This window comes from Camelus dromedarius, chromosome 29, assembly GCF_036321535.1.
Source record: "Camelus dromedarius isolate mCamDro1 chromosome 29, mCamDro1.pat, whole genome shotgun sequence".
NCBI classification, from domain to species: Eukaryota; Metazoa; Chordata; class Mammalia; order Artiodactyla; family Camelidae; genus Camelus; species Camelus dromedarius.
This window is the reverse complement of record NC_087464.1, coordinates 9,228,930-9,517,287: the sequence shown is the minus strand read 5'-3', so window position 1 is coordinate 9,517,287 and position 288,358 is coordinate 9,228,930. Positions and strand designations below refer to the sequence as shown.

The window sequence follows — 288,358 nt, the reverse complement described above, 5'->3', positions numbered from 1 at the left end:
TCATCACAGTCTGCTTGACCTTGGGCAAGTTACTTAAGTTTTCCTGACCATGAACTAGGAGGTAACGCAGAAGCCTGAATCCAGCGCCTTTGATGAAGTTGAAAAGCAAACTCTTCAAGTGGAAGAAATGGCAGACAAGGGGCTGGGATCTTGGCAAGGGGCAACGTGGGAGAGAGTAGAGTCCCATACCTTGGGAGTAAGACTGTCTGGTATATAGATGATGGGAAAGACCTGTGAACATGAAAGTTGCCACCACTGAAGAAATGGCAGAACCCTACAGTTATGGCATGAGGTGAGACTTACCCTCTGATATTTGAAAACATTTTCTCTGTCCTTCTTTCTTCCATTAGGAATGGAATGGCTTTGCCCATCACATCTACTAAGGGGAACACAATAATCTACAACAGGCATCAAAAAACATGTATTTTCTCTACCATTGTCTTGAAAGTGGGCAAGTGGCCCCACTGGGTGGGCAGAAAAAGAATATCAGAACTCCTATGAATATTGATATCACCTTATCTTATTCCTCTTATTGCTATTTTGCGTGTGTTTAATGTGCATAACATCCTTACAGTAGAACATGTAAAATGCATGTAAATGTGTATACAAAAAGCACAACTACATGCAGCTATAGGGGTTTTTTTTCCTTCCTGGTAAGAGTTTTTGGTCAAAGTTTTAGTTATGACTGGTTTTAATGGCACATGTACCTCTATATTCCACTTTATAGTTCAATCATAGTTTTTAATATAGTTTTTAAACTATATACATATAATAAGTTTCTACAACCAGATTATGCATTTAAGAAAGGTAGGGCCCTTGTCTCACACATGGGCATATTCTCCACAGAGGCCAGCAGAGCATCTTGGAATGTGACTCCCACTCCATAAAATCATCATTGTCATCACCATTATAAGTATATGCATGTGTGTGCATATATATATATATATGTTTTATATCATATAAATATCCTTTTCACCATATACATCCTATATGTCATATATGTATACACCTACATATATACAGAATATCTCCTACATATAAATAGGATATATGTGTATATTATATACTCACACAAAAGACGTTTTTTAGAGTCACAATGATATACAATTTTCTACGTCAACATAAAAGGCATATGTGATGGGACTACAGTTTTGGTTTTAGAAAAGACTTTCTATGCAAGCCCTTTGACCTACATTCATCCTTGCACCAGGCATTGCTCATTTAGTTGCCAGAAATGTAAATATAAATTAATGAATAGTTTTTTTTCAATTGTCATTTTATGGATTGGAGAAGTGGCAAGCATTTCTTTTGCACATCCATGATTATTTAATGATGTCTACATAAAGACTTTTAATTATATGGGAAAAGTGATAATAATTTTGAAGGCCCACACTCAACTGATAGAATATATATTGCTCCAGAAAAAATCACTATATCTATTAGAAATAAATTATTTCTGCCAGTGAATGGCTCACATGACATTTTTCAACAATTAAAACATAAGCAGTCTCCAGGTTTTATACTTATTGGGGTAAAAATTGCTGGTTTGTGAAATCAGAAAGATGTTTTTTTCCTTTTTTTTAACCCCCCACCCCCTAAAATTTTATTTATTTTATTATCCTTTTAGTACCAAGGATATGGCTACTGAATCTAAAAAGACTAGTAAAAAAGGAAAGTAGGGGTTGATTTTGAGTGCAAAATTGAGTTTCGAAAAAAAGTTTCGAATTGATGTTGTGGAATAGAATCAAGTGTTTACATCCTTGTTTTGGTCAGTGTGTGTTTACCAGCAGGTAAATTGCTGCTATCTGGGGAAACAGTCTTGTCAGCTTTTCATCTCTTGACTATAATGTCAACATCCAAATCTCTGTAATTTTTGTATATATTTGCCAATATTTATAAAATCAAGATAAAACAAAACTCTTGTCTTTGTGTGTGCAGTAACTTTTAAAATAGTGTTTCCTTCTGATACACAACCTACATTAAGATTGCAATAAATCATGCAACAGAGAAGATCATCGTCTTTTAAAAATGACTGAAAATTGAGAATTTAGTCTCCTTAGGTGAAGCTGGCAGCTAACTAAATTGCATTAGAGACATTATTGCAAAGTCAATAAGATAGTCTTACTACAATTTCTTTTTTCTGAAAACTTAAAAAAAGGAACATTTATTTTGACAAAAATGTTTACCTTTTGTGGCTTCATACAAAAAAAATGTTGAAATAACCTCCTGAAATTAGAATATCTGCATATTGCATTTCAAGATTTGGGTTCGGGGAGTGGGGGATGAAGAAATTAAGGCTGGTCAATGAGATTAGTGTTTTAAAAATAAAAGAGAGAGAGAGAGAGTCCAATTAGAAGTATCCTGGGGTTATTAGCGATAACAGTGCTCATATCCAATTAAGATGAAAACCATTTTACCAGCTTAATGTGCCACCTCTGGCAGTGTGGGTTTATTAGTTTTATCAGACTTGAGAACTGAAACTTGAAATGATACGTATGCTGAGTACCAAAGAGATACTGTTAAGACTTAGAGATAATTGGTATAAAATGAGATGCCTCAAAAGTTGTTGATTAACAAGCATTGTGGATTTTGGAGAGGGGAAGAAACTGGCCATTGCAGACAGTGTTTGAAATGAAAAGACTCACTGAGCTGTGCAGTGACATTCCAAAGACAAGAAGGTACCATGACCTTCCTTGATATCCAGAAATTCAGCAATATGACATATTCACATAGAACAAGACAGCCTTCAAAATTCACGATGCACATTCTCTGCAAAAACTCAAGTGAATAAAATCAATTGTTTACAATGAATGTCAGGTTTCTTGTTTACCCTTCTGGATTAAAGGCTATCATAACTAATGATTAGTATTAATAATTAATAAGAAAATCTCTTGTATTACCCTCAAGCTTTTCAAAATAGGCTATATAACCAGGAAAACTTATTTTCATTAAGTTGTATTCCTTTACGCTTTTAGGCAATCATTTGAACTTTTCAAAAAAAAAAAAAAAATCTTTACATTTCTCTACCATCCATCTGGGGATCACAGAATGATTAAAAGCAAACAAATATGTACACAATAAAGCTTCGCACTTAGGCAGCAATAAAATCACTGTTGCGTTGCTTCAAGAGACATCTCCTTGGCTAATAAAATTCTTGTCACTCATTTCTGAAGCTGGTGGGGGGAAACCTTTATTGTGCAGGCATAGTGTTCTGGATGCTTGTCTTTGGTAAAATATTCAGCGCACGGCCAGGAATGTGCGATGGAAATTGTCGGGGAGATGGCCCCGCAGTGGGCAAGCGCGCGCTGCTGCCGGGTGGTCTGGCACAAGCGGTTCCTCTAGGAATCACACCAGCACTTCCTCTGCTCGAGTGTTTGAGCCCACGTATGAAAACCCTATTCCGTGATACGAAGGAAGGCACATGAGAGGCAAGTGAGGCCCATTCCGGGGGCTGGGAGGATGGCAGGATCCAGTAAAAAAAAAAAAAAAAAAACAGGCACTCTCAGCTAGATCATGAGATAAATCAGACTAGTCCCTTTCAGAGAAAAGCAAGATGAACCTTGCTCTGGTAGATACTTTATGATGAAATTTCGAATCATGTTTGTTTCATGTGTCTTTCAACTTCATAAAGGCGTGAACGTACTACTGTGTTGACAATACGTATATTTGTTTCTGCCAAATAGGAAACCAAGGGCCCTGAATAAACCTTAAGTTGGCACAGGTTACAGGTAACTTCTAGAAAATCAAATGTGAATGTGTGTACATGTGTGTGTGTCAGACTTTTTTGAACAATGTGTCTTAGAGCCTGAGATACCAATTATGAGAGAAATACAACTCAAAACAACAAGATATTGCCTCGCACACTTTAGAATTGGCTGTCATCAAAAAGACAAGAGGTGACAAATGTCAGCGAGGATGTGGGGAAAAGGGAACCCTTATAGAGTGTTAGTGGGAATGTAAGTGGTTAAACTACCATGGAATCAGCATACACTCTCCTCAAAAAATTAAAAATGGAAGTATCCTATGATTCAGCAATCCAACTTTTGAGTATGTATCCAAATTAAATGAAAACAAGAACTCAAAGAGATGTACCGTGTTCACTGCAGCCTTATTCACAATAGCTAAGATATGGAAACAACCTAAGTGTCCATCAATGGATGAATGGATAAAGAAGATGTGATTGATAGACACACACACACACATACACATAAACACACTGGAATATTATTCAGCCATGAGAAAGAAGGAAATGTTGCCATTTTTGACAACAATGTGGATGAACCTTGAGGACATTATGCTAAGTGAAGTAAGTCAGACAGAAAAAGACAACTACTATATGATATCACTTATATGTAAAATCTAAAAAAGCTGAATTCATAATAACAGAGACTAAAATAGTGATGGTTGCCAAGGGCTTGGGGGTTTAGAAAGAGGGGGATGTTGGTCAAATAGTGCAAATGTCTAGCTATAAGATGAATCAGTTTTGGGAATCTGCTGTACAGAACGGTGGTTAGTAGTTAATAATACTGTATTATACACCTGAAAGTTGCTAACAGAGTAGATCTTAAATGTTCTCACCACAAAAAATCTGCATGCTCTGCATCTGCAGATTCAACCAACAGCAGATTAAAAGTATTTTTAAAAATCCAGAAAGTTCCAAAAAGCAAAACTTGAATTTGCTGCACACCTACAAATATTTACATAGCATTTACATTGTATTAGGTATTATAAGTAATCTAAAGACAATTTAAAGTATACAGGAGTGGATGCTGGGCTATATGCAAATATACACCATTTTGTATAAGGAACTTGAGCATCCTCAGATTTTGGTATTTGAGGGAGGTTCTGGAACCAGCCCCCTGTGGATACAGCCAGACAGGACTATGCTAATTATGTGATGTGGTGCTGGTGTTAGCTAGCATCATGGCGACAATCAATTTTGCAATATATAAGTGTATCAAATCAACATATTGTACAACTTAAACATATTATATGTCAATTACATATTGATAAAGCTGAAGAAAATGTTTTTTTTAACCCTAGACATATATAACATGGGATAAGAGCAGTTTTTAAATTGTTTTTAACAAGTTTTAAAAATTCTTAAAAAATCAATAATAGACATCAAATATCTTTCCATATGTAAAGATTTATTTTCTTTTCTTTAGTGGCTCTTTCTATATTTATTATACAGGGATACAAGCATTATGGAATTACTCTTTTAAGAGAGTGACATTCAGTCTGTTTCCAGTTTTACAATGACAAACAACGTTGCAAAGGATATTCCCTTGTCTTATGAGATTATCTCCTTAAATTAAATTCTAGAATTACTTTTAGATCAAGAGATATAAATATGCAATAATGACCATATTGCATGACAACACTGACTCCTCCTCACATACTTGGAGTAAAGACCTGAAAAGAACTTGGATCATGGAAGAAAAGAAAGTAGCAGGGCTGTTTGAAAAGCCATATGAGTGGGCTTACACGTGGTGCTCTTCTCAGAGTGAAAACCAAATAGTATGCATTTGTGTATGTGGGTGTGTGTGTCCGCATTAGTTATCTACTCCTGCAGAAAAAACTACCACAAATTTAGCATCTTAAACAATACATATTTATCATCTCACTGACTGTGGATTAGGAATCAAGAAACATCACAGCTGAGCCTTCTGCTTCTGAATCTCTTTCAAAGCTGCAGTCAAGATGTTCGCTAGAGTGGGATCTCATCTGAAGGTTCAGCTGGGGAAGGAGTTACTTCCAGGCTCACCTACCTGGCTGTCAGTCAGCATCATTCTGTTTCTTCTGGGTTATTGGCCTGAGAGACTTATTTCCTCCCTAGCTAGTGGCCAGAGGCTGCCCTCAGCAATTTGCCACATAGGCCTCTCCAACATGGCACCTTGCTCTGTCAAAGCCATCAAGGAAGAGAGTTACTTTGCAAGACAAAGGTTCTAATCGCATGTAATGTAACCATGGAAGTGATAGCTGATCACTTTTGCTGTATTCTTACCGGTTAGAAGTAAGTCACCAGCCCACTCTCAAGGAAAGGGGATTATCTAAGAGTGTGAATTCCAGGAGGCAAGAATCATTAGGGGTTGTCTTATAGTTTGCCTGTCACAGTGGGTCTGTTGGTTGAGGGTGTTAAAATAATCTGAGATATGCTGGTAAAGTGTATTTACAGAGGAAAATTATTTCTAGACACGACAGGAAATATTTTCTCCAGCTGTGCAAAGTTCTGAAAAAAAAAACAGGTTTTTAATAACGCTCAGTTTTTAATTATTTAATTTTCTTAGTCATAAAAATTAATCTGATTTGGATATTTCTGTAATTATCAACAAACATTTAAATTTCTTAGATGTTAAAAATAATCCTCGAACTTCCCCCTGTGGCTTTCATAATTTAATATATAATCGAATTTAAAATGTCTTAATTGGTAGACAGCTGGTGTGTACATACTTTAACTAACCACGTTATTTTTTTTTAGGAACAAACCCCATCTATTAAAATATGGCTTCTACTTCATTTCCACTTTCCTTTGCCTCACAATATAGATGTGAGCAATAGTAATTATGGGCTATAAATGTTCCATTATTGGTATAAATAGCACTTATTTGAAAAATATTTCTATCAATCTTTTTCATAAATGTATTTAAAATATATGCATCCAAATATGTAATCACAAGGAAGGGGGACTGATAACAAGAGATATTAGGTGGTAAATTTTCTGATGATTGTCGATATCTTTTGCACATCTGCACAATATTTTTCCTGTTTCACCAATGATTTTGTGTTCCTGCAGCTGAAAGCTCACCCATATAAGGCCATAATCTGGGGTCAGGTAGCAGATAGAACCCAGGGCTATCATCTTCCCCCAAATTGGCCTTTAATCGTGATAATCTGCAGCTTGAATTATTGGTTCAACTAATGGAAATGTGTTGTATTCTGGACAATAAGAGCTTCTTGTCATTGTCTGGTCCCTGATTTTTAGATGATAGGAAAAAAAAAAAAAGCAATACCTTAATGACTTTTTAAAAGGGTTAACCAGAAACTGAAACATTTGTGAATTAAATGGAATTTAATGATAAAGCACAGACTGCCCAGCTTCATTCTCATTAAAGAGAAAAGTATTTATGTACCTAGCAAATGTTTAAAACTAACTAAGCAGCCAGCAGCACCAACTCAGGGCTGGGGAATAATGAAGCTGCAAACAATTATTGATTAAGCTGTGAATTCAAGATCACTTCTTAACCCAAGAAAATTTCTTCAGCCATACTTTTTTCTTTTTTTTTTTGTCAAACGAATTCAATTCAATTAGTAGTTACTGAACTTTCATCTAATGCATGGTGCTCTAGGAAGGTGAAAAATACTCAGATTCCATCTTTGGCCTGCTTGCCAGGGAACAGTTTTCCTACCAATGTCAAGGCACTCTTCCAACCCAGCCCACACATTGGCCCCAAGGCAGAAGTCTACGCCATTCACTTATAGGACATTTTGTCCTGTGCCATGTGCACATACAGAATGTTTAGGCCCTGAGCAGAATTCCGTGCTCTGCCAGGGGAGTAGCCTTTCTGCAGACAGTGAAGTAGTCAGTAAGTAGGAAGTGTACAGGATGTGTAGAGTCAGTCAAGTAGAACGGTAAGGGAAGCTAGGAGTCTCCACTGATAAAGAAGATAAGGTTAGCAGGGGGTCCAAGCCCACAGGCATCTCCTAGGACCTTCTGGAGGTCAGGCCTTGGGAGAATCAAGTACAAAAAGACCTCAGTGCCTTCTCAGAGCTTCATGGAGAAGCCATCCAGAGCAGGAGGCTTGAGGTTTCAGCTCAGTTTTGCTGCTTACTCACCAGCTGTTTGCCCTGGGATACATTGTTAATCTGTTTTTTTCATCTTTTATAATTAAACCTGAGACTAATGTTTTACATGAATGTTGTGAAGATTAAATAAGGTAGCAACAGATAAAAAGCAAGTCATATAAATCCTGCTTCATTTTTCATGATAAACACCAGCTCAATAAATATATGATGAAGAGACAATGCGTTCATATTAATTAATTTACCTTCAAACTCTTTTTAGTAAGATTCAGCTACAGGTATATGGGCTAAGAAAAATACTTTGGCTACAAGATCAAAATCTTAAGTGCATCCCTTGAATTGACCTTATACGCATTAAGTTCCCTTGGAAGTAACCTAAGTGTCCAACAACAGATGAATGGATAATGAGGACGTGAGATATAGATACACACACACACACACATATATAGGATAGAATAGAATACTACTCAGCCATTAAAAAGAATGAAATTTTGTCACTTGTACCAACAGGGATGGACTTGGAGGGCATTACACTAAATGAAATAAGTCAGACAGTGAAAGACAAATACTGCATGATATCACTTAGATGTGGAATCTAAAAAACTACAACCAACTAGTGGATGAAACAAAAAAAGAAGCAGACTCACAGAGATAGAGAACAAATTAGTGGTTACCAGTGGGGTGAGGGAATGCGGGAGGGGTAATACAGGAGCGGGGGAGAAAAAGGTTATTATGGGACTGTATGTTAAAAAAAATTGAAAGCTTTGGTGATAAGCAAGAAATAAAAAAGACTAAAAGCTTTTGGCAAGTGACAGGTTAAAAAAAAAAGAGGAAGGCATATATTTACAAGGAAGAGAGTCTAGAATTCCTTATGTATTGTCTGTATGCCTATTTGGCAATAGATGTATATATTTTTGTCTTTTTGTCTATACTTAACTGAGGGCTTATCACAGGTCAGGCACTGGGTCATTTACGGATCATATTCTTTTATCTTCCCAGTAATGCTGTGAGTTGGTACCACTCACCCTTCACAGACGAACAGACTCTGGTTTAGGAAGACGAGGGCCCTTGCCCAAACTCACATGAATACATTCAGGTTCTGCCAAGTTTCAGGCCTCTGTTCTTTACCACCAATGTGTTTCAATAGCGTGGGTTTTGATGTGCTGTCTCTGCGAATCTTCATATTAACCGACGGTTCAGGTGTAGTCATTGTCAGAGAATATACATAAAGAAACAGAAGCAAGTCAGATCGTTGACAAGGACTGAAATTCTGGCCCTTGAAGGTTCTTCCATTTCCATGATGCTTCTCAGGGAAGTAAAACATTAATAGAATTCTATTTAAAATGCTAGCTTCTGCTAAACCCTGTATAACATTAGGACTTTGACCATGTTTCAAGGACTTCTATTTATGCACTATATTTGCTTTCTCATCTTCAAATTCTTTGTCTTCTCAGTGTTTCCAGATGGCTCTTTCTGCCCATCCAGATCCAAACCACAGCCATCTTTGCCTCTCTTTCTTTTCTCAAAAACCCTTCTGGTCCCAGTGATTTACTATCGCCCCATCACTCGCCCAGCCGTGGCCCCAGAACTGTCCTTGTTCACCTTCAGCGACTGGAAGGCTGCAACCCCGCTCGGGGGTCTTCCCAGCCCAGGTGCCTGGGACACCACATGAGCACAAAAGAGATTTATTTGCCTTGTGTGAGGCCAAGCATACAAACCCACCCACATTCATGAATTGCAGTTGATTCCACTCGAAACGTACTTTGGAAAACACCTTTCCCTCTCTTGTTTCAATTTTGCTAAGGATGACGTTCCTTAAAAACAAATATGCCTTTCAAAAAATATCTTACATTTTTAATAAGAAGGGAGAAAGGAGAATAAAACATTTCCTATGGCTCAGAATGGACAGCATTTACCATCCTCATTCACCTAAGATATGTGCTTATGGTAAAGATTTTTTTATAGGAATCTTTTTAATTTATTTTTATTTTTTATTCATTTTTTTTTATTGAAGTACAGTCAGTGTACAATGTTGTGTTAATTTCTGGTGTACAGCATAATGCTTCAGTCATACCTGTACGTACATGTATTCCTTTTCATATTCTTTTTCATTATAGGTTACTATAAGACATTGAATATAGTTTCCTGTGCTCTACAGTTTAAACTTCTTGTTTACCTGTCTTATACATAGTAGTTAGTATCTGCAAATCTCGAACTTCCAATTTATCCCTTCCCACCACCTTTCCCCTCTGGTAACCGTAAATTTGGAATCTATTTTTATTTTCAAAACTACCTTCTTACACAATATTTTGAAAGCAATAAGAAACAGTCAACTGTGTTACAAATACTACAAAACGTACTCAAGGAAAACCAAGATTTTAAATCAGGATTTTTTTTTAATCCATTTGCTTATAAACTAAATACTTTGTCTTCTTACTTATGGAAAATGATTAAGAACCTTAGGGAAATAAAATACGACCACAAATTTAAAACAGAATACCTCACAGGATCAAACTTTTACCAAATAACAACTTTAGCATGGAACGTTGGTAAAAAGTTTAGAGTGAGTTTTGTGTTCATTGAATATATTATGGCGGTGGGTGGGGCTGTACGTGTGTGTAGGGGGTGATTTAGTAAAATTAAATCAAAAATTCACTTTTGCGTGAAATCAAAAGTGCTTCCAAACTGTGTCACTGTTGAGTTGTCCAGCTATTCCTCTCTGACTATATAATCATTAAAAAAAAAAAATCAGAAAGATTATTCTCCAAAAAAAACCTATCCAACGAAGAATTTAGTTAAATGTGGTAAATTTTTTTTTTCCCTTCCTTCCATCTGAATATTTAACATAAGAGAAAAGTCTTGCTCTATTTTTCAGCTTGGAATCACAGCAGTTTCTGTTTCTAACCTGGGAAGAATGTGGTCGGGACTGAAAAGCCCCCTGTCCTATTGTTAGACTCCGCGGCACTGATCCTTGCTTTTAACATCATAATGAAGGATGTTCTTTAGTGGATTATCTTGAGAAGGGATTAACTCCTTCAAGTCTTCTAGGGGGCAAGGTGTTTTGAGCCCTAAATACACACCAATTGCCTGCTTAACTTTTCATCTTATTTTGAAAACTGCCCAGCTGGAATTCAAATTCTTTTCCATAGAGCTGAATTTTATTAGTAGCAAAGTTGGAGTTGGGGGCAGGCGATGCTAAATATAAGCCCTGTTCTTTTAATCTCGTGGGGCCAAATGCTTCAGATATTTCACTGAGACAGGCATGTCAGGATAAGACTCAATCTAAACTTTGCTGTAAACTCTGTGAGTGCCTAAATCCTCGCCCCATCTCCCAGGCCCGTGACTTAAGCCTTCCAGAAGACCAACACTTTTCTGGGACTCTACCTTTAAACTCCATTTGTCTACATGGCCCCCTGTACCATAGCTTTTAACTTTATTATCGACATTTTTTTTTGAAGTCACACTCAAAAGTAGAATTCAAATGCCTAGTAAACACACATACACACACTTGAAAAGAGGGCTAATTGCTCTATCATTTATAATCAAGTGGTTTCTTTAACCTTTGCTTCTTTATCTTAATAACCACTTATTTCTGTCTGCCTAATACATTCACACCGAAATTGTGCATTTCTTTCACATTCATGTTACCCCTTCTCTAACCTCATTTCTGTTATTAACTACCCTATTGTATTACCATATGATTTGCTACATCGTTCTAAACTTGTTCTTCCTCCTACTTGGTGTTAATTCAAACTTTTTCCCTTAATAGCTTACAACTTTTCTTTTGTTCGGCCGAAAGAATATCTTTACCGCCAAATGTACATTTTAAAGATGTTGGTTACATGTAGAAAATTCCTCTTAACCACATCCACAACAAAACTTTTCCTCGAAACTTTACCTTTCAGGCTGATTTATTTAGTTTTTTTTTTAAATCAAATAGTCATACAAAGCACCTGCAGCTTTAAAAGAAAATAAGGTATCGATGAATAAGAAAATGCTCCATTAATGGTGCAAAAAGGTTTAAGCATAAATATCACCAAAACAACAGTTAAAAGATCTTGAGAAAATAAAGGATCATAATTTTTTTTTCAAACTCCAGGTGCATTTTCTGGTGAACAAAATGAAATGAACTCTTATTCTTTGTTTTAGATATATAACTGTATTCTGGAAGCTATGCTTTAATTGTAAATAATCCTCCACATTCTTTCAGTGTAAACTCTTTAAAGAGTCATGAATTTTATTTATACTGTCTCTCTCTTTGAGAGTCTTTTGTTTATTTGCTGTTTCGTTCTTTGTGAAATAACACTCCCAGAGGAAAATCCCCCTCTCTGCTTAAGGAATTAGGCCAGAGACAAAAGCAGGGAATTCTTTAAGCCTTGTTTTGTGCTAAGAGAAATGTTTGACATTTCTGTGGAGAGGTGTTTAGTTTGGATTCATTAGGTCTTAGGAACTCTTTTCTCTCTTCTGGCCTTTCAGATTCTGTCACTGTTTTTTTCTGTGTTTGGTAGACTGAAGAGAATTTACCAGGGTGTAATTAGGTTTCCGACATTCGAACAGCAAAAATCCCGTTGTTTTAAATAGGTAGACCAAATATCCCCGTCGCTCAGCAGGCCCGAACCTGAATCCTGCTTTCTGATACCCATCTGGGTAGATGAACAAGCAGGAGCGGGAGCAAGGAAGAGCAAGGCTTTCGCAGAATTTTATGCCCTGATTGAAATAAACGCCTCTCGTAAGCATAACTTGAACGAAGTTAGTTGACCGTCACTCCCACAGTTCTACCCAGGAGAGTCAAGACATTTAGTTTTCCTGGGTTTCATCTAGAAACACTAAATAAACTCAGCTGCAACATATTTTTTTTTAATACAAAAGGAAATTTTAAAATATTTAAAAAAAAATTTTACACCACCTCGACTGGCCTTCATTCTTTCCCAAGCTCATTTAAAAGATATGAATTGTCTGGCCTGCGAATGGCCCTTGCTTGACAGAACATCACAGCCAGATCAGTTGCCTTCACGAACAACGGAGACACTTTGCTAGACTATTAGTTTCATTGCCTGAATGAGTAGACACTCAAATCCTTGGCAAATGCCCAAATCCTAAAGCCAGAACTAGAGCTTGGTCACAAGTACCCTTTTCTTCTTGTATGTGACTTTACAGACCAAACCATGATGATTTGCTTGCAACTTTTTCCTACAGGAGCGGAGGCAGGAAACCTTGAAGGCGTCATTTAAGAACAATTCAGAGATTAGCACGCTTAAGCCGTACAGACGTACAGGCTCCTTTCCAACTAAATCCCAATTGATGTCAGTCTCAGCCCAAAGGCCCCTGACTTTCAGTTTAAGAAACTTGCCCTCTGGCCACCACTGGACCATACGTCCATCCCACACACACAGCACCTCAGAGAGTGATGGAGTTAACAGGGCAGCCACAGAGCTGTGGCCAAGCCCTCCTCACCAGTGACATCCTTACTGGGACACAAGTTTTCTCTGGCTGGTTGACAATAACCCTTTGGCAGATCTGGCTGGGAAAGCATTACCCAAAAACAAAAGACTGAAAACACTCAAGGAAGGCGTAGCGCCCATGATTAAACAGGGAAAGACCAGATAATAGCATCTTTAACTAGTGGATGGCACCATTGTCAAGTATACCTCCCCAGCCCTCCCTCCCTCCCCCCGAAAGAGTACCGATTTGTCTTTATTAAAATTGTGGAGAACTTGTGAGCCGTGTCAATCCAACCCCGTCAACAAAGACGTTTATAAAACACTGACCCCCCTTCAGCCTACTGTTTCCAAGGGAGCTCTCAGGGAGATCCAGGGAGTGTACCCCAGTGGATTTGTTGTCACTGGATGTTAAACTCTACCATGTTTGTTATAATTAATGCTAATCTTGCAAATACTGACTACTATATATAAAATGAACAACAAATTTCTTCTGTACAACACAGGGAGCTATATTCAGTACCTTGTAGTAACCTATAATGAAGAAAAGAATCTGAAAACGAATATATGTATGTATATGCATGACTGGGATATTGTGCTGTACACCAGAAATTGACACATTGTAACTGACTGTACTTCAATAAAAGAAAGAAAAAAAAACTGAAAATATATTTTAAAAAATTAATTCTAATCTTAATATTATTTAATCGAGTGAAAACTCAGACTGTAGTTCAAGTGTTGTGAGGACCGAGAGGTGCACATATCAAAAACCATTGCACAGTGCCACGTGTTTTAGAAGACTTTGAGAAGAAAGGTAAAGTTAAGAAAAAGTAATGAAGGAAATCATTGTGTTTTTATTTTTTTTAAGAAGGAGAAGGATGAAACCATCTTATGTTGTTTACTGAAGAATAAGTAGGAAGGGATACAAAATAAGTGCTTATATCAATAAATAGAAGTAATTATTTAGGACATTAGAAGAAAGATTTAAGAATCCAAGTATGAACCATGGGTTGAAATGTAGAAGTTTCCTTGCCTAAAAGAAAAAACATAACTGTCTCTGGGCAGAAAAAAAAAGGATTAGAAGGAAAGGAGACATACTCCAAAATACAGTGTATTCAAACTTACGAACTATAGTTGCCCAAACATCTTCCTTTGAATTGAGTCTTGAAAAACTTAGAGAACAGACAATGGTTTTGTAGTTATGGAAAATGTCTCCAGACCCTGATATTAGGATAGCATATCACTGATCAGTCCCCTTGGGTAAAAATCTGTCATTCTCAAAAATGAGCCCATGTTCTAAGAAGTGTTTCCACTTCATCCCCTGCACTGGTCCTAAAGAAACAGGAGAGGCAGGAAAGGGGGCAGCTACAGACGTTCACCTTCTATTTAAGAGAGCAAGGGGGAGAAGACAAAGTCATACGTCCTTAAAGTAACAGTACTTCGAGCAATAACACAGATGAATAAACGCTTGAGAGGAAAACTCAATTGGTTATTTCATTGCAGAGAATACGTTGGAGTTGGCCAGATACATTTTAATAATTGTATTCATTATTTTCTCTCCTGTTTTAAAAAAAAAAAAATCTCAAAGTCAGAGTTAGAAGCTAAGCTCTTCCTGATTATCAAAAGAAACAAAGTTCTTTGCCATATGCCTTGGCATATTAATTCTTCAATGGCAAGTCGACTGGGCTGTTTACCACCGGAATGCCATTTAAACAAAAGGCCAATGGTAAGGACATAATGATGGAATTTGCTCTGCAAGTATGCATCCATTCATACCATATAAAATCAATTACTATAATTCCCACAGGACTTTTTCCCCCCGAAATCTACCAAATATAATGTGTTTCAATGTGCAGAGAAAGCTAGAGAGAACATTCTCTGTTTTAACCCTGAAGCTCTTGACCTCAGTGTGAAGATTCAGGGTCTTCATTCATTGCAATTAATTAGAACCAAATGTGGTCCCATATTTTAAATCTTTGTGTAAATAAACCTCTTATATTCCAAACACACAAAAAAGCTACTATCCCTGAATAGCATCCCTGTTATTTGTACATTACCGTGTGGATAATAACTTTAAAGAAACATGGTCCTTAAAATTCTTAATAAAGACCAATTGTCTTCTTTAGCCATTATAAAAAGTGGCACAGTTTGTAACCAGATGTGGGTTTACAGCTTTGAGACTGTAAAAATTAGCATTTCTTTTTGACAGTAGCTTTGTTTTCCTTACCATGATCAAACTGTGTCCCATCCTCCCTCACTTACTGGCAGATAAGGCAGAATGACTTCAGGCGTTAGAGATGTGATTTCGCTCCATACATTCAGTTGGTTCCCAACTCTTCTCTCTGTGTGAGGTCTAAGATGCTCAGGTCCACATTATAAGTAAATATAATCAATTTCCCAAGGGAATGGTTGAAGCAACAAGAGAGGTGTATTTAGAAATGATGCTTTGTTGAACCATTGCTAGAAATAAGCGAACAACCTCAGAAAATTAATGTAAGTAATATTGGTTCTTTACAGAATGGATTTCAGTTAGACTTTGCAATATTTTATGTCATATTGTTTAACAGGATAGCATGAAAGTCAATGGTACCTTTCGAACACCTACAAACATTACTCCAATTTCTCAAATTACGAGCCCAGTATTCTTCAAAATTTGAAAAGATTTCTAAAGAATATTTTTTCTCTTACATTTGGATTAAATATAAAAATCAAATACTTTGACTTCAGGTGCTAATGGGACGTTTCAGTACAGCATTAACCAAACTAATTCTCTGTATAGCAAGACAATTTTCTATATTTGGTATGGATTGTAAGGGTTCCTTTTTGTTTCATGGTGATTTTATCTTATATGTGATTATCTCACCTCCTTTTTTTTTTTTTAATTGTTACCAAATACAGACTTTTTCCCCGTAGGTTGCCTGTCACTTCTGAAATGGGAAACATGATAAATTACGGCACATTTGCCTCGCTGTGCTTTATCAAGCTCATTAGAGATGATGCATGATCTGAACTTTACAGAAGGGAAAAAAATACATGGACACCCTCTTTTTTATCTTCTCTGTTTACCTCTGAAATTGTGCTGTTTCACTTGTTGCACAAACTGACCACCTATTAAGGCAAAAAAAAAAAAATTTTCGCTATAAAACTCGTGGCTTTCCTTTAAAGTAGCCTGTAAACATGAACTGTTATTTCTCAGAGAGTAACATCTCACACTTCTAGCTCAGAATGCTTTGTTTTATCTTTCATGGTCATGCTATGCTAACAAACAACTTCATATGCTTGTATTGAGTTGTTGGAAAAGGTTATTTTAACTTACTTTTCCAGTGTGATACCCTTATAATAAAAACCTTCGATGGGAAAGCTTCAGTTTGATAAATCAACTTTCATCCATAAATGTAAACAAATCTTATTCTCCTTTAGAATTAGATGGTATGCTGAAAATTCATTTTTAAAGAAAAAGTTAAGACTGAGTTTTAAATGGATTTATGCCAAACAAATTTTCAATAAGTCTTGAAAATCCAAAAATTATTACCGAGATAAAAAGCTGTATCTTCTTACCTCTCTCTGTCTACTTTGACAATTTCATTTGCTCTAAAACCTAGACAGACTCACCAGGATGAAAGTCATCAGATAAAAAAAAAAAATGTTGCTCCAAGTTTAATTCAGTACTTATCAGCTAAAACAATTCCTCTCTAATCCTTCAGATGTTAACTGCTACTGAGATGTAAAATGCAAATGAATATTATTTTTAAATGTTACATACAGAGTTGGAAAAATGCATTAGGCTTCAAAATAAGAAAGGTGACTTTTTGATAGCAAATAAACGTATTATCTGAGTTTCATTTTCATTAATAGATCTTTCATTTCTAGCACCTGTGTTGATGAATTTCCTTGGTAATAGAAAGAACACCAAGATGCTCACGTTCAACGTGACAATCAAATTCCAAAATCATGGAGAAATGCGCTGTAATTCCTTAACATACTGAATCTTCTAAGTGGCCTCCGGGTCAATCTCTACCTGCAAGGAGGTTTTCAAAATGACTATACTTTTGCATCTGTAATTAACAAGTCCACAAGAGAAAGTTCATGATTTATGTGTAATTGATGCTTTGCAGATTCAAACTGGTTATCACCGACATCAGCTCGGTTTCTTCCTTCACTCGCTCAGAAACGTTCTGTGTCAGGTACTCTGCTGGGTTCTGGAGTACTGTGTGCCCCTGCACTGACGGAGATGGGAGTCTGTGGGGAAAGATCTACCTGAATCAAATACCCCTCAGTCAGATAGAGAATGAAGGTACTTACAACTGAGATGAGTCCCGTGAAGGAGAATGTATGCAGGGGGCTCTGCAAACACAAGTCAGAGGCCCCTGACCTAGTGTGGGATGTCAGATGCCCACGACCGAGTGCAAGATGTCAGGGGGCCTCTACCTAGTGTGGGGTGTCAGGGAGGCTGGACCTTGCTGGGGATATGGGGACCTAGCTTGGGATGTCCACCTGGGGTCCTTCCATAGGAAAGAATGTTAAAGAGAATTCAAGGTTCTGAAAAGAAAGTCAGTGGGGCTGAAAGGAAGTAGTAAGAGGTGAGGCTGGTGAGGGTAACAGGGCCACATGGTGCAAAGCCCTGAAGTCACCATAAAGATATGATTTTTGCTCAAAGATCTAAGCCCTAAAGAAACGCAGAGGAAGCTTCAGTGCAAGGAGAGTGACACTGCCTGACATGTTTTTTATAGATGACTGACATCGACACCCTACAAGGTAGACAAAGTAAGTGTGATGTCGCCCACTGAATCAATGTAGAAACTAAGACCTTAAGACTGAGTTCCTCGGCAAAGGAGGAAAGTGCAGCGAGTGGCTGGTGTGTGCGTTTGTCAGCACGCATCTTGTGTGTCTGTGAGTGGACAAGTCTGTTCTTTTTATTTTCATCAGCGCTTTCTATCCACCACTGCACACAATCCAAATCAACGCCATGCTTCTCATAGGTTTTGGTGATATTTCATCTTAATGCCAAGTAGGAAGATAATAAGTTAGGTAGTTTGTGAATCAAAAAAGCCTAAGAGAAAAGTTATTGTTAACAATAGATTTCTCTCTCATGTGTGCCTATTGGTTGTCTGGGAAATTTACCAGATGCATTTTTTTTTTTTGCATAATTTTAGAAGTATGTCAGCTCAAGGGCTAGAATGACACTGAAGTAGTAGAAACACGATCCATTCTAAAAAGCAGATTAAATAGAACATTATAGCCACATCCTAAGCTCCACATAGAATAATTCCTGTATTCCATACTACGTAATAATTATAATTAGGTTTTCCAGCATTGAAGTAGTATAAAGATGAGATCTGAGCAAAGTATGGTTTATATTTACAAGGCCAGTTTCAAGTTCTGGTTATGTTTGCTTTTCCTATCATTCTTTTTGTTTGAATCTAAAGGATTGTCTTAATATGTGCTATAGACTGAGTGTGTTCCCTGCACTCCCCAACCCCACCCACCAAAAAAAAAAAAAATTCATATGTTGCTGTCCTAACCCCTGCATATGGTATTTGGAAATGAAACATTTGGGAGGTGATTAGGTTTAGACGAGGTCATGAGGATGCTCCCCAACCCCCATGATGGGATTAGTGCCCTTATAAGAAGAGACATCAGAAAGCTTCTCTCTCTTCCATGTGATGATGACACAATGAGGAGGCAGCTGTGTGCCAGCCAGAATGTGAGTTCTTACTGAGGAACCAAATTGCCAGGCACCTTGATTTTAAAATCTCCAGCCTCCAGAACAATGAGACATGAATTTCTGTTATTCAAACCACCCAGTCTATGGTATTTTGTTATGGCAGCCCAAGTGGATTACCCAAGAGGACAACAACAACAAAAAAAGCTTTGCAAAACTACAGAAGTTTACTTTAAGGTATAATGAGAGAAATTGTTGAGAATGTCTAACATGAGACTTTTAAGACATTTGATCATTTGGAGTGATTTAGAGGGCTTCATGATGTGATTAAAGAATATATTCCATTTCACTGTAGTCAATTTCATTTTGTAGGAATTTTGGTTTACTTGGTAATGCAATCTACATTTTAAGATATTATTCTACAACTTATTTGAAGGGATTTGCATCTGATATAAATACATAGATTTCTCTGATTAAACCAAATGCAATGAGAGAGTTAAACTCTGTGCCAGAAATATCATATGGCATTATAACTTCTCTATTTAAAAAAAATAAATGTTTCCAATTTGGAAGAAGAACTTTTTGTAAATTCTTGAAATTTGAAAGTTGATTTCATGTCCGGATTCTCAGTGGGGCACCTGGTACGTTTCCCTGAAGCCTGTCTATGTTGGTGGATTGGTACGACCATTTCTTTCATAAATCTGCTTTGAAACACAGAAGAGGCATGCTGTTTAAAAGCTGGTGAAAGGTGATTGCTAGCTTTGAAATAAAAAAGCCGAGTTTCATTTTAAAAAACAAGGCCCTTCTCAGTTTGACTGAAATGCATTAAGCAGGATAGAGAGGCTATCTCTTGTAATTGTCAGCAGATTGGCAATCTGACATATAATTCTGGCAAACCTGGACTTAATTGCTAAAATATGACTTCCTAGCAGCTACAAGTATGTTCTGGCAATGTCAAGTTATCCCAAACCACATGACTTGACTTCTGCTTTAGAATTAAAATTGAAGATTTATCCCAGGCTGAAGCTGTGCCTCGTGCATTCGGCAGGAACTCTATAGAATGCAGACAGGAAAACGGGATATCGTTAAAGCATTGCAGTGCCCCAGGGGTCAATGTCAGATACAATCTAATTTAACATCTTTATTAAGGATCTCGAAGAGGGAGTAAGCCACATATTAATGAAATGTGCAAATGATATTAAACTGGGAGCTGGTGTAACCACCAGTAAGGACAAAGAAATAATAGAAGCACCAAAAGAGCAGGAAATTATTACATGAAAATCACCTTCTTGGGATTGATAGTTTGGGAGATGAGCACTGGGAGTCAGAATTCTCAAAGTCTGGGAATTAAAAGGAAGAAAAAGAGGGCAACCTTTAGCCAGTACCTAATTAAGACACCAACATAAACACTTTCCATTATGTTATGCAAATGTATCCAGACTTTAAGTTGGAAAGATCACCAACTAAAAGTTAGATGCAAGCCAGCTCAAATGTTGTGGCTTAACTAAATACGATGTAGATAGCTATTAAAAACGACTGGGGTATCTAAACAATATTGACAATCAGAACCTCTGAAACAGCACGGAGAATAAAAAAGGCAGAACATAAGAGATGTGCATGATGATAAATATAACATAACACATCATAAAATATGGCTGTGCTTATTAAACAAGCTCCAGAACTTCCTTCTAACCAGCACAACATCAGCAGCAAACCATCAAAGATGCAACTGTAGGTGGATCCAAAGAACTGAAGATGTTGATGTTCTAACATGGTGGGGGTAAAAAATGATTTTATTTGTACTGTAAAAAACCTAACTCACATCACTTAACTGTGGGATTTAGTGCCTTTATATCAAAATAGTTCAAAGACACCAGTGGGTGACCAGAGTCAAGGGGTACACGAGGGAAGATTATAAACCCAAATAAAGATTGCAGCTAGTAGGGTAGACATGCTGAAACCCTTCAAAGCATATTCTTGCCAAGGAGGAGGAAGATGTATTTTAAATATACTAGAAGAAATTACTTGAATTATGGGAATAAAATTCAAGGAGAAAATCGGTGAGTTAAACCTTAAGAATTTTTATTATAGCTTAGTCTTTTCATGGACTTCAGATACCTAAAGGTGAACTGAACAAACATAGAAAACACATACCGAAAGACAGTTTTACTAATAATTTCTAAATTATAATGAATGAGAATAAGCTTCTCTATATGAAGTGTAAGGTTTCCTTTAATTCACGACCTGAATTCATTTACAAAGTGGAATGTCCGTGTAACCTGCTCACTGTGTTAAGCACCAATGAACTGCACCCCATTTCAACAGAAATTCAAAAACGACTTCAGAAAGTCATTTTGTTTTCTTGGATACTTTAGCTTTCTTTAATATATAATTAGAAAACACGTAAGTTCAACTATAGAAATTAAATATTTCCTACTAGGAAAAAAATATAAATTTTTGTTTCTACTTAAAGAAAAATAAATTCAACTTACCTGTTTTCTGCCTTCTTCCAGGTGTATAAAAAGTACAAACTGTTCATGTCACAATGTATGAGAAGACATTTAGTGCCTGATTTGTGCCAGCCAATCTTTTAGGTTGTGGGGATACAGAAAAAAGAATCAGACCTAGTCCCTGCCCTTAAAAATTTTCACACCAGGAGAGAGATATTAACCAATAAACAGTTTTTTGTTATAGGCCATACTTAATTAGTAGAATTAATAATACCAGTAGGATTCCAGGAATAATATGGATAATAAATGACTTGGTTTTCAAGTATTAAAATACAAGTTCATTAAACAGAAATGTGTGATTTTTTTCAAAGAACAACACATTAATTTTCAAAGATCATCAGAAAAGCCTGTGGCAAATGTTATACTGGTCACTGATATTTAGTTCCCTTCTTCTGGGCACATGGAAGAATTGTTATTTCTTGTTGCCTTAAAATTAGGCATGACCATGTGACTTGCTTTGGCCGAAGAAATCTGAGATGAGGTGAAGAGTGGAACTTCTCAGTGCAAGTGTTTAATTGCCAGCCGTTGAATTCTCCTGTGTTCCTCTTTTGGTAATTGCTGAAGGGCATGTTAATAGGAAGGGAGAATTCAAAGCCATCACCTGGAGGATAATATCTGGAGAGTCACCTAGAACTTTGCAAAGAACTTTACGTGAGCCAGGATCAAACCTTTGTTGTAAAAGTTGCTGATACTTAGGGATGTTTGTTACTGCAGCAGAAATGTGCCTACTCTAACTGCATACACATTAAACTTAAGGACAAATACAATGTCTTCTCTATGAAACAAGTGTTGCTCGAGAAATATATTAATTCTAAATGAGCTAATTTCCAGCTACTCTAGAAGCATTTAATGCTGGCCCACAAGGTACAGAATAGCTTCACCAGCAATGTGTCAGGATTTTAATTTTGTAGAATAATGGGAATTTTGACTTTTCCCAGCTCACTACTATCCATGAATAGTGACAATAAAGAGACCTGGTAGAGAATAGCTGTGTTACCAAGTGGGCTGCCTTCTCCATTTCACAGGTGGCTTGTGGATCTGCATCTATGCATCCCTGAAAAACATTTCAAGAGCTTCTAAAAGAGGCAAAGTGGTTTTACTATTTTTATTATTAGACACTTAAAAGAGATTTTGACTAGGGGAAAAAAATACAAGTGATCAGGAAATTATTCTTAACATTGACTATATAGTTATAATGATGGGTAAAAATAAAAATAAATATGTCTAATCACAGAATAGTTTATCATGTGAAACAAAAATGAACACTCTTTTGCATTGAAGATCATTCTCTTGTATCTAATTTGGAGAGATACTTAACAAATAGCATAACAAAGGCTTTCTTTCTATTATAATAAGTAATTGATGTAGACTTAACAATTTTGCCTGATGGATTTCAGAGCCGAAGAGTGACAGTCACTCACTGTACCATCATTGAAAAGCTGCATTCTAGATGATTTGTTTTTTTTTTCTAAAAGATGTTTGTCTGCTTCCTGAAATGAGAAAACATCCTAGCCATGAAAAAGCATTATTATAGCTGTTTTCTTGAAGTGCCATGTGCACAATTTCAAAAGAACAGTGAAGCCCTGCCTTGTAAAACCATTGAGAATGGATCTAGCAACTGATCTGGACTTTGAGTCAGAGAGCTGTTTTCCTGGTCTCTGGACTCAGATCCTTTTCACACCCAAACCTTGTAATAGTCACCCATCAGAGCTAATTTTCTCAGGATAAAGCTGACCTTGCACTTTCTCCTTGAACCACCTCCAAAGCTTCTCATTTGCCTTGTGCACAAAGTTCAAATTTCTTAGCCCATTCCTCTGTCCAAAATACCCTTTACTCCCATCATGCCAAGTGGGTCTCACTCCCCAGATTTATCAAGCTCTTTCATTCTCTTATCTGACACATGTTTCTTCAACTTGTTTTTCTCCTCCGGTCAGCTCATCACTCAAAACTCGCTCATATGGCATCTCTCTTTGGTCAAGCCAAAGTTCCTTGTTTTTTTTTTGTGATGCCCACTCTGGATGCCTGTTTGTTGATATTACTGCATCATATGATATGTTTCCTACATTTTATTATAATTATTTAGGTACCTGTCCAAGTGGACTAACCAAATCTTTTCAATTGGCAAAGAACATATTTTTATTTAACTTTACATTATGTCAGCCCCATCAAATAGTTTAAGCGTCTGGCATATATGTGAATGGGTGAATGAGCGAATGAATGAATGAGTGAATGAGACCTGAATTCAGCTGATGGTTTTACCCAAAACCCACTGTGTGACCTTGGCTAGATCAATTTATTTCTCTGCGTCCCAGATTCCTGATATGAGAGAAGGGGATAATAATTGCTACCTGCCATAGAGGGATGCTGGGAGGATTAATGAAATAATTTTTGTAAAGCAGTTTGAGCTCCCTGGAAGAGAGGCACTATGTTAGAACAAAGTGTTATTATAATTATTATGTAGCACCTTTCATCTGAGAATCTCAAAGCACTTCAGAAAACATTAACTCATTAATCTTTCCAATGCTCTTGTGAGAGATTTCCATCATCTCCATTTGAGAAAAGGGAAAGATGCAGACAGTGAAAGGTTAAATGCCCAGCCCACGATGCCATCCTGTTGCATGCCAAATCCAAGAGCAGGCTGCTTGCTCACAGACAGCCCCTTGAACCTTGAGGCACTGTAACTGCCCCCCTGCCCTTACCCTATACAGAGCAAGCCATTGAGCAGGCTGGGCTGCATGGCAGAGATCCAGCTGGAATCAGAGCCCAGGTTAATACCTTCTACAGAAGAAGGGGTGGGATGGGGCAGCCAGGTGATGACCACAATCCTTCCCTCAACTGTAACAGTAAGAAGAAGATGTAAGCACCACCGGCAACCCATCGCTCACCCTCCTGTGAGGGCTTTGGTTCAGATCTTTTCATCAGCCCTCTTTTAACTCGACACCTTTCTGAGATGTCTGTCTCTCAGCCAGAAAATGTCTCATCACCTTTGAATACAAAGGTAGCAGTTTAGCAACCAAAGAAATAATCCTAAAATACTGCATTCAAAAGAGCTTTCCTCTCCTAATACTGTTTTTCCTGCTGAATCCCATGAATGTGAGCTGAGACAGGTGGTACTAATCCGCCTTCTAAAAGGAAAAGGAAGAATGTGAGCTATTCTGCATATACTTGGGGGGTGGGGGCAAGGAAACTATAGTTTGGATAAAGATGCTTTACATCGGGCACATCTAGCAAAGTGGAGCCATTTCTATTCATAGCCAACCAGAGAGGCAACATCTGTGCTTTTCTCACAAATGTTGAGTTTATACTTCCTGGAGGTTGAGGTCAAGATTACTGGCAGTGGGCAGATTTGCCACAAACATACACTGTGTGTGTGTCTTGAGGTCCTAGAAATAACAAGACCCTGTCTGGAGGCCAGATGAATTTGACAGTCATCATTCCAAGATGAGGTCCTTCATAACACCCATTTCCAAAGGGAACGTGACGTTTCTGCCTTGCTTTTCCATCTGGAAGCACAGTGAGGTCATTATGATAAGTGTCATGCTGGCATCTCCTCTGAAACCTTGACTGGTGCACCCCTCAACCTCGTGCACACTTGGGACCTTTGTCTCCACTCCACCCATTTAGAAGCCCGCTCCTCCGAGGTTAATCCCTCACAAACTGTAAAGGTCTGAAACACCTAGCTGACTCTTCTTGAACATCATCTTATTCACCTTTCTAACTTCCTCACGCCTTCTTGGAAGCCACCTGCAGTCATGGGAAGACAGTGAGCTTTGGAACCAAACCAGTCTGACAGTAAATCCTAATGCCTGTCTACGCATTTCCTAGTGGTATGACCTTGGGCAAACTTCTGAATCTCTCTGAGCCTATCTGTGTGACCTGCAAAATAAGAATTACAAGCCTACGGTGAAAGCTGTTTGAGAGATCATGAGCACACGTGGCAGTTTCCTGAAAAGTTCGGTGTGCTGAACCAACAGGACCTCCAAACATCAAGCAGAAGAGTGACTCTAAATTCATTTAACAAGCACCAGAGGATGAGATGTACCCCAATGCTAGGAAAGTCATCCCAAAGAAAGTTCCAGAAACAAGAGACTAGACCTAGGCAAGGCATTGACAACGGGAATCCAGTGGATGAAACCAAGCAGGGGTCGGCGGGTGTCTGGGGAGGTAGAACAGATCAAAGTCAAGGTCTAAACTGACAGGTAGTAATTGCCAGAAAGATCTAAAAATTAAAGATAAAAAAAAAATCATCATAGGGACTGGAGTTTCTTGGTCTTGGTTCCTGTAGGAGACTCAGATTTGGTGGAGTCAAGGAAATAGGGGATTGGATTAAGGGTTAGGCCAGGACTTAAGTGACTCCAAGTCGAATGACTCTAGGCAGTGTATAAAGGGCCACCTCCACAGAGCTCACAACACAACCCTCCTCCCCACCATCGGCCTCTCAGCTGCACATCAGCTTCTGTGGCTCACAGCCCTCTGGGGTTTGCACTTTGCTCCTCCTCTACCATCTTGTCTTGTATGGGCTTGAATGTTGAGCTTGAACTGTTTCATCTATGACTGACTCAGAAGCCTCATTAAATACAAGACTCAGGTTTGCTTCCAGGCCCCGTAGACACCATGCTGCTCAGTCACCACGGCCACTCAGGTTCCCAGGGCACAGCTGAGCACCTTCTGCCCCCTAGGGGGAAGAACAACAGACATGAATAGGCCAGAATGGGAATCAATTACTGGAACCCTAGGACACCATCCCACTGAAAACATCATGATGCAGAAAGGCACAAGCATAGGACGTCACTCCCATTCCTCTTGAAGGGGATGGAATGCCAGACTTGGGTGAGGACAGAGGGGCTGGGCCTGCAGATGGGAGACCAGTCCCTCCACTGGGGCGCCTGACAGATCATCACCCCAGCCGTCCACCCTCTGACACTCTACTGGTGATCCCTCCTGGTCTCCCAGCTTCAGGTACCACCACTGAACAGTCTTCCCAAAGGCTCAGCTCTCCCACCTAGCTTTTCTCTGGAACTTCGGGCCCACATTTCAAAAGGCTGGTAGGCATTTCACTTAGGTACCCAATGGACGTCTCAGATCCGTTAGTCTCTCTCCACTTTTATTAGTGGCATCAAATGTCTCCTACATGCTGGACAAAATAGAGCTTGGGCCTTCCAAACTGGGGACTAAATAGCCTCCCACCCAGCCCTTGGGGCCAGGGAGAATAGAGTCTGACTCTGCATTAGCAGTGCTGGAAGAGGCTTCTTGGCCTCAGCCAGAGTCACTTCTACAACATGTGTGATAAGGGCAGAGGTCTTCACTCAATGACGAGGTGGAGCAAAACTTCAGTGTTCTCTGTGAGAACTCGAGTTCCTTCCCAGGTATGCGGACAATGGCCCCAGGGATCCCCGCACACAGATGGAATGAACTAGAGGTAACTGAACAAAGCAGGAATGACTCAGTTACCTTTAGGATACTGAATTGGTTTTAAAATTTAACCATCGTACTTCCTTCTAGATACTGAGAAGAAATGAGGTGACTTCAAGTTATAGAGAAGAAAATTAAAAGTATTAGTGGTGACTATAACTTTTAAATCAACCATCTATCTAGCTAGCTAGCTATATATATATATGCCCCATAGGGTCCAACACATGTTACATAATTAAAGATTTACTGAACAAAAGAATGTATCTTTGGTTTGTAGTATTCTGTTACCTGTGAGATCTTGCTTTCTAAGTAGTTGTCTGTTTTTTGTGGGGTTTTTTTTTTTGTTTGTTTGCTTTGTTTTGTTTTTTACCTTCCACTGTTGAGAATTCTAGGTAGCACTTGACTTTCCACATGGAAAGTACATTTCACACTGTGACCCAGTACTATGGACCAGTCAGCATTGAGCAAACACTTACTTAAAGGATGGATCTGCATGGGGTACCTCATTCCCCTACAGAGAAATGAGAGTAACCCCAGGAGAATCAAGTCAAGTGGATCCCAGACCAGTTTGCCAACAGAGGGCGGAAACAATAATCACTTCTGTGTATCCACCCCGAAAGATGGGCCAGGCACTGTGCTAAACCCTTCACAGATTCTAACTTTCACACAACAAGCAGGAAGACCATACAACACCCCCCTGTCCAGTGGAGACATTCATTGCACAATTAATAAGTGGATAGTTGGGTTCTAAACACAGGTTCCCTCTGCTCCCCAAGTGAGGCTCTGCCCACCATTCAATTTGGTGTGCACCTTGCGGGGAATCCTTACCAGTGTTCCCAAAGTTCTCAGAAATTGCATTTCCAACTGAGACTCAGCAGAAGACACATTTGCTTGTCATAGTTTGCAAACACTAAAAATAGAAATTAAAAGTTCATATGCCAGAAAGGGCAATGAAAGAAAGATTCCTCCTTGCCCAGACAGAAAAACATCAACGAAAAAAAAAAAAAAGGCATGCACATAGTTTTAAACTTTTGAACTGGTTTCTTAAACATTCAATTTACTCAACCAGAATGAACATGTCAAAATAGAGAATTCTCCATAGCTCAGATTCGGAGATTCGAAATGTCATTGAAAATTAAGATGTTTCTGAATGAAAGAACTCTTCTGGTAGGTTATGTCTGAACATGACCACTGGAATTTCAGAATTGACTATTGAGAGATAAAAAATGTAAATGGCTCTGCCTAGAGGAGCCCAGGCTGCAGGGTTTTCTGGAGAGAGTGATAGGAAGTCGAATAGCTCTGGTTTCATCCCAAGTAAATTAACCTTTCATTAAGAGCTGAACTTCTTATTAATGCCAAAAAGCACCCCTAGATGTTTCTATAACTCAGTCGTTTCCAAAGAGTGAGATGTTACTTAGGAAAAGAAAAATGCTCTGTAACATTTCCCTTTTGCCAAACACACCTAGATTAATTAGCATCTTCTATGCCATTCTTTTTTCCCTGCCAACACTGAGAAAAAGAACAATTATGAACAACCACACCCTGCGGTGCTTCTGCACCCAACAGTTTTTATTGGCCTTTGAAATTCTCCATTTAAGGACCCTTTTCATTGGCCCCTAGATCTCACTCACATCTGTTCCAGAAGACTCAGGACAGAAGGCAAATCTATCCAGGTTTCTTCCTCGGGGTGGCTGGTGGCTTTCTGAAGAGGAAGGCCTGCTGTTGCTTCCTTAGCTGTTCAAGTTTAGAGTTATAGCTTTAATTTATGGACAGGTTGCTGGGGTAGTGACCCACTGATGCTGGTGTAATGCCATAGGATCAAAATTCCACCAGGAGGCAAGTAAGGTCCACACCTAGGGCCAAATAAGGCCAGGAAAGAGCTAGATGGAACAGGAAGCAGAAAAAGACAGTGAATTCTTGAAGAGAAGAATTAAGATTGCAGTGTCAGCTGGGCCTGAGGGCGCCAAGATGTCCTGTGATTCCGTACAAGACAGAGCCTAAAGGTCATAAGCGTTTTTCCTATTGGATCCCATTCCATCACATACATGGCAACCACTTGCTAAATTGTCTGTATTCCCTACTGAGATCTTTTAAGGGCAGGAAATGGATCAGTTCCTTCCCCCAGTACATCCCCAATACATTGTGCCATGCCCACCAAAGGGTAAGCACACAATATATTTTTTTGAATATTAAATGTCCACCAGTGACCTGGTTCTGTCTCCTGGACAATATTCATTCATGCTACAAAGACGTGTTAAGTTGCCCTCTGTATGCCAGGCCCAGCACCAGTGGGATGAAGTTCAATGACACGTGAGTTCTAACGAGGCAGGCCAGACCGTTTCCAAGCTTGCATCACAGACGTGGTCCGGGCTTTACGTTAGTAACCTCAATTTCAAGATGCAGAGATGCAGAGAAGGGAATTATTAGATCCCAGGCAAGAAAAGTAGTAACACTGCAAACAAGGAGGAAACAGGGGCCATACAGGCAGGTGGTCCCAGGACAGGCTCCACCTGCTCTCTGCTCTGGTTTTCTACCCAGATCTGAGTGTGGAAAGACAGTGGCCGACAGGTGCACTGGTCGCCGGTGAGGTGGGACTCCACAGGTGTTCCAAGTTTTTTATTGCAGGGCCAATAGAGGGGGGGGGGGGTTTCCCTGGGGAGGTCTCACAGCCCTAACAGCTGATTCCTTCCCATTATCCCCGGTCAGTGCCTAGCAGACAGCTGCTCCCGGCATGTAACCCTTTGTTCACCTCGGTGCCAACGGTGATGTCCCCATGCAGTGAGGACCACCCCTGCCCTGGGACTGAAAAGCCTTGGTTCATTCCCACGCCATCACTTAAAAGCCCTTCTCCGAGCCTCGTTCCTTCATCTAGACAGTGGGGAGTGATTTCTGCTCTTCTTTGCCTCCTAAGTTTCTTGAGGACAAAAGGACCCCTAGATTGCAAAGAAAAGTGAAACGTAACGCGATGGCTAAGGGAGAGGAGTATGTGCAGAAAGTGATTTTCCTCCTAATTTTCTTCTCACAATGGAGATAGTGATGAACAGGAGAGCAGCGGTGGTAAATAGCGAAATACATGAATTCAAAAGGATATCGCTGATTTATTTGTGTTTTCATTCAGCAAATGACGGAGTACGTGTCAGATACCTGTCCCGTAATGTCTTAAACAGAACCTCCCCCTGGTGTCTGCTGATGCTTCATCATCGCAGCATTTTCCCAAGAGAGGAATTCAAGCCGATGGCTGGATAGTAATAAAATCAACTTACCAGGAGTGATTACAGATCAGGAATTTGTAACTTCAGTAAGAAGATGGGTACCTTAGCGAGTGGAGGGTCATTTCTTCTTTCTGCTGTCTCAGCTTAATCTTCACCCCGTGAGGCTGCTGCACAGTGTGTGAAGGAACTCACGTAAGAGGGAAGACAGAACCGAATCTTTTCAAAGGAGTGGTTCTCAAAGTGTGGTTCCAGCTTCAGTATCACCCGAGATCTGATCAGAAATGCAGATTCTCAGTTGGCCCCAAAGCTGCTGAATTGGAACTCTGGGGTGAGCCCAGCAACCTGAGTTTTAATAAGCCCTCCAGCTGGTTCTGAGGCACCGGCTGTAAAGCTGTCAGATGCGGCTAAGATGCTTTAAACAAAGAAGCTGAGGCAGGGTGCTAAACTCCACTGCAGTAGAAGGTCAGAAACGCAAGGATGGATGGAAAATAAAATGGTTTAATTTTTCATCTTGTAACAGGGGAAGTTTTTCTACTTATTTGGAAGTATTTTAAACACTATTTTTAAAAAATCATTCTGGTTATCAAAGACTATTGTAACTATTACATGTGTCTTTAAAATTAGTGTGGTACAAAAAAACTCTGATAGTGCCTGCATGAGAGCCAGGAAAATAACAATCCGGAAAGGAAATTTCTTTTCTGCATCTTTCCCTTAATACCTAATTCAGAGACAGTCAAAAGCATTTTGATCTAAAGTGCCATATGAACATTATTAACGAGGAGACAGAAATTGAGGGAAATGACTTAGCTAAGATATCAACTTGATTATTTCCACAGTCATTATTCCATAGTCACCTATACCTAACGAAATTCTCATTTTTGTTGTGTTGGAAACATTGTAAATAATCATCTCAAGTCATCCACTTGTTGGCTACAGAAACACAAGTGATAAATAGAACTTTTCCTAAATTCTTAAATACAAATTTCAAGAACTGACAACCTCCTATAAACTCCAATCCAAGCCAAAAAAGAGCAAGCTAACTTCTCTGGGGTTGTTGCACTTTAAAAAGCAAAAGCGTGATGAAGTCTCTTAAATGCAACGCCTTCTCTTTCCATGAGTCTATGTGGCCATGAGGTCACACCCAGGACTAACGCTTAGGCTCAGCCCCGGTGGTCACAGAAATCAGAATGTGGGAAATCAGCCCTGCTGAAAACCTTCATCCTAAAGTTGTTCTGAGGTCCTTTTAGGCAACCCCCTCCCCCAGTTTATTTCATTTATTTATTAAAAACCTTGAGTGAGGACAACTTTCCATAATTTTTCAAATACATCATGATCCACTAACATGACTCTTCACCTTACCATGGTCACTTTTAAGAACATTTCACTAAATAGATGCACAGGCAAAACTGACTGGCATTAATACCTCCAACTCAACAGGTGCTATTGTGAAAATAATGGTGGCCACAAATCAAACAGCTGGTGCCGCACTGACTTTTTTTCCTCCTTAGTGTGACTATAATCAGATCTGTACTATGTATAGATTCACATCTAAACAGATGGGGTCGACGTAAACCTGTTCTTTGGGGACATCTATACACGTTCACTCACAATCTTGGATCACTTTTCCACTTCCCTTTTCGTAAGTCCCACCTACCATTTTTTAAAAATCAAATAAGTCTGTCTTGAAAATGATGGCATAGATGGCTGACGGGTGAAAAATCCAGCATGTTTGGATGCTAATTTTACGGAATAAATAGTGACCAGTAGTTCCACTCACTATGCGGTTCCATTAGTTTACTCTTGCCCACAGATGATGCCATAAAGACCCTGAAATACAATGTGATCTTCAATTCCATCCACCAAATTTGTATGGCCCTTCTACTACAGGCAATATTATATTGCTTTATGTCTTGACAAACATAGCATCTAACCATTCATCACTGGGGATGTTAGAAGGGCCAATGGGTTTAGCCCCTAACCTGACTTCCTTGAGAAATTAACAGAGAACTCTAGACTGAACTGAGAAAATTAATGCAAGAAATTCTTTCTCATATGGCATCTGAGAAATGAAAGCCTGCTGTTGACCTGTGTCTTCTGTAAGTTAGCACGTTCTGTCTCACATAAGGCAGCATGAGATTGTGAGCTATCCTAAGAATTTGATGCGTCTTCCCATCTAAGAGGGGGAAAAAAAGATAACATCGTGCCCTGCATTGACCAGTTGTTTCTTCCCATTGACTGAAATAATCAGGTGTTCCATCATCTTACTGTCTGAATTATCCAGGCAACATGTTCAAACCAGTAAACTTCGAAAACTAACCTCACTTGCTCAAAATACTTTATTCTTTTATCATTAATATATTTGGCTTTTCTTACTGAAATATATTAAACATACAACATTTGGTAAATTTAAGGTGCACAACACATGAATTTGATACATTTATATATGGTAATATGATTTCCATTGATTATAAGAATATAAAGTTGTGAAACTTAACAGTAACCTAAATTCCAAAATAGAGAATTAGTTAAATAAAATACAGTCTGCCATAAAATAAAATACTAACTATATTTACTTTAATTATTATAACATAGATGACATGGAAAGATATTCATGCTCTATCTAAATAAAAAAAGTAGATTACACTCCCATACCTCAATATAATTCAATATTTCTTCAAAATATACGTGGACTACATTTATGCATGTTCTCCAAAATGTTAGACAAGGTCACTGTGGATGTTAGAATTACATTTCCCTAGTTCATATTTTCTTTTCATTGACTTTACTTTTGTAATATTTCTTCACTGATGATGTATTACTTTGTGACAGGAATAGAGAAGTACATACTAGCTTTATATTTTTAATACAAAATGTGTTCTTAGGACATGATTGCAGAAAAGTCTAAAGGTTTGATAAAGCCAAAGAAAATGTCACCAAGAGCAGTCTTGAAGTGGGTCTACCAGTTCCCTGGAAGGAAGTTTCATGCATGAGAAACTCCCCATATATTGGGCAGTGGTCACTGTGCACTGTCCTTCCAGTGTTTGGAGCTCTCTCTCGGCATTATAAAGGTTAGAGGGGAGAATATAGCTCAGCGGTAGAACGCATGCTTAGCATGCACAAGGTCCTGAGTTCAATTCCCAGTACCTCTGTTAAAGGAATAAATAAAAGTAAACCTCATTGCCTCACCACCCAAAAAGTTAAAAAATTAAAATTAAAGAGAAAAATTATTATTGTTCCCTTGAAGCTTTCCCATTTGCTTCTAGCCCTTTCTCAGTGGGATGTCAGAATGCCTGCCTGCGGAATTATCCCACTACATGGGTAAAAGGTAATTCTAAGTTGATGAGGAAGATCTTCAATGTTCATTGCTACGTGGGTGGGTTTGATCCCTCTTCTAATTGCTTGGCTCGTCTGCTATGATATATCCATGATACATTCTTCTTTTCTACTATGTTTTGTCCATTATTTCATCAAATCTTTATCAAGCCCCTATCAAATGTCACACACTGTGTCCTTTGGGTAGTCCTTGGCCCATCTAGTTTATGAATATAAATTTTCCTAAAAACTCCATATCCATCTGCTGCATTCATCAAAAATACAGACTGACTGTAACTACTGAATCATTCTTTTGCAAACTGTGGGTCAGAGCCTCCTATTAGAGATATCCATGTTGTGGTTTGCAACCAGCCTTTGTTTTTAAAGCAAAATAGAGAATATGATAGAAGACATCTGTGTGCATTGCAGGTAGCAAAGCAAACACGACATTGGCCACTTTTGCATTTATTGCAACGTAAAATATGTCTCTTACCGTGGGTCTTGGCAAAAATCATTGGAAAAACACTTCCTTGGTCTAAAGGTGCTTGAGAACAGAGTATATCTTTTGTTTCTCTGTCTCCAATTGAGCACATCACTGCCAGTCAGTTGGGTGGGTTAATACCTCTAATTGGGAGAGAAAGTTCATAGCTTGTTGATTCTGAATACCGACTTTGAAAATTGCCAATGATGGTCTTAATGTGATGGTCTATTCCTCCATTTATCAACGCATTATTGGACAGTGGACTGTCTGGAGAGCATAATTCAGTGACTTTGTGTAAAGGAAAAAAAATTCATTAGCAATACACTCATTTATTCCTTTCCAAAACACTTTTCATCATGTGGACATGGTCTTAGCACCTTGAATGTTAATTATCCACTTAGATGATACTGGATATTCCTGTGGGGAAAATATATTTGATGAGCAAGTCTAGGAGAAAAAAAAAGTTGAGAAACATATCTTTTCAGTATGATTTATGCAAGGCCAATTAGAGGTCACATGGAATAGGAAACTCCAGGTCAGACCCCAGGTTTGTCACTCTAGCTCATGGTTATACCCAGTTTCCATGAGTCTATACTTTTAGGTGCTTACGTTATTTGTGGAAGTGAATCTGTAGGATAGTGGTTGTCTGGGGCTGGGGGAGGGACAGGAGAAATGGGGAGAGGTTGATCAAAAGGTACAAATTTCCAGCTATAAAATGAATAAATTCTGGGCATCTAATGCACAGCATGGTTCTATAATTAACAATACTGAATTGTATACTTGAAAATTGTTAACAGAGGAGATCTTAAAAGCTATTACCACCAAAAAAGGTAATTGTGTGAGAGGATGGAGGTCTTAGCTGATCTTACTGTGTGGGTCATTTTGCAATATATGCATGTATTAAATCACATTGTACGCCTTTAACCTACATATATTATATGTCAATAGTATTCCAGTACAACTGGGGAGATTTTTTTCAATAGACTCCTAAAGAACAGGCAAAAAAAATGAGTATCTGAATATATGTCAAGTCATAATTTGGTGACACAGAACCTAGAATACAGTGTAAAACATGAAAACTGCACCAATTTTCCACAAGGTCTATCCAAGGGGTTTTATTGTCAAGCTCACGTGTATGTCAAATGGAGACTGAAGTCAGAAAAACTCTGGATTGGTTTGATTTGGGAGTAGGACGGGAGAGGATTTTGTAAATTATATGGAAACCACAGTTTCAAGAGGAATTCAGTGTTAGAACTTGGGCCATCACCACTCCCCAGAGTCAAGGCAGAATGTTAAAGACTGGATAAGAGATAAAAATTAACATCTCCTCTAGGTAATGAGACAACCCCTCGGTGCTGGATAGATTAAAAATCAACTTTGTTTTTGCCTATTCTTTGTTGTAAACTGTCTTGGCCCAGAATGAAATCAAATCATGTAGATGGGAAAAAAAAAAAAAGCCAACTATTCAGTTCATTTGGAAATACTTGCCTCCCTCCTACAGAGAGAGCCTGGGCTGGCTTGGGTTGTTAACACTTTGTTTTCTTCTGCCTCATCACTCATTTTATTGAGAAATGTCTGCAAGGTTCAGCTGAGAAGTATCCATGGGTTACACATTGTGGAATCTGTGATTGGAAAGAAGAATCTGACTTCTGAGTTTCATGGACTGAGTCCTTTCTGGCAATATGCTTCCTTGTAACACATAACTTAGAACTCAAAGTATGGGTAGATCAATTTCAGAAATGCTATAGTCAGCACAGTGATTTGCTCTGAAATCTTGTGGGATTATATACCTGAAGGGTCCTACATCAATGCAGAATGTTTTAAGGTTGGAAGTACACAGCTATTTCCAAAAGCCCTCAAAACGCCCTGGCTGATGCTTCCCCATCTCGTCTCAAGCATCGATGAAAACACAAGGACAGGCAACAGGAGAGCAGAGAAAAATCTCCTATATTCAGGAGGCTTCCCTCCCTTTGTTTACCCACAGTATTTCATCCACGGTATTGAAATATTTGTTTCACATACCATCTCCCACCTCATCCTCAGTTATATAAAAAAGACCTGGAAGAGAATAAAGATTTATCAGTATCAATTAAAATTTTCCATTACCCGGGCATTTCTGTTCATGAGGTTATGACTCATTGAATAGGCCATCTTCCACATGGTGACGATGAGGGGGGGCTCTTGTTATAATTTATTGTCCTTTTGCCTAGCCACCCGGTCTCACATTCATTGAATCCCAAAGAGTGGCGCAAAGAAAAGCTGGTTACTTCAATCTCCAAGACATTATGAAACACTGAAACTCATTTCGCTGTAAGAAGAATGTTCTTCCTTAATCAAAGTCTTACCCATAACTTTCCCTGTAGAGTACAGACATTGTCAACACTGGGAAAAAAAAAGATCTCACCATTCACTTAAAATTGTGCTCTGTGATTCCTTGCCAAAAAAGGACCCCACTCCCTGTTGCTGGCTCTCCCAAATCAATCTCAGACACCTAGGTGGGTCTCACCGAAACTGGGTCTCGTGGTTACAACACACCAGGGGAACAGCCCCTGACCTTTTAAGGGCCCCCCCCTAGCTTCACGTTGGCCTCTTGTGAGTTAATATGTGCCACAGGCCTGTGCACATTTGGGTAATTTGCTTATTAAAAACATTGAAAGCTTTTGCCTCTTTGACAGCCGAAGAAAAAGCAAAGCAATCAAGTGACTCCTGACCCTAGCTTATCAGATGACAAGAGTCACCATGTCAAGGCCTCATCACTGAGCACGGGAGGACGGCCACATTTCACAGGTGTTTACAACAGTTTAAGGTTCACTCTGCCAGTCTGTGTCAACACCAAGCCATGCAGGGCAGCCAGCCGGGTGAGCAGTGCCAAGCACAGGACGAAAAGCACCGGATAGAAATCCTTTTCTAATTAAAGATCATATCTTTATAAAAAATAATTTTTTAATCAAAGGGAACCAACAAAGCAGAGAAAATCAATCTTGCTTTGTAGCTCCCCCTATATGGTAATCTCGGGAGTTTGGTGGCAGTGGCTTCAAATATTTAAGACCGAAGTGTCAGCTAGTCAGCGGGAACTCGAGGGGTAACTGGAGAATGTGGTCTCAACTTTTTACCAGATCAACAGACTAATTTTTAGCCATAGTGTTCAAGGTGAGAAGTACTTGTTCCAATGAAAAACTTAAGCAAGTCGTTGGACTAGTTTTTTGCGTCTGTTAATATGGTGTGCGTGGCGTTAGCACTTCATTGGTTTTGCGTGTGCATGTGTGTATGTGCACATGCGTGCATGCCACATGCACACAGATTTTATCTACATTACGGGCAGTAGCCCCAGATAATTACTGTCTGTTCAGAGTCAGTGAGTCTGGGTTTAACACTGAAAGGAGAAAACAAGTTCTTTTGGTCACTTCAGAAACCACCAGATCAGAAGAGCATTTGAACACTCTGGTTGATGAAAAGGAATGTTTGTAACTGAAATGTCTAACTTCCCACGCGTGTGTTTTTATTTGGAGCTTCAAAAGAGGTTCTGAGAGCATCTGCATGAATCTCACACGCCTGAATAACTGGAAAGCACCTGATCTGTGGGAGGCTAATTCCCTGGACAATTCAACTTAATCTTTCTGAGTTTCAATTTCAAAAGAGTTATCACTAAGCTAAGAGCATCTTTTGTATAAGACGGTCTAACCCTAAGGTCAAGTCTTCAGGCTGATACGCAGTTAAATGCCATATTTATACACTAAATCTAAAATCTCAAATCATTTGAATTTGAATTTTCACTGATTTTGCACTCTTAGGAGAGTGAACTCAAAAGGAAATGACTACAGACTTACAAATTTTGTTTTATGTCCATACACAAGATAGGCCAGTCAGTTACACTATTTCTCAAATGATTAATGAAAATATTGGTTTCTTTATTTGCCATAATTCATCTAAGCCTTCCCAAGAGCCTTTCTTTCCCCTGACACTTTCCTCCCGCACACACACCCACCACTGGGTCACATAAGAAGGGAAAAACAGTTACCTTGCCAAGTTTCAGAGCCAGAGTCATCACCGGTTGAAGTCATCACTTTCTGGTAACCAAGCTTCTCCCAGATGAATGCTCAGTCTTTGGGGGTTTCCTCCCCTCCTCCCTGCTCCTCCCTGAGATGGTATCTGCATATAAATAGGCTGTCTGTGTCCTCAGGGCAGTGAGAAGGCGGCGGATCCCAATCGCACAGGGACTCTGGTTGTATTTGGAGTCTGATGGGGATTGGCAGTTCTGTTCATGCTGAGACAAGCACTCCTTTTCCCCTATTCATATGTCAGGCCTCTGGTCTCAAAGGATCCATAAGCTGTTGCGTCTTTATCCCAACTCTGGACTTCTGCTAGCTCACAGCCCAATGCACCACATCCATATCTCCTCATGGAAGGTTGTGGGAAATTCTGGGAGCCACGGACTTCTTGCTGAGCGGGGAAGTAGTGAAAACTCAGGTACATCTTTCCAACCCAGATGCCACCATCTGGCTCCAACACCAACGGGGCCTTTCTAATGGGACTGAGACCACGCCAAGGAAGTGGACAGTGTCCCCTGTCCTTGACTCCCCTAAACATCTCTGATCATTTCTAACACACCTCCAGATCTGTTCATGCCACTTTTCCCCCTCGCTGTTGGTTCACCACAATCTTATCTCTGCACATGACTTCCCTGAATAACAAGTACATTTTCCACTTTCTCTTGCATCTTGGTGGTCAAATGACCAAGTTCTGGCTAATGAAATGGTCAAATTTGAGAAAGTATCCTTAAAGTTAGGGAGCGTGGTCTTCTTTATCTCTTTCTGTCTTTACTAAATGGGATGCAGAGGAGGTAGACAGAGCTAGAGCATCCTTCTTGGGCCACGAGGCAGCCTTGGAATGGGGATCATGGTAGAGTAAAAAGAAAGGTGAAGCCTGAGCCCCTTTTATTGTGGATGCCATCCTATCCTTGACCTGCCCTTTCTGTTCATGAGTTTATGACTCAGTGAATAAGCCATCTTCCACTTGGTGACAATGAAGGGGGACTCTTGTTATAATTTATTGTCCTTCTGTCTAGCCACCTGATCTCACATTCACTGCATCCCAGACAAGAGAGAAATACATGTCTGCCTTGTTTTAACCCCTGTTTAGATTTCCTATCAAAATGCAGCCTAATCCTGACACATCTTCTCAACCTCCACCCTCCCTCCCACACTCTACCCAGGCTAAAAGCAGAATTCCTCTTCCTCTTGTCTGACTTGCAAAGGCCTCCCTAACTGAGGAGTGCTAAGCCTCATGGCTCAGCCTTTTTGACAGAAGTAGGGGGATTCCCCTGCAAGAAACAGCTGATCTCCTGAGCTTGACTCCAAATCGATTAACAAGAATTTAAAGGAATTTAGAAATTTTTCTTTTCTCCTACAAAGACTAACTTGTGGCAGATGCAGCAAAATCCAGTATCTGTTGTTGAAAGCTGAATATAGTGTCCCTATGCCTGTGGTTAAAAGCTGAATATAATATCCCTCTTTTTTTTTTTTTTTTCTCACTGTCCCGTTAGAATAATCTCGGTCCTCCCTGGGAATGCTGGGAAAGAGAGGTGGTGGTGGTTGTGGGGAGCTAAGTGGGAAGTCACGCACTAAGGAAGAGGGAAAGGAAGGGCATGGTTAAACTTAAGACACAGCATCATCATTTAAATATGTGTATGTGCATCCACATGCACATGCATATACGTGTGTGGATATGTACATATATCTTATATAATTAAGTAGTTCGTGCCCCAGCAACCTGTAGGCACAGTGAAGTAATATTAACTCCAATTTTTTTCAAGTTCAAAACCTTACCTAGTTGATATAGAGCCTCAGAAATTTCTACCTGCCCCCCAGAAAATACTCTTCCCCTCCAAGTTATTCCTGGGCAGGGCCTCGCCAGCCTCAAGCCTTGGAAAACATGTCCAGGAGACACCACCTTTTGCCACAGTGTGAACTCAGGCACTGAGGGAGGGCTGGATCTGAGCTCTCAATGCCTCTATATTGGGTGCTTTAGTAAGTATACAGCATCACACGGTGCCAGCCATCTGTTACCTAAAAGCCACTCTCACCCCACCGTGCAGACGACATCCCTGTCCTTAGAAAGTGGGGCTCCTCCCTCCCTAGGGACCCCTTCTTAGGGTTCCCAAACTTGCCAGCACTCCCTCAGTCATGACTGTGTAACTCTCAGTCACTCTGGAGACTGCCCCCAAATAGCAGTGAATGTTGGGGAGATTACCGATGGTTAGGCAGACATGGTGGTTGACCCCCAACTTGCCTGTGTGAATGGTGTCCCTCACCTCTGCATAGACAAGCCATCGAGCTTCCGTCTCTATGCCAGTTCTGGGACTTCCCCTTTGGTTGGCCTCTCTGTAATCTTTTCTGGGATGTGAGCAGAGCTGTGCAGGATCCTTCCTGAACAGGTTTCAAGAACCCATGTGCAACTCTCTTCTTAGCTCTGCATTCGGTGGAGTCACACTGGTAACTCAAAACTGGGCTCTAGTGGGAATATTATGTAAATCAGCCAACACCACAAAAAGGGCTTTATTTCCAAAGAGGCAATTGTTAAACGTTTACCAGCATCCCCCTGGAGGTAAGGAAAATTGGTAACCAGATTAGGAATCCTGTCTTTAAATTAGCAAATTTAGGGTCACCAGGCCCTGATTGTATCACCTCTATTTCCATGAAAAGATTGTGAATTTATTTAGCATGACGATTTGTAAACCTTGCATGTGCTTCTTGGGTGAGACTCAAGTCACAGCAAGATAATAAAATGGCAAAACAAGGTTGAATAGAGCCTCTGATTTAGAAGTGTCTCATTAAAATTAGCGTTTTCCAACTATCCATTCTGGTATTCATTGACACTGATGACGGAGATTCTATGCAACATTTTTTTTATTGGATTAAAAAAAAAAGTGAATGGCAGCTCCACTTTAAGATGATGGTCAAAATCAATAAAAGAAAAAGGGATGGGTGGGAAGAGAAAGAGGGGAGGGAGAGGAAGGAAGAGGAGACAGCGTGGTAGGGCAGAGGGAGCATCGCTGAGATCCACAAGGCACCAGATACCTGCAGTCTAGGGATCCCCTACACCCTGTTTCTTCTTACACGGGCTCCTTGTCATCCTATTAAAAAGCAGTTGTCTCATAATAAAGACTTCTAAAAAGAAATATTAAAAGAGAGAAGTTAAGGCGAGGAGTCAGAAACCTGGCTGAGATCAAGGACAAATTCTGTGAATAATGTAAGTTACCCACACTTAAGTTTTAGAAACAGGGAAGCCTCCTTACATTTATTTAACTAACCACGGCCAACATTTTCCCTTCCTACATTTATTTAACTAGCCAAGGCCAACATTTTCCCTTCCTCTTCTCTTAAGCTTTGGAGTAAAGCATCTCTAAATTTAAACTTACATCGAATTGCATAAATTCTCCATCTGGAGCCCGATTCTGATAATGTGTCCTTTGGGATCGACCTCCCTCCCTGTCTTTACTTTCTGTGAATTTATAAATTCATAATGCAGTCTTCTGGCTCTTTAAATGGAGAGGATTTCCCTAAGAGAGCAGAAGTCATCAGTGTCTTTAAATACTCACACCTGCCCTCACTCCCAAACAGATATGAGCATTTCGTTCTGTTGGAAACAGTAGGACAAAATGCAGTGTGACCTCAGGATAGAGGGAAAGAAGGTTCATTTTGAAGACTTGAAATCACCAGGGTCAGAGCTAACACGTACATGATATGTATAATGTGCTAAATATTTCCCCAAGTGCTTCACACGTGTTAACACATTTAATCCTCTCAACGTTTTGAGAGGTAGTAATTGCTATCATCCCACCCTGGCAGTTGAGGAAACTGGGTCAAAAAAGGAGGGTGGGTAACGTTCCTGGGAGGACACACAGGTGAGTAACAAAGCCAAGGTCCTGACCCAGCATTCTGGCTCTGAAATGTCCATGGCTACACAATTTCACCAAATATATATATATATATATATATGGCAGAATCACCCAACTGCAGCACAGCTAAATAGATGTGCTTCATTCACATAATTAGCTTTTTTAACAAATGCACCCGGCATTTATATGGGATCCAGAGACACTCACATGAGCAGTGCCTTGGTACTTGGCGAGAATGCAGATCCCCAGGACCCCGCACAGACCTTGCCCACACCTCTGAGTCTTCGTGTGACACTGATGCTTGAGACCAGAGCCCAGGATTCACCTATTCCTATCAGATCCTGAAGGACGTGGTTTCCTCGAACCAGGTTCTTGTTTGCGGTGCGTCAATATCTTCATTAACAAGTAATTTTACCAGTGATGCTTTCAAAAAAAGACCAAAATGGATGGCTGGCCCTCAGGACTGCTTGCACTGTGATAAAGATGCCAAGAACAGTGAAACGATCCAAAAGTCAGCAGCAGGAGGGAATGTGAATCTGTGGACCTAGCTATTAACATGCTGAAAAAATGGCTTCTCTACGTTGAAGAGTTATTTGGGGTTTTTTGTTGTTGTTGTTGTTGTTGTTGTTGTTACTGTGAAACAATAGAACTCCAATTTTGTAATGACCTTCAATGTTAAGTTCCGCTAAATAGGTAGGAACAAAACATCTGATGTTGCCAACTTGCTACTTCTGGAACTTGGAAATATAGCTACTGTTACAAACACAGCTTTGAGCGGGCGTCCTCGTAATCAAGGGAAACGGTATTGATGTTCCATGTTTTCTACTTTGCTGAAGGAGAAGCCTGAACTGTGTTCAAAATATTTGGCACTGAGTGTCCCCCAATGCCCAGATACTCTGATAATAAAACAATTGACCTTTAGAATATCATTTATTCATTTAACAAATATTTATTAAGCTCGTATTATGAGTGCAAAGCCTTATGATATGGGTTAGAAGGATGTCAAAATAATTAGGTTTAGCTACCAGCAAGCTCAGAGAAAAGGGGGGACGATGTCTCACTGTATTCTAATTATATAAGGGTTGGAAATGCCCTATTAAAAACACTTTAAGTTATGCCCTAAACCACTTTGTATCATGTGTTTTTTTGGTAATGCTCATTTACACCCATATTAAAGAAACAAAGAAAGGGTCAAACAGAAAGTCTGTATTTCACTATTTAGAATTTCTATTTTCTCTTTGTTAAAATCTGAGAACTTTGATTTCTTTGATACAGCATAGGGGCAGGAAAAGATCATTCTAAGAAAGGACCACTTTTCGATCATTTTGGCCTCACCAATCAGGGTGTCTACGTATTCTTCTTGCCAGATCTTGCTACTGTCATTAAGGTACATGTAGTCCCATCTCCTCAGCCATCCTCCCCTAGTCCTTGCCTACAAAAGCCCAATTTTCTTCAGATATTGGGTCGCTATATCCCTCAGCTGGGTCCCACTGTAGGAATGATACTCCCGTGGCAGGTGGGATGGGCAATGATGAAATTCTAACCAAAGTGACAGGAAAGCAAGGAGAGTCAAGGCCCCCTGGGAAAGGTCTTTGCTCTCTGTCCCTTGTCCTGCTCAGACTGTAGCACTAATGCTTGGAGCTGCCACAGCTCTGCAGCAACACAGGGGGGGGGGGGGGGGGTCAAGACCATCACGTGGAGAATGGGGAGCAGAAAAATGGAAAGTCTTCCATTCTTGATGGTGCCGTTAAACTGCGGGATAAGCCAAACCCGGAGTTACCACCCTACCTCCAGACTTTTTATCAAATTAGGTGATCAACCTTCTGATCCTTTAAGGAATTTGAATTAGCGTTTCTGTTGACAGCTAAGTACATCCCAGTCCACATCCCACATACAGACATGTGGTTCTGTCCAAGGTACTGTCACTTTTGCTTGGTTTATTGTCCTGATTTGATCCCAAAGGGAGCCTGTGGAAGCCTCGCCTCCCATCAGTACTGTGTCCATGACATAAATGCTGTTGGTGAGTGTTTCCTCAGCATTTATCATAATATATTTCTAGGAAAACTTTAAGTAATATGTTAGATTGCTTAATATGCAACAGAATAGGAAGGTATATCAACTCTCACTATGCCTCTAGGACTTGAGGAAGCAAAAAATAAATCATTCAGTTCCTCTATTGGATGACTCCGGTAGCAAGATAGGGGAGGCAGTTAGGACCACTTCCATGTTTAATGTATATTCTTGCCTTTTTCTGCATCATATTGTTTATAGATCCTGATACTATCCTGCAGGCTTGATAGGAGAAATTGCGATTTCCATTATGCAAATGCTCCAGTTGAGATCCAGAAAGGTTGGAAGGAACATACCACAAAGCTAAAGAATAGTATCCTTTATATCCAAAACTTTTCCCACTGGATCATATCATCGAAAAGAAAGAGGCATCAGACTGGTTTTATGTGCTAGTACAGACATGATCACCGAAAGAACAATGCTTTTTTTTAATCTAACACCACAGCTAATGCTCCAAGGCAGATCTGGCTTCCCCATCTCTTTTCTGCCAATCCTCATATATTCTTGGTGAGCAGAGTTTCAGATCACAGGTGGAATGAGTTCAGGGTTCTTCAGCTGCAAAAACATTTGTTCTCCTGTCTGATTCAAGTTATCCATGCCACCTGTGTAGAACAAGGACAGCCAACTACAAACATGGGGACACACACGGCTCACTTCCACATGTCACCAGTGGGGACCCGCTCTGCCTGTACAGTCACTGAGGCAGCAAAATGGTAACACCTCGGGGGGAAAGGTGATTTCAGGAAAAAGATCACAGATGCATGGTGAAGGATTACTCTCTCAAAATAAGAACTCTGCTTTGAATTGAGTTGACAAAATAAAAGTGAATGAGAAAGAATTTCTCTTTATTCCTGTAAGAGTTGGGACTTTTTGAAAACAAGTAAGAGAATCCCACTTCAGAAAGGTGGTGGGGCCTCAGAGTGGATCCAGAGACGCTAACAAGACCCTCCTTCCGGTCCTCACCTTTACAGCTATCTCTGTATCTGCCTCTTCTTTCGTATTCCTTCTTGGAACCAGCTTTGTCTTCCTTCCTAATAGTGGGCAATATTGCCTTCCACAGCCTCATAGCTCAGTTCTCCAGTCCAAGCTTCAAAATCCCTAGAGGGTGACTCAGTTTGGTTCAACTGACCATCTTTGGGCCAGTCCATTCAGCCCACGGGGAAGGGCTCTGATTGCTATCTGGAGTCAGGTGTCCTCTTCTAAACCAATCATCCTTTGCCAAAATGTAGGGTCACAGAGCAAAATAGCCACCTCAGGGATCTGAATAGCGGGAATGAAGAAGGCAGCACTCAGGAAGGAGAGTCAGAAAGGACGAAGCCTATAAAATAATGCCCTCTGGCTGGGTGCATGAAGTTCAGGACCCAGTGCACAATGCAACTGTGGGGCCCCCTGTTCAAAAATTATTCAGACTCTTAAGATGAAGGTGGCAGAGTATGGAACCTGGTGTGAGGCCCTTCTGAGCATAGGACCCTCTATCACTGCACAGGTCAGATGCCATTGAAACTGGCCTCTCTTGTCTTCTATGCGTCCCTTTAAAATTTCAAAAAAAAAATCTTGAGTGATAAATTTTATCAAGTTAGCTTATACGTCACTAAACAATACACCTTTACCAGGAGCCTACTGCTCATGATACTGTGGGAGAGGTACCGCAGGTTACACATGAGAAAACACGTTCAGAGCCACAAGCCTCTGGACCCACATTCTACGGATCCATCAATTCCAAACCCAAGTCTGTTAACTTGAGGTGGGTGGATGCTTTTACTCCGCATCACTGTTGATACGTGTCTCCCTAACAAAACCCACCTGTTTTGGGCAATGATTTTTAGACCCACCCCCTCCTGAACGTTTTCTTCAACTGATGGATAATTTCATTGAATAGTAGTAGCAAATACCTGGTAGAGTCTGAGAAGTATGCTTTCTGCCTAGATCAGAAGCCCTTTAACACGTGACAATATTATTACTTTAGACACTGAAAGAAGGCAAAGACAAAAATGGCAAAGGGCCGTCATAATAGAATCATAAGGTATTTAATATTACCTAAATGGTCACTAGTGTAACCTAAATATTGGCTGGGCTCACCCTGTGAATTCCCTTGGTGATATTTATGTAATTTCCTAAAGACTTAGATGCTTGTGGTGACTTTTTATCTCTGGGTTCTTCTCCCTACCCCCCACGCTCCTCCAAACCCCACCTCTCATCTAACAGACATTATTTTTTATTTTTATTTGAACAGTGTTGACCCACTAATTAAACTCAGCTTCTTTATCTCCATTTCCCTAAAACCAATCACACAGGCATGGGCACGTGTCACATTTTGCTAAATATCTCCATCTTACATCACAGGGACACAAACAAGGTAAAGATGAGGGTCGGCGCCTCCTTTGTGAAAAGCTCTTTGGACACCATGCCACTGGCATCTCCCCACAGCCACCATCCTGCTCAGGCTGGAACCTGCCTCTGTGTCCTCATTCCCTCCTGACCATCTCCCGCTTTGCCTTCCTTCACATCATCCCAGCAACGCTGGGTCTTTGACCTGTTCTGCTGCTGGCTTATCTTTGGCTATCCAGAGATTCAGGAAACCCCTGCTAAAGTAACCTTGCTCTCTGGTATATTTGAGAGTTGTTAAGAGAGTAAATCCTGAGTTCTCATCACACGGGAACATGTGCACTTTTCATCTATGTGAGATGATGGACATTGAGGTGATCCTTTCACAGTGCATTTAAGTCAAGTCATTGCCCTGGATACCTTTAATTTATACAGTGCTGTATGTCAGTGACATCTCAATACAAATGGAAAAAAATCTCTGCTAAACTGTCTCTCACTACCTGAACAGTACCTAGAGCACTGGCTTTGCTTTTTACGTTTAAGACCCTCTTCACTCCTCCCCTTCTCCTCACCATCCCCTCCAAACCCTCACCAGCAGTTTCTCTAATTGGAAAGAAGCAGCAGAAATTGGAGTTTCTATTGATGTGAATCTTAGCACTTGCCATGATGCCAACTGGTCCTCTCCTCCAACCCAACTGAAGCTTCCTTAAAAAGCAGAAGTGTCCACAGACAGCTTGGGTTTTAAATAAAAATTTCATTTGACCACATCACACTGGGAACAAGTAAAATAAGCTCCTTTATCTGTTTCATAAAACTTGATTCCATTTTAGCTTATTTTAATCTCAATTTTTTTTTGTTTCTATAGAAACAAAGACATCAAATCCAAGCACGCGGTTCACACATGAGAATTTTCAATTTATCAAATGGTCTTCCTCTGTTGTTTCAATGTCTAGCAAATTCTAAAGTGCTGTTGAAATCAAGTTATTTATCATAAAATCGATCATAAAAAGTACCTCCCCTCTCTCCAAGAAAAAGAAAAATAAAAACAATTAAACTTTATTTTATAATATTTCCCAAAACTATTAATGCCACAAAGTAACAAAGCATTGTTAAGTCAACACTTGGCTTAGCCAACTTGGTTTTAATTTTTTAAATGCTAGTTCCTTATTTAATAGTTACTTTTACCCACCTGATTTGTTATTTTTCACAGTCTCTTAAAATGAAATGAAAATTACACTTGTGCTCATCGCTGTGGAAATCTTCTTAAGTTAAAAGTCCAGAAATATGTTTTAAGGTGTGTATTGCCAACGGAAGACTTCACACAAAGAAATGTGAAGTTGAATTTTAGGAACTGTTTTGAGGGTGCATTATGTATAGTACTGTGTTAGGGTAGAGAGAAAAGTGTTAAAATGATTTGAATGAGAACCCCAGTCTTGACATTTATAAGGTAGATGATTTCAGCTGAGTTATTGACCCCTGATGTACCTCAGTCTCTTCATCTGTAAAACAGTGGCAAAGTCTATTTTATAAAGTTATTACATAGAATAAATGGGATAGTAATAACAATAGCCACCATTTGTTGGGCACTGTGTAAATGTAATTTCATATAACTCAGAACAACCCTATAGGAGAGGCAATAATAGCCCCATTTTTCCGGCAAGAAAATGAAAATTCAGGGGGGTGAAGAATTTGTTGACCCGTTAAGTGGCCCAATTGGAACCCAAACCCATCTCTGATCAAAATCTTTTGCTTTTAACTACTATTTCCTGTCTACTACAGCAAGAAGAAAGTTCATTTATGTTATTTCATTTTCCCCCTTTTTTGAAAAGCAGTGATTCTCAAAGTGTGGTCCCCATACCAGCAGGGCCAGTGGCATCACCTGGGGACTTGTTAGAAGTGGAAATTCTCTGGCACCCCCTCCCCAGTTAGACTGAATCAGAAACACTGGGGATGGGGTCCAGCAACCTGTATTTAAAAAATCCTCCAATGACTGTGATACAGGCTAGTGTTAGAGAACCATTCCCTAAAGATTATAGACTTAACTTGGAGGTTTAAAACTCAAGTCTCACATAGAATACAAACTTGTGGTTGCCAGGGAGGAGGCGGATGGGAAGGGACAGGCTGGGTAGATACCAACAGGCATATGTAGAATAGATAAACAAGATTGTACTGTACAGCACAGGGAAATATATACAAGATCTTGTGGTAGCTCACGGTGAAAAAGAACGTGACAATGAATATATGTATGTTCATGTATGACTGAAAAATTGTGCTCTACACTGGAAATTGACACAACATTGTAAACTGACTATAACTCAATTTAAAAAAAAAAAAACTTAAGTCTCAGTATAAGAATAGAAAGACACAAGTGACCATAATACAAATAAACTCTTGATAAATGTGATAAAAGAGATCAATGAAGTACAAAGAGGAAGTAATGGGGAAAGAGATGAATTCTGAATGAACTCTCCCGGGATATGAGCAGGGCTTTGAAGAATGGGTAGGAAGGACTTCAACAAGCAAAATGAAGTTCAAGTTGGGGTGGGGAGCAAGGTCAAGAGGGCCACTGAGATATTCAACATTCCGTTTTGCTGGGGTGCAGGAAAACGGGGAGACAGACAGCAGACTGAAGACAGGCGCTGGAGCCAAGCAGAGAACTAGGAAGTCTATTCTGCGCGCCATCAGGAAGCTTTGAATTGTGTTTCAGGAGAGGAAATAAAATGACGGTGGCCATGTTTGGAGAGAGAAATCAGAGGCGGTGTGGAGGGGAGGGTGGGGAGGGTGGGGAGGGGAGAGAAGGTGGTGGGGAGACTTGCTCAGAGCCTGAACTGACACTTCACGCCATGTGCAGGTCTGAGAATTATCAGCACAGGCAGCGTAGGGATGAAAAAAGCCAAGAAATAATCCCTTGATCCTCTGTGACGTGATGACATGTTCCTTGGTAGTTTTTCCTGTTTTCTTTAATTGAAGTATAGTTGATTTATAATGTTGTGTTAGTTTCTGGTATACAGCATCCTGACTCAGTGATTCACATATACATATATTCTTTTTCATATTCTTCATCGTTATAGGTTATTACATGATATTGAATATAGTTCCCTGTACTAAACAGTAGAACCTTGATATTTATCTATTTTAGGTATAGAAGTGTGTATCTGCAAATCTTTACAAAACAGAAATAGACTCACAGACATGGAAAACAAACTTATAGTTACCGGGTGGGGAAGGGGAGGGAAAGCTAAATTGGGTAGCTTTTCTTTTAAGAGTGATTTATTTCTGATTATGAAACTCAGAATGCTCAATGTCAGAATCTACACAATTTGAGAAATTTAAAGGTGACAGTAGAAATTACTTAAATTTAGAGAATTGTTAATGTTCTGAGACAAATTGAAAGGTGTATGTGTGTGTGTGCATATACGCATGTATGAGAGACAGACAGATAGAAAATAGAATCTTAACACAACTGTCTTTCTTCTTTTTCATATCAGTGAACATAGTGGGCAGTTTTCTATGTGAATAAAAATTATTTGAAAAATACAAATCTTAATGACAACAAAGTTCTAGCTCACGGATTGTCAGCAGTTTACTTAATGCTCTGATTGCCATTCTACACCAAGCCCTACTCACAATTCTAAATGTCTAGTCATCTCCATAGGTAGATTCTTGCAAGTGGAATTAAGGGTCAAAAGATAATTATACGGCATATCATGAGACGGGCCTCCAGGAATGTTGCATTATTTTACTCTTCAAAGTTTATGACCGTATCATCAAATATTATTTCATTTATCTTGATTTGTGCTTTTTTTTGAAGCAATAAAATACTGTTAGAACTGATATAACACAACACTTGCATTCCCTTTTTAACACGGCCTGACGGTGACTTGCCTGACATTTGCAGAATATAACAAATCCTCAAAAAGAGGATTTGACCATTGTCAGTCTGTGAGTACCAACACATGCTGTCAGTAGCTATCAATAAATACCCCAAACTATGAGAAACTGCAGAGTGAAATGTCTCAGAGACCAAAAGACTGTCCCAGGAGAGGTAGGAGACAAGTACCTCTGGCTTCTGGCCCTACAGCAGATTCATGTATTAATGCACTCATTTTAGAAATACCCATAGTGATAAATTTGAAATAACATACATAAAGGGCGCCATTGATTATGAACAGAACACTGGGTCTGCAGACAGGGTTTTCTTAATGCATGAGAGGTTAAGAATGATCGCTTTTGATGGTAATTGGAAGAATTCTCTGTAAGTAGGTGCACTTTTGACAAATGAGTTCTCAGTTAATTTCAGGGCATCGTAAGCGAGTGGTACACTCTTTAAGAATCAGTTTTCCTCTCATTTATCAGTACTGTGCCCTGTCATGCTATGCTTAAAATTGCTTTTGCTTATGATTACTTTCTTAAAAAATTAAATTCAGAGTGAGGTCAAGTTTATAACCGCTTTGTTTCTCATTGGTAATTAGTCGTTTACAAAAACAGGAACCGTATTACTTTTCCTCTCTAGGTTGTCTTGAGGAATGCCTAACAATACACAACTCAGCTCCCAACATCACCTTCTCTGCGAAGTCTTCTCAGCCACTCCCAAGTTGAATGAGTCACAGTTTTCTCTCTGCTTCTACAGTTCCTTACATCTGTCTCTCTTACGCCATTGTGTTGCACTGGGATGAGCTGGCACCCTGTTGGTCTCCCCACCTGGACTGTGAGCCCCTGAAGGCGCAGGGCATGGTTTTATTCATCCTGAGCATGTAGCACGGTGCTCGTCAACAGTACTTTCTTGCTGAATAAACGGATTGATGCACAGGTGCAGTAGCAGCAGTAGATGCTGACACTGAGCCCATGTGGCTTGGCAGTTATCTAAGAAGAAGCATGATGAGGCTGCAAAGTGAAGTGACGACGGTGGGAAGTAAGGAGTGTCAGGCTCTTTCATTTTATGAAAGTCAGTGGAAGTTTATTTTAAGAAAACGGGGAGAAGTTAGAACAGGTTTGTAGGACGACCCAATACCCTTAAGCTGATCACCCAGTATCATTTTGCATTGTCTTCGTTACCCATAGAACTCTGATTTATTGGAGCAGCATTGTGTCCAGATTTATTCAGCTATTTTTCTCTGCCTCCCTTGTAGATCAGGTGGCCATGCAACACAGCTCTCGTCAACAGATGGAAGCAAAGATTGTTGGGTGCTGCTTTCAGGAAAGCTCCCCTCCCCAAAGTTGGCAGATGCCCTTTGGTTCTGTGATCTCCCTCCTTCTTCCTGCCTGGAGTGCAGAAGTAATGACTGAAGTTCTCATATCTCTCCTGAGAACATAAGAATGAGTATCATAGAATGCTACACAGACCCTTGCATCAGTCTGTCTTGTAACTGTGACAGACATCGTAAGATAAAATTGAGAGGGCTTACAACTAAACTTCGGAATTTCCTAGGACCTGGAGGTCAAACAAGAGTCTAGAGACAAGGACAGTGCTGAAGTTTTGAGGTTTGAACACCAGGAGAAATTCATTTCCATGGGCAAACAAAATGACTGAGACCATAAGAAGGGATAGGATAGCTGGTTCACAAAGAAAAGTGATTAGTTTTGATTTTATAAACTGAGTTTGAAGAAATTCCAGTGATGATAACAAGCCCAGGAGGAAAAATTGTGGTGGCCCAGCCACTGCGACTGGGTTGGAGTTGATAAATAGAGTAGCAAGAATGGACGGGTTGATGTAAAGATAGTTTCGGGCAAAGAGAGGATGGTAATGAACAGAGTTCTGAGCAGGTCCTTAAAGGCCACAGAAAAGGAGTCACCAGAATTGGGAAGAAAACAAGAACAGAGAAGCAGAAAGCAAACGAGGAGATTTCCAAAAGGACAGTCAACGATGCAAAGTGCTAAAGAGAGATTATTCACTAATTGTCACTGGGTAAGGCACCTGGCAAGTCAGAGAGTCTATGAAGAATGGAGCTTAAGTTCTTGGGGGTGATTCAAAATCCATGGATTCAAAATCCAAGAATGAGAAGGGTTGTCAATGAGAGAATGTTTTCAAGAATTTTGACTATGAAAAGAAGAGAAGAAAATATCATATGACCAACACTTTAACGTGGTAGCAGGCTAGTCATTCCCCCAGAGTAGATTAAAAACACAATTTCTTCTTTGAATACAGAAAATGGCATTTTAATATTTAATCAAGTGTAAAATGTACTAAATTCCTACATTTAATCTATATAGACAATATTAAGTCAAAAAGTGACCAGGCATATTTTGGGCCAGGCAGGCTTTTTAGCAGTGAATATTTATTTTTAAGACAACCATCATTCTGTGGCATTCCTAATATAAATATGACTTTTAGAAACAATATACAAGTATTCTGGAATGGAAAGATTGTGGGTTTAAAGGTTTAATTCCACAACAACTTCATTGTGAACTTTGCATGCATCTACAGTTTTTCACCTACCTCTCTTTACTGGTGAAAATTGGATGCTAACAGTTGCCAAGATCAGCATTGCCTCTTACTTGGCATTAGTCCGGCTAGAGTTTTCCACCTCCTTCTCTAGGTCCTTACATTAAGCCCAACCCATATTTTGGGTCTGCCCAATCAAGCCATGTCAATATGGCGACCCCAGACTCAAACTGGCATCCCCTCCTGTGTCCACTCATCCAGAAAAATTCTGTAGATTATGTAAGTTCATGGGAGAAAGGTTCAGAGTGTTCTTAAGGGTCTATCCACATTTTCCTATGTCTGTATTTGGGCTGGCTCCTGGAATCAGAAGCATAGAAAATCACCATCATCATCACTTTGCACAATTATCAATTGCCACCAATTTTTCTCGTGTGAACTATGTGGCCAAACATTTTACATACAGCAGTTCATTTACTTCCCCCTACAGCACTATCTCCATCTCACAGATGATAAAATCAGTGGTTAAATATTCTTAGTGGCTGGCGGAGATCAAGAGCTAGAGAGCAGAGGAGGAGGGATTTGAACTCATATGTGCTTGATCATAAAGTTCAAACTTCCAGGAACCGTGATACGCACTGACTCTCCTAATATCAAGGATGCTACAACTTTTAGAAGTATTTTTAAAATAGTTTACCCCTCATAATGACCCAATGGGTGTGATCATTTTTCATTATTCTTCTTAATTTTACCCATAGGAAACTGAATCTCAGAAATGTGCCCCCATCACTCAGCTAGTAATCAATCACATCAGCATTGAAACCCAGATATCCTGTTCTGAACTCCAGTGTCCTTGTTCTTTGAATTGCTTTACACTGGAACATAAAGCATGTTCATAAAATCTAGCCTCTACTCTAGTGACAGGATACCTGTTTTACAGCCATTTAGTTTGTGTATTTCTTTTTGCTGTTGGTTATGAATCAAAAAAAAAAAAAAAAAAAGTCCTCCTGTGGTTTCTAAAATCCAGTAATCCCCATTAGAGATGGATCAACCAGATCGTTTGGAACAAGGTTCCGGGGTCAATCATTTTTAGAACCAAAAGCGGAGCAAACCATTTTTAGTTTACTATTTTGAGGTTCTGAAATGTTCAGTTGTGTTTGTTCCCTTTGGTCTGCAGCCAGGAACAGAGGCATAAGGGCTCAAATACCAAATGAAAGGGTGTTCTCACAGTGTTTCTGGCCAGGACCAGAGTAGAAATATCGGAAAGCTCACAAGCAAAGCTGTTCTTTTGAGAGTTTCATACCAAACCTGCAAAATCAGGATGCATGCATGCAAAAAAAAAAAAAAAAAAAATCTAACAGTTTTCTGAAGCAAATTCTTACTGCAAACTCTGCCCAGCCTGACTATGAACTTGACACACTTTGCCATCCCAAGATCAGGTATCTACATAGGTGTGTACTTCTAAGAAAAAGCAATTACACTTGAATGAGCAGTTGATTCCTTCATAAATGCACCTCAACCAGAGATACACTTCTCCACTTTTGCTTTCCAGGCCCGGGAGAACCTGTTAGAAACCAGACTCCACCTAGGTTAAGAGTGCCCACCAGGCAAATGGTGTTGCCAAAAAAACTATATATTTATATTCAGCTTCCCAAATGCTCTTAAATCATTGGCGTAAGGGGAAAACTGCTCTCCTTCAACACATACTTTATTTATTTTTTTCAGTGCACCTATATAAAATGTCTACCAAGTTTATTTTTGACTGTTGGATTAATTTAGCTCAATCATAACTTGCACTTCTAATTTTATCTCATCCTGCTGGTTTCAAGGGTAAGGTATGATCTCACAAAATGTAAATGTCTTTCCTTTACTGAACAAACATGGATTTGTGCATTTCTACTTAGTTCAACTTAAAAAAATTTTTTTTAACTTTTACCTTACTTTGTTTTAGATGTTACTTTATTTCTAAATTGATGGCTTAATCCTTTCTAAATCATTTGTGTTCATAAACTCAAGTAGTTCAAGGAAAAACTACAATAAAGAGAATCGTTTCTAATATGAAAGTTTATTTAAACTAGTAGTTCAGAAAAAAAGAGCAGAGCTCCTTCAGGATGATCAGAAAGACTAGATCTTGGACCAGAGCACTTGGTGAATTCCTGAGGGAGGTTATAGAACATTAGAACATAAGTTAGAAATCCGAGGCGTCATTCCCCAAAGCATGTTCTATTGAACATCAATGAATAATTGAAAAGGAATTTGGTGGTTAAATAACTGAGAAATACTGTGCTCAACACCTTTAGGCAGTTCATTTACTTGGGATCCTTTCAGAATCTTTCCTGTGCTCAGGAAACATTCCCAGTAACAGTCTGGAAGGGAGCATGACAGGCAGCTGCCAAATGTGACTGATGGAGGCAGAGGGGCGGGGTTTTTTCCATAGAACATCCCACGGGGCTACTGCTCCATAGAACCACTCTAGGGAGATCTGAACCCAAACCGCCAAGACCCACTGGAAGAAACAAAAGTGAAACTCTAATGGGCGCGGTGTTGCCGGTGCCTTAAATATGTCATAGTGTTTCATCTTCACAACAACCCTAGACAATGAATAGGGAATCTTATTTTACAAATGAGAATGCTGAAGTTCAATGGACTTATCACTCATCAACCCCACCGGCTTTTAAACAGGACAGGGACCAACCTCTGACCTATCGAACCAGAATTTCAGCAGTGTGGTCCTCATGGATGTGGGTATGTAAAGCTGGACAAGTGTTTGTGTTGTATGGCTGGCTATGGTTGAGAACCTGTGGAATGAGCTATGTCCCAGGGATCACATATTCTTTTAAGGAAAAGAGCTGAATCTCTGAGTTCTATCCTCTGACTCCCAAGTCCAGAGCTCTCTCTCCTGTAACATTGCCACCCATGAATCAGCCTCTGCTCCTGGGCATCTCCAGGTAAAAATCTGAAAGATGTCAGAAGATGCACATTGGCTGATTGGTGCCCTTTCCCATCACAGTTCAAGGTGGAACAGTAACCTCTTCAGCAGCCAGGTAAACATCATGATTATTTAGAAACAGAATTCAATACATCAAATTACACACTGACATCTTATGAAACCATCTAAAGACATATCTTATAAACACTGCATAAGGCATTGTCAAATACCAACGCTTTCCTTTCCATTATCAAATGGAGGTTTTGCTCCATGTCTCCTGCTGTTATATCTAAATTTTGAATGTTTGGTGGCTTGTCCTTAAAAATCTAAATTAAACTATGTCCTTAAATAAGAAATAAGCTCTTTTCTTTGGCTTCTCTAAAATCCATGAAAACTTTCCCTTTTCACATACAGTAGTCAGTTTTCTGGATCTGCTTGCCTGCCCTTTCATTCTGATTGTGAATGTTCCGGTTCAACTCCCATTTCTGCAATAAAACTGCTTGTTTAAAAAAAAAATGTCAGTAATTATTAACCCCTTTGATGCTGCTTCTTCTAGTGACAGATAACCATTGGAGAGGTTCCAAATTTAAATACCTGGTTTGTCAAATTAAAGTGCCTCAAACTCTAACTAATGGGAGCGAGGCGTGTTTTTGTATTTTTTTTTTTAAAGCAGTTACTCTGTCATGTAGACATTTTTTCATTAATCTTCTTAGGCCTTTTATGCTTTGCTCTGCCTCTGTTAATATGGAAAGTCTATCAGGTCTTAACCAGGTAGAATGCCCCTCACTCAGACTACTTAACAGATCAATGCAGATCTCAGTTATTCCTTGAGCTTTGGAACAGAGCAAGCAAACACACAAACTTGGGAAAATGTATTTACAGGTCAAATGTCTATCTTAGGGTACACTGTGCATATTTTAGGAATACATAATATTCGCTCAGTTGAGTCTAATAGCTCTTTGAAAGCCATTAAGGTGGACAAAGTAAATACATATTTTGGTCTGTGTGTTAATTTTAAAAACACATTGTTTTCTATGTTACCTGCACTCTTTCACATCAGAATCCGCTTCTCCAGAAGTGGCCCTCTATTTGGATTGGGCAGTTTGCCAAGGGAAAAGAAATGAAGCTTTGCTTATGCTGTGTCAAGGCAGGTTCTAGATAAGAGCATTTGAACATTGGGAAAATGAATGCTTTGCGGGTTATTCACGTCGTATAAGTGTTGCAAGCAATTCCTGACAAGAAGGAGCTAAGAATATCATTGAGTTAAAAAAAAAAAAACTCTTTATGGCATTAAATATTAAATGCCTCATAAATTGGTAGGGACATTTTGCACAAGTGGGAGGAGTGCCACAAATTGAGGGTACCATATTAAGTGGTTTCTTAGTCATCAAATTAGGATAACATTTTTAAACTTAGAGAATATTTGTCCAATCTGCCCATTCTATCCGTGAGGAACAAGGAGCCCAGACAGATACAATAATGTACCCACAATTCCAAAGCTGCAACGGAGGAGATCCACGTCTTCCCACCTTCGTGATCTCTCCAGGGCAAGCCTTCTCCATCTACCAGAAGAAGCAGTAAATGCAACTCACATCAATAAAAGTTCACTGAGATATTCAAAAACCCACAGGCATGGCCCATTTCTTAAGGAACCCGCCATCTGGTAATACACATTTTTGGTGCACTATTTTGTTGAATGTCTAAGATTGAACACTAAATGGCACTTATATCTATGCATTCAAAGATGATACCACCACCATGGGTACCAAAGCTTCAGAGATGGGAATCATCCTGCACTCTCCCCTCTCCCTCCTGCCCTGATGCTCACCGTCTCATGCAGCCAATCCCTAGCAGCTCCCACTGATCTGCCTCCCACCCCACCAAGCCTGTCCCTGGACCACAGACCACAGTGCATTTCCTGGTGGACTTTCTCACCCTAATTACTATTAGGACATAAGTATCCTGACTGAGATGTTTCAGTTCTGCTCAAGGCTTCTTACATCCTACTGCATAAAGCTGAAGCAACTTGACCTGGAAGATAAAATCTTCCACAATCTGGCCTCTACTTGTCTTTCTGATGGCATCATTCTCACTACCCCCAGCTTCTAGCTTTGGGTACAATGGCTGGTATTTCCTTCCATGCCCTCCCCACTTCATGTGCATCGTTCTATGTTTTGATTTTCCTGACCCTCTGCCTGGAATGTCTTTTTATGCACTCCAGTCTTCTTCACCTAGGCCACCTAGATAAGTTCAACGCATGTTCTAAGGCTTGATGTCTATACCACCACCTTCTGTTACTGAGTCCAAAGTCTTTCTACTCACCACACGACAGGCCAATAAATCGGGAGATGAGGCATTGAGGTGAGGAGTAATGACTTATTCGGAAAGCCAGCAGACTGAGAAGATAGTAGATTAATGTCCTGGAGAACCATCTTCCCCAAGTCAGAATTCAGGTTCCTTTTATACTAAAAAGGGGAGGGGTGTGATTGTTGCAAACTTCTTGACGTCAGAATCCTTTGTTATTGCAGCTATCCATGTGGGTCAGGTCACAGTGTCCCTGTAAACCTCCAACAAGACTAATGTTATTTTCTATTCTGCAAATTTTTATCTCTATATGAATGGGAAAGTGTTACACCCTTAAAGGTCAGAGCCTTGAGAATGGGCTTTCCTGTGTATTTCAGGTTATAGGCAACATCCTTTTACAAAAAGGTGCAGAACCAGCATGACTGAGTCCAGGAAACAAAGCACAGGGTTAGAGCCAAAGGAACAGATCTAATATGGAGTCAGATTTGTTCTTTCCTGTTACACTTCCCTGAGAGCCCACCCCTGTCACCTTCCACCCACACCCACCAGTTGGGTCCCTCCTCGGTGCTCCTGCAGGTGCTCCACCCCTCCATGTCCTGCGTGTGATTCTCTGTGTGTGATCTTCCCCCTGACGCTAGCTCCTTGGAGTTATGAATCATGTCTTGTCCATCCTTGTATTCTAAATGCCTAGCATTGGGGCCAGACATCTAACAGGTGTTCAGTGCTTGTTGAATAGATGGAGAAATGAAGCATTCCTACCCCAGATGATTCCCTTCCCAAAAATTGGACTACAGTGTGGATTCTCATCCTGACATCTGCAACCTTTCAGTTTTGTTTTTCCTAAGAATGCAAGCAAGTGAATTTTTACTTAACCGACAAATAATACCAAAGGATATTAAACATCGTAAGTGGGGCTCTTTTCATAATACCGTTAGGACCTCTAGTTATAAGTAAGCCATCTTCTCCTAATGAGAAGGATAATCAGAATCAAGGATGGAGGTGGTGGAAGGCAGCTGTCATATCCCACGTAGGAACAGTAATCTTGGCTTTGCAGGTGAAGCAGACTTGTCATGTGGAGGTCAGATAACTCCTACACTTACGAGTGTGTAGCAGAGTTCGGATTAGAACTCAGATCTGTCTGAGCATGAAGCCGTGTTTCTCCCACTGCACCAGGCTGCCTCAAGCAAGAACATCATCATATTGACTTTAGAGATTATACAAGCATCCAACAATCCAAGGTGAAATTTAAAAATATTTACTAGGGGTGAGATTCGCAACGCTGCTCGTAAAGTATAATATCAAAGGATGTTTCATTATTTCAAATAGCTTGTGCTGGATTTATTTAGAGAAAAGAAACAAATACTCAAAATAAAGATATAAAAATCATTGGCTCTGAGCATCGCTCACCCTTCTAAAGTCTACGGACCATGGCCTCTGGCTCAGAGACAGCCCCAGATGAATTCTGTTTTCTCCCTCATCCAACAGAGCACAGACTTGTAATCTTCCTTCCATTAACTGCCCATTGTTCCTTTGCCAACCCATCTCATTTTAAAATATTATTTTTTATGAAAGGTAATGCTACATGGTAGAAAACTGTAAAAAATATTAATGGATAGAGTTGGTCTAAAGAAAATACATTATTTCACTAGTTTTATTATTTTTCATCCATTCCACATTCACAGATTTTGTTGTTTATATGGATATGTTTTATGTATTTTATATTCTATTCAAAGAAAATTACTGTTAACATTTTGATCATTGAGGAATTTAAATCAACTTGCTTTTCCACAGGAAGAACTCTTTTCTAAAAAATATACCTGGATTTTTGTCAATATTCTAATTCTTTTTGTTGAAAAAAATCCCCTAGGAGCTCTCACCAAGGATCGTATACAAAATTACCTTAAAGTCTGAATGTCATTAGTCTATTAATTTAGTTTCTGAATATCCAACAACCAGTATATGTTAGAGCACCTATTTTCTTCAATAATTTTTTGTCACTGAATCTAGTGCTTAGAACAGTGCTGGCATCTCATATGTGCTTTAAAAATAGGTGCTCAATGAGAAAATGCTTTCTAGGCATCTGAGCTCCATCATCTGGGGTTGTTTATCCTGTGCTTGTGCATTTATTCTATCAGCCTATCAGTTAGACTCTGACAAAATTAAACAAAAGAAAACAGGAAAAGATATTGGAAGGACATAGAGGGCTCCTAGAACCCCAAAGCTGGTCACTTAGGACAGAAGAGGGTGAAAGATGGAAACCAGATTCCTGCAGGACAGTGGGTGGTGGGAGTTACTATTTATTTATTTCAAGGTGCTGCTCGCAGGAAGAATCTGTTCTAAGCAGATTCCCATTTTTGTGTCTCCCCACTCAAAATTCAGCTTCCTAGCAGAGATAGCCAAGTGGCCCAGCTGGGGCTGTTCCCAGGCCTGGGAGTGGAAGGGGGACGGGAAGAAGACTTAGCAAGCATGGACTGAGACCCGAGGGGGGCGGCTACCCTAAGGAAAATTCAGGTGTCCCTCAGGGCAGACACCGATGACAAAAAGCAATCAACAAGTATCTACCTGGTCGCTGACAGCCCCGCTGGTGCACTCTGGTTCTATCTTCTAATAAGGCAATGACATGCTTGCATATTAATTTTTAGATTGGGAGGTCTCCTATTTTAATTTTTATATAAAATAACAAGCAGCTCTATACATTTTTTTCTAACTCTCTGGTTCCTCTCCCATTCTTCTTCCCATTTCCCATGTCCACTCAGTCAAAAGTGATGGAGAACTGAATAATAAATTAAATATAAAGAATAAGTCAACGACAGAGGAGGCTGAAGACGCTGATTTTTGGATGAGCAAAACTTTAAAACTGCATACCATAAGCAGAAGGTACAAAGTATTCAATCACACTAACACTAATGAATAAATAATATTGTTCATTAGAACCTTTTTTTTTAATATGTCTATCTCCATATAGAGAATCCAAATGAGAAATCTTATACCAAGGCAAACATTAAAACAGGCAAATAGTTTGAAGAGTACATGAAAGGAGATTCAGGGCAAACTGAGAAAAACACTAGCGTGTGGGAATCAGGGAGAAAGCAGCTGGGTCTCGTTCATGGTCCAAAACTTTGCTCACACCACTTCCCCTGACAAATTCTTGCTTTCTCTTTCAACCGCCAGCTCAAGTAGCGTCTACTTTTAAAATACTCCCCTTAAAACAGTCTTTAATTCAACTAGCCAAGCCAAGCTTTCTGTCCTGTTCTTATAGTATCTTGTACATGCAAATATTACAGCTTTTTCCATTAATTTTTAACTTAATCTAGAATAGTAATTACTTCTATTACAGTGACTCATCTTGTTAGATATCAAACAGCAAAATGACCAGAAACTTTTCAATTTTTCTCCTGAAGACTTCAAAAGGAAGATATATGTATATATATTTGCAAATATATTTATACATATGCACATACATATTCATATATGAATGTTTTATATATGCACACATATGAATATATCCAAATATTCATATATGTGAATATATCCATATATGCATATATGATTATATATGCAGGTTTATACATATATCTTCTTTTTGAATGAATATACATAAATATTCAACTATATTCATATATTTGTATGTATCCCTATGTGGATATGAATGAATATGAATTATATAAACATACACAAATATACATATAGGTGAATTTATACAAATATGAATGTGAATACATACAAATATTCATATAAGTGAATAGATTCATATATGCATACATATAAATGTATCTTTTTTTAAAGAAATATATACATTCATTTATCAAGGAGGGTCTTCAACCTAAATGTGCTTTGACTCAATTTCCCTTCTGCTTCCCCACAAATGGGTCAGGCAGTGAGAGTACAATCCTGACGTGGAAAACATTAATAGAGAATGTGTCCTTCAGAGAACATTTCCCCAGGTATCTGCCATACTTCCGTAACTTTCAAACCTTGTGGCCAGCCCCAGTCAGTTTGCTGGGTGTCTTGAAATCCCAAGGTTTGTTTTCCCTTTGGCAGAAAAATAGGATATAATACTCTTAGACTTGACTCTACATCTGCAGTGCTTTACCAAGTTTTCAACAAAAATATAATTTTAACAGAAGTGGCAAAATATTCAACACAGTGTCTGCCACCCATTTGCCACTTTCTATGTGGAAATTCTAAAACCGTAAGTGGACTGTACGGGCGTTGGGGGCAGGATCCAGGAATCATTGCCTTGGTTTCCCTTCTGAACTCAGCACAGAAATGTGTAATTTTTTTGAGGTGCCACTCTGATAAAGCAATTTGAGCTATAACATTTTGATGCAACCTAAATATCAAACAATTAGTTTTTAACTTTTTATGAAAATGATTAACTCATTGTACAACAGTGGAGTTGGACTCCCATCAGGATGCCTGCTCCTGGCAAATAATTATATAACCGGTAATCACAGATCTACATTTAGTCTCTCTAAATGGGGCCATCGATTATTAAAAGAAATACGTTTTTTCATTCTGATACTTCACTAACACCCTGAAAGACATGTATCTCAGATTCCTGATTTCATCCTTAAAATTAAAATGGCCCCCTTGCTTGTTTTAAGTCATAGAGTGACTGTTTTGTGATGAAACTCACTCTGCTTTTCTATCTGACACCTATGCCCATGATTCTCAGGGCATGACCGGGGACTAGGAGGGATGAAAAGCAGGGCATCTCAATCTCCAAGGAGAAAGGAGGATCCACTTTGAAAAGCATGTATCATATACATCGTAACCATAGGTTTTGCAAAGAACATAGAAATCATTGTTCCTAACACCGGTTACAAAAGTAACACTTTGATGGTATCTTTTTGATTGCAACTGATCGGTTCCACCAATGGTTCGAGTGGAAGAGAGAACTTGAGATCTTTATGATTCTCAAAAGGAGGTTGGTTTCAACACCAGTTGAGGAATCCTGATATAGAAGACAAACATCTTTGCTTTCTGTAGACTTCAGGATTGTGTAGCCTTCCTTAATTTGGTTTGTAATCAAGTAACGTACCCTAGAGAAGTTAGCTTCTAAAGGTGAAAACGAATTTACCCTTGAAAATCCCTGTAAACACTAGTAGCAATAAAGGATATCTGGCCCAATTAAGATGACTTATCTCACACTTTCTGATGACACCCAAATCCTCACTTAAATTTCTAAATCCTTTCTCAGTTGCATGAATCTAAATGTCTCGCAGCAATGAAGGTGGTGGAGGAGATAATCAACTACCTTATAGAGACACTGACTTTCTTAGTAGACTTTATTAAATCTTTATATATTTTACAATATAAATTAATTTTCCACTACATACACATGAAATCCAATCAGTATGGAAGGTGATAAGAGACTTTGAATAAGAAAATTGTCCCAAATTGAAATAAGCATTAAGGACAGACCAAAGCTCAGGAATTCAGTAGAGGTCAGAAATGTCCCCTGTATGTTGCCTGGTGATTTTTTTTTAAAGTGGAGATTTGACATTTTGACTGTGCTAGCCATGCTGGTGTCATATAGTAAGTGCTCAAGAAATGCTTGTCAGATTTGATGGGTCAGAAGATTTGTTCCAGAAGGTTTCAGACTTGACTGGAAATTTAATGCAACAGTCCATTCACAGTCTAGATGCTACTGTTGTCAAGAATTTCCGTGACATTTTGTCCCTAAAACTTACCAATACTGAAAGTTAATTAACTCAAGAATTTTTTTTTCTTTTACCTGTAGGCAAATTGAGAAGGGGTACCATGGTGCATTGCACTATAGTACATCAAAAAATAGAATTGTTTGACATAACACATCCCCTGTGACCATGATGACCTCCCACCTTCACTGTGGCACTGTCATTCTTAGGTGACACCTGCTTAACTTGCTCGGTGCGTGCCATGCAGCAGCAGATGGCTTGAAGTGTGATGTGTTAATGGCAGTGATTACTTTATGAATAGTGACAGCTGATCAGGGACATAATAAAACAATAGTGGCTGCCATCCTGGAAAAGGTGCTAAATAGGGGTGACATGCTTAGTGAGCGCTATACCTCTCTCTTGAACCTCATTATCAATTCCAAAGGGACACGTGGGCCAGCCAGGCAATGGCAGATTCAGACACAGAGGAAAGGACCCAACCAGCACAGAGATTTCCCTCCATTTTAATCGGAGCGGGGGAGGGTGTACAGCTCCTAACGGGCAAGCCATTTGGGTACATGTTAATGCATGTTCCCAATTTTACTCCTTGTTTGCCAGCCTCCAAGCTTGTTGTCTGATACTCATCATTTCTAAGAGGTCTGGTTCCTACCGCTCTTCCTTTTCATGAGTCACTGCCTTGAGCTGGGGTAGAAATCACAGTGACCAAGTAGAACGAAATCCACGTCTGTGTCTAGTGAAGTTCTATTTCTGAGGCCCGACAATACTCTGAACAACTTTCTAGCTTTGATTCAGACCTCTAGGAAAAGATTAGCTGAAGGGACTCACCAATAGGTTTCCGCTAAGGATTACTCATTCATTCCATAAACTGGACACCGGGGAGTAAAGTCAGTAAGGTCGAAGTCTTTACCTTCAAAGAGTTTGAGAAAGACATACATAAACAGTCCATTATAATCCAGAATGGTGATCTTCTGTGTTAAGCATAAGGTTAGTTTTGGGGTTCAACCAAACAATACCACCAATTTATATATATTTAAATTAATATAATATATTTAATATATATTGAAATTAAATATAAATTTTTAAAATATTTTTTAAATAATAACACATATGTTTATACAGCATATATAAATACAACTTTACACAAAATTACCTAATAAAATAAATGTTCAATATTCCAGTGAGTTTATCCAACCTTACTGATTTACCCTGGATTATCGACATGCCTTTGTAAAGTATAGTTTTTTACTAAAGCAAAGCAACATGAGGCCTTTCATTGTGCATTTGTTCTTTTGAGGCTTCTGGTGGGTTTTGCTCTTGCTTCAACTGTTACCCACGTGCAAAAATATACTATACATCAGGATATCTGATAATCAAAAATAAAAGGCACCATATAGAGAAAAATGTCTACTTCTTTCGATGAGGAGGGGGTGAAAAGAAATAGTTGGATAGATTGAAAGGCATGTGTCCTTCAGCATCTGAGCAGAATAAATGGGTGCATCCTCCCCATTTAAGTGCCACTGAGCTCGTGACCCACAGGTCTCAAAAAGCTAGCTCGAATCATGCTATGTCATAAGACATCTCTTCCACGTGTGCGATCTGCCACCCATAGTCTCTGTCTACGTTTCAGGACCAATACAAATTAAGACTATTACACTGATTTCATCCTGCCCATTACAGGGTCTTCCCAGACTGACTACTCAAGAATTACCATATTGCCCTGGAGATATCTGATGGTCCAGATATATTTCAGTGATTTTACTTAACTTAGTAATTAGTTTACACAGTTTTATGGAGATTTTACTGCTTTGGGGAGGTCAGTTTTTCTTCTCAAAAGTAGTTCTGATAGTCATTTCATTTCACTCCATGCTTTATGAAAGATCTGAAATATTGATTTTCATTCAAGACTGCAGGAAAAAAAAATCCCATTTCACTAAGAGAATGCAATTTTGTACACCCTCGCTTTTTTATTTATTTTTTTTTTTACCCATATCCTGGGTGGGATTGTTTATGGGGTAAAAGAGAAAACAATGCAGACACAATGCAGACATCTAGCTGAATCCTATGAAGAAGAAGAGGAGTTTTAAATAGAAAAAGTAGGAAAGGGATTGAATCATTTCTAAAGCTTTGGAAATGTTACACATGGACACACAACAAATTACAGAAGCCCCACCCGTGTTAATTCGGGGGACAAATATTTGTTGAACACCTTCTATGTTCTTGACACTGTCTGAGGCACCGAGGCGTGGCCATGAAAACAAAATAAATCCCCTTTCTCTCTGGAAATGGACATGTTCAAGGAGGAGAGAGAAAATGAACGAATGAGCAAAGATAAATGGGTAATTACAAACAGAGGAGAAGGCATGATGGCAAGATCAGAGAAGGCTTCAGGAGTGGGGACGCATAAGAAGAGACAGAATGAGGTGAGGAAACAGGCGATGTGAAAAGTAGGGGAAGAATGTTCCAGAAAAAGGGGCTAGTCATGGGTAAAGGCATGTGAGGGAGTGAAGTGTTCCAGGCAATGAGTTCATGGCATAGTCAGCGAAGCCCTCAGGCTTGCCCTAGAACCTGAATTTCACTGATTCACTGACATAAAAAAATGAAGGAGAATTCAAACCTAAGGCAGGGACTACAGCGCTCCTGTGTCATTTCTGCTGTGTATATAAAAATGCATAAAATTGCTCAGATCCAGCAGCAAAAAAGCCACTTAGAGAAAAATCCTTTTTTTTTTTTTTAAGATTTCTAAGACCCAGATAGAATTATCTGTGTACCAATTACCCCTAAAGGCCCAGCAGAAGTTGTACCGCCAGCTTATAAAGTAAGCTCCGACAAGAGAGAAAATGCTTTGATATTCAATTTTCTGAAACAGCTTCATAATCATTCACTTTTTTACCCTCTTTCAATTAATTTTTAACTTTAGAAATAGAACATGAATACTTTGGGTTTGTTTCTTTTTTAAGCATGTACTATGAAAGAGAAGAGGTTTTTCTTAAATTTTTTTTTATTGATTTATAATCATTTTACAATGTTGTATCAAATTCCAGTGTAGAGCACAATTTTTCAGTTATACATGAACATATATATAGTCATTGTCACCTTCTTTTTTCTCTGTGAGCTACCATAAGATCTTATATATATTTCCCTGTGCTATACAGTATAATCTTGTTTATCTATTCTACAATTTTGAAATCCCAGTCTCTCCCTTCCCAACCTTTGCCCCCTTGGCAGCCACAAGTTTGACCTTATTAGCAATCTTGGTTCTTTCTCCGGCTTCTCTGAGATAGAACTGCTCTGGATATATATCCTTCCAGAACTTAGGCGATATTCTTACATACATTTATAGAAACCCACGGAAAATGTGTACCATTGTTTTATGGGGCTTTTTAATGCAAATATCATGATAATGCATCGAGTATTCTAAAACACGTTTATTTCCTCTAAAGTGTTGTTAAAAGCTGGCCTCATTGTTACAGTCTTCACTCACTCCTTTTATCTTCTCTGGAATATTCCATACCTCAGTATATTTATTCATTCCCTTGTGATGGACAGTTAAATGGTTTCCAAGTTTTTACTGTTGCAAACGGTATTTTCGGTGAACGTTACTTACACACGGTTCCTTGCATACACAAACAAATATTTCTTTCATGTAGCTACCTTAACTCGCCATCTTTTTTGGTAGACATTCCATCGCTGTCCCTTCCCTCCTCCTCCACCACCAAGACAGAAATAAACATCACTGAGAGGATTCTGCTTTGGCTCCTTGACACCCAGTTCAGACTCTCAGGTCAAACTGAGTGTGGTTATTAAGGACCACTCGTTACCCAAGCAGAGCAGTTCCAAGAACAGAGGTCACTGCCCTCTAATCTTTGACCTTCCATCCTGAGTCCAAGATGACCCTTCAGGAAAACATGTGGTGAAAAGGAGTGTTGCTCCCTGTGAGCCAAGAGAAAATTGGCCCCCGAGATGACTTGTAAAGGGATTTTGTAAGCCGTGAGGAGAACTGCATGGGTTCCGACCAGGAATGGGATTCGGAGCTGTAATAGAAAACATTTATTTGGCTCCAACTAAACATCCTAACACATGTTAGCATTTGCTGCCAATATGCTTCCTAATTAAGAACAACATAAAATCATAGGAAATCCTGTATCCTGTCTTCATGCACTTTTCATGTATCTCTGGTTCCCTGGTCTTATTTCTCAAGTATTGCTACCACAAAAAACAGGTTGATTCAAAAGTCCTGTTTTGCCAACCATGCAGTGTGGTGTCATTAACAAGATTAATGTACATTCCAGAATTCACCAACATGCATTTTTTCTCTCCTTAAACAAATGCTGCTATTAAAAACTAATTTAAAAAGGAAGAAAAAGCCAAGAATCACCCCCAAAATGAAAGGCCAGCATCATTTCATTGGTAAGATGTTGTCTTGTAAGTGGTGTAACACTTCAAAAAGTTTTTTAAAAATTCTTCTCTCTAGCATTGCCTGGACCATTGGCCATGTTTGTATATTTTATCATGTTGAAGAGATTTCAAGATGAAGGACAGAGTAGGATCTGGTTTTCCTCTTAGGTCCTCCTTAAACCCATGCTAATTGCATCTGAAAATGTTTAGAGATACACCTGTGAGTTCTAAACCATCACTCCCCTATTACATACAAATAGGCATTGGGTGATTACTGTACAGATAAGGATATATATGGTAGTTCTAATTAAGGCTACAATGTGTATGAGTTACTCTCAGAAACCCTTGCTTTATCAGTTTGGATGCAGTCTTTGACCTTCCAAAGCCAAACTAATTGCTTCCTTTCCCTACCACCAGGCAGAAATTAAAAATGAAACAAAACAAAACAGAAAGAACGAAACCAACCACTCTGGTACATTCTGCATTAAGTTTCTCCCCCTAGTTCTATTTTGTTTTCCCAAGCACTGAAAGAAATTCTGAAACGGCCCAAAAGAAATAATACCTGGGTCTGACAAGTTATCTTCAAACATTTTCCATAGGACACTTTAATGATTTTCAGAATTATGAATTTTTTTTTTCAAATGAAACACACATGCTTTCGCTGCCCCTTTCCTGAGATGGTGTGCGCTCGGCTGCGTCTTTTTTCCCCCACTTCCAAATCTATTTATTGCTTGTTGTTCTTGGCCGGTCCTCACTTTCCATTTTTCATGATTAGTTCTTTATGATCGTGTGTTTCCTTTTCTTCTCCCCGCCGTGGCTGCCGGCCAGTTCTCTCTGAGTCCTCCAACTTCCCTTCGCTAATGAAACAAGAGCTGACTCCCTCCCTGGGTTTTGCCATCCAGCTGTTTCCTTTTTAAAATATACACTCATCTTTATTCAGTGGAGTTCCTGGGCAAACCTGACTCCTTTCACTGAAGAGTTGATCATCACGGGAGGGATTAAAAAGGTTTTAGGAGAAAGACATATCTGGAAAATTAGGGGAGTGGGCAGAAGAAAGGTAAATAGGAACTAAGTTTATTTTTGAAACGTCCTGGGGAAAAAAAAAAAAAAAACAGAACAGAAAACTTTGTCCTTAATGATTTAATCCCTGGGCAGCTCTGAATAGCAAGCGGGTCTTGAGCAGCTGTTCCTGGAGGCCTACCCACACCTGCACAGCATCTTAAAGTTCCCACCTTGCCTGCTTCGCCTCTTCTGGTCACTCAAAAGTAGCCTGACTCCCACCACAAGCCTGGACTGGGTGGGATTTAGTGGTGAAAAAGTGCCCATTTGACATGTCCCTCTGCCAAATCAAGTCAACGGAACTGTAAGGCTGGGATTGTTCGTGTTGGCTTTAATCCGTCTTCAGTCTCCAGAGTGCCCTTGACTTCACAGAAATGGCCACCAAAGCTAAGGTCATCAGATGAACCCCGTTAACTATTTCAGAGAAGGGTCAGAAGCTTTCAGACTACCCTCCCCAAAAAGATTCCAAGAAAAATGAATGAGCCTGTAGGTGTCCTCTTACAACGAAAGAGTAGCTAATTCTTTTTCTGGATTATAACTGATAGGACCTCACGTGATGGGGAATACACAGCATCACTTGAGTGTATTGTATGAAAGGCCTAATTGATTAAATAAAGAGGTTTATTTAGTAGCTCAAAGAGCTGTGAGTGTTTTTTTTTTAAAGTTCTCTTTTAAGTCAGAGGAACTCTCCCTGCTCTAAAAATATTTCTTCTGATATAAAATTTCCAATGGAATCATTTTTCACCAGAAATAGAAGAGAAACAAAAACAAAAACAAACAAAAAAAAGGAAACCGCCCAAAAAAAGGATTTATAGTTGCAAGGAAAAAAAATTGTTAACTATGTGCAGTGATGGATGTTAAGTAGGTTTATTGTGATCATTACGAAGCGTATACAAATATCTCATCATTATGTTGTACACCTGAAATTAGTATAATGGTCTATGTCAATTATATTGCAATAAAAATACATTATCCAGTGAGATAATCTCATCTGAAAATTATGATCAGGTGAGATAAAAAGCAGCATCTCCAGTGGAAAGAAATGGAATTATAATAACCTGGTGCAGTGTGGTCTTCACCAATGACAAAACACTTTCATATATATAAACATTTTCATATACATATATATATATAAAATCACCAGTAACAGAATACTTTCTATATATTCTATATTACATTATATTATGTAATATATGTAACATATATATATGCACACTTGAACCTCACAGTGACCTCCTAAGACAGGGAGGAAGAAAGTTAGGATCATTGATGAGAAGCTTCGACATTTTCCAACATTTTCTTGGAACCAAGCTCAAATCAGAATGTGCGTCCCGGTACTGGCGCCCAGAGTCTGACTTCTCCGTGGGTTTCTTGGAAGATTCTCCTCTTTTAGAAGGAAGAGAGCCTGGGGGAGAAGGGCAGATCTTGACTATCATAGACTTCATTCTCCAGTCAGCTCTAGTAAAAATAATTCCAGAATCTCCCCAGTAAGAAAGAGACACATCTATTTCCTGTCCTTATATGTGGTTTCTGACATAACATTTATGAGCCCAAGAAGAGTCCTGCAGACATGAGAAAACCAGGGAAGGGAGGTGGGAAGACCTTGGGCCCAAAGTGTGGGACTTGCTTGATGGTGATATTAAAACCTGCCTCACCAAGTCAGCCAATGTCTTGGCTCCAAGTTCTTCATGGCCCTGGTTTCCTTTGCCTTTCTGACCCCTCTGTGTCCTCTGTGCCCAGTGTTTGCTTGCCTGGAGAGCTGTGACTCACAGCACACCTGGTCATACCCGTAGGATCCTGAGACACCATCCCCGAGACAGGCCCTGACGTCTGGATTCTGTTTGTCCCTCTGGCCCCAGAGCAATACTGGCCTAGGGTTCTCTTTGGCCCGACCTGCCTGCAGGTCCTCCCGACCTGGCCATCAGGCCATGAGCCAGGGAAAATGGGGATCCCAGGGGTTCTCAACTCACAGTAGCTGTGCCTAGAGCTCAACCCCTGACAAATCAGGCAGACTGGAAAAAATTTTCCAGGAGACAGCTAAACCCTCTATTCCCAAGTTTTGACCACTGTAAATTCAACATAGCAAAGCATAACAAGAACCCTAAAACCTCATCCCGGGATCTCCTCTCTGAGGAAATTTATCAGGGGAAAAGAATTTAATAGAAATGTACTTCTCAACTTTCTTTGTGTTATCAGGGATCATGTTTAATTCTCTGTTTTTATTTTGAGAATAATATTAAAAGCACTAATGTGCCATTTAAGGTTGATCTTAAAATAAAAAAAAAAACCACAAGATATCACTTATATGTGGAATCTAAAAAAATAAAAATGACACAAATGAACTTATTTACAAAACAGAAACAGAGTCACAGACATAGAAAACAAACTTATGGTTACCGGGGAGAAAGAGAGTGGGAAGGGATAAATTGGGAGTTCGAGATTTACAGATACTAACTAATGTATATAAAATCGATAAACAACAAGTTTATACTGTGTAACACAGGGAACTATATTCAATATCCTTAATAACCTATATTGAAAAAGAATATGAAAGTGAGACTATACGTATATATATGTATAACTGAATCATTTTGCTGTACACCAGACACTAACACAGCATTGTAAATCGACTTATATGTCAGTTAAAAAAAACTAAAAAAAAAAAAGTCACTCTTGATTGTTGCCAAATTGTAATGCTTTATTGACAACAAGGAAATAAACAATAGAGGAGGACTTAATTCATAAACACAAATGCATTTAGCAAGAAAGTAACAGAATTTGAGATTCAGAAGTCCTCATGTGCACAGATTCCTTTCCAAGAAGCTGGGAGGGGCGCTAAGAATTCTGTTTTCATCCTTTTTGTTAAAGACAACCCTCAAAATTGTATGCTGTTCAGGCCCCGCCCAACCTGGATCTGTCCCAGTAAGTAAGTTACGGATTTTTGTCAAGTGAAAGTCAGATGATGTTCTGGTACTCTGTGTGGACCAAAGCTTTGCAGTAGTTTAAGCAGAGAAAAGTTCTAGAAGAATTGTCTGATACCCTGCGTGGGAACGTAGGCGTGCCCGAATCGAGACACCTTCATCCACCCAGTTGGCACAGTATTCATGCCGTTAAGTGGCAATTCCATTTTAGCAAACCATCATCCATCACGTTAAGTCAATGCCGTTAATCTGACTGTGGTGTTTGTCATTTTGTTTGAATTCAGTCTATAAATACAGTTTGGATTTGCTGTTGTTTCAGGGCCACAAACTCAAGGACTGTGCCAACATTCGAATTTGTCTATACCTAAGTAAGATTAGAATTTGAGTTAATTTAAATTTAGAGAAAAGAAAGGGAAGAGAGAAAGGAGGGAAGGACCCCCTCAAGAACCCCAATAGCAACAACCGTGCCTGTAGCCTAAGGATTCAAGATTCCCAAGCCACTCCTAGGTCTAGCATTTCAAATCCAGCCTAATTTATTGCTTCCATCCTACAGAATGGGGCCCTTCCCAAGCTGCAGCATTTATTTATTCAACAAATATTTCTCATCATATTATGTGCAGGGCGCTGTGTTGAGTCTGAGAGATTTGGCTCGTTATTTGCATCACCCTTCTAAGAAGGGTGAGGGTGAAGATGTAACATTCTCATGCCTGAGTAAAAATAGTCACCTTTATGTAATTGTTATAAATGTGATACGTGAAGGCTGGTGAGGTGCTGAGAAGCTTATGCTTCTTTTTAAGATTAAAAGAACTTTGGGATTTCTTTGCCACACTCGTGCCTGAAAATGTTTCACCTCCCATCTTCAGAGGGGCGTGCTCAACAACCAACTCCCTCTGCAGTTTAACTTCGGAGCCACTCTGGGGAGGCCAACTCATTTTTAATATTGGGCTAAGCCCAACATAATTAGGAAGGCACACTTCTGGCGGTGGGGGGAGAATCATAAGAAACATCCCCAAGCTAATCAATGTGATTCTGCCACATCTACTGTTGGAGTTTCCCCTCCACGTCCCTCCTTCACAGGTAATCAGGAATTGCCTGTAATTAAATCATCCTGGGGAACTGGCAGCGGGACCCACCCCGGAGAGTTGCTTCCTGGGTCCTCATAATAAGCCCTGATGTTCTTATATCCACCACTATTCCTGATGCTCAGTGTTCTTTCTCGTCTTCATCTGTTTCAAACTTGAACACATCTAAGGATTCTTCCTCTTTGATCTGGGAGGAAGGGGGAAAGATTCTGTTTTATATCAATGATTACATCTGAGCTTAACAACTAATTGCTGCCTCCCTGGCCACTGCACCCCTGTCCTTCAAGGAATGAGTCCAGAAGTGAAAGCAAGTTTGGTTATTACAGACTCATAGAATTCTAGAGAGTAACAGGTTCTGAGAGGTGATCTCACCCAAGGAGGCCCGAAGAGGCTCTGTAAGATGAAAAGCATCCCTTTGAGAAAAACCTGGGTATGCTCTCCATAGCTAAAGGTTTATTGCTAAATTTGATTTTCCTAAAAATTATTGCATATCAGGCATTGAAACAAACAGCCACATCATTCAAGGAAATATACTTCTTATTCATATGCTACTTGCTTATGAAAAAAAAAATATTAACTAATCTTCCAAAAGATACAATCCTGGATCCTAACCTATCTCAGTAAGAGAAGAGGTAGGTGTGAAAAGAAAAAACAGCCTTGTGCTAAAATGCCCTGGGAAGAATCCTCTGTTTGTATTAACCCTCCCGTAAATCAGCTTCCCACTTGAAACAATTCGCTGTCGCTGACCTGATGGACCCACAGTTAAAATCCAAAGATGCCCAGCCTGAGGGCTGCTGTGCAAAATGGAAGAAAGGACCACAGAGAGCTGGTTAGACATCACTCGACTCTACCCAGCTATTTCCTCTCCTGGCATGTTTTGATCGAGCTAATCTCTGTCCCACCTCCGTGATCCCATATCTACGAACAAGGGGATCACACATCTCCAGGGATCGCTATAAATAAAAGAAGGAAAAGAGATTTAAAACAAAAAAAGTACGATTTACAGTTCCAGGAGATCTGAATATAAATTAAAATATAAATGAGTCCCTCATTACTCCTTCTAAATGATACTGCTCCACTTAAAATACAGATTTAGATGAAATCACATTTATATACATTATATAATATGGAGAGAGTGTGTGTGTGTAAGTATATGCACCTCACGCCCTTCTCTGAGATGGTCAAATTGCTCTCATGTATGAATTTAAAACCATGAAATGCCAGTGCAGCAGGGAACAGTAGAGGTGGCAGGATATGGAAGCCCCTAAAAGCAGAGTCAGAAAGAGAAATAGATTCAACTCTCTCTCACTTAGCAGCTCTGTGATCTGGGGCAAAACCCCCCTATTATCTGCTTCTCAGAGCACAGTCGTCAACACTGAATGACATTTCTAGAAGTAAAGCATTGTGTTTGGCACATAATAGGTCCTCAATAAATGGCAGACGGTTTATGAATATTATTACTATATGGGGAGAGTGAAGCTGGGGTGTAAGAAACGCACTAATTCAGAGTCATTCAGCCCTGACGGCACCGCAAAAGATAAACATCCAACAAGTGGTCAACCAGGAGGCTGTTTCATCCACGTGCTACTCTGCACTGTTAGGAATTTTTTTTTTCTTGAACAAATTCTCTTCTATGGTCCATATTATCATCTTCCTGAACCAACCTTCCTCCTGCACATGCCCCTACACACACATACACACACACACACACACACACACACACACACACACACACACAGAGACACTCTTACACACACTCACCATTTAATTGCTGGTGGTTTTAGCTTCCCGGCGACCTCCCGGAGCTAAATATAGCTCTGTCCTTCCCAACTAGTAAGCCTTTAAAGGAGCTAAATTGCCTTGCTTTTTTACTCCCTACCCAAACTTGATCTCAAGCTTTATAAAAGAGAAACACTGAGGGCCTTCAACGAGCGAATGTTTAGCAATTGACGCGTTGTCCATTGCTTGAGAGGTTTGTGTGCTGGTACTTAATCCTTGTTTCACTTACAACCCCTGTAGGGAAATTTGAGTCCTGTACACGAGTTCTTCATTTATTTCTGAGCCAAGATAATTCTAGGATTACCACTTAGGAAATTGGGAGAACAGACTTCTGCTTAGTTACCAAGCAGACAGTATTGAAAAAACGGGGGCATGTAGACTACCGTTCTGGTGGCAAGGTTAGGGATAGGTATTGTGGCTAAATCCCATTAGCAACAACATTACACTCATTAAGTGAACCCTAGATGGGAACAGAGAAACTTCCCGGTCCCACTCCCCCCCCCCCCCATTCCCTGTCCTCCTCCTGAAGGCAGGCTCCTACGGCACAGAGGACTCCTTGCCTAGGAAATCCCTCTCTGGAGTAAATCACGGAGTGCTTTTTGGCCAAAAGGCTCCAGAGCTAGAACACAGTACGAAGGACACATGCCTTTCTCCAAAAATCGACTAGCATACACGATTCATAAGCCATGACTCCTTCATTTCTTGGGTGACCTTTATGCCTTGGAAAGTATTCCTTTGTGTTAACGCAAACACAAACTATTCTGCAAGCATCATTCAAGAATTTAAAGATTCTATTAATCTGATGTCTTAATTGTTAGTGAGAAGAGGAAACAGGAGTGCCTTTGTTTCCCGAATGACCACAGGCTTCTAAAAAGTGGCCCACAGAGTTGGAGTTTGCATCTCAAATTGCAGGCAGCCCTGGGCACAGTGGAACTTCAATGTAACGCATTCCCAGACATTAAAAGAGGCAGGGAAAGAGCAAAGCATTGGGTAAACCCAAAGTGAGCTGCACGGGTCCAAACCGGAGGAGTTCTTCTCCCGTATCTCAGTTCATCTTGAAGATAGCTTTAAAATAATGGTTCACAAATGTGTATTTCAAGACTAAGAATGTTAACTGGGCAAACAATTAGTGAAACCACACACACACACACACACACAATGCTGAACAGCATTCAAAAGACAGCAGCAGTCAAAAGAGAAAGAAAAAATCTTGCCAATGTAATTCAATGAAAGTATACTCTGCACTTACTGTTTATAAGGCATTGGGAATTCAGGTTCAGAAAAAAAGAGTAAGATTAAACCGCTGTCTCCCAAGTGTTTACGTCCTACTAGGAGAGAGTAAATCAAGTATAGAATTATCCATAATACAGGCTAAATACAATAAGTGTTCCCAAAGGGAGCAGGCACATAGCTGAGTGAGAGGCACGCAGAACCAAAAATAGCTCCACCGAGGGGTTAGTGTTTGAGTTGGGCTTTAAGAACCTGGCAAAAAAATTGATCTTGGAAAGATGGTTAACATTCTGGTTGAAGAAATGAAGATAAGCTAAGATATGGAGGGAGACAGATATGAGGAGTTTCAGGGAAATCGAGCAATAGTTTGGACTGAGTATAGAATATTTAAGAGTTTGGTGGAAAAGAAAACAGAAAAAAAAAAAGGGTCAGTATCTTGAAAGGAAGAGTTTACACTTAATTTGAGAGTTACCTAGTAACTGATGGTTTCGGAGTCCTGGAGTAGTTTGATCAGAGACCATCTTCGTGAAGAGGAAAGGGGTCATCGGCAAAGGTGGGGACTCACTCACACCTTCATTCAACAGATGTTAACTGAACACTTACCCACGTGCCAAACCATTGCTGTTTGGGAGGCAAAATTCATCGTATATAAAATTTACATGAAAGAAACAAATTAGGGGGCGGGTATAGCTCACGTGGGAGAGCACATGCTTAGCATGCACGAGGTCCTGGGTTCAATCCCCAGTCCCTCCATTAAATAAATAAATAAATAAATAAATAAATAAATAAATAAATAAATAAATAAATAAATAAATCTAACCACCACCCCCCCAAAGAAACAAATAATTAAAAGAAGCAGGATCTACGGGACTTGACAACTTACTGCGGACAAATGAGGAAAGTGGAAAAGTAAGGTAGACTTCAAGTTGTGGGGCCAAAGATAATGAGCGAAGGGGTGGGATGGGGGCCGGGAGGAACAGAGTAGGAGGTTAAGAAAGGAGATAGTTGAAGGGGCAGCTGGGGCAGGTTTACAGATGGAAAAGGAACCGAGTTAGTATAGGTGTTGATGAATACTTGACCCAAACTCTGGACTCCCCTGCAGAGCACAGCCAGCAGCTGAAATAGACTGAGAGGAGCTGGCAGAGGAAAAAGAGAAAAGCCAGGAGTTAGTGAATGCCACACACAAACACAATAAAAAGCCTTAAGAGACCAAGGCAAAGCTAGCGTAAAAGAAATGGATAGTTCTTAAACGTTCTAGAAGATGGAAAAAAATGAAAAGTGAGAATGTTAATTCTTAAACTATCCTTGATGCAAGTTTAAAAGTCTCAAGAAGAATCCATCTAGACAAAGTCCAGAATGTTACTGATCCATCCAAGAGATCCCACGTCGGTTGATAGATACAACACTGGGAATTGCCCAGAATTTGTACAAGATTCATTGATCTGGGTTTTTTTTCCCCTTCTCCTTTTTTTCTCCCAAGAAGAGCTACCAAGTTAGAGCACCCTTTGGGCAGAAGTGCTTCGCAAAGACAGGGAACAGAAAGAGATGTATTTTTTCCTATCTTTAGTTCAATCACTCACTGCTCAGAAGTTACAAGCATTGCACACATCGTTCATGAATCTTCCCCACTGTTTCTAGATTTGTAAAGAAGTCAAGTCAAGAGATTTTTTTCTCTCTCTAGCTTTTAATTTAACACCTAATAATACTAGGTTTTGAAACTTCCTAAAGCAAAAGTATATATATATATACACACACCATGTTTGACAGGAATTCACTGCCTTTGAGTCTTCCTCTCCTGGGGGCTGGATGCTGAGCTCCAGGCAGAATTAATTTTGCTCAGGGGTGTCTGAGGTTGGCAGCGGAAGTAGTATTTGAAATTTACCAAGACAGGCTGGGAGCTGAACAAACTATAATCCAGGTGCCTCACCTTTCCCTCCACCAGCTAGGTTTTCCCCATCCCCTGCCACCTTCCAGTTTATTTACTGAGTCAATTAACAAAAGATAACCTCCCATTGTGCAACCATCAATAAATCAATCGTGTTAATACTATCTTGGAATGTCCCTCACTATTGACTTTCATATTGTTTACATTGGACACTTGAGAAAGCCAGGGCCCTTGAATTGGCTTGTTTCGGCGTTAATGGATTCTGGAGGAGCTGTTCATACATAGGGCTTTCTTGACAAAATATTTCGGTTTCTCTGAGGTTCACCTGCTTTCTGAAAGTTGGAAGGGCCCCCGCCCCCCCATTCCCAGAACGATCCTGCTGCGCGGAGTCTGATGAACACTTAGGAAGGCAAACATTTCTGAGCAGTAATGGAACAGTCACTTAGGGGACACCTCCTTCTTTGTGATTTGAATAATCTATTTCCACCCACCCCAGCCCCCCACTGTCAACAACTCTCAACAATCTAGGGAATCAAATTAATCTGCAATTATGTGAAAGAATTTCAGGAACGAACCCAGCTCAAGTTACCAAGTAACTTACTGTTGTGAAAAAGATTCATACTGCTAGCTGCCTGAACGCAGGAACTTTTCATGATTTTTTTTTTCCTTCCCCAACAATTTATGGGAAATCTTTCCCAACTGGTGATAATCTCTACATGGGGAATCTCAAAAATGTTGAAAGCTAGCTTTAAATCGAATGCAAAAAAAAAAAAAAACGCCAAACTTTCTTCGTATCCTCCCCCTATAGAAAACTAGGCTAAATATAATAATCATAAAGTTGGATTTAATGTTTTGTTTTTGTTTTTAGTACCTCCTTTTTTCATGACCAGAAATACTTAGAGAGCAGGTTTTCTCTTAGGAGTGGGACTCCACTCCCAGACCAAGGCACTTCGTAAAGACACTAGATGTACCGGGATTTAAAAGGAAGGAGGGTGGGGGAAATCCACCAGTCCTGAACCTTCTAAAGGTTCAGATTTCAGTGCTGGCTGCAGACCTGGGCAAAGTTCACTGCTCCCTTTTCACGACATGCTACATACTTTTCAAGTTCCCACTTGCTTCTTAGCGAGGAAAAAATGTGGCCTCTGAGTTCAGGTTGCTAAGGACAGGCTGCGCCGATTTAACTATGCATTCCTTGTTGTTGTTTGTTCCGCTGTAAATACCAGAAAGTCTTGACCCTCCCCTCTCTAAACAAACACTTCTGCTCCAACCGGGAAGCTGTCTTTCGTCCACGGGGGGAATTCAGTTATTTCATGCATTCACTTTTGCTGCCTAACTCTGAAGTTCTGGCAAAACGCGATGTTATTCTACTTCGCCGCACCTCTTATCAGACATTTGGCTCCATTTTTCGCTTGATAGTGATGGGTATTTAAAATGCATGTGACTATTGGATAATAAAAGAACACGCTCATTGTTCTAAGCCTTTCTTTTTTTTTTTTTTGCACTTTTTTTTCCCCTTGTACTTTGACCTCCTGATACATATGTCTACTTAAGGGCATTCTGAAGAGGGTGAAAGAAACAGACAGGACTTTGAAAGGAAAAACAGACGTCTAATTGGCTGTCTCTTGCAGACCCTCAGTGACCCTGTCCTGAATACCTCTAATGGACATGTGTGATCTTAGAACCTCCACTGTGATAAACAAATTTTATACCTTCAACTTGTTTTTGCGGCAGAATTCCTTATTCTCCTCAAACAGGATTTTTTTTAATGAATAAGTCATTAGCGTATGTATATTTTAAACAAATGAGTAAGGTATTTGCATAAATATCTTCTGCAAGGGGGAGAGTTAAGGTAGTTTTCCAATTTTATAGATATAATTTTTTTTAAAGGAATTTGGGTCAATCATCAATTTAGTTCATTTAGTTCCTGTCAGTGTAGCCTTTTACATTATACTATAAGAAGCGGAACCCATTTGCATTCCAAACAATAGTTCCTAAATTCTAAAAGCTCAGAAAGTTAGTCAGGAAGCAATAATCTTTACTCCTAAAATTAACAACTCGCATGACATTGTTTATGTGCAACCTTGGAACTTCCTGTGCTATAAAGCATCTTTGGGTCAAAGTGGAAAATAGGAAAAGTCAATTCAAATCCTTTCATGCTTCAAAAAAAAAAATGCACGAGATGATTGAAAGTGTTTATTAAGGGATGTAGGGGAGGCAATGGAGAGCCCCCCAATTTCTGTTGTAATAAGGCTAGGAGCTTCACTCCACCAGAGAGCTACGCACTGCCCCCTCCAACTTACTCTCTGGGAATCTCTGTGGTCCACCACCTCCCTTCTTTCCCACTAGTTACCATTTCTTCCTTTCTACTATTCTTCCTTCTCTGCCATGTTGACTTTTTTTAACTCATCATCTAATGTCAACCAGGTCTGTAGATACTGCTCTGTGCATCTCCCAGCTCCTCTTTCTATAATATCTTCCCAGGCCCATATCAACTTAAACACTGTGGTATCACTTTCTCATCAGTAAGGGTTTGTGGAGTAACAGAAAGGCTGAGACCAATGTCACATTTTGAGATTCTAGAATATAAAATAGTTAAAGACACCCCCAAACAAGGTTTAAAAAGCAGATTCAGCCATTATGGAAAACAGTATGGAGATGCCTCAAAAAACCAAAAATAGACTTACCATATGATCCAGCAATCCCACTTCTGGGCATATATCCAGAGGGAACTTTAATTTTAAAAAAATACATGCAACCTGATGTTCACAGCAGCACTATTTACAATAGCCAAGACATGGAAACAACATAAATGTCCATCGACAGATGACTGGATAAAGAAGCTGTGATATATTTATACAATGGAATACTACTCAGCCATAAAAAAGAATAAAATAATGCCATTTGCAGCAACATGGATGAACCCGGAGAATGTCACTCTAAGTGAAATAAGCCAGAAAGAGAAAGAAAAATACCATATGATATCACTTATATGTGGAATCAAAAAAAAAAAAAAAGAAAAAGTGGATTTGGTTTTAATATTTAATATTAATGTCATCTGCAAACGCTTAATATACTAGAGAATATTATTCCAGTTATAGTGTATCTTTGTGTGGAAATATCATCAAAGCCCTCCATTTCAGGCATGAATGTGGAACTCATGTCCATCTGGCCCTCCTGACCCCTCCACGCCCACAAGGCATTCCTATGTTAGATCCTGCTTCCAGACAAAGATGAATGTGGTAAAGTAAAAAGAGTACTGGCCCAAAAGCCGTGGGGATGTTGTGAGGTTTTACCTTATCTGAGTCTTGGTTTCCTCATCTGGAAAATAAAGATGTTGCCATAAAAGGGGCCAGAGGTCCCTTCTAGTGCTCTCTTGTGACTTCATACTATGTTTACCAGCCCGAGACATCATTTCCCGGCAGCTAGAAGAGAACAGCAAAGCGAAGTCATCAGACCCCAGTAAAGATAAGCAGGCTTGGAAACACAAATGTCAGAGACCAAGTAAACCAAGACAATCGTATGGAACCAGAGTTATGCCTGCAGATGACGAGGTGCACAGTGAGGTCTGCTTTCACGCCTCTCCTCTCAACAGGCAGCCACAGTCATGATGGGCTTGGGGCACAGTCATATGACATCACATGGTACTCAGACCCAATCCTATAATACACTCCCAACTCCCCGGCTATCCAGCGTCATCTGACAGGTGGATACCGCTCGCAGGAAGAATCGCGTCCTTGCTTAACGATTTTGGCGGGACCTATTTCCCATGACAAAGCAAAAGTCTTTCTTCTTCTCACTTTCTCATATCGGGGGGGTGGTGAATTAAAGCACCTACACAATGCCTTACAGTTAATTAAGTACTGAAGAGGTAAATGCAAGACCCAAGAGCAAGAGTGACCAAGCAGAAAGGAAACCCTCGTTCACCTTATTGTGTAGGCGAGCTAGCAGACATGGTTAAAATATTGTGCTGTTTCTTCTCAGATTTCACCCACAGTTGAGTCTTGTGGTGGAAGCCTTAGGCACTATATTGAAGAGAGCACTGATTGGTAGAACAAGAAAGCATCTGTTAGTTCAGCCTATCATGAAAAGTGGGAATTTTTTCAATGAAGCTCTCACGCTTCTAGCCTCTCCGTGATAATAACAGTAACAACAATCATAAGGCTGATGACTGTAATGGTCATAATGAAAGTGCTTATCTCACAGTCACTAGGTTACCAGACACGGGGCAAGATATTGAGCACTGATTGTAAATGAGCACGATTCTAGCGCTAACTTACTGAATCCTCATAATGTGTCTAATTTTATCCAGGAGTCAACAGAAGCATGAAAGGGTTAAACAACTTGCAGGAAGTCACACTGCTAGCTAGGAGCTGGGGAATGGAAATAAACAGACTACCTCTGCAGCCTGTCCCTTTAACTCCCTGTTACCAGCTGGGGCAGGAGAGAGACAGGGTGAGAACACAGAGTTCGTTTCAACACTACCTAACAGAAAGAGCTGTGGTTTTCTAAGCCAAATGTGCCTCCTTTCTGCATTTGGCCCACTAGCCCTACACAGAATAATTATTTTTCTTTCTTCCATGTGACAGTCCTTTATAGCAGGGGTTGGCAGACTGCAGCCTGTTTTTGTATGGGTCGTGAGATAAGAATGGATTTCAAACTTTGAGATAGTTAAAAAAAAAAAAAACAACAGAAGAAGAAGAATATTTCATGACACATGAAAATCATATGAAATTCAAGCCCCTGTGTCCATAAATAAAATTTTATTGGCATACAACCACACTTCTTCACTAATGCATTGTCTGTGACTGCCTTCCCCCAACTGCAAGGTCAGCATTGAGCACTTGCGATGAAGAACATCTGGCCCAGCCAAGCCTGAAACATTAACTATCTGGCCAATTACAGAAAATGTTTGCTGACCTCTACTTTAAATATTTGAAGGTAGTTCTCATGTCCTTTCTTAAATGTGCTCTTTTTTATGGTAACTGTCTCATAATCCTCCTCCCTCCTCCATCTCTCATCATCCTGGAAACTCTTCTCTGGAGTTTCTCTGGTACCACATAATCCATCCCTCTTAAAATGGTGCCTGGTGGTAAATTCGTTCAATGGAATACTACCCAGCAACAAAAAGGAATAGACACTCAACAACACGGATGAATCTCCAAAGCATGATGCTAAGCACAAAAGCCTTACCCAAAGCGTTCTTATGGAATGATGATGTGTATGTGAAATTCTGAAGTAGCCAAAACTAGTCTATGGTGAAGAAAGCATCAGAACAATGGTTGTGTATGGGAGACTCAAAGAGGAATTAGCTAGGATGGGAATTAAACCCCCTGAGACTTTGGAACTCTTTCAGAACTTAATTTTTGGGGTTACATAGTTGCATATATTTCCCAAAATAAATCTAAAGATACACTTACATTTTGTACGTGACACTGTATCTGCCTCCAAAAAAGAATCCTGTGAACAAATATCTGAATCTAGTTAATGAACTGCATGCTGAATTGTTTAGCAGTGAAGAGTATCCATACCAGCAACTGATTTTGAAATGCATCCAAAAATCAATGTGATTGGGTGATTGGATAGAGGGATAGACAGATGGCAAAATGGAGATAAACCAAGAAGAAGGGTATGTTCATTGTAGCATCTAGGTGCAGGTATATGGGCATTCACTAATTCTTCCAGCTTCTGTGGTTTAAATTTTTCCATAGAAACTTTTAGTCTTCAAAATAGAATTTTCATAATAAAATGGGAGGGAGGTGATTAAGTAATGCCTGCGATGAAACAAACCACTCTAAATGTAGCACAAAGTGACACTGTTTTTTCTCTTCACCCTGAAGCCATTTTATTATTAACGTTTATTTTGCTTTCCTACATCTGTTGGGATCCTGAAGTGCCCTTCCTTTTTAAATTTTTTTTATTCTTGTACAATGTTTAAAAGTTACTTTCCATTTACAGTTATTACAAAGTATTGGCTATATTTCCCAAATTGTACAATACATCCTTGAGCCTGTCTTACGTTATGCTAAGTGAGAGGAGTCAGACAGAGAAAGAGAAATGCTGCATGATATGCTTTATAGGTGGAATCTAAAAAATACAAGAGACTAGTGAATATAACATAAAAGAAGCAGACTCACAGGAATGGAGAACGAAGTACTGGTTACCAGTAAGTGGGGAGGGGGAAATAGAGATAGGGGAGTGAGGGAGGCAGAAACTGAAACGCGCTTTCTTGGATTGACCCAGAGTTTATCTTGGGTATAACCATTGGGACTAGTGGCAGGGATGTAACCCATGAAAGAAGCTAACTTCACACAAGAGGCCAACTTTAATTTTTGCACTGTTTAAATTCTGGGTCTGTAGGTTATTCTAAAAAGATGCATAAAGTCAAAGGCAGAGAACTCCCCAGTAAAATGCTTCCATCAAATTCATTTGTGAAAAACGATGTAAATTCCACAAGTGAGTTAGCACTCTTGCTTCTGGAGTTCCAGAAAGAGGAGGCACGTGTTTGGTGTTTGATTGTGGCTGCATTCCTGGCCTCTCTAACCTCACCTATAGATTGTCATGTATTTCTCATACTGCGAGTCCCTATCATTTGACAAACAACGTGCTCGCCACTATTATGAACATCAGATGAGCATGTGTGCATGCTAAAAATTTGAAAAAAAAGTTCTCCAAATATGCAGCCTAATCTCTGGATTAACTGTTTCTGTAAAGGCCTTTGCGATGGATGATCTGCAGTCTGATTCTGTTGCTTTTATGCAATGCCAATATTAGTAGCAATAACACAATCATGCTTCAACTATTCGGAGGTCAATTAGCTGGAAAACTCTGCTGTTTCTGAATGAAAGCTAAGAATCAAGGAAGTAAGCAAGAAAAAATCCCAAGGGCAGGCAGAATCACTGTGAGAGCATCAGGAAGCCAAGCTCCTGGAAGACTCTAGTGCCAACACTCAAAATTCTATGATCCTTCTGTAGAGAAAATTCTGACTAGCCTGGATTTCCAGTCCATACCTTAGGAGAGTTGCACACAGGCAGGCACAGTGAAAGCAGCAAAAATGGGAAAGATTATTAGCCATCATTCAAAACTCAAAATGCATTGTGATTTGGGAGGATAAATTCATAGGCACAAAAAAAAAAAAAAAAAGCCCACCTGAATGCTACCAATGAAATTACAGTTCCACAGGCTATTAAAGATTGTCCTTAAAAATAAATAAGAGGAGGGGTTATTATCTGACATCCTCAGGAAATATTTGTCTCATGGTTAATGTGGCAACATTTCTGTTGTGACTCTGGTGACCTCTAAAAAGAACATCGTTTTTTTTTTTGTTGTTGTTTTGTTTTTTTTTTTTGTCCTTCCTTTTCCCATTCCCGCCCCCCTCCTTTTTTTTTCTTTTTCTTTTATTTTGGCTGAAGCTTATTGCTGCTAGTTTCTTTTCTCATCACAACAATGTCCATCAATCTGCCTGAATCTTCTGGTCTAGGTGCGGCTCTGAATTTCTCCCACACTCTCCTTTACACAGGTGTTTCCTGTCCTGCCCCCAGATTTATATTCCCTTGACCCAGCAATCTGTTGTGTACAAATCCCGGGCAACATTTCTAGGGTCTGAGGACAAGTTCCAAATCACCCACAGGCTCACTTTCCCTCTCTTTTCACTTCCCACTTTCTTTTCCCACCGTTTTCCTCTCCAAACAGTGCGCCAAGTGAGCTATGCTCAGATCTCACTTCTAAGTCCCTCCCACGTTTCCTCTCCATCTCATGCTTTGCACTGTTTTTCTGTTCTTGCTCATGTCAAAGGCTTCAGCTGAGACCCAGCTGAAAATCCCCTTTCCCTTCCCATTTGTACAACCCTCACCACTTGACCTTCAACATGCACTTCTTCTGGGTGACCCCCCCCAACCTGCCTGGGGTCAAGGAATATTGTTTTACTCCCTTCTCTGGCCAACCCTAGAGTGTGAGGCTCTGGGCCACTTTGATAGATGATGTCCATCATTCAATCAGCATTGATCAGTAGATCTGTGTTCAGTCTTTTTTCTTTTAACATCTTTTTTTTGTGGTATAGTTCCTGTATAGTAAACCACACATATTTCAAATGTACAATTTGATGAATTTTGATGGATGTAGACACCAGTGAAACCCCCACCACAATCAAGATAGCTAACATTTCCATCACTTCCCAAAAGGTGCAAATTTTGAATTCCCAATTTATCCCATCCCACTCCCTTTTACCCCCCCTAGTTTGTTCTCTCTGTCTGTGAGTCTGTTTCTGTTTTGCAGATAAGTTCATTTGTGATTCCACATATAAGCAATATCATGTGGCATTTTTCTTTCTCTGTCTGGCTTACTTCCCTTAGAATGGCAATCTCCGAGTCCATCCATGTTGCTGCAAATGGCATTATTTTATTCTTTTTTATGGCTGAGTAGTATTCCATTGTATACACATACCACAGCTTCTTTATCCAGTCATCTGTCAATGGACATTTGGGAACTCTGCTTCTTACTCACTTTTTTTTTGCCCAGTCATTTAATTTCTCTGCGCTTCAGTTTCCACATTGATAAAAATGGCCATAATACTTCGGGGCCGATCTATCCTATGGGGTTGGGTGGAGCCAAGTGGGCCACACTGAGCAAGTTCTCCATCAGCCGGAGGATGTGACCACTTCCTTCCTCCAATATGAAAGCTTTGTTCATTGAAATCCTGAGAGTAGGGCCTCCTTCTCAGTCCTGTTCTTCATTTCTTCTCATTCTAACAGGTATTGGCTCACTCTCCACATTCTACCACCCAATTCCCCAGCTGAGAATAAATTAATTTCCAGTGCGGCTGTCTTATCGGAACGTGGAATTGTCCGTGGGGAACCCAGTAGGAAAGTGACTAAGTGCAGCCTCAAATTTTTTGGCCGAAAGCTCCACTCCATCACTTACTAGGTGTGGAAATGGGAAATGTCTACTCAGCCTTGATTTTCTCAATTTTTTCACCTTTAAAATGGGAATTATTGTAAGCAGCCACTGTGGAAGGTGGCTGCGAAGATTATAGGGCAGTCAAAGGGTGTGCAGTCAGCCCGACAGAGCCTGGCACATGGTAAGCTCCCCATAATGTTTGCCTCTTGCTTTTCCGTGATTACCTGCCTCCTGTGCCCTGGACTCCTTTTCCTTCTTAATTTCCTCCCTTCTTCTTTTCCTCCTGTCTACCTTCACCTGTCACCCCTGGGCGAGCAGCAGCTGGTGTTCCCCAAACACCCGGTGAAATCTCAAGGGAATGGCTGAGCCGTTCAGCATCCCAAGGTCTGCTCCACCTTCAGCTCTCGCCTTGGTGACTCCTCCTTCCTCCTCCAGATTCCTTGCTGGCAACCTCCGTGTTTTCACTGTCTTCCTGATTACAGCGCACATCAGCACAGCAGGATAGTTTACTGACATATTAATTTGTGTTTTTGTCTCAGCATTTGCCGGCTCTCTTCTCTCTAAAGGAAGCCAGGCCTTTCTGTGCCCCTGCCTCAGGGGACGTGTGTGTTAAGAGGCCAAAGCCCAGACACCTGGCTTTTGTTTCCCCAAAGCCCCGCTTTCTGGGAGGAGATAACCTGCCATCTAGGAGGAAGAGAGAGATGCCCAGGCCTTGGAGAGCAGAGAAACATAGGGAAGAGGGAGGGGGAGAGAGAGATTTTGATAGATGGGATAGGGGTGAGGGCCAGAAGACCAGGTTACCAGCTGGCATTGGCTCTCACCTCTAGCTGCCCCCTGGGAAACTGGCTGGGTCCCAAAGAAAGTGGCTTTAAGGCACATCTAAATAACTAGCCCTTAGGCTCCGGCCACTAGGCTCAGCGAACATTCTACCGACTGTCCCTTGCACCAATGTCCCCACCATGGGCGGCAGAGTGCAGAAGTACAAGGCTCCTGCTGGCCAGGACAGCTGCCTCAGCCCAAAGGAGAGAGGGATGGGCCAAAAAAATAAATCTTAACACCTAACGTCTGTTGCCCACTCAGACTATGCCAAACACTATTCTAGGATCTTCACAAGGGCAAGAAGAGTTGTTCCCCAAGACAAACCTATATTTCCATGTACACAGGAAAATAAATAAGCACAGAGCAGTCAAGCAACTTAGGCAAGATCACACAGCTAGGACAAGGTGCAGCCAAGAGCCTAATTCAGGCAGAAATATTAAAAGAGGCCACCAATTTATTGTAGCATGTTAAGAATGAAATGCCACATGGGCCAAACAATGACAACCCCGAAACTGAAGATACTGCGAACCCTGAGCACCATGGAAAGGGGAGCCGATAGCAGACCTGCTTCCTTGTTATTAAGGAGCCTCTTTCTAGACATCACCTGCTCTGTGACTCCTGCTAAATTATATTTTAATGACAGAAATATTGTCTTTATTCAGATAAAACAGAGGTGCATATGCTCAGGGTATAAAGAAGCAAACAGAGGTGCCTGGAATTCCAGCTCCTCCACTTAAGTCTGATTTTTTTGTTTGTTTGTTTTTTTGTTTTTTGTTTTTTGTCTGTAAAATCAAGAAAAAGAAATTAGCTAGCTCGGGGGGAGGGTATAGTTCAATGGTAGAGCACATGCTTAGCATGAGCAAGGTCCTGGGTTCGACCCCTAGTACCTACATTGGGGAAAAAAAAAAAGGTTAAGAGGGTAAGTTTTTTTAAATAAATTTTTTTTTTTAAATCACCTAGTTCAGCAGCTAGAATCACTGGGTAAGCGTCCGATAATTAGGCATTATTATTGTTCTCATCATGATCGTTTTTATCCCAATGGCCCATCCTGCTCAGTCCTACAGCCAACCCGGCTGCCTTGGCCGCTTTTACTAAGTACCCTTGTGTGTCAGTCACCATGCTGGGGTCCTCAGCGTCCGAGGTCTCGCTGGAGAAGAGACACATGAGGCATCTTTCAACAAAACGCAGCAAGGGCATAAGTGGGCTAACCCCAGCATCCCTTGGGGGCCCAGGGCAGGGGCCCCAAAGGAGACTGCAGGGTGGGAATGAGGGCTGGTTTCCTGCAGAAATTAATGGCCCAAGACTTTCCAAACAACAGTCACCTCTGCCTTGCCGTGGGAAGTGAGCTAGGAGCCTCCCCACGCCCCCTTCCAGCCCTCCTGAAAGGCTCCTGGGCCAAGCACACTCCTGACACAGCTCCAGCAGTTAATTTGAGCATTTTGAGCAACGCATAACTTGCATCATACTGGGCCGTGGCCCAAGCCAGCCGCGGAGATGCCAAGACAGCTCAGAGCTGCCGGCGCATTCCATAAACCCAAATTTCCAGGGCTGCCTTGAGTAAGATGTGTAAAGGAATATTTTCCACGTGTCAATTAAGCTCATTGACCATAAGACATAAAGAGGAAATGTACATGTGGGGTGCTGATTGGCAAAGTTCAAAGCCTCTGATTTCGTTTCCCAGATATAGATCTGCAAGCTATTAAGAGCACTCGACTTCCAAAATCCAGAGGTTGTGAAGGAATGCCTGCTTTGCACACCAGAGGGGAAAAATACAGACGCGAAAGAGTGGTCTTGGGAAAATCCACCGCTTAGTTCCCACAGCAAAACATACACGTTCAATGAGATCTAGAATCAACTTGCCTTCTACTTACTTACAGTTTTGAATTCTTCTCATAGATGTTCAGCTTTCAAAGAAAATGATGTGGTTTGGGGCCACTTTCCCCCCTCAGAAGCACAGGACTGACATGAAATGGTGATACTAACCTTGACTCTGAATTGCTTCTCAATTCACGTCATTGGAAACTTAGCATAAAAAACCGCGGTCCCTGTGCTTCCTTGGAAAGTCTGTGTTCTGTTGCTGGCACAGTGACAGAGTCCACTTGTCTGTCCTAGGACACTAGGGGATCTCACTAAGTCAGAGCAGCCCATGCCTCTCCCATACATCTATTTATTACCGAACTCGGTGGGAGGGACAGGACAAGCCGAGTTATCACTTAGGCGAGAAAACTTGAGCAGCGTTTGGGTGCGTTAAGTACAGGACCATCACTGACACAGCGATGGGGGAGGAGGGGAACGCATCACAGGGTCCACGCAGACCCCCTCAGCATGGCGGCCACTGGAGCCGAAGGAGTGGTCCAAGGTTCGAGAATGCTTATCTTCTCCCCAGCCCCCATCCCAACCCTCAAAGATTACGAACACAATCGCTTGTGACAGATTGCGCCCCAGCCTTCCGCCTTAAATTCTATATGATAAATTCAACACGAAGTGACAGCCACAGCAAGTGTTCAGGGCTGTATCTGAAGAAAAAAAAATATTTTACTGAAGTTAGAACTCAATGAACAAGAAAATGAGAATGTACACCTAGGGCAGATCGCAAAACTTTAATCTATGAATGCCATAATGGTTATTTATGGCCGGGATGATATTAATATTTTAAAATATTTCAATCAAGAAGCACCATGAGACTTTCAAATTGTATCATGCAGAGATAATAATATTTCAGTGGGTCCTTCCCTGTGCTGGTATGTTAATGGACCAAAGAAAAGAGAAGAGGTTGCTTTTGTGATCTGAGAAGCAGCTATGGCCAGACGGTCCCGTGCTTAACTTCTAAGAAATCGCACTTCTTTCTTTTCTTTTCTTTTTTTTTTTTTTTTATTATTTGGGAGTGAAAAAAAATGTCTTCGGTGGCCATTGTCTGTTTAAATTAGGTAAACGCAATTAAGACGAGTCAAATATACACAGGCTCCAATGATGGGTAAAATTAAGGTCACCAGTTGCAACCCTAATCCAGCTGCATTGCTTAATCTCGGCTTTAGCCATTACAAGTGAGCGGAATGGTAATGTCTTGCTAGTTTGGGGGTTAATGTAGACTGACTGGGTAACTAGGAATAAATCCTGCGGGCTTGCTGCAATGTGCAACTGCTTAACACTGACATTTTGAAAAAAGAAAATTGGGTTCCATTCCCCAGGACTGGTTCTTGTTCTACCATTCCTCTCTGCTCCCCCCCGGCCATCCCCAACCTAAGCACAGAAGCAAAAGAACTTTTTTTCTGGTTATTTTTTGTTTCCCTCTCAGGTATCCTTGCCTTTGCCATTTGTGTGTATCTCTTGCTCATTCCAAAGCAGAAAGTTCTATGTCTTACTACTCTTAAAACAACAGCACTTGTCTTTTTTTTATATATACATAAAGATTATATTTGTGTTCTCTGATATTATGTTACTTTGTGAAGGAATTGTTTCAGGGAGCCAGAAGATACGACGAAAACATTGTGAGTACGGGAAAAAAAAAAAAAAAAAAAAAAAAGGTTGACATTTACAGCCAGGAGAGAGGTACGGAATTGCAAAGGTCATCAATGAGTAAACAGATATTAATGGTTAGCCGGATAACTGGTACATAAACAGGTCACATTAATAATTAACAGCAGGAAAAACTTCACACTTTCAAACCAAGCTCAGGAAGGTTAGGTGCTGAGGAAATTCCCCAGAAGAGGGTGAGAACACAGTGCTGATTTCTGGTTGCTAGAGAGTGAAAAAGGACTCTTTCATTTTTTACCTTTCTCGTCTTTCTGACCAAAAACCAGCATTGAGATGGACTGGTTAAGAAGTAAGTGGGAGCCTGGGAGGAACACTTGTCGGTGACTTGAAAGATAAAGCATAGCCTGACGCTGCCTGTTTCTTTGTTTTACTTCCTTGAGCAGTAAAACTGCTCAAGAAATTTTTTTGATCACTAACCCACAAAGCCTCACTTTGTTATTTTGCCCATGTGTTATATTAAAACGTGTGAGCTGAGAGGGTTAAATTTTGCGCGTGCTGATGGGCATTGATCCCCCGCTTTGTTGTTATTTAAAGATGATTTTTTAGAGCAGTTTCAGGTTCGAAGCAAAATTGAGAGGAAGATATTTTTCTGTATACCTCCTGCCCCTACACATGCATGGTTTCCCCCCTTATCAGCATCCCCTACCAGAGTGGTACACTTGTTAGAATTAATGAGCCTTCATTGACACGTCATAATCACTCAGCCCGTAGTTCACTTTAGGGTTCATTCCTGGTCCTGCACATCCTGTAGGTTTGGGAAAATGTATAGTGACAGGTATCAATCATTATAGTCTCAGGCAGAGTATTTTCACTGCCCTAAAAATTCTCTGTGCGACCCCAGTTCACCCTTCCCCTCCATACCCCAACCCCTGGTAACCACTGATGTTTTATTTTCTCTATACTTTTGCCTTCTCCAGAATGTCATAGAGTTAGAATCACACAATAGGTCGCCCTTTCAGATTAACTTCTTTCACTTAGTAATATGCATTTAAGTTTCTGTGTGTCTTCTTATGGTTTGGTAGCTCATTACTTTTTAGTGTTGAATGGTATTCCATTGTCTGGGTGGACCACAGTTTATTTATCCATTTACCTGCTGAAGGATGACTTGGTCACATTCAAATTTGGGGCAATTATGAATAAAGCTGTTATAAACATCCTTGAGCAGATTTTTATAAGAAAATAAGTTTCATTCCTGATTTTTGTTGGGAAAGTCAAAGCCAGGTCTGTGGTTATAAAGGTAAAGACAGGCCACCAGGCAGGGTACCTTGGTGAGTGAGCTGTCCACCTACTCCCACCCTAACCCTCATCACCCAACCCCACCCCGGAACCATGTGGATGAGGGGGTGAATGCACCTGAGCCTTGCAGAGTGTCATCCTGTAAGTCCATGGCCTCCATCTTTTGATTTTTCAAAGAAGCCAGATTTTGTGTAAAAATCTCTAGATTCCTGGACTTTTAAACATGGACAACTCATTGAATCTCTGCTCAGGACAAACAATATCTGCTTAACTGCTGGCCACATCAGCCGAATTTAATCACTTGTCTAAATTAAAAATAAATAAACAAACAAAAAAACCCTGAAGATTTACTGAGGAGGAAGAGAGTCTGAGCGTACCTTTAAAATGTATTGTACAGAGTCTCTTTGTCTTTAAATGCACAGTTCTCTGTAGGAATATTTAGAAAACGAAAATCTAATAAAATAGGACAGTAGACTGAACAGAGAAGTAGAGTTATCAGTAAGGACCTAGACCTTATTCTCAGAACTCTGTGAATAAAAGACGGGATACTTTTTTCTATGTGGCCTAATGGTTTTCAGATGAGTGAGTAGCACTGCTTTCAAATATAATGTGAGGAAACCAATTTTTAAATAAATGTGTACTTTGACTATCAGGCCCACAGGAGATATTGTGACATACCCAACCTGAAAATCAAATTATTTAAGGTTGGTTATACTAATAACAGCCTCTAACCAACAGCTAACGTGAACTATAAAAAAACCAGACTAGCCAAAGGCAGTAAACGAGATGGGTTTGAGAGGCAGCAGGAAGAAAATAAGGCACAAGGCTGGTTTACTGCTTCAACGTGGGCTGATGCTGACATCAGCGGCAGAGGGTGCGTGGGATCCTGTTTCTGAGCGTGGTGTGGGAGAGCTGGTGGAGGTCCAGTGTCCTCCTAGTCTGGTGCCTCTCCCCTGCTCCATGGCCACATCCCCACCCCATGCTTTCTTGTCCCCACTGGCCGCTGGCCTGGTTCATCATGCCTTTTCCTCCCTCCTGGCCTCTCAGCCTGAAGCCTTCTCCACACTACCCTTCCTTTTTTTTTTTTTTTTTAATTGAAGTATAGTCAGTTACATGTGTCAGTTACTGGTGTACTGCATAATGTTTCAGTCTTTCATATGTATACAATGATTTGTTTTCATATTCTTTTTCATTAAAGGTTGCTACAAGATATTGAATGGAGTTCCCTCTGCTCTACAGCAGAAACTTGTTGTTTATCTATTTTATTATCCCTACTTTTGACACGGGCAATTCCTTATTTGTCCTATAAAGTTCAGCTAAGTTCAAGTGCCTCTTTCAGAAAGCCTCACCTAACTCCTTTCCGGGTGATCAGGGTGCTTCTCTTCTGCACTCCCCCAAGCACCTCTACCCAGCTGTCTTAGCCCCACCTTTGCACTACAGCTGTGGGTACACAGTTCTCACCCCACAGGACCATGAACTCCTTGTTGAAGGCAGAATCTACTGTTTTCACCCCTGAACCTCCCTCACCTAGCTCTGTGCTTAGAAAACAGCACATTAATGTGGAGTGAATATGTATGTGAAATTTTTGTTTTAATTTTTTATTGAGGTATAGTCAGTTACAATGTGTCAATTTCTGGTGTGCAGCATAATGTTCCAGTCATGCATATATACATATTCATTTACTTGTTTTCATATCTTTTTGGAGTGTATGTCTAAATGAATGAAATGCATAGGCCTCTGGGCAATAATGCTCAGAAAAGAGACTCTGACAAACAAAAGATGAGTGAATGAATCTGTTAGAGCCATTTTTGGTCTAAATCTTTCGTATGTTTACGGCAATGACATTTGCGATAGCAAGTTCTAGAAGAATCTTGCTAATCACGGTAACAATTCAGTTCTTCGGCGTTCTCATCTGTACACTGATGACAGCACCTGGCTTGCTCGTCTCAGGGCGTGGTTGGAAAGACTCCCTGAAATGATGTAAGTGACCACATGTGAAAAGAGTCACCCTACAAATGTTCAAACCCCAACTGCAACCTGGATGGGGCAGTCGGTTCTTTTCTGCTCATCTCTATCTGTCTGACTTTACAAAAATTCTCTGCCTACTGTTCATGACCCAATTTGTGTGTGAGCAAAGACTCTGCCTTCAGTCTCAGGACTCCCAGACATAGTAGGACACCCAGCACTTAGCAAGCACGCACTCAGTGTTTACATTGTAACAATGTCCACGACAAACATCAAACATCGTGCTACAAAACTCATTCGAATTGTATCTGAGACAGCATTAAACAGGACAGGATGTGAAAGGAAAAAAAGGAAACGGAAATTATCTAGAGGCTACCATTTAGTCGGTGCTCTAAATATCTGATTTTATTTATTTGTTGTTAACTCTATGAAATGAATAACATGGTCCTTATTTCACATGGAAGGAATCGGAGTCTCATTGAGTCCAATATCACACGCAAGGACACATGGCTCCTAACAGGGTTTGAGCCCAATATGGGACACTGCCTTCCATGATGAGGCTTTTGCATGCCAAGAGCTAACCGTCTGAGCATAGAATCAATGACTCCTAATGGTAACCAAAAAAAAAAAAATGGGGGCACATCTAGTCTAATTCCCAGATCACAGATGAAAAAACAGAGGTTTGAAACAGGGGTGTATGGGGGCCAAGGCTACAGAGACAGTTGATAAAAAAGACAATTAAAAAAGGCTGTAAATGAAAGCTAGTATGTTTCACATCTACAAGTTACGCTGTATTTACATACTATTTTGATTAAATTTACAAGTATATTTTATAGTTTATAAAAGCTTTTAAATAATTCCACTTTGCTTAATCTAATATACCTTTATAAAAATAATATATATGTATTCCCATAAGTCCAAAAAGTTGTTTTTCCCTCATAAAATTCCAGCGACCGCTCTCTTAGAAAATAGGACAAGACTATGGACTGAAGCCCCAGCAGAGAAAACATAACTCAGAGAAAGTCTTCCTAAACCATCATAAAAATAATAATTAAACACCAGAAAAGGGCAAAGGCATTCACTCCTTTAAAAATTGAAAGAAATACTAAAATAAAATAAACCATCTCCAACAATTGCCTCCGTCATCTTTAAAAGCTTTCCCCAAATTCCAAATGGTTCTGTTATTAGCGATTCTTGATGCATGAGGTAGTCGTTTCAGAATAAATCTTTAAGTAATTCAAAACAAGGACTCTTCAGTAAATAGTTGAAATTAAGGGGGGAGTTAGAGTCATCTGGTTTCCATTAGGATGATAAAATAGTTCACTTGAAACCTTTTACAAGATGCTTTGTTACTGGGAGGTGTCCGACCAACTCACTCCATCACTAGCCATTTGACACAACATAAAAGGCTTCAAAAGCCATGTTAGGCCTCTTAATCAAAAACTAATTGTAATAGATATTGGGGAGTGTTAACACGGTGACCGCTGGGTTGTAGCCATGGTATGGAAGCGGCCGTGAACATTAAACACAACCCCGAGCTGATAGGGCTTATCTCAATTTCAGAGCTAAGTGCTAAGTACCGCAGGCCAGTATCTCCCTGCTATTGCTTTGTACCACTTTTGGAGTTAATTGCCCCATAAGGCTTCATCTTCTTAATGAAATTTATAGCGTTGTCAGAGAACTTGGTAGACACCGCCGCAGTTTAGAAGACTTTACAGAAAACAGAGACATAAACAGAGGGAAAAGAAAATACATACTTTGAGCCTAATGCATCTGCAGCCTTCACGGAGTGGTGCAGAGCTCCCCAGGGCCGGGGGTGGGGGGGACGGGAGGCATTTACAGCACATTAACTCTTTCAGACCTGTAATGGAATATTCATGGAGTGCATTCTGATGGAAAGTTCGTAATTGGTGTCATAGGGCCCATGGTAGGCATTTGATAAATACTTAATGAGCAACCTTACAAGACTGGAACTGCCAGTAAGCAATGGATGGGAATCACGGGCCATGCAGCTCTGTGCCTAACACGGTGTCTCAGATGTGGATGGCACTCAAGAAAAGTTTTCTGGATGATTGATGAATGAATAAACGATCTCACTGGAAGGTAGTTATCCACCCTTTGCAGAGTGCTTTCGTGTTTGATCCCTACAACCATCTCCTTGACAAGCCTATTAATGACTGTCCCAGGCTTTGAACTGGCACTTGGGGGCTCCCATCCCTGCCTTCTTGATTTCAGACAGGCTGGCAAGATGTTCCATGAATGCCCTGTGCTCTAAATCTGGCTAAGGAGGATTTTATTTTTTTAAGTATAAATAAATATTATTTTTACCTTAAAACTAAAAAGGAGATAATTAATTGCATTCTTCAGATGAGGAATAAATATTAATTTTTAAAACAGCACATTCTGGTTTATTGATTTTTATTGGCTGACTGAATTAGTCAACAAATACTTTTTATTAAATTCTTAATGTAGAACATATAAAAATTTGGTATATTATAATGAAGTATTATTCATATGACTTTTTAAGGTAGATAGAAAGGGCAATGTTTTTGTTTGTTTTTTAATTTTTTTTTTTTTTTTTTGGCTAAGGAGGATTTTAAAAGTTGGATCCTGGAATGGATCCTGGGACAGGAAAAACAAAAATTCAAGGTAAAAAAACTGTTGGAATCTGATAGTCTGGAGTTGCGTTAATAGTATTGCACTTAATTGTGGCTAATTTCTTAGTATCGTAGGTCAGCATTAGGACAAGCTGCGTGAGGGGTGTATCGGCATTCTCTGCAGTACCTTTGAATTCTTCTGTTTTTCTAAGATTATTTCAAAATAAAAAGTTGTTGACAATAATAACAACTCCACATTATCAAGGCATGAAGACACGCTACATAACAAAAAAAAGTATCTAAAACGGAATAAGAAATGATACTCTCTTCCTTCGCTGGCAAATGGTTTTTCTAATTCGTGCCTACCCCATCTGCTCCGTGTGCCCCCAGCCCTCCTGTGCCCCCGACAAAGTTTTACTTGAGTCTCTGTTTTCATGTCTATCGTTTGTTCCATTCACTATTTATATACATGACGGATTCTTCTACTATACTCCGAACTCACAAAGGAAAAGGACACTGTCTTGTTTATCCTCATAACTTCCAAGTTGTTCATTTGAAACTATTCAAGCATAAATCCACAGAAAGAAAAAAAAAAATCTTTAACAAAAATGACCATGATCCCAAAGACATTATTACAGGGATTGGAAGATTGGTTTGACTGCTCTGAAAGGGTCCAAAAGAACAAAGGCCAAGACATGGCAGATAGTTTATTCCTCATTCACTTCAGGATGACTCAAAAGCTTCTCCTCCTCCAGACCCAGCTCCTTTTCACCTTGTTGCCTGGCAAGCCCCAAGGGGTTGCTCTTGACAGCCTGTTCAATGGTGGCTCAAGACCCCCAAATCCAGGCTTCAACCTTCCTGAAATGGGAAGGAGGAAGTAGAGGACTAGCCACTCCCATGTGACAGCACAAGGGAGCAGTTTCACAAAACATTCCAGTCTCACTCTAGGCCAGAAGCGAGTCATGCGGCTGCTCCTACCTGCAAGGGCAGCTGCGAGATACAGTTCAGCTAAATAGCCTTATCATCACCTAAAGCAGACAGGAGCAAGTTGGGTATTGAAGGATAATTCTGAATCCCTGCCACACTTATGTTACCTTCCAGAAATTTGCCCATTAATTAATTTTTTGCAGGATGGGGAATTAGGTTTACTTATTTATTTACTTTTAATGGAGGTACTGGCGATTGAACCCAGGACCTCTCCCACTGAGCTATACGCTACCCCCAGAAATTTACCTATTAAGATTTTTTTTAATAGATATTGATTTACAAAGCACATTAGTATTTTCCTTGGCAGTATTATTGAAATAAAGTTTATATACCATATAATGTATCCTTTATTTTAAGCACACCATTCAGTGGCTTTTGGTGTATCCACAGAGATGTACAACCATCACCACTAACCTCAGAACCTTTTCATCACTCCAAAAAGAAACCCTGTACCTAATAGCAGTTACTCCCCATCTCTCCCTCTCCCAACCCCTGTTGACTACTAATCTAGTTTCCATCTCTATGCATTTATTTGCCTGTTTTGGACATTTCATATAAATTGAATCATACAATACGTGGCATTTTGTGCCTAGCTTCTTAACACTTAATATAAGATATTTTTAATGTTCATCTATGTTGCAACATGTGTTAATACTTCATTCCTTTTTATGACCAAATAATATCCATTGAATGGACATACTACATTGTGTTTATCCAATCATCCGTTGAACATTTGGCTTGCTTTCACTTTTTGGCCATTACGAATAGTGCTGCTAAAAGCATTCCTGAAGAAGTTTCATATAGACATATATTTTTAACTCTCCTGGGAAAATACCTAAGTGTGGAATTGCTGGGTCATATGGTAACTCTATATTTAACATTTTAAGAAACTGACAAACTGTTTTCCAAAGTGGCTGCACCATTTCACAATCTTCCTAATAATGTATGAGGGTTCCAATTTCTGTCCTTCCTCACCAACACTTTTTATCATCTGTCTTTTTTCACTTGAGCCATCCTAGTGGGTGTGACAAGGAATCTCACTGTGGTTTTGATTTACATTTCCCTAAAGACTAATGATAATGAACATCTTCTCATGTGCTCCCTGCCCTTTTCTATATCTTCTTTAGAAAATTGTCTATTCAAATGCTTCCTCTTTTTAATTGGATTATTTGTCTTTTTATTGTCCAGTTATAAAAATATTTGGTGTATTATCGATATAATTCCCTGATGAGATATATGATTTGAAAATATTTTCTCCTATTCTATGGGTCATGTTTTCACTTTCCTGATAGTATTTTTTGAAGCATAACTTTTTAAATAATTTTGATAAAGCCCAATTTACTTATTTTTTTCTTTGGCTGCTTTGACTTTTGGTGCCATATTTAGGAAATTATTGCCTAATTCAGTTTTATAGTTTTATCTCCTACCTTTAGGTCTGTGATCCATTTTGAGTTAATTTTTGGATGTGCTGTGAGGTAGGGCCCAAATTATTTCTTTTGCATGTGGATTTCCTGTTGTTCTAGCATCAGTTTTTAGAAAGATTGTTGTTTCTTTCATTGAACTGTCTTGGCATCCTGGTCAAAAATCAATTGACTGTACACATGAGGGTTTATTCCTGAATTATTAATTCTATCCCATTGATCTAAATGTCTGTCTTTGCGTTAGAACCATTCTGTCTTGATTATTATATCTTTATAGTAAGTCTCACATTTAAAAATGTGAGTCCTTTAACTTTGTTCTCTTTCAAGATCGTTTGTCTATTCTGGGTGACTTTCATTTCCATTTAAATTTTAGAATCAGTTTGTTAATTAACGTAAAGAAAAGAAAAGCAGGTAGGATTTTTGAATGGGATTGACTTGAATCTGCAGACCATTTTAGGAAATGTTGTCATTTGAACAATATTGTCTTTCCAATCCATGAACATGAGACACCTTTCCATTTATTTAGGTCTTCTTCAGTTTCTTTCATTGATGTTGGTAGTTTTTAGTGTATAAGTATCACACATATCTTAGCTACAGAAATCAGACAAGAAAAAAAATAAATAAAAGGAATCCAAATTGGAAAGGAAGACGTAAAACTAGCACTGTTTGCAGATGACATGATAGTACATATAGACAATCCTAACATACCACAGAAAAACTGCTAGAACTAATAAAAGATGGATTATAGACTTAAATGTAAGACCTGAAACCATAAAACTCCTAGAAGAAAACATGGATAGAACACTCTTTGACATCAGTCTTAGCAATATTTTTTTGCCTATATCTCTTCAGGCAATGAGGACAAAAGCAAAAACAAACAAATGGGACTACAACAAATTAAAAAGCTTTTGCACAGCAAAGGAAAATATCCACAAAATGAAAAAGTCACCTAGAGAATTGGAGAGTATATTTGCAAACAATATATCTGAGAAGAAATTAATATCCAAAACATACAAAGAACATATACAATTTGACATAAAAAAAAAGACAAACAGTTGAAAAATGGGCAGAGAACCTGAATAGACATTTTTCCAAATAAGACACACAGATAGCCAAGAGATAGATGGAAAGATGCTCAGTGTCACCAATCATCAGGAAAGTGCAACTCAGAACCACATGAGATATCACCTCACACATCTCAGAATGGCTACTATCAAAAAGACAACAGGTGGTGGTGAGGATGTGAAGGAAAGGAAACTTTCCTGCACTGCTGATGGGATTGTGAATTGGTGCAGCACTGCAGACAGCCACTGCAGTCTGTAGGTATTTAGGTTCCTCAAAAAAAAATTGAAAATAGAACTACCATAAAATCCAATGATTCCACTTTTGGAGATTTTTCCAAAGGAAAACGAAAACACTAATTCAAAAAGATATATGCACCTCTATGTTCGTTACAGCATTATTCGTAATAGTCAAGATATGGAAGTAAACTAAGTGCTCATTATACTAAAGAAGATGTGATATTTAACGCGATGGATGGAACATTACTCAGCCATAAGAAAGAATGAATCTTGTCATTTGTAACAACATGGATGGGCCTAGAGGGTATTATGCTAAGTGAAATAAGTCAGACAGAGAAAGACAGATACTATACATTTCACTTATATGTGGAATCTAAAACACAAAACAAATGAACATAACAAAATGGATACAGACTTGTAGACACAGAAAACATATTGGCAGTTGCCGGGGGGGGGGGGTATGGGGGATGAGTGAAATAGGTGAGGGAAATTATGAGGTGCAAACTTTCAGTTACAAAATAGATGAGTCACGGGGATGAAATGTATAGCATAGACAAATACAGTAATAATAATCTAGTATCTTTGTATGGTGACAGATGGCATGGTAACTGGATTCATCCTGGTGATCATTTTATAGTGTATGGAAAGAGCAAATCACTACATTGAGCATTAGGAAATAACATAGCACTGTAGGTCAATTATACTTCAGAAAACAAACTCATAGAAAAAAAGATCAGATTTGTGGTTACCAGAGGTGGAATTGGGGGAGGGGGAAGTAGGTGAAGGTGGTCCAAGAGTACAAGCTACCAGTTATAAGATAAATACGTTAATACTGATGTGTGTTAGATATGAAAATTGAAGGAGTAAACCCTAAGAGTTACCCTAGGGAAAATGTACGTTTTTTTTTTCTTTTACTTTTATGATGTATTTATGTTAGATGATGGATGTTCACTAAACTTACTGTGGTAACCATTTCATGATGTATGTAAGTCAAACCATGCTATATACCTTAAACTTATACAATACTGTATGTCAATTATATCTCAATAAAAGGGAAGAAAAAATTAAACAAGAGAAGAAAGGTATTGTTTTCTTAATTTTATTTCCAGTTTGTTTAGTGTATAGAAATACAATTGACTTTTGTATATTGATCTTGTTTTCTGCAAATTTGCTAAAATCACCTACTAGCTCTAAAAATTTTTTTGTGGATTTCTTAGGATTTTCTATAAATAAGGTTAGTTATCTTCCAATAGAGAAGGTTTTCTTTCTTTCTTTTCAGTCTAGATGCCTTTTATTTCCTTTTCTTGCCCAGTTGTCCCAGCTAGAACAGTCAGTATAATGAAGAATAGAAGTGGGAAGAGCAGACATCCTTGTCTTGTTCCTGATCTTGCTTTTGATTCGGATCTTTCACCGTTAGGTACGCCATTAGCTGCGAATATTTCACAAGTGATCTGCACAGTTAAAGAAAGTTCCCTTCTATTCCTGGTTTGTTCAGTGCTTTTGTCATGAATGAATGTGAAATATCGTCAAATGCTTTTCCTACTTCTATTAAGATGATTATGGGGTATTTGTGTTTTTTTTATTCTATTAATACAGGATATCAAATAGACAGATTTTTCATATGCTAAACTAACCTTGCTAAACTTTCGTATGCTAAACTAATCATGGTAAATGATCCTTTATATAAGTTGCTGGACTTGGCTTGTTAGTATTTCGTCAAGGATATTTACAGCTATGTTATTAAAGGATAATAGTTGTAGTTCTTTCCTTGTCATGTCATTGTCTGGTTTTGATATCAGGGCAATGCTGGGTAATTCTGGTCTCATTGTGTATTCTTTAAATATTTGAAAGAATTAATCAGTGAAGCCGTCTAGGTCTTGGCTTTTTGTTGTGGGAATTGGTTTTGACTTCTCATTCAATCTCTTTCCTTTCTATAGATGTATTCACATATTCTGTTTCTTGTCAAATCGTTTTTGGTAGTTTATGTGTTTCTAGCAATCTGTTCACTTTATCTAGGTTATATAATTTGCTAGCACTGATCATCATTTTCCCTTTTATAACCCTTTTTTTATTTTAGTAAGATGGGTAGAGATGATCCTCTTTCATTCCTAATTTTAGTAATTTTTACATCTTCTCTCTTTTTTTTTTTTTCTTGGTCAATCTAGTTAAAGATTTGTCAATTTTGTTGTTCTTTCCAAATAACCAACTTCTGGGTTGAGTTTTCTCTACTACTTTCTAGCCTCTATTTCATTTACTGCTGCTCTATTCTTTATTACTCTTTTGCTTGCTTTGGGTTTAATATGCTCTTCTTTTTCTAGTTTCTTAAGATAGAAGTTAGGCTATTGATTTGAAATCTTTCTTCCTTTTAATGTAAGTGCTTATAACTATAAATTGCCCTATAAGTACTGCTTTAGCTGCATCCCATACATTTTGTAGGTGTGTTTTCCTTTTAATTCACCTCAAAGTATTTAATAATTTGCCTTCATGATTTATTTTTCTTGATTATCTGGGAGTGTGTTGTTTAATTTCCATATACTGGTAAATTTTTCAAAAATCCTTGTTATTGGTCTTTAACTTCATTCCATGGTGGTCAAATGATATACTTATATACTTTGTGTGATTTCAGTCCTTTTAAAATCATTATGGTCTTTCCTGGAGAATGTTCCAAACATACTTGAGAAGAATTTGTATTTTGTGGTTGTTGAGTGGGTTATTCTATAGAGCCCTGTTAGGTCTTGTCAGTTTACACTGTTGTTCGAGTTTTCTGTTTTCTTGTTGATCATCTGTCTAGTTGGTCTGTCCAGTTTTGAAAGTGAAATATTGAAGTCTCCAACTGTTACTGTTGAATTTTCTATTTCTCACTTCAATTATGACAGTTTTTTGTTTAATATATTTTGGTACTCTCTTTTGGGGTGCATACATATTTATCATTGTTAAATCTTCATGATGGACTGATCCTTTTATTTTTTAAGATGTCATTCTTTATATCTAGCAATGACTTTTGTCTTAAAGTTAATTTATTATGAATTAGTATTGCCACTCAAGCTCTCTTTTGGTTACTGTTTGACTGGTGTCAGTTTTCCTATTCTTTTACTTTCAACCTATTTGTATCTTTGATCTAAAGTGTGTCTCTTATAGACAGCATATAGTTAGATCATGTTTTCTATCCAATTTGCCAATCTCTGCCTTTGATTGAAGTGATTGGTTCATTTACATTAGATAATTACTGATAAGATAGGATTTATATCTTCCATTTTGCTATCTGTTCTCTACATAAACTTTGTCTTTTTTTTTGTTCCACTATTCATCCATAACTGCCTTCTTTTGTGTTACTAAGATATCATATAGTATACTATTTAATGTCCTTGCTTTTTGTTTTACTTTTTTTTTTTTTAGTTTTCTTAGAGGTTGCCTGAGGTATTATAATCAACATCCTAACTTGTGATAATCTAGTTTGGATTAATATCAACTTAATTTCAATACTATACTAAAACTTTGCACCAATATACCTCCATTTTCTCCCTCTCTTTTATGCAATTATTGTCATACAACCTATGGCTTCAGACACTGTAAGCACATCAGTACATCTTGCTTTATGCAATTGACTTTTAAATAAAATAAGAGAAGGAGAGGTTTAAAAGCAAAAATACATTTATACCATCTTTTATATTTACCTATGTAGTTACATTTACAAGTTATGGGCTAGCATCATTTTATTTCAGCCTGAAGAACTCCCTTTAGTATTTCTTATACGGTAGATCTGCTAGCCACAATCTCTCAGTTTTGTTTATCTGGGAATAATTTTATGATGAGTCTAAATGTGGATCTTTCTAAGTTTTTCCTACTTAGAATTCTTTGAGATTCTTAAATGTGCAGCTTAATGTTTTTCATCAAATTTAGGAAGATATCAGCCATGATTTTCTCAAATAGTTTTCAACTCGTTTCTCTCTCCTTTCCTTCTGTGATTCCCATTATGTGTATTTAGGTACAGCGGAGTATCCCATAGGTCTCTGAGGCTCCATTTATTTTTATTCTTTTTTTCTTTCTGTTCTTCAGACTGGATAATCTCAGTAAACTATCATCAAGCTCACTGATTCTTTCCTCTGTCAGTTCAAATCTGCTTTTGAGTCCCCCTTGCAAATTTTTCATTTCAATTTCTGTAATTTTCAAGTCCAAAATTCCTGTTTGGTTCTTAGTTTTTAATTTCTAGCTTTTTATTGATATTCTTTACTTGGTGAAATATCATTCTCATATTTTCCTTTAGTTAGTTAGACATACTTTCATTTTTTAAAGTCTTTGTCTAATAAATCCAATACCTGAGCTACTTCAGGAACAGTTTCTCTTTACTGCTTCTTCCCTGGGTATGGACCACACTTTCCTGTTTCTTTTGAAAACTGAACAGTTTTAAAAATACAATGTGGTTGCTCCCCAGCCCAGGATTTGTTGTCGTTGAAGTTTTTATTTTGTTGCTGCTTGTTTGATAAGTGACTTGAAATAATTCAGTAAAGTCTATAGTCTTTGTCATGTGTAACCACTGAAGTCTTTTATTTAGGTACTAAATGGTCAACTTATGATTAGTCAAAGATTTCCTAAAATGATTTGGATCAATGAATCTCAGTTCATGATAAGACAAAGATATCCTTGAATAATTTGAATCAATAAATCTCCCAGATTTTGCCAACGAGCTCTGAAAGAGGGATGGGATACCCCAATGCTCAGGTAGGCAGTTGAAAATTCCACCTTAGCCTTCCCTTCCTGCTTACACAAGGCCACCCGGAGGTGAGAGATCAGAACATTTCCAGGGCTTTCCTGGACATGTGCATAGCACTGCAGTTGCATATGGGCTTCTAGATTCCCAGGAAAATTCTGCATCTTTTCAAGGCCCTCTGTAGACATTCTCATTCCTCAGTTTTTCCTTTTGAATGTTTTGCTTCATTTCTTGGTAGCTCCAAACGTTATTAGCAACTCAGTTGCTATGCTAAACAATGACATTGATTGTTTTTAACCAACACCCCAGTGAAAAGGCCAGTGTGAACTTTGAGTCAGATCAAATAAAGACAAACTATGAGACAGATCAAATTGTGGCACCTTTCTGGGGAAGGGGTCTCTGGGGAGCTTCAATACCATTCTTCCGCCTTCAATGTCTTCTAGGCTACTCAATTTCATAACTACCATACTTATGAGGCTGTTGATTTTTAAGGCTATTACAGAACTGGGGAGAGTGGGATGGGCCATGGGTAAGTTGAAATGTCACAACACTCACTGTTCTTACCGTGATTTAGTCATCTTCCTTGAATAAGCACTCTTTGGATTTCTGTAAGACTTTGGTGAATTTCCAGAGTTCTGAAAAAGTTATTTTTGATGATTTTTGCAAGTGTTCTCTTTTTCTTTTCCAGAGGAGTGGATTTTTTATGTCCTCACTCTACCACTCTAGAATTGCTTTCTTTGTATTTTAATTTAAATAAATTTATATATTCAAAGTTTGTCATCATGGCATGAGTTGGCATGAGATAAGGGATACTGTTCGTTTTCAGGTCCAAATGATTGGTAGCCAAATCCAGAAGTGAGTCACTTCAGAAGCTATCTTGTAGAAAATTACTTAAAATTATAGTCTTAACTTTATTAGGATACCAACACTGAGCCTCCAAATATTTGAATTTCAGCAAATCTTTATGGATTTCATTCTATGTGCAAAAACCTATATCAGTTGCAAAGAAAATCTGAAGATATAATACACAAAATCTGTTCTGAAAAGACTTAAGGAATGCATACAGGCCAGAAGCTAAATAATTAGACAAAAATATATGCCTTTTATTTGTCCACAGGCAACAACAGTCCAGAGATAAATAGGATCACAGTAATGCTTATATATATATATATATATATATATATATATATATATATATATTCCCTTGCTTATCTAATCTGTGATTTGCATAAAGTCCAAATCTTACCTTTACCCCATCATATTTCCCCAAGAAATCCTGAGCTTTTTAGGAGGTATCCTACCCTTTAGAGGCTGCTTAATCCAGAAGCTGTCAGGTCTAGAATAGATAAAGGGTAATGTCCAGGCACATCCTGCTTAGCAGAGTTTTCATGAGCTACATACACAGCAAAAGTCTGAGCTCCATGAGATAAAGGGTCTATTTGTATCTCCTCTCCAAGTAGGAAGTGATTCTTTCCTCCCCAGATAGTTCAAGCTCAGTCCTCACTTTCCTTGGTGTGGACTTTGAATTCAGGCAGAGTAAGATTTATCCCAACTCCCAACGTATTAGCCTCAAGATCTAGACAATATTCATCACTTGATGTTTGACTTGGAAAATGGGAATAATAACGTCTACCACCTGGGTAGAAGAATTGAATAATATATTTATGTTGTCTGACCCATGAAAAATACTCCATGAATGTTCATTCATATTCTCAAAGCACAAATCCTTTTTTGGAACGTCACTTGGAAGGGATGAGCCTCATCTTGATGAATGGACAGATACTTGAAGACAGCTCTTTTGCATTATTCTTGTCTCAGCTCAAATGTCACCTCCTCAGGGAGGCTTTCCCTGACTACCCATTCAAAAGATAGTTTCTATTAATCATTCCCTTACCCATTTCTCATCCCGGTTTAACTGGACCAGAGGGGTTTCCTGGGAAGCAGGATTTTCTATGCTAAATCCAGGACAATGCTGGGAAAACTTGGAAAAGTTGGTCACTCTAAGATCACCCTGCTTTTTTTTCCCCCATAGTCTTTACCACTATCTAATTATTCAACTCACTTGCTTGTTTTCTCATTTTCCTGCAAACTAAAATGTAAGCCCCTTGAAGGGAGGGTAAGGATTTTGTCTGAGTGGTTCACAGTGTATTTAGATGCCCACAACACTACTTGACACGCAGTATGCATTAAATAACTATTTGTTGAAAGGCTGAATGAATTGTTAATTCATTGATTGGCTCATTTTTTAAGATGCTCACCTTTCTACTTTCCAAGTTCAACAACATTAAGGCATAAGGAATATAAAGTTTCATATGACACCACAATTAATTTTTTTTTTAAAAAAGAAAATATTTCTTAGGGTTATGCCAACTGAGTGAGTTGTAAGCACTTGAACCTGTGTGGCAGTGGGAAGTTCAGACAGCTGTGTTCCTTTTCTTCTGATCCCAAACAATATAATTAAAAAGGATTCGCTGAAATGTAGACGTTTCTACCATTTACTCTGGAATGTTGGCTCCATCCAACATAACCCCATCTGTAAATACAAGATTAGCGTCTGTGAAGGGAAAATTCTCCTTCTATAAAAACTGCATTCAAAAGAAAACCTCCACCTTTTCCCCTCTTATAGAAGCAGAAGCATTTCATGTAAGACCCATAATTACCTTAAAGGTTCCACAAGGATATAAGAGCGACCAATGGGAAAACACAATCGGAGACCACATCTTTGGACTCTAAAATGAGCCAGATAAAGATGATTCCCTTTCCTCACTTCCAGTTTACTGTATAAATGAGAAGACATAAAGTAGTTTTAGGTTTAATTAAAGTAATTGACTGAATTGCATTTTGTAGACATGATTGTCATTAACATTCTCGACCTCCCTGCCACATAGATGTGCCAGAGAATTTATCCAATGGATATTTATTATGAATGTTATCATCAATAAACACCATCAACATATTAAAATTAATTTTAACTCCTTTATGGCAGACTGAAAGCACAACCAGCTGCTGGAAACCATCCGTTCTAAATCATTTTTTATCGATTCAACATGGCTAAACCTCGAATACAACTAATAGGGAATTTTACGTGTGTGTAGGCAAGTCTCTCCCTATATAAAATATTTAATTTTATTTTGTATCGAACTCTGGTTACATTAATCACATAACCATTATTTTCCAGAGCCCCACGATTCACGGGCTATTTTGAGCGCTTACTGCGCAGTCCGCCCGCTGGCTTGTTTTAGGTCCACGTGCGTATTCAGTGACACATGGACATTTGGTCTTATTTTGACTGCTTGCAAAGAGCTTAATAAAAGGCAGGCTTTGGTGCATCAAAAGAACTTAGTCCACAGATGTTCTGAGCTGGGATAACTTGTATGCAGAACAACAATTAAGCTCTGGAATTTGAGACTCTAAATTGTATCAGTTGAGCACCTGTCCTGTAGGGAGGAAAACACCTTTCATTACATTACCCTCAGGCATGGCGGCTCGGGGCTGTGTAGGGTTACAGCAGATCCTATTCAGGCAGCTAGCTGAGATGCTGCTGCTCCTTCTGTCAAGGCTGCCAGGGGCCTCCAGCTGAACATCTTCCGAGAACCTCTCCGTCCTGATCTCCATCTCTACGTGCCACCCACAGATCCGAGCCACTCCACATCTCTTTCTACATTGACCGTCCACGGAGCACCTACTCCTGCAAGCCAGGCACTGTGCTAAGGATTCTAAACACAGCATTGCATCTAATTCCTCCCAGCATCACTGCAAGGCTTAGGAAAGCTACGCAGTGTGCCCAGGAGTGTGTAAATTTAAGTGATGGAATCAGGATTCAAAGCCAGGTCGCTATTACACCCCAGAGCCCCCGTCCTGATCACTTATTTCCAGTACAGCATCCAGGTTTTCACAGGGAGTCTTCTGGCGTTTTTGCTGGCTCCTCATGTGCGTCTTGGTCCTTTGTGTCCCTTGTGGCTTTATCCTCAAACTTCTTCTTTCCTTTCTCCCTCCAAATAGCTCCTTGATTGGGCCCACCCACTCCCATCCTGGCCCCAGTCATCAGCCACCAGCCACCAACGTAAATACCTGTCTTTCCACCCACGTCTCTGCCATTTTCCAGGCCTTACTGCTCCCCCATCTCCAGTTGGCAGGGAAGGGGCGAGGAGTCTCGCGGGCGTGGGCTGCGCTGCCAGAACCGACCTGAGTGAGCACCTTCTGCAGCAAGCCTGCTCCTCCTCCCACAACCATCCAGGCCAGTCTCCTGGGCTCCTCTCTCCTCTGCTTCCTTCTCTTCCTGGCCAGCCCATGTACCCCAACTCTCATTGACTCCACCTCCAACAGCCTCTCACATCTGTCCTCTTCCATCCATCTCTACCAACAGCGCTGTCCAGTGATTCTCAGTCAGGGGCAATTTTATCTCTCCAGGGATATTGTCACAACTAGGGAGAGAGGATGCTAGTGACCGGCAGTGCGTGGAGACGAAGGAGACTTCTAATGCCTACAGTACCCAGGACAGCCCCTGATAGCAATGATCTTACTGCTCAAAATGTCACTCGTGCTGAGGCTGGGAAACTCTGGTCCAGTCCAAGCCAGCACCCTCTCCTACCTAAGCTGCTGTCGTAGCCCCCTACCCATCTCTCTGTACCCGCCTGACTCTCTGCAACCCGATCTCCACTCTGCCCTGCCAGAGGGGTCTTTTCAAAGGGCAAATGCAGTGCCTCTCCTCAAAGCCCACCCAGGGCTTCCCAATTCCTTTACAGATAAAATACAAACTTGGCCGGAAAATTGGTTGTGTTTCTTTATCTCGTTTCAAGCCACTCTTTCCCTTTAGCTCAGCTTTCTTCTCTCACCTATAAGGTGACAGGGTCCCGTTCCTCTCCAGAGTTCCTTAATGTATGTGCTTCTCACGTTTCCTTCACACCTTTGCTCAAATGTCCTCTTAACCTCCCCTGACCTCCCCATCTCTCCATCCTTCATACCCTTGCTTTGATTTTTCTCATAGCACTTAACCACCTTCCATTTGTTTATTTGTTTGTTTATTGTCTTCTCTAGCTGGAATTAAGCTGTATTTCAAAGGGATGTCTGTCCCTTATTACTGTTACATCACAACTGCCTGGAACTGTGCCCAACACATAGTAGGTGCCCAGCACATAGTAGGTACCCAACATGTAGTGAATTTAGTGAATGCAGAGAAACGTGAAAGATAAATATACAGATCTATTGCTCTTTTATCTTAATTCACATTTAATTACTGTGTATAATGTGAAAGGACCCTTGGCATTTTCTTTTGCTGAACTTTGATGTCAGATTCAAGTGAAACCTAACCTCAAGCAATCAAGGGGCAGATGCTGTCCAGCCGCTGACTCACAGCTGCGTGGTTCCTGACATCTGGACCACGCAGCCCAGGCAAGTCGGCCACAAGCAGGAACCAAGCACCTCTTCACAGAACACACAGCATTCACACTGACCCCCACATCAGACGCATCAGACTAATTCCTTGTTTGCCGATGAGATTTGCTATTAAAATCTGGGTGTACCAGGAAGTCCAAGAAGCATGACTGTTACAGCCTCAGGTCCCCCCCTCTCTGAAAGATGACCATTTCTTGCTAGACAACATACCTCTCTCTGTCTTTACAAAGAGAGAAGCAGTCTCTTTGGATGCAAAAATATCAAAATACTCGGAAATTTTGATGTCCTGAAATATTGGACATGAACAGTCACCATAACAAAAAAAGGGTTTTTTTTTTTGCAGTAATAGTAACAGAAATGATACTAATAATAACAACAGCTTACATACACGAATTGCTTACAATATGTCAGTTGCTGTCCATGGTCTCATTTAATCTCTGTGACACCTCTAACAAGTGAGTTAGTTTATTACCCCTATTTTACAGATGACAAAACTGAGGCTTATTAAGGCTGGGGAACTTGTCCAAAATCATGCCACTGGTGAGGTGAAATGTGACTGAAATAACTATTTGTCTCATTCCAAAACCTATGTCCTTTCATAATTCTGCCTTTCAATGTAAAAAGTAAAACCATCAGTCCCTTCAAGAGATTTATAAGCTCACTTTGCAACTCTAAGATGGAAAGAGTACCATTGTAAACATAAATGGTAAATGGAACACAGTGAGGCAGTAAGTAAAGTGTTTTAAAAGTCAGGAGAAAAGCAACATCATTCAGAGTTGGGATAATCAAGGTGGATTTCATGAAGGAGGTGCCATTTGAATTGGGTCAGCTTAGAAGGATAGAGTGAATAATGAAAGATTTTCCAAAACAGGGAGACAGCATAAGGAAAGCCAAGCAGGAGAAGTTCAAAGGCACATCTGGGATTAAACAGACCAAACCTGGCAAAAGGGAAGGGTTAGTTTGAGCAGTGTTTCTCAGGCTGTTCAACCAGGTGACCATGGTTGTTACGTAGAGGAAAGAATTTGATGTTAATCGTCCATGAGAAGTTCTACGATAAACAAAACTTTGCAGGACTTCTCAGAGCCTTTAGTGTGGCTAGCTGTATTATCAATCTCAAAGAGAGGATGTTATCATACCCTGGGTTTGTTTTACCAATTTACTTGACTAGTGGCCCCCACCCATCCATTTTTTTTTTTTTTTTGGTTACAGAGAATCTGTTAATGTCTCGTTAAACAGGCACTCTGCAGAGCCAGTTTGGGAAGTATCACTGTGCAAATATCATGGGTAATAGCCCAGGGCAGACTGAAGGGACCATTCTGTGGGGGACCTGGGCTCTGCAACTGTAGTACCAGGGAGCTGGTGGGGGCTTCAGCACTGGGACACGACCAGATCAGTTGTTTGAGAAGACTGGCTGGGCATGAGAAGAGAGCATCAGACCCAGGACAGCCGAGGGGAGCTATTGCATGGTAAAGTCTCGAGGGTCCAAACTCAACAGAAAAAAATAATCTCTCCATCCATTTCCATTTCTCTGATTTCTCATCACAAGAGCTCTCACGCCCTTTTCCATTTTCTGAGGGTGTTAGAAAACCCCACCTACACAGGCAGCAGGGAGACCCTGAGAATTTACAGAACCCTGAGAACTTAATCTGATCATTTTATTTTCCTACTTACATACCTTCCATGGCTCCTCATTTCTCCTAATATTAAAAGCTCAATATTACCCCAAGCCTACAAGGGCCTCTGTGACCTGGCCCTGTCCATCTCCCCTCCACACCTCAAACTGTCCCCCCGTTGCCCACATCCCCAGTGGACAGCAAGTGCCTTCCCTCTTCAGACACTTCAATTGAGTGTGAGCTCCAGGGAAGTCAGGGACATCTGTTTTTGCATATCCCAGTGACCAACTGGTAGTCAGCACTCCATAAATATTGTTGAGTGAATGAATGGATGGACAGCGTATCCACTGGAAGAGACGTGGTGGGGTTTGGAATGCTTTCTAGTGGATTCGACCAATTTCCAGACCAACCCCCACTCCGCCATCTCAAGATTAACACATTATAAAATAAAATCTTTCGGGTGCCCATATATGTCTTTCTGTTTGACTTTCTATCTCACGGGACCTCTCACGTTTCTGTGAGTCAGAGCCTCCAGCCGACAGTCACGTCTCTGCAGGCAGAACACAAACACCACCAACCCTGGTTGCTTTGTCCTTTCTCCTATTCACAGCGCATCCCGAGAGAGGCATCGTGGGCTTTCTTCCTCACAGACACCTTTGGAGTGTTGACTTACCTTCCTGACTGCTAACACCTATTGAATTGCAAAACAGAGCCCATTTCTATCATGAATTCTTAACTTTCCTCAGGTTGAATTCAATCAGGAAGGTCTCAGTAAATCCCAGTCCCCAGTTCAGACTCTAGACAAATTGAGACTTCTCCACTGAATTCTTTATGTAGGAAAATCCACATCATTTGTTTTTTACATCTCCAAAGATTATTCAAAACACTCAGAGTCTTCCCTGTCTAACTCAGATGACCTTTTTCTTCTCATCTTCCACAATGTCTCTCAATATGCATACAACTCAATCACCCTGAGTGTTCAATGAGTTTTAGTATCTAAAATCAAATACCATTTTCTTCTGACTACTGTTCTTTATCACCCAAACTTTTTCATGAGGTTACATGTATCGTTCATTTCTTCCTCACGCCAGCCAGTTCCACGTTTTCAACTGAGTAGGGCTCTTAGATACCAATTTGAATTTTAAGGGGGTGGGGTAACATTGGGATATTTTATGCCATTAAGTCTTGTTACCGTCACTTTAAGACATATTTGTGGAGGAGACCAAGGGCCCCCTTGAGTCTCCTTCTGGAAGAAATTTCTCCCTTGTTAAATAATGCCAGATAAACCCAAGGATAGAAGATTTTTTTTTTTAAAGTTTTTTTTGGAAAGGGGGAGGTAATTCGGTTTATTTGTTTATTTTTAATGGAAGTGCTGAGGATTGAACCCAGGATCTCATGCATGCTAGGCATGCACTCTACCACTGAGCTATACCCTCCCCACCAAGGATAGAAGATTTTAAAGATGGGTTTGACCACTGTGCTGGACCTGGAAACATTTCTCAGCTCTGTTCCCAAAGGACAATCTCCCCTGATGATTCAGCCCCAGGCACACCCAGGAGTCTTCACACCACACCTCTAACAGCTAGAAAATATTTCTCTGCAACTCTCTTGGCTAGAGATTGGCACTGAACACCTTGGGTCAGCTGAACTGCACTCAGGCTGGCTTTATGGTGTTTTATGTTGAGGACAGTCTATGGTAAATAGACTTGGTCATCCTCTGCTTTCCCTCTGTCTTCAGAAACACCCAGAATGTTCTCTAAGAGACCTAGAGGTAAATTAAAAGTTCCACTCATTTATATATGCTGCCTACCAGTCAACATCACTATGTCCCTTCGGACATTGCTCAGATAAGTTGTATTTGATCTAGCGACCTAAAGGTGAATTGTAGGTTATGCTTAATTACAGTCGGGAGCCAAGTGTACGTCAGTAACAGACCTGCCTATTTCACTCCAAAATACTGTGAAACTCCATAAGGGAGTCCACTGATTATACCGTAGAGGTTTGTATGAACCAACTAGGGTAAATGATTAGACTGTATTTTTAATTAATATCGCAGTGCCTTCTAGCACGACAAAATTTAAGGTTATGGTAGTGGTGGTGTAACAAAGTGAGGATGAAGCCAGGAAGGACAAAGAACATTTTGTCAGGTTGACGAAAGCACCCTGCAGTTTGGGCAATCTCATGTCAAAAGTTTCTAGTGTTTTTAGAGGAAGTTTTCAATTTAGCAAAAGCTCTGTTTGCCAAGGTGAATATTGGCCTTTATTACCAAAAATAAACCTGAAGAGAATGAAAGGCAGGTACTGTACATTTTGGGTTGGCATAACTGCAAAACTTTGTGGAATCATGTGAATTTTATGGGAATAATAACAATTAACACAGATTTCATAATGGGCACCATTTCAATTTTTGTTTCATTAAGCTTCATAAAAATATAGGCCCATGAAAACTCCAGTTCAATTAAAACATGCACTTTCCATTATTTTTAACACATTTTACCTGTTTTTAATTGATGAAATTGTTATGTATTTTGCAACCCAAGAATTTTTCACACTTCTTTAATTCAAACCAGCTTGATTTTTGCCATTCAAATAGACAGGTTATTATTTGATATTAACTGGAAATCAAATTAAAAATAGCCAAATATATTAATAGATCACAATGCATACATTATTTCCTAAAGAAATTTATTTTATACATTCAAAATACAGTAAATAAATTTATGCTTAACCCTAGCTAATCCTCACAACTCCTTAATGAGGGAAATACTAAAATTCTACCGATAATATTTTACAAATGAGAAAACACAATCTTTAAAAAGTTATATAACTTGCTCAAGCTCATTTAGCAAGTGGAAGATCCTGGATTACAACAGAGTAATCCAACCACTTGTAATATCTTCTGCAGGCGTAAAACAATAAGATCCTTGAACAAGGGTTGTAACTTTTTCTTTTTCCTTTCTTTCTTTCTTTAGGTATTTATTTAGTTATATTTTTTGCTTGCTTACTTTTCCCTTTTGCACATACAGTATCTCAATAAATAGAGTTAGTCAATGATTTGCATTCCATTTTCTATTAAACACGGCTCCCTATTACCTGCATTTCTGTACATTTACGGACAAGCAACATTTAAGGTTCATTATAGCATCCCCTAAAATACCGCTGGATAATCAAGAGTCATCTGAAGCATCATAGAAAGATAGAATTAGGACAATCAAGAGTCATAGAAAGACAGAATTATGTTCACATGTACCTTGTGCAGCAGACACGTGTCACCAGCTGTCGACTGAGCTGACCAGCTCTATAGAGAGGTCTCATAGACACCTCAGTTATATCATGTCCCAAATGAAATTAACTTTCTCATATTCTACCAACATTTCTCTTCACTGCTCAAGCATCCCAACTAGACACTAGGGTGTCACTCTCAAATATTTTTTCTCATTCAGCCTCCATTTGGACCCTGAGTACCCATTCTACCCGCTAAGTATCTTTCAACTACATCCCCTCCTTTATGTGTTAAGTGCTTTCATTCTGATCCTTAATTTCTTTTGCCCAGAAGATTTTAACCACTGGGTTTTAAGTTGCCTTGCCCCTGGTTTCTCACCACTGACATTCTCCTGCCCAAATGCCCAAAAATTTCTTTCTGAAATAGAAAACTGAGACAGGAGGGAAGGGAGCAGGGCACAACCACTGAAGGACTGACACAGCTACTGAGGACAGGACAAAAAGATGGAGGAAGATTTGACCTCCAGTAGATCTTGAGCCTCATTATAAGCTCATTGTAACACATTAGCATATTAAATGACACACCCACAGGCACCATGACAGTTCCCAGGCTGATCCATCATAAAAGGCCCCAAAGTGCATGGGGCCCAATTCTTGGAAATCCCCACCCCTTTCCCGACATAGTTGGAAAATCTTCCCACTGATTAGTATATGTAATTACCGAGCTCATAAAAACTAACAACCCCACACCTCGTGGTAGTTCTCTCTTGCCTTGGGAGATGTCCCACCCTCTTTCTATGGAGTGTGTATCTACTTTTACTTTAAACTAAACACCCCACACCTTGTGGCCTCTCTTCCTCTCAGCTTTCGAGATGGCCCACATTCTGCCTACAGAATGTGTATCTCCTAAGCCGCTCTCCCTTCTGAGTGAGACGGACCGCACTCAGTCTGTGGAGTGTGTGTCTCCTGGAATAAATCTACTTTTACTTTACTATGGCTCACTCTTGAGTTCTTTCCTGTGCAAGACAAGAACCTATATTCTCCAGTAAAAAAAAAAAAAAAAAATTTTGCTTCTTAAAGACTGCTGATGGCTGCCTCTACTGTAAAGCAGTATTTTCTACTGTGGGACCCAGGAACCCTGAGAGCACTCTGAACAGAGAAAGACAAAGAGGTGTAAGGCAAGATCTTGGAAATTAACCGTGCATAGCCACATATTAACGGCTTTGAGAAGTCTTGCAGGAAAGAACCCCGTGTTACAGCTTAACTCGGTATTCTCTACAGTTTATTTGGCTTCAAAACCCTCTTTGTTCCAGACAATGCCAATTAACATCTCAGGGAACCAGTGTTCTTCTAAGTATAGTTTGAGAAAACACCATCCTACCAGATAAATGACTCTCACTGCCCTCTTCCATTACACGCCAATTACACCATATTTATGGCTATTCCCAAGGCAATAACATACACTCTTAGTCAAGTTAGACATGAAGTGTCCTCAAAATGGAAAGTATTTTCCCCACCTTTTCCATCTGAAGAACTCTTACTAACAACATCAAGACCCAGCTCCAATGCTACTGCCTCTCTGAAGCTTTCCTCAAGTCACACTCTTGTCCTTGCTCTGCTGTGGGTCATCCTTCTAATGCTGCATGCATGTTCACAAGGCCACCGTCCTGACCAGACTGTTAATCCCTTTTGTCTTTGTATCTGGAGCATGTAGCACTGCCTCAAGCTTGTAGTAGAAATTCAACAAATGTTGATTGAAGGTATATTTTACAGTATTCTAATGCAATACCTTACAGATAGTAGATGTCAATGATATTTATTTATTATAATATTTTGGGGGGAGAGGTCCAGTTGATTTTAAAGAAATGTCACCTGGATGGCTGCAGCTGACATAAAGGGATTTTCCAAAGGGAGTGGCCCCCATGGCCCTGCTCAATCTTGAGAGGCTAGATTCCATCCGCTAATCCATCTAGCCATCTGGTTCTTCCTCCCTACCACCAAGTTCATAAGCACCTCCTGTATTGACCTCACCAGAAGGGGACAATCTTCCCCCAAAGAGGAAGAGAGGTATTTTTCTGCCACAGATATAATTCCTCAGTGGAAGGCACGTGTGCATGAGGCACATTGCTGGGCACCCACTGAATGACAGTCCTCATCCAGACATGCAATGCCCAGTGGCTCCCAGAATTCTAGTAACTTCCTTACCACTCACTGGTAGGACAAGGTCCACTGAGAAAGCCTAGCTCTTCGTAGCTCTGAAGAAGTTAATTTTCAAACAGTTTTGTGTGAAATATTTTTTCACGATGAGGCAGATCTAAAAGTGACTCTGCTGCTTTCCAGCTGGGCCATCTATCGCACCTCTTCCCACCCCCTTTTCCTCATCTGTAATATGAGGATAAATGAGGCAGCATTTGAAAACATTTAACACCTTGCTTGGCACATAGCAGGCAATCAATAAAAGTATGTTACATTTGATCCTGCTTCTTCCTGAATTTTACAGTTTACCAAAATAAGAAGAGGGACCATGCACATGAAATTAATAACCAACTCAAAAATCTGTTACTAAGTATATTTTGGACAGATCTATTTGTCTCTGTCATTTTCCACGTTAAATTAAAATTAAAACACACTCTAAAAAAAAAAAAAAGCCTTCCTAATTCAGCAGAAGAGCCTTCACAATTGTGCATCTGAGCCATACATTTTAATGCTGACTGATTTAGTTTATTGTCCAAAGTATAGCATTTTGAGATCTCAATGTCTTTAAGGCAAAGTCCAGATAAAACATGTGTATCAGTGGTGTGGTTCTGTCATGGGAGAGTGAGGGATGCTGGCTGAAATCTAGCAGAACATGAATATTTCGTTTGTAAGGTTGGGACCTTTCAAGATATTCCATTACTGTGTAAAGGAGTGAAATGCATGAGGCAATTTCAACAGGCCAGGCAGGGAGGGAGCCAAAGCTTACACTGGGGACTGGACCAAGTCACACACGAAGAAGGCCTGGGCCACTGAGGGGTAAGGACATCAGCTCTTAGGAACGTAAGTCCCTTTAGCATTGGAGTTAATGAGGCCATTGGTTCACTTATTTTCCTTTCCAGAGATTATCATGATCAATTTGCATGATGGTGATGGAAAAAATTAAAACCCTATTCCCAAAGATCAAGTTAATACAGGCCTCCGAGACCTAGAGCTTCCTGGAGGAGAAGGGTAGATTTTTCTCTAAAAGGGGGAAAAGCACTTGAAATGAACTCTAGTTTCGTTCAAAGGAGCCTGCGTGAATTCCTATCCCACCTCCCAACTTTTTTATTCATAGCATCTAACATCTCTATTAAACCCTTGAGAACCTCTCTCCTTTAAGAGCCTGTAATGAATTTAGTACAAATTCAAAGAGAAAGGAAAGGAGCCAGGTGGGGTGGGGGATGGGGGAGCAGAATGAAGACGTGAAAAGGATGTGAGTTTGTGGAATACTCTTGTGGTTGAAAAGCCATTTGCTCCTCCTTCAGCCCAGTGACAGAGTCTACGTTTTCTAGATTGAAATGAAAAAAAAAAAAAAATCGTTTCTCCTTTGGTACCTCAAGCTGTCCTAAGAGACAGACATCTCACAGCAACACCTCCCTCCTTAGGAGCCCAAATCTAATTCTTAGGGTCTCACTAAAGACAACTGTCCCACATACGGAGCATTTTCTCTTCCAGTTTAGTTTTTACACCTATTCCTTTGTCTTTTCCATAAAACTAGCTTTTTTTTCTTCCTTCCAGGGAGCCTTGCATTTTCTGCCCCATAGAGAAAGCACCTAACCACCTTGGTAGCTGGTTTGGAGGATGAAATCTTATGCAAACCGCTCACAGTATATTTCCCCTCTGACACCATCTCGATAATTGTGGTCCAAAGTCAGAGATCACGGGGAAATCTGGGAAGTGAACAAGACCCGCATCCTCAAGATTTGGCCACGTGGTACTACTACAAACCACGACAAAATAAAAATTCAGGACAGAAGTCCATGCAACTCTATTAAGGGTTTTACTTTCACATCTGAACTTTCTCTGCAGAATAAACACAAAGAAAAATAGTTAAACCAATAAATATTCTGTAGCACAACTAACTTTCCCTGCAAGCTGCTCTGCATCTGTCTCCTTCATCTCCCTTCCCCAATCGTGGGGAATCGCATCGATATAAAGACATACTTATTCTTCTTTGATCATTTGTGTCACCTCCGTTTCTCCACACTTTTCTCCTAATTCATGTCAGAGTTAATTCCCTGTATTTCATGGTCACAAAAGGGAAAAAAAAAAAAAACCTATACCAGTTTATGTCCAGCAAACCCAGAAGGAATGAAATACTATATGCTTTTCATGACTGACTTAGAAGAAATATTTCTAGAGGGGAAAAGAATCCTGTTGTGGTGGCTTTTTACATTTATCCCTAGTTTGTCCATTATGCCTTTCCAATGACTAAAGTAACCTTGTTAAAAATGGAATGCCATCATTCTAGGCACAACCGTAACTGTCATAAATTGAGTTTGCAAACATTTGCTGAGCGTGAACATTGGGCCAGGCACCATGTGAAGGGCTAGCAGGCTCACCATGGATGGTTGTGTGGATTGTGTACAGCACAAGGAGGCCGGGATGAAGGGGCAGCTGATACTCAGCTCCTTTTCTAACTAAGCAGAACACCTGGGTGCTGGCTACACCCACCCTGGAGGAAAAGTGGCCTTTTTATAATTCATTCATCCTAAGGGGTATAGTTTTCTGTAACCATATCTGACTAAAGGAGCTCAGGGCTGGGGATCCAGGGAGCTTGTAATCTAAAGGTGGATAATTTCAGTGGAAGGTGACATAAAGTACCTGGAAAGCAGTTTTGATGAGATGAAAGGTGAACAGTGGGGAGCTAGCTCATCACTTCCCCCTTTACAGTTTCTATGTCTGGTCTTTTCAACAAAGCATCATCATGCTGCTGTGTTGAGTCCTCTCAACTCTATGAGGCAGGAGTCCAGTCCAAGTCTCAGAGAAGCAAATCAACTTACTCAGGCCACACAACAGCTAATAAGTGATCCCATGTCCTCCCAAGGTAGAGGGAGCCAGGAGAAGGAAGGTGAAGAGCTCTGTGATGGGGGTGGCGTCAGAGCTGGAACCAGTGGCATCAGCACAAATCACCAGTGCCTTACACAGCTCTTAGTATATGGCAGACTCTCAAGGAAGCATTTGTGAAACTGAACTCAGGAAGGAAGGCAGAAGAGCCCACATTTCTTGAGCAGGTCCAGGAGGTGCCTACAATGCCACAGGTGACAAGGCACTTGCTCTCAGGGTGGTCCTAGTCCCCCACCCTGCTCCTCCATCCCACCCTGTGCTCTCCCATCAACCCTCCACAGCTGAAGACTTTTGTTGCCATGCCTGGTAGACAGGCAGAAATTCAGACAGCTCACAGAAGTTTCCACTGTCACCTGCTCATTTGTCCTCCACCAGGACCAATGCTGTACCTGCACAAAGAGACAGGAAAACCCTTGAGGAAAGTTTCCCATCCATCTTCCTGGGGTCCTCCATTTCTTTGCCAATAAGGCGATCTGCTTCACAACACACTTCGATATATTTGACATTTGTCATAAAACCCAGGTCAGGCATATCTGTCTTCTATTAAAGTAAGCCGTTCTACAGGGGCACTTCCTCTGCTCTTAGGGCCCCACCAGAAATAATTATTGACATATTGTCTGCATGTCCAGCCAACCCTTTTAATAGGAGCCATAAATTACTGGTCTTGGCTTCCCCACTCCCATCAGAGAAACGAGATAACATTTGCAGGACCAGAAGGAGGCACCGGGATGGGGAGCTGCAGCTGAAGTGACTGACTAGAAACAGACACCTTCCTTTCACATCCTTCAAGAGTTAGTGACTGTGGCAATGCACAGCTGTCTCTTTGTGATGGGGCATGAATTTTCTCATAACACTTTACTCAGATGAGTCTTATGTTCACGCAGCACAGAGGAAAGTTGATAGTAGTTTCTGAGTGGCAGTGATTTCTCTTTATAAGGATGGCTCAGCCTTCCAGGACGGTTTCACGTGGGTGAGAATCCTGGATGCTTGGACTCTCATTACCTACTGTGAGTATAGGAGGGATTCATCAATCACTTCTGATCCTAATTGATCCCTGGAGAGACACCCATGGGAAAAACTGGTTTCAGTTCCCCAAAGACCTGCCAGGTGGAATGCCTGTCACAAGATTACTAAAATCATGACTATGATCAAAGGTGTTATAGCCCCTTTGAGCCTCTGTCGGCCAAGTACATATGGCAAAATGTATCGTGCTTCACCCTTGGGTAGAGAACGTGGGTATATTCACCTCTCCTGGCAGATCGGGAAGGAAGGGCAGGGATGACTTGCAGAAATGAAGAAAAGGATTTTAGAAAGACACATGCTAACTTAGCTCTATTTTCATTGGAGTAAAAAGGAGGACTCTTTTTTGAAGATATTTACAAATGTCTCCTTGGGGAAATAATTGCCACAGAAGGGACTTTTTGACAGTGAAGATGCAGCACGCTGAACAAAACGTGTTAGTTGAAACAAATGTTTTTACTTAGGGGAGAGAGAAACTTGTCCGGCTCAATGATGGATTCTTTCAAGAGTCTAGATTTGGAGCCAGCCTGACTAGCTGAGCAGCCTGCATCGCTATTTGATGGGTGGACAGGGTGGGGGTGTCAGAGGAAAGAGAATGATATATAACCAAGATATATAACAGAGAATGCAAAGATGAAGAACCAGAAGTTTCTTTATTGGGGCCACCAGGGTGAACCAAGAAAATAGCCAAAGACCCATGGTGAGAAAATTTCTTCTCTCAGCAGATCCAAATAGGATATTTAGGAGCAGAGGAAATTGATGCAGATAGGAGAGAAAGTCCCAAATATTGAATAATGGCCACCAAAAATAAAAAAACAAAAAAAACCCACTGTTGTGGCCCACAATATTTTTTCTAAGTCCTTCTTCTGACCCAGCCCTGGAATGGAGACCAGACATTTTTGTTTGCACACACATAACCTGCTTGCTCCATGCTTAAATGAGAAATGGACTGTCTTGTTCAAACTGGGAAAAATTGTTGAAAGAAATATAAGTGCTCAAGTGTCTTCTTCAGGACCAGGAAATCATCTATCATTCAGACTTTGAGTTGCAGCGTTGTAAAGAAGAAACTTGTCCTTTACGGCTATGCTGCTAAACTAGGAATAAAGACCACTGTTGAAAGAGATGCTTGAAGCAGTCTCTGGATGAGAGATTAACTCTACAAGAGGCAGAGGAAATCGCCTATTTCCCCTTGTCCAACTCACTCAACTCAAACCACCCAGAACTGTCACTCGATTTCAAATGAGAGGAAATGGCTAATTTGATGACCAATAACAACACTGATGGTTAAGGATGTTAAGATAAGGGTAAAGTAACTCATGTTTCTAACTATGAACAGATCACTTGCAGGAATCAAAAAAGCACCAGCAGTGACAATTGACTCAAGAGGATTAATTGTTAATGTTTCCGACCACACGTTTGCAAAGCAAAGAGTAGCCAGCCCTCTTATCTCACTCAAAGGAGCATCCATGTCGCCACAAAAGTTGGAGTTCCGCTTCTTTACCAGAGTTTGAGCTAGACAGGCATGTCAGAGCTGGCCAAGATTCCCAGCCGTCCAATAGATGGGGGGCGTCTATTTTGGAGCTCTGTGAAAGGACTGTCATCCGTGAGTTGGTGACATGTCGCAGCAGAACGATCTCCCATGAATTCCTGCTCAAGAGCAGGGCCACCAGTAGGCATTCTGAGATCTGCAGAGAGTGAGAGCCCCTTATACGTCCTCACTTCCCCTTTCCTGTATAAAGGACCTTAACAGGATGACTGCCATGAGTTCAATGCCAGTGACAATGGAAGTCGTGCCAGGAAGGTTGTTTGTTCTGCACTGGCAGCTGCTGGGTAATTGACAGACTCTAGAACACGAAGCACTTTTCACATCAAAGCATTGGGAGGTTGCTTACTTTGGGGGCACCGGGAGAACCTATTCCACTGAATGTCGTCTCCATGTAGCAGATGTGCCATGGAGGAATTATCCCACCTTCTCGCCAGATTTTGACCCATTGTTCATGTTTGGCGGGAACTGGTGGCTCTTTTCATGTGACTGAGTAGAAGGCAACACATTGTTTCTCCCTGAGAGAATGACTCACCTCCACTACGTAGGCAAAGACCTGGGTTCTGAACCCAGGGGCTGCTCTGGCATTTGCTGCCCATGTGTCGAGAATGAAACAAATTTCCTATCTGCTAATGATGGCTCCTCTTGTTTCCATGTTGTTGTTTCCCCGTGAAGGTTTGTACAAAACCTGGGCATGCCTCTCCGTAGACTCTTCATTTCTGCAATTGTGATTGTGTTCTCTTCATATTTAGCTTAAAAAACAAAAGACAAGTGTTCAGGTTTTATGGTAACAAAGTCCTTCCCCTTGACTGGCTGATATTCAAACATTCTTAAGACCACACAGTTCTCCCACATCTGCTTAAGCTGAAATCTGTGCCTGTAGGTGGGGAGTGACCGGATACTATTACTATGATGGCTGATGATAATATTTCTATGTCCATAGTTAAGCTTCTTAAGTTTCTTCTTCACGTTAGGAGTGTTTCACGTAGTTCAGTGTGCCTTAGGTAAAGATTTGATGCCACGTTTATGGAGATTTTCTAGGACTCAGCTGTTGAGTGAATATCTCAGCCTCCCTCAGCCAGCCTCTCCATCAGTGCACCTTTATAAACCTCCCAGGGGTAAACAGGGCCATTTGATGTTGTTTCAGAACATCTGGAAAATAGTCATTGGGGTGGGGAGAGCTGGAAAAGCTCCCTGTGCTCAGGCTCCGGGGATCTCAGGAAAGCCCAGATGTGACACATACCAAATGATTCTGAAACATCCACGGGTTGGTAAGTACCCAAACTGCCCGTTATCTGCTTTTACTTCAAATAATTGGGGTTTGGCAAGGACCCTGAGTTCAGATCTGTGTGACTGCTCCCACGCAAGCTTCAAATCCCTCTTCTGGCATTTTTAGGCAATCGGGAAGCTGTGGCTGAGCAGAGCTGAACCTCCATTTTCACGTGCCTCCCCAAGGTTTTACATGCCTGCTCTGGAGGGCCGAAGACCAGCAGAGGACCGAGCCACCAACAAGAGCCTCCAAATGACCAGCAGGTAACCACACCACAGACACAACGTGGTCTCTATTTGTAGCTCTTTCCCAGCCAACTGCAATCATGACCAGGTACTAAAAAGCAGCCGGCAAATTGATCGTCTTTCCTGAGACACTTCATTCGTTGGCTGTGAAACTTCTTTATAGGCAGAGGTTTAGACATTTCGGGTATAACAAGTCCTGCTTTAAGCATCTTGAATTGGAAGCTGGGGAACTTCTTAAGTGATTGAGTAATGCGTTTTCTGGTTCTCTCCTTCCTTACAATATCAATTAAGAAAACAAATAAGAGCTTCTCTTTAAGGGACGCAATGAGAGTTAAACTGGCTGGCCCTCGTCGCGAGCTGGCTTGCCCTCTCCTCTTGATTAGCATGGGTGCCAGGCTGCTCCTTCAAATTAAGGCAATATGCCTGAGGTGATGAACCGGATTGGCCATCTATCTTCCTGTTGTGATCTGCCTCTCATCGAGCTGAAATGAAGCCATTTCTTCTGCCCGTGCCTGATTAAACACAGAGTAAATCCGCATCTCTAAGGAGGCTCTAATGATGCTCCACAGAGCCTGTGTCAGCCCAGCCCGCACCTGCAGGCTTTGGCTTCTCTGCTTCCACCATAAAATCCAGCGTCTGTTTCCAGGAGGTGGTATATCTTTTTATCATCCAACGTCTCACTCTGGTTGGGGTGGATGCAGCTCATTTGGTCCACAAGGCTGCCTGCCGTGCCACAGGTAACAAACGGTCCCCAAGGAAGTCTTACTCTCATCGGGGGTGAAAAGGACACAGCTTTGGGTAAAAAAATCTGTGATTTTGGTAAAAACCTCCGTGGCTCACACCCATGCCTTCTTTTAAGCAAAACAGATCAGGAAACGACGAGAAATTCTTATAATAAGGCAGTCCCTTATTCATTGATTTATTAACTCTTTTCTTCATTTATTCAGTGAACACTCATTGACCACTAGCTATGCCAGGGACAGGAGCTGGAGCCCTCCTGGAGATTATATCCTAATGAAGAGACAGACAGTAAACAAATAAAGATGAGTTAAGCACTTAATTATCACTGTGGGGAGAATCCCAAATAAGAAAGCACTCTGGGAATGTATAAGAGGGGACCTGATGTTTCCTGGAATTCGGGCAAGACTCCCCTGAGGAAGTGACATTTAAGCTGAGACCTCAAGGACAAGAAAGAGTAGTGAGTTAATAGAAAGCCAAGGACACAGCATGTTCAAAGGTCCTGGGAAGGGTAATGCTTGAACCATCTGAGCAATCAAAAACCCACTCTCCCTCACAGGACAATGGCTAAAAATGGGACTGGCAACATGGGCAGGGATCAGATCGGGCAGGGTTACTTTTAGGCCCAGTTAAGGAGGTAGAGTTTTATCCCAAAAGCTTCATGAGAACTTGGTGGCTTGTAAGCAGGAAAATAAAATGATCATTATTACTAAGATTTATTGAGTAGGGACAATATTGTTCTTTCCTTGCTGGGAACCCTACAGATTTGCAATTTATGATCTCCAGTGGTTCCAGCATCCCTTCAGAGTGGTTATTTTTTGCTTAGCCTTATAAGTGAGGAAACTGAGGCTCAGAGAGGGTAGGATCCCACAGCTGGCCGTGTGGGGCCAGACCCCAGGCAGGCCAACCTCACAGATAGGTTCTTTCTTCTAACACACAGAGTGAGGTCTTAATCTGGGAAACATTTGTGACATTCACATGACGTCACTTTTTTCCAGTTGTTTGACACTCTGGGAGAATTTCCAATGTTGACAACGTCCAAATAATAATAGATCCATTTCCATCCTAATAGAACTAAAGATGAGTTAACTGACTTACCTTGTCCCTTAGAAAGGAATCTTGGCATCAAGGTGCTAACTTGTTGCCACGCAGAAGTTAAAAGCCCAAGATCTGGAATGAGATGGACCTGGGTTCAAATTCCAGCTTGTCCAGTTCCTGATGATGGGATCTAGCGTTGGTGGGCACCATGCTGAGGCTCCGTTTCCTTCTCTATACGTTCAATAACATTTGAAAGCAGCACAAGATATTTCCAAAAAGACTTAACCGCCTTTGCAAAAGGAGACACTTGATAGAGATGGGTGGCTCTGAAGCATTTTAAATGAAATTCCCCTTTTAAATAAATAGCTAGACCAGATGAAAGGACACTGTTTTGCTTTGAAAACTGCTTTTTTGACTTGAGAGTTTTTTAATTATGTGAGGCATCAGATGGATTGGTTTTCACATGAGCAAAAAGTTTACATACAAATATTATATAAATTGAACATAGATGCTTATAGGTATATGTGATGCAAATCCCTCCCAAAAGGGTATCAAATATCTAAATCCAGGAAGATGTCTGGGCAAGACCATCTGTTTCCTTCATGATTATCTAACACTCACGATACTACACTAGGTGCTACTTACAGCCACGTTTATGCAGTAGATCCACAAAAAGTGCTAATTATTAAATGAAATGATGCCTGTAAGAGCCTCCCGTCCAGGGTCTGGTACATATTCAACCTCTGATCAATGGTAACTATTGCAATAATTCAACAACAACAACAACAAAAATGCTTTCAGGTTGAAAAGGCTTTTGATTATTTCTTAATTTTATTGAGATATACTTGACATATAACATTGTGTGCTTTTAAAGTGTACAACGTGATGATTTGATACACATATATGTTGCAAAATATATACCTATGTGTGGTGAGATCTTTGAAGATCTACTCTCTCAGCAACTTTCAAATATATAATACAGAATTGTTAACTACAGACAGGATACATCAGGTCCTTAGAACTTACTCATCTTGCAACTGGAAGTTTGTATCCTTTCACCAACATCTCCCAGCCCTCAGAATTGGCACCAGCATTCAACTCTGTTTCTATGAGTTTGATTTTTTAAGATTCCACATATAAGTGAGATCCTTAGAGTATTTGTCTTTCTCTGTCTGACAATTTGTTTAGCATAGTTCTCAAGGTCTATCTGTGTTGTTTCAAGTGGCAGGATTTCCTTCTTTCTCATAGCTGAATAATATTCCACTAAGGAGATACATATATCCCACATCTTCTTTATCCATTCATCCATTGATGGACACTTAGGTGGTTTCCATATCTTGGCTATTATAAATAATGCTGCAGTGAACATGGGAGTGCAGACACCTCTTCAAAATCCTAATTTCATTTCTCTGGATCTATACCCAGAATTGGAATTGCTGAATCATAGGGTATTTCTACTTTCAATTTTTTGAGGAAACTCCATACTGTTTTCTATATTGGCTGTACCAATGTACATTCCCACCAACAGTGCACAAGGGTTCCCTTTTCTCCACATCCTCACCAACATTTGTTATCTCCTGCCTTTTTTATAATAGCCATCCTAACAGGTGTGAGGTAATATTATGGTTTCTGATTTGCATTTTTTTAATGATTAGTGATGTTGACCACCTTTACATGTACTTATTGGCCATTTGCACATTTTCTATGGGAAAATGTCTTTAGGTCTTTTGACTATTTTTATTAGATTGTTTGGATTTTTTTTTTTTTTTTTGCTGTTGAATTTATGAGTTTCTTAAATATTTTGATGTTAACTCATCATCAGATACATGGTTTGTCAAATATTGTCTCTCATTTCATTTTCATTTTGTTGATTGCTTCTTCTACTGTGCAAAAGCTTTTTAGTTTGACATAGCCCCACTTGTTTAATTTTGCCTTGGTTATTTGCACTTTGACTGTCTTTTCCAAAAATCATTACCAAGACCAATATCAAGAAGACTTATCCTTATGTTTTCTTTCAAGTCTTATGGTTTGGGGTGTTATATTTAAGTATTTAATCCATGTTGAGTTAATTGTTGTGAGAGGTGTAAGATAGGGTTCTAATTTTGTTCTTTTGCATGTTACTATCCAGTTTTCAACAAGCACCATTTACTGAAGAGATTAGCTTTTCCCCATTGAGTATTCTTGGCTCTTTTGTCAAATATTAGTTGACTATATATGCAAAAGTTTATTTCTGGTCTCTTGATTCTGTTCCATTAGCCTATGTGTTTGCTTTTATGCCCAGCACCATACTGTTTTGTTTACTATAGCTTTGGAATACAGTTTGAAATAAGTAAGTGTGATGCCTCCAGCTTTGTTCTTCTTTCTCAGAATTGCTTTGGCTATTCAAAGTCTTTTGTGGCTCCATACAAATTGTGGGGTTTTTTTTCTATCTCTGTGGAAAGTACTATTGGAATTTTGAAAACTGAACTGAATCTATAGATGGCTTTGGATAGTATGGGCATTTTAACAATATTAATTCTTCCAATTCATGAATAAGAGATATCTTTCCATTTATTTGTGACTTCTTCACCTTTTAATCAAAGTCTAATAGTTTTCCATGTACAGATTTTTCACCTCCTTTAATATTTATTCTTAAGTATTTTATTGTATTTAATGCAATTATAAATGGGATTGTTATCTTTCTTTTTTGGATATTTTGTTTAAAAACACAGCTGATTTCTGTATGTCAATTTTGTATCCTTAAAGATACTGAATTTATTTATTAGTTGTAAGAGTTTTTGGTGGAATCTTTAAGATTTTCAATACATAAGATTATATCATCTGCAAACAGGAACAGTTTTACTTTTTCCTTTCCAATTTGGGTAACTTTTATTTCTTTTTCTTGCCTCGTTGCTCTGGCTAGGACTTCTAGAACTATGTTGAATGGGAGTGGTTAAAGTAGGCACCCTCTTCTCGTTCCCAGTCTTAGAGGAAAGGCTTCAATGTTTCACTGAAAGTACTTTTTAAACCATCCAATTTAATTCCTATGTGTTCACAGATGATGAAACTACATTCTCAGTAGGTCATGAAACTTTCAAGGTATTTCACAACTACGAAGACCAGAGCCCATACTTGTCAGGACATGAGGAAGTTAAGGCTATCTAAGATCTGAGACAACCAGGAAGTTCCAGCATACTTAGCCCTCTGAAAACGCTGTTCCCATCTTAGGGACTGTTCTCTTGTCACACTAACCCAATTGCCATTCCTTTCTTCTCATCTGTCCTCACCAGGTTATGTGTTTCATGAAGGCAAGAACTGTGTACCATTTTCCACAATATTCTCAGAATTAGCTCAGTCCCCTGGCATGTAGTATGTGCTCAATAAACTATTGGTTGAGTTGGATAGAAATATATCAGCATGTAGCACAATGCCAAGGGTCAAGCCAAACTATTACATCATCCATCCCAGAATTATGTGCAAGACTCAGCTAAATGTTGTGTCTCACTGGGACTCTGAGAGATAAGACATTTTATCGTATAAATATTTGTAACCTGAAGATACAAGGTAGCATGTGCCCAGTAAGTGGAGCTTATTGTGACTGACCCATTCTCCATACAATATCCTGCCTATCTCAGAGATAACTCAGTTTACAGTGAATGAGACTGGGTAAAAATTAGATGAAGATGGTCCAGCAACTCAAAGGCCAAACCTGAAGCTTAAGGGAAAACTTCTACATGCTGGAGACCACTTTCAGAAAGAGATGCATTTCCACTGTTATTATTTGGGAACCTCCTTGCCAATCACACTGAGGTTTTGCTCATGGGTATCTTAAATGTAGTTGGATACTCCCTGGAAGTGAGATGCCAGTGCTGAAGAAGCCCTGTGGCTTTGTAGGAAGGCTTCTATCAACTGTCACTGACCTGATGCGTGAATCCAAACATACAGTTCGTCAGCAGCCTTTTCCCTGACACCACTTATGGTCACACTCCTTCCACTCAACATAAAGTGTCCAGTTGTGGGACACAAGAAATGGATGCAGTGAGACAGGGAGGGAATCTCAAAGTATTTGCTCCCTCTGAGACTCAGCTTTATCATCTGTGGAGCAAGGATTATAAGACTTGCCCAATCCACCTTACCAGGTGAATTTAAGAACCATGGCAGTTCACAGACAGACATCTCAAGGAAGGTACAGTCTGTACAATTATAAACTGGTGTTTACTTCTCCAAAGCCTTCCACTAGGTCTTACAAGGTAAACAAAATGAACAAAACCACATAGCCCTGCTCTTCAAGGCACTTACAGTCTAGTACACACCTCCAAGCATGGTGAGTTAAAAAAAAGTTATACACACACATACAGTTGTTATGTTACCAAATATCTTTGAAAGGAGTCCATTATAGGCACGCTGAAGCATTAATTAAATAATCTGTGTTGGATTGGTTTTGAATAGCCTTGGACAATTTCACTCAAATAAGTATATAAAATTTTACACGTTTAGGAGGGAGGAATAAAGAATATATAAACAGGGTCCTTTATGTGAAACTCTATATACATCAACTCTGAATCAGACAAAACCAAAATGGAATAGAAAGATGTCCCAGATTACATATCTGCCTCTTACTTCCTGTACAGAATCAATATCCCGTAAGTTCACAAGATCACAGCTGGACCGACAGAAGTCATACACAGAGTGGAGGATTTGTATTGAAGAGTTGATTTTTTTCCCTCTCATCAAAAAAAACAGGCATATTTGACATTTTGCCAAAAGTGCTTAAAGTGGATTATATCTACATTTGACTTTGTGCTAAGTGCAAAGACAAGAATCTCTACAATTTATAAACAAGAGTTTCTCCCTTCAGAGTTTGAGGCAAAGACAACGTTCACTGAATCTCAAACATACTACAACTTGAGTGTTCCTGGGACATAAAATATATTTATTGTCACTGTAGCTCAAATGTTCTATCCTACTACATTTGAACAGACTTAGAGTTTACCAAAATAGCATTAGCAACATTGCCAATGAGATCCTATAACCTTAACACGGAGTAAATATGAAAGTAGAAAAAAATGTAACCTTTTTAAAGTTCTCTTTATGCAAATATCATGCAGAAGTCACTGACTACTGAAAACGCCCACATCACTTCGCTATCTGAGTCACCCTGAACAAAATCATCATGGCAATCTTGTTATTTTGATTTTTCACAGATTTCTTTAAATTTCTATTCACTTTATGTGATGGTCTGTGTATGTACAACCATCAGCTATTAATTTCTTTAGAGTTCAATACAGTCATAATCAGAAAATCACAAAAGAAGCTGTTTTTATAAAACGTCTGGGTCTATTTGTCTTTTGAGACAATACTCACTTTATGCTGAAGCCTTCTTCTAAAATGATCTATTAAAATGATGTATATCTTCAAAATATATAAAGAGCAAGTACAATTCAATAGCAAAAAGAAAAAACCCAAACAATTAAAAAATGGGCAGAAGATCTGAATAGATAGTTTTCCAAAGAAAACATACAGATGGCCAACAGGTACATGAAAAGATGTTCAACATCAGTAATCATCAGGGAGATGCAAATTAAAACTAGAATGACATTTCACTTCACATTTGTTAGGATGCCTAGCATCAAAAAGAGAAGAAATAAAAAGTGTTGGTGAGGATGTGGAGGAAAGGGAACATTTGTGTTCTGCTGGTGGGAATTTAAATTGGTGCCACTGCTATGGAAAACAGTATGGAGTTTTCTTTAAAAAATATAAATACAACTACCCTATGATCCAGCAATCCCACTTCTGGGAATTTTTCCAAAGAAAATGAAAACACTAACTCAAAAAGACGGATGCAACTCCATATTCATTGCAGCATTGTTTACAAGAACCAAGATATGGGAACAATCTAAGTGTCCACTGATGGATAAATGAAGAAGCTGTGGTATATACATATATGTTTATATACAGTGGAATATTATTCAGCCATTAAAAAGAATGAAATCTTGCCATTTGTGACAACATGAATGGATCTCAAGAACATTATGATAAGTGAAATAAGTCAAACAGAGAAAGACGAATATTGTATGATCTCTCTTATATGTGGAATCTTTAGCAACAACTAAAACAAAAACAAGCTTACAGATACAGAGAACAGATTAATGGTTGCCAAAGGTGGGGTGGGGGAGGGGATGGGTAAGAGAAATGAGTGAGCTGTTTTTATTCTTTTTTAGTTTCAATAAATTAAATACTTTTAATTTAAAAATGAAATATACTAACAGTAGCAAAACTAAGGTCTGAGATTTGTGGAACCAGAAATTCCCTCTCCTGCTACCCAATTTATTTCAACTCTTTATCTGCATAAGTTCATGTCCAACATTGGTTGGGAGTTTGAACTGAAAGAGAAGAACTTGGGAGCACAGGCATCCATAATGATGTGGGAAGCCAGGTAGATGGAGCAGGATGCTGTGTGTTTCCCAGGCAGTGCCGGAAACAGTCTGACATTCTATCAAGACGTGGCAGGATGAAGCTAAAGGGGCTATTTTAGTAAAAGCCATTGTGAGACTCAGGTCCAAACTGTGTTGCCTCCAGGCTGAAGTGATGAAGTGTGACAGACAGACAGAGGGACCTCCCACACACACAGTCCACCCCTAGACCTCACAGCAGCTCTGGAGAACAGCTGAGCCCAGCTGAGCCCAGATGGAGTGATGGAAGGGACCAGGCGTGCACAGGAGGTCCTGGTGGTGTCCAGGGGAGGCTCTCAAGAACTATTAATGTTAGTCTGACCTCATGTGTGTCAGCTAATTGAGACCTAGGAATACGGAGGTTCCCTTTGTGTATGGAATACTGAGCTGAACACGCATTACCCACCTGAAACCGATAAGCAATATTTGTTAAGTGTCAATTTAAAATTTGAGCATCACTTCTGGAATACCTAGCAGTAAGTTACCTAATGTTCATTGATGATATGGAGTGGAATGGGGTAGCCTGTCCCTGTGGTTCTTTCTCTAAGACACTCTCCACCAACACACTAACACACCTTTTTTATGAATTATTTATGAATTATTACCAAACAAATCTGCAGCATATCTTAATACAGCTTCTAAGGGTACCTAATTTACTAGTAAGCAATTGCTTAAGAACTAGGAGAATCCAGCTCCCTGACTTTCAAAATATATTCAATATTGCTCCTTAATATCATTATATGGTGTCCTTCTTTATCTTTCTTTATGGCCTTTGGTTTAAAGCCTATTTTGTCTGATGTGAGTATTGCTACCCCTGCTTTCTTACCATTTCCATTTATGTGAAGTATCTTTTTCCATCCTCTCACTTTCAATGTGTGTCTCTTCGCCCTAAAGTGGAGCTCTTGTAGGCAGCATATTGTGGGCTCTTGTTTTCTTATCCAATCTGCTGCTCTTTGTCTCTTGATTGGAGTATTTAGTCCTTTTATGGTGATTATTAATAGATGTGTGTCTGTTGCTATTTTAAACCTTGTTTTCTAGTTGATTTTGTATTTCTTCTTTGTCCCTTTCTTTTTCTTTTTGCTTTTCTTTTTGTTGTGTGATAATATCCCACCCCTGGGCATATATCTGGAGGGAATGCTAATTTGAAAAGATACACATACCCCAATATTCACAGAAGCACTATTTTCAATAGCTAATACATGGAAGCAACCTAAATGTCCATCGACAGATGACTGGATAAGGAAGTTGTGGTATATTTATACACTGGAATACTACTCAGCCATAAAAAATAATAAAATAATGCCATTTAAAGCAACATGGATGGAACTGGAGATCATTATTCTAAGTGGAATAAGCCAGAAAGAGAAAGAAAAATACCATATTATATTACTCATATGTGGAATCTGAAAAAAATTACACATACAAGCTTATTTATAAAAAAGAAACAGACTCACAGACATAGAAAACAAACTTGTAGTTACCAGTGGGGGAAGAGGGTGGGAAGGGATAAATTGGGAGTTCGAGATTAGTAGATACTAACTATATAAAACAGATAAACAACAAAGTCCTACTGTATAGCACAGGAAACTATCCATTACCTTATAATAGCTTATAATGAAAAAGAATATGAAAAGGAATATATATGTGTAACTGAATCATTATGCTGTACACCAGAAATTAACACAACATTGTAAACTAACTATTCTTCAATTAAATAAATTTTAAAAAATAAAATACATTCAGTTTCATGAAGCCTAAATATTCTGGTTCATCTTCTTATAATAATTAAAGTCTAGAATTTGACATTCACTTTGTGATGTACAATAAGTAAATGTAGAACTAAGTCCTCTTGATAAATTAACAATCTAGGCACAGAATAGATCAGTGGATCAATGACAGGAAACAAAGAGCATTTGAATTTTTTTTACTGTTGTGACATCAGAAGTCACATAGTAACAGGGCTACATGTGTGACCTAAATAGAAGAGAAAACTTCAGAACTCAGTATTTCTTCCAGTTTCTTGCAGGAGCTCTGACAAAGAGGAAGTAATCTGAATACCTAAGAAAGTTTTGTTTTACAAGTTTGTTGGTTTGTTTGTTTGGGGATTTTATGCAAGAGATTATTAAAATTTATACTTGTAAAATTTTATGAATCTTTCCTTCCACATCACCACTGTCCCCTTAGCAGTTAATACAGAAGCTGTATTTTCCCTGAATTAGATAAAACCACATCCAGATCCAGCACAAAAAGAACTACTAGCAAGCTTTGCTAAATTATTAAATTATTAAATTAAGTCCTTTTCTTATTTGAGAAATCTGCATAAGATCAAAAGTGTAACATTACATTAAACAATACAATTGAAGATTTTTACCCAGTTGTTAATTCAGAAGTATTTTCCTGTGGAAAAAAAAGATCTTATGATAGAGTCACACTTTAGCATTTTGCCTTCGTGAAAAAACTCCATAAACAAAACATTGGACTGTGTCAAATTCAACAATCTGCTTATGTTGGTAACACGAAGCACAGAAAGTCTTCCAGGAGGTCCAACTTTGAGAATATTGTAAATGACCAAGGACATGAAAAATGAGTTTGCTTCAGACTTTTCTTTTTGGGACCAATAATGCAGTAGGGAAAGAAAAAAGAAAGACACTCTTGTCAAAATAATATTTCCTCTCTGCTGAGTAGGTCTGTTCACAAGTGTAACCAAAGTCTTATTATGCAGTTAAAAATTCCAATTTTGATGAAAGATATTGGACCGTGCCACATTTGTGCTAAAAAAGGTCCTCCTTTTTTTTTTTTTTTTTTAACTCTGCTGCTGAAACATTTCTCAGTCACTCATATATGATCCCAGATTCAATGGACCTTGGCAGATGTGGAAAACTTTGAAGAAAATTGCTCTTAACTTGAAGTGAAATGGACATCGTGAGGCTGGGTAGACTCAGGATATCACACTGGGTGATGCACATGAAAGTACTTTGTAAACAGTAAATAAAACATTACTTGCATGCAAAGTATTCAAACTATCTGTGAAGCTTCATTCATGATGAAGATGATGGTTATGGTAACATTAATAAAAATAGCCATCACTTACTAAGTGATTTTATTTTGTGCCAGCCCCTGTGCTAAGCACTTTACATGTATCTGCTTATTTGTGACTCACAATAATCAGGTGATGTAGAGAATAGGATGAACACCAAAAGCTCAGAGAAGTTAAGGAGATTGCTTAAGGTCACACAGCTCTTCAGTTTATGAGCATTAAAGTAGATCTTCCTGCAAATAAAGTATTGGCAGAGAATTCATGAATTAGGTTTAGTTATTTTATGTGATCCAGGTGACCCAACTTATGGTCATTACTTTTTAGTTATTGAAGTTAAAGGACACACATATACACACACACACAGACACTTATTCAGAGACCCAAGGATGTGCCAGGTCTTCTTCAACTAACACATAGATATGTTCTCTTGATTTGAAAATGGTTCAAATGAGTCATGAGATTTTGCTATGCAAAGGCTCTTTGTGGCAGAAAGCAAGCATGTCCTAAACGTTTGATAAACAAGCATGTGTGGGAACTTACTCGCCCGGCATGGTATTCAGAAATCTCTGTTTGCAAATGACAAAAAGCCAACTCAAACCAACTGAATTAAGCAAAAGAGGAGCTGACCAGTTCACATCAGTGAAGAGTCTAGACGGCTGTGTCTCCCAGCCCTGCTGGATGCTGGCACGTCTTGTCCACCTCACTCCTGCGCTGCTCTGCTCTGCACTGCCTTTCTCTTCCTTGGCTTCCTTCTCAATCTCATCACCAGCAGTTACTGGATTATATAGGATGATTTCAGAAACAACAGCACTTCTGTCTTTGTGTCACCAGCCAATGTCCCAGGGAAGCCTTGAGTTGGTATAGACAGCCCAGATCATACTCCCATCCTTGAACTAATCACTGCCTTGCGAGGGATAAGGCATCTGATTGGCCAACCGAGCAGTAGGAGGAGGAGGAGGAAGGGAGGGAAAGAGGAAATGATGATGGTGATGCATTGATGTGTGACACAGGAGTAGCCACTCTTAGTCCAGAGATGTCTTGCGGATTTTTCACTTCAGTGTTCTCTCAAAAATTTAGCTTCCAAGAAAGAAAATGAAGTATAGGTCATTCTATCCTCCTTTTTTAAATTACATTTTGTGTTTTTGCCCACCTTAGTTATTGTATTTAGAGGAGATGGGCACAGAGCCTTGAAGAGGCCAAGGCTTGTGTAGACAATGTCGTTGAGGAGGGAAATTTGTTTCTTTCCCTGCTTCCTGATGCTCAGTGATGATTATGATCTGTACCAGGGTGACACTTAATTATACAACTCCAATAAATCCACATTCATCTCCCAGTTCATAAATTAACAAAAGAATAGCCCAGAGCGTGCCCAGTTACACATTTCTAGTTTTTTTCCCAGCCTCTAGGAAGACGTTGGGAGTTTCCCAATGGACCCTTCTCTCACAGCAACATCCTCCTGCCCTGTGGCACACAAAGGTCTCATTGACTGGAAGAGTGGCTACACTTACATGCAGGGCCAGAGGGTGGGGGAACCAGGAAATTCACAGCAGGTTTAACAAGAATGCGCACCACACCTTCTGAAAGCTCTCCAGTACCCAAGTCACAAAAATTGGGCCTATGATGAGAATTGGGGAAAATTAGGGACGTGCCTCAGGCAACTTGGGTCTGTGGAGATTGAGAGTTCAGATGAGGGCAAATGTGTATCTCAGGCTCTTCTGCTTCATTCCAGTCTCACATTGTCCCCTAAGATTTTTTTCCCACCCAAGGGAGGGTGAGAGAGAGAGGGAGACAGCGAGACACCCTGCAGCCACACTGATGGCGGTCCTCGTGCCCTGATCCGAAAGCCCCTCAGCACTCCTCTATTACACCCTCTCCCTTCTCTTGACTTTTTTATCTTTCCTTCTTCTATAGACCCAGAGGCAGAACACTGAATAAAGCACAATCCTCTACTGATAATCCGCTATCATTATAAGTTTGTACCAGGCCCTTCACCCAGTGTTGCCTTTTTCCCCATTTCCCTCTTCCATTTTCTTCCCCAACCCATCAGCAACAGCACTGTTAGATTTGATGATATCCTTGAATGTCTCCGTGTCCTCCTAAAACACGTGGTACGTCCTTGTGCTGTGTGTATCTATTTTTAACTTTTACAAATGATGTCCATAGACTTTGTTCTTTCTCTTTTTTTTTTTTTTAACCCAGCACGATTTTTAAGATCTACCTAGACACTTCAAGCAGTTTGTGCGTGGTATTGCATGGTAAGCCTCCTTCTCATCACATTATCTTTCCCCTGAGGGATGAACCCCTAGGTCGCCACCATCTTCAGCACCACTAACAACACTGTGATGAGCACCCCAGTCCAGCCCCCTCAGGGACCTGTATGACAGCTTCTCTGGGCTCCATGCCTAGGAGTGAGACTGAAGGGGGGCTCCATCTGGCTCTCCTGTCCCACCTATTCTATGGAGCGCCTACAGTGGCGACAGTATCAGATTCATATCTAATGAGTCTCTGAGGCTTAGAGTGGTTAAGGATATACCTAACTCCACAGAGCTAGTTAAGTGGTAGAGAGTTAGGATTCCAAGCTAAGTTTCTCTGACTCCTGGCTTGCATCCTCCCACTGTACCAACCTGCCTTCCACGGGATCTTCTGATTCAATGACCTTTGCAAGAGGTAGCAGGAGACAGGATGTGGGCCAGGAAAAGCATCCCTGCCTTTCATCAGACATCCATTCCCCAGGGGCCTTCAGACCTGCAGGGAGTGGAGAGTCGCCCTGTTACAAGGGCCAGGTTCCCTAGCCTGAGCCAGCAGTGCTGTGTATTCAGAGGCGAGGGAGAGCCCCGTTGGCCTGGGGCCAAGCGAGCCTAGCCCCCCCTTGCGCCCCTGACGCAGGCAGATTAACAGCTGCCATCTGGCAAGCAGAGTCTCTCCAGGCAAATGGCAAACCCCCCCTCTGGGTGAATCACGAGTGTGTCCAATACCAGTCAGGCCCAATGAAACTTTGATGGCTCTATTAATGAAGATGAAAACTTGAGATATGCCAAATACAGATTAAATGGCATCTTGGTAACACGATTATCTCTGAATTACTAGCTGCATAGTGAGACAGACAAGCCAAGTGACTAATCCTGGGGAGATCTGGGCGCCTTGGATGCAGAAGTCGGCTTCCGGTCTCGAGGTTGTCGTTTATTGCATCAAAATAGCGCTTTACTAAACAGAACACCCAAGAGCCGCTTCCCCTGTAGACGTCCCTTTTTTACAGAGAAGATTTAATTCCTTGAAGTTCCAAGGTTTCCCGTGTGGAGTGGTCTGTAGTAAGATGAGCAGGGAGTAAGTAGTTCAGGAAAAAACAAGGAACAAGCAGAAAAATCTAGCAAGTGTTCGCATCTACAGCGTTGTTGATAAAATCAGCAGAAATGATGGGGTAGGAATGATGGAGAGGAAACTAAAAGCCACAAGTCACTCTCTCCTGCTTTCTTTCCACTTCTGTCTTTAGCTCACTATTATCTAGTAGGCTTCTCTTTGCCAATGCTCTCCGCACGTGAGCCGCATCAGCACAGGCCGTTCTATGAGGTACGCATTGTCATTCCCATTTTCCGTATGAGACTGTTAAGGCTTAAAGGTGTTAACAACTTGTCTGAGGGCAAATATCTAGCATCTGGCCAAGCTGAGACTCAACCTTGGGTCTTTCCATGTTCCTCTTTAGGAAATGCCATGGTTTGACTTCTCCACTTTAGGGACTACAGACAATTTTGAGAGGGTCCTAAGAAATGTTTCTGAAACAAATGGAAAGCCAGCCCCAGCAGAGGGGCTTTGCAAATGTCATCTCCAAGATAGAAGATTGGGACTTGCCAAGTGGTGGTGTGTTAAAGGAGTGGGATTGTTTATGAAAATCTGCGAGTAATTTGACAAATAAAATGTCTTTCAATTTAGCTGGAATTCTGTTAAGAAAGCCTCAACTTGGCAGCTGTGGAATAGACTGTGACACTTCCAAGAATCCCATTTAGCCACAAATGTCTATAAATTTCCTTACAGTTTACATAAGAGGCCAAGGACATGAATTGGTGGCATGGCACGTGGTCTAAATTGTGTATGGTACAAAGTTATCTAAATCCATCTTGAGCAAATGCCACACTTTCTCCTTTCTCTTGAAGTACATTTCCATGCACACCAGACAGATAAACAAACATTACCTCTAAGACTTCTGATATACTGTACCTTTTCAATCAGATGCATAATTGTGATAGGACTGTTACTGCTTACGTTTCACACGGTCGTGAGCAACTTTAATTTCTGGTTAAATTGTTGAAATCCCTTTCTGGAAAAACAAATGAGATCACATTCTGCATTCTTCCTGGTTAACAGTGTCATTATCACCCGCAGCTCCTCAAACAATCAGCTAAATTCCATTGTCACTCTGAATGTCTTCTCTTTCTTTGGTGGTGCATTCACAAAACTTACTCAGTCTTCTGCCTTCTCAATGGAAAACATTTTATAGAAACTCCCATAAACGGTACATGATTGTAAATGGCTTTAAAAAACCATATGGAAGGATGAATAATCCTCCTTTTTGTTTCCGTCTTTCCTAAATATTCTTTCGCTTTGTGTTTTGCAATACCTTTTGCACTCGCTTTGGTCAAAATTGTCCTTGGCTGTTTGCCAGTTTGAAATGTCCTACAAAATGAATTGCTTCTTTTGTAAATAAGAAGAAGAAAAGAAAAAAAAAAAACCTTTGGGAAATATGGCTTTGAAATACCGTGCTGAAGTTACAGCTAGCTGATAGCAGTTTCTGTGGGCAAAGGAGGGTAGTGAGTTTATTGTCTGTTCCACACGTATAAATCATGATCCAGGTAATATTCTGTGCTTGCCTTCATGTCTTCTAGTGACTGTAGTTTGGAGCATCACAAATATTCTTTCAAGAAAGAATTGCACATTTCCGGTGTCAGGGTGGTCATTCATTTGGGGTTAAACTTCCAAGTGACACCAGTGCCTATCTTTAACCACCAGTTTCTTGTCTGAGGCTTAATGAGGGCACCATGATTTTCAAATGAATGAGTTCACCCATTTTTATTGGCTTCCGTTTCTTCCTTTTTACTTTAAGAAGTTAATTTGTTCCCCTTCCAATTTAAATGCCAACCTCTTTTAATATTATTCTTACAAGGTAACTTCGGATTTCGTCGCTCCTCATCTTCCTTCTTTCCCGTATCACCCTCTGCTTTTGCGAGAAAAACATCTCTAAATGGCACATCAAGAACAAATATCAGGATTGTGAGCTTCTTTTTACACGAAAGTGGTTGTCAGAATTAACCCAATAATGCACTGCAGGACAATTCACTTATAGGGCACATTATCATATAAATAATAATGTTTTTAATTTTTTCCAAACTTAGAAATGACAGTAGGAGCACACTAAAAGGAAATTTTAAAGTTTACATTTAAAAAAGAAATAGTTTTCTATTTTTGCCCACTGAAATGTGATGAATTATATATGTATATACACTATGAATCACTATGGGGAATTATTAAAATAACTTGCCTTCCAATGATTTTCTTTCCAAATACAATTCTTGAATCATATATCTTACTATAATATTCAAAATTATAAGAACAGAGTGGGAAAAACTCTACTGAAAAGATAGACTATTTAAGGCAGGATTCAATTGATGATCAATTAAAACTGTATCTGCACACTTTCATTCATGATGTAGAAACTTTTTTTTTTTTTCACCTCTGTAAAGTAGTTGAAATAAGGTATATTATGCCAAAAAAATCTGGGCAGGAAATTGCCACAAGGTATGAACAGGAGACATCCATAAAAATGTGATCAGTCATATCTATACTGAGAAGGAAAGACAAAATATGCCAACAACTTAACAATTTAGAAAAGTACCATTAGAAATCAGTGTCTGTGCAACCCATAATGAGAGGGCCTGACTTAATCAGTGGAGAAGATGCAGAAAAGCATCAAGGCATGTTGACTTTCTCTTCCTCATCAAGTTTACTATACCAAAAAATCAAGAAAATTCAACTTAAATGTCTAAATTCAGAAGAAAAGCCATATATGACATCTTGGCTCTCCTTAGATACAATGAAAAGAATAATACGAGCTACTCAGAATTCATATATAAATTTATGAAACAATGCAAATACTCTACAGCCCATCTTGTCAAATCCTAGCCAATACTGAACAACAACAACAAAAAGTACCATTATGAGAGCCTGTTGGATACAGACGTGAAGATTCTTCATCCTTCCATATCATATCTTCAATGGATGTTTCCTTGGAAAGCCAAGTTTCACCTTGGGAAAGACCTCATTTTAAAGACCAAAGCCCAGTATTCCAGAATCTTAGGGTTAAAACAGAATCTGAAGAGCAGAGTTTTAGCAAAAAATTTAACTGAGACCAACATCTACTGATGTCACTCTAAACAAATATGCTATCATGAAGACTATTAAAATAATTCACTCTCAGGCTTCACTGCCTAATGAGTGTGTGTGTGGATGTGTTTTAATACAAGTGTTTTCTACAAATAAACTTGGCCACAAAACTCTTTCTTTCGTTGCTGGCGTATTTTTGTCTTCATATGTGGCGCTGAATGCATTCCTGTAGTTGTGAACAACTACGTTTGATTAAAATCTGTCAGATTTATCTTTTTAGCAGGAGAAAAGAAATATATGTTTCTCCAGAAAGGAAATCAATGTGTCTTTATGATAGATGCGGAGTGGAAGGCTGGATACTGTCACTTTAAGTGATGAAGCAGAAAGACAGGGTAGGTCCACAGCTATCACCACGGGCTGCTGACATAATTGTTGGGAGCCAAAGCCCTGTTTAACTCTTATAATCATTGTTTATAGGATAGACTTACACTCACTGACCTAATAGTTATTACTCCAACTTGTTAATTTACCAAGTGTGGTGTCTGAGGTGTCCATAGTTTACTTTGTTTAAATTTGCTCTGCAATATCTTTTAGCCAGAGCTCTGCTCTGTTGCTCTCCTGCACTGAGAGAAAGAGTACTCCCGTCCCCATGGGAAGGCACCAGCTCTGCAAGGACAGATAACTGTAGCAGGGAATCTGCTTTCTCAAGGCAAACAGAAAAATGAAACCTAGAAAACAGCCCCCAGGCTAAGCCAGAGACACAAGAAGTGAGAAGCATCCTCAACCTCAAAGGGACATATAGGGAGACCTCATGGCAAAAATACATCCAGAGCTCTCCTCCCTCCTTTTGGGACCCACCCACCTCCCCAGGATCCCAAGGGGCTTCAGATAGAGCTCTGGTGGATAGAAAAGAAAGAAGAAAACTCCTGCTCTGGCAGTGTGAGATTCTAAGATTCTCCATTCAGAGATGGTACAACCCACAGACACCCTATTCAGACCACCTGAGAAAGTCAGGATGAGCAGAGATGTCTTTGCAGGATGAACATTAGTGTATCTATGACTCCCACCAGCAAAACCATCCTAACGAGCTTACGAAGCAGTGCTGGGACCTATGAACTCACATGTCAGCTAAAACTGCTGTCTCTCTTACCTCATGAATGACATCTGTCTGCAAAGTATTTGAAGTGTTTACTTGTGGCCAATTTCAATAATCATGTTCTATGTATAAGCCACCTAATCAACTTTTTAAAAATATGTTGTTTTTTTGTTCCTCAATTAATGAATGTTTCTAGAAGGCACTCTATTGATATATACCTGTGTATTCTGCATATTAACCCAGACCTGATTGAAAGATTAAAAGGCAACTGTATGCAGAGCATGTAGCCAAGGGTTTGGAACATGGAAGATATTCTTCACAGGTTCACTCCTTATTTATTACACCTCTCTTCAACTTGCATAACCTACAAATTAAATAAATAAGCACAAATAACTAATGCATTTGCTCAAAACTAAATAACTCTCCTTTCCTGCCCCATAATTCACCTTCCCCTCTTACCAACAATCCTCAAGCTATTCAAGAATCAGGGTTTAAGAATTACACATTAAGAATTCATTGACCAGGGTGGGAGGGTATAGTTCAAGTGGTAGAGCACATGCTTAGCATGCATGAGGTCCGGGGTTCAATCCCCAGTACCTCCTCCAAGAATAAATAAGTAAATAAACCTAATTACCTCCCCTCCCTCCAAAAAAAGAATTCATTGACCACTATCACATTTACTACAAAAGATTAGAAACCTTCCCATAGTTTATATAAAATTGAAATGATTAAGATACATTCTTGCATTCTGGTAATAGATTCTAGCTAGTATTGGAGTCATTTGCGCCTAATAGGATGATGGATTTGATTTGCCAATATTTTGTTTATAATTCTTTGCAGAAAGTGGTGTTCAAATTCTGTCCTGTCTTTAGAAGCTCTCTTCAAAAATGATTCTAGTTTCTTTCCCTTTTTATGGTTGAATAGATTTCTTGAAACACTGGAATTGATTTTTAAAGACTGTAAAGAATTCATCTGTAAAACCATCTAGGTCTGGTGCCTTTTTTAGTGATAGATCTTTTACTCTCTAGTATCTTCTATGATAATTGATCTATTCATGTTTCTTTAAATGGTCATTTTAGAGTTTGTATTTTTACTAGGAAATTATCCATTGCCTCTAGGTTTTCAAATTTATTCCTATAGAATTGCACACAATATCCATCAGTATTTCTCATCTTCTCCATATCTGTGGTTATGTTTCCTTTACAATGCTGTATTTAATCTCACTTTCTTTTGAATCAGGCTTTACAGGGATGTATATAGTTCATTAATCTTTAAAAGAACATAATTCTGGTTTTACTTGTCCATTTTTATGTTTTTTTTACTTCATTGATTTTAGCTTTTATCTTTATCAAGTCCATCTAAATTCCCTCCTTATTTCTATTTTTTGTTACTTTTTAATTTGAGTATCTTAAAGTTTACTTTTAATCTTTATTTTTTTAAATAAAGATAATTTCAAGATATAACTTTTTATCTGAGAACAAAGTCTGCTTGAATGTCTCATATAGTATACACTCATACTGTATTATAACTACACTGTTGTAGCTGACCAAGCATTGAAACTCCATGGTTGCCATATTTGTATTATACTCTTTTGTGTATATATTATCTCACAAAGATTAAAATGGTCTCTTCTTTAAATAATTCTTTGTATCCCCAAATTACCTAGCGCAGCTTTTTGTCCATGGTAGAGCCTCATTAAATACGTGTAGAATGAAAATAAGTTACGGAAGGTCTAAAGCTTGCTGGAGTATCTAACTCAGGGAAATCTACGCACTTTTTACCCATTTATCTTGAAGAATTAGGTGATGTTGAAAAACTGAATGCTTAGGGGAGGTGGTGTGATTACTCTGGGGGATAAAAAGAGAAGTTACAACATCAGATTTAAGCAAGACAGAGCTGGGCTCCAACTCCAACCTGTCCACTTACCAATCAAGAGATGTGCCTTTTCTGAACCTCAATTTATTCACAGATTAAGCAGGTTAAAATAAGACAGTTCTTTTGCTACAAAGCTGTAAGGAGGATTAAATGAGATAATGCATGAATGTGCCTGGCACAGAACAAGAGCTCCATAACCATGAGCTTGCAGCATTATTGTTAGTACCATTATTGTTTCTATAGGGACAGAGCGATGGAGTGGGAAATGATTGAGGGGCAGAAGCCAGGGAAGGAGAAGAGGAGATGGGAAAAGGACAAGAAAGGGAGGACCTTCGCTTAGTCTGGTAGTCTTAGAAACACTAATTATGTAAGGAAATTTTAAATCCTTTCCCTGTAATGGTGACATTTCTATAAGCTGATTTTTTTCCCATTTTGCTAAACAATGTTACACCAAACGTCTTAAGAGAGTGCCCTCCCCAAGGAGTCTACCCCAACAAAGCCCACAAGGATGGAGTGGGTGGGAGGAAGCAGGACAGGGTGACAGTAATGTAGCCACAGCTGGCCAGTGAGTGCCCATTATTGGAAAGTTTCAACTCTAAGAGTCATTCATGTGGAGAAAGGAAGCTCCCCTTTGCCACTCTTTTGTGAGTGAAATAAAGTCAGGGCAGGGGCAGCTGCAACTCATCACTGTCCTGCTTGGCCAGAGATCTCTCCAAGGCAGCATGGGTTCTGGTGCCAGATGGCCAGTTTCTAATCCCACTCCTGCCATGGACTAGCTGTGTGGCACTTGACCTTTCTGTGCCTCAGCAAAAGGAGGACTTTTATTTACAAATGTTTATTTACATAGGTCACTTTTAAGTGTTTTACAAATATTAACCTATTTAATCCTTACAACAGGTGTAGGAGGCAGGTCAGCAGGGTGTGGTGAGAATTAAATGGTGAATATACTTAAAGTATAAGTAAAGTGCTTACAGACCTTGTTGTTTGACATATAGTAAATACTATGTAAGTGTGAGCTGTTGTTATCATTATTATTGTAAATGCAGTATATTAGCTGCTGCCCTCATCATCATCTTCACAATCATCATCACCATCACCACCATCCTCACCACTACTGTTATCATAATCATCACCACCATCCTCACCACCATCATTATCATCATCACCACCATCCTCATCACCATCCTCACCACCGTCATCACCATTACCATCATCACCACCATCACCATCACCATCATCACCAACATCATCACCATCACCACCACTATCACCACCATCCTCACCACCATCATCATCACCATCATCACCATCATCACCATCACCATCACCATCACCATCATTATCATCATCACCATTATCATTACCACCACCAGCACCATCACCATCCTTATGTTCTGTTGCAGTATGGCACTTGGTGGCATTTTCTCTCTCCTCATTCCATCACCAAGTTCTCTCCCCATTTCTCAGGCACATAGAATCATTTTAGTATTTCCTTTACAATCTTGCCATCTCCCCCTCACCCTGTCTCCATTTCCCCTCCTCATATTCTGAGACCCTACATCTTCCATCTCATTTAAATGGTTGACAACTCTCCCCAGCCTGCAGGGTGCTATTCTCACCAGCACACAAATAGGGCTCAAATGATCATGACAGACCCATTCAAAAAGCTGAGATTCAATCAGCTGTCCATTTCTCTTGAAATTCCACTGTTACCCTACTATCCTTAAAATATCCACCTCACCTTCCAGACTTTTTTTACCATCCCTCTAAAAGATCAGACTGGTTTGTTTATAAGACATATCATTCCAATTTTTAAAATACAGACTCATATTAACTTGATGTATTTATATCTTATTCTCAGTTTTCCATCTGTTTTAATTTTCAAAAGGAGTTAGATGAACTGATCTGTAGCAGGTAATATACTTTCTTGACAAACAATAGTTCCTCATTCAAACACATAAACCTTTGAGTTGATTATAATCAAGCCATCTTACTATACAGACTTTACAGCAATATCTTTAAATAGAGAAAAGTTAGAAACAACCTGAATGTTTCATAAATATAAATTGTTTAAATACACATTAGTAAATCTAGAAATGGCATAGTTTGAGGCCATAAAAATGATACTAAGTAAATAGGTCTAGTGATAAGGATACATTTGATGATATATTAAACATAAAAGGCTGGTTGCAACATGTATGTAGAATAAGGTGTAATTTTATATATCTACCAGCACGTATAGCAGTGCAATCCCAATGGCTGATTTGTGGTGAAAGGGAAAATTTATTTTGGGGGTGTTCTTACTTATACTTTGTGTATTCTAATTTTTCTCTGTAATGAGTATACATTGCTTTTATAACATCAAAAAAAATAGGAAAAAAAACTACTTTTTTGGTGGAAAACACAATTGGGCACTTATCTCCACCAGCTGAAACTATCCTCAGTTAAGCCTTTTAATCTGCTGTCTCATCAGGCTGTGCATTCATTTGATAGATGGCCCTGGTGCCTCTGGCCTGTCATGTTGTTATTTGCTTTGAACTCTGAACATCTGGGTGGCAAGGACCATAGCTGTCTAATATTGTTGTTGTTGGGGTTTTTTTTTTTAGTGTTTAAATATGAAGAAAAATACATTAAAATTCTTCTGATCATTAGGATGAATCAAGAACAACTAACCCAATATGTTGAAGGCAAAATCAACCTTCTAAGCTTGGTGCATAAAGGGAAACAAAAGGAGACCCATGTCACCGTCCTCTGTCCCCTTTCAGCCTCATCGTACAGAGAACAGCACACTCAGCCGGGTTTAAAATGACCACAGATGTAGGTTCCTTAACTGCCTACTGCATTTTCTTCTGGTGTAACTGGAATGTCTTATACTGCCCCTTTGCTTCAATACATCCACTTAACCACATTCGTTAACTATTTTCAAGATTCATGTTTATCTTTTCACTCTTAGAGTACATGTTCTTTTATTAAAAGATAATGAACTCACATTCAGAAAAATAGCTAAAGCTGAATTTATATTTTTATTGAATTTATGTTTTATATTTATATCTTCGGATTAAAATCAGAAGGGTAGCAGGTGATTCCTTCACTTCTTCAGGAGAGAAAGAAGGGTTGTGCCTATTCAAAAACAAACATGCATCTGAAAAAGTAAATATTTCGGTTAAACATCCAGATATTATACCTTCGCAATGTCAAATACATGAATAATTGGGTGGTCCGATTGTGTTTTATTGTTTTATGTTTATTTAGTCAGCTGGCATTATGTAGAATGCCACAGTGGAGCTGACAAATCTTATTTCAAAAATTAGGAAAAGAGGAATTTTTGTTTTCTTGAACTTTTCTCAGAGGGTATTGGAAAACATGAAAAGCCCAGGTTAAGACTACTAAAAGGCATATATTTGTGGGGGTTTTCATTTTTGTGTTTTTGTTGTTGGTGGTTGGTTTTTTGCTGTTGAAGAGAGGAGGTAATTAGGTTCATTGATTTATTTATGAATGTAGTGGAGGGACTGGGGATTGAACCCAGGACCTTGTGCATGCTAAGCACACACTTTACCACTGAGCTCTACTCTCCCCTCAAAGGGCATATATTTGTAAATAAGAGTTGTAAGAACTGATATAACTAAATATTAAGAAGTATTCAAAAAGTAAAAACATTTAAGAAAAGTTAGCCTGCAGAAGAGAAGAATAGAGTTAATTCAACAATTGGTTCCCAATAAATAACAGGATGGGAGGTAGAAGAGAGCAGCCATGTTGATGCCAGCCCCACTTAAAGGCAACAACCCATGAGAACTGCCTTTAAACCCTGCCATGTCTCAGATCAGACATAGCTCCTGATGGGTACCCGGTGAATAGCCTTCAACACCTCGTATTCAACCCATCTCCCACAAACAGGCACTGGCAGCCTCCTGAAGCAGGGACACAGCTCTGAGCCATGCCACCATAGAGGGAACCTGGAATGTCCCCTCCAAACAGGCCACTGATAATCCAGGCAAGCATCAAGGAAGAGAAACTTCATAGACAAAAGAAATCATCTCTTTGAGTTGAGTTTAATGGATGGAGAGAGGTGGCCCACGTGAATAAAAGAAAGAATTTCAGGGATTCCAGGGAGAGGAGACAGCACGTTCAAGGCACTAAGGTATCACGATGTGCTCAGAGAACGTACTTCAGTGTGACTAGAGAGCAGGACAGGTGGCAGGAGGGGGCACTGCCAAATCAGGCCCAGCCCAGGTGAGCACAGGTCTTCCTTTCTGCCACGTTAAGTTTAGGTCTCGTCTCTGAGGCAATTGTAGAATTCGTAAAACAAGGATTTTTTTTTTTTTTTAACAGGGAAATGACATAACGGTATTAGCATTTTAATGTTTGAAATATCATTCTGGCAACAGTATGAAGAATAGGTCCCTAAGAAAGTAATACTGGAGGCCATTAACATATTCCAGACAGAAAATTATCCACACGTAAATTAAGGAGATGACTGTAGGGATGGACAGACGGAAGCAGAGTCAAGCAATGGAAAGGAGTGGAGAGTGACAGAAACTGTGAATTGCTTTGGTGAAGAAGAAAGAGGAAGAGAAGAGTCTAGGATAGTTGTAGGTTCTTGCTTTGGGCAACTGGGTAGATGGGGGCACATTTTCCTCATATAGTCAATCCAGATGGAGAGGGGTGGGATGGTCGGAAGGGATGGCACATTTAGTTTCCTAGGCATAGAGTTTATAGTACCTTAAAATATCAAAGGAAGAAGTTGCATTTACTAGAATGTAAGAGCCATGAGGACAGGTCCCTTGTTGGTTTGGTTCGACCAGCCAGACGCGTGTCATTCAACGTAACCATTGCTCAGCACGGTACCTGGAGGTAATAAGTGCTCAGTCAATTTCAGTCAGATACGTGTTCTTGGATGAATCGGGTCTAGATATTAGGACAGCGTTCTAGGCAGTTATTCAACGCTCTTTGGTTTCCCTGCCCAGAAAAGTCTACAACCTCCTGTGCTGTCCACCAAGATCATTTTACATAGAGAAATGGGAGTGATTCTGGTCCACTCCCAAAGGAATGAATTACAAAAATGTTACTCAGATTCCTAGTGGTCCTAATCCTCTTTGTTCACAGATATAAGCAGGGTTGTTTGTTTGTTCACTGACAGAAGAGGAAGAACTTGCCAAATAAATGTTTGAAGTGGTCAGACTGAGCAGAACCAATGATAGGTAAAGTGGAGTGAGCCTCTGATATTTTTTTCATGGCACATGTGGCTTTTAAGTTGCTATTGAAATGGGCAGGAGAACGAGTAGGATTGTTGAGGGTGACTGTGACACCCTCATCCATGTATACATCCACATGACAGTGTTGCATTGGAAGGAGAGGCAGTGAGAAGTGCAGAACTCAAGCAGAAATCTGGAAAAGACTAAGAAAAAAAGAAAGGGAAAAGAAAGAAAGAAAGAAAAAAAACCTAGTACATGACTCTGCAACTTAGAAGTTGGAAGAAATCTTTTGCCAGAGAAGCTTGAACTACCTGCCTATCCTGTTAAGCACTTTCATGGACAAATCAAACACAGATGGTCCATTACATTTATGACCTCCTGTCAATTACTCTAGATGGAGCATGCATTAATTATTGAAATATTTTCATAGTATGCAAGTTGCTAGTGGTTACATTGCCACAGATAATTTCAATTTTCTGATTAGAAGCGGTATAAACAGCTGTATTTATAAAAATTAATCTCTTGAATGTAGTAAAAACTACAAATACAGTAGTGGATACTTTTTTTTTTTTTTTCCATTTCGCAAAGCCAAACTAGAAATCCTGGCCTCCATCCTTGGACATCAGCATTCTGTTAGCTTTGCATACGATACATAAACTCTGCCAAAACCTATTACAATTGTAGTAAATTTTGATTACTAGAGTTGTTTGTTATTTATGTCTAGAAGATAAAAATAATATTGGAAATAGCCCTCTTCTCTTCGATATATAAATTACATGCATAAAATATCTTGTTTTGTAAACAGTAAAGTAAAAATGACTCAACTTGGTTGAAGATTCAGATGGTTGCATCTACTTTAGTTCATGTCAGTAAACACTTTGGATGATGGGAAAGTCCACTGACTGTTTAGACTTTTAACTGGGCTGTTGTTTTTTGTTTTTGTTTTTGTCTAGCATGGTAAACAAAGTGCTGGGGCCATTTAACTGTCACAGAACAGGAAGGACGTGCCAATGAGGCAGCACCTTCAGAGAATGTGGAGAAACACTCTGAAGGAACTTAGAGAGAGGCTTCTGTATTTTCTGTCACTCTGGAAGGAAGCTATTTGTTCAAGGGACATCAACTGAGCACCTACTATGCGCAGGAAAGGTCTGTAGGCATTTGGAGTATATTTAAGGACAGATCAAAGATCTCTGCTCCTACCAGGATAGATTCCATCAGAACCAATTACCTCATTTATTCTTAAGACAGGTGAGCTAACTTACCTAAGGTCACCCAGCAAAAAGACAGTAAACCCAGAATAGAAACCCAGGCCTTAAGAGCCCACATTCCTTTTTTTTTTTTTAAGATGTCTTTTTTTTTGGAGGTGGGATAATTAGGTTTATGTACTTATTTATTTAATGGAGGTACTGGGGATTGAGCCCAGGACCTCGTGCGTGTTAGGCACGTGCTCTACCATTGGGCTATACCCTCCCCAGCCAGAGCCTGTATTCTTAACCCATCAGATCGCTCATGCCTTTACCATTTGCAGCTCACCATTTTCTGGGTCCTTAAGATGGTAATACTTAAGTGTAGTTAGCTAGACTTTCTTCGGTAAAAGTCTTCAGTTAGGCAGACTATCCCTAAAAACAATTTTTCTTTTTAAATGCTGTCTGTGTCTCTTCTCTCTGAAATCCACTATTGAAAAGAATGTTTAGGTCAAGAAAGATACAAAGGAGGTAGTCATCACAGGAATGCCGATTTCACAGCCCAGTGGGATAAGGTGGCCCCAGAGGCAGCAGGCAAAGTCAACAAGCTTCTTTTACTGGCTTCTTTCTCTGGCAGAAGCCAAAGAGGGTCAGAAACTATCATTCTCATGAGGCACACCCAGGCGGTGCTGATGGCACTGTCCTTTCACGATATATTTGCACAACATGGAAAGCGGTGGTCCCCACCCACCTCAGCAGCAGCTAAGCCTGGCAAAGTATGGTCCCCAAACTGAATCATGCAGGAGGATGGAAATTTAGCCTGTGCACCAGGTAGAAATCACTTACCAGGGAGCACGGCTTCCATCCCGGACCCCTCTCACTGACATTCATAAGAAACACTGCTAATGGGGAGAATTCATGTGAAGATCAATGACAGATGAATCAAGGCTGTTTTATTAACGTTAGGTGTTAATTTTGCCAAATTAGAGAGTCATGCCTTTTCCTACCGCTAATAATAAAATTCTTCCAAGTTTATTTAGCATGTTTCCTATTTTTAAATATCCAGATTTTTAAAACCATTTTGCTGTTGGTGAAAGAGAGAGGGTCAGAGACTTCAGATGACTTGTCTCTGAATCAGATTTGACAAAGAGCCTGGAACACTAAGTTTACTGGCTGACATCAGGTTCCGGACAGTCTTTCAGGCTTCTCCCAATTTGATCCTCACCAAAGGAAAGAGAGAAGGTATTACCAAGTCCATGTCCAAATGAGAGCCTGAAGCTCGGGGACACAGAACAAATCAGTGTTTCATTCAGTTCAAAAGGAAGTAAGTGGGCATACAAAGCCCAGTGAGGGTGTGTGAGTGAGGAGGGCACGGGTAGAAAGGCATACAAGAACAGAACATGGGAAACACAATAAAGGAAGTACACACAAGGCAAAGAAGTGGTACAGAGGTGGAAATAATTGATTTCAGTTAGGATGGAATGCAGATCCAACTAGTTACAGATACACCTGTGTTGTAATCCACACTCTAACGATACGTTCAGTAGTTATACAGTGTCTAAAATTGTTTTTTATGAGATTGCACAATATAATTACCTGGGAATCATGAAACAAATAGAGTATTATGCTTACTGAATCAGAAGTTTTGGACATAGAGCACAGGAACCTGTTTTTTAACAAGCCATATGGGGAGCCCATGGTCTACAGCTTTGCTACTCAAAGTGGGTGGGGTCCGTGTATCAGTGGCATTGAATAAACCCGGGAGCCCCTCAGGAATGCAGAATCTCAGACCCCAGCCAGGCATGCTGAATCAGAATATGCATTTTAACAAGATCCCCCAAGTGATTTCCTCTCCACATTCAAGTCTGGAGAGCACTGCCCTACAACATTCCTCTCCTATCGGACATTGACCCTTGATCAGAAAAAAATCAGGCAACATGACCCAGACTGTTCTTAGTGAACCCAGGAGGGATCCAAGCAAGCTCGGCTTTTATCTCCAACCTCCTTCCCAGTGCAGAGCTTCTCGTTGTCCATCACCCTCTGAGAGAGGATTACAAAAAACCCAATCAGAATTTTCTCACACTGTGTAGAAATTCAGCATCTAATTCTTGAGCTATCGCTTGTTTCAAACATTTCCAAAATTCACCTTGGAAGTATTTGGAAAGTGAATCACCATTTGCCCGTCTCTAAATGTCCAGTCACTCCCATTTCCCACCGTTCCTTGAGGGCTAGTAAAGCACTCGGACAATCCCTTCTGCTAGTTTTCTTTGCCCCCTTCTAAGACAGTCACTCCATCAAGATCCAGAGACACGGGTGTGTTTACAGTGGCGGGGAAACCATGATAAATTCGATCCTGTGCTGAAGCTTCAGCTTCTTCTGACAAGTGTTTGTTTAAACCAGTCTCCTTGAGTGCAATTGGGGCAATTTCTCCTTGTTTGCAATTGTTCTCTTCTCTGCTTGGGGAAAGCCCTCCAGCCTCCATCCTGGGATAAAGGAAGGAGGAATTGTCCTTCTCCGGTCCAAACCTCACCGCTCAGCTAGAACTGGTACAATTAGTGTAATGCTTGGATTTTGATATCCACATATTATTGTAACATTAAAAGAAATTTTAAAGAACTCAAATGACTTGCAAGTCTACCCACCCTGACAAATTCATGGTCCATAGACATATAAAGCTAAGTTTACATAGGGGCTTGCTTTTTAGCTTTCCTTAAGAGTACGTCAAGAATATTTTTTGATATTGCTATAGACTTCAAGCATTTAATGCTTACACAGTACTGCAGTCCTGAGATGCTATGGGTATGGAATTAATCTACTACTCTTGGACATAGAGTTGGTTTCCAATTTTGCATTATGAGAAATAACTTCTAAAAGCTCATTTTAGAGATTTTAGAGATTCAATCCCAATACTGAACAATTATCCTTAAAGAAAAGCAAAAGCTGGCCCAGGGCCAGGATTACTTTGCTAACTTCCATTAGCCTTCTCAAAAGTGTATGTCATTAGTCACAAGGGGGAGCAGGCAGAAAAGTATAAAGAAAACTATACAAAATTGATCCTTTTATCTTAAGAATCAGCTGAATGTACACATTCTACTAAAAGACCCCAAAGTATCATTTTCACGAATGAATTACTATCTATAATATAGACTGAATATGTTATTAATATATGTGCCGTTAGCTTCATTGCACTTAAAGGTTCTGAGTTACAAACAATTCGTGGGTTACATGGCAAGCCATTTCCTGATTAGATGCCTGTATCAGAGAAGAGGCTGGCTGTAGCCTAACATTTTAATATAGTTGTAATTTGATTACATTCTCACTTTCTGTTTTAGACTGTAGAATTGAAAACACATTACTCTCCATCCCTCAGAATCTGTTTAACCTTTATCTAGACTATACTCAGTCCAGTCACTGCACTGAGAACTAGCCAAACATCCGACTTCTGTTTTCCCTTCCCTGTCCTATCACCTGTCACCGTCCCCTGAATAATGGTGACACTCGTTTTGACGGAGCATGAGGAAGACAATAAAAGCCACATGGAGTAGCCCAACTTTGAAGACAAGGTCTCCTCTGGCATTCCAGGCCACGAGAAGGGTAATTGTGGAGGGGAGCATGACCATTTTGTTTTGCTAAGTGGAAGATCTAGAAAGGAGAAGGAGAAATAAGTTTTGAAAGATGGTTGGGGGACACATTGTGGAGGACTTTGAATGACAGGACAAAAGTGTCTGAGTAATAAGAAATTATTTCAAGCAAGAGACATTTGAAACCAGACTGGTGCCTGGTAAAGATGCAGCTGAGTGAAATGGATGGAAAAGTGAAGGGCCTGCTTAGGCTACGTAAATAGGGAGCTACAGATGGTTGACAGCTGGTAGGAAGGGTCTGGGTGAAGAGGCAGCAAGAAAAATGGAAAGGAGTACATGGGTGTAAGAGCACGGAGAAGAACAGAACTTGCTGGGTGGGGGCAAGGGAAGTCATTCTTGGCAAGATGCTCCCAGGACAACTTCTTCTGGGGCCCTAAGTCCTAAACAAACACCACTTTTTCCAAGGCCATCTTTTACAATAGGAAAAAAGCTGTAGGTGTTGGGTATCAAACTGGCTGAAACAATTGTTTGAACCTGGCCATCAGTCTTGTGATGGAAATGGGAAATGTGTCATTGACTTTGGGACCACATTTTAAAAGGATCAACAGATTTGGTTTGGTTTGGCCTTTTGATTGAAGCTGCCCAGTCTCTGAAGGGTTTGCCACCTTAGTGGACATGAGCAGCCCAATTTCTAAGCATCTGGTGAGTTATTAGGCTGCCCAGCCCTACCTGCCCTGGAAGGGGAAAAAAAAAAACTCAATGGGAAAGGTCCCATTGGATATCTCCATCTTCTTGGAGAAGTAAAAGCAATGTTTTAAAGAAAAAATGAGGATGGTGAGTAACATATGGTTTTAAGCAGAGTTGAGAAAAGATGGATCAGAGATTCTGGTAGGACTTTCATTGAAAAATTTAAATTGCTAGATGATTTGGCAGTAACTATTAAAACATAAGATATGCATACCCAGTAATTTCACTCTAAGTAACCATGCTAGAAATATACTCATAGCATATGAATATTTTGCATATGAACATATGAGAAATATTTGGGTACATAAGGAAGTAGGTGTTCCCTGCAGTGCTGTTTATAGTAGCAAAAAGGTGAAAGAAATGTACCTGTAAATTGTGGGAATAATAGGGCCGTGTTACTGGCCATAACATGGGATATTCTAGAAGCAGTTAAAAAGAATGATGTGTATCTGTTCACTAAGGAGGTAAGTTCTCCAAGACACTGATGAGTGACAATAGCACATGCATAGTGATATTTACAACATGACGCGTGTTTCAGAGGTTCATTTGGATAGAAAAGGGACTAGAAAGATGTACACATTTGCTAACATAAATCATATCAAGGAAGGTGGAGAAAGCAATTAGGGTCAGCACGCGTAGCAAGGAAAACTTGAGCCTTACCCTCTGTTACTGTAATTTTTACAAGGAGAATAAGTGTGTGGTAATTGTTTTGCATTTCAAAATGTATTTCATGGGGGGGTGGGGGTGTAGCTCAGTGGTTGAGTGTATGCTTCGCATGCACGACGTCCTGGATTCAATCTCCAGTACCTCCATTTTAACAAAAATGTAGGAAAAAAAAAAAAACAGAAAAAAATATATTTGAAAGACTTAAATACCTTGGTCCTAAAGAATTGTTTCTTCCCATCAAACATCAGATCTTATACCAAAGACATCTTTCCTCTAAAATAAGTCATTAAAAAAAAAAGTCAAGTGAGGTTTAATCTAGGCGTTAATGGTTAATAGCCATAGATACAGACAGACAGACAAGCGAACCTCCCTTGGCAATCTCCCTTAGAGCTCCCACTATGATGCAGGTTCACCAGAGCGACTCTGTTCAATGTAATGACACAGCTGCCATGGCTTAACTAATGTGATAAAATAAACACCAAAGGGCATGCCACTGAATTGCCGATGTGGGGACATCCTCATTTATGTCATATTTAAAAGGGGACATGAAACATCACATTCTCCGGAGATGAGATCCAGGAATGGAGCTGGCTTCAAATCCGAACTAAAGAATCTAGATTGGTTTGCATTCATGCAAGTATTTTTCTCAGTTTAGAAATAAGCGGAAGCAAATTATTTTCCAAATTAGAAATGATGTCTACAGTGCCTTTATTTTTGTTCCAATTTTGGAGACAAGATAGAGCTAATGCAATTTTAATATAGTTTAGCAGGTACTGATTATCACAAGATCATCTTTTGCTCCCTTAGGACGTTTTCATTTAAAAACTTGGTGGTGTTTGGGGTAAAGTGTTCTAAGAGGGATTCTAGCACATGACAGAACAGAAAGTATTAACCCACTATGTAGTCAAGAGCTGGATTAATCTTTTAAGCCATTCAAAAGAAAATCAGAACATGAACCCTAAAAGACAGTTCAAATATTCTAAAAGAAGCTCAACCATGTCTACTTGTAACAGTCCACCCTGGTGGATTTTCAGTTATTTCGGTCACCTTGCTTTGACTTTTTAATTCTCAGAAGCAAGTTTTCATATAAGTCATTTTATTTTTCACGTGTTTGGAAGGAATAACCCCTGGATAGTTCTTTGAGCCTAAAGTTGAACACAGTCTGTTATACTGAGCACAAGAGAGTCACTCTGGAAAAAGGGTGTTTAATGAGTAATTTTGCAATAAAAGGCCTTCCTTGAAAACATCCTCTAAACATTAGACCTGTGCTTTCTTTCTGAAATACATTAACAGCCTCCAGAAGGCTCAGAGATGCTGGCTGTTAGGCAAACCCTGACATTCAAAGTGCATCGCAAGCTTTGTGCCCACTCTCACCCCTCCCCACCCCTGCCCTGCTCTCCGCCACCCCCCTGCACCCCCACCTCCACCCCCAGCCAGTGTTTGGAGATCATGTTGTCTGGAGTTCTCCTGGAGAGAAAGATTGATCAAGCAGAGCAATCGGAGTTATTTCCTATGCATGAAATTGATTAAATGCTTCACTAAATGGCTTATAAATTTGCTTCTCATATTTCTGTCACCCACTGAAAAGATTACAGAAACTCCACATATAACCATGTTGTATACAATACCAAATTACAAAAGGTTGTAAAAACTAATGTTTTGTTTAAAGTTTTGAGCAGGACCATATGCCTTCAGTGACCTTGAGTAAGCTATTTTAATTCAAAACATTTCAAAGAATAGAACGGGGAGAAATATTCAACTCCATAACAAGGCAGACAAGTGGTGAGGAGACCTCAGTTAACTCTGCTGAACTTCTGTTCTTTCCTACAAGAGGGGAGAGTGCATCCCCTCCCACCTCACGCCTTGTGTCTCCAAAGCTGGGAAGCACATGTGGTGTCAACAAGGATCTATTTACAAAGGAGATGAAAAAGGGGGCTCTAAGACCTCCCAAGGCTGAATCTGCTCTCTTATTTGTAGTTCCAAGACACATCCTAATGAGTTCCGAAGTCATGCATAGACTTGCAAGGACTGTGTAGAAAAGATGACAGATACTAGTGCGGGTGGGGTGATTGTTTTATGTTTAGGGTTTTTGTTTGTTTATTTTTAATCTTTAGACATCTTTCAAATGTCAGTTAAGTTCTATTCTTTCTCCCGTGTGAGAATTCCTTCCAACTCATGTGTAACAATGCCTGGGGGTGGGGGGTGGGGGGGGTGGATTTTAGCAAAGCAGCGATTTATAGGCAAGCACGTGACCTACAGATGTTACTGGGGAAACTAATCCTTTTCTTAACATGACCTTAAAAGTACCTTCACTTCTACAGGAAAAATGATATTCTTTCATAACATTTATAAGACATCATGTCCCCAGCAAGAATTAACATTTGGCGGTAACGCACAGCTCTGGCAAAAGCTTCAAGAGAAGACGTTTATAACCAAGGATGTGCTTAAGATCCCTACTGGCCTGACCTTTGTTGTACACATCCCCAACCTCCTGTCACCTTCAGGAATAGCCAGTGTAGGGACCAAGTTGCTGCCACAGCCATCCGGACCCCAGAATGGTGGGAAAAAATCAAGGCAATGCTATCAGTGGGAGGTGGGAGAGTGGGGGAAGGGCAGAAGGACTTTCCAACATCAGCCCAGGTCCACATCTGCTTTTGTACAAAGTTTCAGGGTACATGCAAGGAGTTGCAATGGAATTATATCTCATTTGTGAAAACACAATGTAATCTCAGTAGTAAAATTCAAGTTTCTGTGTTTTTTTTTTTGTTTGTTTGTTTTTAATGAGTACCTGCTCTGGGAGATATGCCAACAATTCAGGGATGATTTAACCAGACCATCAACAGCTGGACAACTTACTTAACTCTTTGGTGATGGCTACATGAACCTTCTTTTTGGCTTCAAGCCACCACATAATTAATGTTGATGCCAGGCACAGAGGGTTTAATAAATTATAACAAAGAAAGGGATTCCTTATTATACAACGCAGAATCACTAGCTTCTACCCACAGGTGTTTGCCATCTTCAGAGACGTGAACGCATGTCTCCTAAAGTTTACTCCCCGGAACACTAATTCTCCAAGATTACCCTTTATACAAGGGTTTTGCTGATCAAATCCACTGGGCAACACTCTTCTGGAGAATCACAGCGCATAGGAATGTTAAGAGGTCGGCACTGTAAACAATCCTCTCTAACTCAGTTTACCTGGAGTTTCTCACTTGACCACAGACTTTTTTTTGTTTTGTTTTGTATTAATGCTTAGAACCTTGGAATTGCTCTTTGAAACATACTCTGGGAAACACTGATTTAAACCTACTATACATCTGGTGAACCAGTCCGCCTCTTTTGAAAGTTTAGCAAGCTCTAAGCTTAGCTGCCCCTTCGGTTAGACTTTCGGCCAAAGTAAGAGAAATCCTTAACCTCACTGCAAGAGGTCCTCCGCCTTATGATATTCAGCTTTGAGCCCTGCACATTTTCCTGTCCTAATTGGGGCCATTGCATGTTCTATGGCTGTATAAGTTATATGTATATTTTAAAGCAAATCTCATCTAATCTGAGCAAGTGCCCGTGGGCATTGAATGCCCAGATGACTATTAGTTGCATTTATTACTAAATAAATGCTTCCCCTATCTTGTTTTCTCTTAGACCCCTCTTTGTCTCTGATTACTTACAAACCCACTTTCCCTTTCTATTTTAAATAATAAGACAAAAGCCACGTTTACCTTTCCCATTCTACGATCAGAATCACTCTTACCTTGAGATCATTCAAGAAAATCCAGAGGTGTGTGCGCATGAATGAGAGTGATGTGATTGTAGAGATAAGCTTGGCTCTACCCTCCTTTGATTTTTTTTTTTTTTAGGTAAATCATTTGCAGACTTCAGCCTCTTCATGAGCATGAGTGAAAAATTACCCATGAGGCACCCCGGAGGAGCTGGATGATAGACAGGGCTGTATCACAAACTCTCGGTTGGGATCTTTTTTTTTTTTAATTTTATTTTTTCTTTAGTGGAGATACTGGGGGTTGAAGCTAGACCCCATGCATGCTAAGCATGCGCTCTACCACTGAGCCATACCCTCCCCGTTCAGCAGGGATCTTTGCCTTGGTTTTCAAACTCTAGGGAGCCCACAACCACCCTGAGGCTGCGAGGCTGCGTTACAAAACAGACCTGGAGCTGCACCTCCAGAGTTTCTGTTTCAGTCGGTCCGGGGAGGGGCCTGAGAATTTGCATTGCTAATGAGCACCCTGGTGATGCTACTGGTCCAGGACCACACTTTGGAAATTACAGCTGTCCAGCAGCTCCCGAACTTACCTAATCAATGTTACCTAGAAATTTTGTTATAGGCACCAAGCAGCAGCCTCACCCTAGACTCCTGAGATGGCATCTCTAGGAAGGAGATTCAGGAATCTGCATTTTTAGTAAACACAGCAAGCCGTTCCAAACATCCAGGCCCGGACCACGTCAGCCAGAGAAGCGGGGCTTGCCTTTTCGATCGGGGCCTCGGGTCTTGGACCCCTGCCTGCCTCTGCACGTAGGGAGCCTCCCTGCTCGAGAGACCTCTTCCAAGTACAAGGAGGCTGAAGACCTGTGAATGCCTCAGCCAATAACTTGTCCTGTAATTGGTATATTGATTGCTAATGTCATCATGTTTTAGTATATATAAACCCCTCACTCTACGACACAGCCCCCAACAATCCAAAAAGTCATTGTTTATTCATTGTGACTCCCAAACTGGCCCTTGTCAGTTCCCGCTGGAGGGCTTGCTGATAAAAATCAGCAGATGATTGGATGTACACATTCTTAACATGACTGACCCATGACATCTCAGAGGGCAGCCAGGGAGCCTGTCATTACAGTACAATACTTTTCTTTCTTCCTCCTTATCTAGCCCCAGATGACTTTGAGATTTTTATTAACTCATTAATGACTGAAGATGTCATTAGAGCCAATAGAAGGGTTTTTTTTTTTTAATTTTTCTTTCATTCTTTCTTTCTTTCTTTGAGAATAAGTGCACACTTTGCTCCTGGTGAGAGGGAAACAGGCTCATGAATGAAGCAGCTAAGACAGACCAAGTAGGGAGACCCTTCAACTTTATTAAAATTTGAAATCTGATTGGCAGGTACTGGGACTGAAAGGCTACACACAGAAATACAAAGTGGCTGCAGAAATATGCTGGGCAAGAAAAATGGTGCAATTTGGTAAGGAAATAGCCACCCATAAAATTCAGCAATTTCTATTGTGCTGTGGGAGCAATCTTTCCAACCCAATAGCTAAATAAAAAAAAAAAATTTTTAATTCACAGTAAGGCTACTGAAACCTCTAAATGTTCTTTACCTACATATTCATTAAACCATATCTTGTTTCTGCCTGCCTTTAATTTTCACATCTGCAGAATTGCTTTTAAAAATCAAATTAGATCTTTTGAAGGCACTTAAATTGCAACAACCTTATGTTTTTTTATATACTCTTGGGTTTCAAGCTTTTCATCTGGCTTGTGTGTCCAATTAATGGGCGATCTCAAGGAAGCACTAATCATTTTGAAAACTTGAGAATATAAAAAGCAAGCAGACTATTTTCATTATAACTGATTGGATTGAGAATAAGCTACAGAGGAAATGTTCAATAATTATGATAACTTTTTCTTAGATGAGATCACAAAAAAAACGTCAGTCACATGAGGTGCTTTTCATTGCAACGAAGTCTTTGAAGTCTGTTTCAGTTGGTTCTGCTTTGGGGTGCAGCCTCCAGCATGTCAGAAGGCTTAGAGAAGGGGCTTACACTGATTTTATCAGGCTGGGTAATTCACTTGGCAAAGCAAACGTCTATTACTAGATGTACCTCATATGTTACCAAGTGTTTACGAAATTTTACCATTGTCAAAACACACTGTAAATTAACAGATCCTCATAACACATGGAAACTGCTCCCCAGGAGAGAAAGTTGTTGTCTGAGGACCTAAAAAATTTTTGCCCAAGGAAATTGCTGTCAGTAAACTATGACCAAGATTTAAATAAGCCTGAAGCCAAGTTTCATTCTTAAAGCACCTAATTATATCTTCCTTTCTGTATTTTTTTGCCTGGTGGAGAATTTTACTCATTAAATGTTATGTTAAACAGAATAATTAGTTAATATTTGCAGATTAATGACATACAATAATTTTATCTAATTCAGTAATAATGATATTAATTTTTTTTCACCTTTCTGTACATGATGCCATCATCCAGATAAAACCTTGGAGAAAAAAAGTCAAAAGCCCAGATGTTTTTAGAGATCCAGATGCATGGTATCAAGTAAACAAAACATCAAGGTTTTTTACTATTTTTTTCTATTTTCTTCCAGATGTTTGGTGTCATACAGACACAGTCTTAATCTGTTCAGTCATAATCACAGTGTTCTTTAATATCATCTGCCAATATTTGAATCCTTTCTTCACCAAATTATTTCTAAAAAATCTTGTTTCATTCATTTATGGGGGGAAACACAAAGATACCTTCTTCAGAAGCAAAAAACATAATGCCCAGCAGACTCATACCACAAGAACACCAGCCAGAATGTGGTGCCTAAGTCTTTCTGTTGAAAAATACTTCCTATCTGCCTTTTGAAATGATGAAAGGTAATTCAACTTAAGTGATTGGAATGGCAACTTAATTTTAATTGACCAGCATGTGCTAATTTCAACTCTAGTAAGGAGTTTAGGAGAGTCGCAGGCTCTCCAGTGTAAATGATAGCCATCTTTTCAAGGGGTTCCTTTCCCAACTTACTAATCCAGAAGAGATGACATTTTAGGAACAATGTTGGCTCTGGTGGCTTTGGGCAGGTAGAAGAACTGACCTAGGAATTGAAAGACTTGATGTTGAACCCCAGCATTGCCATTTTCTGAGTAACCCTGAGCTTGTCACTTAAGCTCTGAGCCTCAATCTTCTCTTCTCTAAAATGGGAATAATAACCCTGGCCCCAGGTAAACTGAGGATCTAAGGAAAAAAATCTGGAACCACAAAATGCTTTGCAAATACAAATCGGACATTGATGATAAAATCTTTTACAATTATTTTCACATATTATTAATGTTGAAATATTACTATGTAAAAGAATTGTTACTGCTAATATGGAATCCAGGGGCCCAAGAGAGATGGCCACACTCAAAAAGCCAACTATTTACTGTTTACAAACTGTATACAGGAATGGGGATTTAATTCCTAGATGTGCAAAACAACACCAGATTCAAAGCCCCTATGGTCCTACCCTCTTCCTGCCCTTCAGCTGGCTGAAGGAGGAAACAATTTTAGGGACATTCTGTTAATAGTAACTAAATAGGCTAATCATAGATCCCACTGATTGGGTATCTGTTACAATAGGGCACATCTGCCCATACAGAATCTGCCTATCCAGAACCAGATTCTGGACCCACTGGTCCGCTTCACTTTGATGGACTCCCACACCCTCCCGGCCAATGGCAAAGACTCAAACTTGCATATCGCTATTTTGTGGCTGCTAAATATTCAAAAAGACCTCACGGCTTCTATCAAGGGAGATGGTTTTCAGGGTTTTGTTTTGTTTGCTATTAGCAAAACATACAAGTCCTGAGAAATTGTCATCAAAGAGCAGGCCAACCTTCCTCCCCACAACAGAAGAAAGTTTCTAGGCAAGAAATCAGCTCATGAACTTGTAAACCGCTAAGCACTAAAAATCTTTCAAGCCTTTTAATCTTATACTTTTTTGTCATGATGCCAAGATCTGGGGGGAAAGAAAAAACCATAAAGACTTTTGAGTTCTACTTTTAAGATATTGGAAGGTCCTGAAATACAAAAAAAAAAAAAAAGTGGGGGGAGGATAAAATAAATGAAAGGAAGACACCTGTGTTAATTTAAATTAAAAAAAATTAATTAAAAAAATTAATGGAGGTACTGGAGATTGAACCCAGGATCTCGTGCACACTAAGCATGCGCTCTACCCCTGGGCTATACCTTCCCCCCAATTTTAAATTAAAAAAAAAAAACTCTGCAGCGTCAGAACACTATGGTTAAAAAAAAAAGCTCAGACATGAAGAAATTCCTTTAACAGTTTAGCCCTACTTTTTTCTCAGTTACGTGACTGTAGAGAAGGTGGGATGTGTCATCAGGTCAGAGCTCTTCAACTTGCTGGAGTCACAGATCCGCATGCAGCTCTCTGGGAACGCCGGCTGCGAAGAGCCGGAAATCAACACAAAAGGAAACAATCATCATCAGAGGGAAGGTTTCCAGCGTCCGAACAGGGAAAGGTGTGGGAGCCGGCAGAAAGTACAGTACAGAAGCCCATGACAAGTCATGATAAATGGGTCGTTATAAAATCCATGTTCAGGCAGCAGCAAGCCGGGGATCATGCCATTCGTCATGGCAACACGAGACCGCTAATGAGCCTTCATCGCATATTCATGTGTGAGGAGGTTCCTCTACCTCCTCCCTCCCCGAACTGGTGCCTAGAAATAGCTCCATCCCAAGCTGAAGCTCGGACCTTCCTCTTCGTCTTCTGCTTCTGCTTCTCCTTTGTTTTTTTTTTTGTTTTGTTTTTTGTTGTTGTTGTTGTTGTTGTTGTTGTTGTTTTATTTGTTATGTTGTAGCAATTACACTGTAAAAGTGTTGCCCAAGATTGATTGCTCTGATCTGTAGTTCAATTGTAAATTAGAATCCACATCCCCCTGGGGACCCACGGCCCCTATTTGTGATTAAGAAAAAAGCCCCATAATAGACTAATAGCGAAAGTTCTCTCTCTTTTACTTTCAGGCAATTAGCTTGATGAAATGGCCTCTTTTTGTGTACCCTGGAAGTGTAAACCGATATCATAATGAAGTATATGATGTTTATTCTATTATTTGCACCTTGCCGGGTAGGCAGGAACGCATATGTAATGGCTGCTTTGTCTGGGACGTTTACTGATTCACAAGTAAACTATTTCTTAAAGATGCAGTGTGCGCATTCTGAGGCTTGAGTTAGGTAACCTCTCACTGTGGGTTAACCTTCATGGAAAAGACGCTCTACGTAGTCAAGAGGAGAAAAACGAATTTCCCAGGTAGTGGTGAGACCAGGAGTCTCATACGCAAGAGCCGTCTAGCTGCTGGGCAGCTCTGGGGTGGAGGAGGTGGAGGAGGTAGGTGGAGGAAGTGAGAAAGTAGGCATGGCAGCCCTCCGAATCAGTGAAGACCTGGGGGCTCTTTGGCAGAGTCCTGTGGTGACTTTGCCTAGTGAGACTCCAGTTAACTGTAATGTGGGCTTCACCTCCCCCAATTCCTTTTGAAACACCAATGCTCTACGCTCAGGTGGTTAGACACTAACCCCGCACCATGTATTATATAGCTATCTATAAGCGGATTGCAAACCATCCCCCAACAAAAAAGTCTTGCCTTTTCAAGATCCGAAACTTTGATCTCATAAGTTGTCAGGAAAACAGTCTTCAGCTTCCTACATGCACCAGCTGACAGAAGTTTCAACCAGCGAGCCAATGAACGCGATCACTTGTAGTTGGTGCCTTTCCAAAGCCATGTGCGTTCTTCATATACAATAATTTAATATTTATTTTCCTTTCATCCATGAGGGTCTCAAGAGTAAAGGAAAAAACAAGTGTCCCAACTGGCAAGATAGAAATAAAGAAGAAAGAAAAACAAAACAAAACAATAACAATCTAGCTTGGTCGAAAATGGTTTACAATGGGTTACTTATCAAGATGTTGATTACTGTTCCAATTCCACATTCCAATTCCCTGCCACCCACCAAATACTTCCTGGGCTTGTGTAGTCTGAATACCTCCATGCCTCTCCTCTTTGATGTGAACCCTGTTTGCTTTTTCAGAAAATTACTTTTATAGCAAGGGATATCACTAATTTTTAAATACTGAATTGGACGTGCATGTTTAGATTGCTGTATTTTAAAATTAAAATGTTTAAGCTAGCCTATCGTTACATATAAAGTGTGTTTGCATTTCCTCCCAGTTCCTGGTTAAACAAAACCTTTGGGGAAAGTTTATTACTATATCCTGGAAAGTGATTCTAATGTTGCATAATTTCCAACGATAACCTGAAATGAGCTGCTTAGAAATATTTCAGGAAAATTCACTTAATACCTTTCTTGCTAAAAGTCAAAAGTTCTTCCCAGTCTTTATTTGGGGGCTGATTTTCTCCTTAATTTTTACAACATGAACTGCTGTGTAAATTATAAACCTGCAACCTAATAAATGTATATTTTCATTGTTCTTCAAAACATTGGACTGTCTGGCTACCACAGTGCTGATGTATTGGAAATATACTGTAAACTATTGTAAACTTTCAGGTGACTTTGAGCCTTGGGACAGTCTCCTCTGCATTTACAGCCCTTACTTGCTGAAACTTGTCACAGTTTTTTTTAAAGAATGCATTGATTCTATAACAATAATGACTCATATTTACCAAATGCTTCATAATTTTTTCAGTTCTTTCATATAAATTACATTTTATAAATAATCCCATGAGATGAATCAGACAAATAATTTAATTATCGCCCTGAAGTTAGGAGGGGTGGTAATTGAGGCTCAGAGAGCTTAAGTCACTTGCCCAAATTCACAAGTCAATAAATGCAAAGTTGATCCTTGTCCCCAGTCCTTGAACTCTAAAGTCTCAGCTCCTTCTGGGAGGCCACACCCCCTTATCCTGAGCTTCACGGTCACTGTAGGCAGCAGCTCTCCAGGATCTCACAGCTTTTACTGTGAACAAGCCTTGTGATCTTTGTTTATATGTGGGCAAGACGGACAAATGAGTGTAAACACACACACTCACACACATCCCTTGATAAATACCTACAAAGAAAGAAATAGAATTCACACTGTGTGGGAATCTAAAAGCAAGGACACAAATGAACTTATCTACAAAACAGAAACAGACTCACATACATAGAGAACAAACTTATGGTTACCGGAGAGGGGAAAGGGGATGGGAAGGGATAAACTGGGAATTCGAAATTTGCACCTCTTGAGGAGTGATAGAAATGTTCTCTATCTTGATTGTGGTGGTGGTTTCATTTGTGTATACATCTATCAAAACTCATCAAATTGTTCTAGTGAAACATGTGCAGTTTACTGTATTGGAATCATACCATAATTAAGGTGTTTAAAAAAAGAGAGACCCACAGGGGGGAAGAAAAGGAATTCACATTGTGTGGTTATCTCCTTACTTAAATTTAACATACATCATCTTGGGGAGAGGGTACAGCTCAGTGGTAGAACACATGCTTACTTAAGAGGCATGAGGTCCTGGGTTCAATCTCCAGGACCTCCATTAAATTTTTAAAAAAATTTTAATTCAAAATAAATAAATAAATAAATAAACCTAATTATCCCTCCCCCCCAAAAAAGAGCTGCATAGTATATACTTGATTACAAACATATGCTTAGACTGGAGGGATATCAGCCACAAAATAAAAGCAATTATCTAGATAATTCAAATTTGAGGGATAAAGTGAGAACTACTTTTTATAAGATGTAATTTATATGAAAGAGCTACAAATTTTCCAGTGATTTAGTTGTGTCTTTTCACCAATATCTAAGACCTTTGCACATGCTGCTCCCTCTGCCCCGCCCTTACCCTTGTCACACATTCCCATAGAACTAACTCAACCCTCAATCTAGAATCAGCTCAAAGATCACTCCTCTTTAGAAAAGGTCCCTGACTTCTGTCTCTACTCCGGTTCCACATGCCTCTTTGATTTGATCTCCACACATCAGCCTCCTTCATCTCAGTAATGGCATCTCCCGTCTTGAAGCCAGTGAGGACAGGATTTGGATCCATAATCCAGCAAATACAAACTCTCAAGGGTGTGCTGGACCTAGCTGCTGAAGTGCCTCCCATTCTCAAGATCCCAAACATACCGAAGTGTCACGCTCAGAGCCCTGAGATTAGCCAAGCAGTCCAGGGCTGTTCTTTGCCAAGGAAGGACCACCACTTTGATGAGGGACAGCAGCTGACCCATGTTTGCCACTTGTAGAAACAGACTTGAAACAGACAACTACATCAGGTAAGACTTCCAAAGCAGAAGCCACTAGAGTAGGCAAAAGTTAAAGACAAAATCACATCAGTCATGATTTCTTACGAAAAACTATTCCTGCCTGAACCAAAGAAAGAGAAGACCAGAAATTAGCCCAAAATAAATGATGCCAAAACCGTGTATAAATACGTCCAAATCCCAGACGTGACATTACCTAAACATATAGGAGAAACGAGGGGATGCATCATTATTATTTCATTTAGTCATCCATCCTTCCATTCAATAACTCCTTCAACAACCACTCATTGAGTCTTGAAGGGGTCATTGCAAAAGCGGACCTCAGCCCTGCCCTCATGAAATGCACAATTAGTGGGAGAGAGAAATATATAATCACACCATTTAAGATAAGGTGGCATACCAAAATCCATACAGGGAGTACCAGTAAGGATAAAATGGGACTCCTAGTGGGATCTTGATAAAGACAAGTGCTTCAATATAGAAAATCCTACAATAGAAGCCTGAAGAATAAAGTTATAGATGAAGGTACAGAGAAGGGGGGAAGGCATCTCTGGAAGCAGAATGTGCAAAGGCCCAGGAGTGGAACAGAGCTCAGCAAGTTAAAGAGCCCCTGAACAGGCCAGCGAGACTGGACCGCTAGGAACCGGAAGTAAAGTGTAACGTGATGAGGCTGAGGGCAGAGGTAGGTAGAGCCAGACTATGTAGGGCTTTGGAGACCACAGAGAGAACTTTGCATGCTGCCTTAAGTCTGCTGTAGAGCAACTGAGGGGTTCTAGGCAGGAGGAGCGCCAGATCATATCTACAGAAGGTTAGATGGTAATGGTGTTGACACAGTTTGAATAAGGAACCTCAATTTGTTAAGAAAGAAATATACAAGGGTTTTTTTTCTCTCTAGCCCTAGCTACCAACCATGCTCTAGGGAACCCCTTCCCCTCTGCTGCTAGGAAACAGACCTCTCTCCAACCTACATCCTGTGTGAGCCCAGTACCAGGCCCGCCGGTGCTGAGCGGGGAAGATCTAGAACATTAAGTAACACCCGAGGCTGATTTTTGGATCAATCCTGTGCAACAGTGACTGTTCTTGTGACAGCGAGCCACCTGCTCAAATGCCATGCAGCAGAGCTGGAAGACGCCAGGTCGGCTCTGGCTGACACGAAATGGAGTAGGAGCTGGTCCAAAGTGTCCATAAGCAGTCACTCTCAGCACTTCGGGAGGCTGACTGTGGCTACGTGACACGAATCACTGCCCTGCGCCCCTTGACCCAGGCAGGAACTACCCACCCTGAACCCCCCAGTTAGGGTACTCTGCCATCAGTACTTATTAATGGCCTGTCTCCTCCATGCAGCAGCAAGATCCACACAGCAGGAGAGGCATGCACCTTGGTCACTGATTAGTCGCTGATGCCTGGTGCAGTGCTAGGCACATGTAGGTGCTTAGTAATGTTGTTTGTCTCATTTATACTATGGTCTGCAACACTGTGTTGTCGCTGTTTGTTTGTTTTTTTTAATCTCCCCCTGTAAGTTCTTTGAGAGCAACGTCCCCATCTTTATATTTCCAGTTAGTACCTGATACAGGATTAATTGTTTAATGAATTAATGTACAGATAAAACAAGTAATATAAAGGATCTTCATTAACGCCCCCAACTCTGCCTTCTTCTTAGTCAGCCACAGATGGTATAAAACCGCATCATCTGAGAATCTTACCTGCCATCGGTATTCATTGCTAAAAGATGCTCCCTTAAGACTAGTGGTTAATACATTTCTATATATTAATACACAGCCAAAAAGAGGAGGCATATAAAAATTTCTGCAGTCCAAATAAGGTCGATAACTGAGTTAACAGTATTGAATCAATTTTCTAACGTTGACAAGGTACTGTGGTTCTGTAAGATGTTATCTTTGAAAAAACTGAGTGAAGGCAACAGGGGATGTCTGAATTCTTTTTTATAACTTCTGTGGGTCCTAAAAACTATTTTAAAGTAAAATATTACAATGTCTTAAAAAACAAACAAATTTTAATATTTCCTCTTATACATACATCTTTATATCTTTTTTAGTTTTATATCTATAACTTTAATTTTCATATCTATTTCTAGAATAGCTGAGAAAAAGTTGTAATCATTCACTGATGCACACCAGTATACAAAAGTTGTAATCATTCACTGATGCACACCAGTATACAAAAAAGAAAATGCCCTAATTCTGGGCACTGTTACTGTGATCTGGCCAGAATGGCATGTAAAATATACTGGGAGAGAAAGGAGATGCATTACGTTTGCCTGGTTCAAGCACATCCTAGAAATGATATTTTCATAAACAAAGTGCCGATGGCAATGATCTTCTCTTCTCTTTTCCTTTTAGCCTAATTCAGGTCAATATCAAGTATCTCTGTCCCTTCTGCGGAGACCAGGTTTTGGAAGAGACATAGCAATTACAGGCTATGGGAAACCGTTAGTGAAAAACTCATAGGAAGACAGAATGCCTTTAAATTTCCTTCAACTTAGCACTGTAGATGCTTTTTCTTTTTTTAATGTCAATTTTAGGAAAAGATACTTGAAATAAATATTTCAAGTGTGTCTGCTCCAATGATCTTCCTGGAGTTTTTAAATTACACGTTCAAGACCTCACTGTCATTTACATGGATAACCATGTAGGTCATGATATCAAAAATCTGAAGCATAGTAGGCAATTTTTCTGCTGTGGGGAGATCTGAAAACCACCAAGGAAAAATACATACATACATAGATTAAGGTAAAATTGCAGTTTATCTTAAACTGCTTAAACATGGAAGTTCCCCCCAAGAACTTCCTCAGCACGAAAAGCTGCAATTTCTAATACTACTCAATTAATAAGCTTCCTGGGGTCCATATGATGAAAATTATGAAAAAACCTGTAGATATCATAAACAGAAAGTCAGATTCAAAGAAGAATGACATTCCCCCATTTTTGTTTTCCCTGAAAGCCCTTTAATAGGTACATCTACGAAGGGTACCTGCACAGAAGTCCCTGTGGTTTGGCGATAACCTGTTTAAATTAAGTTCAGCTCAAGGTATGGCACCTCGATGTCACCTTAGCCCACACACGGGCTTGCCCAGAAAAGATTCAGAAAGACACAGTATGATAACCAAGTGCCGGAAAAAATGCTTCTCTGAAGGCTAGAAAACCTCATTAGCCAGAGCATCCATCTTTAATTCTTCAGGATAACATCCACAAGCTGTTAAGACAGAGTTTCACTTAATAAAGGAAACGGGGGCGGGGGGGATGCAAGAATGTTTTTTAATATTTGGCTTATTGATTCGTGAATCAAAGAAGAAGAAACTCTAATTACCTCTGGTTCTATCAGCACTGAAAGATTTCTTCCACACAACCTTTTGTGTGACAGGAACAAAGCTTTATTCCAAAGAAAATTCACTTTCAAACATCCCCAAAGAGACAAAATACCCACAAGATTCTGCAGCTCTTTACTGCTTGCCATGGGCCAGATCGTGCAATTAGAATCAGTCACTTTAAGTGCTGAAGTCTTATAATGCTAATAGATCACTTTATAATGTGAGCAGTTTTTAAAAGTCGTGTTTAATTTTCCATTATTACTGCACTGCATGCTAGTTGTGTCCGTCTATTCAGTTATAGATTCTTAAGTCCAGAGAGGGCAGGGACAGCCCAGCGGTGGCTGGGGACATTGTCCTATTCTGGTTTCAATTCTTAGACTGAATTAGAACTCTAAAATAGACCATATTTCAACTTTTTTTTTCCCTAACCGTGTTTATTTTTATTTCCAAACCAAAAGACAAGGGCTCCTTTTTGGTTTTGTAATTATTTTGTTTCAAAAAAGTACAGATGGAGGCAGAAGCCTCTATGAAGCGCGCGTGTGTGCACGTGCGCGCGCACATGTCAGAGGGGATGTGCATGCGCGCGCATGTGTGTGGTTTTCTTTAAGAAAATGAAATGAACCATAAAATAAGCCCTTAACAGTAACCTAAGAAATAAAACAAAATCATTTACAACACATGGGATTGTTGCAGGATATGTCGAGATTAGATGGTTTAAGGGAGCTATCCTGAATGTGGAAGCAATTATAATGAAATTCATGACTCATTAGCCAACATTCCATATTGTGTTTCTCATTTGTGGGTCAATGTTATTAGGAAATACAGACTTAAGATGTAGATGTTTCATTGACTTCAGTGCTAGATTATAGATAGTTGGACCATACAATGACATTTAAAGCAAAGATTCCATGGTTTTGAAGTTTTGCATTTCTCAGACGTAGGCAGTTTGGTCCTTAAGGTAAGGATGAACAAAATAACCTCGAAAGCGTATTGGTAAAAATGAAGTTGGTGATAGAAGAGTTGTCTGTAAATGTAAGGTAAGAATTACATGGTGCACACACACACTGACGGATGTCAGTGGGGACTTTACAGGCACACTGCTTGGTATGCACCACGGCTGGTGAACTCAAGTACCCAATACTGTATGTAATGGGAACCAGATGTCTAACCGAGAGAGGAAAAATATTTTATAGCAATAAATGTGACATTGACTCTTAAAGGGTTTGCTGCTTTTAAACAACTTCCCAGTCTTCCTCTTCCTCATATGTTAAAGTAGACGGTGTAAAGAAATGATTTTCATATATTTAAAAAAAAAGTGTTTCACTTGCTACGAACTTCTAAAATGCATACATAAGGAGAAAGGATCTGAAAAAGATAATTTTGGAATTCATTCATTTGCGAAAGCATTGTGCTCAGCCATGCAAAAAAAAAAAAGTTATTAAGGCAAATAAAGCATAATTCCTCCTGCCCCTTAGGAACTTAAAATATACAAGACGTGATAAGATGCATACAGCTGTGATGGGGACATGGCCAAAGCAGGCCCTGGGAAAGAGACACAGAGTGCTCTGAGATTTCAAAGGAGGGAGAGAAAACGCCTGTAGCCAGCAGGTTCCATGAAGGAGCATCCCGCTGACTCATCCTCATCCGGGTCTCCAGTATCCTCCTCGTCACGCACCAGTGTTGCCCTGGGGAAGGCCGTCTGCACCCTTGCTGGCCCCTGCCGTGATCTCCCAGAAGCTCTGTTCTCTCTGCCTCCCCCCACCCACTCCCAATACAACCGTGAGTTTGCTGCTGGGACAGTGGTTCTAAAGCGCTGATGCCATGGAGGAAACAAGTCAGGTTGCAGGCTCCGTAGGGTCCACGTCTTGCTTTGCCATGTGCTGGCTATAACCTTGCAGAATTCCCTTAGCCAACCTCCTCCCACTTGCATTTTCTCTTCTGTCGGGTGAGGATTACCAAAGCACGTGTCTCACGGGCCTGGTGTCAGGATTGAATGAAGTCTGCACATAACATGCTTTGCTAGGTGCCACCATGAAGTGAGGGCACTGTTGGTAGAAACTCTTTTAGCTGTTCTATCAATCATCAGATCTAGTTTTTATAGGATGAAATCTAACAACCTCATTTTGGGGAGCCAGGGTGATAGGAAGCTGGGGCATACCTGCTTCTCCAATTCTTTCTCTCAACCCCTTCCCTCAAATCCCCAAATTTCTTCCCACCCTTGTCCACTTGTCATTGTCTGATAGGCTTTCTGTGCTCCAACCCCTGTGCCTTTGCACATGCCATGGACGCTTTACCTTCCACCTAGCTACATAGCACATTCTTGCTGACCCTGCAGGTCTACTCAGCAGCGGATCTCTCTGTGTCTTCCCTGATTTCCTGTGAAAAATAAGTGCTTCCTTTACTAGGCCAATGGTCACAAATTCTTGGTTCATACAGATAGCATAGACTGAAGCAGGACAAGGTAATCAGTAGGGAGTGGTGGGGACTGTTGCAAAAAGGAGAACTCATGCCTTGGCTACGAGGGGTCAGCCACTCATCACTGTTGCCATGATGAAATGAGGGCTCAGTGTTGCTGAAAGCTGCATGATGAAATCACTCAGTACTGCAGAAACTTTTATTTCTTCAAGGTAACATAGAAATCTGCATTTTTTATCTGAAATCTCCAGTTGTTAACAGTTGGCAACTAAATTTGATTTTTTTTTTTTTTTTAGTGCTATAACTTTGCACCAGACAAAACCCTCTGGGGACCAAATGGTCACCTGTGGGCAGACCTCGGCTCTTGGATCACTTTACTCAGGGATTTCCTTACAGGTGCACCCCCTCCATTCTGGCAAATTTAAGTTTGTCTAATAATTGTTTGCCCACATACTTCTCCAAGAAGGACAAGGAGCATGTTGGGTTTTCTTTGTCTTTCCAATGTCCAGCATGGTAGATGGCTCAAAAAAGAATCTCAGTGAATTTTGTATTAATATTTCCTGAGTCTGAAAACCAGAGTAGGATCTGCAGATGGGAGGTCCTTCCAGGCAGGTCAAAGAAGATAGGCATTCCTACTCCAAATGTCTCGATTTCTAAAGAGGAGAGATTTTATAGATATCATAAGCCTTGGTCAATATCTGACTTCCTTAGAATGGTCTGGAACTCTTCCTACAAAGCTCCAAAGCCTACTCCATGACGAGTAAGACTGGAGTCAGCCCTGAAATGTTAATCAAGTCTATAAACTCAGATTATATGCAGACTTAGTCTGTAGTTGGCATGTAAGTGAATAACTCAATGAATGAATTAAATCTCCCTGAAAGAGCCCCAGCTCAAGTGTCGGATGTGACCCGGTCTTAATTTTGTTAGAAAGTGAGCATAGAGCAAATCCTGGACCAGAAAGAGACACGTTGTCTCTGAAACCATGGACAAGAAGAAAATGATAAAAGCAGGGATGTGGACAACTTAGAAGACTCAGTGAACACAATGACAATACTTTTTTGTTTTAACGTTTTGAATGTCCTTACTTTTTGATCTGATGATGCAACTTCTAGGCACCTCTCTCAAGGAATAATCTTGCATAAATATTTAGCTGTAGGTATGTTCATTGCAGCTTTGTAATATTGAAAAACATGGGGGCTGTTATATGAGCAATAACAGAGGACTTATGACTAGTAATAACAATAAGTGAAATCTACTGAACCCTTACTTATGTGGTAGATCGTGTACTGGGAATGTTGGCATCATTGTGTCACTTAACCATGTTGCTCTATCCATCTTACAGATGAGGACTCTCAGGCAAAAGTGTTTAAATAATTGGCCCAAATCACATAGCAAACAAGGGTCAGCACAGGCATTTGAACTCAGTACTTGTTCTCCCACAAATATTCAACATCCACTGTAGCCATTGTGCAGTCATGGAAGTTATAATCTAGGAGGGTATAGGGTGATACAAGAAAACTTATGAAGTATTATGAAGTGAAAAACGTAGGTTGCAAAAAAAAAAAGTGTCATCTTGCTCAGGCATTGTTAGATAAAGATATCAGAATCCTTCAGACACTGCTCCACCACTAAAGAAGGTTTTGAGGTGAGAATAAAGGCTATCCTGCAAAAGGCACTGTGGGATTAGTGCCAGAGGTAAGGGATGCCTCTAGACTCCAGGCATCTGTTCCTCTGCTTCTCATCCTGTGCGTCTTCTACTCATCTCTTGCAAACCACCTTTTTCAATAACTGCACCTCAGTGTAACCCAGCTGGGGCCTGATGTTCACCCTGGACCAATTAGCTGGGGCCAGGGGCTGGAGTTCTGTAACTGCTGCTTCTATAAAACAGCAAATGGTTTGGAGGAAAGCACTACCTGTCTAAGTAGTAATTCTGGTTTTTTTTGTAAATTAAAACCATAAATATGGAGGGGAAAAAAAAAGATGGGAAGGACCCACACCAAGCTATTAATAGCATTTAAATGTACATTTGTTTTCTTATTTATGTTTCCCTATGTGTCTGAAGTCTTCTACAGTGGCTATAAATTACTTTTGTATGAGGGGAGAAAAGGGGCCCAACTTCTATGAGGACTTAGAAAGTGAATGTCTATAGTCGGTGATATTTGGAGAGAAAGAGAAAAAAAGTATCCTTAGTGATGTTAAGGTGTAGGAAACTCATACCAAAGAAAGGTTAGTAGCTGAACAGCAGACCCCACTTAAAAAGTCTTGGAGGTGGAGCAAGTCCTCACCATGAGGATGTCAAGGCTGCACTGGTGGAGGTGCAGGGTGCTGGGGGCACCAGGGCCACTGCGCCATGGCACTGTGCTGGGCAAATGGCTCCGAGGATAAGACAAGTCAGAGCAGAGAAGAAAGGCATGAGCTACATGGAATATAAGATACGGTTTTAGAAGACAAGAAACCATGACCATAAAAGGAAACCAAAATGGAAATATGTATTTCAAGCCATCAAATGAGGAATGGGGCAAGGAAGAGGAAGAATATTTTTTTGATCTGAAACAAGATAGCGGAGTTGCAATAGGGGAGAAAGGAGAGTGGGAGGTGAGTCCTTTTCAAGCACAGAGAGGAAGGATAAAGTGATGCCAGGGGAGATAAAGGGATGGGGACCTTAGGACTATAGAAAGCATAACACATAGAAGAATAAAATGGTTGAAATCAAAGAGGGTTGGTGAAACTAAGGTGAGGTGGGAGAAGAGAAGACGGGTAACAAGAAAATGAGATCTGGAGGACACATTATTTGGGCTTGAACAGAGCTTGCCAGAGCACTGATTCCAGAGTTGGGGAATGTTGACCACTGCTGTCTTATTTTCCTCCAACGGTCCCCAAATGATAACCTGCTACGAGCCCCTCTAACTGCACTCTGCCTATGGTCTCTCTGTAGACACGCACTCATCTTCTATTCTACCTGGTCCATGATCCCCTACTACCTTGCTGTTCTGGAGAATAGATTTTTCATTACTTTTCACTAATTACTTCATTGATTTTTACATCTCCAACCAGACAGGTGGCTCCTGGAGACTGGGAGGTTGGGAACAGCTGATACTGTGGTTGGATAGTAGTGGTTTTAAGATGCTCCTCAAAGCCAGAGAAGTGTCCTGTGTGATCTCCCTTTGAATCTGAGCTGACCCTTGTGGCTGGTGGACCAACAGCATATGTACCTGTGCTAGAACAAAAAGGACGCTTCAGTCTTTGCTTTGTTCTCTTGGGATGCTCATCTTTGGAGCCATGAGTGGCCAGGAAAGGAGCACAAGAGTGAGATGCTGTGAGGACGGTCTGGCCACATGGAACAACCAGGCCTTCTAGCTGATAGCCCAGCTGAGGGTACAGCAAGGCAGGGCCAGCATCGACCACCATATGTGTGGGTAAGGAAGCCTCAGAGGTCACTCCAGCTTCTGCCACCATCAGATCTCAGGAAAGCCTACCTGAGAGCCACCCAGCTGAGCTCAGCCAACACTCAGAACCATGACAGATGATCACAAATGACTGTTGTGGTTTCAAGTCAGTAAATTTTAGGGTGAGCCTGTCATAAGGAAATAGATCATTGAAACAGACATAGTTGGTTCCCAACAAATATCTATTCAATTTAATGCAACAGCAAATAAGGGAAGGGAACATTGTCTCTTGATCTTTTCCTCCCCTGTTGTCTTACTCTCCATTATCTTCTGTTCCTTGGTCAGGCTCTCCTTATATCTTCCATCTCTCTCTCTCTGCAAATCCAGAATTTATCCCTGGAGAAGAGGGAGTTACCATCCAGAGAGCCCGGGCTCTCTCATACCTACAAAAGGCCTTTGTTTTCTCTCTTCTGGTATAAAAGAGCTCAAATTCTTTTACTAAAAAAAAAAAAAAAAAAATGGTTCTCATTTTCCTGTTCTTGACTGACTTTATTCCTCCTTCCCAAATGATCTTTGAGTCTTGTGTGTACTTTTTAGGATGTAAAAATTAAGAACAAGATACTCTACCCGTAGATGGTCTTGGCTGGAACCTCACCCTTATCTGGAAAACACCATTGTTTTGGCCACTTTCAGATCTCCTTGCGGCTGGCTGCCCTGCCCATCCGCTGCAGGAGTCCTGACTCGGTTCCCCAGGCAGCACGGGGGGTCTGGCGGCAGCAGCTGCATCAGGAGCTTGAGTGGGAAGGTCAGGATGGCGGTGGGGACGCCCAGTGCAGCTTCAAAGGCAGCCTCACAGGAGGGGTGCTCAGACGCTGTAACCTGGAGACCAGCCTGGCTCTTCTTGCTCAGAGAGACAGGCCACTGAGCAGCTGATAAAGCACGGAGGTTGAGGAAGGGGTGAAAACTAGACCAGAAAATTCCCCCACCCTCTATGTGGAAGGGCGAGTGTTCCCTCTGTGCTGCCTCTCGGGGTAGCCTGCGCCGCTCCTACCTCGAAACGTCACCTGTGACAAGCCAAGGCGGGTGCCCACTGACAGAGTCCTGCTCTTGCACAAACGCACAGAAGTCTGGAGGAGCAGAGAACTGCTCAACGGAGATATGAAAAAGCGATCCCCAGCAACGGCCAACTGCATGCAGGGTTGGCCCAGCTCACCCACAGCAGTCAAATATCATCTCAGGTCAAGGAGACAGCCCCGCAGCCCAAAATAGCCTCCCTTCCCAGTTGCCATCGGGTCTAAAATTATACCATTGAAGATTTATTCCTTTGCACACCTCACTTTCACTGGGGGCCAGTCTGGGTGGGGGCAGGGACTGATGAAGTGTCTTCACATTAAGGTGTAAAAGGCTTGACAGCTCCACGGGAGTTATGTGGGGGGCAGGGAAGGAGGCAGGTGTTGAAAGGAGAGGGCCAAGGCAAAGGAAGTGCGGGTGAGGGAGACCAAAAGGAAACTTCTCCTATTTCAGACTTTTACCCAGAAGGAACTGAGCTGGCAGCTACATCATAAAGCTGAGGCCTGAGCAATTTGCCAATAAATTTGAACCATGCATGTAAACAATTTTAATCATGTATTCCTTGAAATGCCTTTATAACACATTACTATGCAGAGCCGCACAGACCACAACTTCAAATTGCCTAAGCAGGCAAGGAAAAAAAAAAAAAGTAAATGAAGGGGCAATTAGAAAAAATAGCAAGAGGAAATATGAGGAAATGGTCTCTACCTATCAGGCTGGAACACAAAAGCAAGCTCCAAGCAGGTAATCAGATCATCTCCAACAGAGTCTCCATTTCTAGGGGAGGAGTTCCTCAGAAATTCAGGCAAGACCTCTGCCCTTATATACAGAAGTTTGGTTAACTTGACCCCAGAAGATGAAGCAGTAAACAAAATAAAAACAATCACTATTGGAAATACTCCTCCAGTCCACCGTCCCAACAGCCACCAGCTCCATCTGATTCTACCTTTGAAGTCCTTAAGCAATAGATAAAAATTTCAGAAAGGTAACACACCCCCCCATCCCCACCCTCACCCCTGCTGAAACCACCTCTGGGGCAGAAAGCCGAGCACCATGGATCCTGGATGTGCCTTAGGCTGAGGCTAGAATACAGATAGGGACTAGAGGAAGGAAAGAGCGAAAGGCGAGGGAAAAGAACAGAGTGCTGAGAAGGACAGGTTCTAGCAAGAATGGCCAACATGTCCTCATCATTTGTCTATTCAAAAAGGACTGTCATTTAACTTTACCTCCAGTCCTCCAAACTCCATGAAGGATGGACATTTTATTCCCAGTGTTATGACTGAGATCACTTTGGATGAGAGAAATTTGGTGACTTGTCCAAGGTCATACAGCTGGGTGTTCAGGGACATGGGCAGGTCTTGAACTCTGAGTCTCACTAACTAACCCCTCTATTTCTTCTACTCTAATGGTCTTTGGAGCTACAGTACCCAGGGATTCCAGAAATGTTCCTCCTGAGTCTATGAGTAACTTACTGATGATTTCTGTAACTAAGACGGCCATCCTTAGCCTTGATTCGTTGATTCACTCAACAACGACTGAGTCTTAGCAAGGGCCGCGCATTGTTCCAGGAGCTGGAGTTCACCTTCGTGGGGATGTCACATAGATGACTCCATGATGGTTAGTCTCAGCTGTCCACACACTGTACGGTGGCCAGATCATCCTTTTCTATGACTCTTGTCTAATTTTCTCATGATACATAAGACCATCTGAAACCACGTAGTTCATTTCTTATTCACTATTTGACTGCTTGCCTTCTCTCTCTAGAAAATGAGGTCCTTCAGGGCAGGGACCCTCTCTGATTCAAGCTATCTCTCTAGTGCTTAGAACAGTTCCTGCACGTGATAGGTGCTTAAAAAGTATCTGGCCAAGAAATGACATTGAATATCAAAGAGAGCTTTTTCCCCAGTGCCTGTGATGTGTCCAAAGCCATGTGAGACCGTCTGCATCAATCATCTCATTTTATATGAGCCAAAATAGAAAATGGATGAGGAAGATGGAGTTCTAATAATGGTGAAGAAAGGGCTTGGAAGAATTAAAGCTCAGTTTGAAATGCCTGTACCCTGTGCCACTTAATGCAAGAACAAGGGCCATCTTGTGATATTAACAGGTAACAAATTTAAAACGAATAAAAGGAAATACTTTTTAAAACAGCATATAATCTACCTGTGGAATTCACTGCCGCAGGATATTATTGAGTCAAATAGTCTAGCAAGATTCAAGAAAGGATTAGACATTTATATGAATAGGAATAATATTGGCAGTTACACTAACTAGGTTAAAAAGTTACAAGGCATGTCCGTCCCGGGGCTCCAGGGCATAACTGCTCACCAGCTGGGGTGAGGAAGGAATTTCCCCTTGTGATAGAGCATTGCATAATTGGCCATATGCACAATGGCTGGTATTTTTGCAGTCTTCTGTAACAGACGTAGAGCCCACTGCCCGGGGCAAGTTTCTGGAAAAGTCGGGCCAATGACCTCTTCACATGGTTATTTCTGTCTTCTGGTTGCCCAGTCCTGAGTAGAAGGTACAGAGTACACAGAAACGTTTCTGGGATTTGTACCTGAAAATGTTTCCATTTCAGAAAACAGAACTGGTAAAAAGAATTTTCTGTTTCCTGATGAGGAAAATACTCACAGAATGAAATCATGCCCTAGTTGGAATCTCATTAGCGACACAGCCAGCAGCACCGGGAGGCAGCCTGGGCACTGCCAAACTTCAGCACATTGGAATCCTGGGAGAATCTCACACAACAGCATCCACTCATCACTTGTGTCCATCTAATACAATGCCTTATGCACGTGCACTTAACATGTGTGTTCAACGAAAGTGTGTTTTTGCAGGTGTGGTAAGGAAAGTTGTTTATAAAGCTGTCCACTCACCTGTCAAAGCTTTTCTCTTTGTTACACAGCCAGGCACTGTCTTTGATTCTTAGCGATGGACATCCTCCATTTTTTCTTCATCCTAACATGGAAAACCCAAAAGGCAGTTGTGAGCCTTGCATCAGAATATGTGTCCATAATAACATGCTATCATATAAACGAGGACATGGAAACTAAATTATTCATTCTACTTACTTAATGTTACAAATCTTAGTTATCCGGGTGTAGACAAGACTCAGAAGAAACTGTATCAGTGTTTGAACTATTTAAGAAAGAATGTCCCCCCAAAAACTGTAGGACAAAGAACGTTCTGCAAGCCAAAACAGAAAGGGAAATTTTAGTTTAAATCCTCAAACCAGCACTGAACCTAAAAGATTTCAAAGATTCTTGAATAAAAGCAGATAGATACACAAGAAAATGTTGTATAAATGTTAATACAGTGGGCTTCTATTATCCGTGGATTCCTCATCTGTGTATTCAACCAATCAAAATTTGATCTGCAGTTAGATGAACCCGCAGAACCCATTGCAATGGAAGGCCAGCTGTACTACATCATTTTATACAAGGGACTTGAGCTCCTCGGATTTCGGTTCCCTCAGAGGTCCGGGAACAAATCCCAAGTGGACACCGAGTAAAGACTGTGTTTCTTCTGGAAAGAGAGAGAAAAAGAGAGATCATAGTTGCCATTAGTATTTCCAAATATGTTCTCAAAAAATAAGTTAAGGGTCACTGGTCTAGGAGCCAGTCCACGAGAAAATTCTCAAGTCCCTCTGGACAGTCTTTTCCACGTATGTGATAGAATTGCTCTTGTAAGATTTGCTTCCTTAAACTGGCAAAATCGTATTACTTAGATTCTCTTAGTATAAGATCATACATGTAGTAACCAATTCCCATCCAAAAGAAAAGACCTTAGACATTTAAGTGTTGCTTCAGAGAGCTTCCAGTCATTTTATTAACTGGTGAAAGATTAATCTTTTCAATTTTGGCTATTTCCTCTTGGTATAAGATTTTCTAATTACTTTTTCATGTAATTAGCGTAAGAGTAGAAGCTATCAGATTTTTGTTTATTGGTATTGGGTTGTTTTGGGGTTTGGTTTTTTGTTGTTGTTTTGTGGGGCTTTTTTTGGTAGTTGATGTTTGTTTTTCACTCAAAATTAACCACATATCATTAGGAATTATACGTTAAGAGTGTAAGCTCTGTTGACAATTAGAATGGGACTCAAATTTCACTCTACCAGTGTTCAGATAAACCAATTCCTGAGACTCTTTTTCCTCACCTGTACAAGGGGGATATAATACATTTGCCTTAATCTGGTGGGCAGATTAAAGGAGACATGTCCGTAAAGCATCTGACACATCGCCTGTCATATATTAAGCAGACAATTAATTTTATTTATTATTATGACTGTGCATACTTTGCCTATGTATTTGTAATCAGTAAGAGTACATAACCTATTTCAGTATTATTACATTGTTTGCATAACAATAAGCATCAAGAAAATATTTTATAGTTCCATTTCCCCTATTGTTAGGTTTATGTTAAGTTCTAACTCTTGTAAACAACAGCTTGATGAACATCTTTGAACATTATCTTTTTGGTGCTGAGAATGGGTTCCTAGAGGTAAAATTATTTGGTCAAGGGTTATACAAATTTGCATGGCTGTTGATACACAAGGTCAAATGAGTTTCTTTGAAGGTTTTTGCCAATGTACCCCACCACAGCTCTAGAAGGGTATCAGTTTTGCTCTTTGGGGAATAATGGGAATTATTGTTTACCAGGAATAAAAAGAAAGGAATTAAAAATAATGAAAAACTTGTACAAGTAAGTTGTTGTATCACCAGATCTAGGGGGAAAAAAAAAGAATTCTGTGAACGGTGCAAATTTCCATTCCTTCAACATTAGCCAGTTTCCTTTCAAGCACTTTCTCAAAGTGTTATACCCAACCTCTCAGAAACTTATCCTGCAGTCACACATCTGCAGTCACACATCTTGTAGTTTTCCAGCTGAGTGAAGTCACAGAGGGAAAGGAGTGCTTTCCTGGTTTTCTGCCAGATGTCCAGTGGTCCCACGAAACCCAGTGATTCAACTGCTTGCTGCTGGCATGAAGACCCTGTGCACAGGGCCATTCCCAGAGGAAATGGGACCTGGTGAGGCTAATACATAAATATTTTCTTGAGAGGTGAAATAGCGTAGAATGACACAGCTCACATCTGACCACAAAACATGGAAGGTGTAACCCAATGAAGCGTATCACCTGAGCTCTGAAAGGGATAATCTGAGGAGGAACAGTTGGTTTATGCAGCTTTGCAAGAGACCTAAATAATAGCTGGTTTTGTGGGAAGAGAGGGAAAAAAAAAGAAAAGAAAGAGAATACTTTGGCCTTTGGTAGTGAATTTACTACATGTGAAAGATGAGGGACGGACAATGTTGAAGTGAAAATTTTCTAACTCAAGGTGATCAAAGAGAGGCTTTCCCTTAGCCTTTCTATATCAGTAGGCTGCTAACCCCCCACTTCCTCTTTAAGCAAGTCCTGAGGAGCCCCAAAACTTTATTTGCAGTCTGTGTGGGCATTGTCCTGACAAGAAAACATCTGACCTCCCTGCTCATCCACACCAAACTCTCTGATACGAAATCTCTTTTAAGACACTCACTTATAAGGCTGCTTCTCCCAGCTCAGCCACGATGGAGTATTCACATAAAAGGTGCAAATCTCAGTCAGGGTCATTTTTTTTCTTTCTTCAATTGAAGTACGGCTGATTTACAATGTTGTGTTCATTTCTGGTGTACAGCATAGTGATTCAGTTATTACATATATATTCTTTTTCATGTTCTTTTTCATTGTAGGCTACCAAAGGGTATTGAATATAGTTCCCTGTGCTAGACAGTAGGGCCTTGTTGTTTATCTATTTTATATAGTTAGTATCTGCAGATCATGAATTCCCAATTTTACTCCACCCTCCTCTTTCTCCCCTGGCAACCATAAGTTTGTTTTCTATGTCTGTGAGTCTGTTTCTATTTTGTAAATAATCTGATTTATATTATTTTTTTTAAATTCCACATATGAGGGATATCATATGGTATTTTTCTTTCTCTTTCTGGCTTACTTTACTTAGTATGACCATCTCCACGTCCATCCATGTTGCTACAAATGGCATTATTTCATTCGTTTTTATAGCTGAGTAGTATTCCATTGGGTATATGTACCACATTTCGTATGTGTGTGTGTATATATAGATATATGCCACAACTTCTTTATCCAGTCATCTATTGATGGATATTTAAGTTGCTTCCATGTCTTGGCTATTGTAAATAATGCTGTTATGAACATTGGGGTGCATGTATCTTTTCAAATTAAGGGTCCCTCTGGATATATGCCCAGGAGTGGGATTGCTGGATCATATGATAAGTCTATTTTTAGTTTTTTTCATGGAATCACCATACTGTTTTCCATAATGGCTGCACCAAACTACATTCCCACCAACACTGTAGGAGGGTTCCCTTTTCTCCACACCCTCTCCAGCATTTGTCGTTTGTGAACTTTTTAATGAAGATCATTCTGACTGGTGTGAGGTGATACCTCATTGTAGTTTTGATTTGCATTTCTCTGATAATTAGCAATGAGCATTTTTTCATGTACTTATTGGCCATTTGTATGTCTTCATTGGAGAAGTATTTGTTTAGGTCTTCTGCTCACATTTTGATTCAGTTGTTTTTCGCTATTGAATTGTATGAGCTGTTTGCATAGTCTGGAAATTAAGCCACAGTTGAGCTCTTTTGACACTTGTGGATGGTGTAACATTATTTGTTAAATTCCAGAATCTGGTACTGGTTAAACAGGCTGAGAGAATTAGTTACTTCAAAGGTGGGGACCATTGCCATGATGTTTTATCCTGACTCCATGGATGTCTGCACACCTGGATATGAAGCACAGCTAAAGGCAAGCAACATAGTAGAAGGAATAAAGACTCAGCCTCCCACCACTACTAGCTGTGTGACCCTATGCATGCCATGAACCTCTCTGGGCCTCTGCTGCTACTCTGTTAAATGGAGACAGTAACTGCTTGCAGAGTTATGTGAAGAGAACCCCAGCTCCCAGCACACAGGAGATTTTTTATGTACACATACATGCATATGTGACTATGTGTGTGTGCACTTGCGTTTTTGAAAATCAATTACTTCTCTCCATCTTTATAGCTCACAAGGTGACTTTTGAAATGTCAATCAAGAAAGGAAGGAAAGAAACAGATTTTCCTCTCCAACAAGAAAAGGCAATTAAACGTCAAATATTAACTGTTCCTGGGAGTAAATTTTTTTAATGGGTTAAAGACTTGGCCATTATAGACCTCCAATATGTAATTTCTAAGAAAGGACCAGGTAATATTTTTTTTAATTAAGTGGAAGATAAAACACTAGAACCAGTGTATCCATTCAGAAACCACTTTTTTATCCATTTTCCGGAGCTTCCCGATTGCATCATGCCTTTTAAGAGGCCCAATTTGTTGAACGGCACTTTATTTTAAGCCTTCACTTGTGAAAAGCATTGATTTATGATAGAGCTGATTAAAGCAATGGTGTCTTAAGCAATAATGATTTCAATTATTGGACTTTCACCGTTGTGCATTATTCTGATTTGCTCCCCATCCTTTCCCCATTTGGGTTGATTCTAAGGAAGGGAGTGTGATAGGTGATGTAATTTGGAAAGGTTTCTGCACAAATGGAATATCAGAAAGGAAGGTATGGAGCGATGGACTGCTGTACTCTTTTTGATGCTGGGAGGGTACTGTATTTTAATATGCTCTGACAAACTCGGACAACCCCTGGCTGAACTCCTACCCGATATCCTTAGGGTTATGGAGAGCTGAGAGTCTGCTCTATTCCCACTGGAGCACATTGAAGTCGGAGGAAAATACACCCTAAGGACTCCCTCCAAACCTGGTACTGAAAGTCTCACCGTCTCTTTTTTGTGGGTGTGGAGGAAACAGCTAAGCTCACACTTAGATCTTTAACTCATTTGAATCTAGCATTGATGTAATGCAGACCAAATTTTCTCTTCTTCTCTGAGAGCCTGTCCCCTGGATCAGGCTGGTAAATAGAAAAGTGAAATCGGCCAGGAGCCATATGCCAGGGAATGGTGGCAACTGTGAAGGGACCCTGTGTCATGGAGGAAGCTGCTCCTGCGCCCTAGAGAACTGTCACCACGTGCAACTGTGGCCCAAATGGTGCCACATCTTCTGATTTTTGAAAGAATCCAGAAATCTGTATAGTTAGATGAAGTGGAAGTCTCTCCGTTTCTAAAGGTTGGACAACTCTGGCCAAATTCAGCCTGGAGGCCACCTCTCCTGTGCCTCCTATTTGGTGCACAAGTGATCAATCTATCTATCTACTGGGGAGAAGATAATGCCACAATTTTTTTTTAATTAAAAAGTACTTTTATCCCACTCTTTCACAAACATTTAATGGACATATATTATGTGCTAAGAACTACCAGTGAGGGAAAGCAAAAAAAAAAAAAAAAAAATGTGATACTCGTTCTCTGTCATCAAAGAATAGCTAGAATTTATATATATATAAGAATTACAAAGGATTTCAGGTTTAACAATTTAAGGAGAAATGCAACCTAATATTGGGGCTCAATCTATCACATTTCTTTTGAGTACATTATCTCCTTCGTCATTCTTCAGGTAAGGTAGTCTGTCCCAATGCTCTGCTTCGAAGCTCCCATTTAATTTGATGACTGCTCCCATGAATACTAAGTCCATGTAGGGCTCATTCCCACTAAAATCCCCAACAGCAATTGGAAGGGAAAATTCCAGTTGCGCCTCGACAGGTTGTCTCCATCATAACAATGTGACGCATTTCTTAGTTCGGTGCTATTAACTGGACTCCTGCATGATTTAAATCTAGCTACTCTGTGCTGCTGTAGTTTTTAATGAGAGCTGACAAATGCTTTATGCATTAATCCCCAAGGAAAACCACCACCTCGATCTTTTTTTTTTTTTTTTTTTTTTTTACTTTTTTGGGGAGAATTATAGAAGTCCCAAGACACAAATGAAAGCATTTGGGTCCAGCCATTAGAATTTTCAGTTTAGCACTTGAAAAATTAGGTACCTAATTGCTTTACAGTAGAAAATCAGATCAAAGTTTAGATTCTTTCTTTTTAAACTTTGTAATTATTTCTCAGACTCCTACTTGAAATGCCTTAAAGTACTTCCATTGAAATGTATATGGGCTTTTTCCCTCTTCCTTTTAAATATGCTTTAACTGTGCTGGGTCGCCTTCCATTGCCCACTTTGATGGCGCTGCCTGAAAGGAAAGTTCTCAAGCATCACCACCACTGGCATCGGTGTGATATAGGAACGGACAAAACAGGTGGGGCACGGGGCTAAGGGTCAAGCATTGCACTGATTTAAAACAACACTTGATAGATTCTGTAGCTCAAAAGCGGGCGATTATGGAAGATCTCATTTCCTTCTTTGCATTGAATTCCCAGTCAACCCTTAGCATCCAGGTCCCCTTTTCCATCCTCTCCTTCCAAGCCCATCCCCATAGCAAGATCCTGTATGTCTTCTCAGGGAGCACAGAGCCATGGGTACATGCAGGTGATTGGATCAGGATTAGAACGCTGTGGGCACTGGATGTGGGCACACCTCAACCTTCTCTTTTGCTTAACCGGGCAGGCAATTCCAACAAGGTCACTGATGTTCTTAGGTGCCACCTTGGAGATTCATCTCCAAATCCATTATTTGACCAATGAAGGAGAAAGACTGAGAGAGGAGGTGACTTGCCCAGGGCCACAGAGCTGGCCCTGATGACTTCAGCTTGATGCCCTCCCCGCTGTCACTCACAGTGGTGGCCCTGTAGGAATCACTGCTCAAGCAGAATGTAGGCTTCACAATAAAAACTAGCATATTATAAAAGCACTCACTGATGGGCTCTTGTTTCGTGCCAAGTGCCTGCCCACTGCCAGAGACTCAACAACGAATGGGAAGCATAACAATCTTGATTTAATCACCTGCTGATGACTTCACCTCCCTGGGTTGATGCACAGAGCCAGCCTGGACTGAACATCGCCTAGACTGTAAGAGGAGGACTTTTAGAACTTTCATCCCAACATCTTGTTTTAGAGAGGAAGAAACAGTGGCCCCTAAAGGTCTTAAGAGCTAATTCACATGTCAGGCAGGTCTACAGCCCAGGATGCTAATCACCGAGCCATGTCCTCTTTGCTTCAGCACATGCATCTAATTCAGAATGCAACCCAATGTGGGTGCCCAACCTATCACACTGATCACAAAAAGCTCCTTTGTTACCCTTTAGTTAAGTTAGTTTGTCCCCAGGCTCTGCTTTGAAGATCCCTTTTAATTTCAGGACTAGTCTTATGAATACTAAGGTACAGGTAAGGCACATTCCTGTTAAAATCCCCAAATGGATTGTGGACAACTGACAGCTGGACAGTTGACCGTGAGCCCCAGAGTTCAGCCTGCAGTGACTGGCACGATGTGCATGGGAACCGCACATACCCATACTGCTTCCAACATATTCAAGACAAACCTGGAGATCTAGAGTGTTAAGCCGATAGCCACCAAGACACTAAGCTTAGTATTTGTCCCTTTACCATACGAATGGGCTTTTGAGGCTTGCCATAGATATATTTAAAATAGTCGTTGCAGTTTGTATATATTTCCAGTGACCTTGTAAAGCAATAGTGTTCAATAATCTCAGCTGAAACCATAAATGGTAGCTGAGCCCATTAAAGAAGAAGTTAGATCTTCTATTTTTTTTTTTTAAATGTGGTCTTCCAGGAAGCCGCCTCTGGACATAAGTACAGAAAATTATCACAATAAGTAAAGCATTATAGAACAGCTATTAACTGATTACACTAATAAAAACCAAATGGGGGCCTTAATTCTGCCCCTCTGGGAGAGAAGGACAGATAAAATAAACAGCAGGAAAAGAATATGGAGTAAAGGAAATTGATTTTAAACAATAATAATACAGAAACCTCCCACCATGTACCAAAAAAAAAAAAAAAAGAAAGAAAGAAAGAAAGAAATTCAGATCTCTAGCTTAACTTTGGGAAAGACAGAAGGAAATTTTCACTCTGCCTTGTTAACACCTAAGCTAAGCTTGATACTCGAAAGGGTATTTTCCAGGCTAACAAATGGGGAAAATTAAGGCGTGCTGACAAGGAAGTTCTCAAATGCCAGGCACATAGCCACAAGGACTATTTACTGTATTATCAGAATGAGGAGCCCGTCCGGTCCCCCTCAGAGGAAGAGGAAATCTAAACATTCAGAGCTCATGCACCATCAGGGTGGGACCAAAAGTTGGTTCCAGTGATACTTGGCATTCCCGGCGAAGGCCATGCCAGACAGAGAAGAAAAAAAAGGACTAAGAGTTTCCACTGCCTTGGGGGATTCAAGAAGTACACCCGAGGCACAGCACTGCCTGTTGGCTAAATCCTAAAATCCTTGAGCGTGCTTGTGGTTAATGCTTTGTAGAAATTAGTAGAGGAAGGGCTTTTCTTTCCATTTTGTTACTTATAACAGGGCCCCTATTCCTGCCTTCAGATCTAGCCAGGAGCTGACAGCCTGTCTTAGTAAGTGCCTGCTAGGTGCCAAGTATCCTCCAAAGATGCCTTACGTTGTCTTCCATTCTTACATTATGCTTGGAAGGCAGGTAACAATCCGCAGTTAGAGTTGAAGAAACGGCAGCTCAGAGTGATCCAGAGACTAGTACCAGCTCCCACCCTGCAAGCATTCACCCTCCTCCCTGCAGGGACCCCCGCACTGTTGCTAACCATCACTGGTGTTCTTTCCTTCCGTCTATTTTCACATATTGTTCTACCGGGTCTAACCCAGGGAGCTAATCCATTCTGCATGGCATATTCAAAATTCCAGTTTATTTTTACCTTTCCCTGGCAAAAAGTCAGCAAATTCAAATGAAATGATAATTTCTATGTGAGAAAATAGTTTAGCATTTTCTTCAAATGCAAACATTAAAAAAAAAATCTTACACAAGGCTCTAACTTTTAAATTGGAGGAAAATAGCCTGGTAGTTTCCAGGGATGCGCTAAGTCAAACAAGAGAGGTTCAGATTGGTCATGTGACAGTCTGAGGATTGAAGATGAACCCTCCCACAGTGAAATGTGGGTGTTCAAACTAGAAAAGAAGGATCAGTAGGTAAGTGATGGGGTTGTCTTCATAGAGATAGAAAACTCTTGTGTGTTAAATGGGTGAAACATGTTTAGGACCAGGCAGAGAGGGCTGGGAGATACACAAGGGGATTGGTGAACAGAAGGTTCAGGGAAGGGAGATTGAAATTTGAAGCTATAAACACATTCTAAAAGCCAGAGCTCTTCAAAAATATGTTGTATTTGACAAGATACATGCACCCCAATATTCATAGCAGCACTATTTACAATAGCCAAGACATGGAAGCAACCTAAATATCCATCAACATTTTATTGTATACATATATATATACACACACACATATATATATATACATATATATACACATACATATATATAATGAAATATTACTAAGCCATAAAAAAGAAGGAAATAATGACATTTGCAGCAACATGGATGGACCTAGAGATGATCATATTAAATGAAGTAAGTCAGACAGAGAAAGACATCATATGATATCACTTATATGTGGAATCTAAAAAAGAAATGATACAAATGAATTTTACAAGCCAGAAATAGACTCACAGATACAGAAAACTATGGTGACCAAAGGGGAAAGGGGGAGAGAAGGGGGAAAGGGAAGGGGGGGAAGGATAAAGTAGGAGTTTGGGATTAGCAGATATACACTAGTATATACAAAATAGATTAACAACAAGGACCTACTGTATAGCACAGGGAACTATATTTAATATCTTATAGTAACCTACAATGGAAAAGAACCTGAAAATATAAATATAAATATATATTTATTTATTTTAAATAAATATATATTTATTTATTTAAAAAATAAAAATAACTGAATCACTTTGCTGTACACCTGAAACTAACACATTATAAATCAACTGTACTTCAATGAAAAAATTTTTGAAATAGTATATTGTATTCAGGACATCATATTTAGTAGTGAAATATTGGAGTGTTCCAAATAAAGAACATTTTAAGTAATTTAACTTTTGTAATAAGATGAGAAAAAATTAACATAGTATATAATTTGGAGAAAGGAGACAAAACTATCATTATCTGCAGATTATCTGCATTACTTAGATGGCCCCAAAAAAATCAATAAGCAAGCTACTTGAAGAAACCAGTAAAGTGTCAAAATACAAAATGAAAATGCACGAGTCAATAACTTTCCTCAGCAAACAGGTATAAGGTTTAATAGAGAAATGGTATTCACAATAGCAATGAATAAATTTGAGACACTGCACGTTGAGAAACCACATGAAGAAACTGCAACTGTAACAGAAGTTTCTATGAAAACTTAATGAGAAGCCATGATTTACTTCCAAATGAGAAAACCCACTATTAAAGACCCCAAATTATCACACATTAATGCATTAGTGTATCAAGTGTATTCTCACATTTTAAACTTGATTAGTTCTTATTGGGGCTAACAAATAGGGGAGCATAACCCAGAAAACTAATTGTAATGCAGAAAATCTTGCATTTCTAGATACGAAAGCATATTCTTAAATTGTGATAATAAAAAGGGAGGGTTTTGGCAAATAGAAATGATGGAGACAGAAAGATAATGAATAAAACTTTAAAATACAGAAATAAGCCCAATAATACATAGTATTTAGATCACTGAGGAAAAGAGGTTTTAGTAAATAGATTCTCATCACATGGGCCAAAATAAACTCCAAATACATGAGCGATATTAGCGTTTTTAAAAATAAAAAGAGCCACGAAAGCACTAATAGAAAATATAAGCTTTATCTGACCATGAGATGCACAAGACCTCTCAAAACATAAAAGCAGAAGAAAAAAGGATAAATGAAAATATTGATGTACTTAAATTCACGAACATATACCTTAAAAGTCCATTCACAATTAAAAATCACATGACAAAATGAAGAAATCTTTGCAATGTGCAATAGTTGAAGGGGTTAATAATGCGCAAAGAACATTTACAACTTAATATGTAAATAGAAGTAACACAACTGAAACATTTAATAGCACTTTTACAATTTTAAATAAATAGAAATTAAAATAACAGGCAAAACAACATACACACAAAACCAGACAGCCAAGAAACATGAAGAAAGTTAGCATCACCAAAAAAAAAAAAAAAAAAAAAAGGAAATGCAAATTATAGGGGTTTCTGAGTTTCTTATCTTCTTTGGGAAGAATTAATGATGGTCTGTGAATTCTGTATTCTCATTCACTGCAGGTGGGCATAAATATTTTGGAGGGCAGCTCTGCAAATCCTAGCCCTCCAAAAAGCCTCTGACCCAGGATTTTGCTCACAGTAATTTCCAGAGGGAACAGAGATGCACAGAAACATTTTATAAAGGCAAAAAATTACAAACAACATGAATATCTAACTAGAGGTCGAATGAATTACAATACCAACGAAAAAGGAAATATGTCTGACGTCAACCTAAAAATCATGTTTTCCAATAGTTTTAACAACATGAGCAAATATTTCTTAGGACTTGTCAGATGGGAAAATCAGATTACAAAACAGTGGATTACAGCAGGGCCACAGTCTTACTTTTCCCAAATACACACGTGTAAAGAAATAGGGCGAAAAGATTAGAAAATGTATATCCACATTGTTGACCAGGATTATACCCGAGCGGTGGGACTATAGGCGATTTTTACTGACTTCTTCGTGCTTTTCCATAATTTCCAAATGTCCTGCCATAGACATATTTTTATATGCCATAGTATTATTTCTGCAATTGAGAAAAGCATTGTTTCGTGTGTGTATTAAATCCTAATCGGCTGGATGCATAGACAGAGGAAGCAGGCTGCCCGGATAGGATGCTGCAGGGGAATAAAGCTTCTCCACCTTGTGAGTCTGTGCCTTCACCTTATTCTGGCCTTTCTTTTTGTTCTTTTCTGTCTGTTCTCGAAAAGTTTGCAGCTTCCAACACCATTTTACGTGGTTCTCCTGTGAGTGACAGTGCAGCGTGTCCCGACAATACTTAATGTATTTTGTGTCAGGGGCCCGTGGGTCAGCAAGGTTATTAATAAACATAGCCTCTTGTTCTAATTTGGGTCCCTCCTCTCCTTCCTGTCTCTCCTCCTGCCCTGCTTTTCCTTTCACTTCTCTTTCTCTCTGACCCCTTTCCCCTTCTCCCTGATAGCAACGATCTGGCCTTCATTTGAGCTCAACTTCTGGCCCTGATGGTGTTCGCTGGTCCTGTTAACGTTTTCCCGGGGAATTTCATTTCAGAGGAAATGCCCCGTGTCCTAAATCGATTTGACGCCGACTGATGCGATCCTCTGATCTGACCTGCCTGGGAGAGCGGAGGGCTAAGTCACGTGGAGGCAAAGTGTGGCTGAGCCGGGGAAGTACCTTGTTGTTTAGGAAGAATTTCTGTTCAACAAGATTCACTGACCACAAAATTAGTCTGATTTAAGAAGCCACTACCATCAGCCCCACAAAAAAGGAAGGGATATTGGGAGGCAGAAGGCAGCTTAGAATTGTATTTTCTTTTCCTTTTTTTAAATTAGAGTCAGTTTACAAGATTGTGTTAATTTCTGGTGTATGGCATAGTGATTCAGTTATATATATCTATATATATATATAGTTGTATATATATATGTGTGTGTGTGTGTATATATATTCCTTTCCGTATTCTTTTCCATAATAGGCTATCCATTACAAGGTATTTAATACAGTAGGACCTTCTTGTTTATCTATTGTATAGATAGTAGTGTGTATCTGCAAATCCCCAACTCCCAATTTATCCCTCCAGCCACTTACTATTTTTCTATGATCTTTGATAAGAGAAAAAAATTTAAAGAGTTTGTCATGCATATTTGGATGTGTATATATCAGCTTTATTTTCCATTTAGAGTTTGATTTACTACCTCAATTTATATTTAGAGCAACTCTTGTATTTTTGCTGATTTCATCACACAAATAGAAATGGATACATTGTCATCACCACAACCAAGTGTTTACACACAAGCTCTAAACTTGGTACAAATCCTGTTCAATTTTTTTTCACTTTCAACATTTTCTAACTGCAACTTCAAACCAGAGCAGATTACTTTGTGAACTGAAAAAAGTCAACTCCTACACACACACAAACCTGCATGTGCTCTTTCTGAATTTATCAAACCTCTGTTGTTACTTTCTTCCAATAAACACAGTATTGCATCTCCTATCACAGCTTTCAGGGAGTTACATGTGCCAGTGGGAGTTACTTAACAAATGACAAGCAACATTTTATATATGAAAACATATCAGAAGAAATGTATGATTCTTTGCTGAATGACTCCTACTTCTCAAAATTACCTACTGCACTTTTTCTTGTTCAAGAATGCATTCTGTTTCAAATGTGACCTAGACTACCGTTTTTAGAATGAGTAGAAGCCTTTTAGAGTGATGCAATTTTTTGACACATGATTAACATGATTAATTCTACTCTGAACTAGTGTCCTCACGTTGAAAAAAATGAAAAAAAATAAAGAAATGACAAGGATATAAAAAAAAATAAAGAAATGACAAGCTAAAATTATCCAGGCAAAAGATAGATTTCTATACCTAAATTTATCATGAAACATACTAATCTTAACAGCAATAACAAAATTGCGCTTGACTTTAGGTCTTCCCCAAACTAACAAAGACAATCTATGTGAACTTGGAATGAATTATGCATTTGGTTTCTTAATATGGTCACCATGTTAATATGATCGCCACTGTATATTAACAGTCAGAGAGGCAGGGATCCTGAACCCAGCTCAACCCTTCATTGGAAGTGGCCATTAATCAGACTTGACTAACTGTCAAATTCGGTGCCTTGCTTTAGTTTTTTATTTTCCTTTTGAATAGATCATTCTTATCTGTTCTGTAACAACAAGCAAAGGATGAGGATAGCTTTAAATGTGCTCTGCTAAATGTGTGGCCATTTGTCAATGGTGGGATAATATTTAAGTTATGGTTTTTAAAGGCAGTATTTTTCTTAATAGACATGGGTGTGCATGAGCAGTAACTTATTAGGCTGTGTTGGGGAAGAAGAGAGGCAAAAGAAGGAGAGGGAAGCTTTTCTTGAGTGCCTACTATGTGCCATACGGTATGACATGTGTACCCATTCAGCCCGTGGAGCTTTTACGTTGTGCTAAGTGTTTCGTGCATCTTGTCTGGTGTCGTCCGCACAGAAGCACGATGAAGAAGAATTAGTTAACCTCAGGATACAGAAGAGAAAACTGGGGCTTAGAGACGTTAAGCAACACGTCCAAGACACACAATTAGTGTGTCACAAAGCAGGGATTCTCACCCAGACTCTGCCCGCTGAACTACAGCACTTCAGTGATTATGTATAGACGTCGTTGTCTGCAGGGGTGAGAGCTCGGAGTATAGATTAAATCCTGGAGCTTACTGTAGGCTGGGCTTGAGGTCAGTGACACTTGATCACTCAGAAGGGATGACTCGGGGGTCGCCTAAAAGGCCAAGAAAGACCTCCCAAAGAATTACATTAGATAACACAGCAATAGTAGGGGAGGGTATGGCTTGGTGGTAGAGCACGTGCCTAGCATGCACGAGGTCCTGGGTTCAATCCCCAGTCCCTCCATTAAATCAATAAATAAACCTCATTACCTACCCCTCCCAAAAAGTTTAAAAATTTAGTTTAAAAGACTGAATAATAGGTAACACAACAACAAAAAGTGTATGAAAGAACTAATCGTGCACTTAATAATTGACAATATCTTAAATTCAATATAATTAATGTATACTTTTTTCTTCACACAAAAGTAGAATTATTGTGCAACTTGTTTTCTTTACTTCACAATATGTTGCGAGCAACTTTCCAAACTACAACTATTCTTCTAAAGCAATAAAAAAGAACTAATACAATAATTCTCTCATTAGTATGACAATATAGCTGTATTATATATAACCACCCCTGACACAGTGTGATTCTACAGACAGACTAGTGACTTTCAAGACCTGGGCATCTTTGTCCCCTTGTTTGATGTATTTCATGGTCTATATTTAAGGAGGGTCATTGTTTCCCATGTTCCTTTAAATTTTCATAAATTAATGTTCTGAGGATCACCTATAGGGAATTTTTCCCTCACATAACAAGATTGGATACAAAGCACGGTTTTATGCCCTGTAGCAGGCCATTTTTTTTCTCACACCCCCTCTGTTTTAGCCGCTTCCAAGTCCCAGCCTGGGATGGGCAGGTTGGGGGCGGGGGGAGCAGTGCGGTGAGTGTCAAGCTACAGTTCTTAATGCTCCAGGGATAAAATTTCTTATGAAAACTGGCAGCTTTTTGTTCTCCTTCAGCCTTTTTAACACACAGCCAGGTCTCTCTGTTCAGCTGCGCCCGCTGTGGCTGTGACCATCCTGGGCTAAATTTATGCGGCTGACAAGTGGCACTGAAGTGCCACGGTGGCGCAGGGTCGGTGGGAGCTGCGTGCACAGACGCACAGGCGGCCCTTGGCCCGCTGAGTGTAATGGCATCTCTGCCTTGGGAGATTACGGGTATGATGTGGGCGATGTGTAATGGAGAGGGCAGTCTGTGTACAAATTTCAAGTGACTCGCTACACCCCTTTAGGACGGTGGCTGTCAAAAGCGTTAGCACTTTGCACACACGACAACCACGGATCATATGACAGGTGGCCCCCCGGGCTCTCCCGGCGTGGCTCCTCCTCCATCTCCCATAGGTAATTGCTTCAGGGGTACCTACTGAACACGCACAAAGGGGGAAACACTGGTGGGTCTCCTTCTTTGAGCCCGACTGTATGAATATCAAAGGAGAAACACACCCAACGTGTTTGAATGGGCACGGCTGGAAGTTCAAGGGGAATTACATGTAAAAGATACCTCTGAAAGATTTCAGTGTGCAACCAGAGGGGAGCTGGGTTTCACACACCCAAGCTGAACCAAGGGCAGGGAGGGAGAGGGGCATTATGTGGCTGAGCACTTAAATCAAGACCTACCCTGATGTCAGCACTTCATTCTGGGGGTTAATGAAAAGGTTGGGAGATGCAGAAACCCTCCACGCAGTGGATGATGTTTGCATTTGAATTTTTTGGCATGTCTTTCTGAATGAGTCTGCCTGTGGCTGGAAAATCTACAAACGGTGACACATGGAGATCTGACTCAGGAACACCAGCATTCTTTGGTGAAGCACCTTTTTGTGCTAAAGATAGACAGCATCGCCTCTCAGTTGGGTGTAGGCAAACTAAGCACAATCCTTCCTCTTTTTCTGAGTGGAGAGTCAACTAGTGTGTGATTTTTCTCTCTCTTCCAAGCTAAACTGAGACCTAATAATTAGCATCAATAGAGACACAGCTGACACTGATGATGATCATACACAGGAAAAATGAGGGGCAAAATAACCACCCAATGATGGCCTGAGGTTGAACATACACATCTTTTTTAATAGAAGTATTGGAAATATGTTCACATTGGAAACCATAGCACTGATCATATTTATCTGCCTGCATCCACTGTCTAGAACACTATGGAAACTCACTTGTCCATATACCAAATTTTTCAGCACCAAATATATTCCAGGCACGGTCCTGGTGTCTGGAGATACAGATATAAACCAAGATACCATGCTTGCCCTTAGGGACCTTATATTGATTTCTTTTCTTTGTATTATAAATAGTGAATGCTATGTGCCTGTCACTAGTCTAACTGCTTTATATATTAACTCATTTAATCATCAAAACAACCATAGGTGTTAGTGACATTATTATCCCCATTTTATAGATGAGAAAACTGAGGCACACATAAAATAACATGCCCAAGGCCACACACCTGGTATATCAGCAGACCCAAGATTTAAACCCAGGCAAATCTAATTTTGGAGAGGCTACTGTTAACCACTGCCTAGGAGCTAATTGAAAAAATAAACCTTTAACTATTTTCAACATAATTACTGGTGACATCAAAGACCCTAGAAACCTGAGAAACCCTGGCTTCTACAATATTCAGATCAATGACTGGGCAAACCTGTAAAAGACATGCTAGTTCCATTTGTAAAGGCATAAAAGATGAGAGAGATGGACTCAAAAAGCCATCAAAAAGCCAAAACAAAATGCAATTTGAATGGGGATAAACACGAGGCGTTCTTAAATGCAATAAATCCCCCTGTACAAGCCCTAGCTGACTGAGATCTGACTCCATGGTAGGGGGGCTCCTCCCTGACTCAGGGCTCTGTCGCAAGCCAGTCACATGATACGGTAGACAGTACAGGTCACGCGGCTTCTGAGTATGTTGTTTCTGGATGCTCCTTAAGAGACTCTGGCAAACTAAGGCCGACTTAGAAAAACAAAACCTTTGAGTCCATGTCATATGGGGAACTGGGGAATTTAGACAATAAAACAAAATCAGTGGCTCAATGTGTGGAGGAGAATGAAAGTTATTTTAAAGTGTTTGAAAGTCTGCCATGCAGGGATGGGGTTCAGTCGTATTGCTTCCGAGGACAGACTCCAGCTTCACACAGATGCTCCAGAGACAGTTTTTGGTTCCATAGAAAGAACAAAACTTTCTAAAGCAAAGTTCCCGGTCGTGGTAGCCTTGGGGAGAGGGAGCCCTGCCCCTCCCATCTCTCTTAGGTGGCTGGCTGGGCATAACGGGCAGTCTTCACCCCGGACCTTCACACAATTACACTACCTGCCTGGAATTCACAACTCCTGAAAATTGCTGAATCAAGGTCTGCCTGACCACCCACCCATCTCCAGACCTCTGGCTTCAGAGGGAAGTTGGACCAACAATGTTCTCCAAGCCTCCTTCCAACAGAACCATCCCGTGACTTCTGGATTCCATTATACAGCCTTGAATTTCATGCTGTTTTTAAAACTGGTTATCCCTGTTTTATAGACGAAGAAATCTCAGAGGGCTGAGTAACCAGCAGAATTACATCCGCAGATAACATCTCTCCCCCACACCTCAATTCTTGCTCGCACTTGAATAACTACTTCTACACAGCCAACCTCAGCATTGTTACAGAGCAACGCAGTCCTAACCTTATTCTAGAAAATTGGTCTGGTCCCCAGTGGCCACTGTATCATTTAGCTGAGAGCTTACTATCATTTCTAAGTTAATTTGTGAGTTAATTGTAAATGTCAGGGAGCTCTGACACTGCAGATAATGGTAAATTTTTGAGGGCGACTGGGGTCAGAAAAATCCAAAATCGAATAAAGTTGGTTGTTGATCAGTTTTTGTCTATATATATATATATATATATATATATACACATATATTTACATCAGAAAGTATACTGGAATATTATCAAATATCAGTTGCCTCAGAGGACAGCCCTCCATGAAGTGGACAGTGGATTACTGAGTAAAAAGGTTTTCCAACCCCAAGATTCCCATAATACTCCACCATCACAACCCCAATCACGTTTCCATCTAAATGACTAACCTACAGAACTTTCAGCAGGAGAATTTGGCCCCTGCCTGTGGATATTTCCAGCTTGTCTTGAAAGTGGTTGAATTATAAAACTCTGAACACACAGGCATGACAGCTATTGGTAAAGTCAGGGCTTGTCTTTTCCACACCACTGTGCTTGGCAGGCCTGTGCCTGAGAATAGACGTCTCCCATTTCTTCTGGCCATTTGACCTCTGTGGTTCCCTTCCCTCTGGCAAGGTCAAGCCCTTAACATCAGGATTATGTTAAAAGAAAGAATATTTCCCAAAAAAAAGTCTTCTGGAATTATCAGGGTTACTCAAAGTGCGGACCGGTCCTTCTGAGTAAAGGGAGAAAATAAAAATTTCAGTCCCGAACGATTCCAGCCCCTCTCGGCTTCCAAGTTTCTGCCAAAACAACGCCTCTTTTTTTGCCCACGATGGCTGCTTTACCACGATCTATGTCTAACCACTCTTAGCAGTACGGTTCTCATGGTCATGACTCCTCTATCTCCCATTTGTTACTGATTAATCCACAGCAGATTGGAAAATGGAGTTAAAAATGGAGTGCTACAGTCATTTAGCAGAAGATGTCAGAAAGCCTTTATTTTTTAACTTCTTTGGCAAAAATCATGTTTGGGAGTGGCAAACTGGAAAACCACATCCTGACACGCATCCACAGTCAATCAGACCCTTCCCTGAGTGAGAAAATGCAGGCTTTCCTTGCAGAGCAACAAGTAACCACAGCCACTTTTCTCCACCCTCAGACACACAGGTCAAAAGAGAAGGCAATGCTGGGCTGAAATTTCCGTAATTTACAATCTCCACCTCGTGGGCCAGAGCCAAACGGCTACAAAGTGTAAACAGAGCATTGTTGCCTCTTAATCTGGGTAATTGGTCCCAAATGCTGTTGCCACTTTTCAGATCAGATGCTTTACATACTTTTTCAAGAACCTGGAACTTTTCTCCTTTGGCAGGGAGAAGTTTGGAGTGTAACTCAGTCTTTTCATCAGCACTCAGACTCCTATAAACAGCCAGGTGATTTCATTTGGGGGCCTGTAAACACAGGAGGCTAGGGGCCTTCTTAGAGAGTTCCAGTCCGGTTTTGAATGTTCCTCCATCTAGGGTTTGCTCCGACATCCAAGCCAACTTCGGTTGGTTTACTTGACATGCACAGCTTCTGCCAGCCCTAAGCAGACAGGCCACCCCCTCCCCCCAGAGAATGCCCGCCAGGTATCAGAAGCCAAGCTATGGCCCATTCCAGTGTAATGTGTTCTTATCAGTATGTGCCTTGAGGGTGATGCACTGCAGTGAATTTGGCTTAAAACTAGTTGCTTTGTGACATCATCTTCTGGGCGAAGACCTGAGGATGCTGTGTGAGAAGACAGTGTGGTGCTCTGGGAGTAGACGAGGCTTGGGACAACTCAGGGGGGACTACAGGCTGCACGACCCCAGGCAGGTGACACCACCTCCATGAGCCTTGGTTTTCATATCTGTAGTTCCATCTGTAAAGTGGAACTAATCATATAAGGTTTGCAAATGCATTTGGAGAATGAAATGAGCATTCCACATACTACTATGATGAAAAGCATTTTTTAAACCTTTTTTTTTAAGCCTATCTTTCTGCTTCAATCTACACAAGATGGGGAACACTATCCACCCCGCCCCAGGAAATCTCTGGCTTGGGCTTCAGTCGTCCAAGAAAATGCAGCTTTCATTATGAGTCTTGCAAGACAGCGACAAAATCTAAGTTCTCTTCATTTGTTTTTCTCTTAGACCTTCCTCTTTACCTATTTCCAATCTCCCTGGTGACATTTGTCAGCCTTCATTTTCCTTCTAAATTATTTCTAGAATGCTATTGAGTTCTACGTTAATGATTGCCTCTCCAAGTTTGACTTCTTTGGTTCTTTTGATCTCTCCTCCCAAGTCAATTTCTCATCCTGTCATTTTTGTACTTTTTTTTTTTTCCTTTGAATTCCACTCTGTTTATCGCTATCTCTCTGGCATTAAGGTATTCTACATATGTAGCATTCCAAGGGGAAGCCCAGCAGAGACTTCAGGGAGATTGCAGATTTCAGTTCCCAACTTCTGGGAAAAGAAGATTAGACGAGAATGAGCTTACTCCCCCTTGGCTTCTCTCATTAAATTGACTACTGTTCTCAGTAGTTAAAAATGGGAAATGATTTCTTTCATGCATCATCTGTAGCACTTTGTTTTCCAAACAACATTGCAATTAGATTTTCTCTAGGGAGGCAGTATATCATGGTACTTAAGTACAGAGTTTCTAGAACCAGACATCCTGGGGTTCAAATCCCTTTTAGGAGCAGGGTAACCTTGGGCTAGTTGTGTAATTCCCCTGTGCCTAGTATTTCTTATCTGCAAAATGGAGATAGTGGTGTTTGTCTCAGACTGTTACAGTAAACTAAGTTGAGTTAATACATGCAAACTGTGCCTGATTAGGGTAACTACTCAAGACATGCTGGTTAAGGATGTTTCATTTAGATTCTCCTTTTTAAAAAATCCTATGTATATTTAACTGTCAATTCCCCCTCTGGGCTCTCCTATATGGTCACCTTTCCACATACAGCATTGAAAATTTGCTCCATATACTTTTCTTCCTACTTCAGAACGTTACAGGAAATGTGAAATAAAATAGGACAAAAGAGCAATTCTAAAAACATCTAGTTCTCATCCCTAGCCCATCATCTATTCATCATTAGCTCAAGTGGGATAAAAGTTTTATTATGAACCCAAAACACAACTATAGTTTATGCCGAAGTGAGTGAGCCTGGGTAAACTGTAGGAAAACCTGGTTTGAATTTCAAGTGAACCTCCTTTCTACTCTCAAATGCCAAAAAAGGATTTATAGTTTCAGGTGGATACCAAATGAAATTGGTAAGTTCATCTGAGTTTTACTTTGGGTTTGTCATTTGAATGAACTCAAATTTCATGCAGCCTTAATCCTCATATTTATGGTTTTTCTGCCATTTTCACCTCAGTTGCTAAAAAAAATTTTTTAAATAAAAATTGAGATATGCTGTTCAATATTTGATCAAATTGCAGTATTTTAGAACCTATGGATTTCTCTGTCTCAATAATAAATCATTATGAGGAAAATATAATTTTGGTAATATATGCTTTAATGAGTCAAACTATTTCCCCTTTTATTTCATCCAAGTTGACCAGATAATAATTAACAAAATTACCTGTTTCTGTCAACATTTATAGATGTGCACTGCATCATTTTCTTAATCCCTGTCTCAGTTAAACTGTGACTTTAAAATCAAATTTGTATAACTTAAGCTTTCTCCATTTTTACATTTCATCCTCCAGAAGTTAGAAGCCCAGACTTTAGCTAATTTCCTCAAATTATATGCTAGAGGTTTAGGGAGATTTAAGGGCAGATCTTTTATGTCAAAATGATAGGTTCACAGTTTGTGATTGATGATCTTGTACACATAAATGATATATGCCCATTAGACAAAGGGATGAGAAGATTAGGCAAAAATGAGCTTAGAGAAATTTCCAAATCCTACATTTGCAGAGATATGGGCAACACGCTTCCAGTTTCTGTTTAATTATAAGACAAAATAATCTTAAATAACTTACATACAGAGATTAATGTATCAATGAGCTCGAAAAAGACTATTTGCCTGAAAGTGCATTTTTCACTCCAATAGTTAAGTAGCAGCTTTGTAGTTACATTACTTTGAATATCTACTTTTTAATTGAACTAAAAAAAGTTACTGTGGAGTTTAAAAAAAAAATTCCCTTAAGAAACGTGCATAAGATAAAATTTCCCTCAAATACTACTGATAACTTTTCGTAAATTAATCATATTTTATATTATTAAAAAAATTGAAACCTAAAAGCACACAGAGAAGAAGTCATGGGTTTTTCTTCTAATCTGTAGTCCCCAAATGACTGGTCATAAAAATAAACTTTACAACAACATCTTTGAGAATCCCAAAGAACCCCGGTCAAAATTTTTTTTGGCTAGAAAAGAAAGCAATTTTGATTTTCAAAAATTTGGCCTTCCTTAGTCAATCCCCAAAAGGGGGAAAAAATCTGCTAATCTTAGAAAGATGGTAAATTTAAGTGATTTTGTAATCCAAGTTAGTCCTCAATCATGTTTTGAAATATGATCAAACAGTAAGGACTGGGAAAAGCCATAAAAAGTTTCAAAAATAACTCCAAACAGAAACATCGAGCATTTCTTTAAGAGGCTTTTCTGTTTCTAAATTAGAGGATGAACAGCAGCTAACTGGAAAATAGCAGCAAAGTTTGTGCCGGTGTGCCCACTTCACGGTAACAACAGCAACAAAAAATCCACTTAACGGAGTCTATTACGGGATCATTTAAAACAGTATTAAATGTCAGATTTTTGTCCGTCAGGTATTCCAGGTATCATCCTAGACAGCAAACCAATAAATACGGACGCATCAGCACACAGGCTCTTATCACTCAGACACGGAACAACTGGGCATGCGCGCCCACAAACACATACACACGAAACCTGACCAGGCTTCGCTCTGGGTCCTTGATAACTCTAGCATATTGTAAGCCCTGGAAAGAATTTTAATCTACATGGTTTGAAAATAGGGGCCTTTTAAATATGCTGCATACAATTTGTGATGGTCATCTCTAAAATGCTGCTCCATTATCCTTTTCCATTTGGAATGAATGAGGCTAATTAATTTCAGGCCATACTTGATGAGGTCAGCACCATACGAGGGGTGCGTGCTAGACATTGCTAATCTCTTTCAGCTGAGAGTGATGAATTAAAGATGAAGCATGCCTTTGCAGGCCTAATTTAGAATGTATATCAAAAAACCTACAGCCAATAACACTATCCCCTATAACAAAGGAAAACTTGTTCACGCAGGCTCCCTGAGTTGTGTTGATTTTAAAGACATTTTCGTCCTCTTTGGAATTCCAGCTGTGGATGGGTGAACCATATCAAGAGAATCAGGCCATCTCTCACACATGGCCGTGTGGACAAAAAGTGGAATGAAAGGAAAGAAAGAAAGAAAACGAAAACAAAATACAACAATCGGGGTCTGCTCCCTTGTGTATTAAAATTCCACCTACGCATCAGGCTTTTGATTTTTTTTTTTTTCCCAGAGTTACCCGACTAACAAAGATCCCAAGTTAGCAATACCTGTGTTCATGCAATGACCACCCAGCTCTGCTAAGACATTTCAAAGCAACATGCTAAATGAGGCAGCCTGTTGTTTTTAAAGCAGATATCTTAATGAGGCTTATTAGGTTTTTCCATGTCTCTATTTTGAAAGCCAATAGAGATTGACCAGGTAGATAATGTGATACCTTTTATTAAGCCAAGAAAGAAATTGTAATACGGATGCCTCCAGGCCAAAATGTTCTTATGAAAGTTAATGCTAAGCCAGCTTCCGAGTAGTGAAAGGGGAGGCACTCGCTGATCTAACGAGAAGAAGGAATTAGTCGTAATTTCTCAAAGATAACTGCTGCAAGTCCCTAAGGGTGGTAGGAGAGGTGGCTCAGCCCAGAGACTAGAGGATACACCTTGCAAAAATATTTCAGCATACCTAGCAAGAGAAGTCCTGACATATTATTCTAATGAGCCAGAATTTCCAACTGGTGGCCACAACGGCTTTGGACTTTGTATCCCGGTAGCCCTCATTAGAAAAAAAGCTGCTTTGAATTAGGTCCAATCTACATGCTGAATCAATCTTTCATCCCTTTGATTGCTTCTGAAAATATTTATATTTCTTAATAATGCACATTTTTGTCTTGCAACTTCTGATTAAACCCAGACAGGGTTTCCCAAAGCAGCCAATGTATGTGGAAGGGTGATTTGGGACAGGAAAAGGAAGATAAAAAAAAAAAAAAAGCACAGATTTTTTTCATTGGGGAACCATTAGAGAATATAAATCTAGCAATTTTGGTTATGTAAGGCATCAGAGGAGGGTTGTGATAAATACAGATTGGAATATTATAGTAACCTAATGGATATAACAGATTTTTTTTTATTATTGGGTGATTTTTCATTGCAATTATTTGGCTGGTTAGCTTAATAGATTTAATGAAAAATTATTGGGAGAGAGATTTAGGAGGATTTCCTATTACACCCAATAATAACCCACACAGAGTATAATATCAAACAATAGAGAAATAGTTATAATAGGGACATGACCAGATCATCTGAAGTATGTTTTTTATTGAATAAGGAGCATAGCATTGGGGGACCACTTTCAACCCTGTCACCAAGCAGCTGGGAGAATGTACATAAGTCACCAAAACTCTCCAGACCTCAGGTGTATTTTCCTTGCCTTTATCTGAGAAGTAAAGGAGGTAAAGCTTTCCTGGGAAGTTTTAAGTTCTATGGTTTTGTAAAGAACCACCATTGTCTTGAGTCTTCTGTGTTCTCTGGAGGCAGAGAGGAAGAAAACAGAGAACCCGTCCAATGCTGAGTATCCCCAGTGCCAGGCTCTGAGAGATGGAAGCCACACCTTCTCAAAGTATCCTGCCTGTCACTTGTCCTCACTCGCTTCTTAGAGATGGCTGCTGCTTCTCTGTTCTTCACCCTCCCTCTTAGAGACCATGGCAGAAAGAAAGTGAAGTCCATAGTTTCATTTTGACCCAATCAGCCCATTTTAGAGGTGAAGAAAATAAAGGTCAAAGAAGTAGAGGTCACATACGTTGTAACTTGTAAAGCTAGAATTTAAACCCAGGTCTCCTGTTTCCAAAGTAGGATCTAGTCTGCTATGCCACACTGCCTCAGAGCCCGAGGAATTTTTATATTCCAAAAATGAGTAGGATCTCTTGTGACCACTCAGTACGATTGAAGACTCCTTGCAGTTGGACACAGGAACATTAAAGAGGGCAGTGGCTTTGAATGTAGACTTCCAGGATTTGAATAACATGTCCCTAACTTACTAGCAATCTGAGTTTCAGGCAAGTCTCTAACCTCCATTAGCTTTGGGTGACTTTTTTTTTTTTCTCTTGGATAATGAAACTAACAACAATACTTACCTCAGAGAGTTATAGAGATTAAATAACACGTGTTTACCATAGTTCTGGTATGTAGTAAATTTTGGCTGCTATCAGTATCATCATCTTCTTCTTCTTCAGTTACATAGTGAAAAGACCAAGAAAGGATCCTAGAAAAACTAGAGATGAAATCTGACTGTGCCCCTATTAGCTCCCATGTCCTCAAATGAGTCTCTGAGCCTCAGTTTACTCATCAGTGAAATGGGAATTTAAAATACCAGCCTGTGCCGGATTTCGATAAAAATCAAATGAAACATTGCATGTGTGGTAACTTTTTAAACAGGTAGAACTCTATAAAAATACAAAGGTTGATAACTTTATTAAAACATTATTATTCGTAGGTGATAAAGCCTCTAGATGCTTAGTGCTGGTTAACAGATGATAAAAGAGATAATGCCACTGATTTGTTTCTCAGATAAATCATCTTAGAAATGAGATCCATGCAACACCATGAAATCATAAAAGAATAAATGGATTTCCTTGGGTATCACTGTCATCCATTTAATCCTCTTCTACTGTTCTCTACCTAAACTTGCAATTCTCTCATAACTGTATCTTACTGGGGAATTAGAGGATGGTTAGTTTGCAGGGACCAGGGTTTAGAACAGGAAAACAGCAAACCCACTCTCTTTGGTGCCTTCCAAGGAAGGGGGAGAAATATCTCAAAATAAAGAAAACACACTTTATGAAATTTTAAATGAGCACTTCCAAGAAGCTTTCATACCCTTGTTAAAATACTGTCAAACTTTGCCATCGACCCACTGTCCACTGCAGATGAACTTAAAAACGTATACATTATTGAGATACAATGTTGTTTAAGCTAAAGAAATACCAGGGCATGGGGAATTGTTTTCTGAGTGGGATTATTAAAGAGTTAGGGCCTAAAGGTGTATGTCTATTTTAAAAAGAAATTTTCTGATTGCAGATAACTTCTCAATTTGATTTAGTGTCGAACGATAGTGATGGGGTTGATAAGTGAGCATTCATCGGTAATTCATCTTGTGCTGGTAGAAATTTACAGCAAAGCAGTGCTTTCCCAACAGTGACAAGCCCTATTAATCTTCTTCAGACACATTTCAATAGGTGTTCCCATCTGTGGCCAACATCTAAATACTCTGGCATCACTGGCGACTTGAAGACACCTTCATTTCAAGTTACACTCGTGAAAATGTGATACGAGATTGTAGTCTATTTTTTAACCTAATTCTCTCTCTTCATTCAATTAGCCTTTCTTGCCTGGATTTTCTGCTCATGTGTAACATCATTTCCCAGGGAGAGTTCTCAAGGATTTGGTTTCTTAGAGATGTACAATCTCCCCCAAGGTTAACAACCAACAACTGTTTTTTACAAATTAAAATTGCCTAGATTCCAGATCTGACCGTCACTGGCCACTGATTGCCTATGCCCTCAGAAAGTAGAACTGGCTTAAATAAAGCCGCCCGTGCCTTGAGTGACCTTAGGAAAAGGGGAAGGCTAAAAAAAAAAATCCATTGTGTTCATATTCAGAATGCAATTTACTATCCTGAACTCTGATGCTTAATCTCAGTGCGGAGGAATGCTGAGGAAGAGGAGAGCAATCAGGAAAACGGAAAAAAGTGAAAGAGAAGCCCAGTGGTCTAACAGCCACACGTCCTCAACATATTCATTCATTCTATAGGATAAAACTCTTGTTCCTTTGCATCTGCTGGGGGACCTCCCATTAAAGAAAGAAGTACAATAATCACTATAAGGGTAGATTATTTCACTTAAATTGCCTTTATCTACCAGCAACGTGCTCTATCCGGCTGCAAGGTTAGTCTAGGTGAAAAATGTGGAGGGGGTGTTTGATTTTGGATTGCAACTAAGTACTTCTTTTTGTCGTTTCATCCTCATAATGGGTTTGGTCTTGCAAAGAAATAGGATTTGAACAGCATTTTCCTTGTGCACTTTAGAAATCATTCAAAAGAGAAAACTCTCTGACACATTCTTACTTTGGAAAGGTTAGAGATACCTGCATAATGAATGGATTTTTTTTTTACTTTACTGAACCTTTTTGTTTATATAAGTGACCTGAAATGTACACGTGTGTATATGTATGTATGTATACATACATATATGTCTGCATGTAAGTATGTGTGTATATATAATAGATATTCATTCTCAAAAAGATCTCCCTCCCTCACGCAAATGATTTTTCACAGTGATCATCTGAGTTTGTTATAGATCTCAAAAATCTTATCGTGGGTGGCAAGTTTAAATGTTCCATATTAATAACTTCTTATCCAAGACAAATTAAGTCCTTATGTATCAAAAGCACTCGGCACTGGATTATCTACAAGACAGGTATTTATTGAATAAATGTTGAGTCCAATTTCATTTTAATGTGACTGACTGTATGTTTCAGCCTCTTAGGCAGAGATAAAAACACTCAGACCTATAACTGTGTTGCAACATTACACCTAACTTGTCTATTTCTATTATTGTCTCCTAACTTAGAATATGGAAAGAAGGGTTTTTTTTTTTTTGTTTGTTTGTTTTGGTTGTTGTTGTTCTGAATAGCAAGAGGAGAGATAGAAAAACGGCTGGCATTCAGCCTAAAGAGAAATCATTGAAACAAATTAATCCTATGCCGTTTAAATTGACATGGTAATCCATCATCAGAGAAGGCAAACTCTGAAAGCAATCTAGAATCTGCCCTGCTCTTTTACTGGCCTTGGAGGCACAAAGACAGATAGTAAAGGAAGGAGGGGGGGAATTATAAAAGTTAGGAATGCCTTAGAAAATAATAAAATTGGTTATATCTGCTTCTCACCGTCCTGCCTCTGAAAATCTTCCTTGGAAAGGAGAGGTTCACTTTCAACAGTTGCTTTCCAAAGTTTTTTTCTAAGTGGTAGGTCATCTGCAGTTGAGCTCAGAGAATCTGCCTCCTTCCTGAGGCTGTCAGGCTGCTGACTCAAGTCTAACCACTGCCCTCTGAGTTTAAAAAGTAGACCAACTGGGCGCTTGGGCAGGACCAACAGTTTCACAGAAACTTGCCATCAAGTGGGAAGGGGCTTCTTATGTAAGGGTGAGAATTGGGGTCTGTTTCTGGGTTTTGTTGTGGTTTTGGTTTTTTGGTGGAGAAGAATAGAAGGGAGTCTTTCTTTTCTTTTTTTTTTTTTCCTCCTTATAATCATCTTGCATTGCACCCAGTGAAAAAGCTTGTCATTGTAATTCTTAAAGTAAAACTTTTATAACACCCCTAAAAACAGAGGCAAGCCATCATGCCCTGTCACTTATCTATGTCTTTTATCTTGGAGGCTTATTTTTCAAATCTTCCTTCACTTCAAAAACCCTGTGATGATATATTATTTGAACCTGCTCAAAATTCAAAAGTATATATAAAACAGAAATGTCCCATCTTGGTAGATAAGATGGAAAAAAAAAAGCCTTATAAAGAGCTTCATTGTAAAAAAGAAAAAAAAATAGTGTGCCTGTATTTCCAACACACTGACTCCGAAGTTGTTTTTTTTTTTCTTTAGTTTCTGTAAGTAATGTTTTTTTCTTGTTTCTTTGGTGGGGTGGGGGGTTGTGGGGAATCTTGCCTCCTCATTACTGTCTGAACATACAAATTTGAACACAGAGGTGAATATTATTTTCCAATTTAATAATGCATTAAGCTATAAAAGCAAGACAATTTGAATTTTTTTAATCTCAGAAATCCACTAACAATAGACAGTGTGTGAAGACAAAAACCCAGATACCTTAGTGCCGATAGCAAGAAGGCAGAAGGACACGAATATAAACCATACCCAACAGCTGCCCTATTTAAATTTATCTAGGATAGAGTTTCTTCGAGTTTATTAAGAAAACTTCATATGTTCCTGAAATGTCCAAGTAAGCACCACACCTTTTCTCTATAATTGTAATTGGGTGCACTATTTTTAAAGGGGGTGAATAGTTCTTGCATATTGACTAATGTTTTTTTTTTAAATATTTAAGCATAAATGACAAATTTGAGGCATTTCTTGGGTAAATAGGAAGAGAGCTAAAGGTTCTTATATAAAATACTCATCCACAGCATGCCAGTTGCAATTTTAAGCGTTGTTAAGAAAGAAATGACTTTAGGTGTTTGTAAGTGTGTTTATCTTTAATAGAACCTGGGAAACTTTAATAGTAGCTCTTCAATGACTGAACATGCAATTGTACCTTCTGAGAGAGATCTGATGCCTTTGAGTTTGTTTTCAATGTATAACCAATGTAAACTTCAACACAATAGTATATGGTTTACAAGGTATTGAATTAATCAAAATCCTATGAAAAAAAGTCTTGGAGACCATAAAGAAAAAATATTTTTAACCCCCATCCCCCCTTACTTACATTTCACAATGCTACTACCTTCTTTCTAGTTGTAAGGCAATATGGCATCAAAGTATATGCGAAATGAAAATTTGCAACATAACTTTTGGAGTCAATAAATAAGTTATTATCATGCATTCTGCAAAGAAAGAGAATTGCCTAAATTTTTAACTTCTCCCTGATATGTGATGTGATCCTGTCAAGAAATAACCCAATGTGACATTTTTCACTGAAGTCAATATTCTCTCCCTTTTATATTTTCACTTTTGCTTTAAGCTATTTTATGTGATATCATCTCAGTCAATTTACCTTGGTCAAGTACATTGTAATCCCTTTGATAAGGTTAATTAATTTATTATAAATTGTAATGGATAGGAAAAGTACCTTTCTCTATCCTGTATTCAAACTAAAAAGATCAGTGTAAATTTTATTTAACCATTACACTTTGTAAAGCCTCAAGCTGATACGTCCTACAGTCAAAAAAAAAAAAAAAAAAGCTGAATATTGTGTTAAGCAGCCTTCTCTTAATTTTTCATGGAAGTCCTTTATTTTTAACGTATACCTTCAACATTTTAAGAAACCATCCATTTAAGAGGAGATATGCAGTTGGTTATTAATTAAATGTTTTCTAAATTCACACATTATGTTTTTTTTTTTTTCCTTATGGCAGTATGTCTGTCTTTGTCCATTTACTTACTTCTCTAATTACATGCTTTATATTGAAACTGGGGCTTTTTAGCCATCTAAAAACCAATAGTATGGAAATTAGCCCTTCAATTATTTTCTCCTTCTGAAATTCACCTTGAGTTTGTAGCTAAAGGAAATTAAACAAGATAAATCCCCTTTGTTGTTCTGTTTGTATTTTCTTTAAGTACACTGATGCAACTAATTAACAATATTAATTTATCTGGATATTTGCCTTCCCTAACACCTTCACATTTAAACGGCTATCACTTGGTACAATTTGATTAATGTTTTTTCTGACATACCAAGAATGAACTGTCGTTTTAAAGATTTCATTACCAGCCTCTTAGGAGAAAAAAAAATACAGAATCAGACCACCTTTCCTCACTCTGTCCACTTCTGAATAAGAACTGTTGCCCACATGGCTTTAGATGTCTAAAACTTTCTCAGCAGGAGTTGCTCACAATATAACATTAAAAGCATACACAGCCCACATCAGACTTGGTTAAATGGGCAAAAAAAAAAAAAAAAAAAAAACCCTTATGCTATCATCTCCAGCTAAAGCCTCTTCTCCTTTAATTCTTCAGTTCATTGAAAAGTAAAATAAACAGAATAGCAAGTTGTTGAATTTTTAAATAAATGTATCAGGCAAAAGATGCTCACCTTTTGTTTAAATGCCCTGCCAAAGATACCAAACTGAAAACTGATGTTTTTACTTTGAAGTGTCTATGATTCTGCAAGGCACAATAGCTTTACCATTACTGAGTTGCTTCAGCTTGTATTCCAACAATAGTGATTCCAAAGAACTCATTCAAAACTCCTTTTTTTTTTTGCACTGTTCTCTGCCAGACATGAACACAAGAGTGACAACTTCTATCTAGTGCTCGAGTATATGAACCTTTACGCCATCATGGAACTTCTAACACCACATGAATATATACACACCCATGTGCATCTGCCTTCATGCTCATGACTACATGGCTATTACATAAATACTCATTAAAATGCCACCAGGTGTGAAACCAGTAGAATGTATTTTCCTAATCTCATCTAGATTTTATGGCTATAATTTGGCTACTGACAAGATTCTAAATTAGCTTTTACTTAAATGAAAGAAGGTAAAATATGTATTAGGATTTGGGTGGTTTCTTTTTAACACCCACCCCCCTATTCTCTATAGATGTTAGAATTATTTTTAAAGTGAGCTGGGTGGCCAGGTAAGTGGAAGAAAATATTTCACTACACTGTTTTCTTATTCCCTAAAGTCCATCTCTGTGGAGTGAGCTTTCTTGATGGATGAGTCAGTTGTCTCCCTGAATGGAAACCGGGCTTTTGGTGAAGGGTAGGGGTGGGGGAGGACCAGTGAGAGAGAGAGAGAGAAAGAGAGAGAGAGCGCTCTAAAATCCTTGCAAATAGAGTGAATTTACCTTGCCTCCCTCCCTTCTTCAGTCCTTCCTTTTTTTTTTTTTTCTTTTTTTTTTTTCTGCAGCCCCTTTGGTATATTAGTGTAGTTAACCTTCTCTCTGGCCGAGACCAAGAAGGGTTAATGGAGATCCAGCTCCTGGCAGGTCAGTGATGCTCTCAGCTTCCATTGCAGGAATTAGAGGATTACCAAGAAAGGAATTTGAGGCACCAATCGCCTCACACCTGAATACACCACTCCAATCCAGTGGGATTCATATTAACACACACACACACACACACACACACATACAAAACCTTCTCCCTTCTGCAAAACGGTTAATTGGATCTGCAGTTATATTTCCTGTTGCACCGAGGAGCCAAGTAGGGCAGCATGAACTGAATTCCTCAAGCTGCCAAGGAAATCGAGTGATTTGGGGAGAGGATAAATAAATAAATAAATAAGCAAGCAAACTATCAGTTTCTTCAGGAAGTGCAAATTTTTAGGAAAAGGTCAAGAGAGGGAACGGGAAAAAGAAACGAAAAACATTCCTCCCTTTCCTCACCTTGCGCTTCCCCTCCCCCCCCCCCGAAATTAGTGCCTTCTTATTTGCAGCTGTTTCGAACCTCAAGGTTTGTTCGCAGTAGCGAGCGAGGCTCCCGCTTCCAGGAGTGAAAAGTCATTTTTGGAGCCAGGACTTGGCTGCTGGAGTTTGGGGAGAAGGTTTTCCTCTCCTTCCCAGCAAACTCCCTCCAAAGCCTTGCTAACTTCAGCGAGCCCTGCAAGCCTTTGCGCCTCCGCACTTGAGGCTCCTGCTCCCAGCCCTGGGGCCACCGACCCATCTCCCTCGCTGGAGTGTGGCTTGAGACCTCCAAAGCGGATATCCCGCCCTGGGGAGGACTGAGACGTTCTGGGGCCGACGTTTGTGTCTGTCACCGCGCCTCTGCCTTCCTGCTTGGCCTCAGACGTCCTCCCACCTGCCGAGGAGCCCCAAACCTGGAATCCACTCGCCCTGCGGTCCGCAGCGGGTTCCGCCACCCGGCGGCCGCCCTGGACACTGGATGGATGGGAGGGAGACGCAGCCAGCAGGGCTGGGCCGCTGCGTCCTCTTTAAAAACACTAGAGGAGATGAAGGGCCGAGATGCATCCAGGAGAAAGTTCGAGGATGCTGCGGGGCGCGGCGGAGGGGAAATGCGACCGGTTTGGGCCACACCGTTGTTCCAGGAGGCTGCCTGGAGAGCCCGCGCTGTAGGGGAACCCGCCAGCATCCCCACACCGGGCCTGCGATCCCCTCCCGTGGCCACCTAGCCACTGCCACTCGCGACGTGAAGCCCATGGCGCCTAAGCACTCGGCCCCGCGGCGGCCCGCGAGCTCTCATCCCGCGCCGGCCCCGCCAAGCAGGGCCGCGGCGGACTCCCGGCCGCTGGCTGCTGCCCTCGCGTCGCCCGTCGAGGAGGGAAGGACGCAGGCCTGCGCCCGGGAGCTCCCTGGCGGTGGTCCGGCCGCCCCCCTGGAGGATCTCTCCCCCCTCTCAGCCTCGCCAAATCCCTGAAAGCCCCGGCCCCCTTCGTCACCCCGGGGGCTTCTAATCACTCCGTATCGATTTCCCTAACTCTTTTCATCCCGTTGAAGACACATCTTAAAACACTCCAGCCCGGAGTGTGCTCTGGGCTTTATCCACACTAATAAAATGATTTACCCTTCTCTCTGCGCTCTTCTCACAGAGGAAAATCGTTCAAGCCCCGGCTATTTGTGTGTGATCAGTAAATATTTAGTGCGGTGACATCCTCAGCGAGGCTTCTGATCGATTCGGGGCCCACCGGGAGGTGCGCACGGTCCGGGCGGGGCCGCGCCGAGCCCGCCGAGGGGGCTCCTCCCGCCCTCGCCGCCGGCCGCTGATTTACGGCCTCTGCAACCAGCAAAGGGGGGCGAAAGCGCGCTGGAAAAATTGGCTTTTCAACCTTTTTTACTTTTGACATTCAGCCACCTCCCCAGGCTCTAATTCTCGCCCCTACTCCCCCCTCCCCGCCCCGTACCAAGGGCGCCCTGTGCGCCCCGCGCGCCCTTCCTGTGGCAGCGCGCTGCGCTCGCGCCCCCGCAGCCCGGGACCACCTATCACAGCCCTGCGCCGCGACGCGGGGAGGCCCAGGCCCCTGCTCTAGGGGTCGTCGCCTTCTGGGTGAGATGCACTCTGCCCGCCCACACCTCCGAGGGGTGGAGAAGCCCAGAGCTGCGGTAGCCGAATGAGGAGCCGCTCTGCTCGCTACCTTTTCACTGACCCTCGGTCATTGCCCCACTTGTTTGGCCGGTCCTCGACGCCCCTCTAGCCGGATGGCGTCGGGCGGGAACTTTACTTTCCTTGCAGAGAAGCTCCCGTTTCTCTAGAAGTGAAAAAGCGCTTAGCTTGGAGGAGTTGGAAGGGGGCCTCCTACCCTGATCTTGGCTGCCAGAGGGCTGCGGCCGCGGCAGTGGCGGTGTCTGCGCCCCCTGGTCCTCCTGGCCTTCACCGGGCCGCACACTCTTTCCCTATTTCAGGGCCGCGCCCTGGACCTAGACTCCTCGCAATGGGCCCGACCCGGAGTAGAGCACGGCACGGTCTCGGTCCTTCCTACACCCCTAGACGCTACCTTGTCCGCGTAGGAATATGTGATGGATACTAACCCCTGGGCTCCACCGCTCTCCAGCCTGGGGCGCGGGCCTGAAAGACTCCAGCCTTGTTGCCCACCTGTTAGCGGGCCTGATCCTCCTCTCACCTGAGCCCCGGGCTTCTGCAATTCCCCCTGGCTAGTCCACGCCACCCCTCGCCAATGCTAGCGCCCTCTCCTTTGTCCCATACGTGATTTTCCAAACCGCCTTATCTGCAGACTATATCTTTATACTAATGCTTACTTAATTGGTCCGTCTTGACTGTCCATATAAAACAATTTAATTAGGGTGCTTTCTCGCTTTGGAGAGCAAAGAAAAAAACCTGCGCAGTGCTTATTGTATTTAGCACCAATACAGGCAGAAAATGTAGCACAAGGTTTCGGCTGAAAGAGCACCTCTGTGCCCATTGAAGGGCGCTGATCCGAAAAGACAGAAAGGACAAGTAAAATCGATTTGAAGCGACCCTCTCTGTCCCTTTCACACCATTCAGAAACTCCATTCCTTCTAAGACAAAGACCAGTGCCTTGGGAATTCTCAGGGAAAAAGAGGACTCCAGTCCCACAAGCCTAGGGCACTTAAAAAAAATCCTCAATATTGCACTTAAAACCCGCCCTCGGTGTTGTGCCCCCCGCGTGCGGGTTACACAGGCACCCCCTCCACCACGTCAGGCGGTGTAGCTGACAACCCACCCACCCACCCACCCACCCCCACTCCTCCGCCCCTCTCGGCCTTCTGGCCAGGCCAGACCAGCCTTTTAGGGTTAGTGCAGCCCTCACCTTTGACCCCCAAGATCGAAGTGGCTGCCACACTGCAGAGTGCAAAGCTACAACTCAGGCCAAAGTTAAAACAGAACAGAAAAATATTTCTCTACTCCCAAACCCAGGGAAACCAGTTCTGGTTCGGCTGCCTAAGGCCACCTTACCCAATAACCACCCTCAACTTTTTTTTTCTTCTTCTTCCTCTCCTTTTGCAATGAACTGCCCCAGCCACCTCTAAAGAAGAGAATTTGGGTTGTCAGGGCTGCGTGGCTGGGTGGCAGTGACTTGTCCTCCATTAGGACCCGAACGCCAGGTTATCCGACAGGCGCCCTGGCTGGAGAAGGCAGTCATCGATCAGACCTGGCAGGAAAGGGAGGAGGGAGAGGAGGGGAGAGGAGAGCAGGGGAGGGGAGGGAAGAGGCTGGGCTGTGATCACCTTCACCTGCCCTGAGCCCAGCCCCCCTGTTCAACTCTCCCTCGACCTTCTTCAGGGGTTAAAGGGGGCAGGGGAGAAAGGGAGGGGGGCACCCCCAGTTACACAAGTGGCCTCCTTCTATACGAGAATGAGTTCATCACCTCCCCAGAGGAGCCTCACCATCCATCCACTCGGTGTAACTGATGAGACAAACCGCAAGGAAAAACTTCTGTAGCCCATATTTATGGTATTAATGAATAGTTAAAAAAAGATTTACACTTCTTATGATCAATATTCTGAGTTATTTCCCTCAAAGTATATAATTACAGTGTCTTCAGAGTTTTCATCATTGTTTGAGGTGGCAAAACCATTTGTAATTTTCATTAGCCAGTAAACATGTAATTAACATTCAGCACTGTGTTTAACTTAATTCCTGTTTAAGACAAGGACAAGAAGCAGGCGAAGAGCGTTAGTTCCATTTGTCAAGTCTGACATACATCTTACCATAACAGTTTCCTAAAATAAAAGATCCGTGTTTCCCCATTATTCTTCTCTTAAAACAAAACAAAACAAAAAAATCCATTAGTTAAAACTGTATTAAACTGCAAGAGGCAGTATAGTTTATTCTCAATTTTCCCTAGTTACTGTATTCCTGCTTTCTTTATGCATTTGGGGAGGTGGATGAAGGGAGGGGGTGAATGAAGCATTCATTATCTGAAGACATGAAGTGGGGAACCCCTCCCCCCCAAAGAAATAGGTTTCCTCTTCAGGAAAGTTCTAGAATGGGAACTGGAAAATGGGGGGCATGAATCTGCAGGGCAGAGGGGAAAATCGCTGGGGGGGGTGACCTGAGTCAAAAGTAGAAAATGAGGATTCCAACAGATTCCTAGGAAAAATGTTGCCCTCCTGTTTCAAATTCTATCTTTGATCCCGGGTGAGGGAAGCCTGTCTGCCAGTCTTCGAGGCTGCTGCTTTTTCCCCCTCCTCTCCCACCTCTGTTTTTTTCCAACTTGCTTTAGGATTAGCCTCCATCCCTCTCGACCCCAAACAGTGGAATTTGGCTGTGCCTTGGGTCGTCTTTGCTCTGCAATATCGCCTGTAGTTAGTTGTTGGCGGTTTTCTGCTAAGGCTGAGCCGTTTGCTCCAGCCTCCGACTAAACTCATTAAGTTGGGAGATTTTTTTCAATTGGACGGGTGTTTTTAAAGTCTCGTCTTTCCAGCCCCAAACAAGGTGTAACAACGCACTCTTCCTTCTAAGGAATGAGATGAGAGACAAGGATCACTCCAGACATCTCCTACCTACGGTTTGGGGTTTTTTTTCTTAAAGGCGAGGCTTGCATTCCTCAGCAGCTATGTACAAAGCTCCCTGAAACCTCGTCTCTCTAAAGTTACTGTGCAGGGCTTTCCAAGGCTGAGAGCGCCTAATACATGGGGAAGCACTTCCTTGAGGTGGAAGATCTCTCCCTTCACCTTTCCTCTTTTTCCCTGCAGGCTAGTGCCTACTTTTTATCAGTTTGCACAATCGCTTAGATAAACACCGAGGAGGAGATTCTCTTTAATTATCAAAGACACATCTTTTCAGGGGGCCAACAAAGCGTTTATTTCACCCGCCAAACTAAAGGAGAGTTATTCCAGTTTAGAAGGAAGATGCAAGCGGTTTGGGACCTTGAACAAGGCAAATATGGTTTTGGTATGTTTACTTACAGTATTTTTTTCTCTCTCTCTCTCTCCTTTCTCACTTTTCTCCTTGTGCTCTGTGGGGCTGGGGATGACTTGGGGTTTTTCAAAAAATCGGGTTGCTAACGTGTATGAAATGCCTAGGACTGTGGTTTAAGGGGTTCGGGGAAGGGGGGATAGTCAATTCAATGCATTGCCATATTTTATTACATGTGTGTGGTAGGAGAAGTGGTGCAGGGGGGAGAGGGGGAAAATACAATTGCAAAGCTGCCAAAATATGATTAAACCGAAGCGTAAAGACTGCGGTGCCTCCCATCTCCTCGTCCTGTCTCCTCAAACTCATTTCCTTCCATAGAACAAACTAAAAACCAGTCCTAGAGGCATGTTTTTTCCAAGCAATAGACGACTCGGTTTTCTAGCAAAGGAGCTGCTAGGCTCGCGCTAAGTGTCAGAATTTACTGTTCGATTTGCCTCTGCGCTGCATTTTGCAACCTTGTGCAACTGACATCCAGCCAGGCAGGGAGGGAGGGAGGGAAGCTCTGCCCGGCGCCCTCGGCCGCGGCTCGGGGAGGCGAGCGCTCGGCTAAGCTAGGAGGAGAACCGCGACGAGAAGGGTACTCACCATCGGGCGGGGTGGTGGAGCTGGCGTGCGGATTGCAGGCAAACGTTTACCTTTTTGCTGTCTATTACAACCGCGTCGGGCTGACTTAAGCAATTCTGTGCTCTGTCCAGAACATTCAAGGAACGGTTCCTCATTTTTAAAAAGCCAGCGAGAGAGACGACAGAGAGAAAGAAAAAGAGAGGAGGGGGTGAGGGGGACGCACATAAACCCAGTTCAGGAAAAAAAAAAAATCATCACCTCTCCGCCAGGGACTCGGGAAACGCAGAGGTGGCGAGATCCGAGTCCGGTCCAACCAAGCCAGAGCCAATTAATTTTAAATCCTGGAGAATTATTCAGATTAAAATGTATAGAAGTTTCATTCTCCTATGCCTACGTGAGCACAAAGTCGTTTCCCTTTAAGAGCTCTTTTCTTTTAAAGTTGAATTTTAGGCAGCGAGGACTCTTACACTAGGGGGCAGACAGATACTGTACTTGCTCCAATCTTAAGCAATTTTTTCCCTCCCAGCATATGCTCTGATTTAGCACTGTAAATTTTTCAGAGGACCCAACTCTGACAGCCCCTGGTGATTTTCAAAGTACCACAAGCCAGTGGTTAAAAATTGCATTGACTTGGAAGTTCAGAGGTACACAATGGAAGCCCCTTTCCCTATTCATGGAGCTCCAGTGTGGTGGAAGAGAAAAACACACACGGACTAGATTGAGGGGAAAGAGGAATTCAATGAATCCTGGTGGACAGAACTGGTTTCTACTGAGTTCAGAGTTAAACTCGGCATTTGCTGGGGTCTGCATTCATATTGTGATTTAATTTGTGGAGAATTACAGCCTTCAGGCCACTTTCTGCAAGAAAATCATATTCCTGGGTGGCTTTTTTTTTTTTCCTCCTACAGTAAGACAAATGTTTTTCCAACTTTCTCTGGCCAAATTAAAGCTCGCCATTCTTATTATTATAATAAATTTATATCTGCAATAAAAAAAAACTGAGCTGGATTTAAAAAAACAGTAAGAACATATTGATATTTATCTTTTAGACTTAGAGCTGTTTTACTCAAGGAAAATAAACATCTCTGAAGAAGACATTTTAAAATATTTTCCCCTCTTTTTTTTTTTTTCTCAGTCTGCAGCCCTCTTTCTTCTATACCATCATATTAACTATAATTGATATGGTCTTTTTGTTGTTGTTGTTTTGGGGTGTGTTTATTTATTTATTTATTTGCTTTTTAATAGCATCCCCATAACTGAAGGAATCCTAAAGTACAGAGTAAAACACCTCTTAACTTCATGGCAGCCCTGTGTTCGTGTGCCTCGTAGGCTCCAGATCTGTAGTAGATGGTTGGGAAATCCTACATTTTAAATCTGAGGCCATCAGAGCATACTTCAAATACCTAAAATCTCTAAATGGACTGAGGAAGCTCTTCCTCCTCAAAATTTTCCCACTGCATGTTTGTAAAAGGTCATATTGCTGTGAAAGTATCTGCACTCTAAAGGCAAGTTTAGGATTTCCCTATAATCAATTATTCTTATCTTCTATTAAATTGGGATGGGGATGTTCATTAGATTTCCTGTCTCAACCCCAGCCCTACCACATCTCTGCTGAGTCTGCCCCCAATCTACTGATATTTGTAGCATTAAGCAATTCCTCGCATCAGAGAGGTTGAAAAGAAAAAGAAAAGAGAAGGAAAAAAAAAAAACCTTCTCTGAAATGATTTCTTTTCCATCCTGCTTGTCCTCTTTGGGAGAAAGTTATATTGTGTCTCTAATCAACCTGAAATTCTCAGCCTGCCTTCGCTCTGTGGCAGTCTCATTACACACCAGGTTTATGATAGTTCAGTGTCCACTATAGGTTTTTTTTTTTAAACAACTTTCAAATCATCCCAGCACCTGCAGCTTTAGTGAAATATGTGATTTCAGTGGAGAAAGGGTAAAAGGCTAAGAAGGTTTCAAGAATGAAACATAAGAAGGAACTTTCCTTCCCTAAAAACTAGCCCCTATCTGCCTCCATCTGAAATTAGTTCCTACCTTGTGTTCTGCTTGCATGTATAAAGGGTATTGAATGCAAAGTACAGTCTACAAATGTCAATGATATGTATGGTTTATTTTTTTTTAATCTTCATCTCGTCGATTTTTTAAAACTATCAAGGATGCTTTTCTGTGGTCATTAACTTACTCTTTCTATGTGTTCATGTTTCCTGAAGCTCAGTGTGTTTTGTGTAAAATACCGTACTTGTTCACAAACCTGGTTGGATTACCAGTCTACAGTTTTTTCTTGGTGCAAAGCGTGTATGATGGAGTCACAGTTTTGTTCTATGAATGTTCAATAATCATAATCCACCAACTGGTCCCAATCGAACAGAAAGGTTGCTGCATTGGAACATAGTGTGTGCTGAGGTGCAATTCTAGATGTTTGATGTTTCAAACCAAACACCCTGGAATTCAGAGACACCACCGGCTTGATGATTTTAGCACATTGAACAGAATGGCACAGGCAATGAAGTTGTTCTCATTGCAGTGAATCTCTTGAGGTAGAATATGGCTTGTGCGTGGTCCTTGTGAGTTGTTCTTGGTATTATTCCCAATTTGGGGCAGAATCTCTGGGTGTGTTTTAATGATTGTATGAATGCTTAAAAGGAACTTGAGGAACAATGAAGTCGTACTCAACTGTTCTATGACCTAGAAGCACTGTCGCTAAAGTCTTTGTATACATTGACAAATGTGCATCTGATACATGTGCGCTTACATGTGTGTACAGAGGGTATGCACAGGGGTGGCTGGGAGGCTGCCTCCGCTTGGCCATCAGCGAGCAGAAAGGTCTTTTCACCTCTCACCACGACTGGGTGTGTGGCAGGACCTTGGCTTGCGAGTTAGCTAAAACTAACCAGAAAGGATAAAGCTGAGGAAAATTGATTTTAATTGCGTCATGACAATGAGACGAAGTCTACTTCTGCTTCTCAGCATCCGAGATGCTTTATTTGAGCAATTAAAATGTCAGGCCACATACCTGTGAAATGTTAACCCTACAAGGAAAAGACAGCCACTGAACGGCTGTTTTTCTCGAAAAGGAAAAAGAAAAAGAAATAGCCACCAAACCAAGCAAGTGACCAGTTGATTAAGGGAAGGGTCTACCATCACGCCGATTTGACCAAATCTTTCGTTTGGAAAATGCCTGCAAGCTCGGTTCGAGGCACCTCCCCACCCCACTCACTACCCCTCTGCAAAGAAAGGGGAACTTTTCTCTTTCTCTGGCACCGTAGGCACAAAGATGCGCCGGGAGTCCCGGGTGGTGCGCGAGCGGCGGATTTCGTGGCATTGCCAAGTTGCGAGAGGCGAAGTCCTCGATTTCATCCAAAGCCTCTCGCGGAGCCTTTAAGAGGCGTTGTGTGTGCGCGCCGCGTTCCTCTCCCCGCTGGGGCGGAAACCTCGGGTGCGGGGTGCGGAGAGAGCCGTGGCCGCGCGCCCGGGGCCGGCGTGGGCCCATCCCCCGCTTGGCGGCGGCGGCGGCACGGCCGCCCCCTCCCCGCCCCCCTTCGCCCCCCGCGCGCCCCGCGCCGCGGCCGCGACGCCGCTCGCGCTAGGACCGGGCTGAGCCCGCGGCCGCCATGGCGGGGCCGCCGCGCTCCGGCCAATGACGGCGAGGGGGCGGCGCGCGCGCGCCTGGCCAGGCCAACCCCGGCTGCTGCCTTATAAGGCGCGCCGTCGCCATGGCAACGTGCGCTAAGTTGCAGCAGTCGTGTCAAAGTTCACTATATAGAGAGCTCAGTGAGCTGATCGCGGAGAAGCCACTTCTGCCAGCCCCGGCGCCTATAAATCGCATTCCCTCCCGCGCCCCCCTTTTTAGCATATTTGATCACTTTGATTCTCTGTTCTTTTCTCTCCGCGGTGTGTGTGTGCGTGCGCGCGTGTGTGTTTTCTTCTCCTCCTCCTCCTCTCCCCGAGTTGCCTTCTTTCTCCGGGTGCCGTGCTGCCTTTTTCCCCTCTTTCATTCTTTCTCTTCGTCTTTTTCTCCCCCCTCTGCGCACGAAGGATGTGCTTCTAGGTGGTGATCTGCCCTCCTCTCTCTCTTTTATCATTTCTCCCCCGCCGCCGGCGAGTTGACTCTTTCCCTATGTGTGTGAGGCGGCGGCGGCAGCAGCAGCAGCAGCGGCTCCGGCGGCGGCAGCAGCGGCAGCAGCGACTTCAGCGGCGGCGGCGGCGCTAGACGCGGCGGCTCCGGGCCCGACCCGGCGGCTTCGGCGGCTGCGGCGGCGGCGGCGGCTCCAGCGGCGGCGGCGGCCCAGGCGGCCCGCAGGGAGCGGCGAGCGGCCTCTATCCGGCGAAAGCGGGCGGCGGCGGCCGGAGCGAGCGAGGCGCGCGCCGGGCGCCGGGGGCAGGCGGCGGCGGCGGCCCAGCGCCAGGACGACGCCGCGCAGCGCCCGACGCGGACCACTTTCATGCTGATTCCCCCGGACCCGGGCAGCGCTCCGGCCACTCCGCGGGCCGCTGGCCTCCGCCCCGGCCTGCCCGGCTCTCTGGGCGCGCCCGAGACCGGCGCTTCTGCTCTCCTAGTCCTCCTGATTTCGATGGCTTTCCTGAATGGCTGACTGTGGGCTGCCCTGGACTTGGCCCCCGGACAGTCGCCTCTCCTCCTCCTCTTCCTCCTCCTCTTCCTCCTCCTCCTCCAACTCCTCGGCTGCACACCAGCTCTGAGAGCGAGAGAGTGAACGAGAGAGGGAGGGAGAGAGTGAGAGCGAGGGAGATCTTTGGAGAGATTTTTTTTTTTTTTGCCTCCTACTTCTGTCTTGAAGCCAGACAATCGACTTGCAGCTCTCCCTCCCCTCCCTCTCTCTCCACGTTCTGCTCCCACTTGCTCTCCCCTGGCCCCGTCCCCTCCCCTCCCGGCGGAAAGCCCCCCGAAAGCAACAAAGCTGAACCGAGGGAAACAAACAAAACAAACATACCGGGCCAGACAAGCAATCGACAAAACTTTGCAAAAGCAGAAACAAAAAAGGAAAAACTAACCAACCTCATCCAACCAGCCCCCGAGCCACCCGGGGCGCCCTCCCGCGCCCTCTCGCACCCTTGCACACACAAAAGGCGGCGCGCCGGAGCCCGAGACCCGGGAGCCGCCGCCGCCCGCAGCCAGGGGAGCAGGAAGTCCGGACGCGGCCCCCATAGATATGGCAATGGTAGTCAGCACGTGGCGCGACCCCCAGGACGAGGTGCCAGGCTCTCAGGGCAGCCAGGCCTCGCAGGCGCCGCCCGTGCCCGGCCCGCCGCCCGGCGCCCCGCACACACCACAGACGCCTGGCCAAGGGGGCCCGGCCAGCACGCCGGCCCAGACGGCGGCCGGCGGCCAGGGCGGCCCTGGCGGTCCGGGCGGCGACAAACAGCAGCAGCAGCAGCACATCGAGTGCGTGGTGTGCGGGGACAAGTCGAGCGGCAAACACTACGGCCAGTTCACGTGCGAGGGCTGCAAGAGCTTCTTCAAGCGCAGCGTGCGGAGGAACCTGAGCTACACGTGCCGCGCCAACCGGAACTGTCCCATCGACCAGCACCACCGCAACCAGTGCCAGTACTGCCGCCTCAAAAAGTGCCTCAAAGTGGGCATGAGACGGGAAGGTATCGGCCTCTCATTTCTAACCCCCTCGCCTGGGGTCCCGGGGCCCTGGGTGCGTTTGGCTAGCCTGCTCTGGGTAAGGACACAGAAGCCCCAAGCTCTTCTCTCCGTATTGCAGCTGAAGGGGGTTTTATACTAGAAGCAAGTTCTGCACTGGAACCCAGACCCCCAAATCCGCATGCTTTGGCCGACTGATTTCCTCTTCTACTCTCTCCTCGGGCTGTTTTCATTTTCTTTGCATTGATTGCCAGTTCATTGGAGTTCGCCTTTCTGCAGGGGATGGGGTGGTGGTGGTGTTTTAAAATCTGGTTTACTTCTCTCTTTCCTCTGTTTCTCTCCCTTTCTCTCTCCTTGTTTTTCCTGCATGTTCAACATATGTCCCTCCTCCTCACCCCTCTCCCCAACCCCCACCCTCTCAAAAAAAAAAAAAAAACAACCCTGAGATTGTACTTTTGTACAGGAGGTTCAAATTACAAATGGCAATTTTATGCACTTCGCCGTATTAACGCCGCCGCCCGGGCAGCGCTCATGTGACCCTCCGTGGATTAACATTCTGCTAAAAAGAAAAAAAAATTCCTCTGTTTTCTTTTTTCCTTTCACTTTTGAAAGGAGGAGAGCGCGATCGGGAGTAGGGAAAGGGTGGGCGAGGGGCCCTGGGCGGCTGCTTTCGCCCTGCGCGAGTTGGGTCTTTGTGATATGAAATTCGCCGAGCGCCGCGAGCCGTGTTCGGCCAATGGCGCGCTCGGCGCCGGGCGCGGGCTCCGGGTTGGGGCGAGCGAACGCCGGGGTTTCTTTGTGTTTCTGCGAGAGCCGCTCTCCCCGTCCGGCGTCAGATAACAGCTCGTGCCCGAGCCTGGCCGGCTTTCCCCGGCCCTCCCGGGCCCTCCCCAGGCTGCGCCGGCCGCCCGCTCTCCGCCTCTCCCCAGCTTCCTCTCTCCTCGGCCGGCCTGCCTCTCCGCCCTCTCCCTCCGTCTCTCTTCCTCCGAGCACACTGGTTAGGCTGCCGCCAGACCTCGGCTCTCAGCTCGTCTCTCACCGGGGGTTGCCCGCGGGGCTGGGGCTTCGGGGTTTGGGGGAGACCCGTTCCGGGTTGGCCACAGGCCGTCCGGGGTGAACCCTTGTGTCTTTTGCAAAAGCGTCTCACCCTCCCCCAGCCTCGCCCCTCCCGCTCCCTCTCCTCCAATCAATAAAAAAATATCAGCTGTTTAGCAGCAAAGAAGAAAGATGTCCCCAGAATGCTCCATCCCGCCCACTGTGCTGGGGACCCCGAGGCAAAGTGGCCAATTCTGGGTCCTCAGCCGCCCAGCCCGGAGCGGGCCTCCGAGGCAAGTGTGCTGCCCTGGCTGCCAGGGCTTGGCTGGGTGGCGATTTGAGAGCAGTACTGCCGGGCTCCTGGCGACTCCCAGGTCTGTGGCCCTGGCGCGCTGGTGAGAGGGGCAGGCCTGCCTGTTCCTGCGTGGCGCTGGGGTCTGGGTCAGGTGGGGGTCGGGCTGGGGCAGACCCTGCCTGGGGAGCAGGGGACCCAGACTGGTCATTAACTGCGAAGTGTCTCCTTTCCTCCCCGCAGCCGTGCAGAGGGGCAGGATGCCGCCCACCCAGCCGACACACGGGCAGTTTGCGCTGACCAACGGGGACCCCCTCAACTGCCATTCGTACCTGTCCGGATATATTTCTCTGCTGCTGCGCGCCGAGCCCTATCCCACGTCGCGCTTCGGCAGCCAGTGCATGCAGCCCAACAACATCATGGGCATCGAGAACATTTGCGAACTGGCCGCTCGGATGCTCTTCAGCGCCGTCGAGTGGGCCCGGAACATCCCCTTCTTCCCTGACCTGCAGATCACCGACCAGGTGGCCCTGCTTCGCCTCACCTGGAGCGAGCTGTTCGTCCTGAACGCAGCACAGTGCTCCATGCCCCTCCACGTTGCCCCGCTCCTGGCCGCCGCCGGCCTCCACGCCTCGCCCATGTCCGCCGACCGGGTGGTCGCCTTTATGGACCACATACGGATCTTCCAAGAGCAAGTGGAGAAGCTCAAAGCGCTGCACGTCGACTCCGCCGAGTACAGCTGCCTGAAGGCCATAGTCCTGTTCACCTCAGGTAGGATGAAGCCCTGCCCTCTCATGCTCCTTGCTCAGAGTTAGGGCCTAAGGTATTGGGAGCCCCCTGAGCGAGCCCAGCCTCCCCCTTAAAAAGCCAAACTGTTGAGTGCCAACTTGGAATGGGAACTTTGCAGAGCTGCTGGGCCCCACCAGGCCTGTTCTGGGGAGAGAAGAGGAAGGCTGGGCTACAGGAAGGATGCTTGGGGCACAGACTCTCAGAATGGGCCATGGAAAAGCCTCTCAGGCCTGCTCCCCTCCTGCCAGACTCAGAGGCATGTTCCTGCTCCTTGCCCTAGCCCAGGCCCGTGGGGCCAGCTGAGCGTGTGGAATCTCCTCTGCCCCATGGCTTTCTCTGTCACCCTGGCTGAGCCTCTGGGAGATGCCCCTAGGCCCTGGAACATCCTGGTATCATCCCTGCAGGGGAAAGTTGGCCCCTGCGGGGAGGGGTGGGGAGGAAGTTAGCCTGCTAACTCAGTAGGAGTTGGAGCTCCAGGCAAACCCAACCTGAGGGCAGCAATTTTCAAAATCATATTTTCATGAAAACAATGCAGACTGCCAGGAGAGGGGAAAAGGCTGTCAGGAAGGGGCAAGAGGAAGAAAGGGGCCAGCCCAACTCTTCAGAATGTCTGCAGGGGGTTGAAGGCTCCAGCCTCTCACTTCCCCTGCCCAGGCAAACACTTAAGGCAATTTTCAGACAACCCAAAGTGTCTGCCAACTTGGGCTGGATAAGAGTGTTGCTGGAGATACAAAACCATCATTGCTTGCGTTATGAAATCTAATTAGTTTGCAGGTAGTTTAACCCATGTGACTAATAGATCTAATATTAGTTAACTCTTGAGGCCAAATGATTTTTGAAGGTGTCTGGCTTCCCACTTTGGGCCACACCTGAGACTTTTGGCTGCCTCCAGGCTGAGTTCAGCAGAGCCCAGGTGGGTGGAAATCACCCCTTCCACATTCTTGTTCTAAGTTGTCAGCTGATCCCTTTGTCATGGTTGAGAGGGGAAGGGGTTCCCAGTTCAGGATAACACGCATTTGGACCTTAGTGGGACTTGGAACCGAGTCACCCACCACAGTTTTTGCAGCCTGTAATCAGGACACACTAGGAGAGCAGTGTCGTTCAGGTGGCAGACAAAAAAGATCCACAATCTCTTCCTCATTGTTGTAAGGAAATCTGGGGACCCAAGTCATTAGCTGAATCTATTGTGGGTTCTAAGTCCTTAAGCCACTGTCTTTCATACATTGTTGCTTTTCACATAAAATCTCCCCCCACCCCAAAATCTGCCTTTGAAAGTAATCAAAGGTAATCAATTAAAGGGCAGTGTCTGGGCAAGGAAGGGCTGTATGCAGAGGCTTGGGTCTGGATTGTTTTTCTCAGGGGACCTGTCATAACTAGAACATATGCCTGATGCAAACCCACAGGCAGATTCTTCCCTTACCCTCGTCCCATGAGCCGGCACCCAGCCCACGTTCCCAGACCATCAGGGTGGCAGTTCATTTCTTGATATCATTGTTAGCTCTTAGACTTACCCTTGGTCTTTCAAGGAAAGAAATACCTGCTACTGTCGTTAATAGTTTAGTTTCTTACAATTTGCAAAATGTAGAGGCCTGTGTGGAAAATGCAAATTGCCTCACAAAGAGATAAAGGTTCCTGTTATCTGATTCTGAGGGAGACCGCACGATGTAGAGGGAAGGAATTCTATGCAAACAGATCTTTTAATTCCTGATCACAGACACCTATGCAGTCTGTAGACATGCATGCATAGTGCTAGATCCATACATGAAGAGATTGCTTGTGTTTTCTGGTTCTTGGGGTGGACTCGGTGTCGGCTGTTTTTGAATATCTGTTCTAAGGATTCACAATATGCATGTGTTAGCCCCAGTCTTGCCTGGGGAGCCCCAAAAGGTCAGGTCACAACCTGCACCGCCTTCACTGAGAAGCCTCTCATTTCAAAGGCACTTATTGTATTTTCACGTATCCGAAAAAGAAAAGTGTTTTCCTGAAGATAACGGGGAGGGGGTTTCTTCTTGGAGGGACTTGGGTTTAAAAAAAAATGAAGTGGGGAGGGTAGGAGAAAAAGGGAGAGAGAAGAAAAGGAGGGAAAAGAAACAGCTCAAATGAACAGAGAGATCACAGTTTGCATGGCTGCCCTTCAATAGGCTAAACTGACAAGATCAGTTTTAAAGGGCCACTTAAATCAGTTTCAAAGACTGGAGAAAAATGAGTCGCCCTCTTTGGGGAGAATCTGAGGCTGGGTCGTGGGCGCCATTACTCAGGGCTGGGCCAGGTTGTTGCCCCCCCCAACTATATAATTATAAGCCAAACTATTATTTACAGAGGAGGAGGGGGCGGAGCACTGGCAGTTTTGGTATCATCTGTCTGTCTGTCTGTTTACTGACTTGAGCCAGATTCACCCAGTGCACTTTGCTTGGGCCTTCTCAGTGACCCAGCCTGAGGACTGGGACAGGGAAAGCCTGCAATGCGTGGAGCTGTGTTTTATTTCAAAGCAAATGCCCCAGGATCATCTCTTGCGCTCTGCTGCTCCTTCCCCCCACCCCACCCCCCCACCCCCAAGTTTTCAGTACGTAGGCATTTGCTCTGACTCTGGTCGGGGCAGTTTGACAGAGCACTGTACACACACCTCATGTGACCCATTTCAGACCTCTTAATCTGATGACTGAATTCTTCTTCTTCTCCTTCTCCTTGTCCTTCTTCTTCTTCTTTTTTTTTTTTTTAAACTTTCTTCCAGATGCCTGTGGTCTCTCTGATGTAGCCCATGTGGAAAGCTTGCAGGAAAAGTCCCAGTGTGCTTTGGAAGAATACGTTAGGAGCCAGTACCCCAACCAACCAACGCGATTCGGAAAGCTTTTGCTTCGCCTCCCTTCCCTCCGCACCGTCTCTTCCTCAGTCATAGAGCAATTGTTTTTCGTCCGTTTGGTAGGTAAAACCCCCATCGAAACCCTCATCCGGGATATGTTACTGTCCGGCAGCAGTTTTAACTGGCCGTATATGGCTATTCAATAAATAAATAAATCAAAATAAGAAGGGGGAGTGAAACAGAGAGAAAGAAAAGGCAAAAGACTGGTTTGTTTGCTTAAATTCCTTCTGTTAAGAAAGGATATAAAAGGATGTTACAAGTTTGCTAAAAGAAGAGAGGGGAAGAATTTAATGGACTGTGAATTTCCAAAAAAAAAAAAAAAGACTGTCAAATGAACTTTTACAGAATGCATTAAAAAAGAAAAACTCCTGTGTCGGTCAGAACAACTTGCTACTTATCATTTTTGTATAAAAAGGAAATTAGTCTTTTTCTTTTTTTTTTTTGGTAAATTTTTGAAAAATATTGCTAAAGTGCATTTAAGGAGATTGGGAGACAATTAGCAGAATGGAGAAAGTAAGTCTTTTTTTTTTTTCCAAATTATTAATTGTCCTGTGTCTATGTACCTCTAGCTGTTCTTTTTTGTACTTTTCTGGTTCCAAACCAGTTTATTCTGTGGTTCTATAATAAGTTTTGATATAATCTTGGCTTCTTAAAAACTGTGTATCCTTAAAATATATGTTCTGCAAGAATTAAAACTGAGTCCATGAAAATATCATAGGAAGACATAAAACTTTAAAAGGCAACTCAAAGATGATGGAAACGCACTTACAAGTGGTGACCAAAAATTTTAGGTGAAGTTGAGCACTCTAATTTGAGAACTGGAGGAACCACATACAACACTTAACTTCCCCTCCCCTGCCCCCCCCCCCAGAAAAGACACCATGACAAACCTAGCTTTTTAAAAATATTTTAAGAAAGAGAATGAACTGTGGAATTTATTGGCAGCCAAGGAATGTGTCCAAGACACATGCTGAGGTTTTGAATAAAAAGTGAACTTTTGTAATTTGAATTGGGTCCCGCTTAGTTCTTGAATTGTTATGAAAATCCTATATCTGTTTGTATATTTGCAAACCCTTTGTATTATAATTGTTGATATTTTCCCTTTTTAAAAAATACCATTGAAATCAGCATGACAAAATAACACTGTTGGCACTTATAGGTAACGTGATTGATTCAGTATCTTAGAGTTTACAGTTTGTGTTTTAAAAAAAACTGAAGGTTTTTTTTTTTAAGTGCAACATTTCTGTATACTGTAAAAGTTATAATAACTGAACTGTTTGGTCGAGTCTTTGTGTGTTATATTCCAAGGAAAATTGAAAGTATTCAGAAATTAAAATATTATTTGATATCTGAAACCTGTTTGGCTGTCCCCACTGTCTTTCCATGGAGAAGCCCCTGTGAGCTCTCGCTGAGCTGGGCCGGGGGGTTGAATTTGTTTGCTCCCCTCAGCCAGTTTGTTCAAAGGTAGACTAGTGTATTTGCCTGTTTAATTTGGGTGTGTGGGGGGGGGAGCTGAAGTTAATGGTTTGTCTATGGTTTAGGAAGTGCCATACTGATATAGTAAACCACCCCCATTCACCTAATCCTTCTTTTAATTAAAAATGGATTTTCCAGGAAAAAAAAAAAGGCCCTTATATTTGTCACACTTAAGTGCCTGCTTAGGGAAGGTATTGTGAAAAGTATTAGAAATCTTGAGATCAGTACCTATTTTATGATCAGGAAAAAATACTGTTTTGTACATTTCTGACAGTTATGCAGAAGACCTTTCAAGCAAGCTAATCACAGCCTTGTAAATAGAAGGCAGTTGTTTGCAAGGAGTTCTTCCTTGAGTAGGTGTGATTTTTAAAAATATTCTGTGGTTCTCATCTAGTGTGGTTGTTGAGAGGATTTAAAATTCAGTGATATAGCTTAGAGTGGCTGAAGGGTTTATTTTTAATGTATATATGATAATTGCAGTTGGCCTGTCTCCCCCCCTCCCCCCGTACGTTCATTCTGTGAAAGCATGACCACAGGTCAAGGGAATCTTTTCCATTGGAGTTATGTACATAAAAACACATCGACATTTTGACATTTCAGATGTGTAGATGCAATCTGTACCGCTCTTGGGATCCTTTGTCCTTAAAAGCCAAATTAAGAAAAAGAAGAGAAAGAAAGAGAGAAAGAAAGAAAGAAGGAAACTTTACAGGGTGTGTGGATTTGGAAGTAGTCACTATTTTGTTTTGGAATCTTTTTTTTTTTTTTTCCTCTTTCTCTTTTCCTGGTTTGGAGGAAGCTCAGTGTGTGGGAGCTTGCAATTTTTGTTCGGATTGAGGCTTTCCAGCACCTCCCCCCCCCCACCATGCATCACTATGTTGTGGTTTAATCTTAAAAGGGGGTGGGTAAGGGGATGGAAAAGAAAAGGGATTGTTTTGTAAAGTGTATTAAACTTTGATACTCAGTTCCAGTCAATACATGTAGACCAGAAAAATCTGTCTGATTTGTGCATTTGAGCAGAGTTCTCCATCTGACCCTCAGCTTCTTTCTGTAGATACATTCATACATATAAGTGTGTTCTTATGACAGAACATCAATGACCTCTAGATCGAGGTTTTGTAGGTTTATTTTCTCCTCTTACAAGTGTTATCTATGTGAGTGTGTGAAGTTTCTCTAATAAGTAAAACACAGGCCCTTTTCCTTGTTTGTTTTGTGTTAGTTTATTGTAAACAGCCATTTGTTGTAAATTATTATTGGCATTAAATTATAATTTATGATTCTCAAAGCAAAAGACAGTCCCTGTTTTATTATGCTTTAAGCATGTGTTCTAGACGTTGAAAATCTCTCTCTCTCTCTAAGTTTCAGCAATGAGCTTGGGGTCTGCGAGGCAGAAAAAACAGGACCCCAAATTTTTCAAACGGTTAAAACAAAACCCCTTGTATATGTTTAGAGTGGCCAGAGGAGGATCTGTTTAGAGTCTTGAGTTTGGTTTAAGTTTATTGCATTTAAAGAAAGTTTTTCTTTTCACGCTGAGTTAGAACAAAAGATCTTTGCTGCGACTGAATTGGACAAAAGACGAGGGCTGGGACCCAGGGAGTGCGTTCTGTGTGAAATTGACGAGATCTTTAAAAAAGCTGCTAAACATGGCGACTCTTTCCCTTTAAGTGTCTCTTTTTCCTTGCTGGTTTTTTTTTTTTTTTTTTTTCCATCTGATCTGAGCTCGCTTTATTTCTTTTCCCAACCCCACTCCCCCTCCTCCTCTTGGCGCTCGGGGGTGTGAGAGAACCCAGTTAGACGCGAAATGCAACAATAGTCCGAGGAGAGAGAGAGAGGGGCGATCGCTGCTCCTCGCCACTTTCAAACAAACCTGGGGGAAGCCTGAGCTGGGGGGGCGGGAATTCTAGCCCGTTCGCTCGGCTCGCGGTCGCCCTGCCTCGGCCTTTCTCCATTAGTTCTCTCCGGGCCGCCAGGGGCTGGAGCTCAAAGTTAGCGGGCGACGTCCGGGGCTGGTTCCGCGGAGACGGCTGGGTGAGCATCCGGCCGGCTGCAGGGACGGGGGCCTGGAGTTGGCAGCAGCTGCGGAAAAGTGCCTGCCCCCCAGCCCCCGCCCCCCACTTACGTGCGGCGGAATTCCGCCAGCGCCCCCGGAAAGTCCGGGGTGCCGGGCGCGCGGAGCTGCACTCCTGGGATGTGCATTAAGCGGCGGCGGGCGGGGGGCGGGGGCGGGGGCGGGGGGCGGTCAGGGGGAGCTCGAGCGTGTGAAACTCTGCCTCGAAGCTCGCTTTTGACTTGGTCCTATGAGCTGAGCCAACATGGCGTCTCCCACTGCACCGCGAGCGCCGGGCTGCCAGGCACGGCAGGGCCGGGTAATAGAAAACACATTGGTTACCAAAAAGAAAAAAAAAGGGGGGGGGGCGGCTAAAGGCCATTCCATCTGCAGGCAGAAAACCCTCTTTTAAACTCTTGCTGGCGAATGAGTGCGATCCTCGATTATTCTCTAATTAAAGCAGCAGAATTGGTAGGGAACATACTGGTAACCCAGTGTCCCCGTCTCTCCTCGCCCCCTCCCCCCTTATAACCAGGAGAGTTTATTTCAAGTCTCTCTTCCCAATAACAACCAATTTACAAAAAGTCTGTATCCTCAACCGATCTGAAATGTTCAAATGGTATAGGGGGAGGGGGAGAGGCCACTGTTAGCAGACCTCGGTCAGTTCTCGCGCTCATTAATGCAGGGGCTGCGCCTGGGGGTTGTGATGGGGGCCTCCCGAGCTGGGGATGGGGGCCGGGCCGCGATCCCCGCCGGAGGACGTGATCACAACTTGCTGCTTGTATGGCAAAGTTAGAGGAAAGCTGGCTTTCCGTGGGGAGAGCTGACTGGGGGTACGCAGGGGCCGAGGACCGGTTCCGGGAGGGTGGTCGCAGGGCCTAGAAATGTGTGAGCCGGCTTGGACGGCACCCCTGACAGGAGCGCTTCTGCCTCGGGGGATCCCCTTTATCTAATAGGTTTGAGAGGAGGCGAGGTCGGCCGTGGGACAGACCTGGACGCCCAGAGAGGGTCTTGTGAGGGTCGCTGGAGAGGCAGTGGATTGGCCCGGGCCAAGCTCTCAGCCGACGGGGAAATCGCCCCTTACGTCCAATCCCGGCTCCAGCCCAGGCCTGGAGACCCTTACCCTCAGCCAGCCTGGGAGGAGAGCGAGGTACTCTCTGAATTCCGGGCCTCGTCAAGATTTATTGAAGTTGGGTTTAAAAAAAACGTGCTTCAGATGATTTTTCCCATTTTCTCAGATTTCAAAGGCTCCCCGCAGTGCGGCTGCCTAATTAATGGTGAAATTCAACTAAATCTAATTATGCAGTAATTTTAAAGCAGTTAGTGCTGGGCGTTGGTTTGTAATAGGACCCCAGTTTTTAAAAGTTTGCTTACTGTGTTGGTTTAGGGGAAAGCCATCTTTTGTATGGCAAAGAAAGACAGGGAAATAGTTTTTTGCTGCGAGAACCAGAGGACTGGGAAACACCCCCACCCCCTCCATTTCCATCCCCATTTCTATCTCCCTTTCCTTCTCTGTCTCTCTCTTTTTTTCCCCCTCTTTCCCAAGCTCTCGCTCAGAAGCTGAGTGAGGTGCTAACCCAGCAAGGAGACCCGGTTTCATAGCCAAAGGGGAAAGGGAAAATTTTTCATAAAGAGACACAAAGGGGCTTGGTATCTGCCCTTCTGGACGCATTTGTAAATGCCCCCAAACAGGGAAGGGACTCACATCTCCTCTAATAGAGGACAGATTTCCTCTCCTTAACATCCATGGTCATTAAAGCGAAAAGCTGACTCGGAGTTATAAATCTTACCATCCTTCTGATAACACACTTGTAATAAGTTAGTGTCTTATTCAAAGTGAATTGTAAAACTGCCCTAATACAGCATCTATGTCATTAAAACTTTTAATTTTCCCCCTCTTGCATCTTGCAGGCCTGGCCTTTGGGCAAGTGCTGAGGGGCCTGGTGGGCCTCTGGGGTAGGACCAAGGGGGAGAGAGGTGTGAGAGATGGGCCGCCTGGATTCAGCCTCTGGATCTTAGTCTGGAGTAAGGGACCCCTGAGCCAGAGAGGGCCCTGGGGGGTTGCTGTGTCCCCCTTTCCCATCCCCCGGAGCGGCCCCCTCGAAATGACGTTCCTTGAAAGAAACATGCTTGTGATTAGCTAAGCAAACACATCTGCTTTCGGAGTTGGGCCTTCGTTAATTAGCTGAACAAAGGGCCGTTTTGCTTTTTACCTTTTGCTGGGGGAGAGTGTGTTATTTCAGGAGTGTCGCGGGCCCTCCTCTTTTCAATTGCAGCCACGACGTTAATTTTATTGGGATTACTGATGGGAAATGAGGTGGCGCAGGCTTCCGAGAGGAAAAGCATGATCATTACCCCCTTTGGAACTATATTTTTCCACCCAACCTCCTGCTCGCGAGGAGGGGGTGGGGGGCGAACTGCGCAGCAAGTTCGGAGCAATTGGAATCAGGCTCGCTGTACGCTGATATCGGGTGACAGAGCGTGTGTTGAAGCTGAACTCTATAATTTGCGCTTCTGTTTCTTTATTAGGCCTGGACAACGAACTAATGAGCTTTGGCCCAGCACAGTGTCACTTGTATTTATTTTCTTATGGCAACTTTGAGATAGCGGAAGTGTTCCTTACCAGGAGCCAGGGAGGGCCAGGAGCCCTGACCGCTGCTGTCCGCGGCCGGGGTTGGTGGCTGCGTCCTCGGGGGAACGAGGGCGCGAGCAGGACTGACGCAGCCCGGGGACTGGGCCTTTAGGTGAGGCCCTGAGGCGTTCAGGAAGGGGTTAGGCCCTTTGGAGGCCCAGGCATTCCTGCAGGCCCAGCTCCCTGAGATTGAGGTCGAGGGGCGTGAGGCCAGCCTAGGGCAGGTCCTCAGGCAGGATGATGGTCGGAGGTGCAAAGGTGGCTTGGCTCCCTCTTGGCGCCTGGCGGAGGAGGGAATCCACCAGCAGAGCGTGTCAGGCCAAAGAACCATTGCAGTGAGCGGGGCTATTCCGCCCCGTGGCCACAGCGTCCTTCTGCTTTGTGTTGAGGGAGGCCTGGCTCAGCTCTCCAGCTAACTGGTTTGGGGGTGGGGAGGGGTGGGTAAGGCGGAAAGGATGCTTTAAAGGAGCTCTCTCGCGGGGTCCAGAAGTGCGGGGGCTCCCTTCCCTCTCTCCCTGGTTTGCTCCAAAGAGTCTCAGTTGGAGAGGCCAGGAATAAAGTGAAGGAGGAGTTGGGGTTTGGGGACCGAAAAGGGTCAGCGGAAGCAGCAGGAACATCCTTGCGCTGTGGTGGAGAATGCAAGCCCCCCACGCGGAGTGGGGGGCGGGGTGCAGGGAAAGCAGAAGCCCAGGGAACTGCGAGGCGAGCGGGGACTTCTCCGCTTCGCAGCCGGAGACTTCCCGCGGCTCCCGCCTTGCTCCCCGCCAGGCAGCCCTGGCTAATAACGCCCAGGCTCTGTGCCCCCGCCCGCCCCATCTCTCCTCCCTCCATCACTCTGCCTTACCACCCCCTCCCCACCTCTTCCTTCCTTCCTGCAAATGGGTGTTAACGTGGGTCTTTATGTTCTGTCTATAACTAGGATGTAATCACGCGCCCCATGCCTCTCTCTAAAAGCATTTAATAAATGTCTATTAAAGCGCTACAAATGTAAGATGAATTTAGTGGCGCGGCTGCCTCCCTGAATCCGAACGGTAATGATGGATTTATCAACGGGGATTCGCCTTCAGCACAGCGAGGGAGGTTTACTCAGCAAATATGTCGGCAAGCACCCACCCAAATACAATCATTTGACCCCCTGCGGGCGTTAGCCACCTCGCCCCTTCTGCCGCCCGCCTGGCGGGCCAGGGTCGCCCGGGGCCAGCGCCTGGCCGGGAGGACCAGAGGGGCACCGCCCCCATCCTGGCCTCTCGCCCCCTTCTCTGTCTCCTCTAGGCCTGCGGGTCTGGTCTTTTGGAGAGCGTGGGGGACCTGGTTTGGAGGTGGGGAGTGGAGGATGGCAGTATTAGAGCACACGACGAAGCGTGGGCTGTCTTGGCTTCACCGGGCAACATCAGTGGGCGCCCCTCTTGGTTTTCAAGGGGTAGCATTTGTTCCTGAGTCTGCGAGTGGGCTCTTGAGTACCTAGGCTTTGACCAAATCTTAGGTCATGAGGTTCTCGCTGGGCCCGCAGCCCATCCCTGGGGCACCATTCTAGGGGAGGCGGCTGGAGGACGGAGGCCTCGTTCCCCGGGCCCTGGGAGGGCCTCCGAGGGTACCCAGAGCGGGTGCCTCGGCTGCTCGCCTTCTCCAGACTCCCCGGACCCCGCCAAGTCAAAGCAGAGGTGGTTATTTTCCAAGATTAGGGTGTAGCTCCCAAGACGAAGGCAAAACTTCCAAGTCTCTTCCCCTAAACAGATCCCGCTTCTCTTCCACCTGCCCTGGCTGAGCCCACCCGGCCATTTTAAAGTTTCTGTGGCTGTGGATTTTTCAGATTTGGTTTGGACTGTGATCATTAATGCGCACAAACCCCAGTGACCACCACCTCTTTCTTTTTGTCTTTTATCTTTCTTTTCGAGGGGGAGGAAAGCGCTGGCCTGTTCCATCAAGCCCAGTTCGCATTTGCTTTGGCCTCTGATTTCTCTTTCTTCTTTGGAAATTTCATTGAGATGTCTCTGTACTTCGCTTGTCAGTTATCTTTGTTCCTTTTAAATAAAGGGCTTTTAAATGGACTTATTGCTCCCAGCGTGGGTTCCTCTCTCTAAATGTTAGAAAATTGTGCCATCTACCCGCTATGCTGAGTACTGTCACACTCGGAGACCTCGGGGACCTCCGGGCCGGCTTCAATGCTGCCGTGTCAGGGGCCGCGGGCGGCAGGAGGAGGGGGCGGCTCACGTGGATTTTCACAGATCTCCGCCTGCCGCCGGCCCGCGTGGCCACGCCAGGGCACGGCCCGCAACGCGCGCAGCCGCCGGCTTCATGGCGGCCGCGAACTTGGCGGCTGCGGCCGATTCCGGACCAAATCGCAGGCGTGGCTGGGACTCATCTCTTCTCGGAGATGCCCCGGGCCGGGAGTGGGGGCGAGGCGGGTGCTTTCGGACCCGAACAGCCGCTGGGGGTCGGGGATAACCGCGGACAATGGAGAGGGAGGAGGCTGCCCGGGAGGGCCAGAAGGGGGATTTGGCCGCGCCGCTTTGGAGCGCTCCTGCCCGCCTCCAGCCCTCTCTCTCTCTCCCTGGAGCAAGCTGGGCTGAGGCCTGCGGAGAGTGACGGCCGCCGACCGGCTTCCCAGCCTCGGGGAGAGAGAGGAGAGCTCGGGCCAGGCTGTTTGGCTGCAATTTTCAGCTCCGTTTTCCCGGGTCGAGATCATTCTGGTGTCTTCTGAAAGGCCACAACCTGCTTTGCTTTGGGGAAGTGTGGTTTAGATGGACCGCGTTTGAACAAGTCAGTTGTCTGACGTGGGGTGTCCTCACCCCGACCCCCTCCTCTGCAAAACATCCCACCCGCAACCGCAGGTTCTTTTTGAATGAGTTAAAATGGATTAACAGTTTAGATTTTATTATATGGCTACCCCCCTTAGATGCTTTTTTTTTTTTAACACATTAAAAGTATTAGCTAAGATTTCCCAGTGTCAGTTGGGTATTTATGCTTGGGGGGGGATCTCTGATACGGTTTATGACTTTTATTACATGTTTCACACTGTTCGAGAAATGGAGTTTTAAGCAACATACAATTAAATCTATATTGCTCTTTGGAGAAGGGCCAAGGATCTCGACAATCAATTAGTTCAGATCTTTTGATACTTGTTGCTAAAAATCAAAGTGTAAAACTATAACCCCAAGGTAGAGCTGCTTCCCCATGTTTCCTGAGGTCGTGGACCTATCACCTAGGAAATGGTAGCTGCTTTATTCCACCTCAGGTTGTTTTTCCTGGTTATTCTGCATGGATTAGCCTTTTTTTTTTTAATTGGACTATTTTCTATATCCATCCCCCCAGCTCGTTTCTCTCTCTTACTGCAGTCTCTCCTCTCCTGCCTTTATCAGCCAGGTTTAGTTTTTTAAAATACATTTAATTTGTATTATTTTAAAATGAGTTTTCCATTCACCCTCTCTCCCATCAGTCCTCTCCTTGCCTGATACTAAGAAGGGAAGCGGGTTTTTTAATAACCACAATAATACAGTGGTTTCTAGACAAAGGCAAAATTATGTTCTTTATAACCACAACAGGATGGGGACAGGGGATTCATTCTCCCTCCCTCTCTCTCTCTCTCTCTGTCTCATCTCTCTCACCTCTGTCTCTTTAAATAAGCAGTTTAGGAAATAATCTGCATTGAAAAGAAACTGCTTGTTCCTTGAAAATGCCACTGCCTCCATCTCCCTGGCTCTCTCTTGGCCAATCCCCTTGACTACCTGGTGGCAGTCTGCCCATCCTTGGCCCTGGCAGGGGCTAGGGGTGCACCTGTGGAGGGAGACCTGGGGCATCATAAGGGAGTGGTGGGGTCCAGCCTGCCTGTACAGAGCAGCAGAGGCAGGGCTGAGAGCAAGTTCCAAAGAAGGGCTTGCTAATTGATTAGATAGTTCTTACTTCCCCCAGCATCTTCTCCCTGTAGGCAGCCTGGTTCTCGAAAGGAGGGGGGAGGGGTCTGCACATCTCTCCCTCCCCCTCCCCCACCGTTTTCTTCTCAGCCTTCCAGGCTGGGCTGTCCCTTCACCAACTTCATCACTGATGTAAAAGCCTTTGAAGGGACTGAGCAGGCCAGCCACTAAACTGTCATCTCCACCAGGATGGAACACCTAGAACATCCTCTCTTCTCCAAAAGAAGGTTCTGAACCTAGTGAAGTGACAGGGTGGGCTGTCAGGAGTCTCTCCCCAGAAGCCTTCCTTTTCCTCCCAGGCAATGAGGACTCCTGGTCGGGGAGCGACCTTTGCCTCCACCCAGTGCTGTGGCCTCGTGGGTCTGGCTGGCCTCTTGTTTCCACCCCGCCTTGTGCCCATCCGTAGGCCGTGGCCTTAATTGGGAGGAAGGTCTGGGAAACATTTTCTCTGTGCTAATTTTATATTTCCCCTTTCCCCCTTGCAACATTAAACATAATTTTGTGCTGTCACTGTCACTAAGATTGCGGTTTGTTGATGTCTCTACTTGGAAACCTGACCCCTTTGCCTCCAACAGGGAGTCCTCCCTGTGCAACCTCTGGGAGGCCCCTTTTCCATCGGGCACCTCAAGGTTTCTGCAAAACCCTCAGATTGAGATAGAGAGAGAACAGCAATGGAGGCCAAGAAAGGTCCCTTCCAGAACCCCACAATCATTTCAAATCCCCTTTCCCTAGAACAGCGGGAGCAAATGTGTTTTTGATGCGCGTTTAGTTGTTGGCTTGTTTGTTTAATAAAATCCCCGTGTGTGTGTGTGTGTGTGTGTGTGTGTGTGTGTGTGTGTGTGTGTGTTTTAATGTCTCAATGTCTGTGATGGGTAACCCCAGCCACACCACTTTAAAATTTTCCCTTTGAATTTCTTTTTTTGTCTGTTTGTGTGTGTGTGTGTGTGTGTGTGTGTGTGTGTGTGTCCTCCTCAACTTCTCTCTGTTCTTTATCCCTTCCCCCCTACCCTGACCCCCAATATATTTTCTCTGGCTAAGCAATAATCCTCTGGCCCAATGGCCACGTTCCTGGAGATAAAATCCATTTATCCCCGGTGTTGCCTCACCGAGGCCCAGTTATCCAGGGCCTTGGTGACAGACTGGAGCCAGAGAGATGAAGATATTTCTCATTTCCCAGGCCCGATTCCTTTCTTTCTTTAAAGTGCCAGACTGGAGGGCCTCGAGTTAAGCAAATGCGCCCCTCACCCCAGATCTACAGGGTTGCTATCTGTGCCTGGTTGTGGTTGTGGTTGCTTCTGATTTGCTCTCCTTTTCTTTGGAGGAGCTGCTGGTTAGTGTCCCCAACAGTGTGGCAGAGCCGTGAGCACCAAGGCTGGTGGATTTCAGGGCGATTATCTCATTTCTCTGGTGCAGAGCGAAGCGACTTGCAGACCCTGGGTCAGGCATTCAGCGAAGGGCCCCTGTCACAGACCCAACCCGAAGGTTAATTTTCCCTCATTAGCATGTCCATAGTTTGCTCCGAGGAGCACAGAATCTCGGGTCCTTGCTGTGTCTCCTCTCGGCTCCCCTTTCAGTCTCTGGCATATTCGCTCTCTCTCCTGGTCCCTTCTTCACAACCTTACGTTCTGCCAGGTTCCTGTTGCGTCCATGGACTCTCATCACTGAAAACCCATGTCATCAATTTTCAAACAGTTTGCCTATTTTTATCCTAGAGCCCCTTTCCTCCATCCATCTCTCTCTCTCTCTCTCTCTCTCACATCTCCATGCACCTCATTTACAAACGTATTCTGCTTTATTTGAATTAGTTCACTTCTCCTCTTTTACTTTCTCTCCCCCTCCCCTTATTCTTTCATTCACTGCTAGTAAAAGCAAAAGATACAAAATGGCAAAGTTCAGCTGCGTGTGCGTGGGGGGAGCCAGCCATCCCAGCCACCTCGAAAGAAACTAGAGGTTTGTAATGACAGAAGAAACAACAAAGAAAAGAGAATTGCATTTGCGGCTTAAGTGGGCGAGTGTGTTTGTGTATCTATATCTGTGTGTGTTTTTAAGATTTCTTTGAACAGCTTTTGTGCTGACTCGACAGAGGCATTTGCCGAAGCTAGTCACGGTATAGGAACTTGGAGTTAACCTCTTATATCAAATTAATCTTTTCATTTAGAGACCAATAAATCTCAATCTCTAGCTACCTTTTGTAGACCCAGACTGAGCTCAATGAGACAAGACCCGGGCTTATAATAAAGACCAGATAAAGTTTGCGAAAGTTGTTCCCCTCCTCATCCTTTTTTTTTTTTTTTAACCAACCTGAAAAATTCCCCCATCTAACAAAAGTTCAGGGAAGTAGCAGCTTTTCCTCAGTGAGAGGAAGGTTGGGGATTTCTTTACCTTTTCACAGCAAGCCTGTTGACTGAAGTCGTTTTCCAAGCTCAGGCCCTGAAATGATTTATAGTTTTTCAACAAGTCATTATTTTGGTGTGTTGTTTAGGTGGGGGCTGAGACAATCTAATAATCAATGTAGGACTGGGGGGAGGGGACCGTCTGTGACCAAGAAGAGAGTTAACACCAGGAACATGAAAGCCAGTCGGGTCTCCAGGGATGGAATTTGGGAAAGAGCCTGCACACGTCTGCTCCTGGGCTATAAAGAAATACATTGTTAACAACAACAAAACAGACAATGCCCTGAGCTCTGCCTTGATTCAGAGCTGAGCTACTTTCAAGATTTTTTAGCAGCACTGTTCATTTTGATGGGGTTTCTGGGCCATTTGAAATTCAACCTTTTGCCAGCCTGCTCATGGGGTATGGTTACAGAATTCATTTTCTGAGTTACTACCCCTCCTCCTATATTTTCTTTATTTCCTGATGGCCTCCCAGGGGGCTTATCTTTTTTCCCCTTTCTTTTATATTTTCCAGTTTTGTTCTCCCCACAAACGACTCAGTGTTTTTCCTGTTTCTACTGATCACTCATTTTCTTCCTTTCTCTCTTTCCTTCCTTAAGAGACAGAGGGAAATAAAAAAAAAAAAAAGAATGGGAGGGGGATTTCCAAATCATGCCTCTCTAAGTGTTATTAATTACGGTTACAAGGCAGGCGATTCTTAACTAATAACAAAGTTGTAAATTACCACTGACTTTCAAATATTTCTCATTTGTCAGCTCTGATTGATTTGATTAATATTCTGCTCTTTGAAATCATTTTCACCGCACTTTACAATCAGCTCTACTTAAGAAGCACAGGGCAGATCATCACCCCTGCATAGGACCCTGCCCCTCTGGCTTTACTCTTCAAGTGAAGTTTTGGTTTTCATCCTGAGGTCCATGATTCCGACTGGAGGCAGTGCTGGAAAGGTTCAAGGGCAGTTAAACTGCAAGGAGGGAGTGGCTGGGAATACCTACCTGTGGTCAGTGATTTATATGTAATTTTGAAAACATTGTTGAGGAAATGAATTGCATTCAAAGACCCAAATGACTTCACTTCCTAGGTCTCCTAAATGTTTTTTTTTTTCTCCAGATCAAGGCTGAAGGAATGGATTTTTAAAGGATTCCTAAACCCAGGACATTCATCCAAGCCAAGCCCCATTTCTCCTTATCTTCCTAGATACCGTTCCTAAGGAAGAGCTGGTCTACTCAGCTCACCTATCAGAGATGGGGATGACTGGTGGGGAGAAATGGTGTGTGTGTGTGGGGGGGGGCGGACAGCAGAAAAAGTCAAAAGGGTTCCCGGAGCTGGAGCACCCTGAAAACCCCATCTTTCAGGAAGGGGGTTTATATTTTCCAAAGATCCTTTTCCCTTCCACCATCATACCCAGAATACCATTTTTGAAGCTATCAATACCCGCTGCCTCCAATACTTCTCGAGTTTTAATCTTAATTATATTATTAAGTGAAGTACTGTGCTGTCAGGGAATTGAACATGATTTATGACGTCTGCCTATTAAAGGATCGATTGTGAATATCGCTACTATCATCTATCAATATTCTTAAGCCAGGGGTATTTCTCGCTCCACGGTGGTTATTTGTAATACCGAAATGATAGACTGCAGGATAAGGCTATTTCTTCTTCGCAGGGCTAGCTTTCCAGGTGCGGTGGGGAGTCAGCGTGGGGAGACAGGAAACTCCGCGGGCCCACCGCATCTCGCACTCAAAGAGAGTTTAGAGATTTATTTTTTCCCAGTGTTAAAACCAGTGAATTCTCCCTCGGGTCTAGTAGAAGAAGGAAAAACAGTCGTTTTTAGGGAAAGAAGTAACCTCTGTGGGTCGGTATCAGGAGCCAGCGTTTCCTAGCTGCTGGGTGATTTGCAGTAAGACCAGAAGCAAAACCCAGCAATGAGGAAGCCTCTTTATAGAAGGATGGCCGGGTGGGGGCTAGCGGGGCAGGCTGGGGGCAGACTGATATTTTTGGAGCAGATCCCCGGGCCGTGCCTATGCCCTTGGACTCGGAGGTGTTCAATTTCTGGGATCAAGCAGGGCTCTCTACTCGGAGCCACCCCTACAACGACAGTTCCACCTGCTCCCGCCTGCTCCGCGAGGTGGAGGCGGGTGCGAAACGCGCAGCGTCTGAGCCTGGAGGAGCCTGAGCGCGGAGGCCTTTTGTCTCCAGACAGAGCGCAGCGCCGGCTTTTTTCCACCCTCGCGGGGCATGGCACGGGGTCACCGGCGAGTCTCAGCCCCTGCTTTAGGGGGATGGGAGGAAGAGGCTGTGCAGGGAGCAGAACTCCGGCTCCCGGAGCGGCCTCGGAGCGGAGGCTGGAGCATCCCTGAGGGGTGGGGCGTCGAGAGCCGCCCGAACACGGCCATGGGGCGGCCGGCCTGCGCCCCGCTCCTGCCCTGGATGCGCACGGGGCCGCGAGGGCTGCGGGAGCACCGGGCTCGGTGCAGCGCCCCCGGCACGGCGAGGGAGGAGCACCTCGCCAGGAACAACGCGGACGCGCCCGGGCCTGGGCGGGAGGAGAAGGCGCAGGACGCGGAGCCTCGGGCCTGGCTGCTGGCCTGGACTTGGCGCGCCCAGCGCTCGCCCTCGGCCGGGGTTTGGCCTTTGCGGCCCTCACAGCCCAGTCTACTTGCCTCCGGAGTTCCTGCGCGAAGAAATGGGAACAGCACTGGAACTTGTTGGTCATCTTTCTCCCGACCAGAGGCCTGGGGCCCACACAGAGCATGGCCAGGCCGGATGTGGGAAGAGGACCACGGGCAGGGAGGGAGGGAGGATGCCTTGGCCTGGATCCTGGCTGCCCCCAGCGCCCCCGAGTCTCTGGGCAGAAAACGCGTTGCGGGCTAGAAAAACCTCTACCCCCAGCCATGTGCTCCCACTGGACTGGCTACCTGTCTGCCCCATCCCAGCCTCCCCACTCCAAGGCCTCCCCTAGTCCATGATGGAGTGTCCTTAGGTTTGGAGGCTCGCAAGGGGGTGGGCACGATGACTGGTACATAGTAAGCACTCAATAAATGTTAGCTGTGGTTCTTATCATGAGGAAGTACATCTGGTTTCCTCTGTGAGCATCTCCCCTCTCCTCCACGTTTATCCCAAACCAACCACAGCATAGCTGCAGTCCTGAAGACCCCAACTCGTGCCTAGGTGCCCACCAGCTGCCTCTGCCGCCCATCTGAGCCCTGAAGCCACGGACCTCCATCCCTAACATGCCAGGAGAAAACCCAAGACCCTGCCATTCCTCCCCCAGCGTGTTTGTCCAGGCCTGGACCACCATGAGCAGAAGACGTTGAAGCCTGAAGCAAGTGTCAGCTGGTCCCTAATGTGCCCTGTCCCTGTCAGCGCCAGGGGAAGGGAATTTCTTACATAAGAACTTCCTGGGAAATGGGGTGGTGGTTTGTTTTTTGAAAACAAACAAGAAAAAGAGAGACCCTTCTGTGTGCGGTTTGGGGGGAACAGGGGGCAGGCCTAGACAGGAGGAGCAGTGGTAGCTGAGTCAGAAGCATCAAAATAACACCTTTCTCTTCCAGAAACAATTCCTTGGGGAAGCCTTTAATCGAGGGAAATGAGTTGTCGGAGACAGGCCACTAAATACACGTACGACTCCTTGAGGCCGGATTTTATCTTACGACCTCAAATACAGGTCACCCCGCCTTCCTGATTCTTCTCATTATCAATAATACTAATAATATTGTTGTTATTTTGCAAACGACGTTTCCACCCCAGAGGGCCCCCGGAGCTGCAGCAGGAACCACGCCCAGGACGGCGGTCACCTGAGGCGCTGCGACTGGGACTTCGCCTCCCGCATCGTCTCTCCCCTCCCCCTCCAACTCCCCTGGGCTGACTGATATTCTTGGATGTGGACCCCTTTAAAAATGACAAATGTCTTGTCAATACGGACCATCCATCCCCTCTTGCTTTCTAATCATTTTTCGGCGCGAGGAGGGACCCAGGCGCAGGCCCAGCGGCGCGTGTCACGCGGCCTGCATTGTACCGTAATCGCCAAAACCTTGGCCTAATTTGCAGCTAATAGATCTCAAGCGAGAGAGTCGGGAAGAAATCAGTGGCCTAAGGAGCTAGGTTTTAGCTTTGGAGGGATCGGAAATTAAGGGATTGGTAGGAGGATGTGATTCATATTATTCTCTCCCCCTCCCTCTGCCCCTCCCCATCCCACAAGCGGCCAGGCGTCTCCCGGCTCAGCCTTTGGGGACGCGGCCCTTAGCTCTCTGCGGCCTGTGTCCCTGTCGCTCGCTTCCCTCGATCGGGACTAGTGTGCATCTGGGGCGCCCTTCTGTGCGCTCAGACCCCGCGCCCTCCGCCTGGCTTCTCCCGGCCCCCGGGAGGAGGCGCTGGTGCCCGGGTCGGCCTCTGGTCCCTCCCAGCCGGCGTCCCGGAGCCCCCCATTCACAAAGCCCCGTTTGGAGGAGGCCACACACACACACACACACACACACACACACACACACATACACACACTCACACACGCACACACTGCGAAGAGGGGAGCTTGATCTTGTCTCATTGGCGTCTCGGGCCTGAAAAGAAAATCGTTTGGGTAAACAGCCAAGCTTCCAGGCTTAACGCCCGGCTCCCGCCCCCGCCCCCGCCCCTCCACCCCCTCCGCCTCCCCCACTCCCCTTCCACCCCACCCGCCACCCACACTCCGCTCCGCAGCCGGGCCCCGAGCGAGCTCCATGCGGCCGGCCGGGAGCCCGGGGCTCCTGGGTTCAAAGGGCCGCGGCCCGCCGGGGATGCCCTCCTCGCTGTGCCCCGGGGGGCAGAAGCGGACTGCAGGGCGGTGGGACCGGCCCGGGCCACGGTAGGAAACGCGAAACCTTCCCTAAGTAGAGCTGGTCCCGGGGGAGGGCGCCGGGGAGTTCGGATCCCCGAGGGACCTTTTTGCCAAGACCGAGCCAAGGCCGAGCCCAGGCCGCAGACTGCGCCTAGGCGGCCCCGGAGGGCGCCCTGAGCCCCAGCGGGCTGTCCCAGGCAGGTGTGCAAGTGTGTGCACGACCGCGGGCGGGGGCGAGGAGCAGGCCTGGCGCTCCGCCACACCCCAGGGTGATGACCGGGTCCCCACTCCCCTTCAAGCGGGACGGCTCCTAGAAAAGCCTTTAATCTGATATTAAGCGTTTGCCGAAGTTTGATTCTTTCCAAAGGAGAGCTCGTCACTTTGGCTGTAAACATAATTAATAGTTATTAACATGCAAAAAAAAAACCCCTTTGTGGTATTTAGAAGGCTTTTGCTCTCTCGCTAGCTCACACTCTGAAGCGTGGGAAGAACCTTGAAATCTGAAAATATCCTGATTAGATTATTAGGCCTGATTCTATGTGACCCCCCCCCTTCCTTTAATGAAATTCCTCTCTCTTCTCCCTTCCTCTGTCTCTCTTGTTCTCTCTCTCTCCTTCTCCCAGTCTCAATCTCCTCTAATCCAGGAGTCATTAGCAACACCCTCTGGCTACATGTTTTGCATCAGTGAAACATTGTGACATAGTTGTAATACAAACTCTGCCGCCTTGCACTGCATCTTGCGGTAGGAAGTGTAATAGCAATAAAAGTCATTTTTCATCTCCAGTCATTATTCGGTGGAACCCCACCCCACCCTGAAAATCTGAATGTGAGAAATGGAGAGGGTGGAGGAGAGAAAAATGAAAGGAGGGAAGAGAAGGAGAGAGGGAAGGAAGGGGAGAGAGAGAGAGAAGAAAAACCCTTTCAATTTAGAGACTTCTCAAAACTATAAGCACATAGATTCAAATATATCATTTTCTCTGCCCTCCCCTCCTCTGTTTCTGTCCCTGGTCTCTATGGTTGTTCCTCAGTGGACCTCTGGACCCTCTCAGGAATTGCCTCTTAGTTTCCAGGATCTCTCAGCAACTCCCTTCTCCCCTGCAGCCTAGCATCACTTCAGGTGAGAAAGCCCCCGGGCTCCCAGGGGCGGAGTCACCCCTTCTCAAACTGGCTGGGATGAGGGATACTGCCCAAGTCCTGTTACGAAATTGGGGCATCTTTCCTGTACAATCTCTTAGAAATCTTTCCTAGCCTGATGGAGAAGGGACAAACCACCCAGAACGCCAACCTGGCTATTTTTCCTGGGGCAGCCCTATAATTTCTGAGCAAGGGCTCTCTGAGAGCCTGCAAATCTGCAGTGAGGAGTGCTAGTTAGAGACAGAAGGAGCTCTCCTCCATTGCCTGCTTCCCCTTTGAGAGCTCACCCTGCCGACTCAGGGAGGGCAAAGTTTCTAGAAGGGTCTCTATGCTGGGTTTGCTCAGACAGGGAAATGCAGAAGGGCTTATACACTGCCCCATGCACACTTTCCCCCCACCCTGTCGTTTCCAGTTCAGCCATCATTATATGTAGGATCCACCGAGCTCTTTAAACAAAAGCAAAAACAAACTTGCCGTCAAAACCACATTAGAAAAAAAAAAAGGTTGTGTACCTACCTCAAAACAAAGAAACCACACAAATACTCACAGGACCACAAGACAGACACTCTACTTTTATCACCATGTTTGCAATCTTCACAGGAAAAAATCTTGTTTTGTGAAATTTGTTTTTACTTAGAACACCTATCTCTGGGCAGTGTGCTTTGAAAATAAATTGAACAAATCCACATATAAGTGAGTAGAATTCCTGTATATTTTCAGTCGTGTGGGCTTAAGAGTGGGGCAAAACTCTGAAGCTACCAACCGGATAAAATAGGGTCAAATGCCCGCCTGCACCTGGGAGAGAAATGCTGTGCGATTGAACTGTCGCCCTTGCGGTTTTCACCGGCCTGTAGGTGTGCAGGTTATAGGCCGTATTTTGTGGTTATTTTGTCAGCAGAACCGAAGGCTGCGGGGTACAGGGTCCCAGTGGGCTGGAGACAAACATGGCCGAGCCCCTCTGATGTCCATCTGATCAGAATGAGTGGGTTTCGGTAAAAATCGTAGTTGGGGAGGCATGAGTTCGTAAGCATCCGCCGCATTGGGGGATATTTGCATGGGCCACAGGTGAGTGGCCGCAAACACTCGGCGGCCCGAACCTGTCGCCTCCGAGAAGACATCGCTCATTTATTTAATCTTTTCTATGAAAGCAGCGTCATAGTTTAGCCTTGGTGAAACTGTACCTATGTTTTTTTCTCTTTCTCCTGTTATTTTCCCTTTATCCCAGTGCAGACATTGCGGGATAGGTCGGTCACAGATAATGCGTTTTAACCGGTGGGATGGAGGCCTGTGCGTTTCGGCTTCTCTTAGGCTTTAGCTGAAGGAAAAACTCCGGTGACGGTCAAGTTAGGCTGTATGAGGCTGGGCGGCATGGCCGCGTAATTCCAGTTTCCGCAGCGAGGTGGCGCTCCAGGGTACGGCAGCGCGCCCGGCGGTCGGGCGCCAAGCGCTGCGGCCGCGTTCCCGCAGTGGGGCGGCGACCCCCGAGCATCGTTCAAGCTGGCTTCTTTTCGCCCCCGCGCGAAAAGTCGGAGAGGGCTCAGACCCGCTAAGCTGACCGGTCCTCGGGGTGGGCGAGGCCACGATCGGGAAGCTGGCGGCGGCTCGGAACCCGGCGGGGCCCAGGCCGGTGCACATTCCCGCCGCCGTGACTCCGGGGAATCTGCGAAGTTCGCGTTCGCCGTGCGAGCCGGGCGGGGCGGACGCGAGAGTGCGGGGCCCTCGGGGCCCGGGGACCCTGCGCGGGGTCAGCCTCGGCCCGATTGCGCAAGGCCAGGCCCGATCACCCTGAGAGTCGCCCAGCTCCTCCTCCCCGGGCTCGGCAGACTTAGCTTCTTTTTCCTTTTTCTTTTCCTTTTCCTTTTTCCTCTTTTTCTTTCTCTTAATAAAAAATAAAGAAAGACAATCTAATACACTCGGTATTAGTTTGCCCCCTAAACTAGACAGTTTTCCTGTTTTCATAGGTTTTTATTTCTCCTTTCCTTTTTTTTTCCTTTTTTTTTTCCCTTTTTTTTTTCTCTTTTGCCTACTTCTGAGAGCTGGCTCCATGTGAGTGGCTGGGTGAGAGATAGAGAGAGAGAGACCGGCCCTAGAAGACCCAGCATTGGGCAAAAGACAGCAAAATTGAAGAAGAAACTAATTCGATTTATTGAACGTCCTTTCATCCATGCGATTTCGTTTCCACACTCGCTTTCCGTGTGTATCTCACAATCTCGAAGTCAAAGACAACCAGGAGGAAATGCTTTTCACAACCTGTGGTTGTGGGGCCCATTACAACCAGTTTGGGAAACAATTCTAGAAATAATAATAGTAATAAATAGTCCCATTGAACAGCATTTCCATTCTGCACGAACTTCCTGGTGGGTTTGTGCCCGGCTCTGTGGGACCCGGGTAACACCTGCGGCTATGAGACTGCGCCCTCTTTTCAGTGGTTAGATCCACCTGAGCGCCCTGCCTGGAGAGCTGCCCCTCTACCCAGCGATTTTGGGTGCCCGGCCTGGGCCTTGGCCACCACCGCCACCCGGAAGCTTTGCTGGTCGCTGACCTGTCGCCAGCTACACTTTTTCTAATCCGTATTTCCGGCCGCCTCACCTTCCTTCACGTTTTCTGGTATAAATGCAGGAATTTTCTGCCCAGTTTAAGAGTCTACAGAAACTCAGAAGGTCAGGTCACTAGGAATATTAACGTGGCGACCAAGAATTATAAACATGATCTAAAAGTCTCTTCCAATTCACTTCTTCAAGTATTTATTTGAGTTAAGTGATGAAAAGTGACAGTTGTGAAATAGACAGCTTTTAAAAGTAATGAAGTCAGATGAGGCTTTAACCTGTCGATCGCTATAAATCAACTTTGAAAAAGATGAACGAAGAATATTATTTGGGCGCCTGACTGCCAGGATTTGCTGTGTGGGCTGTGGGTCCTGAAATTGGCCTGTGAATGTCTTGGGATCAGCGGCGCCCCCCCCCCCCAAGGCCCTGAGATTGGCTCTTGGGTGACCGAGCCGTCCTGGGACCTGTAATGCCTGAAGGCAATGTTTTGCAGGGTGCAGGTCTCCATTTCAGCTTGGACTTCGGCTGCAGATTTTGGACCACCAGCGTGTGTCTGGGCAGGTGACCCCAGCCCTCAGAACAGTTGGAAATTCAAAGAGGCCGCAATCCGGGGTTACTGAATGCTATGATATAGATGGTCAGTCAGCCCAGCTCCCACCTGGCTGAGGGTGTCAGCTTCCTCTGGCCAGGCAAGGAAAGACCAGGGCCTGCCTGACCCTCAAACTTACTAACCCTTTGGAGAAGGTGACACGTGAGAGGAGGTAGATGAGGAGGATGAGAAGGAAATTAAATTTTCCAAGGACCCTGTAGGGGAGGGGTGCTTTAGGTTCTTAGTGACATCAAATGACCCTAATCTGAGAGGAAACACAGGGAAAAAGAGGGACTAGGATAGGCATTTGGAGGTCTTGTGATGAGAAGGGTCTTAATTCTCTACTGCCTCCAGTCAGGGGGTCCAGATATGGCTTTTAAGAAAGGTGAACTAGTGGGGTGTTTAAAAATAAACTTGACACATTGTTTTGTTTTGTTTTGTCTTGGTGGTTTTTTTTTTTTTTTTTTGAAATCTCAAGTTCCCCATAACTGCAACTTTGGTCAAAGCCAGCCTTGGAGGAATGGTCCCCTTCCAGTGAATTCAACCCCATGTCCCTATCTCACCCTGAGTCTAAAGGAGCATGTCCAGGGATTCTGGCCCCCTGGGTCTGCCAGGGTATCTTTCCTCCAACACTTCTCCAAGGCGAAGAGGGCACAGAGGTGTGTCCCCCTTTTCCTACGCTCCCCACCTCCAACACTGCTTCTTGGAGAATTTGGGAACCCTACGTTCTCCGGGATAGGCGCCAGTCTGCCGGAGCATCAGCAACAGGTCCTGTGCACGCTGTCCTGTGAGCTCTCCACCCCTTTCCCTCTCCATCCTCACTTCTGGGGTCAACTGGGAACAGAGGGAAGTACCTCTTGCTTCCTCTCTCCCAGGACCACCGAGAGCAACCCCAGGAACGCGAGGAGACAGCGCCAGGGTTTGGGGCGAAGTGCCTGGCCGGTGGCTCTGGAGATGGTCTGTGGCCCCACATTCCCCCAGCTTGAAATTTCGACTCTAGGCTGGAGGCTCCGACTCCGGGGACTCTGAGGAAGAGACCCAGGAGAAAGTGAGGGGGAGGCAGAGTGAGGAGGACCACGCCCTCCCCGGGGACAGTCACTGGCGACGTGGGGGCAAGCTGGGCTAGTGGCTCCATTCGGCCCGCACTGGCCTGCGACGCGTCCTCGCGGCCTGGGGGCCTGATGCCGACCTCTTGCAGAGTCCCTCCCCCTTCGGGTCGATTTCCCTTCTCCGCAGACCCGGACGTGGGAAAGGAGGCGCCGCACCCGCGCGCACGAGGCTCCTGCTCTCCCCGCTCCCAGCCCGCCCTCCGGGTCAGCAGAGCTGGAACCCGGCGGCTGGGACTCCGCGGTCGGCTGCGCGGCCACCGCCCCCTGCCCGCCCCGCTGGCGCCAGGGCTCCCAGCGTCCTAGGCTGGGGCATCGGGGGGCGCGGGGGGCGTCCGGACCCGCGGGGGTGGAGGGTGGGGAGCAGGGACAGCAACTTCCAGCTTCCGGCCGGGCGGAGGGAAGCTCGTCGGCGGGGGCTGGCGGAGACGACTCCTCCGCTCCGCCCGGAGGCAGCCCGGACGCGGCGAGCGGCGCGTCTCCGCCCGCCTGAGCGTTTCCATAAATCAGGCCGCTGGCAGGTTGCTAATTAGCTCAGGCCGAAAAGAATAGGAAGAGGGAGAGTCCAGTAGAGTGCGGTGGGGTGGGGGTGGGAGCTCAGTAGGTAGGAGATCAGAATTTCCCCAGGACCAGCCGGAGCATCCTTGGGGGCACTTCAGCAGCCCCCGCGGAGGCCACCAAAGATCACTCCCCCATCCCAGCCGAGGCCTCCGGTCTGCGGCCTCCTGATCACACGCCCCCCTTACTGCGCGCACCCCCACGTTCGACCTGGCCCGCCCACCCACGCCGATGCCCCCTCTCCCACTCGCTGAGCCAGCCCGGCGTTAATTAACTCTCCCCTCACCCCCTGCAATATCGCAGGACTTTCACGACTCGTCCCCAAGTGTTTCCTCCTTAAGCCTGAAGCCTCCAGCTTGGAACAGCCTCCAGGAAAAGAGGGAGCTGGGTCTGGAAGGAGGGTCAGTCACCTCGAGGCTTTTTGGATAACGGGGCTCTCCCAGGGGTGGCGGGCTGTGTGGGACAGGATGTGGGAACCCTGTTCCTTCTCCCCCAATGAAAAGGCAAGATGATGGGTCATTCAAGATTAGAAATAAGACTGAAGTTGGATTATTGATTTCCATGTAAATCCAGAGCAAAGGACGCGGCGAGCGAGAGCGACTTCTGTTTATTTTCTCTCTTTTCCTCCCCCACCCTTCTCCCAGCCCGCCGGGCTCTGCTCCCCTCCCGGTTCTCCCCGCCCTCCGCCGGGAAGGGACTCTGCGATGACATCACCGCGGAGACCCGCGGCCTCCCCGCCCTCGGCCCCGGGACCCCGGAGCGGAGATTGACAGGTGTCGCTCGCAAGGACAATGCCTTCCAGGTGTCACCGTCACAGTCTCTTCCCTCCTAACCCGCCCTCTCTGCCCCCTTCACTTCCAACTTTCCCATTCCCCGCCATTTCTCCTTCGAGGGAGGCTCTCTCATCCCCCTCCGCTTCTCGCATCTGGGCACCGGGCCCCGGGTCCAGGGATGCGGGCAGGGGTGGCGGGGACCCCTCCTGCTGCCTGCCGCGGGGCGGCTCGGAGATGCCAAGAGCACGGGAAAGGGTCCAGGAGGCGACAGCCCGAGTGGGCGAAGAGGGAATGTGCATGTGTTTTAAAGGAACCAGCGCGGTCTCTGGACTTCCTGCCTTCACTCCCCATCCTCCTCCCGCCCCAACACACACACACACACACACACACACACACACACACACACACACATTGTATAACAGACGCGAAGATAATCCTGCCATCTGGCAAATCCCAAATTTGGCGGCCAAGCTCAGAAAGCCACGGCGAAGTGTCATCCGGAATAGATGGCCGGTCCTGCCCGACACTCTGGAGCTGGGGCGAGGGCGATGAGCTCTGCCCGCACCTGCCCGCGTGGCGGCCGGATCCCGCATCCCCGTCCTGACCCCGCAGACTTTGCGGGGTTTTCTTCCCACAGCCGACAGAGGCTCTGAGGGTCAGGAATGCGGACACAGGACTTGTGGGCCCCCCGCCCCAGTTTCCACCAGTAACTGCTTCAATGAACTAAAACCCAAATTCGGCTTCATTATGTAACACCGAATGTAATTTATAGCTGGGCGGCCTGTCGGCGGCGATTTAGATCATTTGGTGATAAGGATCGCACTTACTAGATTTCTTCAAAGCCGATGGGGGTTTTCTGTTTTTTTTTTTAAAGGAGGGCATTTGTGCTAAATTGCCCAGTGCTGGTGTGATAACTGTCAAAAGTTTGACATCAAAGGAGCTAATATTATTCAGTTACCAGAGAAGCTGTCTGTCTAAATAAGAATATCTTAATTACAGCATGACAAAGGTAGGAAGGGGTCGGATCTGAAAAGGGGAGAGGCATTCAGGCACCCCTTTTGATGCACTATCTATATTAGACCGATGCTCCGCGCTTAATCAGGCCTAGTCCGACTTCCTCTCGTCTCCTCGTTGGTCCTCTGAACTTTATAACTATATGTAAACACGTTGTCAGCAGGGACATAATCTTCTCGGGTTCTTATTAGAAGAAATTTCCATCCTTTCCCGTTCTAGATTAGCAGTGGAGTCCGCTCCATCAATGAAGGGACTAAGGTTTCGTGGACAATAATGTGGCAATTGTTGATGGTTTGTGACCCATAAAATGTGGAGGTGACTGTTCTGGCTTTGGTATGTAATTATGCAAAACACTTTCCATAAAGACTTGCCATTCGATCTAATGGCAGTCCCTGCGGTCTATTTCAAAAAGGGAGGGTCTATGTACAGAGAGAGAAAAGTAACATTTGTTTTAACACAGGTTTTATGGGCGGGATGGATAAATACAAACACATCGCAACACCGCCCAAAGTATTTTTTCGAGTCAAATTAAAATAATTACGAGGGGGTTTAATAAGTTAATCATAGCAACATGGCCCATCCAAATGCAGAGGGAGGGGCGTTCAGGCTTCAGCCCACCACCTCCCGACCTGAGACTGGGCTTGTGGGTTGCGATTCACCTCCGGCTTATGCAGGGTGGGGTGCGTCTGCGTGTCAGCTCAGTTCACCTGGGTGCCGGGCTGGGCGCTAAAGCCCAGACTAGGGCTGAAGTTGGGGGAGGGGCAGGCAAACCTCAAAATCTTTTCCACAAAATTACTTGACGGAGGGCATCTTAACAAAGCAGCCATCTCCCAAGAAGCCCTCCCCCACATCTCCTTTCCCTCTGGTGCCCTCAAGCCCCAGGATTTAGGGGCCCACAGGAAGGCTGGTGGGAGGGGATGCCGAGGTGGGATGGGACGCCAAGGCAGCAGTGCCTTGCTAATTTGGGGAAGATGTCTAAACCCGGCGCCCACACTCAGAGATGTCACCTGCGAGGCCGACCCCCAGCAGCTCACGCAGCACCTTTCCACGCCACCTGAGGTTTTGTTTTGTTTTTAAAAAGCACCAGAAGGAATTTAAAAGAGCTTAAAGGAGGAGATATGGAATGAGATGGGAGGGTAGTCACGGGTCCCGACCCACCCCTGGCTGCCGGCTCAACAGCAAGCGTTTCTCTGTAACGCCACGGGCCCCCATCCCGCTCGGAGAGGCGCCCCCCAGAGCTCCGAACCGCTCCGCGGCCTCGCTGCCCGCCGCCCAGTGGCGTTGCCGAGTGAGCCCCGCCGACGCGGGCGGCAGAGGATTTTATTTTTCAAGGGAGGGAAATGATGATTAAAAGACAGAATCATCTAAATATCAAAGTGACACATGAGGAGACCTGGAAAAAATATTTAAGCTAATGAAAAGCAAATAAAGAAGCAGGCACTTAGGCTGGGAAATTAAATATTATGTTTAAGATGGTGCTTTGGTGCGGGCTTGAAGATTTCCGATTCATGTACACATAATAAACACTCAGGTTTGTCATCTGGAGGTGCAAATCTGAAAGATATTCCAACAAATGAAGTGCTGGCAGAGAGAGGAATAAAGGGATCGGCGCCTGTCAGGGGTCAGGCAGCCTGAGATTGGTTCTAGAGATCTTTTGAAAATTTCACACGATTGAAGGCTTAGGGGCTTCACTCCGCTCGCATTTCAAACTCAGATCAGTGGGATCACAATCAAAAATAGAGGTCTGGAAAATTTTGATGCAAAGATGGCCAGGGGCTGCAATGCTTCTCCCCTCAGTGCGCGGTCTGTCTCTCTCTCTCTCTCTCTCTCTCTCTCTCCCTCTCTCTCTCTCTCTCTCTTTCTTTCCAAGACAGACACCCTGACATGGCTGTGATCCTTTGGATGACAGAGTTGTCAGAAAAGAAAGAGAAAATTGCATCTTGTCTCATAAACTTCCTTTCAGTCAAAAGGAATTTAGGGTCTTATTTCCCATACAAGAAAGAAAAAGGATTTATTCTAGCAAGCATAGGACCAGAACTCAACAGTTTTGGGTGACATAATTAGTGATCTACTCTTGGACATTTAGGTCTGGATCTGCTCTTCATTTACCCAGATTATTCAGATAATTTCTCATTCAGTTTGTGTTCATACATTAACTTAAACATTCTTACCACTGACAAGTGTATGCAAGTTTGGGTAGATAAAGGACAATATACACTTACGTATACATATATGTGTGTGCATATGTGTGTGTGTGTGTGTGTGTGTATACACACATACAACTTAAGGACAGTATACGCTTACATATACATATATACACACACACACAACTTGAACCATTAAACCGGGATTGGCCTGGCCGCTTCATATTTCATGGGATTGAATCTTCACCCATATTTTGTCCACCTCCGCCTCACCAAGATGTCAGAACTTTCTGCTTCAGACAGGACACAGAAGAATGAATTGTCTCTGTGACTGATCCATTGGGGGAAGAAAATAAAACCAAAAATAAAACGCTGGGGAGGCATTTCTTTGAGAAAAGTTCTAAGGAAGTCTGAAATGGGACCAGGCTGAGCAGATTCAAAGAAGCTGTTTTGACAGCCAGGGCTGTGGAAGACTTTTCCAACCACCAGGAGTAACACCAATTATGCCACAATGGGAATCATCTAAAGTGGATTTCTAGTGGTCTGACGAAACTTTAGGAAGAGCAGAAAAATAAAAAAGGACTTCTTGATCATCACTATGCCAGTTTTAATTTTTACCTAGCTATTTTAAGCAACAAGGTGCTTTTGGGAAATAATCTGAATTATAGTTGATTTTCATTAAGTCTGAGGCCAAGGTGAGCAAAAGTTGGATTCCTGAGAACTTCCCTTAAGAGAATGTATTAAGAGGTCTTTCCTGGGGCGGGACCCCATAGTGGTGGAGGAGAGCAGAATAAAGAATGTCTTCTGTTCCCCGAACTGTCGACTCAAATCGTTAATAACATGTGTTCTTTAACAGGTGGGCAGGACGGAAAGAGTGTAAGAGTTGTTCTAACTGGTTTTACAAGTTCAAATCCTTGATTCCTTCTGCCAGTTGGGGCACCTGCTGCCAGCGCATGGGAGTCGGGGTGCAGTGGCAGAACCCGGGTGGCCGGGTGGCCACCTGGCCGGCTGGCCAGGCCTCAGCTGCTGCAGCTCCTCCCCGGGCCAGGCCGAATGAGAGAACTCGGCCTCTGGTGCCCTGGGTTTGGTGATTCCAGAAGGAAGGCGGGTACATGTGTGTGTGTGTGTGAAATGGGGGAGTAGTGTGACCCTGGAGTCTCACATTCAAGCCTTTGCAGACACCCCAGTCACCAGGGCAGAACTTCCGGCCCCAGAAGTTTTGAAGGGAGCGGCCCTGTGCTTGCAGGGCGGCCCCTACCCTCAGATCGGCTTCCCCAATATTGTTTTTGTCCAGATCCACAGTGAAAGAAGAGAGAGCAGGTCCTAAGTATAACTTTTCAAAACTTGGGCAAAGATGAAAACGAAGGGGAGCCTTGTCTTTGCGGAAGGGCCCCCCACTGGGCTCTCAATCTCGCTCTCTCCCTCCTGCAAGGGACCAAGGCCCCCAGCTGGGCTTTAAAAGCAAGGCGGGTGGGGGTTTGTGCAGTGAATATGGTCGGGACTGTCCTGGCTTCCAGGAGAAACGGTTGGAGGGAACAAGGGCCGGCGGGATAACCGGCAGGGAGCAGGGGAGGCAGGAGGGGACCCTTGGCCGACCGAAAACTGCCGCCACGGAGGCCGAGCCGCGGGCCGGGCCCCAGCAGGGAGGCGGCGCAGCCTGGCCAGGGTTCGACTAAGATCGATGCCACCGCGGGCTCGCCGAGTGCCCCCGATTTCCCCCGAAACCAGGCGGGAGAGAGATTTAAGGTTCCTCCAGTGGAACGTGGGAGGTCTTGGGGTAACCTTCCCTGCAGAATGTAGAGCTGGCAGGAGGCTCCAGGAAAAAACAAAAACAAAAACAAAAACAAACAAAAAAAAACCACCATAACGATGCGATCTTGAGGGCCGGGCCGCCCACTTTGCTCACAACAGAGGGTTTTCCTGGGGCCAGAAGGGGAGGTGAAACCCATGGAACCGGGGACCCGGCCAGGGACGGGTGCAGAATGCCCCTCCCGCAGCCTCTTAACTGGTAACTCCCGGGGCGCGGACCAGGGCGACAATTCCAAATCACAGGCTGCCGGTGACCTTCGGGTCCTCGTTTTCTAGCATCTCCAGCCCTGGGAGGTGAGGACACGAGTAACCTTCCTCTCGCCATCCTATTCTCGCCATATTTAAAAGAAAGAAAGAAAGAGGGGGCAAAAAGTCAGGGCCCAGCGGAGAACTGCAACCTGGAGTTCAGAGTCTTCACGGAGCGTGAACGGAACCCGCGCCTCTAGGTTTTAAAGCAAACAAAACCGAAAACTACCCAAACGCTTCTGGCAGCCCATGGGCCGGAGCTCGGTGTGTCTACAGCGGCGCGGGCACAGAGTGCTCTGCTCTGGGATCAGCCCTGGCCATCCCGGGCCAAACCCAGGGCTGGATCCCGCGCGCCTCTGCCTGGCCGTCTTCAAGTCCGGAGACCCCGAGTGGGGCCCGCTTCGCAGCTGCCGGACCCCGGGCACAGGGCGGCGGGGAGGGGTGCCGCCCAGGGCAGGGAAGGCGTGGGGCTCAGGCGGGGGGCTCGGGGACGCTGGACCCCGCGCGCCCACGGCCGGCCGGGGCCCGTTCTAACCCCAAGGCCCTGCGTTCTGGCCTCTCCAGGACTGAAACGTGAAAACACCCCCGGGCCTAGCCAAGTGCTGGGTGGGGAGAAGTGGGGCGACCGCAGCCTCTTCCGGCTGTGTTACCACTGGGGTGGAAAACCGCGTTTCCAGGGTTGGAAACCTCCCGTGGCCGCTGGGAGAGGCCCGCCCCACGGGGCGGCGAGAAAGCACTCGAACTCCCGTGCTGCGGTCTTGGCCTTTTCTAAAATGATGCTTTTAAAAAACATCCTGGAACTAAATACTCCAGACAAGGCAGCACCTTTCTTCCCGTTTTGATATGATATCCACTAAATAAAATCTGCTTATAAGCCATCCATTCTCTAACTTCAAAGGAGAGAATGTTAATTTTACCTTTATTTAAATGAATGCCAGACTGACTGGTGAGGGGCTCGCTCCCTCCTCCAGCTCTGCCTCTAGATTTTAACATACGGAGTACAGTTGTGGTTAGTGCCACCCCAGAAGGCAGGCGGCTGGGCCCGCCTGCCACCCCCATCCTCCCATCACCTTGCCTCTTTTTTGTTGACATTGTTGATTTCATGGACCGCTCTTTAAAGTTCAGCCTGAAATGCACGTGCCATGACACACAAATGGAGAGTGTGTCCAGTGAACTCCAAGAGGCAACACACCAGAAGCAGACCGGACGTCCCCCTGGGTGCCGCAGACTGTGCTTGCTGGGATTTAATAGGCACCATCTCTCGGTACGAGACTCCATGATCTAAGCCCAGACATGGGGATTTCCACATCATGGCACGCACGCCCAGTTGATCGCACTCCCAGGTGGTCTGCCTGCCCCCGGGGACTAAAACTCTGTTCCTTGAAGGCAAGGGCTGCAGCGGTGGAGGGAAACGTGGGGAATTTCAGGCAATCTTTTGGACCCCACGTCCAGCTTTTCGGATCTCCTGCCAATTTCTCAGTGTGTTTCTGTCCAGATAGACTAAGCTCTTTGGAGTTAATTAACCTGTGGTCCAGCTACGATTGATACAGAGCGGAGAAAAGATGGAAAGAGGGGGAATTAGAGGAGAGGGAAATGAAGCAGTGTGTGTTTAGCAGCATTCCTTTACACCGGTCCGCCAGTTAGTTTCCGACTTTCCAGCTGCGAGGACGCCGTGTGCCATTTATTGTAATTGAATTGCTGTTATAACACCTTTCAAGGGGATAGCAATGCGTCTCAAAAAAGTTGCATGCGCGGCCTGTGGATACCTGTACTCCTCCTGCTGTGCCAGCCACCGCCAGGCAGAGCTGTCCCTGGAGGATTAGGGACATGGCGGCGTTACATGCCCCTGGGGCAGAGCTGGAGGAACCCGGCCCACTGGCGAGTCCATCCCAGGCAGTGGATGTCCCTAGACCGGAAACTCGGGGGATGCCTGGGACCCCAAGTGGGACAGAACCCAAAGATGAAACTGAATAAGGGATGAGGATGGGACCTGGGATTGCAGAAACTGGGAGAATCAATACGCGGTGGGGGGTCATCTCTGCACCACCAAGGCCTTTACCCTCACTCTTCCACTGGATTTGGATTCTCCGATGCTGCCCACTGCCCTGGGTGGTTCCACTGTGCCACTTCCCTTCACCCATCCTCTAGCCTTGGCCTCTCTGGGTACCTGCTTGCCCCGAGGAAATAGGAGAGTTTTCTGCCCAGGGCTAGGAGCCAGAGTCTGGGGCCTGATACTGAGATGCCCAGTTGTGTGCTCTCCTTGACCTCACTCAGACTCTGATCGACCTCCCTAGCCTTGGATTTTGGCCCTGCGGGCCAGGGGCAAAACCTCAGAGTCTGTAGGACTGATCACCTCGGTCTCTCAGCAACAGCCTCTGGCCTCCTTCCTCGGCCTGCGGCACCTTTGCTCATCTGTCCCACCGTTCCTTGAACCTCCCCTACCCTGCAGCAGTGTCCTCTCTGTGGCCATGGCTGCAGGGCCAGCTCTTGTCTCTGGCACCCTTCACTCCATGCTGGCCCCTCTCTTGGGCTCCACACAGCTTTCTAGGTGCAGAGAGCAAACTTTATTCATATGCACGTCCCCTTCCACTCCCAGGGTCCCCCAGCCTTCAGCACAGTTTTTGTCGCTGTCGCCAGGAGAGTAGCAGATTGAGAGAAGTGGGTTAGGGGGGATGGAGTGCAGGGGAACCTTCCCATCTTATGGCCCCAAGTAAGCTCTCCGTGGCTAGTTTAAAAAGGCTAAGAAAGGGGAAGGCGAGGACTAGAGGCTGGAATGTGCTTCCCAGGCCCTGGGAGATGGGCAGAGTGTGGCAGGGGCCAGCCCACTGGGCGGGGAGGATAACCCTGAGGCTGGAACATCCTCAGTCACATCCCTGCAGCTCCACCAAAGAAGGCTGAAACTCTGGCAGCCACGGTGGGATTCCCACAGCCCAGTGCAGGGCAAAAATCAGTGAGGCTGAAAGGACTGTCCAGGGGGGACTGGAGCTGAAATCAGAGGGCAGAACAAGTTAGACGGAGGAACCCTTTGGAGGAGAAGGGGCGTGGTGGAGTCCCGCCCTCAGCGACTGGGTGGGAAGCTTTATGGCCTTAGTTTGGGGTCCACTTAAGTGGTGTGTTTGTGTGTGTCCTTGCACACGCAAGGTGGTGGCGATGAGAGGAAGACGTGAGTGGGTGGGGCGTGGCTTGGCATCTACCACGTGCTTCGACGTGACTCCTCATTTGAGTCCTCTTCTCCTCAGGGCTTCCTCTTCCTCCAGGCTTGCTAGACATAAAGTTGTCTTTGGAATCAAAAAGTCTATTGCTTTTGGAGGCATCCAGCAACGAGAGCCAGCATGTGCTCTGCGGTCCTGAGAGCTGGGGTGTATTCATCTCCACCCCCACCCTCACATAACACCCCCCACCAAGTCAACTTTTAGGCAAAACCTAATTTTTTGCCTTTCATATGTGGCTAAGAGACGGGATGAGGAGGATACCCTGCCTCTTGGTCGTCCGGTGGCCTCCTGTAGCTGCCAAAAGGTTGGGGTGGAGTTGGCAAGGGCAATAATACCTTCAAGAACTCGGGGAAAGCGGCTCTGCGAACGCTGGGGGTAGGTTGCTTCAAGGCTCAGGTGAGGGCAGGAGAAAAGAGCAGGTCCCATCATCTGCCCACGTAGGGACCCAATTTCCCCTGCCGGGAACCGCGGGCTTTTCGCTTTGCGCCTTGGCATCGGGAGACAGAACAGGTTCCCGCCTGCCTCTCCAGGCGGCTTCGTGGCAACGGCGGCCGGCGAGGGTGAGGGCAAAGCGGGAGCCCCAGGGAGACGGGGATGCAGAGCGCGGTAAGGCGTCAAGGGCAAAACCTCGTTCTGCTTGCCCTGGTCAGTAGCAAGGCCTGGGTGGGTCTGGCGGGCGTGAGACACCCCCTGCCCCCAAACCTTCACCTGGGGTCGCAGCCAAGGCTGGGCTCGTGAGCGCCTGGCTCCCGCCCCACCACTGCGCTCCATCCACTCCCGAGGTCCTGACGAAATCCACATCCTTGCAGTTTTGACCTTCCCATCCCTAGACCTTGCTCAGCAGTGATTTTTGCCCAGTATTAACCTTTGCGCAACAAAGTTGATTGCCACCAGCTAGAAGGATTCTTTAGGAAAAGACATGGACAAAAATAGAAATAAGAAGATGGAAGTGCAGGCAGGAGCCCGGTGCCCGGCTAAGCACCTTACCTGGGTTCTCTCTTTACAGCCCCAGCACCCCCGCCCCCCAACAACTCCCAGACATATGTGCTACTATTGTCTCCCTTTTGCTGCTAAGGAAACTGAGCTTCAGGGAAGTTAAGAGCCCTGGTTAAGTTTAGCCAGCTAGCAACAGGCTGGACGGGGAGGGAACTGAGCCATGGGACAAGGCGATGCTTTTCCCTGGAGCTCTGTCCAGCCCGTGGGGAGCCAGGAAACCGTGGTCTAGCAGGCTCCAGCCCGTGGGCCACTCAGCCGAGAGGTAGTAAGCAGTGGTCTAGAGGTTCCCCTCCACAACACAGTCTGCTGCGGCCAGGGCCGGCAGTCAGCACGACCCTGCACACTCTGTCTTTCCCAGATGAACCAGAGGTGCTTGCTGTCGCAGTGTCCCCGCCACAGAAGTGCAGGATAATTACTTCTTTTTTGAGAGTTCTTAAAAGAGTGCTTGCATTAGGCTAGGGGGAGAGGGAAAAGGAAAAGAAAGCACCTTGGGCATATTTATCCTGAGAGATGAGCACAGGTTGGTGGTGGCCAACAGTGCGATTTGCAACCTCAGAAGGAGCGGCTCCATCTCAAGCACTCCACCGTGCTCCCTGTGGTGATGGGGTGGGACACTGACATAAACACCTGCGGGAGAACTTCCCTTCCACTAAGAAGTCCCATTTCATCAGGGGCTTCAGGAAACTGTTCTCAGGGTGGAGTAGAGAGTTGGTCCATTTATGCCCCCAGAAGTACCTGTTTGCTGGTGCTGATGGAGGGACAAATGGAGCCAAGAGGGCCTCTCCCCACTTCTTCCTTTCAATCTATTTCTATGCTCATTTCACAGATTTCACGAGGAATCAGACTTAAGAACAGATTTATTTTTTTCAGCTAGGAAAACAGATTATGCCTTAAGCATGACTGTCTTATGTGGTGGCAATGATAGAGAACCATTAATTGTCCTACCAAATTGGTGTGGGCAGTATTTGACTTAACCTTTTTTTAAAACTATTTTTTTCTTTTACTATTATTATTTATTTTTTATTCTTTTTAAAATTTAATTTTTGGGGGTGGGTGGTAATTAGTTTTGTTTATATATTTATTTACTTATTTAACAGAGGTAATGGGGATTGAACCCAGGACCTCCTGCATGCTAAGCATGAGCTCCACCACTGAGCTATATCCTTCCTCCCTTTTCTTTTCAAGTTTTTTTTTTCCAATTTTACCATGAGGGTGAAGTGAATTTAAGAAAATACTCCCCTTAGAATCTCTCTCTCTCTCCATATATATATATATGTAATTTACATCTCTGTGAGGCTAAGCATCTAATATTTTTAAGGCCAATGTGGGAAAAAAAAATCAGGGTACCTAGTTAGCCATTTTTAAACTTCCAAACAGCAGAATGGCAGATAGGATTCAGATCTTCATCCTGTAGGAAGGACCCACCCATGTGTGTGTTACTCAACTGGAAGGAGGTGGTAGCTTGGGTCAGCCAGCCCTCGGGGAGTACTGGAAGTCAAGATCAGCTAGCTGTGCCTACCCGGTTACACTCCAGGCCTCTTCTGCATGTAGAGCTTTCCGGCTTGGGATGTGGGTCATGTGTGTTGGGAGAAGGGGGGAGTGTGGGCGGGGCCGTGGGTGTAGCATGGAGAACACAGGACTCAAGTAGGAGGGGGAGAGTGATTATGTCCCTGCTCTCCATGGAAACTTTCTCACTTAGGCATTTCTTTTAACATCCACTGATTGAGTAGGTAGGATGTTCCTGGCATGGTACAAGGTACTTGTGGACACAGATTAGTAAGTCATGGGTCCTGGTTTCAAGGAGTTTTTGAGCATGTGGGGGAGAGGCAAGCAAACACGGCATAATAGTCCCTGATAACAGGTACAAAGGGCTTTGGAAGCTTGAAAGAGAGTGGTTCCTCCTGCCTCGGAAAACTGCCCAGAAAGATGTCAGAGGGACGGTGATTTGACCCGGGACTCAGAAGGTGTGGGAGGTGGGGCAGAGCAAAGATGGGGAGGAGAGAGAGAAATGGGAACTCCAGCTGGAAGGAGGCACCAAGCACAGGTGGAGAAGGTCAGACTAGGTTCTTGTTTCCCTGGAGGACAGTCAAGTTCCTTGTTCCTTGGATTACTGAGGTTTGTGTAAAAAAGCTATATGTTTCGCACACAGTTCTTGGAGCATGTCTTCTGCCTCCCTGTCATCTTCATGGGGGGAGGAGTGGATTTGAAATGATGTCCAAGACAATGGAGCTTCTTTTTAGTCTAACTGATGCTCCTCATTTAGATTCCCTTCTCCAGTGAATAAATTGAGCTCCTTGTACCCTGGGCATTTACCTGAAAGTTTAAGACAGAGAGAAGGGCACATGGAAGTGGACAAGGTTGTAAGGTTGTGGAAATATCAGAAGAGATTAGTATAAGGAGCATTGTGACAAAAAAAAAAAAATTCCTGCCAGAATGTATTCCTAACTCTGCACATGTGCCAGAAGCATGGGTTCCATTGGCTGCCTCCTTTGTGCTTACGCTTCTCTCAGAACAGATGAAACATGCTGTTTTGGTTAGTTCTATGTGTCTCTCTCTCCCTTGGGGCTGGAAGCCCCTCGGAGGCTAGGAGCAGAACTGTTTCACTTATGTTCCCAGCCCCTGGCATGGCGCCAGGCAAATCATAAGAGCTCAGTCCATGCTGAATGAATGAACGATGCCAGTGTAAGAATACTGGATTTTAGTTTGTGTCAGTGACAGGTGGAGAATCTGACCATCTTCTTCTGTTTATCATCTTGAGTGTTTCATTGTGATTGCAGAGAATTAATCACAGTTACAACTAGTGCTGATAAAAACTAGTTCTTACTTATGGTGGGACCAGACTGTTGCAGTAACAGGCATGAACACAGTAGGTATTAAACTCTGTCTGCTGCCTTGACCTTGGACGGTCCCTTCCAAGACACTCAAGAGCCACGAGTTTGAAAACCACTGTGTTAGAAGCTTCAAATCGATGTTGCCCAGTTTGTTGTTCTAGTTAATTCTCAGCATGATGGTTAGGCTTAATCGTGCTTCCTGTCTTACTCTTCCCACCAATCAGAACCATAGTAAGTTCTCATAGAACCCAAACTCACCTTTTACATATGTTTTGCTGTTTGTTGTTGCCATTTTATGCATAATTTGAACATTGACCAAGATACTTTCTTAGCTGGACTAAAGTGAGGTTAAGAAGACACCTTCTTCTTCCTACTGCTTCTATATAACCTTTGGATGACATAAGGAATGACAATAATCTGGGTTCTTAAAAGTCAGTATCTTATGGCCACTTGCCCAGGGAGAGGACAAGATCTATGTTGGAGGAGGGATTAATCTAAGATGTTTTGGTGGCCTTTTTTTGCACCGCTGCTCTGTGTTAACATTTTCCAACACAGGCACCAATTAGATCTTGGAAACAAGCATGAAGAAAAGCATAAAATGAGATCAAAACATGATCAGCTCCCTCTGAATTCTACCTTATGTTTTAGCCAGTCTATTGGCTCCTTGGCTTGGAGTAATTTCAAATTCCCACTGGCTTAGTGGCAAGACGTCTTCTCATTCTTTTCTAAATACACTCTTCCTAAGGAGGAAAAAATAAAATCCTCCCACTGACTTCTCTCTCTTGTGAATTCTCTTTCTAGACTTTCAGTTGCAAGGAAATTCACAAGTGAAATAGGATACATTTTTTGAGCACTGGTTTATTGTTATTTCTAGCTCTAGGGAACAGTAGAAATGTTCATTAACGAAGTGTATATGTTTTGTTTGCTTTGAGTTGAGGAGGCCTTGACAATCATGTTATCCTTGACAATCATCTCAGATATACTGGCTTATGTCCTGGTATCCAGACTGCTGAGGTACTGTACAAATTTCATCTGACCATCCCCAGCACGTGATTCAAAAACAGACTAAACTTTGAGGGCTGTGGGACTCCAGGGACAAGGACAAAGTCAAACTCTCCTATTAGTATTATTAAAATACGATTCCAGAAGGCCCATGATGAGAGATTCAGGTGGGACTGGACGTGACAATTGTAGACGATGGGAAATCGAGCTGTAGGTCACTCGCCAGCCCTTCTGCATTCTGTGGCTCTGTGAAGACTATGAAAAGTGCAGACTTCACTTTTGAGATCCTGATGGGAAACCAACACAGTAACCTCTCCCATCCTGGAGAATCATGTTCATGCCCACATGCTTACTAAACACTGTAAATAATTATTACAACTAATATATCAATTTATTATTTTCGACACGAACATGCCTAAGAAATCATAAGAAAGGGCATGATAAATGTACGAATTAAACAGATAAAAATTATTTTAATTGAAAACACGAGACGCTAGGACATTTCCTTTCGTATAAATACGGCCACCTGTGCTGACTTCACTTACATGAGGTGGCCGGCAATCATCTTCCGTGCTAGTCACGGAACACAAATTCTTCCTATGTTGCCAGTTTAGAGAGAATAAATTACTGGGAATTTGATACGGAATAAATTATGTTCTTAAGCCTTCTCAGATGTGCAGCCAATAGAGATATTAAAGCAGAAAACGAAATGCAAAATTTTGCTGGGAGGGGCATTTGTTGCATTGGGAACCCTCTCTGGAGTTGTTTCCTCTCTCCCGCTGTGAGGGGATTACAGGGGCCATATTCCAACCTGAGGCCTTTTTAACCACGCACGTGGCTCTTCAGAACCCTGCCTGCGGTTTGCTTCTTAGATTTAAATAAAATGACAAGGGATATTGCAATGTGGATGTGGTGGTGGCCAGAGGGAAGAAAAAGGAAGAACTCTGCTTAAGTCACAGACAGGATAAAGAGGGACCCCAGATGTCCCTGACCCCAGATGCGCCCTTACCTGACTTGCATATTTTGTTGAGAACCCTGGGCTACCATCTTTTCTAGTACAACCACTGTCAGTGCAATCCATGCACTGTTCTCATCAATGCGAGGTAAGGTCGAATTGATTCGTGGCTTTCCACATTGCTGACGATGAAGTGGTACTTTGGCTGCTGAAAGGTGAGGGGACCTTGATGTCAAGGCGGAGGTGAGATCGCTGAGTTCTCTAAACTGACAGATGGAAATCCTGCTTCAGAACTCATTGTTTGATGTGAGAGATAATGGTGAAAATTTGAATCTTTGTAACAGTTCCACAGGTCAAGATACGGTCAGGCCATTAAAAATTAAATGAATTGCAACGTGGAAAATCATTGGGAAATGCATTTCTGTGGCAGTTTCTAGGTTGTTTTTTGTTTTTCGTTTTTAGTTTTTTTCTTTGTGATAGCCTTTTCAATGTCATCCTTTAGTTTTCCTCACTCTCTTTGAGCTACCAAAATGCCGAACTAGAACTTCGGGTCCACATAACACCTGGCACATGAATGGAAAATAGCATTCCTCATCTGTAGATACCAAATATCTTTGATGACGGGTTGGTGCTTTCTGGATAGGTTGATAGGTTGAAACTACATGACTAAATGTCATCTATTAACAAAACTGAGTTACCAAATAGCACATGTTAATTGCAGTTAGTCAAAAAATAAAAAAGTGTCTGAAAAAAATTTTTTAACAGTTTCCTTTCTAATCAACTTTCCTCCATGGTTTCCAAATACATGGATCCTCTGTTGCTCCTCTCTTTGAGGGGTGGAGCCTAATCTCCAGAAATGACTCAGAACTACTGGGGAAACTAGGAAATAAGGAGCCATGGTGGCTTCTGATTTGGGTGTGGGCACTCTTTTTCTCCCTCTTGGACCTCTGGCTCTGGGGAAACTTACAGAAAGGTTCACGTGGCAAGGAACCAAAGTCTCTGCCAAGAGCCAGAGAGGAACGGAGGCCTGCCAAGAACTAGGAGAGTGACCTTGGAGCCAGATTCTGCAGCCCCCGTCAGTCTTGAGATGACTTCAGCTCCAGCCAATAGCTTGTCTGCAACCTTAGGAGTGACCCTGAGGCCAAAGCACTCCACTAAGCAGTTCCTAGATTCCTAAGCCTCAGAAATTGTGACATCACGAGCATTTGTTGTTTTAACTTGCCAAGTTTGGGGTTAATTTGCTATCCACCAATAGATATTCAGTACATCCCTAAGAAGTAACTTGCACGATGTCTGGCATTGGCTAGAAAACTAATAAATATTTGTTAAGTGCATGAATTAAAATGAATTAATGAAAAAATAATTTATATCCTTCCATCTTATTCCCTATCTTTTTTATTGCCTTTTAAAAACTAAATTCATGGAAGAGTGTTTCTAGGAGAGGATCTCTTTAATTATTAAGAGTCATTCAACAAATATTTATTGCTGTTACTATTTGTCAATGAACCACTCTCCCATGATGAAATACTTGTGAGTGCATTTGAGCATCTGCCAAGCTTTTATAAAGAAATATTTATTGAAGCACTCTCTGCTTTAAAGAAGCTGAGGACCAGATTTGGGGCTAGGTAGATGCAACTGACCGAGAGGAGTGAAGGATTAGTGGAAGGAAAGACGTTATCTCTACATTGATGTACTCAAGGGAGTCACAGATGAGAAGTAAAATGGACAAACATATCTTTTTGTTTGGCTTGCTCCTTGGCTAGAAACACACTGTTATTCTTATTCTCAACTTTTTGGTATTTTCCTTGAATTGGTCTTCTGATTTTCTTGAAAAAAAAATAAACCCACCCCCAAACAAAACATGAATACATAAAATTTACCACACGTCAACCAGCTGAACATACACCTTGGTTACGTGAGCAGAGTCAGGAATACGGAGTTATCTATTAGAATTATTAAAAGGTACTAATTGTTCAAGCCCTTTGGGACACATCTGCAAATAAATATGACTAATAAATTAAATGCATCTAATTATATTAAAAACATCTAATTATATTAAACCTACATTTCTATTCTGTACACTTTTATATTAAAATGCATCTTTTGATTCCCTTTTTTATATTTAGTAAGCTAAAACACATATTTTAATTTATTTTTTTAGAAGTCCTGGTAGGAGGAACTGGAAAGTATATTCAAGAAAATTTTGTAGAAGGCCTCCTGCTGGGGGTAGAGAACCTCTTTGGGGCCTCTCATTATCCCCATCTCACCTTGCAACTTATCAAGAAAAATATCTTAGCAGATCTTTGGGGTTCATAGCTTCTTTTTGCTCTAAATCCATTATTTCAGCACAGAAAACATGTATGCGTGGCAATTGGAGCAGGTGAGATTTGAGAGGAAAAGCAGTGGAAATGATTGTATTGGGATAAGCTACGTTATGCTGCTGTGACAAATCAGCTCTAAAATATTTAACAAAGGCTTATTTCTTGTTTTCACTAGATATCAGTTGCAAGTTTGCAAGGGGATTCTGTTCCATGTACCTACTCAAGTGCCCAGATGACGGAGGCTCTGTTATCTATAACTGGGCCATCTTGAGTTAATGGATCCTCTGCAGCCACAGCGGGAGAAGAGAGTAATGGAGGGTCTCGTGATCAGAAGTAACATGTGGCCTTTTATCTCTTATCCTGTTGGCCAAAACTAGTCACCTAGCCAAGCATAACTCCAAGGAGTCTGAGAAATATAGTCTTCTCTGTGTTTGGAAGGGAGAGGGAAGCCAGATATTGGTGAGTGCCGGTGATGTCTAACACATAACATAATTCAATCCTTCCAAGGAAGCCAAGGATTAGAAGGGGCAGTATGCTGCATCACAAAATGAGCCAGTGGCAGACTCAATACTGTAATTAAGCCCTTTTGATATTCTTTCTGCTGTTAGTTTATAGTGGATAACTCTTTCCTCCATGGGAGTTGATAGCACAAGAATATTGTAGAGCTACAGAATACATGGAATAAATCATCAACTGTGAATGAAGAATGATGACGTTGCTGTGATTTTAAATTATCTTCTTGTCTGCTACCCCAGGAAGGGTTTATTTTCTGGTTGTGGCATAGGAGATTTCCAGGCCATACCGTGATGAAGGAAGGTTTTTCTGTCTTACTCAAACACATCTGAATTTTTTAAACTTAAGAGGTAGCAATATCCTGCCTGTTTCTAGACACTTAAACTTCTCAAATAATTTTTAAATATCTTTTTTTCTTTTGCTTCATACGTAATGCACAAGAGATAAGGAGGTTGGATGTCACTGACTTAATTTTACAGATACTCAAGACAATGACATGATATGTCCAAGTTCACGTAGCCAGTTAATGTGACATTGGGACTAGAATTGAAAGCTCTGATTTTCAAGACCAATGTTAGAGCACAAGGTTTGTTTCCATCCTTTTTCCTGGCATTGTAGATTTCCTGGTGCAAAATAAATAATTAGGTTTCTTTCTCCAAGCCTCAGGGGTTTTTCAATGGCAAGATGAGAAGCATAATTTGACTCTTAACTTGGGATGCTTTTGCTAGACTCTTATGTGGAGAAAAATACATGTGTTGACATCTGGAAGATGTTACATTGAGGCTCAATGTATATCTCCAGTGCTATTTTGAAATACAGAAATTTTTTTTCTGTCTTTAGTTTCCTTAGTCAGGAATAATAATTATAACTAAGACATGGGATTTAAAAAGTGCCTTTTATATTGCTTGTACTATACACATATTTGCTGTTACTATTACTCAATATTCTGGAATAATCAAGAACAGGGAAGGAAAACAAAACAAAAGAAGTAAATGCAGCTCTACACATTCTCTTTTCATCTGTGCTTTCTGAGATGCTACCAGAGTGCTGACAGACAATATATGTAATGCATAGAAACTCTGCACAACTGATAAATCTCTGTGGTTAGTGAGGTTCCATTCAGTTGCAATTAATAGAAACTGAGTAGAAGTTGGCTTGATCAAAAAGAGAATACATTGCTTCAAATAATGGGAAAGAACAAGGAAGAGCTAAGTGTGTAAGTAATACTATGACAATTACAATTATTATTTTTTTTAATCTTTTGCTTCTGCTTTTCTTCATGTTGGCTTCATTGTCAAGTAGATTCTCTTCAAGTGGCAGCAAAGATGGCGCCTAATACCTCAAAGATTATATCTTGGTAGTTTAGCTCTTCTTTTCTCTGTAGTTGCATCAAACATTTCAGGGTTGACTTCCATAGGTTTGGATTGGGTCGCATGCCCAGCCTTGGAAAAATCACCATCATTTTGATTGAATGGGTTTCAGTTACATGCCAACTACTGAAACCAGGGGGTGAAGTCTGCCCCATTTAAACCTTAAGGACTGAGAGTAGAGAAAGGGGATGGTGTCCTAACATAAAAATGGAGGTTCTATTTCATAAAGAGGGAATGGATGCTGGGCAGAGAGAAATTACAGATATCTATCTATTCTAGGACTGAACCGTATCCTTGAATACTCAGTAAACACAGGAGAGAAAATAAATTATTATACTCAAGGGTGTTATTTTACATTGAAAGCAAGGAGAGTTAGGATGCTAAGGACAGATGGAAAAGTCTGATAGATGAAATTGGATCTCAGGTTACCTTCTTCTCTTTAACACTACGTTTTCCCAGAGCTTTGCACATGTAATAGAGGTAGATAACATCTTCTACATTTTCACTTTTTATAGAAAAATATGTTGGGGAAAAGGTGTATAGGATATAAAACAAAAAAATTAAAACCTTGTAAGTGATCGGTCTTCTCCAAGTAAATAAATACAGAGATACTGGTCTATTCTTTAGATAAGATCACTTTTTAATCCCCTTAAAGTTCCTGTTATTCAAATGGATTTGCCTTTGCTTAATCTGTAAGCAGTGCTGTTCCCAGGCACAGCTGCATTCAGAAGAGGAACCTTGTCTTTGATGTTCTGTAGGTACCAGGCACTGCTTCCCTAAGTCCAGAGTACAGTTATGGGACAGCCACTTCCTTCTTCAAATCACATCCAGCTATCTGTGTGGGCAAAGCCTATCATTTTCATCCATTTATCATGTCTGATGTGGGTGGAACTCACTTTCAACCGTCATACATAAAATATCCTGTAAGTACCAACTAAATTCATACAAATCCATCAACAGGCTATGCTGGTAAACAAACCCTATCAACTGATATTTGCATAGCACATTCCTGTTTCCTAAGTTCTTGCATGTAAAACATCTCACTTGATCATCTTGGGAACTTTGAGAGGCCGGCAGGGCAGATAAGAATATTATTCTTCTCATGTCAAAAAAGTGATGAAACAGAGATGGAGTGATCTATTCGAACTGGTGATTAATTTGTGTTTTAAATTCCAGACCTCAGGTTTTCCCCACTACATCTTCTTGTCTGAGTTTGGGTGAGGGCTGCTGTGTTGGCTAGAAGGGAAGAAACATAGCTCAGGAATCAAGTGACCAAGGCTTTGAAGGCTGACTATGTTGATTCTCAGGTGAATGACCTTGGGCAAAATTTCTCCATCTTGTAGCCTCAAGTTACTCAACTATGCTTTTTTTTTTGTACTTCATTTATTTATTTTTATTGAGTTATATTCAGTTTTACAATGTTGTGTCAATTTCCAGTGTAGAGCTCAATTTTTCAGTTCTACATGAACATAGATATATTCATTGTCACAGTGTTTTCTCTGTGAGCTACCAAAAGATCTTGTATGTATTTCCCTGTGCTATACAGTATAATCTTGTTTATCTATTCTATGTATGCCTGTCAGTATCTACCAATTTCAAATATTGTTTTTTTAATCATTCCATACCCTGTAGGAGCCGTGTGATGATTAAATGAAGTTATGCATGGACAGTGCTTAGGAGAGGACCTGTGTGCGGCTCCTGCCCCAGTGTGCTAAGCTGTTGCTACTGTTGTGATCATAGGCCTCTAAATGTATATTTAACTTGCTTTCACAAAGAGAAATAAAGAACTGAATCATTCACCTGGATTGCTCCATGCTTCTGCCTCTATTAACTGCATCTTTCAGGTATGAGTAAAATGGGAGAGTGAGTTGCTTGAGTCAGGCTTTTATCTCGCTATGCTTGTGTCTGATTGCTTGATCTATTTTTTTCCCATTCCAATCATCCACCATAAAACCCAGTATATGATATTTGTACTGAAAAGATGATAAGGTTAATACTATTTTGCAAACTCTGGGAGATAAGTGTAAACGCTGCAATATGATTAAGCAATTAAGTTTAGACTTATGTAAACAACCACCACCACTCATTGGCCAAAATAAGCCCCAAAGAAAGTATTTCTCCCATTTTAATTTGTTTTGAACTTTCCCCAATTCAGACGGCATTATAGATTTTCCCAGTGCTCACTTTATAAAAGATACACCAGTGATTTCCACACAAACCCAGCACCGTTCTTCTGTAATGCTGACTTTGAATACAATAACCAAAACATTCATTTCATTTGAAAAGACCCTGATCAGCAGGTGATTTTGTAGAGTAAATGCAAATGGAGATAGAAAGCATGTTCCTGAGGAAGGAGTAGGCTTTCCTGTTGTTCTGGATGGTTTCTTTAGTCCATTCAGTGGGTCAGAATTGGAGCTCAGTGATGGGGAACAGTGGTTCATGGACGAGACCAAGTCCCTGCCAAGTGGAGCTTGCGGTCTAATGCTGGAGACACAGTAAGCAGATAATGGAAAGATGGCGATTGAAGGATGAAGGCTGTGAGTGCATGTACAGGCAGCACCTAACTCAGGTTTGGCGAGTTTTTCTCAGAAGTGATGACATCAAAACAGAGGGCTGATGGATGCTTGTGAGTGAGCCAAGTCGGCGTTTGGTGGGGGGAGAGAAGAGGAAGCTATTCCAGGCCAAGGGAAGAGCAGTAAGGAGTGGGGGAACTTAGCTGGATTGCAGAGCACAGAGTTCAAGGAGAAACCCGGCAGGAGAAAGGGTAGGGACCAGAATGGGGAGAGAGAGTGACCATGGAACCTTCTCCCATTCCTAACCCCAAATCCTTTAAGGAGGAAATGACCCGTGCTGTCCTGGTTTCTTCCAGCATAAAGATGAATTACCTTAAACCCAGACTTTCTGGGGATTGAAGGAAAATAAAAATGACTCAACACTATTATGTACCAGGCACAATTTTAGTTACTTTACATTGATTTAAACTTAAAACAGTCCTATGGGATAGGCAATATTGTTCTACCTATTTTATAGATAAGGATATTGAGGCAAGGGGAGTGAAATGATTTGCCCAAGGAACTCAGCGGATGAAGGCAGAACCAGGACTGAAACCCAGGAAGTCTGGCTCCAGAGATTGTGCCTGCCATAAGGAATGCTTGTAGGAGTGACGTGTCCCATGCACTGATGCAAGAATGCCTTGTAGAGCTTCCAACAGTGCCATAGCAACCACAGAAAATTCTTCTGACATAAGATAAGATACTTACCCTTTTACATATTTTTTAAAAAAATTTTAGGGCAGGGCAATGGTGTAATAAAATGTGCTTATGAAAATAAAGATGTCCTGATGCCCAAATTATAACCACTATTGCAAGTTACAGAGATTTATCATGAAAGAACTTCCAGACACCCTTTATCTTGACTTTTGCTTTTTCTTTAACATGGGTAATGAAACTAGACAGGTCACTGTCCATTTAAGTCAGTAACACTTCCTGGTTTCCAGGAGGTGACAATGGTGACTTTGCCTTTTCAGCACGGTTACAGTTTATGGAAATTTACTGACTAGGTTTTAGGATGACTTATTCAGGATTTTATTTTACTTTGTAATTTTTAAAGTAAAATTTCTATTTTTTTTCTCCTTTAGTAGGTTGTGTGACATTCTTTTGTCCCCAAATGAAAATGCAGGTTCCAACCAGATGTGAAACGTCTTTTTCGGTGTCTCTTTCAGAATCTCATACATTACACTGTCAAAGGTGTAATATTGCTTTTGATGTACCTGTAGTAGCATAAAGTGAAATCCTGGAGAATACACTACACTTTCAAAAAAGAAAGTTAAAGAGGTGGGGGCAGATTAAATAAAAAGAAGCTGAATTTAAACTGTGATGCCTTTATCAAAGGGGCTTGTTGCTAACATTCAACATGACAACCTTAGAATTAACACTGCCTCGCCAACATTTACAGTGCATTCACAACTTCTGACTGCACTCTCCATCCAGAAAAAGAAAGTCATGCTTGTTAAGTGGTTTCAAGTTTGGCAGATTTACTCTGAGAATACTAGTGTGAAAATCAGATGAACAAACAAAAACATCATGTGATATCTGTCTCATCAGAAAAAAAAAGCTTGTATGAAAAATATTTTAGGAACATCTGTATTTGGTTCTTGGAATAGGTCTTTTTCGTTTGTGGGCTTTTTTTTTTTTTTCTTTTTTGCATTGTTTAATTTTTTTGTCCTCGTCAAAAAATATTTGTCTTATTAGATCAGCTCATTGGAGCTTTCTAATCTATTTCCACTTTCCGTCTAGGACATGTGAGCATGGGCAAACAGTTTTTAATTATCCTGATCAAGTGTGGGGACTATCTCTTTGCTGACCCCCCTTGTAATCAACCGGAATCTTCTAGAAGCGGGCGAATTGATTGCTTCTATCTTCCCCAACTAGCCAGAAGAGTGGGTCATATGTTATTCTGCCCCTTTGAAAAATCCACCTCAGTGATTGATTTTATGACTGCCTATGGCAGCAGATTCCTCAGAATGAATTCTACCAGATGAAGAAGTATTTCCTAACACTTGCTTTAAATTTCCTTAGCATTAACTTCTCTGAGTGGCCAGCCCAGTCTCTTATGGGACAACATGATAAGGATCTGTCTGTTTTACTGCTCAGTACACATCTTTAATGCCAAAGTAAATCTCTCTTAGTTTCCAGCCCAGATTTAGTAATTTTAACTTTTGAAATCGCTCATCATGAGTGAATCCACACTGCACTCGATTTCTTGCCCTGCTCTGGAGCGATGCCACTCCTGAAATAGATTCCTTAAGGTGACAAAGTGAAAACTGGAGACAACGATGCAGATGAACATATATGATCCTCTGCAACGCTATTGTGCTATGCTCTCTCTCTCTCTCTTTTTATCTTCCTGATTTCTCTGCACGTAAAAGGGAAATTCATGGAAGATGATGAAAAGTTGCTTTGAAAATGTTTTTATCTAGTTCATACTCATAGACAGTGCAATGTTCCCTTTTACAGCCTGGGATCTTTTACCCCATTGGAAATGTCCTAAAGGGGCTTTGACATACCTCTGTTCCAATTTCTACATCCCCTCGGGTCAGGGTCAAGCCTCCTTTTTACTAAATAGAATAGACATCTATTCCGTTAAATAAATGGAGACCTCACGCATTAGAGACCAATGAAGTCAAATTATAAATAAAACATCTAACTCTCCCCAAACCACATTTTTCTCTCAATTTTTGCCAAGATGTGCCTCACCTCCACCTGCACCTGCAATAAGATTATTTCTAGTGTCTTCCTTCCATTAATTTTGCAATGTCACTGTCAAGAGGGAATTATCTGATGCCTTAAACTTTTGTAAGATTTTCAAACCTCAAAAGAAAAAATAGCATTTTAGCAAAATATATTTTGTCATTGATTTATTGAGGTGCCTGTGAGAGAGACATGATATTTTATGCTTATTGAGTAAATTAGCTTCGAAATAGGTATATTTGAATTGAGGAGGCAGGACTCAGAATGACAGACACACAAAAAAAGACAGATCAGATTGGGGTATACAGTGAGGTGAGAATGATTTTAATTTTATTTTAATTATGGTGTTTCCATGGAGAGGAGATGGTAGAGAAGGGAGGAAAGAAGAGGAGGAGAGAGGCCACGTGTAGGGGAGGGTACGACAAATTAGGAATGCCTCTGCAGTGATGCCTTCTTTTGCCCTTCCTCTCATGTTCTTCTTGCCTCTCCACCCTCCCTTCCTCCCTCTGTCTCTCTCTGTGTTCTCTTTCACTTCTGTCAAAGATTATTGAGCGCCTACCATGTGTCAATATTGTGAGAGTTTCCGGGGTACAATGGTAAGACAGAAATGGTCTCTGAACTCAGAGTGGGAAACATGCAGTCAAAAAGCAATTGCATGAAGTCCCTTAGAAGTCATCCTCCAAGAAGCCGGGGAGTGTGGGTTAAGAGCCCATGTCCTAGTTGAGGGGTTTGGAGAGCTCTCCTGAGGGAATCCATGTTAAAACTGATGCATGAGGGATGGGTAGAAGTCAGCCTGGAGAAGAAGGACTTAGGAGAAGAAAAATTCATCCACAAACAGAGCTTGTGGGGGATGAGCTGACGGAAGTCCAGGAGGGCCAGGAGGGCGGGCTTGTGGGGGAGAATTCACTGTGAGGCCATCAGGGCTTGGAGCGCCAGCTGATGCTTTGGGGACAAAACTAAGGACAGTATTTGGAAAGCTATTTGGGGAAACGAAGACGTACTTTTCCCCAAATCGAATAAAGATTAGAGTTGAAATGGTTACCATAAAATCCTTTGAAGTAGCTTTAGAATTTCAAAAAGCAGGACATTAGATATTTAAGAATATACCAAACATCTCTATCTCCATATTCTCCTCCCTATATGGGGACCAGAAGACAGAATGTGGGCAGCCCAGGGAGACTTTAATGGGTGCTGAGGCAGCTACTCCATCTGTAAACTGGCAAAGAGGCTCACCTGGTGTAGAGAGATGTTTTCCTTAAGGGTACTTCTTACAGCATCAAGCGTGTACAACTCAGAGATACCACAGAAAACACCCTTTCAGATACTCAGTGCTTTTAAAACTAGCTCTCAAAACTTTTCTTTTTTTGTAGTCAAAGCTATAAAAGTCATAAAAATGAAGCAACATTTTCACTTTCCCACCCAGTGGGGGAGGCATTGAGTGAAAATGAAAGGTCAAGGCCAAGATGCCCCTGCTCATCCTCTCATTGGTGCAGGAAAATAATGGCAAGGCTCTGACTGCACCTGGAGGCAAAAGCTGCAGTGCCCCTCTTTGCATCCATCCACGTCTCCGTGACTGACAGGAGACCAAGGGACATTCAGCTTCAAGTGAAAAAGGAAGTTTGCGGGAACAGGCCTCCCGGAAGCCCAGCATGGCTCCGCCTGATGGAGCTGTGACTTCCTGGGCATCAAGAAGGCAACGGGGGCCCACATCCTTCTTCCAAATATTCTTGATGAATGAGTTCAACATCTCAGTTCACTAACCTATCTGCTAACCTATCTTAGTTGATCCCTTAATTTTGTTTTAGTTTGACCTAACAAAGGCAAGTGGTTAGGAGAGATATCTAAGATATAGATTCTCTTTTGCAAACATAAGAATATATTCTGAAGCTTGGTTGGGGGAGTTACTGTAAGGTCCTATACCATCATTCAGTTTCTTTGATACCAGAAAAAAAATTAAAGTTGAATATTAAGTATATATCAAGTCATTAAAGAGCCATGACTCACCCATGTTCTCACAGAGCAGACAAATGCTTTGGATGCAGGGGCAAATGGCATGGGGTCAGTGTCTTCATGGTTTAGGTCGATGTATTGCTTAAACATTTGGAATGTTTTATTCAAGGGTTACATGGGATAAAATTCTTTTGCTTAGACATACTTTACTGCAGTTTGTATTAATATTTGATTTTTTAACTTAAAAAGGATTTTAAATTGAAATTGTTTTATTAAAATTATATGTTTAGGGAAAAATAGGAGTCAGGATAACATGTGTGCTCATGCAGATTCGAAGAGGCCACTCTGATATTTTGAGAGGCTATCTTCAACCTCACATGACACCACTGACTGGGCAGCCACAATTGTGGAACCCCCCATGCAGGCAAAGGGCTTGTCAGGCAGGGCCATCATTGTGTCCCCTGGATCCTGGCACACTCCCCAGAACCATTTGCTGACTCACCTACAGAGAAGAGCCTCAAAATACACTTGTTGAACTGACTTAAATGGTGGAGCCAGTACAGCGGGTGGCATCTAAAAACACTCAAATACCCAACCCCAGTTCCATGCCCAAACACTGCTACTGCTAACTTCTTTCCTGCCTGTGCCCTGTTCCAGATAGAGAAGTATCCGTTAAGTGGGGTAGTTGACTCAAAATAGCAATGACGACAATGATAGTGCAATTAACGACCTAGACTGAGCACTCACTATGCATCAGAAACTATGCCAAGCACTGGGATTTTCTGTGTGGCAGGAGGAGGAGGTATGTTACTATTACTATTTCTGTTTCACAACCAAGGAAGCTCAGGCTTAGAGAAGAACTGCTCAATGTCATAGGACTAGTGCGGGGTGGAGTCAGACCTCCGAGGTGGTTTCTGCTGTCTGATTCTCGATACTGTGCTGTTAATCATTACCCAAACTCACTAGACGGGACCTCATAGTGCAGAATGTTCTAGAAAAAGAGGGAGATTTCCCTGAGCCCTTGTGCATCCAAAGCAAATGTAGAGTGGGAGAATGCTCCCTTGGACTGACTCCTTTCTTCTTTCCTTTGTTCTTCCTTTCTTTTTCTCACAACTCTAGTAAGCTGTGCCCAGAAGTGTAAGTAAGACACTTGAGTGGGGTGGGAGAGACAAACAAGAAAGACCTTGCTGTGCTAAATGGTATAAACTGGTTGTTTATCTATTTTATATATAGTAGTTAGTGTTTGCAAATCTCAAACTATCTTGTTGTCACCCATAATGAAAAAGAATAGAAAATGGATATATGTACGGATATGCATGACTGGGACATTGCTGCACACCAGAAATTGACACACTGTAACAGACTAGACTTCAATTAAAAAAAAAAAATTTAAAGACCCTACTGGTTCTGATCCTCTGCCCTCTTCCTGTTCTTCCTGCAGGAACTGATGGGCTGAACAGTCTTAACACCTGCCTGTCACCATCCTTTGGAAGACTCCAGCAGACCCACATGTCCTACGGTTCAACTTCTCAAACCTACCCCATTTGTTAATTTCTAAGAAGGATTCTGAGCCCTGCTGTCATAGTTCAGCTTTACAGTGATTCAGAAATATTTTGATCCAAACATGCCCTTCGTGTCATGCTTTATTAAGGCGATACGACTCATATTAGCGAGTGCCTGCTTTTGGGACATATGCCCTGAATAGGTTATCGGGTTTCACTGTTTACCCTTAGTTTAAAAAGAAAAATTCCATACGCTCTGACCTCCTGACATCTAAACCCTGCTCATGCGGTTAAAACAGGAAAACTAGTTATCTGATATCATGAAGACAAATCAGCTGGTAGGTGCACTCAAATGTTTCCATTTCCACTGGTGTGAGGGCCTTGTGGGAGCCATAGATTATTTATCAGGAAGGCGCAGGAGAGCATTCCCTTTTTGTTTGTTTGTTAATTTCCAAAATAAACCCAATACCAAGAGATACAGCTACAGCGCATTTATTTCTCATCGTTAGCACACATCGTTATGTCATCATAGAAGAATTGCCCAGAGAAATAGGAAAAAAAAAAAAATGACCACATGGCCCTCCTGCCTGCCTGCGGAGTTGTCTGAGGAAGGAAAATACGGGGGGGATTAGTCAGGCCCTCGGGGTGAGGAGGCTTCTCACCGTGAGCAGTGCGAGGTTAGCCCGGGTGTCTGCAAAGCAGGCTTCAGCAGGTCACCAGAGAGAGGGCATTTCAGAACCCAGGACTTAACCCAGAGGCTTCTGAGCCAACAAGACACTGCTGGAGATTAAGGGCTAGAGTGAGCGTATTCATTCTGTGGACCAAAACCTTAAAATAAGAAATCTCCTTTCTAATTCTGACTTCCTTTTACTTTAGCTGCTGTGTGCTTTTTTTTTTCTCACCAGATTTTACAGGGTACCAAATTGTTCTGTCTTTGGTGCACCTGAGTGCCCTGTTATACAAATTCATCACTAAAGAATGCACTGGTTATGTGGGGAGGTGAGGGGGGTTGCTAGTTTTTGAACTAGGATATAAAAATAATGAACACTTACGAGCAATTGTACCAAGAGGTGTGCTAAGACATGCATGAGACACCTCAGGTAATGCTTAGAACTCTAGCATCTGGGTACTATTACCAAGCCTAATTTCAGTTGAGGAAACAGAATCATGGAAGGGTTAAGCACCTTGCCTGAGGTCACAGAGCAAGTAACTAGCAGAGGCAGGACATGAACCCCTGTAGCTTGGTCAAGTGCACTCTCTAAAGATCAACTCTTTGTTCCTCCAAATGGCAACAGCCCTGGTGTCCACCAGGAATTGCTGGCAGTGCCTGGGTCTCCATCTTTGCTAGAGACCTATTGTGATAACTAATATATACTTTGAAACTCCAAGAAACACATTAGGTCAGAAGAAAATCTGGCAATTTCTTACAAAACTACACACACTCTTACCATATGATGTAGCAATCACATTCTTTGGTATTTATTCATATGAGTTGAAAATTTATGTCCATGCAAAACCCTGCATGTGAGTGTATATAGCAGTTTTATTTATAATTGGCAAAACTTCTTATTTGTCAAGATGTCCATTAGTAGGTGAATGGATAAACAAACCAGGCAGTGGAATATTACACACCAATAAAAAGAAATGAGCTATCAAGCCATAAACAGATATAAAGGAGACTTACATGCATGTTGCAAGCAAAAGAAGCTAGTCTGAAAAGGCAGCATACAGTATGATTCCAACTGTATGACATTCTAGAAAAGGCAGAACTACCGGGACAGTGAAAAGATCAGCTGTTGCCAGAGGTTTTAAGGGGAGGGAGGGATGAAAAGGGAGAACACGGGGATTTTTAGGGCAGTGAAACTCTCTCATATGATATTCTAATCGTGGACACATGTCATCATACATCTGTCAAAACCCGCAGAACATACAACACAGAATGAACCCTAATGCAAACGATGAACTTTAGCTAATAATAATGGGTCAGTAGTGGATCAGCAATTGTGAAAATATATAACACCAATACCAGGTGGTAATAGGGAGGCAAAGTGGAGACGGGCATGAGGGGATATGTAGGAACTCTATATACTTCCCACTCAAATTTTCCATAGAACTTAAATTCCTCAAAAAAAAAAAAAAAGTCTATTAATTTAAAGAAAGGCTGTTGGTGAGCTTGGTGGGAGGGGCTGGGAGATAGGACTGAGGAAGCAGTTTTGTCCTTTTCTACCTTTCATGTGTCTAGATTACATATTCAAAATAGATTAAAATTTAAAAGTCAGTGAGTGAAGGAAAGAATTCTCCACTTTGAACATGATCCTGAGGCTGTGGCCTCAAGTTTGGCACATTTTTAATAGTGGAATCTTGGTCTCCTGTATTCTCTTTTTTAAAATTTTTTTTTGGGTAATGGGGAGAGGTAATTAGGTTTATTTGTTTATTCTTGGAGGAGGTACTGGGGATTGAACCCAGGATTTCATGCATGCTAAGCATGTGCTCTACCACTTGAGCTATACCCTCCCCCCACCCCTGTCTCCTGTGTTCTTGATGCAGTAGAAGAACCATGCTCAGGAATGACCCATTTGGTCAGAAAGTGGCTGGGGTGTCGTCCAAGGGGGTTAGGTTGGGAGTTGCTATAGATCTTCATGCTGCCTGCTCTGACCCTGCTCAAATTCGCATGCTCATCCTTTCATCAGAGATTCTGCAGAGAACCCATTCTGGCGGGACAGTTTGCACCCTGAAATGGCTGAGGTGAGACAGTGCTTGGGAGAAAGAGGAGAAAAAAAGAAAGCGACGGAATGAAAAGAACAAAGAAAGAGAGAGAGGAAGGAACAAAGGAAGAGAAGGAAGCAAAGGTGGGAGGGAGGGAGAAGGCGATCTTGGTGAGCCAATCAGAAGTCTGGTATAGCTTCCCACTAAAGGTCTGGCCTTGGCAAGTGATGCTGGAAAAAGCAAGAAGGGTGCCTTCTGATTTTCTAGCAAAGAATGGGGCTGGAATTTTTCCTGATCCCTCTCGACTTCAAACCTTGGAAGGAGCATTAAACCAAAAAGGCTCAAGCCTGTCTCCATTTCCTGCATCCTCACCACCAGGCCTGGTCGATGCCATTAATCACACAACGTGTCCATCTGTGTGCCTGTCACTTGAGCTGCTCCCCATGGTCAGAAAAGCAGATGACAGGCAAACGCCAAACTCTTGGTTGTGTGGGGCTTCAGTGGTGACTGGGTAGAGAAGTTACTTCTCTCTGCCTACATTTTAATTTTCACTAAATCTAATCTGCCCTGCAGAATGAGGTAGTTATGTTTAGAGAGAATGGAGTTGAACCCAAGGCCATTTGGCTTCCTTGCTGAACTGAAGACATGAGAGGTTTTAAATATCACTGGGCAGTTGATATAGTGGAAACACATACACACACATGCACCCCCAAATTTCATACAATGAATCAAGAACAGGGGCTCTCTGAACAAACTGGTCTTGTATCTAATCATTCAAGGAATGTTTGGGTTTATATACAGAATCAGTCAGGATAAGCATTTTATTTAGCTGTGTTGCACATAAATGGCTTGAGATTGGAAATTTCCAGTTCTTAACCACCACCTTATCTTCCAGGGAGGTTGTACCCATGAACTCTCATATATAAGGAAATCTCCCAAGCTATGGAATATTATTTTCAACATGAAATTTTATTCCAACATATAGACCTCCAAAGGCCCCAATAAAATTTAATTATTGACTCCAAATGACGTTCCCAGAGAGTCAGGACTGATGGCTCCTCCCCAGGCAGAGTCAGTTTTCTGAGAACTGCTTAGCTTTTGCTGCAGTGCTGGAATCTGCTGGCTTCAAGATTCGTTTGGGGATTTTTTTTTTTTTTCAAGCTGAATCTTTAAGTGGCATCTCGGTCTAACCTTAAACGTAAACTCCAGAAAGGTTTGATTCCATTTCTAGAAGTGAATGAATAATGCGAGGAAGGACACAGTATTTTCCAACTCTCTACAAGCTCCTTCAGATTTCAAGACTCATTTTGAATCAGTGAAACAGGTTCCCTGAATTTTAATTCCTTCATTGTCTTCAGCAGTAGAGGTGGACATGGGCTGTCCACACCTGCCCACTCTTACTGGGGTTCCTCACCCCGACCCAGGGGGATGAATTCATGAGAGGGCTGGGGGTGAGTTTTAGTCGCAGGACAAAGGAAGCGAACAGGGCATCGTTCTCAGCATTGGCTTCATTTGTGCCATCCTCTATCAACTTAATCTTTAGATCCTGACGTAGAGGACTACCAAGTGGAAATCTTGAAGAATGCATTTCTTTCCAAAAGTGAATTATTTCACTCATTTCCAAATCTCTCTAAATAAAGCAGCAAAAAACAGTGCCCACTTTCTGAAGGCCTGCTCTGAGTCAGCCACCACGTCAAATGTTCTATGAACTTTGTCTACAGTCTTATTGGCATTATTATTTCTGTTTCACAGATGAAGATTCTAACACTTAGAGGGGTTACATCATCAGTAGCAATAATGGTGCTTTACAATGTAGAGAAATCATTCTTTTTCAGAAACATGGAAAGCATCTATTTCATGAAACTTTAAACAAGTTTGCAGATTAAGGACTGTTAATACCCCCACATCACAGATGGAGAAACTGAGGCTCAGGATGCATCACATAGAGGTGTAAGAGGTTGCCTCATTCCAAAGCCTTTGGCCTCCATCTCTACCATTTCTGGCAATGCAGTGGAGTAAAAATGAACTAAAAATTAATGTCAGATTTACAGAAATATTTCCTTAAGAAGAGAAGGGGAAAGTTAGGACAAGGGAGAAGAATTTTAAAATCTTGTTACTGGAAACTTAAACTTCAAATTTGGAACAACTAAACATTCTTGATAATCCTGAAAAGGTTACCCCCAATAAAATGTAAATCTTCAGTGTCAATGACAGTAACTCCTTTTGTCTCATAGTCAGAGATCTTTTATCTTTTTTTTCTTTAAAAATAATCTTTTTCCAAAACTTAAAACAATTTTAATACTTGTGAAAGTAAAAATTAAACAATAAAAAGACGTCAGATTTCTGGAGTATTACAATGATTGTTTTTAAGAGTATGACCCATGCACTGCTTTATAATAACAGGAAGTAAAAATCTTTTGCATGAATAGTAACTTGGGGTTGTAGGGATTATGTGTAAAAGCAAAAAGAGGGATAAATACTTTCACAGGTCTGACGTTCTTCACTTGGCTCTAATATGATAAAATATGATATCATCCACTGAGGACAAGGGCAACACATCCTACTTTGCACCAGGCATTGCCAGGTGTGATTCCTCAAGTTTCTATCATCCTACATTCAGTATTAAACACTCGTAATTCATTTGACCTATAAAGGAGGGGATGAAAATGATGACACTTTTTTTTTTTTTGGAGAAAAGAAAGATATATGAAAATAGTGCTTATTTAACAAAGTGTGAAAAAAGTGTGGACTCATTTTATTATATTTGTGGAGACTCATAAGAGCCTCCCAAGGAAGACTAAGTGCCTTTTGAAGACTTTTATTTGTGCATTTAGAGTGTAATGTGGTAAAGCCCGAGAGCAAGAGGCAGGAGAGGTGCAGTTGCATGTGGCACCACTTGGAATCAAAGGACTTCTGCTTGCTAAGTTTCATGGACTTGAATCAGTCTTTCTGTCTCCAGCATCTCCATTTTGCCCCCTGCCTACTGCCAGCACTCACACGTGTGCACAGGCATCATGGGAGGGAGGGGAGTTTATTCTCCATAAACAGTTCGCTCTTTGGCCACTCTTTGAGCGTGCCAACCAGGTTGCCAATTCTGATGTAGACACCTGTCCATTTGGAACAGGAATGAAAACAGCCACTCATTTCCTAGAAACCATCAAACACCCTGTCAGGGAACAACAGCTCTCCGTTAACTGCAATCTGGGCAAGACATGAACGGGTCACATCGATAGCCAATTACCAATCCTCCGAGCCATTCAGCTTCCTTCAGATTGATGAAAGTTCCCGATTCCTTCACTGCAATATAGTTGGAGGAGGGTTATCTCTTAATCATGGTGATAATAAGCTGCTAAAACTTTAATTTTTGTTATACAATTGGGCTTTTAAAACAATGTTGACCAGAACTTGCAAATAACAGTACAAGGCCAGTCCGTATTTTAAGGTGGCTTTCAAAATGACAACTTCATTGTTCAGACAACAACGAAAATGATTTCCAACCACACGGCTACTGGATTCTGGAAATTTTGCATAATTTCAAATAGAAGCATGTATATTTTCCTGTGTGTGTGTGTGTGTGTGTATGTTGGTGGGCTGTTAGCTCTTTATCTTGTTCTTTGTCCCTCATCTTGTGAAACACTGGCTTGGTCTTTTTAAGCATGACATCCTCATGAATCTTGGGTGCAAGATATTTTAGGTTAGTGCTGCCTACGACTTTCAGATGAAATGTCACCACTGAAGTGAACTTTTTCAGAAGCCTGGGTCCCGAGTTTACGAGCTCCCTGGCGGAGGCTGGAGACTAATGTGGGTTTAATGTTGTTATGAGCCAGGCGGCTGAGCGGGGTAACAATACGAGTCTGTTGGACATGCCTTCTGGGTTGTCACGTTCAATTTGCACATGACCTCCTGGCCAAAAAATGGGAAAGAAGTGGTAGAATGTGGGACTGAAAGCTCATATTATTGCCTTGACAGCTTCACTCATCTAGAAGTAATGCAAAATGCAATTTATATTTATACACTCTGACCTCCTGCACAGAGAGGGAATGTATCTAATGATGGGCCGAGGTAGTGGAGGAAGAAACAGATCTCAATACAGCTGGAATTTGTCTACATTTTTGCTTTTCAACCATTCAATTACAGTCAAAAGAGAAATGAAACACGAACAGTGCCCTGGTGAGGTAGTGACACAATTATTTTATAGTGACTGGGCTCTGGCTTTGAGTCTTGGCAAAGGTGGCCGCAACACGCCTTATTTCACTGGAGACGGATAATCTGTCTGCTCCCACCG

The 288,358-nt window shown here is 42.1% G+C and overlaps 1 protein-coding gene and 2 long non-coding RNA genes across 14 annotated transcripts; 2 read left to right on the top strand and 1 right to left on the bottom strand.

The window, feature by feature from the left end:
• Positions 1 to 69,734: 69,734 nt before the first annotated feature.
• LOC105085444 (uncharacterized) lies at positions 69,735 to 220,193 on the bottom strand. Of its 8 annotated transcripts, none has more exons than XR_010378249.1 (7): positions 219,713 to 220,192; positions 182,041 to 182,280; positions 181,827 to 181,941; positions 181,632 to 181,713; positions 160,305 to 166,152; positions 81,042 to 81,170; positions 69,735 to 70,256 (listed from the first exon to the last, which is right to left on the bottom strand). It is a non-coding gene; the product is annotated as an uncharacterized LOC105085444 (long non-coding RNA). The 8 variants fall into 8 exon arrangements; XR_010378252.1 differs by having other exon boundaries at positions 219,950 to 220,192; XR_010378253.1 differs by lacking the exons at positions 69,735 to 70,256; positions 81,042 to 81,170 and adding exons at positions 122,173 to 125,607; positions 126,433 to 126,504 and having other exon boundaries at positions 219,713 to 220,193.
• NR2F2 (nuclear receptor subfamily 2 group F member 2) lies at positions 218,453 to 232,517 on the top strand. 2 transcript variants are annotated; one of them, XM_031440494.2, is made up of 3 exons: positions 218,453 to 219,103; positions 226,870 to 227,397; positions 230,147 to 232,517. In XM_031440494.2, the coding sequence occupies exons 1-3, from the start codon at positions 219,061 to 219,063 to the stop codon at positions 230,419 to 230,421; spliced, it is 846 nt and encodes a 281-aa protein (XP_031296354.1). In that variant the 5' UTR covers positions 218,453 to 219,060; the 3' UTR covers positions 230,422 to 232,517. The 2 variants fall into 2 exon arrangements, with proteins under 2 accessions (XP_031296354.1, XP_010974011.2); XM_010975709.3 differs by lacking the exon at positions 218,453 to 219,103 and adding an exon at positions 224,582 to 225,304.
• Positions 232,518 to 247,435: 14,918 nt separating this feature from the next.
• Positions 247,436 to 281,492, top strand: LOC116149327 (uncharacterized). Of its 4 annotated transcripts, XR_010378243.1 has the most exons (4): positions 273,321 to 273,589; positions 273,843 to 273,973; positions 274,299 to 274,510; positions 281,307 to 281,492. It is a non-coding gene; the product is annotated as an uncharacterized LOC116149327 (long non-coding RNA). The 4 variants fall into 4 exon arrangements; XR_010378244.1 differs by lacking the exons at positions 273,321 to 273,589; positions 273,843 to 273,973 and adding an exon at positions 247,436 to 247,574; XR_010378246.1 differs by lacking the exons at positions 273,321 to 273,589; positions 273,843 to 273,973 and adding an exon at positions 248,277 to 248,664.
• Positions 281,493 to 288,358: the final 6,866 nt, after the last annotated feature.

Excerpts from the sequence above, each read along its gene's own strand:
- NR2F2 (XM_010975709.3), top strand. The coding sequence starts at position 224,863 with ATGGCAATGGTAGTCAGCACGTGGCGCGACCCCCAGGACGAGGTGCCA. Across the intron at positions 225,305-226,869 it reads AGTGGGCATGAGACGGGAAG|CCGTGCAGAGGGGCAGGATG; the intron begins GTATCGGCCTCT and ends TCCTCCCCGCAG. Across the intron at positions 227,398-230,146 it reads CATAGTCCTGTTCACCTCAG|ATGCCTGTGGTCTCTCTGAT; the intron begins GTAGGATGAAGC and ends ACTTTCTTCCAG.